The following is a 288,358-nucleotide window of genomic DNA, read 5'->3' as shown; positions in this document are numbered from 1 at the left end:
ACCGAAAGTGCAACCATACCGGAAGCATACTGGCGAGGCATTCGTCTTCATGGACGACTATTCGCGTCCCATCGTGCACATCTTGTGAATGACTTCCGTCAGGATAACGACATCGCTCGAATAGAGTGGCCAGCATGTGCTCCAGACATGCACCCTATCGAACATGCCTGGGTTAGATTGAAAAGGGCTGTTTAAAGACGACGTGAAGCATCAACCACTCTGAGGGATCTACTCAGAATCACCATTGAGGAGTGGGACAATATGGACCTACAGTGCCTTGATGAACTTGTGGATAGCATGGCACGACGATTACTTGCATGCGTCAATGCAAGAAGACGTGCTACTGGGTATTAGAGGTACCGGTGTCTACAGGAATCTGGACCACCATCTCTGGAGGTCTCGCTGTATGGTGGCACAACATGGAATGTGTGGTTTTCATGAGCAATAAATAGGGCGGAAATGATGTTTATCTTGATCTATATTCCAATTTTCTGTACAGGTTCTAGAACTCTAGGAACCGAGGTGATGCAAAACTTCTTTGATGTGTGTATAATACTTGTTTGCCAAATTCTGATCCTGTTTAACGACTATTTTCCTTTTGTGGAATAATAATGAGACCACCTAAGGGGAACATGAAAAATGAAATACACTCCTGGAAATTGAAATAAGAACACCGTGAATTCATTGTCCCAGGAAGGGGAAACTTTATTGACACATTCCTGGGGTCAGATACATCACATGATCACACTGACAGAACCACAGGCACATAGACACAGGCAACAGAGCATGCACAATGTCGGCACTAGTACAGTGTATATCCACCTTTTGTAGCAATGCAGGCTGCTATTCTCCCATGGAGACAATCGTAGAGATGCTGGATGTAGTCCTGTGGAACGGCTTGCCATGCCATTTCCACCTGGTGCCTCAGTTGGACCAGCGTTCGTGCTGGACGTGCAGACCGCGTGAGACGACGCTTCATCCAGTCCCAAACATGCTCAATGGGGGACAGATCCGGAGATCTTGCTGGCCAGGGTAGTCGACTTACACCTTCTAGAGCACGTTGGGTGGCACGGGATACATGCGGACGTGCATTGTCCTGTTGGAACAGCAAGTTCCCTTGCCGGTCTAGGAATGGTAGAACGATGGGTTCGATGACGGTTTGGATGTACCGTGCACTATTCAGTGTCCCCTCGACGATCACCAGTGGTGTACGGCCAGTGTAGGAGATCGCTCCCCACACCATGATGCCGGGTGTTGGCCCTGTGTGCCTCGGTCGTATGCAGTCCTGATTGTGGCGCTCACCTGCACGGCGCCAAACACGCGTACGACCATCATTGGCACTAAGGCAGAAGCGACTCTCATCGCTGAAGACGACACGTCTCCATTCGTCCCTCCATTCACGCCTGTCGCGACACCACTGGAGGCGGGCTGCATGATGTTGGGGCGTGAGCGGAAGACGGCCTAACGGTGTGCGGGACCGTAGCCCAGCCTCATGGAGACGGTTGCGAATGGTCCTCGCCGATACCCCAGGAGCAACAGTGTCCCTAATTTGCTGGGAAGTGGTGGTGCGGTCCCCTACGGCACTGCGTAGGATCCTACGGTCTTGGCGTGCATCCGTGCGTCGCTGCGGCCCGGTCCCAGGTCGACGGGCACGTGCACCTTCCGCCGACCACTGGCGACAACATCGATGTACTGTGGAGACCTCACGCCCCACGTGTTGAGCAATTCGGCGGTACGTCCACGCGGCCTCCCGCATGCCCACTATACGCCCTCGCTCAAAGTCCGTCAACTGCACATACGGTTCACGTCCACGCTGTCGCGGCATGCTACCAGTGTTAAAGACTGCGATGGAGCTCCGTATGCCACGGCAAACTGGCTGACACTGACGGAGGCGGTGCACAAATGCTGCGCAGCTAGCGCCATTCGACGGCCAACACCGCGGTTCCTGGTGTGTCCGCTGTGCCGTGCGTGTGATCATTGCTTGTACAGCCCTCTCGCAGTGTCCAGAGCAAGTATGGTGGGTCTGACACACCGGTGTCAATGTGTTCTTTTTTCCATTTCCAGGAGTGTATGTGAACAATCATCGGCGTTGAAACTAGTGAAATAAATGGCATGTAAAATTATCACTGACTAGATGTATTTTATTTGAATAAAGTGTAACGTTCCCTTAGAAAAATTAATGAATTGCTGTGCTGATAAACCTCTTACATTATTTGATTTTCAAACAGCTGAGCAGAACTGAATGTACTCAGACATTTCGCTCTTTACCCATTCCGATCAACAATAAACTGACGCACAATAATTTTAGCGCAACGAAATCTGACTTTGAAAAATCCCTACAAAAGAATGGCCCTGACTAACAATAACCTATACTTTCACAAATCACTTACCTCACAAAAATCTTCGTTACTCGAACTACTGCAATACAGCGAGCGCCACTACTGCCAGCTAAATAAAAGATTCAAACTACTGATAGGCGTAGTTAGCAAACGAAAGATTTTGATAAAGAACAAACAATGTATTTACCTTAATAATGTTCAAAAGTCATTATATATATATATATATATATATATATATATATATATATATATATATATCAGTTCATGACATCCAGTCTTACAAATTTACTGTCTCTGATGGACACACGTCCAGATCATCCGCTTTCAAAACTCTGCCATCTCTCTCCCCACATCCACCACTGCTGGCGGCTCACCTCCAACTGCGCAACGCTACGCGTTGTTAACAGCCAACTGCCCAACCTACAATGGCGACTATTCCAACAATGCAAACCAGCCACAGACTGCACACAGCACAGTCAGTGATTTTCATACAGAGCGCTACGTGGCGGAGGCGTTACCATATGAGAACCTAAACAGCTCACTTACAAAAGGTGCTTTCAGAATACATATTTTGCATTTTGTATTTAAATACTTTTATTTGAAAACATGTTCTATTTATATTTGAAATAGAAAGAATAACCATTTATTAGTATTTTGATTTCAAATATGTTTAATAAACTGTTTTCGCATCTGTGGATATAACTAAAATGTGTGATGTGAGATGTTCATACTTTTCAACGGTGTGCTAATCAACAAATGGCGTTAGGTGTTTGTTGTATGAATTAGCGGAGAAGAATAATCTTATCCACAAATTCAGTACGGTAGAGAAAACGGCTGGACTAGACTGGCTCAATAACTTTCTTAAGTGTCACTGTCTCACACTCGGGAAACCTGAGCCAACTTCGGCTACAGGTGCAGTAGGTCCAGCATCTGATGTAAGAGTTTTTGAAATATTATCCACATGCGTAGAGAAATATAAATTCCCACCCAACAAAGTATTCAGCGTTGATGAAACAGGGCTAACAACAGTGCCAAAGTCACGCTTAACAATCATAGCCGAAAAGGGAAGCATGCAGATGGATGTAATGACACCATCTGAGCAAGGGCGCTTCGTGAGATCAGCAGTTTATTTCTCTGCAGCAGGCCATTACATCATCCACCTAATATTCCCTAGAGTTAGGACGGAAGAGGAACTTTTAGACGGAGCATGACCAGGAACAGTGGCAATATGTCAGCCTTGTGGGTGGATAGAAGCAGTAATCTTTGTCCAATAATTGCCCCACTACATTTCTCATACCAAACCTTGTAAGAGAGAACCTGTTCTTCTGCTGCTCAACGCCCATTGAACTCAAGTGGAAAACTTGGAGGTTATCTACGTTTCTAGAAAACACGATGTTGAGATTGTTTGCTTCCCACCACTCTGCACCCATAAGTTGCAACCGCTCGATGCCAGTTTCATGGTACCGTCAAGCGCTTATTAGGGTCAGGATATTAAGACACGACTTATCAGCTTTCTGGGCAAAGTTGCAACCCAGTACCAAACAGCTCGATTGCCTAGGATTGCATTTGCTAGAGCAACAACAATGCAAAATGCCACATTTACTTTCCAAAATACGGGTATTTTTCCTGCCAAATCCAAATGCATTTTATGAAGACAATTTCGCGCCCGAAGATGCTCAGAAAGAATAACGCCAGATTCCCAGAACGCAACAAGCTCATTTACTGCTTCTTCTTCGCAACACGGTCCGTCGACTTATGGGCAAACACGGTCTTCATTCAGAGTATCATCGAGAAGTGTAAAACCAGTTCCTAAATACAAGAGACAGTGATCAACCAGGGGAAGAGGAAAATGCGCCATGATCCCAGAGTCCCCGTACAAACGCTAGTTCATTGCAACAAAAACATCCTCTCACCTGGTTAGAGGAAAGTTGTTGAAAGTCTCCGGATCTACACCATGAACAGTCGGAAGATTTAGATGTGTGAAGCAAACAGGTCTTCTAAAAATGAGAATGAAACTGCTTGTCTTCTTTGCAGAAAGAGACCTACTTGTCAACAAAAAAATTAAATGGTAGGGTAAAATGTTCAAGAATGTACGAGGGCGGCACATGAGGGTTGTACAGGATGGAATGAAGGTGACTTGCATGTGTTACGTGCCTCCGACGGATATGCAATATTCTCTTTGTGCCAAATGCATATGGCTCTGAGCACTGTGGGAATTAACTTCTGAGGTCATCAGTCCCCTAGAACTTAGAACTACTTAAACCTAACCTAAGGAGATCACACACATCCATGCCCTAGGCAGGATTAGAACCTGCGACCGTAGCGGTCGCGCGGCTCCAGACTGAAGCGCCTAGAACCACTCGGCCACTCCGGCCGGCTCTCTTTGTGCCAGCTTTCGCCCCAAGGTATAGGGTATAGCTGTATCTTCCACATTGCTGAGTGATATTAAATATAATTTAAACCACCAATAAAAATTTCTTATAGTTCATACATGTTGTTCATGCCTTATTTATCTTCCCCTGAAATTTATTGGAAGTGCTAACACTGAGAAGTATCATTGTTATGAAGCTTTCTTGTTAACTACCAGATTACACCCCAATTCCTCCAAGTCGATATTAAAATGTAGACACTGGAGAAGCACAAGGAGTTGAAAAAAATAATACGGTGTAGCAAATAATTAGGTCGAGCAGATTCTCAAGAATCATAAATGAGGTACATTTGGTATAAAACTAAACTTTGAAAGTTGTCTGTCAAGTTTGCAACTTTCACTACTAAATTATTTCACACATTGTTAACTTTCAGATCCACTGCTAAGAACATTCTGCACTAAGTTATCGATTTATGATAGCCTAACAGTCTTTGGCACAGTAAATAAAGTGGTTGGAAGGTGCTGTCTGTGATGTGTCAGTAATTCGGGTGCCCGAGGAAGACAGACATCTACAAATATATATTAATAGGTTTATTTACAATATGTGCACTTAATAATTAAGGTATACGAGTGAGTGCTGAAAAGTAATGCCTCCGTAATTTTATTTATGTGAAAACCCATTACGACTTCTGAATAAAACAAATTTTATTAACATTGTACATCTTTATTCTTCATGTTTGCATATTTATTTCTCAATATTGTCACTTCTCGTAAGGAAAGACTAGTTCGCTGATGCCGTCACCGTAGAATTTTTGACTTTGTTGATGGAGCCAAAACCTCACCTGTGCTTGTACCACTTCATCAATACCAAACTGAAGTGCTCAAAGGTGTTCTTTAAGTTTTGGAAAAAGGCGACCAATGGAAAATGGGACCAAGTCGGAACTGTATGGAGAGTGATCGAGGGCAGCGAAATCAAGGCATTGGGTTGTCGCAGCTTTCGCAGCGCTTGTGTGAGGTGTGGCACTCTCATGCTGCAGGAGAGAGTTCTCTATGTGTGGACTAACTTTTCGAATTTCAAACTCGATTACAGCACGCTGCTTCTCACGCACCGATATAGTTACATTACACATGGACGTATTACACGCTACAGTTCAGAGTCCTCTAGCTGCAGAGATTTGCAAATATGTAGACGCGAAGAATGTTAATAAAGCCTGTTTTGTGTCAAAACCTGTATGAGTTTTCACATAAAAAATTCGGAGGCAATACTTTCTAGCAAACTGTCGTGTATGCTGTGAGTTCCTTAGTGATATTTAGAGTTCTATGCAACTGAGGAAAATGTTCTGGACAGGCACAAATAGTCTTGAATGTTGATACAATTCGGTAAGACTCTGACTACACTACTGGCCATTAAAATTGCTACACCAAGAAGAAATGCAGATGATAAACGAGTATTCATTGGACAAATATATTATGCTAGAACTGACATGTGATTACATTTTCACGCAATTTGGGTGCATAGATCCTGAGAAATCAGTACCCAGAACAACCACCTCTGGCCGTAATAACGGCCTTGATACGCCTGGGCATTGAGTAAACAGAGCTTTGATGGCGTGCACAGGCACAGCCGCCCATGCAGCTTCAACACGATACCACAGTTCATCAAGAGTAGTGACTAGCGTATTGTGACGAGCCAGTGTCTCGGTCACCACTGACCAGACGTTTTCAGTTGGTAAGAGATCTGGAGAATGTGCTGGCCAAGGCAGCAGTCGAACATTTTCTGTATCCAGAAAGGCCCGTACAGGACCTGCAACATGCGGTCGGGCATTATCATGCTGAAATGCAGGGTTTCGCACGGATCGAATGAAGTGTAGCGCCACAGGTCGTAACACATTTGAAATGTAACGTCCACTGTTCAAAGTGCCGTCAATGCGAACAAGAGATGACCGAGACGTGTAACCAATGGCACCCTTATACCATCACGCCGGGTGATACGCCAGTATGGCGATGAGGAATACACGCTTCCAATGTGTATTCACCGCGATGTCGCCAAACACGGATGCGACCATCATGATGCTCTAAACGGAACCTGGATTCATCCGAAAAAATGACGTTTTACCATTCGTGCACCCAGGTTCTTCGTTGAGTACACCATCGCAGGCGCTCCTGTCTATGATGCAGCGTGAAGCGTAACCGCAGCCATGGTCTCCGAGCTGATAGTCCATGCTGCCGCAAACGTTGTCGAACTGTTCGTGCCGGCCAGTGTGGCCGAGTGGCTCTAGGCGCTACAGTCTGGAACCGCGCGACCACTACGCTCGCAGGTTCGAATCCTGCCTCGGGCATGGCTGTGTGTGATGTCCTTAGGTTAGTTAGGTTTAAGTAGTTCTAAGTTCTAGGGGACTTACGACCTCAGAAGTTAAGTCACGTAGTGCTGAGAGCCATTTTTTGAACTGTTTGTGCAGATGGTTGTTGTCTTGCAAACGTCCCCATACGTTGACTCAGGAATCGAGAAGTGGCTGCACGATCTGTTACAGCCATGCGGATAAGATGCCGGTCATCTCGACTGCTAGTGATACGAGGCTGTTGGGATCCAGCACGGCGTTCCGTATTACCCTCCTGAACCCACCGATTCCATATTCTGCTACCAGTCATTGGATCTCGACCAACGCGAGCAGAAATGTCGCGATACGATAAACCGCAATCGGGACAGGCTACAATCCGACCTTTATCAAAGTCGGAAACGTGATGGTACGCAATTCTCCTCCTTACACGAGACGTTTCACCAGGCAACGCCGGTCAACTGCTGTTTGTGTATGAGAAATCGGTTGGAAACTTTCCTCGTTTCAGGACGTTGTAGGTGTCGCCACCAGCGCCAACCTTGTGTGAATGCTCTGAAAAGTTTATCTTTTGCATATAACAGCATCTTCTTCCTGTCGGTTAAATTTCGGGTCTGTATCACGTCATGTTCGTGGTGTAGCAATTTTAATGGCCAATAGTGTAATAGTAATGCTTGGTACCGTCATGCTACGTCCACGTAATTTCTCAGTGCAGGATTCTCTGCTAAGGTTGATATAAGCCTGAAAATCCGCCGCATCTTGGCCCGAAGCTCTGAGAGCGGCTGCTTAAACAGACGCGGTTGACAATCAGAGTCGCAGGCAGTGAGGTCATGTGAATTCCGCACGCTCTCGTGCCGTGTATGCGTGGCGTCGCCCATCGGAGGCAGCGAACGATATAAGAGCAAGCCCGCCAGCGGAGCGCTGGTGGGAGGCTTAAAAGTGACGTCTCCATGTGTAGCTGGGCGCGGCGTGCGGCCTGCCGAGTGTGGTCGATGAAGATGTCGTCAGTACCAGATTTTTGGGGTTTGCAGTTGACGAGTCGGTGAGAGTCATACGTGCTTCGTGTTCACCAGTCGATAGTCTATTTGAAAGACACAATGGCATGTAGGAACTCGTCCAGCACGGTATTGTCTTCTGCTTAGGTCGGTAGCTATGATCTTGATAAGATGTTATATGGCTGAGCAGAGGTTGAACGTTTTCACAATGCGAGATCGTTAGCCATTCGCGCATATTGTGTAGTTAATACACACCGATTTTTGTGTTTGGTATTCTGTGGTTTAAGGTGCAGAATTTCACGAAAACTTAAATGACTTCAAAGAGTCTTGCACATGAAGATGCTACTTTTGTGCGTCTGTGAAGGTGCGCGTCGCGGAATCGGTTTGTTATCAATCCATCTGAATACAATAACATTTAAATTCGTCTCAGTCCCAGCCATTAGTCTTTAATCACTATTTTTTGAGATTCTATACTTTCCTTTGTTCAAGTTTTCCTGTGTTGAACTCTTTTGCACCACTTTTTCTGAGCACTGATGTGCGACCAAAGCGTAACTACGTTTTGAAAGTAATTGTACGCTGTTCTACTCACATGTTTCCTAACTTAACTGAAGTTATTTGCCGCAGGTTTTCTGCTCAGACGAATTTACGGGGAGTTATTCCTATGAAAAATTTCGTGCTGTCGACCAGTTAGGGTGAGCGTTACATATCGTAATTCTATGCACTGCTGTTCAGGATAGAAGGTAGGTGACACAGCAGGCGGAGGTGCCAGATTCGAAGTTCGTCATTTGCTGTGAAGTGTGATTATTTTACGTCTTGGATATCTGAATTATGGTAACAGTTTGGGTACACCATGCCTCACCCAACGGGGATATAAGCACCGTAGATTCCACGTTTTTCATGTAAATTCCCATATTTCCTGCGACGTATCGGGTTCACGGAAATCAGTAAACTAAAACTGTTGACGAAAGTAAGTCTTTCCTGTTCTGTGTCATATTTTCTCAATTTTGCAGTCAGATCGCATTACTTCATAAATCCATTCGCCTAAGCCTTGTATATGAGTGTAGTTCCATTTACGACACATTTAGAAACCAGTTTTTTAGGTAATCCGTTTTCAGAACTAGACTGGCAGCTTACAAAGTTTTAGTAAATTTAAAACCGGTAGCGGTGTCTTCTCAAGAAAGTAAAGAAACCAAAATTTGTTTGTTGCTGTACGCTATAAAACCGAGCGAGGTGACCCAGTGGTTAGCACAATGGATTCGCATTCGAAGGATGACGATTCAAATCCCGTCTCGTCATCTAGTGTTACCTTGAATTCCCTAAATAGCTTGAGGCAAATGGCGGGATATTTCCTTTGAATTATGATTCCTTAATATGAGTTTGCATTCTCTCTCTAACGACCTCATTGTCAATGGCAACTCGTCTACCAACCTACCTATTGCATGTTATAAACAATCTGTGGCTAAGCATGTGGTTGAAGCAGTATCTCCTAAGGCATACAGGATGCACGGAGTCATAGTTCCAAAGCAGAAATTACTGTGTTGTCGTACGGTCTACCCTTACTCGTCACCGAAGTGAAAATGTAGATTTCAGTTGAGTGAATCAAGCATATTGCAATGGAACAGTAGGATTGTTTGATAAGGACAATATTTGAACAAACTGTATCTTTTGCGATCGGATACCAGAAATCCCCTTCATCTTTCTAATTTTCCGTTGACGTTTCCTGTATCTCCACAGGATCGACATGTTAAGCTGGGTTGGCCAGTGGTAGTGGTAGACGGTGGTCACGTGACCCGCACGTCACCACCGTTTTGTCCGTGTAATCCATCTGTCTACGTCCGGGGTTAACCCATGTGTAACTGTGAGAGCGTTGTCGAAATGTTTTAGATTCGTGTAACTAAGACGGCACGTGGGTACCAGCCCAATCGGCCATGGGAAACCGCATAAAAACCACATCTATTCTTTCGGGAAATCCACAGCTGTGGAACATATTATGTAAATTGAAGGTGGAGGGAGAAGAAAGGGAAGGAAAAGGAAGTACCTGATGATATCAACTGCATCGGGACTTCATGCGGAAGCGGTGGTGACAAGTGTGGTGTATCGGGACTCGAACCCGCGTTCTCCTGCTTACTAGACACTTGCCTTAACCACTGCGCCATCCAGACACACTGTTTGTCGCAAATGCACCTCCTATGTCGGCACGCTCCCTGGCTGACTCACATTCCCACCTAGCATCCGCAATCCCTGTCCATCGCTAATTTTAAATTCCCACTGGAGGTAAATTTTTGGAAATTTGTGGCACGGTCTTGTGGGACCAAACTGCTGAGGTCATCGGTCCATAAGCTTACACACTATTTAATCTACCTTAAACTAACTTACGCTAAGGATGACACACACACACCCAGACCAGAGGGAGGACTCGAACCTCCGACAGGGGGAGCCGCACGAACCGTGACAAAGACGCCCTAGACCGCGCGGCCGGCTGGAGGTCGAACGATGTTATGCATCAGCACAAAAGGCAGCTGATACCATCAGTTCCATTCCTATCCTTTCCTTTCTGCACCCTCCCCCCCCCCCTCCCTCAAGTTTCAGTTTATATAAAGAAACTTCTATTTTGGGAAACATGACACTATACGTACTGCCTCACCTAACATGTACTGTTTCAAAGAAATATTTAGCTTTCTCCCTTCCTCTGCGACCCTTTGTGAATCTGCTGGTTATAACTGTTGATTACACGGTAACAGAGTGGTGTTCAACACTCCTTCATTTTTACTCTTTCATTTATGCTAATGCAACTTTCGCCTTAGTGGGCTGATTGTCTGGTACATAATTTTTTTTCTTTTGCTGGTGTCTCTCTCTCTATCTCTCTCTCTCTCTCTCTCTCTCTCTCTCTCTCTCTCTCTCTCTAAGCGAGGTACTAGGCTTTTGGAGTAGGAAAGGGTGCTGGTCTTCATTTATTTGATTACATTGAGGCTTGCACAATACCTGTGTGAATAAGAAAAGAGAGCATTCAAATCCCGTTCCAAATCAGTGTGTGCGGTAAAAGCTGGTGTGGTCTGTAGTAGCAGTGCCACCTTAAACATCTGGGACCAAGGAGAATAACGGGGTGGCACAGACCAGCTGCATCCTTACGTGCGCAATAGTGGGCAGTTGGTACCGCTCCTTCCCACTCCGGGGCTATCTCACCGACTAACCCAGAAGAGCAGGGACAGTAGGTTGGCCTCCAGTGGCTGGTCAGGTAATCTGACAAAGCATAGACTCTTAGATTGTCTGGACAAACGTTCGCTTTCATTGTATAGATGTTTGAGTTCAGGTTCCAGACAGTATAGTTCCCCAAGTGTTAGCGGATTTCGTGACTGTGTTCAAATGACTGTGTTCAAATGGCTCTGAGAACTATGGGACTTAACATCTTAGGTCATCAGTCACCTAGAACTTAAACCTAACTAACCTAAGGACATCACAAACATCCATGCCCGAGGCAGGATTCGAACCTGCGACCATAGCTCGTGACTGTGTGTTTTCGCGCAATAGCTCTGAGACGATTTTATCGCTGCTTAATAGACACTGCGATTACAATGAAATTAATATCTCTGTAATTGTATTATCTATGTAATTTTAAGCGAACACGGACTCGCAACCGTTTTGTCTTCTCGCTTCCTCGTCAGCCATTGTCCCGTACGGTCATAAAAATGTTATGTCGTTTATGTTACGTAGAGATTTCGTTGTTTGTGCACATTTTGCATAATAACAACTATTTAATTTGATTGTGCTTCTTATTACGACTAATCATACTTTTTTCTCAGTTTTTTCATGAATTTTATAATTAAATGTGGCTTACTATATGTGTGGACGTCTGTTAGTGAGTGATAGCGTAATAACGGCACCAGTCAGTGCAATACGTTTGGTTTTCTTTCAGAATAGAACCTGCATCTACATCTTCACTTCTCACAACATGAAGTCCGATAGCTTTTAGGCGTAAAACACGTACCAAACTTATATTCGCTAACAGACAATCGCGGAAGAGCAGCCTAGCAAAAAAGTCATGATGCTGGTATTTAAATTCCAATTTAAATACTTAAAAAATACTTTAGATGATTTTTCAGGTACGTAATTTTTCTTGATTTAATTGAAGATTCAATTAGCCAAAGCCAGAATAATATAAAATTAAATAATAATTTCAAAACAGAATAATAAAAAATAAAATAAGTAATAATTAGAAAACCATCATTAAAAAACTTTAGTTCAGATTGTGATAATACTCCCTCTTTTTGTAAATCAAGTAGTCTGCTCCGTTCGGCGAATAACATCGTAGGTGAAATTCATAATTCTGCGTGCTTTTCCGTTGTACGGCTTACAGTCACGTTTCATTTCGCGGCAACCAAGTTGTTATCAGATAACCAGTTAACAGCGTAGAACTAATTGAAATTATTTGCGTGTGTTAAATTTAAGTTGGAATTTATAGATTTTGCGTGCTGAAGTCATGGTTATTACGTAGTTGTCTCTGTACAGCTCACAGTCACTGTTCATTTCGCGTCAGCCACATGGCTATCAGATAATCTGGAGCATGCTAGAATTAAAGTAGATCAGTTGCGAGTGCTAAATTTAAGTTGAAATTTACGGGTTCTGCGTGCGGAAGTCATAATTCTTACATACTTTTCTTTATGTGACCTGTACTCATTATTCATTTCGCACCAACGACGTGACTTCCAGTTAACCAGCGTGCACGCTAAAATTAAGTTACATTATTTGCGTGTGCGAAATAAAGTTTGAAGGTACATATTTAGCGTATGTAATCTGCAAATGTTACGTGCTCCCCTTTTGTATAACTAGTGCCAACAGAATAATGAACAGAATAACTTGCCGTGCACGTGTGGCAATAAAAGGAGCTTATATCTCCGTATTATAATCTATGTTTCGTTTCGACTTTATAATTACTTACAGCTCAGGCCATAGGAATATTCTTATGGAGCTTGAATAACGAAATTTTCATTTCGTGTACTTTTTTTTTGGTCGTATAGAAAAGAATGTTTTCCAGTCAATTTTAGTGCCACAGAGTCTATGAGAGCGTCGTCTCGTGATTTAAGATTGTTCTGGAAACCAGACTTCTGTTCCAGATGAACTGCGTTTCCTTGTAAATTGATGAGGGTTTCAGTGAGTAATAGAATGACTGAGGACTGTTGTCTCTTCCATTCAGCATTTTCTTGTGCAAGTTTGCCGATGAAGTTAATTGCTTCTGAGGGCTCATTTTTGTCTTAAGTTTAAAATGTCATGACAGTCTTATTTCAGCTTGAAGTGAATTATCATTTTGTCAGCACAAACTTTTGTGATAAACAAGTTAAAAAGCCATGAAAGTGTTGCTAGGAAATAAACTGAAATGAATCACATAGAAAATCCGAGTTAAACCTAAATTCCGACCTCCACCACCGTATTCCTCTGTAAATGAATGAAATTGATGTCCACAGGCGTATTTAATATCAATGAAAATATATGTGCTAGTGTGGAATCCGTGCATTTCACTCCCCTTTTTACACACCCGTAATTTAAAAAGTAGTCAAAAATCTGCGTTATCCGTTGTCTCATTTGAAACGATCATCATTGCTTTTAATATCAATTTATAGAGTCAAACTCCGATTTGTGGGCTGTTTTAGTATAGGGCATGTACAGTAAACAAAATTAGCGGGTCCACACTAGATTTTCTGTTCGAGCGGGCTTAATCCAGCGTTTTCCTCTGAATAATATTCTTATAAGTGAGTATAAAGGGCCATTCATCTGAAATAATTTTGTAGTAGACTTTACTCCCTTTAGTAATGGAGCAGTATTTGGGGTATAAGTACGAATAATTCATGTCAGCTTCCCCTCCAGAACTTATAGGAGAAGCATTGATTAACATCATACCGGAGCAGAAACCATTCAACAGTATGGTTCAATGAGCAGCTTATGCTCCTGTAATCTTTGGATTAATTCATATTAAAACACTGATTATACCCAAAATGAAGAGTTGTAGAGATGAATGACGCTGTCGGGTGGCACAACAGACTCATTTCCGTATTCTAAAATCATTTTTATTCCGTTTTACCCCGTTGAGCTGAGATACTTCCGTTGTGAGATAGTTACCACAGAACGAGACGAAATATATACCAGTACCGGCAATGAAGTCTAACCCCTAACTAAACTTTGAACTAAGAAAAAATTGACACTCGTACTTTTAATGTGAGCGAAAAGGAAACCAGATCTAGTTAACACTCAAACAAATGAAATACACCCTTTCTTGTGATTAATTATATGAAGAAATTAAAGATCAATTATTTTGTGCTGGTTTATTGTAACTACCCTTCTCATACTTGGCATCGGCCACTTTATATCACAAGCCATACTCCAAATTAATCCAGTATCCATTTTCGTTTTCAATGATACAACAGTCGAAAGACTCCTTTCAGATATGCAAGTTGTGGCTAATGGAATTGGTGTCCTTATAGCTTTTACGATAATAATTAGGACCATCCCGCAGTAGGAAATTTTCTGGTTGGTACTTCAGTCTAGTAACTGACTTTAGAGTCACGTGAAGGAATGCGTACTAGAAACTGCCATAAGAAGTTTCCTCCATGTTCTACTGGTTTTCTTGTATTTATGTCTAACACAAGGTAGTGCTTTATGCAGCAATTATAAATATTTCCCGTTCTTTACATTTAAGTACTGTATGACACATTAAAGGTGGTTTAAATATACAGCGTATTCAAAAAATGTGTCGAATACTTTGAGAGGTGATACTGCTCACCTAAAAAAGAAAAATAAGTCTAGTAAACGTCGGTCCGGAAATGCGTACTTTCTGAGCTAAGTGCAATAAAAATGGGTACGGAAATGCACACTTTCTGCGATAAACATGTGTTTACAGTAGGTGTTCAAAGTAGCGCCCACTGATTACGTTGCACCTCTCTGCCCTCCGGCGTATGGAATGACGCACCCTTTGAAGTATACCTGGTTGTTGTTGTACCTGCTGGCACGCTCTATGGATGCGACCCTATAGTGCGAGCACATCGTTGATTGGCGTGGCGAAGACTAATTCCTTCAAGTGTTCCCATAACAGTAATTCTAGGGGATTGAAGTTTCGGGAATGAGCAGTGAGCAGGCTAAGGCTAAGGTGTGTCCCCTCACAACCCCCCCCCCCCCCCTGCCCAGTCCCCTCTGCCTAATCCAACTGTCCAGAAATGTGCTGGTGCGCCATCATGCAAGAACCACATTTGTATTCGTTGTCGCAATGGCAAAGCCTCCAGCAAGGTAGGCAATACATTAACGAGAAAGTCCAGATAATGCCCCCCAGTTAACCTTTGTGGTAGCACGTATGGCCCTATCAATCTATCACCAAGTACGCGTGTCCATACGTTGATAGAGAATCTGTGTTGCTCTCTTTCCTGAACTGCTTTGGTATTTATTTTACCCTTACATACTGGTTATGGAAATTCACAACACCATCTCTTGTGAACCCTGCCTCCTTAGTAAATAAAATCTTTGATGTCAACAGTGGATCTGGGGCACACTTCCGAAACAGCCATTGACAGTACCGCCATCTGATATGATTATCCTGTGTCTTTAGGGTCTGCATGCACTGTAGATGATATGTGTAAAGCAATTGTTAATGAAGTACGCCCCAAATAACCTAATAAGAGGGTGAGAAGGGCCATCTGCTGCTGCTAATCGTTGCACACTGGTCCCATGGGTGTCTTCCACCGAACGTAGTACACACTCCACAAGGTTAGGCATGCGGTCTGTGTGGGGCCTTCCACTGTCTTCCGAGGTGCAAGGGTTCCTGTGTTCTTCAGGCGCTGGAAAAGTCTGCCAAACAGCTTATCATTGGGCACTCTGCACTGTGGATATTTTTCAATGTAGTGGGTACATGCTAGCAGGTTACGTCCATTTGTTAAACCATAGCAGAATACCATATCCGACGTTTCACTTGTCAAGTAGATCTCTTCCATTGCTAATACGTGGTGGAAAAGAGAAAATGTAAATGTACTACACCATCTGTACATACAAACAGCGCATTAATAGTAAACACAAAAGTGAATCCGCGTTTAGAAGGAGGTAAAACACTGTGATATGTACCCAGGGTAGACAGTACTGAACAATAAGGCACACAAACACTTCAAAAAGTAACATAGCCTTACAACACTATCCGAACCACACAACTGACTCCACACCACCTAAAGATAGGTAGAGTACTGTGAGTGAGACATCGCGATAACCTGACGACACATTAGACGGAGTGCTAATGCAATGACTGTGCTAATATCCGCAACTAAGCACCATGTAGACATTCCTATAAACATGTGTTTATCTAATCGACACATTCTATTGAACACCTTGCATTATTACCTCTTTAAGTAATGAATTTAATGCTGAGTAAGATGCTATATATCTTAAGAATTATGTATATAACACATTGATAGTTAAGGCATTGTTCGTCGGTCGTGCACCATTTTGTACCCTGAAACAGAAGAAGGTCCTCTACCGTGACACAAGTGATACTTGCAGATGGACTGAGTTTCTTTACTATCTTAACAATTTTACCTGCCTTGAAAATGGATATTTGTGTTAGTTCCCAATAACTTCTGTTTCAAAATGTATCTCACTTACAACTGGTGTTTGATAATACTTCTGCTTAATTGAATTGCATTTATTAAATATTAGTTTGCAGTAGAGTAATAACAGATAGACAAATAAATACAGTATTGACAAGATTTTCTCGATTGCATCACTTTTAAATTTCAGTAAAAAGTTTGTTCCTAGGCCCAAGACGATTTTATACTGTTGTCGGGAAGAGGTAGAAGGCACTGTATTAAGACTCGTCCGAGCTTTCTAAGTTATTTATTGTTTCCAACTACAGTAACGTTTTACCCTCAGTCTGTTTCACTGGGTCCCGCAATGCTGACGACACCACCCTGCTGTCCGCGAAATGGCTTGATGCGGAATGGCTGCCTCAGCAACCCGTGCGCACACTGTGTGTGTTGGCCTTGTACACCAGCGGTGTTGTGGCGTCGTCAGGATGCCGGCAATTGGCTCAACGGTCTGTGTCCCTGCCAACTCAGCGCTGCTCGGTGTGAGCCGCAGGCGGTCAGCTGCCTGCTTCTCACTGTCACGCTTGAATGAATCTCGTTAGAAACCCATATCTATTTATACATGGCTGTGCACCTCTGTTTTGCCATATGCACCACTTCATGTCACATACTCATAACAAGCTAGGATGGCCTGTGGGCCCCTTCTGCCTGTGATTTGTGACATGCAAAACCGCTACGTATACTCTTTCAGCAACTTAATGGCTCTGTGGCCTCTATTCTACTTTGCAACTGTTGGTATGCGTAACTCACCGCAGTCCGGCCCGCATCTGGCTGTAACTTGTGTTCAGAATATTGCACCAAACCAGCTTTCCCTATCCTAAACGGTGGTGCCGCTACAATACCTTGGAACCTGTTTTCACATTTCGGAGACCTTCGATTTCTACTATAATTTATGTAATTTCGGGAAAAAACTGAGCAGACAAAAAGGGAATGACAGAATTTAAAAATAGAATACGAAATTTTATTCAACATATATTACTTGGATGGCTAGAGATGAAAGATTGAAAATTTATTTTATAATAAATGAAAAGTACCAGCTTGCTTTCATTCTACAATATTACTTTTATTGTTAACTGGTTTTCGGCTTACAAGGCCATCTTCAGACATCTACTGAGTATTATCACCAAAGAAGTTACAATGTTTGCAAACAACATTGGAAGAGAAGTGACACATATAGACTGAAGTAGAAACATACAGTAAGTAACATCTTTGACAGTGTGGTGATAATGCAATGAAAAAGTAAAAATTGAACAGTACATAAATAACAATGGAGTAGACAGGAAAACCTTTAACACAAAATAGGAATAGCATGCCTACATAACAGTTTCTATTAATAAACAAAACTAATAAAATAAAATAAAATTAGTACTAGACAAGGCTACATCAGGAGGTATGGAACATGGAGAGTGATACACAAACCAGTTAAAATAAGAGACAATTACCAATGTAACTACAGAATACATAGGGAACTTAAGCATTATCAGTAACATAAACAGAAATAAATAAATGCAGGAAAATGGAGGTGTTTGAGGGAACCTACAGAAAATGTAATCTTTGAGAGTGCGATGATACTGCATTTTAAGACTAACATTATAATCAAAACAGTGGCTGTATAACAGTTTACATGAAATAAACGAACGAAGTAAAATATGAACAACATTTGATGAGACAACTACAAGGGATGTTAAACATGGACAGTAATACAATTACCAGTTAAAAGAATATGGATATGTTTTAGTCTCGAAGAATTCTTCCTTAAGGACAAGAATGTAATGCTTGCCCAAATAGTAGATAGATCAGCCACGTTACTCTCAGAGAAGAACTTTCTACCTTCGACATACGAAAAATAAGAGTTTTGTGTCTTATTACTAAACTGTGGGAGCATCATCGTTACGTTCTACGAATTAGTCTCTCTTGTTAACGGTAAGAATACTCATACAGCACTAGGAACAGTTGACTGAAACCGTAATTGAACAGCAACGAATTGAGATTGCAATATACAGAGTGTTAAGACTAGTTAGGACTAAAGGCACAGGTATTGTAATCATTAGTACCTTATAGGTGCTTACATCAGTGTCTCAGATCTCTCTATCTTAACAGTCTTCTCGCAAACACATCACATAATTAACTATGTGATCGTCGATAAGGATGTGATGTTTCCTGCTCAGTCGTAACTGTACCGCAAAGTGCACTACACCTGTCAGTATAGATTTTCCGTTTAGCATACAAGCATCCACACTTCAATAACTGACTTGCTGCCCAGGGGAAAATGAACATAAATACCTTGATTATGCCATGCATACTTGGAGATACTAAAGAAACTAAAAATATACTGCCTCTAATAGCGATAATTAGTATTCAGGAAATGAAGTAAATGCTGACGTAATGTTGTTCAATACACTGTCTTCAGTCATCGATAGAAATATAAAGAACTCTATAGTACATATTAAACATATTACAGAATGTAAAACAATGTGGGTGATGATTCTCCCGGCGTATTTCTTGCTCGGACAGTCCACAGGTGTACTGCCGGTCCATAGCGTCCAACGGGCACAATATTTCTGCGATCAGACATGTCGCCATCGTCAAGTGCGCTGACGAACTGAGCTCCTGAGGGCGGGCGGCCGTCTTAAATCCCCTCCCCTCGCGAGGCGTTCCCTCCGCGGTCCGCACCCGCTCGTCAGCGGTCGGTGAGACGCTGGCGTCGGCGTCTGTGGTGGCGTCGGTGTAATTGCCTCGTCCGCCCTAGTCGCTCGTTCGTTTTCTTTGCTGAACGTCTTTTTAATTCGACTCAATACTGGTTCCCATGCCCTGCTGAGTTTGTAGCCGCAATGTCGGTTGATGAGACCGTCCCTGGTACGAATTTCGATAGCCTCTGCTGTCCCAGTGTTTAGATGTCTGTGCCTAGACTAGTTCATTTCGTGATTTTCGGACAAACATGCTTTGCGACCGCCGACTTGTTGGGGTACCCGTTTTTCTGGAATACAGTTTTGAGGTGTTCCAGCTCTTGGGGCAGACTCTCTGCGTCAGAGATGGTGCGCGCCTTGTGCACCACTGATTTCAGCACCCCATTCCTCTGCGCAGGGTGGTGGCAGATATCCGCTTTCAAATGCAGGTCGGTGTGCGTTTTCTTCCTGTACACCCCGTGGCCCAGGGTGATACGTCATGGTCAAAAGAAGAGCGGATGGCGAAACATTATGCCCGTTGGACCGACAGTACACCCGTGGACTGTTCGAGCAATGTGGGAGATGGTAAACATCAAACATGGACCGAACATGGTAATCGGATGATTTTGTTGAGCATCAAATGATTCAAAATGGGTCTGAGCACTATGGGACTTAACATCTGAGGTCATCAGTCCCCTGGAACTTACACTGCTGGCCATTAAAATTGCTACACCATGAAGATGACGTGCTATAGACGCGAAATTTAACCGACAGGAAGAAGATGCTGTGATGTGCAAATGATTAGCTTTACAGAGCATCCACACAAGGTTGGCGCTGGTGGCGACACATACAACGTGCTGACATGAGGAAAGTTTCCAACCGATTTCTCATACACAAATAGCAGTTGACCGGCGTTGCCTGGTGAAACGTTGTTGTGATGCCTCGTGTAAGGAGGAGAAATGCCTACCATCACGTTTCCGACGTCGATAAAGGTCGGATTGTAGCCTATCGCGATTGCGGTTTATCGTATCGCGACATTGCTGCTCGCGTTGGTCGAGATCCAATGACTGTTAGCAGAATATGGAATAGGTGGGTTTAGGAGTGTAATACGGAACACCGTGCTGGATCACAACGGCCTCGTATCACTAGCAGTCGAGATGACAGGCATCTTATTCGCATGGCTGTAATAGATCGTGCAGCCACGTCTCGATCCCTGAGACAACATATGGGGACGTTTGCAAAACAACAACCATCTGCACGAACAGTTCGACGACGTTTGCAGCAGCATGGACTATCAGCTCAGAGACCATGGCTGCGGTTACCCTTGACGATGCATCACTGACAGGAGCGCCTGCGATGGTGTACTCAACGAAGAACCTGGGTGCACGAATCGCAAAAAGTCATTTTTTCGGATTAATCCAGGTTCTGTTTACAGAATCATGATGGTCGCATCCGTGTTTGGCGACATCGCGGTGAACGCACCTTGGAAGCGGGCATTCGTCATCGCCATACTGGCGTATCACCCGGCGTGATGGTGTAAGGGTGCCATTGGTTACACGTCTCGGTCACCTCTGGTTCGCATTGACGGCACATTGAACAGTGGACGTTACATTTCAGATGTGTTACGACCCGTGGCTCTACCTTTCATTCGATCCCTGCGAAACCCTACATTTCAGAATGATAATGCCCGACCGCATGTTGCAGGTCCTGTACGGGCCTTTCTGGATACAGAAAATGTTCGATTGCTACCCTGGTCAGCACATTTTCCAGATGTCTCACCAATTGAAAACATCTGGTCAACCGTGGCCGAGCAACTGGCTCGTCACAATACGCCAGTCACTACTCCTGATGAACTGTGGTATCGCGTTGAAGCTGTATGGGCAGCTGTACCTGTACACGCCATCCAAGCTCTGTTTGACTGAATGCCTTGCGTATCAAGGCCGTTACTACGCCCAGAGGTGTTTGTACTGGGTACTGATTTCTCAGATGTATACACCCAAATTGCGTGAAAATATAATCACATGTCAGTTCTAATATAATATATTTGTCCAATGAATACCAGTTTATCATCTGCATTTCTTCTTGGTGTAGCAATTTTAATGGCCAGTAGTGCAGAACTACTTAAACCTAACTAATCTAAGGACATAACATGCATCCATGCCCGAGGCAGGATTCGAACCTGTGACCGTGGCGGCCGCGCGTTTCCAGACTGAAGCGCCTAGAACCGCTCGGCAACACCTGCCGGCTGACCATCAGAGCCAGGAATTCTAGTGGTAGAGCGCTTCAGAGACAACTTCGAAATCAGCACGTAACGTTACGCATTTGTAAGCGAGCTAATCGGCCGGTGAGAACTGGTACGAGAAAAGCTGAATTTGCTTGCCGGGCTGGTGTGAGTCAGCGTCACGTGGCCGTCTTGGGTGAGTCCAGGTTCAGAGACAAGGAGCACGTGGCTGGAAATGGGGTACATCCGCAATGCTGGGAATTTGGACTGCTGTTGTTTGCATTCCCTTAGTGCAAGAGACTATGCTCCCAATTGGCGGGGTATCAGACAAGCTCTTTGAGATGCGACAGTAACTCACATCAAATATTAATACGAATCTGAATACATTTGCTATATCAGAAAAATGAGGTGCATCCAACTAGTCAACAATATCTCAATGCTTTTCAAGCTACAGAAGATTTTATTTCGCAGTGAATATTTTCACAATGACACTCTGAATTAACAACTTTTAATCTCTGCATGCGATTTCAACAAACATTATCTCAAATTATAGTGTTTCACTGTAGTTATCATGCCTGAAAACGACGTTATGTATCTATTTTGTTTATTTCTTTACAACGTCTATTATATCTGTTTCACTATGTAAATTTTTGTCGGCACATAGTATTCGCCACAATTACTCAACAAATGAATACAGCACGAATGCCTCATGTTTTGTTGTAGCTGTGTATTTATTTAATGAACAGTTTACTATGTTGCCAGTAACTTTATTTAAATGTTGAATGGAAGTGCTATAAAAAATCTGTGCTAATTTAAAAGTGGTCAGTCACATGTGGTGGCGCATACGACAGTTGAACAGAGAACCAAAAGATGCTCCTGCCAAGCAGGCCTAAATATTTGTTTAAAAATATATAAGATGATCAGTAGCCATTTAACGTGAGAGCTCTTGCGCAAGAATGCTGGCGTATTTATTTGTGAACCAGCTATTATTTATATTCATTGTAAATGATCTGGATGTAACCAGATGTTTATAACTTTTCTTTTATTGTTATGATATATTATTTCAGTTCAGGAAAGTGGTCAAGATGAGTCAAATTATGGACAGGGTGTACATGAAGTCCGAGAACAATTTCAATTATTTATTGCACAAGTACTGAACGCTGTACAGATGTCATACATATTGCATTTTGAAGAGAAACTCTGAAAGTTTTTTTTATAAACATTCGATTTGCGAACCATGAGTGACCTGACAGACGTCAGTACGGTGATTGAATTCTTGCCATACCCGTCCAAGCATGGCATCGTCGACTGTGGCAGTCGCTTCATGTATTCTCTCCCGGAGCTCTGCTACATTGCGTGGTAGAGGCGGTACATACACTAGATCTTTAATGTGTCCCCACAGTCACACGGAGAGAAATCTGGTGATGGGGGAGCCCATTTCATGAAACAGCTGCCCCCTTCCGTAGCACTGCCGATCCATCGATGCGGCAGCTCCGTGTTCAGGTACCCACGGGATTCACGATGAAAATGGTGTGGTGCCCCATTCTGCTGAAAGATGAACGGAGAGTCCGACTGCATTTGAGGCATCAGCCATTGCTGCAACATCGCTCTCGTACGCGCCTCACATTCACTTCACTCACACTGGGACGTCCGGTTCTCTTTGCCACGAACAAGCAACCCATTGTAACGAATTTGTTGTGCCAGTGGTAAATGGCCTTCCTTGTTGGTGACTTCTTATCGTACTTGCTTCTAAACATCCGTTGAACAGCTGTAGCACACTTGTTTTTGTCGAGCTCCAACACATAGAACGCTCACTCCTCACCTGAACTCGCCATGTTTGTGACTAGCGCTGACTATCGGCAAATTACCAAACTGCTCTGTGGCGGTATACATGGAAAAAACACTTTCAGGGTTTCTCTTCAAAAATACATACGTATAATATCTGTACAATGTTTGGTTCTTGTGCAATAAATGATGCAAAGTGTTCCCAGACTTTATGTACACCCTGTAGGGCCGCGCGGGATTACTCGAGCGGCCTAAGGCGCTGCAGTCGTGGACTGTGCGGCTGGTCCCGGCGGAGGTTCGAGTCCTCACTCTGGCATGGGTATGTGTGTGTTTGTCCCTAGGTTCAAAAGTGGTTCAAATGGCTCTGAGCACTATGGGACTGCGACGATCTGAGGTCATCAGTCCCCTAGAACTTAGAACTACTTAAACCTAATTAACCTAAGGACATCAAACACAGCCATGCCCGAGGCAGGATTCGAACTTAAGACCGTAGCGGTCGCGCGGTTCCAGATTGTAGCGCCTAGAACCGCTCGGCCACCCCGGCCGGCTGTCCTTAGGATAATTTAGGTTAAGTAGTGTGTAAGCTTAGGGACTGATGACCTTAGCAGTTAAGTCCCATAAGATTTCACACACATTTGAACATTTGAACACCCTGTAGGCTATATAGCACTTAAGAACTATGTATATTTAGTGGGGATGCCTCCTTCCGCCAATGGAAAAGCCGAGAGTAGCGGAACACTACGATAGTCAAGTGGAGACAGGGACTTTTATAGCGAAAGGCTCAAGGGAGCAATTGTTGATACTTTTACGTTTGTGCTAAAAGAAGACAGACCTTCCTGTGGTAATGTGCGTGATTCGGGCGTATAGGTGATAGATTCTGGGCGGTGAACAGCCGGTAGGAGTCTGTAACTGGTGAGGACACTTTTCTGCTAGATCTTGAAGGGGACACTTTGCGTCGGGTGCTGGAGGAAGGCAGACATGCGTGAGGAAAGTGAGTGATTCACTCGAACTGGTGACTGATGCTGAGCAGTGAACGGCTGCTACCAGCAGTATAGGCTATGAGGGGACTAACTCAAGAGAGGTCTGAATGCGCTTCACAGTAGGATTCCAACTTTTTCCTCTTGAATTACGGAACTGAAGACAGAGAGACTATCAGTTACTATTCTCTGTATCACGTGTGTCAGTCAATTTGTAAATCATCAAGTTTGACCCTGAAGTGTTTTGAGCTGGTGGGGATTTCGTGTATTGTGATCACGAAATGGACATAGTTTTCGCGTACCTTTGATAACACTTTAGTCTGAGAACTTTGCTACGGTTCTCGTAACGCTCTCAACGTAACTTTACTGTATCTGATAAGGGCATTTCCGGTCTGTATTATAACTGCATATACACTCCTGGAAATTGAAATAAGAACACCGTGAATTCATTGTCCCAGGAAGGGGAAACTTTATTGACACATTCCTGGGGTCAGATACATCACATGATCACACTGACAGAACCACAGGCACATAGACACAGGCAACAGAGCATGCACAATGTCGGCACTAGTACAGTGTATATCCACCTTTCGCAGCAATGCAGGCTGCTATTCTCCCATGGAGACGATCGTAGAGATGCTGGATGTAGTCCTGTGGAACGGCTTGCCATGCCATTTCCACCTGGCGCCTCAGTTGGACCAGCGTTCGTGCTGGACGTGCAGACCGCGTGAGACGACGCTTCATCCAGTCCCAAACATGCTCAATGGGGGACAGATCCGGAGATCTTGCTGGCCAGGGTAGTCGACTTACACCTTCTAGAGCACGTTGGGTGGCACGGGATACATGCGGACGTGCATTGTCCTGTTGGAACAGCAAGTTCCCTTGCCGGTCTAGGAATGGTAGAACGATGGGTTCGATGACGGTTTGGATGTACCGTGCACTATTCAGTGTCCCCTCGACGATCACCAGTGGTGTACGGCCAGTGTAGGAGATCGCTCCCCACACCATGATGCCGGGTGTTGGCCCTGTGTGTCTCGGTCGTATGCAGTCCTGATTGTGGCGCTCACCTGCACGGCGCCAAACACGCATACGACCATCATTGGCACCAAGGCAGAAGCGACTCTCATCGCTGAAGACGACACGTCTCCATTCGTCCCTCCATTCACGCCTGTCGCGACACCACTGGAGGCGGGCTGCACGATGTTGGGGCGTGAGCGGAAGACGGCCTAACGGTGTGCGGGACCGTAGCCCAGCTTCATGGAGACGGTTGCGAATGGTCTTCGCCGATACCCCAGGAGCAACAGTGTCCCTAATTTGCTGGGAAGTGGCGGTGCGGTCCTCTACGGCACTGCGTAGGATCCTACGGTCTTGGCGTGCATCCGTGCGTCGCTGCGGTCCGGTCCCAGGTCGACGGGCACGTGCACCTTCCGCCGACCACTGGCGACAACATCGATGTACTGTGGAGACCTCACGCCCCACGTGTTGAGCAATTCGGCGGTACGTCCACCCGGCCTCCCGCATGCCCACTATACGCCCTCGCTCAAAGTCCGTCAACTGCACATACGGTTCACGTCCACGCTGTCGCGGCATGCTACCAGTGTTAAAGACTGCGATGGAGCTCCGTATGCCACGGCAAACTGGCTGACACTGACGGCGGCGGTGCACAAATGCTGCGCAGCTAGCGCCATTCGACGGCCAACACCGCGGTTCCTGGTGTGTCCACTGTGCCGTGCGTGTGATCATTGCTTGTACAGCCCTCTCGCAGTGTCCGGAGCAAGTATGGTGGGTCTGACAAACCGGTGTCAATGTGTTCTTTTTTCCATTTCCAGGAGTGTAGCAGGACCACTTCCCGTCTACCTGAGATGTCCTTTCTTGAATAAACACTATTCAGCTTTATTCTCTATTGTCAACATCAATTACAGATGTTAGAATAGAACCCTTGTTATTAAATTATTCATTTTACTTTTATCTTGTTTATCTGTGCATTTCATTAATTCGTAATTCTAGACAGTGCATAGAATATTTGACCGCAGGATCACAGCAACAGGTTATTATTTGCAGCGAATTAGCTGTGGGACATGAAAGCAGACGTGCGCGGCTCAATCCCATGACCACATTGAGCTATTCCTTTTAAACAGAGACGTGCACAGTCCAAGTACCTAAAGTAGGAGTAACTGCAGGTAAAGGAGCAACTGCCTTGCTCGTATGGGATGGTATTAGGAAGAGCAGCTACTCAGCGGTAACCGTTAGGTACCGTCGCAATCCCAAATAAGCTTTGTAATCATTCAACAAAATAGCGGGAGACTTCAACTGGAAAGCTATAGAATGGGAGCGCCATACAGTCACCACTGGTGCCAGAAAAAACGATTCTTGTGACACTGTCCAGATCTATTTCCTGAAAAATACTCTGAGAAGATTGTTAAAAAAACCTTAGGGTGAGGGCAATGTCTTAGATCTCCTAGTAAGTAACAGACCCGAACTTTTCGAGTCAGTTAACTCCGACGTGGTGGTCAGTGACTATAAGTCCGCCATAGCATCAATGACTATAGGTACTATAAGTAATGTCAAAAAAGGTAAGAAAATGTTTTTTGATTAGAGAGAGTGACAGTTTACAAATTTCAGAGTACCTAACTGGTCAGCTTCAAATATTCTGCTCTTAGGATGAAAATGAGGAGCACAACTGGTCAAAAACACAGAAATCATTGCGCAATTTGTTTTACACAGGTGTGTTCCAATCAGAATTGTGAAGCGTGGGAAAAGACTCAGTGTTCTTCAATACCCTTGTTAAACAACTGCGACGAAAGCAAAGACAGCTTCATCTCTTCTTGAAACGTGGCAAGAGCCTAGTAGTAACTGAGTGAAGCCAAAATGAGCGTGAGGATAGCCACTCCAGAAGCATTCAGTGAATTTCAAATTAAAATTTGGCCAAACGTTCTGTCTAAGAATCCAAAGAAGTTTTGCTATTATGTCAAGTCAGTAAGTATATCGCAGTCATGTATTCAGTTGCCCAGCGATCATACCGGCACCGGAACAGAAGAGGGCCGAAATACTGCACTCGGTTTAAGTTGTTTCATCGCGGAGATTGTGATACCATTCCTCTATTCAGTCACCGTATGGAAGCCTAACCGCAAATATCGAGACAAACGATCCTGATTGAAAATCAAATAAAACTGCTAGCAGTGGAAATGTTCTACAGAGACTATGCGAAAGGACTTGCTCCATCTCTAGCAGTAGTTTATCCTAGGTCACTGGAGCAAACAAGACTACCTAGTGACTTGAACAGACCGTTTAATAAAAAAGGGTTGTTTGACATACTCGAATAGCTGACGTCAGTTTGTTGTAGATTTTTAGAACGTTTTATTCTCACACATTATGAAGGTTTTGGAAAGTAAATATGTTCTACAAAAGTGAACAAGGGTTCTGCAAAAAGAGATCTTGCGAAACTCATCTCACTGTTCGTCCATGAGATTCAGAGGGCCGTAGACAAAGGCGTTCAATTTGATGCCGTGCTCCTTGACTTCAGGAAGGCATTCGGTATAGTTGCATACCGTCATTTAGTGAACAAAACACTAGATTTTCGAGTATCGGACCCAATTTTCGACTTGAAAGTGGACTTCTTACTGATGCAACTCAATCTGTCGTTCTTAACGTAACAGAATCGACAAATGGGAGCGTAATTTGGGAGCACACAAAGGAAGTGTCTCAGGGTTATTACTACTTACAGTTTATGTTAATTATCAAGTGGATAATTTTGTACGTTCCGTGACGCTACTTGTAAGCGAATGAAGGTTGCAACGTGTGAAGACTATAGCGAAATTCTGAAAGACCTGTAGAGGATCGACAACTGGCGCACGGGTTGGCAGTTGACATGAACGTAAACAAGTATTTTGCGTAAACAGGCAAAGAGATCCGCTGCTATTCAATTACTTAATTGGCAACAAAACGTTGGAAAGAGTAATTACAGTAACATATCTATGTTGAGACCTAAAGTGGAATAACAACAGAAAACAACTAGTAGGAAGAAACGTGTACGAGACTGAGATCCTCCGTGATAATTTTAAGGAAATATAGTTCATCCACGAAAGAATTCATGAGGTATCCGTACTATCCGATATATTAATGAAACGTGTACGTAAATTCTGTAATTTTCAGAAAAGTCTTGTATTCCGTAGAATCTTGTACCAGCAGAATGCGAATAAGTGTACTACTTCAAGTTATTATGCCAATGAAACACGTTGTGCTAATAACGATCGAAAATAGAAAAAGTATGTAATTGTGTTAATTTATTTAGAGCAGTTAACGAGACTGTTATTAATTACGAATTTTGGATTTAGCAAAACAGTAATTGCATAATGAGAAAACACGATCGCCATCCCACTTATTGACAAAACTTATGAAACGCCCTATGCTGAATGAAAATACCAATTTACGTAACGATTACTGAAAGTTCTGTTGGCGGTAAAAGTCAATACACGCCCATGAGCTCGATTACAAACGCATGATGTTATAAAATTTTTGGAAGTTAGTTAATATTACACTGCAGTAATTCAAAATCAGACGTCGTCTACCAATTGTGGCACATAATTGGCTAACGCTAGAGAAACATTACTTCACTGTATTGTTTACTGTCTCCAGGTTTTGCTTATCATTTCTTTTCAATAAACAAAACTCATTACCAGAAAGACATTAAATTGAATAAATCACAACCAGCAAGCGAAAAAAGTGGTCCAACTAAAACATTAATATTTCTTTACGTACTAAACGAATATGTAATAAAAAATTGGGGTTCCTTTTTAAAAAAAAACGCAGTTGATATCCGTTTGACCTATGGCAGCGCCATCTAGCGGGACAACCATAGCGCCATCTGGTTTCTCTCTTCACGCTAGACGAGTTTCGTTCTTTCGTTTGATGCTTATTTCGTGAGATATTTGGCCCCGTCACTATCAATGAACCACCGTTTATATATATTTCGACAGTTTTTTGAGAAGTGAAAGATGGAGTAGATCCAAAGAAGAGCGGCGCATTTCGTCAGAGGATCGTTTAGTCGGTTACGGAAATGGTCAGCAAATTCTTGTTGTGTACGACCTGGTTTACGACAGTAAGGAGAGATGAGCTACAGAGTGGTGTCGGAAATGTCGTCGTAGGAAAGTTAGACAGGAGCATGAATGATTAGTGGACAAGTTAACACAGTAGACAGAAGATTTATGTATGTATGTAAGTATGAAACCGGTGACGTAGAAAAGAGGGAAAGGGTTTGTCCCGCCGTAGCCCTCAATGTTTCACAACGCCACAACACGCCACAGCAGTCCAGCCACCCCCTCGCTGATCCACACCGAACCGAGGGTTATTGTGCAGTCTGTCTTTCCCATCTAGAATCTCTGGTGTTACCGAATAGTATGGTACCACGCAGACATCGTTTTTGTGACTGACTTTCATATCAGTGAAATTAATTAAATAAAAAACCGAAATTAACTTCACGGAACCAATAATATGCACTGATACTACTGTAAAAGAGGTACAGTGTGATTCATTTACCAGCTCTCTGCTTTAGAGGGAAATCAGCATATTCAGTAATGAGAAAATTCTTAATACTGAGACGAGTGCTAAAACGTTTTGAAGCCGGAACAGGCAACACTGCCTAATCCATGGAGTGCCGAAGAAGAAGAAATACACAACATTGTACTCACCATAAAATAATGTACCAGAAAATTAACAGTATATTCCAAATGGCTTTAATATATCAGATAGCACTAAAATGTGTAGAACACATAATATTTACAAAACACACTCACATGTTTAACAGTAACAAAAACCGTAAAGTGGCGGAAACTTCGTATGATGGTCTCAGATATTCCTTCACTTGATTACAAAATCAGTCACTAAACTAAAATATGGGCAGTAACATAGTGTGTTTCTACGTACACTCTCGACTAGGTACAACACTCTCCCATAATACACAAATTTATAATTGTGTCTGTTTTTAGAGCTGTCGCTGGATACCACTTATTTATAAATTTTCCACTATCAGCAAAGAATAGGCAACGCTTAACGCGATTCATTTCCCTTACCCCGGATCCCTTCTGCAGTTTCCAATGTTTTGGCCATGCAAGTATTTATAATATGTTTCAGTTACGTATGTCTTTGGTCGAAAACAAATTACTTCTAACTGAGCATTCTGAATTTGCTTCGTGAACGAAATCTAATTATCTTCCTTTATTGAACCCTCCCGATTTGACATATCAGACTGACACCATCAGTCCACGAGAGATCGTATTATCTGAAAAGAACATACCAACTGTCTCATTAAACGAGGAAATGTGAAATAGAACTGATAATTGATGAGACATTAACAAATCTAATACCAGCAATAATGTATGGAAGTTTGGGCACGACAGAATTTGATATAAAATAGGATCTTAGTAAAACACCACTTTAAAAAAGTTAAAAAAAAAACGTTTCTTGCATCGGAAGAATTCGACATCATTTATTGAACAACATCATAAGACACTAAAATACCGATTAAATCTACAACTACGTTTAGGTCTACATAGATACTCCGCAAGCTCACGTACGATGCGTGACGGATGGTATTCTGTACCACTATTCGTCCTTTCCTTTCCTGTTCCATTCGCAAGTAGAGCGAGGGAAAAACGACCGTCTATATGCCTCCTATGAGCCCTAATTTCTCGAATCTTAGCTTCGTGATTCTTACGCGCAATGTATGTTGGCGGCAGTAGAATCGGTCGACATCCAGCTTCAGATGCCGCTTCTCTAAAGTTTCTCAATGGTGTTTCTCAAAAAGAACGTCACCTTTCTTCCGTATATTCCCATTTTAGTTCCCGAAGCATCTCCGTAACACTTACGTGTTGTTCGAACCTACCGGTAACAAATCTAGCAGCCCGCCTCCTAATTAATTCGACGTCTTCCATCAATCCTACCTGGTGCGGATCCCGAAGACGTGAGCAGTACTCGAAAATAGGTCGCACCAGTATCCTACACGCGGTCTCCTTTATAGGTGAACCACTCTTTCCTAAAATTCTCTCAATAACCTGAAGTCGACCATTCGCCACTCCTACCACAGTTCTCACATCCTCGTTCAATTTCATATGGCTTTGCAACGTTACGCCCAGATATTTAAACGACTTGACTATGTCAAACAGGACTGTAGGAATACTGTATCCGAATTAACATACGTTTTTCCACATTTACAGCAGAGTGCCATTCATTACAAAAACTAGAAATTTTGTCTAAGTCGTCTTATATCTTCCTAGTCATTCAACTTCGACAGCTTACTGAACAACACAGCATCATCAACGAAAAACTCCAGATTGCTGCCCACCATGTTGGACAAATCACATATGTTTATAAAGAATAACAGCGGTCCTATCACACTTCCGTGGGCAGTCAAAACGATACCCTTTTCTGTGATGAACATTGGCCGTCGAGGACAACATACTGGGTTCTATTACTTAAGAAGTCTTCGAGCCACTCAAATATCTGTGAACTTATTCCATATGCTCGTGCCTTCGTTAACAGCCTGCAATGGGGCACAGTCTCAAATGCTTTTCGGAAATGTAGAAGTGTGGAATCTGCCTGTTGCTCTTCATCGCAGGATATCGTGTGAGAATGGCGCAAGCTGGGTTTCACACGAGATATGCTTCCTAAAACAAAGCTGATTCGTGGATGTAAGCTTCTCAGTCTCAAGAAAGTTTATTACATTCGAACTGAGAATATCTTCAAGGATTCTGCAGCAAACCGAAGTCGGGGATATTGATCTGCAATTTTGCGGGTCCGCTCTTTCACCCATCATATACACTGGGGTCATTTGCAGGTTTTTCTAGTCGCTTGGTAGTTTGTGCTGGGTAAGAGATTCACGATAAATGCAAGCTAGGTAAGGGGCCATTGCCGTAGAGTACTCTTTGTAAAACCGAATTGGGATTCCATCCAATATGGCGATTTATTTGCTTTCAAATCTTTCAGTTGTTTCTCTACCCCGGGGATGCTTATTATTATGTCACCCATATGGAAATCTGCACGATGGCCAAATGGCGGCATGTTTGCAGACCCTACTGTGTGAACGATTTCTTGAACGTGAAATTTAAAACTTCGAATTTCGTTTTGCTATCTTCAACTACCACACCAGACTGGCCAAAAAGCGACTGAATGGAAGCCTTAGGCCGGCTAAGCAATTTTACATAAGACCAGAATTTTCTCGGGTTTCTACCAGATCTTTTGCTAAGGTGTGACAGTGGTACTTGCTGTAAGCTTTGTGCATGGATCTTTTCACAGACCCACGAATCTATACTAATCTTTGCTTGTCATAATTTTTGTGTTCCCTTTTGAATGCTTCAACATTTTCACTAAGTCACTGCAAGCGATATACGAAGTAGGAACAATCTTCACTTCCTAATAAGTGCATTAAGTGAATCATTGGCAGACATTAATGACGAATACTTCTCTCGGACAAATCCTTTCTGGCAGCAATAAACAATGTAGGAAAGTAGTTTTATAGTTTTGTTCAGACCAGTAGTGTTTGGGAATTATCCTCACGTAAACGTACGGTAGATCGTATAAATGCTGTAAATGATCTCAAATAAATGTGTGGGTGGTATATTTCTTGTTTCGTATTCGAAGTGAGTCTGTATCCTAAATTCAGTTTTTCGCTGTCACCGTCGAACTTATTCATTTTACGAGTATTTTTAATGCAATTTGCCACATTGCCTCGTTTGGTGTATGCGGCTATAGACACGTTTCTACCAAATGTCAGCCAAGGGGAATTATGAAGCGAGGAATATTTCATTTCTTAAACGCACGCATATACTTCCGTAGCTAGGAGACCGACTTGCCCCGCTGGTCAGCTACTGCTCTGGAAAAATATACCGCTAGGGAGGAAAGGAGAGAACAAAGCAGCGAAAGAACTCAATACCTAAATCGTGTCAGAGGTACGGATATTAATTAACAAACACATTAACCCAGAAAATAATTTCACTCTCATTACATTTATTAATTAAAATTAGATTAATTATATAAATTTTAATGTTCAGCAGAAATTTAAAAAAAAGTTGGCTTTAATAGGATAAAGTCAAACAGCTGCTGCCACGACCATGAAGCTTAAATAACATTTCCTATTGCTAAGGTGTAGGCATCCTCCCAAGAATCCTAATGTGTCCTGTACATGTTGAAACAAGTTGTAGAGGTAAATACCGTCTTTTGCAACTGTAATGAAAATCTTATTAAGACCATTTGCGTTTCGCTTTATTTTAAAGCATCATCAGTGGTCGGGTTTTTTCTTTTTTTTTGGTTTCTTACATCATTCGTACTGCTCTTCTACACGTTTATGTTCAATTTTTGTACACAGTATGCTGTCCGTATAATCTGTCATTGCGCCATTTCGTGCTACTCGTGTCACTACTAAACTAGTGCCATCAGCAAACGAAAACATTTTGACATCACCAGTGATATACGAATGCGTATCATTTGTGTCACAGCTGCAAAATACTAACACGAATTCTTTACAGACGAATGGAAAAACTTGTAGAAGCCGACCTCGGGGAAGATTAGTTTGGATTCCGTAGAAATACTGGAACACTTGGGGCAATACTGACCCTACGACTTATGTTAGAAGATAGATCAAGGGAAGGCAAACCTACGTACCTAGCATTTGTAAACTTAGAGAAAGCTTTTCATAATTTTGAGTGGAATACTCTCTTTCAAATTCTAAAGCTGGCAGGGGTAAAATACAGGGAGCGAAAGACTATTTACAGTTTGTACAGAAACCAGATGGCAGTTATAAGAGTAGAGGGGCATGAAAGGGAAGCAGTGGTTGGGAAGGGAGTGAGACAGGGTTGTAGCCTCTCCCCGATGTTATTCAATCTGTATATTGAGCAAGCAGTAAAGGAAACAAAAGAAAAGTTCGGAGTAGGTATTAAAATCCATGGAGAAGAGATAAAAACTTCGAGGTTCGCCGATGACATTGTAATTCTGTCAGAGACAGCAAAGGACTTGGAAGAGCAGTTGAACGGAATGGACAGTGTCTTGAAAGGAGGATATAAGTTGAACATCAACAAAAGCAAAAAGAGGATAATGGAATGTAGTCGAATTAAGTCGAGTTATGCTGAAGGAATTAGGTTACTACTTAAAGTAGTAAAGGAGTTTTGCCATTTGGGGAGCAAAATAACTGATGATGGCCGAAGTAGAGAGGATATAAAACGCAATGGCAAGGAAAGCGTTTCTGAAGAAGAGACGTTTGTTAACATCGAGTATAGATTTAAGTATCAGGAAGTCGTTTCTAAAAGTATGGTAGTGAAACATGGACGACAAGAGGAGAACAGAAGCTTTCGAAATGTGGTGCTACAAAAGAATACCGAAGATTAGATGGGTAGATTACATAATTAATGAGGAGGTATTGAATAGAATTGGGGAGAAGTGGGGTTTGTGGCACAACTTGACAAGAAGAAGGGACCGGTTGGTAGGACATGTCCTGAGGCATCAAGGGAACACAAATTTAGCATTGGAGGGCAACGTGGAGGCTAAAAATCATAGAGGGAGACCAAGAGATGAATACACTAAGAATATTCAGAAGGATGTAGGTTGCAGTAAGTACTGGGAGATGAAGAAGCTCGCACAGGATAGAGTACCATGGAGAGCTGCATCAAACCAGTCTCAGGACTGAAGAACACAACAACAACACCATTTGTGTATACCGGGTGATTCAAAAGTCATGTCGTTTATGACAAATAGGGTGAAGCAGAAATCCACTGACAGACTTTCAGAGGAGCTAGTATGGTCCAAAACAAGAAATAATGTTTAGCAAGCGGGGATCTAAAATGCATATCTTAAGAGCTATGAGCACTCCTTCATCTTCGACACTGTACAACAACTCTCGTCTACTGCAATCTCTTTGGTTTCCACATTTTGAGAGGTGGCAGTATGGACAAAAGAAGAAAAAAAGTCATATAAAGAAGGACTCTAAAATACATACCTTGAGAACTATGAGCAGTAGTTGAGTAGATGAGATGTGTTTCAGAGTAGTGAAGATGAAAAGTACTGAAAGGTAGTAAAGAATGGGTTTTAGAGCCCATGTTTACAAAACATATTTTTCTTGTTTTGGTCCATTCAGCCTTCTCGGAAAGTTCGTAGTAGAGTTCTGGTTCATCCTATTTGTCATATGGGAAATCACTTTTGAATCAACCTGTATAAACTATAGTAGTGGTCCCAGTAATGACCCCTGAGTTACTCTTCATTGACTGTGCCCAGGTCAGACTCCACGTCTCATTACTGTGGAGATGCTCTCTATTGTTAAAGTATGACGTGAACTAGTTGTGAGCCACTCCTCTGGCCCCATAATAGTCCGACTTCTGCAGTAATATTTTATGGCCAACACAATAAGCGCCTTAGGTAGATTAATGAAGGTACATTTTGCTCCCAAATTTTTATTCTGTTCGTCTAACACTTGACAGAGAAAAGAGACTGTAGAAAATGCATTTGTTAAGTCACATGTAAAACGTATGTGTACGTTTCACAGAAAATTAGCGAACTGTAACAATCAATAATCTTACCAAACACCGGTCTCATAGAATTATATCTAAAATTGTCTACAATATGCATTTATCCTTTTTTATAAAGCGGTTTCGCTACTGAGTATCTTAATCGTTCGGGAAATTGCGCATTCCGAAAGGAATAATTACCAAATGTGTCTAATTACTAGACTAATATATGCAGCACAGTTCTTTAGTATACTGTTAGATACTGCATCATATCTATGAGAATCCTTGATCTTCAGTGATTTAATTACTGACTCAGTCTCCCCCTTGTCGCTATTATGGAGGTGTATTGCAGATAGCAGTCCTGGAAGGCATTGTCTGTGAGAGTCATATGAATCCCGGTAGGAGCTAAGTTTACATTTTCGGAAATGCATACTTACTGAGAAAAGTTCAATAAACATGGGCCCTGAAAGGCATACTTTCTGAATATACAATTGTTTACAGGAGGTTTTCAACGTGGCGTTCACTCATGACAATGCACTTTTCTGCCCTCCAGCGTAAGGAATGACGCATCCTTTGAAGTACACCCGCTTGTTGTTGTACCTGGTGGCACACATTGAAGGCGCGGCACTGTAGTGGCCGCACATCGTTGATTAGCATGGCGTGTGCCCAGAACAGAAAGTGTAGGGGACTGTGGTTTCGTACACGACCAGGCTAAGGTGTGCCCCCACCCCCTGACCAATCAGCGGTTTTGAAAATGGCTTCGTCATATATTTACGTACATTGTGATGAAAGTGTGTTGGCGCGCCATCATGCATGAACCGCACTTGTATAAATTGTTGCAATGGCACAGCTTCCAGCGAGGTAGGCAATATATTAATGAGAAAGCCCAGGTAATGCGCTGCATTTAACCTTTGTCGTAGCACGTATCACTATTAATCTATCGCCAATTACGCCTGCCCATACGTTAATTTAGAATCGGTGTTCATGCCCTCTTACCTGAATTGCTTGGGGGTTTACATCTGCCCATATATGCTGATTACGGAAATTCACGACACCATCCGTTGTGAACCCTGTCTCATCAGTAAATAAAATCTCGGATGTGAACAGTGGATCTGCCGGACGCTTCTAAAACAGTCATTGACAGAACCGCCTTGTGCCATGATGATTCTGTGCCTTCAGGGACTGAACGCGCTATAGGTGATATGGGTACAGCAATTGTTCGTGAAGTACATACCTCTTGCTGCTGCTAATCGTCGCACATTGGTCCCACTGGTTTCTCCCACCGAACATAGCACACGCACTGTGTGGGATCTTCCACTATTAGTCTTCCGAGAAGCAAGGGTACATGTGTTCCTCAGACGCTGGAAAAGTCTGCAAAACACGTCAGGAGGTGGTGTCACTTTGGCATCGCGTCGGGTCCTCCCTTCATGGGAATAAGCTCCAGGTTATTAAGCCTCTTCCAGCGGCTTGGACGACCTCTTCTCGGCCCTCCCGCCGCGAGGAGGTCATTTTAACTGGGTTGCGTAATGGGCACTGCCTTTTCAACCATGGTCATTTATTAAGTGGCGCTCCCCCACCACTTTGCACACATTGCGCCCCAGTTTTAACTGCCTGCAATTTCCTGACGGAATGCCCATTTTTTAACCGTTTACGTTCCCGCTTGGGTTTGCCATCTGAGTTATCCGCTGTTTTAGTAAACGACGCGCGGGCTGTCGACCTCGTTTTACTTTTCATCCGTCGTAGCAATATGGCGACAGCGATTTAAATTTTAGTTCTGGACCTCTGCTTCGTCTCTTACGTCGGTTGGGACTGACGTGCAGTCGTTTTTTAGCTCCTCTCCGTCTTCGCGTTCTATAGTTTTAACATGGGCGCGTATGATCCTAGTTGATTTTGCGCCCTAAAACAAAACAAACAAACAAGCTTTTCAGAGGGCACTCTGGACTGTGGATATTTTTCAGCATAGAGAGCACGGGCTAGCAGGCTACGTCCATTTGTAAGCCATAGCAGAATATTATATCGTCATTTCACTTTTCCAGTTGCTAACAAGTGGTGGAAGAGAGAAATTATAAATGTCCTACACCATTTGTACGTACAGACACCACAAAAACAGTAAAACGTAAGTGAACCCGCGTTTGGAAGAAGGTGAAACACCGTGATACGAACCCAGGGGTGGCATGTTTTTATTGGACATGTTTCGGTGAGCACTACCATCTCTCATTCGACACTTTTTTGAACACCTTGTATATGACTTATCAGTAACTTTACTTTGTACCCTCGACCTTTTGCTGTTGGTCAGACACTTTCTTCATGACTGACCATTTGATTTTAATTTCATCCTGAGATTTAGCTGTTCTGTTTCTATACAGCACGCCTTCGCCTTCCTAACAACAATTTAATCACTTTACAGTACTGTTTGTAATGGGATGAGTGGAACTCGATTGTAACTATGTCCAAGATTGTGATATAACTCTCACTTTGAATTACGCGATATTACTATTTCTTTAGTCAGTTTCCTATTAGTGCTGGAACTCTCTTTTAAACTTTCCAATGGAAAGTAACCGTCAAAGAACTTGAGAAATATGTTGAGGAAATTTCAATGTTTGTCGTCTACGTTATCATCACCATAAAACCTCTATGTTTCGAATAGTAGATCGTATTTAAGTTATTCTGCCTGTTCCATTAATGACATCGAAAACCGCCGTTATTCATCACGTGTTACTTCATATGAAGTAATTTTGGAATTAAAATCTTTGCTTGGTTTAGATATCACACTCTGATAAAATTTATCCACATAGAAGTTCGCTGGAGTTTCACTACGGCCTCTCACTGAAATGTGAGTCGACACGATATGTCCTTCTGACCGTTGAGGAATTACCTTTCTTGAACGCATTATTATGTTCTTAGGAAGGAAAGAATTCTTATGGTACTTGTAAATTTAAAGAGGTAGCGCTACTTTGCAACAGTTCTACAGATATCACCAACATAACGAAAACAGTATTGAAGTGCCGGCAACATATGTATTTAGTGAATTAGAGTAGATGTATGAAGGGTAAAATTCAAGTCAATACTCATATAAGCAAAAATTAAAACATGGATACAGTTAACGAATCTGCCGCTAAGTTCAACGTTCTGGAGATTCTTATAGTGATAAGTGAACAATGAAGACGTAGATAAAAGTGCAAGAGGAACACACAGCATTTGCGAGCATCATCGCCTTTAATGGCTGAAAGTACCAAAGTCTGAGAACTATAAACTACAAGGAAGAGACTGCTTAAATTAGAACTGTGAGGACTGGCAGGTAAATATGTCTTCTTCTTTCATGTCCACTACTAAGACGGAGCTGCTGTCTACGGGATTTAGCTATTACAGTGAGACTGAAATAAAAAATATGTGTAGGAAGAGAGGAAAACTCCACAGGAGGTATTACTTTGTTTTTATGTTTTTTTTTTGTTTTTTTTTTAATAGCAAAAACGAAGAACTTTTCCTTTTCCTTTGTCAATACTTACTAAAAATAATTTACAGCGAATTTTATCCGTCCAAAATACGACGGCGATGCTAAAATTCATAGCTCAAAACGTGGTGTTACGATGTGGAGAACACGCATTCTTTCTCACACAGATTGGCACAGTTGTACCGATGATAAGATGTATTATAGTTAAAAATAGTTAATTGCCTGTAAACCCACAGCAGACAAGTGAGGTTGGCTGATAACTTAAAAAAAATGCCTGCGCCAGCAACGCTGGGCAGTAAAGCCTTCAGTATAAAAGCAGAGGCTGTGTTTCAGGCAGTAAACAAAATTTTACGATATTTGCCGCACTCATCTCTTTAAATGCCAAACATACACTGAGTGGACAAAAATACAAAATTACCGCAAGGAATGAACGCAGGTTGCACTGTTCTGTTTGAACACGTACGGCAACTGTGCAGTGGCCTCAATATGTCCTCAAAACTTTGCAAGCTTCAATTGTGGTCAGAACAGTGTTCTGTGTAGTTGCGTGTGCATTATGTCGGATAGAGATGAATTCCAACATGGGCTAACTGTGGTGTTAATATGATGGGTACTTCTGTAACCAACGTGGTCGAAGAGTATTTGGTGTCTGAAGATGCATCGACCCGGAGGTTTACACCGGATCCAGGGATGAAATTGTGTCTTGAGCGATCGTGACAGACGGCCATTGAAGAGGATTTTGACGAAAAATAAGAGGACTACAGCTGCAAAAAATCATTGCAGAACGCAGTACCGCACTTGCGAACTCTGTCAGCACGAAAACAACACCAGGGAACTCCATAAACAGGAAAGTGCATGGCGAGATGGAATTCCAAAGCCACTTACCAGCGTTGCAAACGGCCATAACACGTGTACCTGGTGCCGAAGCCATAAAAACATGCACTATGGAGCAATGGAAGAAAATCTTTTGGTCGAATGAGTCTTATTGCACACTGTTTCCAACTCCTGGCAGAGTTAGCTTTCCAAACTGCATGGGTTCGGCAATGATTTGGACAGCTGTATCATGATATTTCGTGGGTCCGTGGTTACTCTGCAAGATCGCATTAGTGCTATAACTTATGTGACATTTACCTGATCATGTCTATCCTATGGTACGATGTTGGTTCACCAAAGATGATACTGTTTTCCGAGACGACATGACCTCTGTTCGGGGTCAGGGATTTTCTCTGCCTCGTGATGACTGGGTGTTGTGTGATGTCCTTAGTTTAGTTAGGTTTAAGTAGTTCTAAGTTCTATGGGACTGATGACCATAGATGTTAAGTCCCATAGTGCTCAGAGCCATTTGAACCATTTTTGACGTCTGTTCACACAGCTCGCATTGTCCACGAATCGTTTTGTGAGCACGAAGATGAAATTTCGTATCTCTCCTGGCCACCATAGCCGCCACACTTCGATATTATTGAGCCTTTGTGGTCTAGTATGGGCAAAGGGGTGTGTGATCACCTATCCACCTCCGTCATCGTTACCTGAATTATGATTTGTTTGCGATTCCCTTGAAAATCATACTGCATATGTAGATATGAAAATCATACGAAATATGTAGATATCAATTCCTAGACGACTTGAAGGTGTTCTGAGTACCGACGGATTTCCTGCGTCGTACGGTAAACGCCCAGCTAAAGCTACTGCTGCCCTCGCGTTAGAATATAAAATATTATTTTCTTCTATGTGTATTAATGTAAAATGAGTACATTCTCCCAAGGTGGTATAAAGCCTGGCGTGCAGGGACTGTGCCTAACAGCCTAACACAGAAGCTGTGTCTGTGACTGGTAGGCCCAATTTCTAATCCCACCATCCACATGTAGTTTTTCTTCACCTGCTGTCAGACGTCTTTCCCACTGGTGGCTGACCTTCTGTATCAAGTGTAATATTACAGGGTGTATGTTAATGGGACATTTCTCACAATGATTACCCCTACAGGCCTCCTTGTCTGCTATATAGGTTTTCTCGCTGCGCCCTGTTTCCGCCAGTAATCTGCTCTCCGTGCTGTTACAGAAGGAGAAGGGGAACTTGTTCCTAATTACACTGTGCAACAGAATTAAACCTCATAATTATCTCCTATTGCGACGCCTAAGTTTGGAATTTGGCGCAAAACTGCCAAAAACCTTCCTCTGCATTTGTGAACAGCGTGGCGCCCTGCAATGTAACCCGAGATCTCAGCGACGCATCAAATCCCAGGATGTTGACAAATGAGAAGAAAGGCTACAGCTCAGAAGTACATGTGAGTTTTACGGAGGGTGAATGATGTCACACTGGAACCGAATTTGACCAAAATTCTGTCCAACGCCATCATGGACGTGCCATATGATAGTTAAGTCTTCATATCCCCTCTTACCCACATTTCACCCCATGGTCTTTCCGCCCCTGCGACGGGGATCAAGATCGCGACACACACCATTGAAATCAAGCGATGTTCTTATCCGTGGCCGAAGTAAACATTTAAGATCCACCATCGCCCAGAATCGGCACGAAAACGCCTCAGGGGATGGCATTATGGGTGTCAATGGAACCCCCATTTCCCTTGGGGCGTTGATTGTCAAACATTGTCGTAAACAACACTGTGCAGTGCAGCGAGCAATAGGACGACATTCTTGGTAACGTTCGATACTGCTCCTATCCACTGGGCATTTCGACCAAACTCTAAGGACAATGTGGGGCTGCCACACTACTGACGTGATCTGACCCCTTTGGAGTGTAGTGTGTTCTCAAATTTGTTCCTTTTTCTCTGGTATATGTGGTGGAAACGTTAGGGGTCGTTCAAAACCATTCGAGAAAACTTGAATGTGATCCAAGGCGTCAAAGGGTTTTTTGCTTTTTATCGCTTCTGCTTCAGGCCCTCCTGTTGAGTAGTCAATTATGGGGAGGGTGGAGGAAGTACTACATTATCATGCAAGTGAATAAAATGGCAGAGGATCCTTGTAGGACTCCCCAGTTCGGTAGTACCTTCGAAACTACCCAAGCACATTTTTTGAACACTTTAAAAACGTACCTGTCGGAAAAGTGGACGACAATTTAGTCTCGTGGCTGCTCTAGCGCCTGAAGTTAGGCAATCTTCCCTTAAGGGTTATCGAAGTAGTTGGCTAACCCTCAGGCGTTAGAGCAACAACGAAGCTAAAACGGTAAAAGTTCCTGACAGTTACGTTTTCCGCAGCTACTTAGCATATTTCGCGTTCTGTTTATGAGAAAATTCGCATTTTCACGAGCGGGATACACGTTCCGGCCTGCAATTTAAAATATGTAGCGTTGTTGTTGTGGTCATCAGTCCAATGACTTGTTTGCTGCAGCTCTTCATGCTGCTCTATCCTGAGCAAGCCTCCTCATCTCCGAGTATCTACTCCAACCTACATCCTTCAGAATCTGCTTAGTGTATTAATCTCTTGGTCTCTCTCTACGACTTTTACCCCCGACGTTTCCATCCAGTAATAAACTGGTGATCCCTTGATGCCCCAGAATGTGTCGTACCAACCAGTCCCTTCTTCTAGTCAGGTTGTGCCGCTCACGAAAAACTATACCTTAACAGTGCTATGTTACGCGCCGAGGTCTATTCATTGACAATATGAATGAATCGCCTGAGGCGTTATTAAGTTATTAATTTTTAAAATCTGTTTCAAATCTAAAACGTTTCACATTAAATGAATTGACAGCGGTTATAGGTGCTTCAGTTCAGAACAAAGCGGCTGCTACGGTCGCAGGTTCGAATCCTGCGTCTGGCATGGATGTGTGTGATGTCCTTAGGTTAGTTAGATTTAAGTAGTTCTAAGTCTAGGGGACTGACGACCTCAGATGTTCAGTCCGTTAGTGTTTAGAGCCATTAAATGAATTGAAACTAAATCTCGTTTCAAGAGAGCGTCTCTACACACGCAGTCATTTAAATCTTTTCTTTAAAACCATGTTCTGTGTCATTATTTAATAGTTTCGTTATTCAGTCAATTTTTTCATAGCAGCTACTCTCACAAGTCCACTTAAATTGTTGGGTTTCGCCAACTGCATGTTCAGAGCCTCCGGCTAGCTGAACTGCACTCAGGATTTCTCATACTTATGAGATCTGCCAGCCACTGCGCTTCAAAATGCCGCCACCTATCTTTTTACGCTGCCGCAAAAGCTCGTCCGGCCGAATATAGGGCTCGCAGCGGTAAAACAACGCTCCCTTGGATGTCAAAAACACTCGCCGATTCGGCTGCTAGCGCTACAACAGGAAGCGCACACACGGCCGCCATTATTGTTACAGATTTTCGTAGCCGTTTGCGGGGGTAGCGTCTCAGCTTTTCACAGACTGGGTGACACAATGGACACAATTTTTAACAGCACTTCAGTCACAGTGGTCTGCTTGCAATGCACTGAATCCTACTGTCGCGCTGTTCATTCACAATGTTCGTTTGCTATAGCCGAGACGGGGTAAGAAAACCCCTAATAGCTTGTACTGCTGTTGCAAGCTGTGAACAACAAAGCGCTGTTGGTTGCATGCAAAAACAGTAGCGGTCTATAGAGCTGTGGCAACAATAAGGCCTTGATTTGATTTGATTTTATCGGGGAAGCAAAAGCTGCATTGGTGAAGCCCACTGCTGCCCCCACCGAAGCAGAGTTTATTGTGCGGTATCGTTCCCTGTGTCTCTAGTAATCCCAACCAATGCCCTTGAACAGTGCAAGGAGATCCTTTACCAGTGCTTTGCTAGACAAAATTCCTTCATGTCTGGTTGACCCAAATATTCCGTTTCTCTTAATCTCCAATACCTCGCATTCGAAGAACAAATGTGATGCGGTTTCCTCGCCCTCATCACACATCCTACATTTGGGGTCTTCTTCTGTTATCCCCATTGTATGTGGGTGTTTTTTGAAATCCAATGGCCTGTCAATAGTCCAACCATGAGTTTCCTTTCTCTCCTGTTCAAGCCCAGAATGAAGAGACTTCTCTTTGAACATGGTTTCGGCATCAATACCATGCCACGTTTTTGCTTTTGGACCTTAGCCCAATATTCTGCATGCTTTCTCCTTGTCCAGTGTCGTAGTTTTATTCTGATCATCACCTTGGTGATTGTCAAGACAAGATCCGGTCGAAAAATGGTGTCATCGCCCCTATCATGGCCACCTATCGGCTTGCTCATTACCGCTAATCCCTGAGTGAACAGGGACCCACAATAGGCGTACCCAATTGCTTTCCCCTAGCTCCACAAGGACTTTGTGGCATTCTGCCACGATCTTTGGTCTTGTTGCAGAGGCTGCCAATGCTTTCTGGGCTGCTTGGCTGTCTGAATAAATGAGAATGCTAGACCTTTGTAGCACCTCCGCAAATTTTCCTCCACGCATCTGATAGCAGATATTTCTTCTAGAAACACAGTGGCCATCCTCCCTGAGAGACTGGACTCTTCAGCCTTGGTTGCACTCCGTATAGCCTGGCCCCAACACCTTGGTCTGTTTTCGAACCGTCGTGAACCAGACTATGTCCTGAGTATGGTGTCCTAATTTGTCCTCCCAGAGCTCTCTACTTCCAATTACTACATGGAAAAGTTTGTTGAGGCAGCTGGGAGTTATTATATAGTCGGCCGGCATTATCCCATCCAGACCTGTGTCTACCTTACTGAGCATTTTAGTGTGAGATCCTGGATACACCAGTGAGTTCCAGTTTTTGCCAGTCTTTAACCTGTGTGCTCCAGCTGCTGCCTCCATCTTTACCCACAGGTATAATGTGGGCATGTCCAGCATGGTTCCCATCCCAGCAGTGGGTGTGCTGCTAATTCCGCCCGTAATGGCTAAGCAGGCCAATCTCTACACCTTCACTAGCTCCTTAGCAGCTACTTTCTTCCACAGCACTGTAGCCCCATAAATGATCATAGGTCTTACTACCATGGTGTACATCCAGTACATACTCTTGGGGCTTAAGCCCCAGTTTTTATCACAAGCTCTCCTGGTACTCATTAGAGTACTTTTCGCCTTGGAACAGGTGCTCCTTACGTGAGGGGTCTACGACACTTTCTCATCCAGGGTTATTCCTAGTTATTTCACTATCACCTTCACTGGTAGAGTTTCATTGAGAAGCTTGAGATTCCAATATGTGTGTTGGATCCGCTTCCTTGTAAATGGTACTATAACTGTCTTCTTTGGACTGACCCCTATATCCTGTTTCCTGCACCAATTCTGCACAATATTCAATGCTCCTTGTGCCATAGCTTTGACTGTACTTGAAAATTTGCCAAGTATTACTATGATAAGATCGTCTCCATATCCAGTTTAATTCTGCAATGAGTTCATTCACCACAAGGTTCCACAACAGAGGGGGCAGTACCCCTCCTTGTGGACTGCCTCTGGTGGTGTTGATTACAATTTTTTCTTGCATCATGGTGGCTTGTACCTTTCTATCACTAGGCATGGCTCTAATCCACCTGCAAATGGTGGTCTTCAAGCCACGCACCTCTGCTGCCTTAACCATAGATTCGAAAGTCATGCTGCTGAAAGCCTCTCAATGTCCAAGAAGATGAAGACGGCTATTTCCTGAGAGTGTAGCGTTTCCCCACCTTCGCAACACGTTGGTGGAGTGCAGTTTCACACGATTTTCCTGGTTGGTATGCATGTTTGTTTACTTGTAGAGGGAGGCTAGTTAGCCTCCTCTCCCTGACATGCACGTTGACCAATTTTTCTAATGTTTTAAGAAGAAAGGAGGACAGATTCATTGGTCTCATGTCCTTGGTCTTGGTATGATCAGTTCTCCCGGGCTTTGGTATGAAGACAACCTTCACTGACCTCCAGACTTTAGGAATGAGTCCTGCTCTTAGACTAACCCTAAATAACCTGCATAGGAATCTTGTTAAGTTCACTCTTGATTGTTGCAGGAGCACTGGAAAAATTCCATCTGAGCCAAGTGACTCGAACGGTTGGAATGTTCCCACTGCCCATTGGATTTTACTATGGTCAACACATTGTCTGGCAGATTCCCAGTTCTCCCTTCAAATAGCTGAAAACCGATATCTCACAGGGATCTCGTCCTGGTCTATGTTGTCAGTCAGAGTACATTGAGAAAAATGAGTCTCGAAGAGTAGTTCCCTCGTTTCATGTGCTGTCCTTGTATACTCCCCATCCTCTTTCCTTAAAGTTCCTCCTGGATTAGTTGGTATCCTAGTGAGGATTTTGTGAAGTCTGGCCTGAACAGCCGTACCTCCTACGACCTCCAGGACGCCTGCTTTGCCTGCTTAATTGCAATATTGTATTGATTGAATATTCTGCCCATTGTCCTTTCCTTCTCGCAAGGTTAAACAGTCTTCCTACCTGTTTCCTCTATGATTCCAGGTTGTTGATCCACCAAGATACATTCCTATTCGGGCACTTCTTGGTTTTTGAGCAGTTGTCATGGTATGAGGTCACGATGGCTCAGGTCACTGCCTCTGCTACCTCCTCAAACTCTACTGGATTCCTTATCGAGGTACTGACTTCCGACAGGCTTGAGTCGAGGTCCCTACTATACGCCTCCCAGTCCATTTTCCTGGGATTCCTATAGGACATGGTCTGTCTAACGCTCATTTCAACCTCAAACTTAATAAACATGTGGTGTAATGAGATGGCTTTAAAGCCACATGCCACTGTTTGACAAACTACCCATCAAAGTTGAACTGAAGTTTATGCCAATTACCTCTTCCCTTCTTATATTCCTAAATGTAGGTACGTTGCCCCCTATTGAGGATCTCTAAGCTATTAGTTAGAAGTGATTCTAGAAGGTACTCACCTCTACTGTTGGTGTCGGTGCTGCCCCTCACTAAGTTGTGGCCATTAGCATCACATCCAACCGATAGTTGCTCGCCCTGCTGAGCACAGGCTTCCGTCAGTCTCCTCACCTCCTGAGAAGGAGGAGCACTGTCCTCATAAGAAAGGTATTTCGAGGCCATTACAAACTCCTTCGTGATAGATTCCTCACTTTGCCACATCTCAATGGTCACTAAGTTCCTAGAACAAAAGTCCGCCATCAGCGTGAATGGGATTCCATTTTTTGCACAAATGCACGTTCTAGATTTCTTATATTTCTAGCGTAAATCAGCTTACCTCGAGTGCCGCCGAGACCCGATACACCCCCTTTATACAAATGAGGTTCCTGAATCAGCGCCACGTCCACTTCTTGTCTTCGCAGAAGACGACTCGTGGCAGCAGTGGCCCCTTTACTGTGTTGTAGGTTTATCTGCAGCATATTCAGTTTCCATTTTGCCGCCATTGTCGCTTCTGATGCCTTTGATTACCCTGACGGCAACCTGCGAGAACCCCAAGAATAGTCTCAGATCCTGTTCGCGCGTTGCCTTCAGAGACTTCTCTCCAACTTCCACGACAAGGATCTGGCGTTTGGTGCAACCTTCCGGTTGATTACTGTCCAGTCCCCTGTCGAGACTTTCAGGTTCTGAGACCCTATTTTCTCAATCAGTCTCTAGAGAGGTATCCTTAAGGGGTTTGGTACCCAGATTAATATCTTTGCGGTCTTGAGGAGCCCAGCCATTGTCTTTACCAACAGCTTCACATCCTCCCACAGTGATATTAGGGGCACCTTTTCCTTAAGCCAGTCCAATGCACCCAAACCCTCACAGACAAAGATAAGAGCACTATGATCCAGACAGCCTCTCCTGAATTAGCGTCCTGGACCAGCGGCTGCGAGGTGATCTTGACCAGTGGATAGCCTTAATGGATAACCGTCATCCTAAAAACTGAGACTATGGGTCTGTTCCCTATTTCTTGCCTCCGCTTTTTCTAGATACACTTACCCTGAGAATTGGGAGTCTTAGATTGCTCCCTTGTCCTCTTACTGCCTGCCCTCCATGTTGAAGGGGTTTGTACACCCCATCACCCTGGGACAGTCTTTTCTTGGAGGTCTTTGGCTCAAGCCATTATAGTTCCCTCCACTTTTGTTTAGGAAGCCACACTTTCCCTACTTTCATCTTTTGTTCTCTAAGAAGCTTCCTCCTCTGAGCCCCAGACAAGTCTTTGATCTTAATCTGGTCCTGCTTTTTAGCAAACATTCCCAATTCTTGAACAGGTCTGTCTCCCTGTTCAGCTGAGGTGATGTTTCCCATCGGTTCCAGCCCAGATGTTTGGGTGTCTGAGGTCGCAACTTGCCCCTCAGTATTGCTATTTTCTTATTTTGGTCCCATGAGAGTTGGGGATTTAATCAGTCCACACCACGGATACCCCAGACGTTGCAAGGATAATTACGCAGTGAGGTCGCCTGGTATCCCTGAGGCTCCGTTCACGACACATCTTCCCATGTGCCACACACCCCTCGGCACGGATCACATCACAGCTTCACGCGAACACAAAAGGCTCTCCACCCACACAGACAGTGCTACTTCAAGGTAGTGTCCCCCGGAGAGGACAATAAAGCCTTAGTATAGACGCGTTACAATATAGCGTTACTGTGTGCTGAAAACGCCCGCGAAGCTGCCTTTCCCACAGCCCACTGCATCTGTCAGGGATCAACTTATGCGGCTCAGCTGTGAAGCCTCACTCACTCATAAATCACTCTTTAGATACATACTTTTAACTCTGATAGTCGGTACAGTTTCTTGAACTTAATAATTCTTCTTCACAACATTGCTTGTGGCACGATACACAGACGCAAGACGTACAATAATCGTAACATTTTAAATACTTTGACCGTTGAGCACCAAAATAAAACATAAAAGTTGTATGGTGGAAGTTGCAACCACTTTTGCCAACAGAACGGTTTGCTCTTTGTAAGCCTAGTATCCGGAATACTCGCGGCGCATGGAATGGATACTTACGCAGGCTCATTAACAATCGAAGTGCTGTCGAGACAAGCAACTACCGATTTTCTGAGGCGGGCAGCGATACTACAGTACGCTTGTAAACTGTGGTAGCTGTGTAGCTGAGTGTCTATTTACACAAACTTTATCAGGTGTTTATTCCACGTCAACACAAGCTCAGTCATTACCTTATGTAATCCATCGCATAACTTGGTTAGGTAGCAGTTACATCTCAGAACAAATTAGAGTATTTTTACTGCTTTTTACCTTTTTTTCCTCTATAATCTAAAATAATTCTATATTCTTGCCATAATGTTTTATTAACAGCTATTGTCTACAGTATCCAGAATGAGATTTTCACTCTGCAGCGGAGTGTGCGCTGATATGAAACTTCCTGGCAGATTAAAACTGTGTGCCCGACCGAGACTCGAACTCGGGACCTTTGCCTTTCGCGGGCAAGTGCTCTACCATCTGAGCTACCGAAGCACGACTCACGCCCGGTACTCACAGCTTCACTTCTGCCAGTATCTCGTCTCCTACCTTCCAAACTTTACAGAAGCTCTCCTGCGAACCTTGCAAGGTTCGCAGGAGAGCTTCTGTAAAGTTTGGAAGGTAGGAGACGAGATACTGGCAGAAGTGAAGCTGTGAGTACCGGGCGTGAGTCGTGCTTCGGTAGCTCAGATGGTAGAGCACTTGCCCGCGAAAGGCAAAGGTCCCGAGTTCGAGTCTCGGTCGGGCACACAGTTTTAATCTGCCAGGAAGTTTCATTGTCTACAGTAGTTTCCTTACTCTTTTATGCTGACTGTAAGATATGAACTCATGAATAAATACAAATGAATTAACTAGTAAATTATTTCCCCCAATATCAACGTTCGCAATTTTGTGGGCCCTCGACAGACTACCCAACTGCCTACTGCCTTTCGACAATACAGCTTCAACAGTTGAACAAATCAGTTACTGTCCATCGTCCTTACTTGCCTACAGCACTAAAAGACAGCGAAGACCTCTAGGTTGATATTTAGGTAATTTACCACGAATTTATGACTTCAGAGCGTTGTAAAATGTCCCTTTGTTATTAATTAAAGAAACGAAGTATATTTGGCTCTTTTCCTCGTTTTGATGTGGGGAATCTCCACCAACTTTTTATCAAAGCTGTATTTCTGGTACACCGTTTGCATGTACGATGCAGAATTTTATATACCAGCATGCACTTTCTGATTTAACGTACAGTTTGCAGCCAGAGACAGTGGCCATGTGTGTGCGAACTGCGTTTGCGTAAATGGAGACAGTGGTCATGTTTGTACGAGTAGCGTTTGCATGAATGTGGCGTGTGTATGTTGTCTATTTCAGAAGAAGGTCTTCTGGCAGGAAGATTACGTGGTTAGTATTCTTTTTGTTGTACCTAACTGCCACTCAGCATCTCCGCTATATGGTGAGTAGCAATCAATTCCTTCACATTGCCCCTAAAATACAGAAATGTAATATTCGATTCCCGAGGCTATGTTAGCGTATGGTGGTATGTTTAATATATGTGTGCAGAGAATGGGATAAGCAAGTGTCGCTAGGAAGAGGAGTGGTGTAGAGGAAGCATGTTTTGTAACAAGTGTCAATCCTCAATGTCGACAGTTAGTTTTGTATCCTGAGAAGGAGTTACAGGGAAAACTCGTTATGCATTGAAAATGGCTTCATAATTCTTCAAAAAATGTTCTAAGAAATAACCACCAACAGTTGTCTCACTGGAACGTTAATTCTTGGTGTAAAAAGCACCTATAAAATTTAAGCATTATTTATCCCCTGTCATTTTAAAAATGAAAGAGTTCGAAGGAAATCCTTTTTCATTCTAAAGGTAAGTTAGGCGATAACGTTGACAATGGTGGGAGGAGGGAGTTTGACTGCTATTATCCGGTTGCACTCAGGGATAATGATCTCATAATGTTTGGGAAGCTATGATTTACTCAAAGTTGACATTTTTCCATCTACAACATTGGGACATGAATATTGAAGAAGTCAACGCAACCGAAATACGCTTATATATTAAAATTAGGAATGAAACACTATACCGTTTCTGAATATTCAACTTGATTTCCTACTTTAACCTAATATCGTTAACCATACGAATTCTGAAATATGGCTATGTACAGCATTCCACCTACGAAAGAGATGCGTTTACATTTGGACTGTAGCTGCTCCGTGGAGAGCTAAATCCAAAGCAAAAGCAGACAAACTTGTAGGTAGGGCAACGACAGCTATGATTAGTCATATTGAGTAGTAATAAACGCTTCAGCTGTAATTAGTCCTTTTTTATTGGATCACTGCCGATTTCGTGGCACTAATGGCCACATCTTCAGGTGAACATCTGTATAATAATAAATCCAGGAGTAACAACCATACATTGCTATGGTAAATTATTTTAAGCTGTTAAATTTTTTTTAAAATATAAAACGTTTTTGTATGAGAATATCAAAAGCTAGTACTCACACGACTAAAACATCTGAGAGGGAGAGCTCGGAACCTTCTTACCCAACATTCGTTGTCCGTCAGAACAAAACACCGCTAAAAGACGGTATGTCATAAATTAAAACAGCCGGATTCCAATACAGTGGATGGGTCCTAAACAAATCGTACCATAGTGATACATTGGTAATGCGAAAAAAATGAAAACTATTAAGACCTAATTTTGGGCCAGGAAATTAGTACGTACTTGTAAAGCTTTTCGTTAGCTTCAAGGCTTCTGTAATACGATATCCCAAAGACTTGATTCTTAAAATAACTTGTTTGCCGTATAATTTTTCCGCCAATGGCAATCTCAGTTCTTACGGGATGTTTTCCTCTGAATGCCATTCTTTCGTTTTCCTTGTGAGATCTTTAAGTTACATTTATTGGCAATCTGAGCAAGTGTGTGCAACAGGATCTGTATTGCTCATCTACTGTTTTCCGAAAGATTACTTGGTCGTCCGCAAACAAAAGAGTGCTTAGACTTTCCTTACGTCTGATTTTAAAACCATAGTGCTCATCCGTCCATTCTCGTACAACATTGTCAATACAAAAATTAAACAGTAATGGTGAGAGACGGCACCTCTGACACAGGACCTTGTTGTCAATTATTGGTTTACCCAGTTGGTCTTTGGTTTCCGTTACTATATTCTTCGTTTTCTTTCATAATTGTCTAGCCCAGAGACCTGTCCCGCCTTTTAAGTAACCACCGATCTTTTTCTTGGCCTTCCTACTGCTCTTGTCCCTACAGGTTTAAAATTTAATTGGTAGTGTTGAATCTGGCACTTTTGTAGCTGTTCTAGACAGTTTTGTTTATTAGATTTGATCTTCTTATTTATAGCACATTTCCCAACCTCTTAGAAATTTCTTTTCTTCCTCTTAGATTCTACTTTCTCGGTTTTTAGCTGTTGTCCAGGTTATGCTCCCAAGTAGCAATGTGAGGGTGACCGTTACCTCACAAACCTTGATTATCGTGTCTTTTCTCGCTTTATTTCTCAAGGCTCTATTGATTGTTCTTCATATCATTCGATATTTCTGCAGTTTGTGGTTATCGTCGAGTACGCTCTGGTAGCTTGTAATATTTCCCAGGTAACTGAAGTGGCTAACTTGTTCAATGGGTTTGTTTGCTATTATGATCTTAGTTCTGAGCAGTTTTGTCGCTTTGAAAGCCATTATATTTGGTTTTGGAATGGATATTTTTGTATTAAATTCCTTAGAAATCTTGTTAAGTTTGTAAATGAATCTTTGTAACGACGTCTCTCTATCCTGTACAACTGCAAGGTCGTCTGCGAAAAGTATCTTATTAAAATGTATGTTAGGTGATAATTTGAATTCGTTGTTTCCATGTTTCAATCATATAGTGAATGTCTTTATTAAAAAGTGTGGGTGATAAACTAAACCCCCTGCGAACCCCTAGGATTATCGGTATGTCTTCTGATGTATAACATGGTGAATTTTTATTGTTTTTTTAATACCTTTATATAGGCTTTCTATCGCCTTTATTTTTTGCTGAGGATAACCATTCCTGTGTAATGTGTTCCATAAGATTTTCCCACCTACATGATCAAAGGCCTTTCTCTAAGTCCATGGAGGCGATGTGCGATGCCCTATTTTCCTGTCATTGTTTTCCTGTAATTTAAGAGTGAAAACATTAACAGTACAAGATCTAGCTTTTCTGAAACCATTTTGTTCTTCAGATAACAGTTTTTTGGCATAACTGATTTATTATCTTCGCCTAAGTTTTACATGCTGTGTTCGCTAATGTTATACCACGATAATTATTCCACACATTTCGATTACCTTTTTTGAAGATTGAAGTGACATCTGCAGCTATCCATGGTTTTGATATTTAGCGTCTTTGAAAACATGTATTATATAAATGAAGAAGTCTAAAGTTTAAAAATAACACTCCGTATTTAAGTAACTCGGTGTTTATGCTACCGGTACTGTTGCTCTCCGGTTTTTGTTTCATTCATGGCCTTGTTTAGTTCTTCGATCGTTATGAGGTCATCTGCATACGGTTCATCGATTTGAGGGGGGTCTCCCTGAAAAGCTTATAATGTGCAATGTATTTATATTCTTATAATATATTTAGGTCTGTTGTCTATTTTTCAATGTTATTTAAATGCTTTATGATCTTATAAGCTATGGACTGGGTTACATAGATGCCACGTTCAGTCCTACTAACATGATTCTTCATTTGTTTTCCTGATCCTAGAAAATGTCATTACCTCTGAAAACAGGAGCATCCTGAAATTGCTTGCGTATTTTACTGTTGGTGATCACGTAATCTATTATTGATTTCTCGCCCTCGCGATCGAAGTGTATTTATGTACGTCTCTCTTCCTAAAAAAAAAAAAATAGTAATTTTTAGTCCATTACTTGAGGCCAAATGTAGATGTTCTGAGATTCTTTTAATTCTTCTCTTCCTCTCTCAGTAAAAGCGTTAAATAATCAAACGAAGGTGTAGGCACCTTCAGCTTTTCTATTCCTGTCTTCCTCATCTGCGTGTAATATTACGGTATATTGATAATTTTTACTTTTTGGATAGTCTCACTACAACTGAGTAAAACACTATTTTCGTGTAGGCAATTTATTTTATGTTTGCATGGACAAGGTTTCGAGTTTTACTCGTCGTTCAGCAGACAAATTTAATCTCATTTCAATAAATTCAGCCACCAGCTACTATTTTATGAATTTTTATTCACGGCATACGCGTTTCGAGCTTTCATCCATCTTCACTTGGTATAAGACATGTTTCAGTCTTCATTTAGTACTTTGTTGCAAACTTCGATATCGAGTTTGGCCCGCTGCTGGTTTTCTGCTCTGCTTGTTGTTGTTCCGATCTGCACATTTATAATCGTGATAGAAACACTTTTTCATTTGTATGTTTCACCATCCACGATGTTGCTTTAATCTCCAAGGAAGTATCAGAAAATCACATGCTCCACTGTAACATGAGAGATTCGTTCCGAAACCATGTGTTATTTGACGGCGTCCCGCTTGGAAGCTGACCAGTCGAGCTTCACGCTGTCAGAGAGGTTTCAGGTGTGCCGCAGGGGAGTATCGTAGGACCGTTGCTATTCACAATATACCTAAATGACCTTGTGGGTAACATCGGAAGTTCACTAAGGCTTTTTGCGGATGATGATGTAGTATATCGAGAGGTTGTAACAATGGAAAGTTGTACTGAAATGCAGGAGGATCTGCAACGAATTGGCGCATGGTGCAGGGAATGGCAATTGAATCTCAATGTAGGAAACTGTAATGTGCCGCGCATGCATAGAATGAAAGATCCTTTATCATTTAGCTACAATATAGCAGGTCAGCAACTGGAAAGAGTTAATTCCATAAATTATCTGGGAGGAGGCATTAGGAGTGATTTAAAATGGAATGATGGCATGATCATATATAGTTGATCGTCGGTAAATCAGATGCCAGACTGAGATTCATTGGAAGAATCCTTAGGAAATGCAATCCGAAAACAAAGGAAGTAGGTTACAGTACGCTTGTTCGCCCACTGCTTGAATACCGCTCAGCAATGTGGGATCCGTACCAGATAGGGTTAATAGAAGAGGTAGAGAAGATCCAACGGAGAGCAGCGCGCTTCGTTACAGCATCATTTAGTAATCGCGAAAGCGTTAGGGAGATGATAGATAAACTCCAGTGGAAGACTCTACAGGAGAGACGCTCAGTAGCTCGGAACGGGCTTTTGTTGAAGTTTGGAGAACATACCTTCACGGAGGAGTCAAGCAGTATATTGCTCCCTCTTACGTGTATCTCGTGAAGAGCCCATGAGGATAAAATCAGAGAGATTAGGGCCCACACAGAGACATACCGACGACAGCACAAAAAAATATATATATATACTACGCCAAAATACACATAAACACACACACACACACACACACACACACACACACACACACACATACATACACAAATGCACACACAAATGCATACACGAACAGACCACAGATACTTCAATAATTATATCGAAAGTTTGGCAATAGCATTCGATCTTTGGCAAAAAAATTTGACAGCCGGCAACAGAAACCAAAACATTGCATTGAAACAAGCGTTCAGCTCACAGTGCTGTGGAATGTGAAAAAAAGCACAAATTGGCATTCATAAGAAGAAGAAACACCAAAAATGCAACAGGAGCATAATATGTAAGAAATTGTCCACGCAACCTGTAAGTACAGTTCGAAACATTACTGCTTAATAGAGCTCTTTATAACTTATAGGCACAGTGACAAAAATGTAAATTAAATAGCTAACATATGTACATACTCCAGGCTACTGATGATGCCTTGCAGTGAATAAAGGTGAAACGCGTATGGCACTAAAATTGTGTTTTATTCAGTTGCTGTCAGACGGTCCATAAGTAAAAATTATCAATATACCGTAAATTTCTTTCAAATTCTAAAGGTGCCAGGGGTAAAATACAGTAAGCGAAAGGCTATTTACAATTTGTACAGAAACAAGATGGCAGTTATAAGAGTCGAGAGGCACGAAAGGGAAGCAGTGGTTGGGAAGGGAGTGAGACAGGGTTATAGCCTGTCCCCGATGTTATTCAATCTGTATATTGCGCAAGCAATAAAGGAAACAAAAGAAAAGTTCGGAGTAGGCATTAAAATCAATGGAGAAGAAATAAAAACTTTGAGGTTCGCCGATGACATTGTAATTCTTTCAGAGACAGCAAAGGACTTGGAAGAGCAACTAAACGGAATGAACAGTGTCTTGAAAGGAGGATATAAGATGAACATCAACAAAAGCAAAACGAGGGTAATGGAATGTAGTCGAATTAAGTCGGGTGATGCTGGGGGAATTAGATTAGGAAATGAGACACTTAAAGTAGTAAAGGAGTTTTGCTATTTGGGGAGCAAAATAACTGATGGTGGGCGAAGTAGAGAGGATATAAAATGTAGACTGGCAATGGCAAGGAAAGCGTTTCTGAAGAAGAGAAATTTGTTAACATCGAGTATAGATTTAAGTGTCAGGATGTCGTTTGTGAAAGTATTTGTATGGAGTGTAGCCATGTATGGAAGTGAAACATGGACGATAAATAGTTTGGACAAGAAGAGAATAGAAGCTTTCGAAATGTGGTGCTACTGAAGAATGCTGAAGATTAGATGGGTAGATCACGTAACTAATGAGGAGGTATTGAATAGGATTGGGGAGAAGAGAAGTTTGTGGGACAACTTGACTAGAAGAAGGGATCGGTTGGTAGGGCATGTCCTGAGGCATCAAGGGATAACCAGTTTAGCATTGGAGGGCAGCGTGGAGGGTAAAAATCGTAGAGGGAGACCAAGAGATGAATACACTAACAAGATTCAGAAGGATGTAGGTTGCAGTAAGTGCTGGGAGATGAAGAAGCTTGCACAGGATAGAGTAGTTTGGAGACCTGCATCAAACCAGTCTCAGGACTGAAGACAACAACAACAACAACCGTAACATACCGACAATCTTCCTTTCCATGAACAATACGAGACTGGAATAGAAGGGAGAACAGATAGAGGTACTCAAAGTACCCTCCGCCATACGTCGTCAGGCGGCTTGCGGAGTACGGCCAAGTCGGTATGGTTACGAACCCGAGACCTCTCCGCACGTGTGACAAAATCCATTTTCGTGAAATGGTTGCTCCTTTCGTGAAAATATTGAACACCAAAATGAAAATGTAAGCACTTTTCTTTTCCCGGAACGGACACGAGCGTTTTTCAGCCGAAACGTTTAGCCGCGATTCCGGCACTTTAAGATACCCTCAAGACGAGCCACTTGGCCGGCCCGCGGCGCGCCGCCACGGAGTGACAGCGGCGTCTTCCCCGCGTTATCGCCCGTCACTTTTTAATTCCCGCTGAAGAGGCGTGTAAATTCGAAAGGCGCCCACCCCCCCTCCTCTCCTCTCTGCCACTCTACCGTCCCCCCCCCCTCCACCCTCGCCACCTTGCCCGGCGCTCTCGCAATCTGCCTGCAGCCGGCCGGGGCCCACTCTGCTCCATCACTTTATCCCGTCCGCCAGCCCCCTGTAATCCTTCCGCTCTTCAAACTCGGCGCAAACTCTCTCTCCCTCTCTCTGCCTCCCGCCTTCCTCACCCCTCTCCCCCCCCCCCCTGCCGCTACTACCGCGCCTGCCCAGGAGCTACCGTACCACGCCACCCACTCCTACAGCCCCCCCACCCCCCCTATCCTTCCCGACCACCTCACCCCACCCACGCAGACCGACAGACGCAAGGAGCGGCGGCGGCAAGCGCGGCGGCGGGGCGGTGGAGGGGGAAAAGCTGTCCCGCCGCTCCCTTTAATTAACAGAAAGTGGTTCATTAGAGCTTATTCATTAAAGCAAGGAGTAATTAGCGAACTCTAATGAATGCTGTAATAATCTAACAGTGACTATACTCTATTTTCTCTTGTGCCGGCGCTGGCGGCGGCTTCCTCTTCTGCTCTTCTCTGCAGAAGCTGCCGCCTCGGCGCTGCCCGGCCACCGCGGCGAGCTGCACCCGTCACGTCACGTCGGGCCGCACCGCACCGTGTGTGATCCGAGCCCGTGTGTCGACCTCCTCTCGACACCGGTTGGCGCTGGAAAAAACTTTTAAAAATGCATCACAATAAAAACATCGCTCCGGCACTCTGTGCAAGCGTAATCAGCGCTACCACAGGTAGCTTCGTCTCTTTGTACCCCTACTCAAACGACCAACCCATACTACTTCGTTTCCCTGAACTACACTACTGGCCATTAAAATTGCTGCACCAAAAAGAAATGCAGATGATAAACGAGTATTCATTGCACAAATATATTATACTAGAACTGACATGTGATTACATTTTCACGCAATTTGGGAACATAGATCCTGAGATACCAGTACCCAGAACAACCACCTCTGGCCGTAATAACGGCCGCCTGGGCATTGAGTCAAACAGAACTTGGATGGCGTGTACAGGTACAGCTGCACCTTCAACACACCACAGTTCATCAAGAGTAGTCTGGTGTATTGTGGCGAGCCAGTTGCTCAGCCACCATTGACCAGACGTTTTCAATTGGTGAGAGATCTGGAGAATATGCTGGCTAGGGCAGCAGTCGAACATTTTCTGTATCCAGAAAGGCCCGTACAGCACCTGCAACATGTGGTCGTGCATTATTATGCTGAAATGTAGGGTTTCGCAGGGATCGAATGAAGGGTAGAGCCACGGGTCGTAACTCATCTGAAATGTAACGTCCATTATTCAAAGTGCCGTCAATGCGAACAAGAGGTGACCGAGACGTGTAACCAATGGCACCCCATACAATCACGCTGGGTGACACGCCAGTAAGGCGATGACGAATACACGCTTCCAATGTGCGTTCACCACCATGCTGCCAAACACGGATGCGACCATCATGATGCTGTAAACAGAACTGGATTCATCCGAATAAATGACGTTTTGCCATTCGTGCACCCAGGTTCGTCGTTGAGTACACCATCGCAAGCGCTCCTGACTGTGATGCAGCGTCAAGGGTAACCGCAGCCATGGTCTCGGAGCTGATAGTCCATGCTGCTGCACGCGTCGTCGAACTGTTCGTGCAGATGGTTGTTGTCTTGCAAACGTCCCCATCTGTTGATTCAGGGATCGAGAAGTGGCTGCACCATCCGTTACAGCCATGCGGATAAGATGCCTGTCATCTCGACTGTTAGTGATACGAGGCCGTTGGGATCCAACACGGCGTTCCGTATTACCCTCCTGAACCCACCGATTCCATATTCTGCTAACAGTCATTGGATCTCGACCAACGCGAGCAGCAATGTCGCGATACGAGAAACCGCAATCGCGATAGGCTACAATCCGACCTTTATCAAAGTCGGAAACGTGATGGTAAGCATTTCTCCTTCTTACACGAGGCATCACAACAACGTTTCACCAGGCAACGCCGGTCAACTGCTGTTTGTGTATGAGAAATCGGTTGGAAACTTTCCTCATGTGAGCACGTTGTAGGTGTCGCCACCGGCGCCAACCTTGTGTGGATGCTCTGAAAAGCTAATCATTTGCATATTACAGCATCTTCTTCGTGTCAGTTAAATATCGCATCTGTAGCACATCTTTGTGGTGTAGCAATTTTAATGACCAGTAGTGTAGAAACATGTCGGGCCTTCTCTTTTTAAAATGCAAATTGTACATTTCTCTGAACTGGACATAATGGCAATAGATATTTTCATTTTTAATAAGAAAGATTCCACTGTAATACAGGGCATGCTCGTACGAGGCCAAGTCAGATATACTGATGAGCCAAAAAGTTATAACCACCTGTTTAGTAACTCGTTTGCCTGTCTTTGGAACGAAATACTTCATTAATTCGGCGTATCAAGGATGCGACCGTTCGTTGGTAGGTTTGTGGAGGTAGGTGGCATTAGATTCCTACGTAAAGGTGACGTAATTCGTGCGTAAATAACGGGCCGCTCATTTGCATACACAGTGATGGTGTCCGATAGCGACCCAGATGGGTTCTATATGATTTACACTTGGTCGACGAGACATCAGCGCGAGTTCTCTATAATGGTCTTCAAACCGCTACAGCGCGGTTCTGGCTCCTCGATACGGACAGTTGTAGTACTGAAATGCAGGTGGGCATGTGGTTCGCAGCTGTCAGCGTGTCCTCGTCTTCCATAATACTGCTTCACCAGCCTAAATCCGCGGCGCGCTGCAGGAAAATTCGGAAATTCGTGGTATGGTCCTATGGGACCAAACTGCTAAGGTCATCGGTCCCTAAGCCTACAAACTACTTAATCTAACTTCAACTAACTTACGCTAAGCCCTCCTGGTTAGCCGAGCGGTCTAACTCATGGCTTTCCGAAGCTGGAAGGAGCGTCTGGTCCCTGGCACGAATCCGCCCGGCAGACTTGAGCCGAGGTCTGGTGAGCCGGCAATCTGTGGATGATATTTAGGTGGTTTTCCATCTGCCTCGGTGAATGCGGGCTGGTTGCCCTTATTCCGCCTCAGCTACACTATGTCGGCGAATGCTGCGCAAACAAGTTCTCCTCGTAGGCGTACATCACCTTTACTCTACCACGCAAACATAAGGGTTACACTCGTCTGGTGTGAGATATTCCCGGGGGCGTCCACTGGGAGCCGAAGCGCACATCAACCCTGGGTTCAGTATGGGACGGCGGAGGGGTGAAGTGGACTGCGGTAGTCGTCGTGGGGTTGTGGACCACTGCGGGTGCGGCGGGGACGGAGCCTCTCCGTCGTTTCTATGTCTCCGGTTAACATACAACTTACGCTAAGAACGATACACACACCCGTCCCGGAAGGAGTACTCGACCTCCGACGGGGGGAGCCGTGCGGATCCTAACAAGACGGCTACCCCGCGCGGCGCGCTGCAGGTTTCGAGCCGCCGTTCACGTCGTTGACAGCGTCTGTCGAGACGACCATCGACCTAGAGTAGCAAAAATGTGTTTCACTGGAAGAGCCGACACGTTTCCACTGATTGACGGTCGAATCTAAACGGTCCCCTGCCCACTGCAATCGTAATTGATGTGTTTGTTCAACATGTGAACATGTAGAGTTAGTCTGCTGCGCAGCTCCATGTCCAACAATGTACGACGAAAGGTGTTTTGGTTGGCAGGAGAGCCAACACCGTGTTACTGGAAGGAGGCCGAAAGGCACGCGTTTTAGCTCACGAAGGCTGGCGTGAGGTCTGGAACAGGACAAGGAAATTAGAATTTAGAAAAACGGACGTAGCTGGTGGAATACTTAACTTTAATCCATTAATGGTGAACGTCGGTCTGACGGTACATGATTCACAAGATCAATAGTAACTGATAATGGCGCCTTGATAGGTCGCAGCAAATGACGTGGCTGAAGGCTATGCTAACTATCGTCTCGGCAAATGAGAGCGTATTTTGTCAGTGTACCATCGCTAGCAAAGTCGGTTATACAACTGGGGCGAGTGCTAGGAAGTCTCTCTAGACCTGCCGTGTGGCGGCGCTCGGTCTGCAATCACTGATAGTGGCGACACGCGGGTCCGACGTATACTAACGGACCGCGGCCAATTTAAAGGCTACCACCTAGCAAGTGTGGTGTCTGGCGGTGACACCACAAAAGGTGTGTTCCGAAACACTTGTGCATACAGCAGCATTGTGCTCTTTCGGCGGATATGGCACAGATCACCATGTATCGTACTTGACAGACCAGAAAAGCGTTCGAACCACACGTTCTGCGAAGAGTCGTGGACGTCCAACCACTTAGCGGCTTGTGGTAGTTTCTGTGTCCGTCTACCTCTCCCGCAGATGCTCAAGACAGTGACCGGTTAACATTCCAACAGCTTCGCCGTTTTCGAGATACTCGTTTCCAGGTTCTGCATAACAATAATTGGCCATTCGCCAAAGTCGTTTATTTCAATGTATTTCTCCATTTGCAGCCCGTATCTTCGCTAGAGTGATCCCCCGTCCGTGTCTGCCCCGCTTATTTACTTTTGGTAGCGCATGACGTGCCCGCAACGCCGCCAGGTGGCATTCATCGTCGCGGTGGGCAGTGGTCATAATATTTTGGTTTATCAGTGTACACTATAACAAAGATAAAAAGTCTGTCGTAAGCTGCACAAGAAAACTTTTATTTGGTTCACTTTACCGGTTTCTACAGTTTAAACTGTCAATTTCAGAAGTGAAATGGGCTCAAATCATTGGTATGCTAACGTCAAAATAAGAATCGGACGGTACGGTCCTTTGCTACAGAATCCATAAAACAGAGTGACATCCTAAAAATCAACTATCATATCTCACATCGTGTAAGATAAGTCTGGCGAAAGACCATATTGGGTGCAAAAATGGTTCAAACGGCTCTCAGCACTATGGGACTTAACTTCTGAGGTCATCAGGCCCCTAGAACTTAGAACTACTTGAACCTAACTAACCTAAGGATATCACACACATCCATGCCCAAGGCAGGATTCGAATCTGCGACCATAGCGGTCGCGCGGATCCAGACTGAAGCGCCTAGAACCGCTCGGCCACTCCGGCCGGTACCATATTGGGACTTGGTAAGAATGTCTTCCACGAGTAATTTGTGTGTTGGGGCGGGACTCTACGATTGCAGTGTGTGGAGATACAAGGTGAGAATGTGGGTCTCGCTGGAGACATGCGCGATATAGTTCCTGCAGTCGCAGTGCCCTCGGTGGCTCAGCTGGATAGAGTGGCTGCCATGTAAGCAGGAGATCCCGGGCTTGAGTCCCGGTCGGGGCACACATTTTCACCTGTTCTCGTTGATAGTATATCAACTCCCGGCAGCAGCTGAAGGTATTAATATAATTCTAATTTCGTTCTAGGCGGCTGCAGGTCATCAATGGTGTCTGTCCGAAAGAACAGACACCATATACATATAAGTATACTGATATCAGTATGGCGATTGACTTTCATCGCGCGTACCACGTACGATACGAGATTTGACAGTTAATTGTTTGCCACTCATCGCACATATATATTTTTAGCGATATTACTCTTTTATTGATTCTGTAGCAGAAGACAATACCATCGGATTCTCATTTTGACGTTGTCTTATAAGTGATTTGAGTCTATTTCACTTCTGGAGATGACAGTTTAAACCGTCTGAACTGGTAAAGCGAACCAAATGAAGGTTTTCTTGTACGGCTGACGACAGGCTTTTTATCTTTGTTGAATTATTCTGTAGCTGCTGAATTATGGATATCGAGAAAATCATCACATACAATGTCTGACGAAAAGTACCTGGATACATATTGTTGTTGTTGTTGTTGTTGTTGTGGTCTTCAGTCCTGAGACTGGTTTGATGCAGCTCTCCATGCTACTCTATCCTGTGCAAGCTTCTTCATCTCCCAGTAACTATTGCAACCTACATCCTTCTGAATCTGCTCAGTGTATTCATCTCTTGGTCTCCCTCTGCGATTTTTACTCTCCACGCTGACCTCCAATACTAAATTGGTGATCCCTCGATGTCGCAGAACATGTCCTACCAACCGATCCTTTCTTCTACTCAAGTTGTGCCACAAGCTCCTCTTCTCCCCAATTCTATTCAATACCTCCTCATGAATTATGTGATCTACCCATCTAATCTTCAGCATTCTTCTGTAGCACCACATTACGAAAGCTTCTATTCTCTTCTTGTCTAAACTATTTATTGTCCATGCTTCAGTTAAATACATGGCTACACTCCATACAAATACTTTCAGAAACGTCTTCCTGACACTTAAATCTATACTCGATGTTAACAAATTTCTCTTCTTCAGAAACGCTTTCCTTGCCATTACCAGTCTACATTTTATATCCTCTCTACAGCCGGCCGGAGTGGCCGAGTGGTTCTAGGCGCTACAGTCTGGAACCGCGTGATCGCTACGGTCGCAGGTTCGAATCCTGCCTTGGGCATGGATTTGTGTGATGTCCGTAGGTTAGTTATGTTTAAGTAGTTCTAAGTTCTAGGGGACTGATGACCTCAGCAGTTAAGTCTCATAGTGCTCAGAGCCATTTTTCCTCTCTACTTCGACCATCATCAGTTATTTTGCTCGGCTACATATTAGTGGGCAGTAATCTGGAGTGTGTCCACCCGTCATAACGGCTTGAACTCGGCTGGGGACACTTACAATGAGGTGTCTGGATGTCTGTGGGGAAATGCCAGCCCTTTGTTAATCAAGAGCAGGAACCAGCGACGGTAGCTCTAAGCGTACTGTTGTATCGCTGACCTATGGATAGTTGAGTGGAGCGCCTGATAGAGCAGCTTAGTTATCGTGGAGCGTGGACATCGTGCAGTGTTGATGCCTAGCTGCAGCAAGCATTTTTCAAGTTATTGTGCTGTGATTAACAATGTTTACTACGTAATTTGTACATTTCACATCGGTGTTCACGGCTCAGTGTTAATGTTTCTCTAAAAGGTGACGATTTCGATCTGATGTGTCGTGTCGGGACGTCAGTAAACATCCACGACCGAGCGAGGTGGCGCAGTGGTTAGACACTGGACTCTCATTCGGGAGGACGATGGTTCAATCCCGCGTCCGGCCATCCTGATTTAGGTATCCGTGATTTCCCTAAATCGCTCCATGCAAATGCCGGGATGGTTCCCCTGAAAGGCACGGCCGACTTCCTTCCCCATCCCTCCCTAATCCGATGAGACCGATGACCTCGCTGTCTGGTCTCCTTCCCCCAACAACCCAAGCAACATCCACGTCGTGGCGGGTAAGGGAAGATAACGTTGACTGGACTGACCCTCATTGCAAGGTCCAAGTGGAAGAACCAAGACTGTTAGAATATCACGGGCGTAGGTAATTTGTCGTTTCAGATATCACACTCCGCTTCTTGGAAAAATTCTGTGTCGTGATTCAGTCATGCGCGTGCACGTGTAATGAACAATGGGCTTGTTTAGTACTGAATGGGAGAACTGCGTTTCTCGTCGACTTATAAATTACCTTTTGAGCAGTGAATTTCATGTGTGTTCTGTGTTTCACGTGTTTGAATTGGATAATATTACTACAGCAATAACTTCCAGTACGTCACAACGGATTACGCAGTTGGAATGAAAATACTGATTACTTCAATTATGGAATAGTGTTAATTGTGAACGGTGCCGCCCAACTTGTAGGGTACCTCTTATTTGCTGATAAGAAAGAATTTTACTCTATTTCCAGTTTTGATATTTCTCATACGTGAAGTGAGTATATCAATGCTGCAGTACGCACCGAGTACGGATTGAGGAGTAGGTTCCCACGCTGGTTATCAGAGGCGGTTGGCCATCTGGCGTTTTCATAGCCAGTGGTATGAGGTGCCGATTCAGAAATCGCTCGTGACGTCAGCAAAGAGAGATATGAAAGGAAAGCACATTTATTCTGACGCAAGTCAAGAAACTGTTATTAATAAATATTTTCTAACAAAAGTTGCCTTTTGCCATTCGGACATTAGGGTAAGTATGCTGGTCATAAACACAATCTTTTAGGAATTTTACAATGCCAGGTAACGTTGATATTAATAAGAGTAACTTTGGTATAACCTACCAATCATAAAGATTGCACGCTCAAGTTACAGACTGTGCGCCATAATCGGCAGTCGTCGACAGAATCCTTTTCGATATAGTCATGCGGTAGACTATCCTCTCGTACCGTTAATAGTTAGCTTATAATCAGTGTGAACAAGTTCATTTTACGCTGTTTTTAAAATAAACGAACCATAATTGCATCCTGTGGAAAAATTATTTGCAAGAAAAACTTCTTCCCGCTTCGTTACGTAAAACATAGACAGCAGTATTGCACTTACAGAATCCGACGATGCTGCTATGGATCTGCAAGGGGGACATAAGACTACAAAAGCATCTTCACATGACGGGTAGGAAGAATTCATACGTCGCGGCTCACTAAGTCAGTTCAAGGACGGACTGGCTTAACCATCGCAAAACTCGGGTGGGAAAGCGAGGTCAGTTATACTGTAAGGCAATCTAGGGACTTACCGGCTAAACTGAGACATTTCTAGAAATTTAGGCTAAATTTAAACTGCCCGCGATGCGATGCGATGCGATGCCGAGCCGAGCGGAGCGATGAAGCGCTGAAGTCGCGTGACAATGGGCAGGCTTGGTTTAACAGTGGGAACAGAGCGATGACCGTTTAGACTGCAGGCTGGGCCGAGCGATGTGATGCGGTGCGATGCGATGCGATGACTCCGTTGTAGTCGCAACCGAGTTTGCGTTTCGCGCGAGTGTTTGGAGCGATTGCTTGTTTGCGCTTGCGTCTGGAGTAATTGCTTGCTTGCGATGGACGTCGAAAGACTAATTAGCAATGTGTGCGAACGCCCCGTGTTGTGGGACCAGAAAAATAAATATTGCCACAATAGGGATTTTGTTCGTCAAGGATGGAACGAAATAGCTGAAGATTGTGGAACAGACAGTAAGTACAAAAAAGTAAAATAAATAGCTACAAGACTCCAATAAATAAGTAACACAAACAACTTCGTTTATTTTATAATTTTAATTGTGTATAGATACTATTACAGCATTTTGATAATGAAATGACGTTCACAATAGTTACAGTATTTGATAATTTTGACATGAAATATTTTTGCATTAATGACTGTTGAAATAGTTTTTGATGGCCTCTCTGACACTCCTCGCTCTTCTTGAAGCACTACTGTTTGCTCTGTCTTTTTGGAAGCATGCTGCTAAAGCACTGTGTTCTGTTATGTCCTGGGCAATAGACAATTGAAGGGAAATGTCAGGCCCATCTTTATCGATTATTGTATTGTGCAAGACGCAGATGCACTGAATAATAATGTCTGCATGTTCTACAAAAGTTTCAATTTCCTTTCGGAGAAGACGCCACTTGCTGGCCATAATTCCGAAAGTGCGTTCCACCACCGTTCTAGCCCTCGATAGCCTCCTGTTAAATAACCTCTCTTCCTCAGTCAGTGATAGTCCAGGGAAAGGGCGCATTAAATTTTCCAGTAGTGGAAAGGCTTCATCTCCAACCAACACTAATGGGGCTTTTACTGAAGTACGTGGTAGTTCTTTCGGTGGAGGCCAGTTTTCAGTTTCGTTCAAAATATTATTGTACAAGTTACTTGTTCTAAATGTGCCACCATCTGATTGCTTGCCATAGCTCCCAATGTCAACTGCGATTAATCTGCAATTAGCATCGGCTACAGCTAGTAAAGCAAACGAAAAATATTTTTTTGTAATTGTAATACATTGTCCCAGAATGAGGTGAACATTTAACCCGAACATGCTTACCATCAATGGCCCCCACACAATTCGGAAAATTCCAGTTGGCATACATGTGTTTTGCAGCGGTTTGAAGCAGGTATGCAGGGCTCAGAATTTCACATATTGTGGCGCACGTTTCATGCACACATTGTGCGACTGTAGTTAGATCCATCCGAAACGACTGTGACAGTCCATGGAAAGACATCTCAACCGACAAATATCTGAAAAAGAATGAAATGAGCGTAATTGAAGGATGTGTAGGATCTCCGTAGGATTTGCAGTTAATGTGCTAAGGACAGAAAATGTGTTAATCATACAGTGTACTTAATTATTTACGCATATTTTCACGTCTATATTTTCAGGCGAGGTACTGAAGAATAAATGGAAGAACCTACGTGACACTTTCCGTTCTGAACCCAAAAAAACTCGTGCTGAACGTTCACGAGACGAAGGTGTCATGCCGCCTTTCCAATCCAATTGGCCGTGGTACGAGCTAATGACCTTCCTGACTGACATAATGACGCCACGGAAGACGAAGACTAATGTTCATCACAGTAAAAGAACAGCATCGCAACACGACGACGCACACGACGACGTACCATTTTCACCAGCTCTTACAGAGAGAGAGAGTGTTTCACCTGATGAAACCAACCAAGCCAGCTCTTCAACACTGTCTGTAAGTTCAGAGGGTAGCGTTTCGATGCCTCCTCCCTCACCCACCCTACACACAAACCAAAACAAAAGATCCAAGAAATCGACAAACTCTGAGTAGCTAAATATAGAGAAACAAAAGTTGAAGCTAATTGAGCAACAAATGTCGAAATCAGAAACGCAAGATGACAGCTATCATTTTGTAGTGAGTTTGCTGCCTGCAATGCGAAAACTATCACCAGCAGCTCAGTTGAGAGCCAGGATAAAAATTCAGCAGGTTCTTTTGGAAGAATTGGAACAATCAACCACATCCACTGCACATTCGTTGATGTCACCTTATGCACCTGAAAATCTAGTTGAAATCGTAATTGCTGGAAATCCGCAAAATGAAATAGTCATTTCTGAAATTCAACCTGATGACATTGTTATTTCAAGCCACCAAGATTCTGAAAACTTTGATACTTAAGTGAGTGAGCTGTGATGTATTTAATTTCTCATTGTCAACTACGTCAAAATTTATTAAAAGAAAGTTTGAATCTATAACAATTTGTAAATTTTTCATAATAAAATGATTACTGTAGACTTAATATTGTGTACTTACCTGATGGTGATCATTACTTTCTCTTCAGGGGTATTAGCCATTCTGAAGTTTGTGTTTTGCTTGTGTAATCTATTTGAAACAGACGACACTATATAATCAAATGTCTCTGTACTCATTCTGAAATAATTCCAAAATTTATCCTCATCTTTCTCAAGTCACTGTACAAATAATGAAATTCTCCTAAAGACCTCCTCTCCTTGTTGATTTCATGCACCCTTTCACGACTGCGTTGAATTCTCAGAGCACTGTTTTCTAATAAAAAAGAATTTACTGGGTCGAGGAAAAACGACATCGTGCCGAGGCTGCTCAATTGCTGGCCAGATCGCGCGCGCGCTGTATCGTGTACAATGTGAACGTTCCATTGCATTGCATCGCTTTGGCCCTTATGCCTCGCATCGCATCGCGTCGCGTCGCATCGCGTCACAGGCAGTGTAAACGTACACTTAGCACGAATGTTTTAAACTCTGTGTGTGTGTGTGTGTGTGTTTAACAGAACATATTTAATTCTACCAGTTGATGTTATTTCTGTGAATGGCTGTTAGATAGTAATTATTACAGGACACATCGAAGTAGGCAGTGCAGGGACAGAAGAGTCACCGCCGTGGGAGAACTAGCTACGTGGGGTTTAGGCACGTGGTCGTTACATATCTAGCCCCAATTCCTGTGTTTAGGGAGTATTTGCGCATGTACACTATGCGATTCAAAGTATCCGGAAACCTGGCTGAAAATGACTGACAAGTTCGTGGCGCCCTCCATCGGTAACGCTGAAATTCAATATGGTGTTGCCCCCCCCCCCCCCCCTTACCCTTGATGACAGCTTCCACTCTAGCAGGCAAACGTTGCTGGAAGGTTTCCTGGGGAATGGTAGCCCATTCTTCACGGAGTGCTGCACTGAGAAGAGGTATCGATGTCGGTCGGTGAGGCCTGGCACGAAGTCGGCGTTTCAGAACATTCCAAAGGTGTTCTATAGGATTCAGGTCAGGACTCTGTGCAGGTCAGTTTATTACAGGAATGTAGCGACTCCGCCACAGGCCGTGCATTATGAACAGGTGCACGATCGTGTTGAAAGATCGCCATCCCCGAATCGCTCTTCAACAGTGGAAAGCAAGAAGGTGCTTAAAACATCAGTGTAGCCCTTTTCTATGATAGTGCCACACAAAACAACAATGGGTGCAAGCCCTCTCCATGAAAAACACGACCACACCATAAGACCACCGCCTCCGAATTTTACTGTTGGCACTACACACGCTGGCAGATGACGTTCACTGAGCATTCGCCATACCCAGACCCTGCCATCGGATCGCAGCATTGTGTACCGTGATTCGTTCCTCCACGCAACGTTTTTGGTTCAAATGGCTCTGAGCACTATGGGACTCAAATTCTGAGGTCATTAGTCCCCTAGAACTTAGAACTAGTTAAACCTAACTAACCTAAGGACATCACACACATTCATGCCCGAGGCAGGATTCGAACTTGCGACCGTAGCGGTCTCGCGGTTCCAGACTGCAGCGCCTAGAACCGCACGGTCACGTTTTTCCACTGTTCAATCGTCCAATGTTTGCGCTCCTTACATCAAGCGAGGCGTCGTTTGTCATTTACCGGCGTTATGAGCAGCCGCTCTACCATGAAATCCAAGTTTTCTCACCTGCCGCCTAACTTTCGTAGTACTTGCTGTGGATCCTGATGCAGTTTGGAATTCCTGTGTGATGGTCTGGAGAGATTTCTGTGGTGTCACCGCCAGACACCACACTTGCTAGGTGGTAGCTTAAATCGGCCGCGGTCCATTTAGTACATGTCGGACCCGCGTGTCGCCACTGTGTAATCGCAGACCTAGCGCCACCACCAAGGCAGGTCTCGTGATACGAGAGAGCACTCGCCCCAGTTGTACGAGAACCTAGCTACCGCCCAGTTGTACGAGAACCTAGCTACAGCCCAGTTGTACGAGAACCTAGCTACCGCCCAGTTGTACGAGAACCTAGCTACCGCCCAGTTGTACGAGAACCTAGCTACCGCCCAGTTGTACGAAGCCTTTCTCTCTCATTAGCCGAGAGACAGAATAGCCATCAGCTAAGTTAATGGCTACGAACTAGCAAGGCGCCATTTGTATCAGTGCCTATAGCTTACGAGTATTCAAGAGAGATGTATTCCAAGGACTAATAAAAAGATAAGTAATAAGCATCTACATACTTTTCTTCTTATTCATTTATAAGTTCTCATGTTCCAGACTTCACGCCCGTCTGCTTTATGCCGTGCGTGCACTATCGGCTACAGCGTTAGTCTAGAGTTCATTTTCAGCAATCTCAACTTCACGGTGTCGGCCCAGCTACCGACACAACAATTTCTGCCTATTATACATTACGACACTCTTCAACTGTTGGCAGTCTCTGTCAGTCAACAGACGAGGTCGGTCCGTATGCTATTGTACTGTACGTGTCCCTTCACGTTTCCACTTAACTATCACATCGGAAACAGTGGACCTAAGGATGTTTAGGAGTGTGAAAATCTCGCGTGCAGACATATGACACAAGTGACGCCCAATCACCTGACCACTTGGAAGTCCGCGAGTTCCGCGGAGCACCCCATTCTGCTCTCTCAAGATGTGTAACGACTGCTGAGGTGGCTGATATGGAGTACCTGGCAGTAGGTGGCAGCACAGTGCACCTAATATGAAAAACGTATGTTTTGGGGGTGTCCCGATACTTTTGCCCACACAGTGTATAACTGTTGCTCGGGCACTTTACGTAGTGGTGTAGGCTGCCGGGGTCTGATGCGTAGTCAACTTTCCAATACATCCCACAGGTGTTCCAGTGGGCTTAGGTCGGAACTCTGCGCAGGCTGGTCCATTTCAGAAATGTATTTCACAAACCATTACCTGACAGATGATCCTTTCTAATAGGACGCATTGGCATGCTGATACAATCAGCTATCGTCTCAGACCTCTTCTTCTGTTGTACACAGTGCACAATCCAATGAAATGAGTTCATACCATTCCGCATTTGGCGTTGTCTCAAGCGCAATAAGGTGACCACCCCCGACCACGAGAAGCACCCCTATACTGTAACTCCACCTCATCGGTGATGGCACGAGGAGTTTCTCGACCATTGTACTCCACTATTTTTGACTCCCTACGCGCAGTCATTGTGCTAGCTGAACTCCTGACAGCAAGTTGGAACTCACCAATGATTCCTTCCGCTGTTTTGAAGAGAACATTTTACAAAAAGCCTCCGCAATGCTCAAAGGTCTGTAGCTGTCTATACATGAGGTCTATGGATGTGGTTAATCCGTGGTTGTTCCTTCCTTTTTCTCCTTCATAATCACCAACTATCGACATGGGCAGTTATCAAAGGGCTGAAATGTCCCTGATGGATTTGTTACTCAGCTGACATTGAATGTCTAGCCCATATTCTGAACCACTGAACTCATCTGACCGGCCAATTCTGTATTCCACGCCTTCTTTTGCACTGGCGGTTCTACCTCTAATGACATTATTCGTCAATTCCACGTTACGTAGTGATGTCTGGGTACTTTTTATCAGAGAGCGTAATTTCAATTATCACCTCGAAAAAATAAACTTACGTAATTAATGTTTCGTTTGGTTGCAAGTCACATAGAAGTGCTGCAGTGCGGCAGCATGCAAGTAGAGGGGCGAAAACAAAATGGTGCTGCACATCTCACATTTATCAATACGCTGCAAGCTACAGTTTTGTGGCATGGGACTTTCGATGCGCACCGTAACTTCAGACACGTGCCAGCAAGAAACAAAACATTTTGAAACGTCCCCTTAGAAAAACTATAAATGACTGTGCTTAAACTGACACACAATATTTTTTTTTAGCGCAACGCAATCTGACTTTCAATAATCCCTACAAAAGAGTGGCCCTGACTAATATTAACCTATACCTTTCACAAATCACTTACCTCACAAAAATCTCCGTTACTCGAACTACTGCAATACAGCGAGCTCCACTACTGCCAGCTAAATAAAAGATTCAAACTACTGAAGGCATTAACTACTGATAGGCATAGTTAGCAAATGAAAGATTTTGATAGAAAACAAACAATGTATTTACCTTAATAGTGTTCAAAAGTCATAATATACACTCCTGGAAATGGAAAAAGGAACACATTGACACCGGTGTGTCAGACCCACCATACTTGCTCCGGACACTGCGAGAGGGCTGTACAAGCAATGATCACACGCACGGCACAGCGGACACACCAGGAACCGCGGTGTTGGCCGTCGAATGGCGCTAGCTGCGCAGCATTTGTGCACCGCCGCCGTCAGTGTCAGCCAGTTTGCCGTGGCATACGGAGCTCCATCACAGTCTTTAACACTGGTAGCATGCCGCGACAGCGTGGACGTGAACCGTATGTGCAGTTGACGGACTTTGAGCGAGGGCGTATAGTGGGCATGCGGGAGGCCGGGTGGACGTACCGCCGAATTGCTCAACACGTGGGGCGTGAGGTCTCCACAGTACATCTATGTTGTCGCCAGTGGTCGGCGGAAGGTGCACGTGCCCGTCGACCTGGGACCGGACCGCAGCGACGCACGGATGCACGCCAAGACCGTAGGAACCTACGTAGTGCCGTAGGGGACCGCACCGCCACTTCCCAGCAAATTAGGGACACTGTTGCTCCTGGGGTATCGGCGAGGACCATTCGCAACCGTCTCCATGAAGCTGGGCTACGGTCCCGCACACCGTTAGGCCGTCTTCCGCTCACGCTCCAACTTCGTGCACTCCGCCTCCAGTGGTGTCGCGACAGGCGTGAATGGAGGGACGAATGGAGACGTGTCGTCTTCAGCGATGAGAGTCGCTTCTGCCTTGGTGCCAATGATGGTCGTATGCGTGTTTGGCGCCGTGCAGGTGAGCGCCACAATCAGGACTGCATACGACCGAGGCACACAGGGCCAACACCCGGCATCATGGTGTGGGGAGCGATCTCCTACACTGGCCGTACACCACTGGTGATCGTCGAGGGGACACTGAATAGTGCACGGTACATCCAAACCGTCATCGAACCCATCGTTCTACCATTCCTAGACCGGCAAGGGAACTTGGTGTTCCAACAGGACAATGCACGTCCGCATGTATCCCGTGCCACCCAACGTGCTCTAGAAGGTGTAAGTCAACTACCCTGGCCAGCAAGATCTCCGGATCTGTCCCCCATTGAGCATGTTTGGGACTGGATGAAGCGTCGTCTCACGCGGTCTGCACGTCCAGCACGAACGCTGGTCCAACTGAGGCGCCAGGTGGAAATGGCATGGCAAGCCGTTCCACAGGACTACATCCAGCATCTCTACGATAGTCTCCATGGGAGAATATCAGCCTGCATTGCTGCGAAAGGTGGATATACACTGTACTAGTGCCGACATTGTGCATGCTCTGTTGCCTGTGTCTATGTGCCTGTGGTTCTGTCAGTGTGATCATGTGATGTATCTGACCCCAGGAATGTGTCAATAAAGTTTCCCCTTCCTGGGACAATGAATTCACGGTGTTCTTATTTCAATTTCCAGGAGTGTATATAGCAGTTCATGGCATCCAGTCTTACAAATTTACTGTCTCCGATGGACACATGTCCAGATCATCCGCTCTCAAAACTCCGCCATCTCTCTCCCCACATCCACCACCGCTGGCGGCTCACTTCCAACTGCGCAACGCTATGCGCTGTTCACATCCAACTGCCCAACACTACAATGGCAAACAACAATGCAAACCAGCCACAGACTGCACACAGCACAGCCAGTGATTTTCATACAGAGCGCTACGTGGCGTTACCAATATAAGAACCTAAACAGCCTACTTACAGTTTGTGAGACCTGACATCGTCACGTGAGGAACAAACAGCAATCTGTATTAATTGTTGTACATAATAATGGTCTATATACACTCCTGGAAATTGAAATAAGAACACCGTGAATTCATTGTCCCAGGAAGGGGAAACTTTATTGACACATTCCTGGGGTCAGATACATCACATGATCACACTGACAGAACCACAGGCACATAGACACAGGCAACAGAGCATGCACAATGTCGGCACTAGTACAGTGTATATCCACCTTTCGCAGCAATGCAGGCTGTTATTCTCCCATGGAGACGATCGTAGAGATGCTGGATGTAGTCCTGTGGAACGGCTTGCCATGCCATTTCCACCTGGCGCCTCAGTTGGACCAGCGTTCGTGCTGGACGTGCAGACCGCGTGAGACGACGCTTCATCCAGTCCCAAACATGCTCAATGGGGGACAGATCCGGAGATCTTGCTGGCCAGGGTAGTTGACTTACACCTTCTAGAGCACGTTGGGTGGCGCGGGATACATGCGGACGTGCATTGTCCTGTTGGAACAGCAAGTTCCCTTGCCGGTCTAGGAATGGTAGAACGATGGGTTCGATGACGGTTTGGATGTACCGTGCACTATTCAGTGTCCCCTCGACGATCACCAGTGGTGTACGGCCAGTGTAGGAGATCGCTCCCCACACCATGATGCCGGGTGTTGGCCCTGTGTGCCTCGGTCGTATGCAGTCCTGATTGTGGCGCTCACCTGCACGGCGCCAAACACGCATACGACCATCATTGGCACCAAGGCAGAAGCGACTCTCTTCGCTGAAGACGACACGTCTCCATTCGTCCCTCCATTCACGCCTGTCGCGACACCACTGGAGGCGGGCTGCACGATGTTGGGGCGTGAGCGGAAGACGGCCTAACGGTGTGCGGGACCGTAGCCCAGCTTCATGGAGACGGTTGCGAATGGTCCTCGCCGATACCCCAGGAGCAACAGTGTCCCTAATTTGCTGGGAAGTGGCGGTGCGGTCCCCTACGGCACTGCGTAGGATCCTACGGTCTTGGCGTGCATCCGTGCGTCGCTGCGGTCCGGTCCCAGGTCGACGGGCACGTGCACCTTCCGCCGACCACTGGCGACAACATAGATGTACTGTGGAGACCTCACGCCCCACGTGTTGAGCAATTCGGCGGTACGTCCACCCGGCCTCCCGCATGCCCACTATACGCCCTCGCTCAAAGTCCGTCAACTGCACATACGGTTCACGTCCACGCTGTCGCGGCATGCTACCAGTGTTAAAGATTGCGATGGAGCTCCGTATGCTACGGCAAACTGGCTGACACTGACGGCGGCGGTGCACAAATGCTGCGCAGCTAGCGCCATTCGACGGCCAACACCGCGGTTCCTGGTGTGTCCGCTGTGCCGTGCGTGTGATCATTGCTTGTACAGCCCTCTCGCAGTGTCCGGAGCAAGTATGGTGGGTCTGACACACCGGTGTCAATGTGTTCTTTTTTCCATTTCCAGGAGTGTAGTAATGTAATGTAATAACAGTTAAATGGTAACTGGTTCCGGTAGATAGGGCAACAACCCTAAGGTTATGTTTACCCCGCCCTTGGTATCTACAAAAAGTCATGGGATAGCGATATGCACATATAGAGATGGGAATAGTATATCATACACAAGGAATAAAGGCGTAGTCCATTGGCGAAGCTGTCATTTGTAGTCAGGTGAGTCATGCCAAAAGTTTCCAACGTGATTACGGCCTCACGACGGGAATTAACAAATTTGAGAGCGAAATGACAGTTGGGGCCAGACACATGGGACATTCCATTTCATACATCGTAAGAGATCTCAATATTCTGAGATCTACGGTGTCGAGAGTGTGCTGATAACACCTCTCACCACGGACAACACAGTGGCCGACGGCCTTCGCTTAATGACCGAGAGCAGTTTCGTTTACGTAGAGTTGTCAGTGACAACAGGCAAGTAAAATAACGTGAAATAACAGCAGAAATCAATGTGGGCACGAGCGTATCAGTTAGAACAGTGCGGCGAAATTTAGCGTTAACAGGCTATTGCAAGAAACGACCTCAGCGAGTGTCTTTGCTAGCAGCACGACATCATCTAGACTACCGGAAAACCGTGGCCTGATCAGATGAGTTGCAGTTGGTAAGAGATAATTGTTGGGTCCGAGTGTGGCCTAGACCCCACAAAGCCAGGGACTGAAGTTGACAACTTGGCACTGTGCAAGCTGGTGCTGGCTCCATAATGGTGCTGTGTTTACATGGGACTGACTGGGTCCTGTGGTCAAACTGAACCAGTCATTGGGTGTAAGTGGTAATGTTCGGATACTTGGAGATCATTTGCAACCATTCACGGACTTCTTTCTCTCAAACAACTATGGAAGTTTTGTGGACGACAATGTGCCATGTCACTGGACCACAATTCTTCGCCATTGTTTTGAAGAACATTCTAGACAAATCAAACGAATGATTTGGGCATCCAGATCTCCTGACATGAATCCCATCTAAAATTTGGGATATAACTGAGAGGTCTGTTCGTGCACAAAATCTCTCACCGGCAATGATTTCGCAGTTATGGACGGTTATAGAGGCAGCATGGCTGAGTATTTCTGCAGGGCGCTTCCGAGGCCTTCTGTCGTCTTAGTATATGCATGTACTGTATTTCAGATGGGAATACCTCACGACTAGTATTCAGTCTGAAAGTTAACCCTTATGTGGGCTGTCTAAAATGATTGATTGAGAACCTGGCAGGATCGTCCACAATGAAAGTTACCTTGGTAGGGTCGTACACAATGAAAGTTATCCTGGCAGGATAGTATACAATGAAAGTTATCCTGGGATGTGACGCCACAATGAAAGTTAACACTTGGGGTGACTATATAAAGTGATGCTTTATGCTTCGATTGAGAATGTAAGCAAAATTAAGTTTACTGTCAACATTTATTTTCCCAAAAATAAAAACAAAGACAGACATAATTAAAGTTAAACAAACTCTGGTAGTATATTGTAAACAACTAACAGGTGGTTTAAGAGCACAGTAGACAAGGATCCGGGGTGGCAAAAGTGAGTCAAGTACTCTGGCCCTAAAAATGTGTATAACGCAATCTGAATTGTTCTGATGATAAGCAGACTTTGACCGATGATCTACAGAAGTCTCGGTAGGTGCGGCTGAGAGCAAGTGGCGATTAGGATTTGTACGCCCAAACAAGGCCGGAGCAGCAGTACTTTACTCTGTTTGCTTTGTGCAGCAATGTAACTTGCAGCTGGCGAGTCGTGTGCAGCAGAGGCGAGAAGTAAGGAGGCACCTGTGAATCGATCGCGGCCACGAAAGAAATGCAAAAGCTCACGATCTAGCGATCTTCATGCTAATCACTAATCACAGTTGAAAATCTGCTATACAAATCTGATAACTTCGTCTTCTGAGCGCTACGTACCAACAGACGGACTTTTTTTTCCTATTGCTTTCTGCATTTCAACCTTACGAATCTGGAAGAAATGATTCGGGAACTGGCGTTCGACTCAATAGCACGCAGTATTCAAGAGCATTGCTTGTTACTATTGTCGTAGTTTCCTCCTCACAATAAACCACCTCCAGTGATTGAGCAAATGAGTATCTCTTCATCATTGTTTAATCTCTACCAGCTTTTCTTATCCCTGCACTATGTGATTAAACGTAATCGGACACCTGTTAGTGGAAATTGAGGGACAAGTCACGCTTCTCATTTACAACTGCTGGAACTCTGTTGGGGAGACTTTCAATGAGGTGTCGGTATAACCGTGGAGAAATGACAGCCCGTTATCCCTTAAGACCCGAAGCAACAGAAAGTAGTGATGTCGGACGATGGGATTCTGTAGCGAGGTTGAAATTCTAACTCGTCTCAGAAGTGTTCTATTTGGTTCTGGTCGGGACTCTGGGCAACCCAGTCCATTTCAGGAATATTATTGTTCACAAACCATTGCCACACACTTGCTGCTGTATGGCAAAGTGCATTGTCATGGTGATACAAACAATCATCGCCTCCGAACAGTTCTTCATCTGTAACTTGTACGTAGCGCACAATGCTGTAAAATATGTTCATATCCTCCTGTATTTAGCTTTTTCTTTACCGCAATAAGGGAACCACACCTTAACCACGAAAAATACCCCAATACCTCAACACCGGCTCCTCCGTACTTTGCTGTTAGCACTACACTTGGATGCAGCTAATTTTCTGCAGGCATTCGCCAAACTCATCCCCTTCCATCCGACTGCCACAGGACACAGCGTGATTCATCACTGCAAATCACTCATTATCAGTCATACACCGTCCAGTCTCACCGCTCTTTGCATCACTTCAAGCGCCGCTTACTAATGACTACTGGAAGATGTGGCTTACGAGAAGCTGCTTTACCACTGTACCCCATTCGATTTAACTCCTTACGAACAGTCATTGTGCTACCTGGATTGCTGGTAACACTTTGGAACTCGCGAGTGGTTCCTTCCGCTGATTTCATGGGATTTCTTAGAGCCACCTTCTGATATTCTTCACCGTATCTTTGTACATGAGATCTGCCTGGTCTTTGTTTAGCGATGGCTGTTCCTTCGTGTTTATAGTTCACAATCACAACGTCAGCAGTCGCATTGGGCAGCTTTACAAGGGTTAAAACATCCCTGATTGTTCTGTTGTTCAGATGACATCCAATGGCCAATCCAAGTGCGAAGTCACAGAGCTGTCCCCCACCCCTACCCATTCTGCTCCTCCACGGACAACAGAATTCACCCCGCTTCCTTTTCACTGGCGTGTATGCCCCTCATGACATCTAAAGGAGAATTCCTCATTACATGGGGATGCCCAGATGCTTTGGATCATGTAGTGTAAGTGTTATGGTCTTTCTTGGGTCTTATACATTTGCGTGATTTACGACCTCTACCAAGTGGGAAACATTCAGAAATCGCGACATTTGTGGTTCCCATCTAGTGCTTCAGGTTTATGACTAGACATTTAATTTGTATGTATGGAAATTACTTGTTTACGAGTTTTGCAAATACACTGGTGTCCAAAATTAAAGCAACAAACGGAAATTTTCCAAGGTTGCGTTTATTTTTCCACAAAACAGTATAAACGCGTGATAGTGAAGTAGAAACAATGTAAAGGTCAAAGAACACAATCAGTTGCAACATTCATTACGGTAGACAAAGATGTTCTCCGTTTTTGTATACACATTTCGACAACTGGTTAATGGGGTGTGACCACCTCTGGCAGCAATACAGGCCTGACGACGACGGGCTATGCTGTGACTCATGTCATCAATCTCATGTTGAGGCAATAACACCCATTCTTCCTGCAAAGCTGTTCGCAAGTCTAGGAGAGTAATTGGCGGATGTTGACGTGATGCAGACCGTCTCCCTGGTGCCACCCAGACGTACACTACGGAAATCAAATCGGAAGAGCGAGCAGACCACGCCATGGGAGCAATATATTCCTTTTCCAAGAAAATATTAACCACTTGTGCTCTATGACGTTGAGCATTATCGTCCATGAGTATGAAGTCTGGGTCCACAGCAACTCGCAACAACCAGACATGAGGTCCCAAGATCTCGTCACGATTCCTGCCAGCAGTTAAACATGCCGATTCCCCTGTACAATTTCATGAAGAGGTGTTCGAGTGAACAACATAATGTCTGCCCACACCATTAGGGATCCTCCTCGACATCGGTCTCTTTCCACAATGTCTAGGTGCCGAAATTCTGTTCCACGTACCATCCAGATCCGAATCCTCCAGACCAAATCAGGACTCAGCTGTGCAAAAAACATTGGGCCACTGATCGATCGTCCAGGTGGCATGTTGACAGCTCCACTCTAGACGTTCGCTTCTGTGATGACGCATCAGAGGTACGCGTACAGACACTCTAACGATGCCTTCTGTTTACCGTTTGCCTCGATACATCACGTCTGGTATATGCTGCGAGGTCAGATGCCCGTTCTGTGCAGTACTAAGGTGGTACCGTCGTGAAATTACAGCCAAATAAAGATCCTCTCCCTCTGATCTCTCTCTCTCTCTCTCTCTGATGTCACACGTAGTCGGCCCTGCACTGGTGCCCGGGATGCAGTTTCGGTCTCTATAAACGGTCGCCACATCCGAGAAACAACAGAACGATTCACATTAAGCCATCGGGCCACATCACTTTGCGACTGTCCTGCTTCCATTCCTCCTATGATCCTCCACGACCTAAGCAGTTTGGTCCCTTAGAAATTCACACACATTTGAATTTTTGTTTTTAACATTCCTCCACCAAGGTGGTTGACAACTGCTGGATGGTCGTTGGTGCATGCGGACCTGCTGCAATACACCTACACAATGCATCCGACACTTGATAGATTTGGCTTAAGTCGAGGCAACGGGCAGGGCAGCCCATTCGCCCAATATTCTCTCGTTCCAAGAGTTCTTTCACCGGCGTCTTTCGAAGCGGTCGCTCATTGGCATTCATAAAAATGTAGTCAGGTCCGAGTGCATCCAGTAAAATATGCTCATGGGGAACGAGTTCAGTGACAAAATAACGTCGGGCGGTGAGTGTACCGCGATCAAAGATTTGGATGTCAGTACACCCATGAAACTTTGTCTCCCAGCACCATGCCACCTAGACCACCGGACTGATCCTATTCGAAAATTCTGAAATGGTTCAAATGGCTCTGAGCACTATGGGACTTTAACATCTGAGGTCGTCAGTCCCCTAGACTTAAAACTACTTAAACCTATTTAACCCTAGGACAACACACACATCCATGCCCGAGGCAGGATTCGAACCTGGGACCGTAGCAGCAGCGCGGTTCCGGACTGAAGCGCCTAGAACCACTCGGCCACAGCGGCAGGGGAAAATTCTCGATGTACCTCTTATAGCGAGAGGTAGGAACACGTTGTGCACTCGGCAACATTATCGAATGTGATTGTTTCGGTGTTTCAGGTATTATATTGATGGGAGGCATAATACTGCATGGGCGTGCTGATCTAATCTTTGAAGACGGCATACTCGCCACTCAGCGTTACTGTGACACTCTACTCCTTCTTCATGTGCGTCTTTTCAGCGGTGCACTCCGCCCTGGCTTCATTTGTTTATAAGGCAATGCCCGACCGCATCAAACTGCGAAGGTGGAGCAGCTCTTGGAAAATGGCTCTGAGCACTATGGGACTTAACATCTGTGGTCATCAGTCCCCTAGAACTTAGAACTACTTAAACCTAACTAACCTAAGGACATGACACACATCCATGCAAGAGGCAGGATTCGAACCTGCGACCGTAGCAGTCGCGCGCTTCCGGACTGAGCGCCTTAACCACGAGACCACCGCGGCCGGCCAGCTCTTGGAACGAGAGGATATACGGCGAGTAGCCTGCTCGTTCCCCCTACTTAAGACCCTTCGAACACGTGTGGGATGCGTTGTTGAGACGTATTCCAGCACGTCCACATGAACCAGCGACCACCCTGCAGTTTCATCCTCGCTGATGTAATAAGGTCTACCACAAGAACTCCTTAGCAAATGTAGCCTGCGTGGTAGCTCGTTGCACAGTATGCATTCTGGTCCGTGGATATCGCTCACTCTATTAAGAACCATGCCCCGCTTTCGTAATGTCTAGGGAATCATCGTAATTCTCGGCGACTTCAGTGTAATTACTGTCCTTTCGTGTTACTGCGTGTTTCTTATAATTACCTTCTGTATTATTGTGTAGCAGTTGTTTCTGTGTATGGTCTAAGATTCATCGAGCTATGTTGCTTAGCAGTGACACATCATGAGAAAGCTACTTTCGTCCTTACGTTTTGTACATCGGTCTTTTTGTATGACCATCTTCTTCCGAATTAACGTCCTCAGGTAGTCTTCAAAACTTGCAATATTTTCTGTAGGATGCTGCAAACTTCTCGGACATGCAGAGGGACTGCGTTCACAGCCGTGAGAAATTGTTTTGTTACGGTAGGTCGTTTTATGCGGAGACGTAAGTCAAGTATTGACTTGTTCTCTGGAACGCTATCATTTACAGATGTGTTGTGATGCCACATTCTCTGGTGGGGAAAAAGTAAACATCCTCTAAAAACGTAAAGCAATCAGAAGGGAGGAGGAAACAATATGAAGCCTCACGGGTTGGGGGGGTATGTGGCGTTACTTCAATCATTAAAAAATCGAGTCACATTAACAAAGAACTTGGTACCGTGAACCTACTTATCAGTGTGAGAATTTAACTTCCCTGACCTGTATCCATACGCTGATTCGGCTGAAAGGCTGGCCTAAAGTCGTGCTGGCCCACAGCTGTTAAAACGTGTGTTTTATATCCCAGATACTGGCACTTGGGCTGAGTTGACTTCAGAGCTGGCCACACACAGGCACTATTAGGGACAGATTTCGGCATCTTTCCCTCACCGCTGCGGTCGCAGGTTCGAATCCTGCCTCGGGCATGGATGTGTGTGATGCTCTTAGGTTAGTTAGGTTTAAGTAGTTCTAAGTTCTAGAGGACTGATGACCACAGATGTTAAGTCCCATAGTGCTCAGAGCCATTTTCCAAGAGCTGCTCCACCTTCGCAGGTTCGAATCCTGCCTCGGGCATGGATGTGTGTGATGTTCTTAGGTTAGTTAGGTTTAAGTATTTCTAAGTTTTAGGGGACTGATGGCTTCAGATGTTAAGTCCCATAGTGCTCAGAGCCATTTGAACCATTTTTGATCTTGCCCTCCACAGTTCATAGAGACATGTGCCAGATGTGGATTAGCATTGTCCCGTTGACCACGCAGGCTGTCCATGAGGTATCATTGTTCCGTCAGTTTCCCTCAGTCACCACCAGCCTTAACCTGCAATCATATCCGATGGGTCCCCGCACCACGATGCCAGGAGTAACACGGCTGTGGGTCTCTAAAATACTGGAAGGATGTGGCCTCTTCACAGGTCGTCGCCATACAGGTCAACGATGTTCACTGGGCAATACTGAAACACGCAGTTTGCCGTCCGTCATCAGCAGCCAGAAGCCCATGCTCCACTGTCACGCAGCCTATGAGTGGCAATGCAACTCCGTAGTCCGGCTGCTACCAGTCAAGGACCAATGGTGTGGAATGACAAGATATGTTGTAGAGCGTTCACCACTTCATCTCAGAGGCAGACGCAGATATGAAAGGGTTATGATACCATCTGGTGTCACCCACAGTGAGACCTCTTGTGTAATCTGACGGGTGCTGGTAACGCTGTCTCATACTATCATACTGGCTTGCGGTATAAGCGTGTCCTTCACAATGATCCGTTTAACTCTGATGCACTTCACACCCTTATGAACCTCCCCCCCCCACCCCCTCAGGCCTGGTAACAACACTAAACTCTGTAACGCTGATGCAGACTTTCTATCTTGCGACGCAATTAGGGGTAACTTTAGAGGGAAAAAAAATTATTTGTGTGATTCCGGACGAGACCAACCGTATGCGACGTAATCAATGGTAATATTTGGGGGAGGGGGAGAAATTTTGTTTTACAGATGTTCTGTGCTGCTTGCTTGATGAAAAAGTGAGTGACTGATGATGAAGTTGCTAACCGCAGTATCCACCAAAGCTCGACTCATGAGCCCTCACCTGCTTCAGCACGAGTAAAAAATTAGGTAAAGCTAGAAAAAAACTGGTCATAGGGATTCCCAGTGCGTGGTCGGCCCTGCCCCACTGGATAAACCGGTTCCCATCAGATCAGCGAAGTTAAGCACTGTCGGGCGTGGCCGGCACTTGGATGGGTGACCACTCGAGCCTCCATGCGCTGTTGCCAATTTTCGGGGTGCACTCAGCCTCGTGATGCCAATTGAGGAGCTACTCGACCGAATAGTTGCGGCTCCGGTCAACGAAAACCATCCCAACATAACGACCCAGAGAGTGGTGCACTGACCACACTTCCCTTCTATTTGCATCCTCATCTGAGGATGACACGGCGGTCGGATGGTTCCGATGGGCCACTTGTGGCCGTAAGACGGAGTGCTATTTTTTTTTATCATTTCCCAGTGGCCGACCAACGCATCCGTTGCATTTAACTATAAATGAAGGCAGTCAAAAGTTTATTAAATTTGCAAGCAGGAATTTTCCCTTTTCACGGAATGAATATATTCCAGAAGAAACAAACATTACTCACAACAGTTTATTATTAAAATAACGTTTGTCAGTGCGAGAACCAAAGTAGGTCGAACACCATCGCATACTCACTTAACCTTAAGAAAAGCCACAAATATTATTTAAAGTGATTCAGCACACATCTAAGTTGAAATTTCGTGATTGAGAACTAACGATATTTTTAACTGTAGGCCGTCATTGAAGTTAACTGCGGGAAAGTTCATACATATTTAGACGTTGTCGTGAAACCCAGTATTATTCAGATACCAAACGCTGAACAATGTTTTTAAACTCTTTTCGATGGAAACTCGCGAAATGATTAACAAGTCTGAACCAACTGTTCACGCCCCGTGGATTTCTCCTAAGTACGAACAAACAAACACTATTTCAGAGTTCCTAGCGATCGTCACAGGTAAAACTTTTACAAAAAAATGGCTCTGAACACTATGGGACTTAACATCTGAGGTCATCAGTCCCCTAGAACTTAGAACTACTTAAATATAACTAACCTAAGGTCATCACACACATCCATGCCCGAGGCAGGATTCGAACCTGGGACAGTAGAGTCGTGCGGTTCCGGACTGAAGTGCCTAGAACCGCTCGGCCACCGCAAACCTTTACAACTCCCGAAACAATACATAGACAACATTTCGGCTACACACACGGGTCGAGTTCCAGCAGGACGTACGACCTGTCCAAACGCGAGCTCCACTTGAACTACTCACCGAAATCTATGTGTCCTGAGCGAAAATGGGCGCCAACAATTGTAGGCTTACTCTGGCATGAGCCATCTCAAGCATTTCTGATATTCGGAAACACCTATTAACTATGAATGTAGGGTTATACTGACATACTACACATGAATTTGGACGTAAATTGTTTCAGTTTTTCACCGCTGCACTTAGTTTTTATGTAGGTTTAACGGTTTTCAAAGAATACATTGGCGCTATTTTGCATCGTTATGTCACTAATAAATATGTAACGCCGCAAAGGTCGTCCGGACTGGCGCGAGTCCGCAGCTCGTGGTCGTGCGGTAGCTTTCTCGCTTCCCACGCCCGGGTTCGATTCCCGGCGGGGTCAAGGATTTTCTCTGCCTCGTGATGACTGGGTGTTGTGTGGTGTCCTTAGGTTAGTTAGGTTTAAGTAGTTCTAAGTTCTAGGGGACTGATGACCATAGTTGTTAAGTCCCATAGTGCTCAGAGCCATTTGAACCATTTGACTGGCGCGACTACAAATGTCAAACGATGCTCTCCTGGCTGTCACAACACCCGCCGACTCGGGTGCCAGTGTTGTGACAGGACGCGCTCACATGGGCATGTCTGTTGTTAAAACTTTTCATAAGCATTTTCGGAATGTACCTTCTTAACCCATCGTGGACAATAGCAACTCTCAATCATTTACATACGCACTAGTGGTATGTACGTGCACAAAGTCACATTTCCAACCGTCCATGTATTCTGGGTGCTTCATCTCTTTGTCAGGCAGTGCAGCAGTGTTGTAACGCAACGTCTGGATTATGGTGGTACAGCGTAACAAGCCTTTGAGGCTATAAAAGGTATTTCTAACTTAAGTAATTAACGTTAAGCACCATTTTTTGTGTGCTGCGATGGCAGACGATAGGCACCAAATAGACTGTGTCGATGCCGCGGTATAAATTTTGCGAGGTGCAATTGTTATGAATTTGTGAGTTGATAATCTTATTCAAAAACGCGTTTTCTGTAGGTGCCCTTTGTGCCTCAGTTTGAACGGCGCTTCGCACATGAATAGACTAGAGAGGCGAAAGCCAAACGATCCTGACCTTCAATGGAAGGCAGTGGGGTGCCAACTTCATTTAACTTTGTAGCTTGCCCAAAACTGTGCAGATGGGCACAGTTCAGTGGCTATGAAAATTAATTGGGCGTTTTGTGGTATCAACGTTAGACACCACGCTAGAGGTTACGATAATCGATATCGGTCCAGCACTTGCAACCTCTCTGGACTCGCTGGCGATTGCAGCGCCGTCGTATGACACGGACAGAGACTTGCAGATCGCACCGGCCGGATCAGCTACAGGACGTGAGCGAAGTCATATTAGAATAGCCTTCAGCTCGCTAGCTTCGAGCCTCCAGTTCGTGCATGTATTGCGCACGTAATACCAGAATTGTGTTATCTTACTTTTTATATAATTCAGTTAATGTTTGTTAATGAGTCATTTGTATTCTAGAAAGATAGTTGTTGTTAGTTATGTTCCTGGAGTGCAGTAGCAGGACAGAGTTAAGTTATTTACTACAGTATTCCAGTACTAATTATTATAGAATATTCCAGATTCCTACAACCACTCCACTCGTGCTAGCCTTTATCATTCCTCTGCAAATCCCAGGGGTACTGATCGAAAAGCATCCTGCATTTGTGTGAAGTCATAGCATGCTGCCATCGACCATCACATCATGTTTTTTTTCTGAACCCGAGGTATTAAATAACCCCATTTCTCCTACAGCCTAGACTGGTTTCGTGGTTGGAGCAGAATGTCTCGAGACAGCTTTTTCCTGCCTTTTAGGTACCATGTAGGGCTAATTTAACTGAGTGCTACAGGTACCAGGAGGTCGATCTAATACTACAGGTTAGTCGGACAACTCATACATAGGCTCGTTTCCAACTAGTCAGATAATCAGTCTAGCCTGGCCGCTCGTAATTACAATCACATTCGGACCACCGACGTCTCCGTGACACCGCTCAGTTAATCCAAATCATTCTACAGCCGTGTGCCATAGTCAGACCGTATCACTTTCGGTCGTCCTCAGTTTTATTTCCTCTATTTGTGTTTCTAGTTATTTATTTGTGCAGTTTCTCTTGATGATCAAGTGTAATCGCACAGTCCTTTAATCACTATCTGGTGTCCAGGCACTATTGCCACCTATTTCACTGCGTTCTTACCCTGTGTGAGTTTCGTCACTGACGCAGTTCCGGTCCTTTCATTTCACATTGTTGTCACTAGACGGAACTACAGTCTTCCGACCACTACTATTGATTCTTTGATTCCTCTGGGAGGAGGCCCATCAAACTAGAACACATTAAATGTTAGTTCACTTCATTACATAAATTAATAATAATTTACTTAAGCTCGACACAGTTCCTTGGCACAGGATTGCGTTATAATTTACAACTGTAGTTGTTTATGAAGCAGCCGGCCGGAGTAGCCGAGCGGTTCTAGGCGCTACAGTCTGGAACCGCGCGTCCGCTACGGTCGCAGGTTCGAATCCTGCCTCGGGCATGGATGTGTGTGATGTCCTTAGGTTAGTTAGGTTTAAGTAGTTCTAAGTTCTAGGGGACTGATGACCATAGCAGTTAAGTCCCACAGTGCTCAGAGCCATTGGAACCATTTTATGAAGCGATCACCTGATGCACTTACACTGAGGTAATAAAAATCATGAGATAGCGATACGCACATACACACATAGCAATAGTATCGCGTACACAAGGTATAATATGGCAGTTCGTTGGCTGAGCTGTCATTTGTACTCAGGCGATCATGTGGAAAGGTATCCGACGTATTTATGGGCGCACGATGGGAATTAAGAAACTTTGAACACGGTATGGCAGTTGGTGCTTCACGCATGGGACATTCCGTCTCGGAAACAGTTAACGAATTCAATATTTCGAGATCCACTGTGTTAAGAGTGTGCGGAGCACACCAGATTTCGGGCATTACTTCTCATGACGGAGACCGAGAGCAGAGTTGTCAGCACCAACAGACAAGCAACACTGCGTGAAATAACCACAGAAATCAACGTGGGACGTACGACACGAACGTATCCGTTGGGACAGAGCGGCGAAATTTGGCTTTAATGGGCTATGGCAGCAGACGATCGACTCGAGTGTCTTTGCTAACAGCACGACATCGCCTGCAGCGCCTCTCCTGGGCTCTTGACCGTATCGATTGGACTCTAGACGACTGAAAAACCGTAGCCTGGTCGGATGAGTCCAGATTTCAGTTGCTAAATGTGATGGTAGGGTTCGAACATGGTGGAGACCCCAAGAGGCCATGGACCCAAGTTGTGAACAAGGCACTGTGCAAACTGATGGCGGTTCCATAATGTTGTGAACAGTGTTTCCATGCTCCAGCTGCACCGATAATTGAGGGAAATGGTTACGTTCGACTACTTGGAGACCACTTCCAGTGATACATGGACTTTATGTTTCCAAAGAACGATGGAATTTTTATGGAGGACAATGTGCCATATCACAGGCCCACAATTGTTCGGTATTGGTTTCAAGAACATTCTGGTCAATTCGAGCGAATTATATGGCCTCCCAGATCACCCGACGTGAATCCCATTTTGGGAAATAGTTGAGAGAACAGTTCATTCACAAAATCGTGCATAGGCAACACTTTCGCAGCTATGGACTGCTATTTAGGCAACATTGCTCAATAATTCTGTAGGGAAGTTCAAACGACCTTTTAAATCCATGCTGTGTCGAATTGCTGCGCTAGATCAGCCGAAAGGAGGTTCGATACGATATTACGAAGTGTTCCCTGACTTTTCTCACCTCAGTGTATTAACAGACTATTCTCTTGCAGTACAACGTTCAACATTTACTACAGTACAAGTACATCAGAAACTTTGACAACACGTTGGTGCTGCACAATGAAGTTGACTTCTTCGGATGAGGTCATGAACTGGGACAGAGTTCTTACATGCTCGACGCTACATTGACATCACTGCGAGAGCCCATTAATTGTTGCGGACTGCTGCGAGCCCTCGCTAATGTTTGTGGTATCGATTTGCGTTGCAGTCTTTGTGTGGTACCGCGATCTCTGGACGATCAAATAGAAAGTGTTGAATTGCTACTGTGGTAAGAAATGGTTTCGATACGTTAGGCTCGATCAAGAGAGAGAGGAGGGCTGTTAAGCTGAGGAGCTGGGAACTCGGTTCCACATTATGTCTGCTTCAACAAAATAGTAGGTTAGTTAGGTTAGTGTTTGTTTTTAACGTCCCGTCGACAACGAGGTCATTAGAGACGGAGCGCAAGCTCGGGTTAGGGACGGATGGGGAAGGAAATCGGCCGTGCCCCTTCAAAGGAACCATCCCGGCATTTGCCTGAAACGATTTAGGGAAATCACGGAAAGCCTAAATCAGGATGGCTGGAGACGGGATTGAACCGTCGTCCTCCCGAATGCGAGTCCAGTGTGCTAACCACTGCGCCACCTCGCTCGGTAACAAAATAGTAATCTAACATTCTGTGGTGCTATAAAATGCGTAGTTTAGGGTGACCTAACGCTCATGGTATTTTACCAAAAGTTGGTGAAGACGTATAAGGAAAAATATGCGCTTGTCACTGACGTTGGCTTTTAAAAGTGAGCTACACAACGAACTTCGTACCTATGACAACATCGAAAATGTTCGAATGCAGGATGTTCGGAAATAGCCGGTACAGACTTCTGGGACTTGTAGAGGGGAGAGAGTCCATAACATTTTGAATAGGACGCCATGTCTGGAAACGTATTGTTCCGTGGTACAACCATCTCAGAATGTGTTTGCTAAGCAGGTACGTGAGAGGGTAGTCATTGTGGGGGTGGTAATGTCGGTTCGGCTGATGTTATTTGACGTCTGTCCTACCTCGCTAACTTGGTTCGAGCCTCATTCACGTGTCTGTGTTAGAGAAACATAGGTGGGTACACGTTTGCAGAACACACCGACTTCCTTCTGGATGGCGAAGCTAACGGCAATGGAAGAGCTGCTGGTCGCCTTTATCAAGATCGTTCACCACGACGTCGAACTGCGTCGCATACTCTTTACGCCACAATTACGTAACGGCATCGAGAAAGGGTTTCTTCACCGTCAGCAGGCGTGACTTTGATGCCCCAGGGAGACGCCTTACATCCTAACTGGCAGAGGCCGTACTGCATCACGCTGAAGATAATTCGTCAACGATCACACGAGCACTTTCTTTCCGTGTTAATGAGATGAACTGTAAAATTACTTGTGTACTGGGTTACGCATAACCAATTACTTGTAAAAGTGATCCCGTTAGTAACATGTTTTCACATGGTTGCAGCACTGAAACGGTACGTTTCCGGACATGGATTCCAGTTCAAAATATTGTCTAGTCACTGTCCTCTACAAGTCCTAGAAGTCTCTGACGGGAATTTCCGAACACGCTATATATTGCAGGACGATCAGGGGGCTTATAGCATATGAAACAGCTGATGCCAGCACAAAAATAACAGCCTATTTTACATGAATATTTAATGACGGGGAATCTTTGTGCAAGATGAGTGCTGCCTATGTTTAATAATGAGCAAACGCATATGCCAAAGCAAACATATTAAAATAATGCAGGTAATTTTCTCCTTCGACATGCTGTTATGGGTGGCCGAGCGGTTCTAAGCGCTTCAGTCTGGAACCGCGCGACCGCTCCAGTCGCAGGTTCGAATCCTGCCTCGGGCATGGATGTGTGTGATGTCCTTAGGTTAGTTAGGTTTAAATAGTTCTAAGTTCTAGGAGACTGATGACCTCAGATGTCAAGTCCCATAGTGCTCAGAGCCATTTGAACCATTTTTTGCTGTTATGGAACAATAATCGGTCCGCCCACTCCCCATGATACTGCAGTCAGAGGAGAGTGTGGATGCAAAGAGGTAAAGTCGAATTTGTCTTCCAGAAATATTAAGGACAAAGTTTGCAGGGGCGCAACTGGGTTTCTCTCATTGATTATCTTGCGTAGGCTAGTTAGTAAATGACCTGCACCATTTATGAGAAGTTAAAAATGTATCTGATAATAACTCGAACCTGCACACAGTCATACATATTGACCAGCGCAAACTCAACAATACATTTAAATGAATAAAACATGTGGTAATACCTTTCCATTATCGATAGTATAAGCTAGATTTCTGTTCGGATGCTTTCCTATCTACAGAAGGACGGGGCTTTTGGTCGAAGATTAGTTTAGGTTACGGAGAAATATGGGAACACTTGAGGCACTACTCACTCCACGACACAGAATATAAGGCAACTCGTATTTAGAAGTGGAAAAAAATAATTTAGAAAATGATGACCGGAATACAAGTTTTGAATTTATGAAGTTGTTAGTGATAAAACCCAGCAAGCTAAAGACAATCTACAACCTGAACCGAAAACAGACTGCATATGTATGAGTTGGAAATGAAAGACAGACAGTGATGGAGTGTGAGAGTCGTAGCCAATTCCCCGTGTCACACATTGACATAATAGTAAAAGTAACAAAAAAACAAATTCGGAACGAGAATTAAACTTCAGATGAAATAAAAATTTTATCGTTTGCCGATGATATTTTAATCCACGCAGCCGTGACAGAGGACTTCGTAGATCACTTGGGCGAAATGGGAAGGTGGATCATGCTGAGGTAATTAGATTAATGTGTCAGACACTAAAAGTAGTGGACGACGTTCCTATTTGGGCAGGAAAATGACAGACGATGGCCCAAACAGAGACGATGTAAAATGGAGACTGGCAGTAGGAACAAGAGTATTCTGGAGAAGAGAAATTAGTTAACATCTGTGTAAAAAAAGGCAACCTCATGACAGACTGACTCATCATCGCCCGGCCCAAACTTTTCTATTTTTGTGGATAGAAACTTGAAAGTTGGAGAGGGTTTTGATCTTATATTGTAGGGTCGTCTAATAAGGGAATTTCGTGGTTTCACCCCTGAGGGTGTGAAATAGGGGAGCAAAGGTGTTTTGGAGTCGCTATTAAGGTAATTTGGTAGCTGAAACTGCGAAATTTGTCATCTGGTTTCACAGTCATAAATAAAAAAGTTTTTTGGAAACTCATCCACTAAGAGGCTAAAATAGTGGGTAAAACATTTTGAAAAACAAATCAGTATCAAATAAACACTAAAGCATTTTTAAAGCTATATTTATGAAAATTGGTATTTGACTTCTCGGTTGGAAATAAAAGAAAAAATACGTGTTTAGGTGTTTTTAGAAATTCAGTTCCCCTAATGGAGTGAAACAGAGAATGAAAAGTTTTATGAATTTATTTTGTTATGAAACAGTTTACAAAGCTAAATGTACGAAACATTTTCATTTGGCCTCTTGGTTAGAAATAAAAAAAACGCGTTCACTGTTTTTTGAAACTCATTCCATAAGATGGCGAAATGGAGGGTGAAAACTATTATCAAAATATTTCGTTATATTAAAAAAAAATTAAGCTAAATGTATGAAAAATGATAATTCATTTTCGGTTAGATATAAAGAAATAAACTGTTAAGTGTTCAGGTTAACTCTGAGCATGACTTTTAGATGACTCCACTGGTATAAGAAGACCTACAAAGTTCGCTTTACCTAGGATTTCACCACATCTGGGTTATAATTTTTAGCGGATCGCGGGAGTCAAATAGCACCTTAGATGCCAAAATTTTAAGTTTTTAGATGAAATGAAAACACCATTAACAGCGAAGAGGACACGACAAGTGCCATAGCCCGATTTCCAGAAAGTTCGCTTATTGGCAGAGAGGTCAAAATAAGCGGACACGTGTAACGGCTTTCCGTGTATAGTCTACCGTTTCTGAGATAACAACGGTCAAAGTTTTCGGGGTAGTATATGTGTCTTTCAATTAGTGAACAGTTCATAAGAATCACTGGCGCAGTGGCTAGCGCCGCGGCTTCAAGCTCTTGAGCCCCGTGTTCTGGGAATATATATTACATCTTCCTGAAGAATAAAGACAAGAATAAGATGTATAAGTTAATATAAGAATTGATATAAGAATGGAATATAATAATATGGCAATTTAAAAAGACTGTGACCCCTAAGAATACCATACACAATGTTACGGCGTAAAGTCAAGGCCCAGGGCGACAGTCAGGAACAATAAAGAAGGGAAGACTGTGAAAAAAAGTCAGCCAATCACACATCCCTCCAGGATGACAACGCAACAGCAGCGGCTCCTATGTGAAGAGGACATAAGCGCTGCGCCCCACTGGTAGAGGCCCAACTGAATAGCAGCTTCAAGATTAGGCACTTGTCCAACAGCGTGAACTCTAGTTATTTCGCTTATACACTCTATGCAGCACAGACTTGGAATTGCTTATACCGAAGAAGATTCATTATTTCGCATGTTTAATAGGCCACGGCTGGAAAATACTAACACGAATTCTTTACAGACGAATGGAAATACTGGTAGAAGCTGAAATCGGGGAAGACCGGTTTGGATTCCGTAGAAATGTTGGAACACGTAAGGCAATGCTGACCCTACGACTTATTTTAGAGAATAGATTAAGGAAAGGCAAAACTACGTTTCTAGCATTTGTACGTTTAGAGAAAGCTTTTGACAATGTTGACTGGAATACTCTCTTGACAATGCCGGAGGCACAGTACAAGCAAATATAACACACGTATGTCACTTACTGTGAAACCAAGTTGTAATTTTGCAGTTACTAGAACGCCCTCGTATCCCCTACTTGCAGAAGGAACATTAATGTGGAACCCTTCTACGTACATGGGTAGATAAATGAAAAAATAAAATAAAATACAGTGAATAGAAACAATCTACACTTACATCTACATTTCTACTCCGCAAGCCATTCAACGGAGTGTGGCGGAGGGCACTTTACGTGCCACTGTCATTACCTCCCTTTCCTGTTCCAGTCGTGTATGGTTCGCGGGAAGAACGACTGCCGGAAAGCCTCCGTGCGCGCTCGAATCTCTCTAATTTTACATTCGTGATCTCCTCGGGAGGTATAATTAGGGGGAAGTAATATATTCGATACCTCATCCAGAAACGCACCCTCTCGGAACCTGGACAGCAAGCTACACCGCGATGCATAGCGCCTGTCTTGCAGAGTCTGCCACTTGAGTTTGCTAACGCTATCACGCTTACCAAATAACACTGTGACGAAACGCGCCGCTCTTCTTTGGGTCTTCTCTATCTCCTTTGTCAACCCGACCTGGTACGAATCCCACACTGATGAGCAATACTCAAGTAAAGGTCGAACGAGTGTTTTGCAAGCCACCTCCTTTGTTGACGGACTACATTTTCTAATGACTCTCTCAATGAATCAACATGGCACCCGCCTTACCAACAATTAATTTTATATGCTCATTCCACTTCAAATCGTTCCGTACGCATACTCCCAGATATTTTGCAGAAGTACTGCTACCAGTGTTTGTTCCGCTATCATATAATCATACAATAAAGGATCCTTCTTTCTATGTATTCGCAATACATTACATTTGTCTGTTGCCACTCCCTGCACCAAGTGCCTATCCGCTGCAGATCTTCCTGCATTTCTCTGCAGTTTTCTAATGCTGCAACTTCTCTGTATAGGCCTACTACAGCATCACCCGCGAAAAGCCGCATGGAACTTCTGACACTATCTACTAGGTCATTTATATATATTGTGAAAAGAAATGATCCCATAACACACCCCTGTGGCACGCCAGAGATATAATCGGGCGTCAACACGGAGTACGAATGTGGGAAGTCTGGAGGCTTGCCACCGTGCCTCCATTTCGACGTAGAGTTACGCGCTCTAAGCATCGTCTAAATTCTCAGAAACGGTCGAGTATCTATGGATAAGCTGAGACACATGTTCGCTGATTTTGACTCCTCTTGCATTAAATAAAATTTCAGGGAAATGGGGTTATGGCACTTGCCGTGTTCTTCTCAAAGTGCAGGGTTGTTACACTCTAGATTCCTCAAATACAGCCATTGCGAAATCGTTCCTCATTCTTTTACCAATGAGCTAGTGTATGAAGTCTAGTAAACAGGTTCATTCGGTATTGGGATTAGTATATTCATCACTCAGTCAGTGGAATATTATATTTATTCCTAATGAACAACGATTTGAAAAAAATATGTAAACTACAACGAATGTGTACAGTCGTGGACAAAACGAGCGAGACCCCTTGCCTTTTCGTTATGCTGATTCGCACAGCTTTAAAGTCTGCTACACAGCATAACAGGTAATGCGACGAAGCGCTACCAACATATTACGCACAGGTGTGAAATTGAAGAACTATCCGAACTTTGTCAGACTGTTTTCAGTCATGTGTAATGCTGATTAGTGTGTTAAACACAACACATAAACATAAGATATAAATGAAAGAAGCTCACTTTTTTACACCAAGGTTATTATGTCTACCCGTACTCGAGGTAAACAGGGTGTAAGGTTTGGGTAGACAGATAGACGGTCAAGAAAGTGAGACTAGTAGGGTTCCATTTTTACCGATTTAGGTGACGAAATCCTAACAACAAAAATAGCTACGACCGTTCCTGAAGATGAGGACCATATAAATAATTCCCCCTACTCGTTATTCTTAATGTTCTAGTTGATACATCAGCATATTAATCGTACCTAAGCTTTCGATCCAAATCACGTTTACATGAATGCAAATAAAATCCATTTGCCTATACACGTGGTAATTCAGATCCCAGTATTAATGCCACCGGGTTTTAGAAGTGCGAGCATTCCCATTGCCAGCTAACTTAAGAAACACTTCGGGTAATGAACGTTTTCTGGCTGTAGCGAGTCTAATGAAGAATTCGAAACATTGTAGAATACGTTTGGCAGCTATGTAGCCGTTTATTTCCTGGGGTGGTGCAGAATTATCCTACTACATTTACTCGCTAATAACAGTATTTCGTTATTTCGATAAACATCCCGAATGACTGTCACATGAGCGGTGACAATAAGGTAGAAAATACATATTTTTGAGTCCACAAAGCTCTACGCAACAGAAACTGCAGATCATTTTGCCATTTTATTTGCGAAATTGCTGGCTTATTCATGTCTGGGGTAATAATAGACGGCTGTTTGCCTGAGTTGTCTGCTAGCGTAGTGAAAGGTGTTTGCTACTGCAAGGGAGGTCTGGTTTGTTTTTGGTTCTAATCTCGATGGAGGTAGGTAGACTATCAGTAAAGAAATTTAAAGAAATTCTCGCGCCCCAATACGTTTTATTGCTACTTTTATTCTGTACCGGCGGCCTGTGGATGTCCATATGAAACCCTTGTAGAATTTTATACTTGTTACTACCTACTTTTTCCGCTTCTGTTACTTAAGTGTAATTTTTAACTGAATTTCGTTATGAATCTTCACGCATTGCTAAATTTGCACACTTTTGCCGTAGGCCAGCAATGGTAATCCAGTATGACTGTTCTGAACGTTGACACAGACCGTTTCGCGGCCGAATGCACATAATATTTTGCTAATTCGTAACGATATGGGGTACTTTGTCTTACTAAAGCAGCTATGTTATCTCGATAAACTGAATTTCATTTTTATTAGCGTTTCTTCTTTCATTTATGTCTTATATTTACGTGTTGTGTTTAACACACTAATGAGCATTAATATAGTCTTACAGATGACTGAAAACAGTCTGACAAAGTTCGGATAGTTTTCCAATTTCACGCCTGTGCGTAGTATGTTGGTAGCACTTCGTAGCCTTACCTGTTATACTGTGTACAATTTGTTCTGAAATTAGCCCAAATCATTACAGTGAAAAAGTAAAAGTTTTGTGTGTTATAAAATGAGGAATACAACTGATGTGTGTGCGGTCAAGAAACACCGAATAGTTTGTTACTGGAAATAGTTGTATCCAGCGTATTAATGGCCGTTTCGCGGTAAGGATTAGCAGCGAGCGCGTTGCATGTATTATCCAAATACCATAATGAACAGAGCTGACGTGTGTGCCATCAACGTGTAACGAGTGATTTGATTCTGAAAATCTGTGGACCCAGCGTTTTCGTTGCCATTTAATGGAAAGGACTGGCAGTGGACACGTGTACATTAGGGAATCGCTTTAATGTCTGCTTCACTTACAACATGTGGCTTGTACTGTAACTAAAAACACAGACAAGCGGATATAAAATTAGTCTGCAATGAAAACATTTGAATGTTAACACGAATACACTTTCAGAATTTGAACTAATCCAAATCAGGAAGTAGAAGTGTGGGATAATAAAAGTTACAAACATAAAATTTTATTACAAAACAATTTTTCACAGCAAATAGCGCAATGACTGTAAAACTGAAAGTGTTAATAACGTTTTATGATTTATACACTCAAGTGCCAAAGAAACTTGTATAGGCATACGTATTCAATTGCAGAGATTTGTAAAATGGTTCAAATGGCTCTGAGCGCTATGAGACTTAACATCTGAGGTCATCAGTCACCTAGAACTACTTAAACCTGACTAACCCAAGGACATAACACGCATCCATGCCCGAGGCAGGATTCGAACCTGCGACCGTAGCGGTGGCGCGGTTGCAGACCGAAGCGCCTAGAACCGCTCGGCCACACCGGCCGGCAGATATTTGTAAACGGTGCTGCGGTCGGCAATGCCTATATAAGACAGCAACTGTCGGGCGCACTTGTTAGATCGGTTACTGCTGCTACAATGGTAGCTTATCAGGATTTAAGTGAGTTAGAAAGTGGTGCTATAGTCGGCGCACGAGCGATAAGAAACAGCATCTCCGGGGTAGCGATGAAATGGGAATTTTCCGGTACGACCATTTCACGAGTGTTCCGTGAATATCAGGAATCCGGTGAGACATCAAATCTCCGCCATCGCTGAGACCGGAAAGAGGTCCTGCAAGAACGGAACCAACGACGAATGAAGAAAACCGTTCAACGTGACAGAAGTGCAACCCTTCCGAAAATTGGTGCAGATTTCAGTGCTGCGCCCTCAAGTATCACCGTGCGAACCATTCAACGAAATCCACTCGTGTACACATGACCGCTGCACGACACAAAGCTTTATGCCTCGCCTGGGCCCGTCAACACCGAAAAATAGCTCTGAGCACTATGCGACTTAACTTCTGAGGTTATCAGTCGCCTATAACTCAGAACTAATTAAACCTAACTAACCTAAGGACATCATACACATCCATGCCCGAGGCAGGATTCGAACCTGCGACCGTGGCGGTCACTCGGTTCCAGACTGTAGCGCCTAGAACCGCACGGCCACTCCGGCCGACGTCAACACAGACATTGGTCTATTGATGACAGGAAACATGTTATCTTGTAGGAAGAGTCTCGTTTCAAATGGTATACAGCGGATGGACGTGTACAGGTATGGAGACTACCTCGTGAATCCATGGACCATGCATATCAGCAGGGGAGTGTTGAAGCCGGTGAAGGCTGGTGGGGCGTGTGTAGCTGGAGTGATATGGGACCCACGATACGTCTAGATACGACTCTGACAGGCGATAGGTACATAAGTATCCTGTCTGATCACCTGCATAGAAATTGGAAATTTGTGGTAAGTTCCTATGGGACCAAACTGCTGAGGTCATCGGTCCCTAGCCTTACACACTATTTAATCTAACTAACTTACGCTAAGGACAATAAACACACTCATGCCCGAGGGAAGGCTCGAACCTCCGACGGGGAGAGCCGCGCGAACCGTGGCGAGTCACCCTAGATCGAGCGGCTATCACGCGCGGCGTGCATTCATATCCATTGTGCATTCCGAAGGATTTCGAAAAATTCCAGTAGGACAACGCGACACCCCACACGTCCAGAGCCGGCCGCTGTGGCCGTTCGGTTCTATGCGCTTCAGTCTGGAACCGTGTCGCAGGTTCGAATCCTACCACGGGCATGGATGTGTGTTATGTCCTTAGGTTAGTTAGGTTTAAGTAGTTCTGAGTTCTAGGGGACTGATGACCTAAGATGTTAAGTCCCATAGTGCTCAAAGCCATTTGACCCATTCTGAACACGTCCAGAATTGCTGCAGCGTGGCTCCAGGAACACTCTTCTGAGTTTAATCACTTCCGCTGGCCACCAAACTCCCAAGACATGAACATTTTTGAGCATATCTGGGATGCCTTGTAGCGTGTTGTACATAAGAGATTATCATGACTTCGTACTCTGACGGATTTACGGACAGTCCTGCAGGATTACTGGTGTCAGTTCCTTCCAGCACTACTTCAAACATCAGTCGAGTCCTTGTCACGACGTGTTGCTGTACTTCTGCGTGCTCGCGTGGGCCTTACACCGTATTAGGCAGGTGTACCAATTTCTTTGGCTCTTCAGTGTAAAAACACGTACCAAAATAGTTACAAGGGGCGTTCAATAAGTAAAGCAACACATTTTTTTTAAAAGTAGGTTGGTTTTATTCAGGATTCCAATTCATTATATTATTCCCCGCACTTTTCTCTACAAGACCCTATTTTCTACATGATTTGCGTTCAGTGCGATGGTCTAATGCCACCTCACTGGGAGGGCCTGTATGCCCATATGACACCATTGAACTGGTCGAGCCGGCCGGTGTGGCCGTGCGGTTAAAGGCGCTTCAGTCTGGAACCGCGTGACCGCTCCGGTCGCAGGTTCGAGTCCTGCCTCGGGCATGGATGTGTGTGATGTCCTTATGTTAGTTAGGTTTAAGTAGTTCTAAGTTCTAGGGGACTGATGACCACAGATGTTAAGTCCCATAGTGCTCAGAGCCATTTGAACTGGTCGATGTCGGAGCCAACGTCTTGCTGGAGCATTACCTTCCTCGTCATTCCTGCGGCTGACGGTGCGCCTTTGAACTTTTTCTTCGGGGGAGAGGTGATGTGGCGCCACTCCATGGATTGCCGTTTTGTTTCCTACTGGAAACGACGAACCCATGTTTCATCTCCTGTGCCGACGTTCGACCAAAAGTTGTCACGATCAGCATCATAACGAGCAAGCAACTCCTCATAGATAGTCCATCATTACTGTTTATGGTTTCCTATTAGACGGCAAGGATCCTAGTGGGCACACATGTTTGAGTACTCCACACTGGTGGACGGTTGAGTCGGCACTACGAACAGAGACGTAGAGTTGTGTAGCGAGGTATTTAAATGTATTCTTTGATCACTCTGGATGAGGGAGTCCGTAAGTCTCAACGCTGCAAGAGTCACATCTACGTGCGGTCGGCCGGCACGCGGGATATCGGACAGGTATGCGCGACCTTTTTGCGATGTTGACAGACGCCTCGCCTAACGAGTCACCGTGCTTTTGTTCACTACCAGGCCTCTGTAGACATTCTGCGACGATATCTCTTTCCTTGGAACGCGCCTCCGTTACAAACGCCATTTTCAAGCCTACGTAGTACGACGTCAAAGATTGGAACTTGGCCGGCCGCTGTGGCAGAGCGGTTCTAGGCGCTTCAGTCCGGAACCACGCTGCTGCTATGGTCGCAGGTTCAAATCCTGCCTCGGGAATGGATATTTGTGATGTCCTTAGGTTAGTTACGTTTAAGTAGTTCTAAGTCTAGGGGACTGATGACCTCAGATGTTAAGTCCCATAGTGCCTAGAGCCATTTGAACCATTTTTGGAAGTTGATGAATCTAGAGGAGCTGAAGCAGTAATACTCCGCGATATCCCACAACGAATACCACTTTTTTCAACCGAAATTTGCCGACAAAAGAAGTGTTGCATTACTCAATTCCCCTCGTAGAAGTAATTATAAAAAGTATCGATACTGCTCATCAGTCAACGTAGTTATGATCATTTAGTAGCAGAATGCAATGTTCTGTGGTTGTAAAATGAATGCTATGTACGTGGTAAGTTTTTGTTGAGTGCCAACGGCCTTGCAGCAGTGCTAACAACGGTTCTCGTCAGATCTCCGAAGTTAAGCACTGTCGGGATGCACTTGGATGGGTGACCATTCGGTCTGCCGAGCGCTGTTGGCAAGCGGGGTACACTCAGCCCTTGCGAGGGAAACTGAGGAGCTACTTGAGTGAGAAATAGCGGCTCCGGTCTCGGAAACTGACATACGACCAGGAGAGCGGTGTTCTGACCACATGCCCCCCCCCCCCCCCCCCCCAAGAATTGAGAAGCGAATTGTAACAGTAATGACGGTAAAAAATTCGTATTGTTATAGTTTTTTTTATTGAGAAATGACCCACTTAGCTCCTGATGTTGATGAGGCTTTATTGTGAAAAAAATACACGATAGTATTAATATCCTAATTAGGGAAGTGATAGATTGTGTAGATGTTCAACTGAAAGGTGCATATTGCTCAGCACTTTTAATTTTCTCACATTATGTTTTGTCCTTTTGGTTATCGCGAGGCCTATGTTTGCTGTATTCTATGTGATCTTACTCTAATCAGGTTCGGTATACGGATACGAGGACTTCAGTAACCTCTTTCCTCAACCACTGTGAGATACTTGAGTCTTTGGCTCGTCGGTTTGGTCTCGATCAGGTGTTCGTACGTGGCTGTGGAACATAAAGCCTGCTCTCGTTTGGAAAAGAGTTCCTCGTTTGTCTTACTCGTGGTCCCTGCTGGCCTGGAATTGGTGTAGTATAGACGAAGAGACACTTTGTGCTGTTTTTTCTGTTACTGAAACGAACGCTGCTTTTGTTTTTATATTGATTTTACTACGAAGGTTAACATTAAATGGCGAGATTGGTTTGGGAATGTTTGCTTGTACGACCCCACCCATAGGTGTTCGATCTCTTGTTTCCATACAGTGTAATACGTGCTGAAAGTTTCCATCATTAAATACATAAGATGGTTATTGCATCAATGACTGCTTTAGTCAGTGAAGTGTAAGATTACTTTTTCAAGGAATCAGTATTGCTTACCCGAAATAATGTTACCCTTGTTTGAAAAGTGGAATGTAGCTTGCAATATTTATAATGGGTTTTAAAGTTTTTCTGTTTCCTTTAAAATCAATATATTCGTCATCAAACTCACGTGTCAAGAATTTATTTACACAGACATATCAATCTTCCTGCATGATATGTTTGAATATCCCACACTAGTGGGCCGCCATCTTGTGGAGTTACACGGGATAAATAAAAGGAACAGTCACTCTGACAAAACGCCAGTCAACTGCAGAGCGAACACTGAGATTTATAAACAATAATATGTAGAATTTCTGTTCATGCAAACTAGGTTCCGTGTGCTGATAAAAGATAGGTGATTGTGCGCTGAGTTGCTGACTACTGCCAAAAAACGTCGTGTTGTACCGAGTCAATTATCTAATGCACTGTAATGTACGATGAAAGTTAGAAATGCGGTTGATCATTCTGTTAACCAACTATTTTCTTAATTCTGAATTTATTCATGCACTAAAGGGTAAGTCCCATTGCTCAGCTGGACGCTGTAAGTGAAAAGCTAATGCATGCAAAAAGTAATCTGTTGTGTTCAGGACAAAATTTCATTTGCGTGCTGCTTACAGATATTAAGCCAACGGCCTTGCTGCATTGATAAACCCGGTTCCCGTCAGACTATCGCAGTTAAAGCGCTGTCGGTCTGGGCTAGCACTTTGATGGGTGACCGTCCGGTCTGCCGGGCGCTGTTGGCAAGCAGGGTGCACTCAGCCCTTGTGAGGCAAACTGAGGAGCTACTTGAGTGAGGAAGCAGCGGCTCCGGTCTCGTAGACTGACATACGGCCAGGAGAGCGCTATGCTGACCACATGCCCCTCCATATCCACATCCAGTGACGCCTGTGGGCTGAGGATGACACGGCAGCCAGTCGGTACCATTGGGTCTCGCAAGGCCTATTCGGACGGAGTTATCAGTATTAGATATGCAGGCCCTCACCTCTTTTCCTTGCGTTGAATTTCTGAAAGCGTGTGCTGTGAGAATATTTCCTTAGTTACGAACAGTGGTTTCGATCCTAGCCACTGCCTGGATTTTGAATCAAATTATCATAAATGATGGCCCACTACAAGGTGTCAATCTCATTCTATCAACGGTCTTGTCAAAGAGCGCTGAGGAGCGGACAGAGGGTTGGGGTACAATCTTACTCTTGTGGTGGGAATCTGCCCCTAAAGCTGGAAGAATCAGCAATGACGTATGGCACGATCATGCTTAAGACAATGGAAACCACTGAATTATAGACACATAATGTGTATCCATAGAAAATGTGACTTATATGAAAAATTCTCATAATGAGTTTGTCAAAACAATTCGTATCGGTCAGCCATGGATGTCCGGGAGGGCATTACCAATGAAGAGATGACCAAAAAGAAAACACTGAGTGAGGAAGCAGCGGCTCCGGTCTCGTAGACTGACATACGGCCAGGAGAGCTGTATGCTGACCACATGATATTCTACGAGTGGAGTGTGGCTTAACGGAAGTCTGACTGCGGTAGAAAATGTGAAGAAGCAAAGCAGAATCTCAACATAGATGTAACAGGAGACAGCGAAGCGAAATGCAAAGAAAATGATTTATGGTCAGGGTAATATAAGGTAAAATTAACAGCAGCGGAAATAGTATAATGGTATAATGAGAGTAATATTTGTTTTGACTAAAAAGGTAGGGAAGGGAGTTACTTACTGTGAACAGTTCAAGGATAGATTTATTCTCTTCAGAATCAACAGAAAACAAACATCATAACTGTTGTTAAGATAACAAGTCGACGCCATAAGCAGAAGATGAAGAGATAGAAAGGGTATATGTGGACATTGAACTGGGGGGAATAAAACGCTGTATTGTGGAGAGACATCTAAGAAGGAACACGGACTCGATTATGGGAATGAGACAGGAACGAGAATCAATAAGTTCTACAACAAATTTCATGTAGTAACAGCAAATATACTGTAAAAGGAAGAGGAGACTTATTTTTAACTGGTCTGGAGACAGGAGTACTCTCCAGCAGCTGGATTGTATCATGGAAAGATAGAGATTCTGAAATGAGACATGAGACTGTACTAAGTACTCGAGAGTAGACAGGCTCATCCAAGAGTAGGCAAACTCAGGTTAGAATTTGGTACTGATGAAGAGTTGGCTTGAGTTTAAGAGGACTGTCAGGAAGAATCAATGTGTAAAGAAGTGGGGCATTGAAGCACTGGAGAATGATGATGTGCGTTTGAGATTTTTGATGCTGTGTATACTGTGATAGTGAATACCACAGTAGGAAGGTCAGTTGAAGAGGAATGGATATCCCAGAAAAATGTATTTACAGAAGTTTAAGAGGAACATCACTGCGAAAAATCCACAGGTAACAGGAAAATACTTCAGTGATCTACTATTGAAGGAAGAATAAGAATGTTAAGAACAGACAGAAATACAGAAATATAACCAACTTAAGAAATAAAGAAATAAGAAATGGAGGCAAGCAAAGGCAAAACTGTTGCAGGAAAGATTTGTACAAATAAAAGAAGTTGTAGTCCTAAGGTTTGCTCTAGCAGATAGAAAAGTGAAGAGAACCTTGTAAGCCTCTTACTTCTTTTGTAATTGAACTGAGCACAAGAGAACATGTAATGCCAGTAAGGTTCCCTGAATAGGACTTCCTTTTTTACAAAATTATGGACTAAGAATCATTTATAACGCTATCTGGTCACTTTTTATAATGGTATTCAAGATTAGCAGATAAGTACTTACATTACACGACGGGAAGAATTGGGGGCACGTATGACCGTTTGAACAGAGTTAAGACCACATTTAATTCTCGAAGTTTCATAGCCAGATTCGGTGAGCTTGTTATTGATCCTCCTTGTAAGCAGACGAAGTGCTATGAGGATAAGAGACCCAGTCTGATATCCTCACACCTGCTCACACAAAACATGTAATATACGAGGGGCGTTCAATAAGTATTGCAGAACATTTTTTCACGATAGATTTCGCTTGACAAAATGCAGAATTCGTTGTGGTGCATCGCGGAATATTCCTGCTTCGGCTCCTATGGTTTCATGAAGTTCCGATGGATGACGGCGATCTGCGTACCCTTAAAAATGGCGTCTGTAATGGAGGTGCGTTCCAAATAGAAATATGTCATCGAGTATTTTTTTGCGGACAACCAGAGCGTCGCAGATGTTCATAGACGTTTGCAGAAAGCTTACGGAGACCTGGCGTTTTCAGAATGTCTACGGAGACCTGGCAGCGAACAAAAGCACGGTGAGTCGTTAGGTGAGGCACCTGTCACGTCGCAACAAAGTAGTGCAAAGGTGTCCGATATCGCGCGTGGTGGCCTGCGGCACACAGCTGTGACTCCTGCAACGTTGGAACGTGCGGACACTCTCATTCAAGGTGATCAACGGATCACAATCAAACAAATCAAACACCTCGCTGCACAACAGGACGTCTCTGTTGATAGTGCTGACACACGCGTCCACCAGTTAGGGTACTCAAAGGTGCGTTCCGCTGTGTTCCTCGCCGCCTAACAGAAGATCTTAAAGAGCAACAAAGGCCCATCCGTGAGGAATTGCTTGCGAGTTACGAGGCTAATCGTGATAACTTTTTGTCGAGAATCGTCACAGGCGATGAAATATGAGTTCATCACTTCGACCCGGAAACAAAATGGCAGTCGATGGAGTGGAGCCACACTACCTCACCTCCGAAGAAAAAGTTCAATGCCGCATCCTCCACGGGTGAAGGGGGAAGGGGTTATGCTCCTTGATGTCCGCCCTCATGGTGCAACTATCAAATTGGAAGTGTAGTGTGCTACCCTCAGGAAATTGAAGTTCCAATTTCAGCTTGTTCATCGCCAAAAAAATACAAACGAACTTTCCCTTCGCCATGACAATTCAAGGCCTCACACAACTCTGAACACCCGAGAGGAGTTCACAAAACTGCACTGAACTGTTCTTGTTCATCCACCCCACAGCCCAGATCTCGCACCTTCCAACTTCCACCTGCCTGACTCAATGAAGAATGCACTCTGCGCGAAACTGTAAGTGGATCATGGAGAGTCTGTTGATGCAGAAAGAACTTGGCTTTGTTGTCGACCTGTAGAACGGTACCATGCGAGCCTATAGTCCCTATCAGTAAGTTGGCGTAAGGTCGTCGAATTGAACGGAGATTATGTTGAAGAATATGGTTTTGTAACCAAAGGAATAGGGAATAATATCGTGTATTCGAATACTGATTTCATAAAAAAGGGTGTTGCATTACTTATTGAACGCCTCTTATACTAACCGGGTGAACATCAAGTAATCTCGGAATCAAGGCAGCAGTAACTGCCTTTTGAGACGTAATGGCATGTAAAGAAATTGGAAAAGGGCTCCACTAATTTCAGTCTGCTTCGCATTGATTAATATTTTTGCTGAAGGCAGTAATGTTCGAACTCAAAGTAAAAGCAGATTCAAGAGTGAAAAACACAAACATTGATGCAATCGAATTTTAACAAGTATATCATTAAGTGACTGGGGAGGAAAATAAATCATAGGAATTTTAGTTCAATTTCTGATTAGTGATATTCATTTAAAAACCAGGAACACATGAAACATTACACTTGACTCATGAGGATGGACCTTATGGGATAAAATGTCACGGTGTATGACAAACTGAACAGAGAGAAACTCTACACTCATCACCATATCCTGAACACATTTAAATCAACGAGTGTGTGACGAAACCAATGCACCTATCGTTTGATTGAACGAATGAAAAACCTAAACTGTGCCATGTGCATCGACAGCTATCCACCATTCTGAACAACGGGAGCTAAGTTTGAAGAGATGTGAAGGTTACTTTAAAAGATCAGAAAATGCTGCAGACAAATTCTGTGCCAAGCTACAAACCGCATGCCACAATCTCGACATACTTCTTGTAGCTTGCTGCACGAAAATGGCCATCCATGAGAAACCAACCTGAAAGGAAGCTACCTCAGCAGCCATCTCTTGCAAAAAAGTGGAAGAGGCAAGACGAGCCAATGTGAAAATGTACCGTCCCAAGCATAATCACCAGGCGTAACTCCCAGTGGAAAACAGAATAGGAATTACATTGTCTCACGTTCTTCGGAGCTCACAATCGAGCTAGTCGTCTCACGATGTGCTGAAAAACGACTTCCTAACGCATACCATACCTGATCTATGAAATTTAAGTAGTGAGGACGGGAGGCCAGTCCATTCGCCGAATATCCTTTAGTTTCAAGACGTGCATTCTTCTACGCGTTCGCGCATTTTGATACATAAAAATGAAGTGACGTCGGAATGCACCCCCGAAAAGCCGCATATGGGAAGCAGTACCGTGTCACAAAAACGCTGACAAGCGAAAATAATGTGTTAGTTGATTAGGAGAGCAGTGGACCCATGCAACAATATGCCTCTCAACACCATAACACCTAAACAACAAAAACTATCATATTCGACAATATTCCTGGGAGCATCACATCTTCCTACCTCTCGACATATGAGGCTACGGACAGAATTTATGAATGATAATTCGTGCATTGGAGAGCGCAGGTGCAGAAGCTCTTGCCACAAGAGGATATTCGGCGAAGGGACTGGTCTGTCTGTTCTTTCCACACTCCCCTTTTTACATCCCATTGAGCACATATGAAATGAACTGGGGAGATGTGTTGCGACACGTTCACATGAACCAATGGCCATCCAGTTGTTATCAACAGCGCTGGTGAAGGACTCAAACACTCTGCCACAAAATCTCCTTAACAACTTTGTACTAGCATGCACAGGCATTGCAAAGCATACACTGGCCTCTCTGGTCATCACAGACCCTATTAAATCCATGTCCCGCTTTTTGTAATGTCCAGGGGACCGCTTCAAATCGGGTTGATTTTAGTTTAATTGTGGTCTTTGAATTATATATATTCAACTTTTTATTGAATGAAATTTGAAGCTGTATTTTCAAAAAATAATGTATGTTCCTTTTTCTCAGAAAGTATTCAAGAGATTTCTACAAAACATTTTCTGTGTCATCTCTTTATATGTTGTAAGCTTCTCTCTTGAGGTTTTTAGAATTGGTCAAATAGGAGAATTTGCATAATTTTTTAATTACAATTGAACAAGAACAGTTTTAAATTCATGCAAAATTTCAAGCACTTTGCCCCATATCTCAGCTTGCAATTTCAAAATTTGCTCTTGAGACAACGTTTATTAGGTTTACAGAAATATGTGTACAAAATTTCATAATTCTAGCATTCACAGAATCTGAGGAAGAGGTACATAAACTTTAAAAAACAAACTTTTAAGGAAACGCATTTTAAAGTTCAACCTAACTTTTTTCCTTATGTCACTTCTTCAGAAGGCACTACATTTATACTCTGGGTCGTCTTTCCCTTCATGGCTTCTCTTCTGGTTTCTTGTTGTCTTTATTCTTTCCTTTGCTAGGTCTTCAACTGACTTTTCAGCTGCAGAGACGCGCTGTAAATCTATTTTTCTCCAGATGTTTTGAGTAAAATTTCCAATCTTGAAGCCCATCATTAAATACAATAACTGCATTATAAGTGGCAATTCTGACAACTGCAGCAGATGCAAATGTGTTTTTAGGGCATCCATATGATTGAATTTAGAGACTCATTTGGATTTTGGGTTTTACCATGAACAACCTTTTGAGAAGTGCAGGATCGGCCAAAGATGACATATAAAACCACAGCGTATGTATCAAGCCCTGCTACACACATCCCGTACAGGTAAGTAATACACAGAATCGTTGTTTACTGAGCTGGCATTGAAGTGCTGCTCAGAAAGTGGATGTGGCAGGGACGCTGCGTCACGCTTTTAATTAGTTTTCAAACACTTCGGATGCGATTTCATCATTGAAACTTTGGGAACTTGTTATCCATGAGTTGTACTAACAAGTAAAAAATAAATCGAAAATTGACATTTTTGGACAATTTCATCAACGTTCTCCTTTAAAAGTGTCATTACCTTCCCTACTATGCCGTAGTTGTTTCTATGTGAGGTACAAGTTCCATCAAGTTATGTCTTTCGTCCTCAAGTCGTGCATACTAGTGTACATTCTAGAAACTTGCCTTCGGCTAGTCAAAGACTGTAATACATCAAGCAATCGATCATCTGGTACGGAAGTTCTTTGCGTCTCAGAACTCGCAGAAGAGGGAATAATTCGAAAACTGACGTTTTAACGAACTACATTTGACCTTAAGTGAAACTGAAAGCAACGGTGGCTTCATAGAGCAATGAGAATTCCACTGTTAAAGACCGGTGGGAGAGCGCCGATAGGGGGACAAGTAAACTGATTTTCTCTGTGAGGAGAGAAATTGTCTGCTGATGTTATAGAAGAAGAAATGGGAAGTGATTTGTAATGCCTAGTGGGTACAGTGTTAAAGCCAGAGTGTGAAAGGGCTTTGGAAGAATTGATATCACATGAGGCGTATAGGATGGACAACATTCCTTCGGAATTTCAAAAATCATGGAGGAAAATGAAGACTAAACAACAAGTTGGTGTGTAGTATCTTACACTGGAAACATGCGATCTCACTTGTGGAAGAATATTATCGACACAATCTCGAACATAGCAGATCCATATAAACATGACAACTATCTCACAATCCGCTAAAAAGCTAATGTTTCCAAGTTTCTGATCAGAATAATGCACAAAAGAACAGAAAAAACTGAAGATCAGTTAGATGACGATTGGTGTAACCATGTGATATATAAAGGCACCAGGAAAGCAGCGCTTACACGCTTGATACTGGTTAAGAAGAAAATGGTTGTTCTATAACTGCGGAAGTGTGCAGAGGTAATTCGTAACTAAACTACCCACGATTATTCAACTTTTAAGAGATAATAAAATGAAAACAACAGAAATTAGTTCGACTTATGGAGGAAATACAATAGTTACACAGAAATATGGAAACATCACAAACACAACACATTATCATGTCTAATCCACGTAGCTAAATATTTGGGGTTCAAAATAGTTTCCAGTCATCTCGAAATGGATAAATACAGGTCCTGTACGGATTTCAAGGGAATATTGCATACCTCCTGCTGCAAAATAGTGGCAATTTCAGGTAACGGTTATGGAAATAGGTAGTTCCTTCCAAAGCAGACGACGAAGGCCTAGTATTATTGAGATATGGTGACTGTGGTAACCAGGTGAGATGGGACAGTGCGTCCTCGTTCTCGCTAAACTAGTCCTGAGCAATGCAACCTCTGTAAATAGAGGTCTTGTCGTCTTCGAACACGTGCTTAACATTTGGAGAACAAACATTCTTCCATGGGATGGAACTGATCACCCAAAATGGTCAAGTAATCTGAGCCTTGCTGCGGCTCTTGTTGGTGCTGTTTCTAGGTTTCCTCTCTCTGTTAGGGGCCAGACCGTATCCTTTAGTTGGCATGGTTGCTGCTGTTTGTCTACTTCTCGTCTTGACTAGCGCCACTCGTTTCACAAGCGTTGTCTGTCCGCTAGTGGCAGCAGCGGTGGTTATCGATATGTAGTAACTGTTGCCCTATCTTTGGGGCTACGTCATTGTTTTTCCGTGTCGTGTGAGTAGGGAGTTCGGTTGGGGACTCAGGAGAAGACAGGTCCGCTCAGTGCAGGAACGTGCGTGGCGTGGTCACGAGGGTGCAAACCAGATCCTGCATGCTTTAAGTTGAGTGCGTTTCAATTCAAGTAGAGAAACCTCCACCACTGTGACACCTCGCGATTCTCCAGTGTTGCTGCTCGTAGTGTCACTGAGGCAAACAGCAGCGAGTGGAGTGCTTGGGGAAAGCGGATCTGATTAGCTTTCCTCGACTTCTTATTACTATTTACTGCGTTCAACTTGTTACAATTTGTTAAGTTGAAATAGCGGTATTTTTCCTGCCTGGTGGCCGCTAACGCCCCAGTTACCTGCCCTGGGGGTTAATGTATGTAACGGCAGGGTACGTTTCCTCGCCTTGCCGCTGCTGTCCAGTAAGGCGTGTAGTTTTGACAGCTTTCTTGATTGTGGGCCGTTTGTGTTACTTCTACTCTGGTGGTAGTGATTCCTTTCTCGTTCCGGGCGTTCTAAGCTCAGTATTCTTGGCGCTACAGCAGGTTTAAATGATTGTGCTGCCAAGTTCCCATCATTTTGTCTCACCCGTTTGGTGATCAGTTGCCTGCCTTTTTAAATTAAACTATGCTATTGCATTGCTGTTCTACAGTATGTTTGTTAAATTTCTTTTTATAATTGCCGTTGTTGGTGTTAAAGGCCTGCAGCCGTGACTGTGGTTACTTGCCTTAAAATTGTAATTGGGATCACATTGGCTTGTTTTTAAACATTATTTGCTGTGTTTGTATTTTATGCTCATTTGGTAGTTTGTAACAAACTGAAAGCACTATTAATTACACAGTTGTTTATTCCTTCATTAATAACGTGTGATATCTTGATTTATTGCTGAGTCTGGAGTTACCGTGTTAGAATAAATGAAATAAATGTGATGCATTTGCATCGCTGATGTATAGTTTCGGAGTTGCTGTTCGCTTTATGATTTCTGCCTTGTGGAGCTCTCCTCATGTTGTTTTGGTGCTGACGGCGTTTGCGAGGGCGCCATTCAGTTCTACAGGGAGCTCTGCACTGGTCGTCCTCTTATTTCCCGTCAGAAGGCTCTTCAATGACCAACCGGCATGATCACTCTACATGCACTTTCGTCTTCGTTGTGACTTGCCGGGTTGACGTTTTCCCCTTTCCTGTAAGCGCCATAAATCTTCGAAACGGTGCCTCTTGAAACTACAAGTGCTTCGACTATCTTGGTTAGGCCATCACTTAGCTCCAGCATAACGCACTCATAACTACGTAGAACACTGTTTTGACCGTGATTGGCACTTCTAACCTGTCGAGGACACTCTTGATCACATACAACAGCGCAACCTGCAGGCTTGAATAGCATCTGCATTTATGTTGAGACATGCTCGTCTGACAGTGTTCCCGCATTTTATGTCCAATTGTGTTTTACGGGGTGAAATATTAGTAGCAGGTGCTTAATAGTGGGTTGGTAGACCTCTGAAATGATAACACCAACGATTCTGCGTGCATGGGTTCGACAAGTCATTGGTAAGTTTCTAATGTTTATAGATATATGTGGCACCAGATGTACGAGACACACAGGTAAAGCAGTTGTAAATATTCGGCCTTTGGTCTATGGGCGTGGATATGGTGTCCTACAGCGTGACAGATGTGTTCCATTGGGTTCAGGCCTGGTGCATTTGGTGACGAAGAAATCAACGTGCGTTCACGATTATGCTCTTCAAACAACTGTAGCATGATTGTGGTCTTCTGACACTGCTCTGACACTGCTAGTTACTCCTCTAGAAGTAGCCATCACCGTAGGTGAAGACTTCAAACCTGAGTGAATGGAGATGGTTCGCAGTATTGTACACATAGTCCATAGCTGTCAAAGTGCCTTCGATTCCTACTCCAGGTCCCATGAAATCCCAGTTTAACGTCTTCTACAGTATAATGCTGCCCCCACCAACATATGTCCATCGTGTAGTGCGTTTTGAGCAGCACAGGATTAGTGAAGACCAAAAAATGGTTCAAATGGCTCCGAGCACTGTGGGACTTAACATCTGTGGTCATCAGTCCCCTAGAACTTAGAACTACTTAAACCTAACTAACCTAAGGACATCACACACATCCATACCCGAGGCAGGATTCGAACCTGCGACCGTAGCGATCACGCGGTTCCAGACTGAAGCGCCTAGAACCGCACGGCCACACAGTCCGGCTGATTTTATAAGAACATAATACAATCATCCTGTTCTAACACCTTCGTCGAACAAACTATAATCACGGAACCCACAAGTCTTTCGATCCAAGATAGAACCCCGTAGATGAAAACGCTTTACAGAAATGCAGAAATCTACAACGAATAATGTATACAAAATGATGCTTCCCTTCTTTTGCAGCACACCAAAACCGCTGCCGCTATCCTGTCCAGTAATTCAATAGCGTAGAACGTGTACGCAGCGTGTTTTCCTTTTGCATAAGTAACGTTACGTGGATTGTGCCGTCATATACACAGGAGTTTGACACGGGCTTCATTAACCTACAACAGGTACATGTTACACATTGGAAACAAGAAACAAAACGCAAGCACATGTAATGAGGTCAACACCGTCAGACTGCTACCAAAACTATTGGAAAAACACTAGTCTATTACTTGGGTGCCTTATAAGGATGTCAAAGTTTTAAACATGGCTACACGTTCAAAGACCGTTTCTAGGTTACAACTGCAAGAAATGAGCCCTCGGTCACTATTTTTAGACTTAATTAACCTGGTGTCAACACTACAAGGAGTGCCTTCGGCTCCGAGAGCCCGTATCGATGATGTTTCGTTGAATGGTTCGCACGCTGACACTTAAGGGCCCAGCACTGAAATCTGCTGCAATTTGCGGAAGGGTTGCACTTCTGTCACGTTGAACTGTTTTCTTCAGTCATCGTTGGTCCTGTTCTTGCCGGACCTTTTTCCGGCCTCAGCGATGTCGGAGATTTGATGTTTTATCGGATTTCTAATATTCACGGTACATTCGTGAAATGGTCGTACGGAAAAATTCCCATTTCATCGCTAACCCGGAGATGCTGTTTCTTATCGCTCATGAGCCGACTATAACATCACATTGTAACTCACTTAAATCCTGATAAGCTACCCCTGTAGCAACTGTAACCGATCTAACATTTGCGCCCGACAGTTGCTGTCTTATATAGGCAGCACTGTTCACGAATATCTGCCGGCCGGTGTGGCCGAGGGGTACTAGGCGCTTCAGTCTGGAACCGCGCGACCGCTACGGTCGTAGGTTCGAATCCTGCCTCGGGCATGGATGTGTGTGATGACCTTAGGTTAGTTATATTTAAGTAGTTCTAAGTTCTAGGGGACTGATGACCTCCGATGTTAAGTCCCATAGTGCTCAGAGCCATTTGAACCATTTTGAACTTCTTCAGTAAACTCTCAGCAGAGGCACAGTACAATCACACCTTAACTCAAACGTCGGCTTAGTACGAATTTATATCGCCAAAAATGCGGTTATCAAGTTTTCTCATCAAGCACTGATACTTCTACAATAACACTGTTTTTGAGGAGGGCTCCAAGAACACTGTTTGTTCCCGGCCAATTCCCTTGGCCCGTCAGCCACGCCGTACCCGCCACTCTTGGGCTCGCGCCACTCCAGTCAACAACCTCCTCTCTCGCTGCTGACCACCGCGCCAGACAGCCTCCCAAAGCTTCGCAGGCCGAATATGAGTCATTATGCCTTGGTGCGATTACCTACCAGTGCCGATATGGCACATATTCACACAAATTTAGTTTGTTAATGTCAATAGGCATCATTCCACTTAACAAGTGCATTTTTGCAAAAAAATACACTTTTCAAGTATTATTTCAATCTGTTTTTTGGCTAACAGTACGAGCCTCTGATTGCCAATTCATTCTACGTAAATCGCACATCAATAGCACTACTCATTTCAACTAATTGTGGTGCAAGTCTTAGGTGATTCACCATGTATATGCAGATAAACATATAGAATATGAAAAGGAGGCAATTTTTCGAAAGTTTCTGCTCGAATTTTCACCACTGCAACCATTTTGGCCTCCAATGTCATTTTTTTCCGTTTGGCTAGCCTTTTTTCTGTGGCTTCGATCATGTATACATACAACACGAAGACCGCACACACCTCCTACCCCAGCCTTTTCTCCACCTCTTCCTTCCTTCCAATGTCTCCCTCTCCACCTCACCCTCCCACCTCTATCTGGCCATGTCTTACTCCCACTCTCTGTATCTTCCACCTCCTCTCTTTGACCACACCTACCTCCCCTCCCTCTGTTCATACGCTTCTTCCTCTCTTCCTGGCCATAGCCTTCTACCCTCTGTCCTATTTCACCTGTCTCTATGCCTACTAGTACCTCCTGCCCCTCCCTCACCTCCACCATCTCCCTGCCTGTTCCCTCCTCACACCCACTGTGTCCATCTCCTCCATCCCCATCTCTCTGTCTATTTCGTTCGTCCCATTTCTCCCACTGTCCATCTCTTCCCCCATCCTCTCTCTGTTCATGTAGCCTCTGATTGGTATGGCAGTACTATCAGCACAACATCCCTCCTCCCCTCAATCTATATACATCTACTCCTCACTCTCTCTGTCCACCTCATCCTCTCCCTCTCTGTCTATCCATCCCCTCCTACCCCTCTCTATCTCCATCACCTCCCCCCACCTTGCTATGTCTATCTCATCAACCTCCCTTGCCATCTGTCTCCTCTCCCTTCCCCTCTGCTCAGCTGTAATCATCCATATGTGTAACCCCAGAATGCATGCTAATACTACCCATACAACATCCTTGCCATACATGGTAATCTACATATCAGGGACTTAGAAAACCATTTTTCCCCTATGTGTCTGCTCTTACGTGAGCTATGAGGTATTACCTCAAATTCATGATTCTCATGTGGCAAGCAGTATGTGTACCCATTTTGGATGAAAACGATCCAGTCGATTTGGAGGAGATGCTGCACATATACACATTTGTACACATATATGTATATAGACCCCATTATCTTCATTTCACCTGTGTCAGGAACATATACAGCACACAACTCCTCCTTACCCTCTCTCACCATCTCTCTTTCTCTTTCCATCTCTTTCTTCCCCAATCTCTCCTTGTTTATCTTTATGTTGCTTCTTCCTCCCTCTCTCTGGCCATCTCCACTTCCTCTGTGTACATATTTTCCTCCCCATTCATCTCCTCCTGCCCCTCTCCATCTCCCCCCTACAATCTCTCTGCCGCTCTCCACCTCCTACACCCTTTCGTCCATCCCATCTTTCTACAACTCTCTGCCCATCTCTCCATGCCCCTCTCCATCTCCTCCCTCCTCTCTCCAACTATCTTTTCATATTCATCTCTCTTTCCATCTCTTTCCCCTTTCCTTCTCTTCCCCTCTTCCTTTCTCAAAAGTTATCAACCTCTCTCCACATTCCAGTCGATCTTCCACTACCACCTACAACTCTCACTCCTCCTCCCCACTACTGACTGCCCATCTCCTCCTTCCCCTCTCTTTATTCATCGCTTCCTCTACTTCACTCTGACCACCTCCTACCCCCTATTTCTCTGTCTTGTACACATCTTCAGAGCAGCAAGTAAAGTATTAAATTATTTTGTGTTTTCTTTGTAGTATATTCCTCAAATTATCTGTTTAAGAGGGGCAATCTCACTTTTTGTAACTCTAAAGCGTAGAGTAACTTCTTCTGAAAAACTAGCTAACAATTCATAAGGCGTCAGCCTCCATTGGCGGCATGTCAGCAGGGCAGCAGTTCTCATATCTAGGTTTCTGTCTGTGCTTTTCTGATTAATTCTTAACTTAGTAATAGGACAATGGGTAGTATGTGTGCGTGCCATGCACGGACGCCGTTCTCGAACAGATGATTGTGCTTTTAGTTATGGTCAGTCATCTTCAGGCTGCTGCCTTGGGGTACACCAGTAGTGAAGAATCTGGTGTATTTTGTGGGACAGCTCAGATGTTTCGTCGGCGGATTCTGTTGCTGATCTGTCCTCACAGCAGGATGAGTGGCAAATGGTAACGCATTCACATTACTTGAGGTGAGCACCAATATGGATATCGCCGTCTGGTCTAATTTATCTGCCATATGAGTGAACAAGTGGCCGTTGCTTCAGTAGGATCCGAGAAGGTACATAGGGCGAGGGGTTTGGTAGTTACTGAGAGCTCAAGCTTTAGCCACATTATGGAGCCGTTTAGGGAAATAGCGTTCCGGACTGGAAAAGAAATCAATGTGCACTCGGTATATGAGGCAGTAGACCTCATTCTAGATATAGAGGAGACCTTTTCTGTGGCTGTCGAGCTCGTAGGATGCAGATGTCTGCAAGTTGTGGGTCACGTAACCCAACGACTGAGAGTTTTGGTTTCGTCGACTGTGAGACGGTCTCCGCTGTAGGTTGCTAGACCTGTGTTATCGGATGAGGAACTAAAGAACTCGCCTTGAAAGGTCAGGGATGCACTACCCAGAGGAAGCACATACATGGACGGCAGAGTACTTGTTGAGTGTACAAAAGGGTTTTTAGGCTACTTAGTAACTTAAGGTACTCTGATGATCACTCGCCAGTCGACACACAGCTAGCGAACTTAGACCGGATTCAGAGTAATGATACTTCATCTGTCAAAATCTTTATACTAGAAGTTCCCGAATTCGCTACCCACCAGGAAATTTCTCGCGCTCAAATTCTTAGGACCGAGGGCCTGGTGAATCCCGAAGTAAAAAGCTCTGGGAAATGTAGCGATTCGTGGAACATATATCGAAAAGACAAATTATACGCCGTTCATTGTAGCTGGCCATGATATTGCCTCTATTGAGGTGAGTTATCGGGTCATGTGTAACAGGTCTAGGTGAAATCAACAGTACAGGGTTATTACAAATGATTGAAGCGATTTCACAGCTCTACAATAACTTTATTATTTGACAAATTTTCATAATGCTTTGCACACACATACAAAAACTCTAAAAGTTCTTTTAGGTATTCACAAATGTTCGATATGTGCCCCTTTAGTGATTCGGCAGACATCAAGCCGATAATCAAGTTCCTCCCACACTCGGCGTAGCATGTCCCCATCAATGAGTTCGAAAGCATCGTTGATGCGAGCTCGCAGTTCTGGCACATTTCTTGGTAGAGGAGGTTTAAACACTGAATCTTTCACATACCCCCACAGAAAGAAATCGCATGGGGTTAAGTCGGGAGAGCGTGGAGGCCATGACATGAATTGCTGATCATGATCTCCACCACGACCGATCCATCGGTTTTCCAATCTCCTGTTTAAGAAATGCCGAACATCACGATGGAAGTGCAGTGGAGCACCATCCTGTTGAAAGATGAAGTCGGCGCTGTCGGTCTCCAGTTGTGGCATGAACCAATTTTCCAGCATGTCCAGATACACGTGTCCTGTAACTTTTTTTCGCAGAAGAAAAAGGGGCCTAAACTTTAAACCGTGAGATTGCACAAAACACGTTAACTTTTGCTGAATTGCGAATTTGCTGCACGAATGCGTGAGGATTCTCTACCGCCCAGATTCGCACATTGTGCTTGTTCACTTCACCATTAAGAAAAAATGTTGCTTCATCACTGAAAACAAGTTTCGCACTGAACGCATCCTCTTCCATGAGCTGTTGCAACCGCGCCGAAAATTCAAAGCGTTTGACTTTGTCATCGGGTGTCAGGGCTTGTAGCAATTGTAAACGGTAAGGCTTCTGCTTTAACCTTTTTCGTAAGATTTTCCAAACCGTCGGCTGTGGTACGTTTAGCCCCTGCTTGCTTTATTCGTCGACTTCCGCGGGCTACGCGTGAAACTTGCCCGCATGCGTTCAACCGTTTCTTCGCTCACTGCAGGCCGACCCGTTAATTTCCCCTTACAGAGGCATCCAGAAGCTTTAAACTGCGCATACCATCGCCGAATGGAGTTAGCAGTTGGTGGATCTTTGTTGAACTTCGTCCTGAAGTGTCGTTGCACTGTTATGACTGACTGATGTGAATGCATTTCAAGCACGACATACGCTTTCTCGGCTCCTGTCGCCATTTTGTCTCACTGCGCTCTCGAGCGCTCTGGCGGCAGAAACCTGAAGTGCGGCTTCAGCCGAACAAAACTTTATGAGTTTTTCTACGTATCTGTAGTGTGTCGTGACCATATGTCAATGAATGGAGCTACAGTGAATTTATGAAATCGCTTCAATCATTTGTAATAGCCCTGTATTATTCTACAGGTCAGCAGGTTCCACTGTGACAGTTTTATAGCCATACAAAGAAAGTTTACGGCCTGTGCGTGGCGATATCCCGATCATGCAATGTTAGTTGGATGCGCTTTAAAACTACCGCGTATCCACTGGGGATCTATGGATTCATTGAAGGGGGTACAGACAGACAGTCTTGCTTAGTCCTTTTGATAATATTTTCCGAAAACTGCCTTGAGTGCCTAGTTCTACAGTCCACATGCAGTGGAAATGTTTTAGTCTTTGTAGCTACAAACATTCCTGACCTTGTCGATGGCGTCAGCATAGACAAAGGGATTAGTGACCATACAGGCTGTGGTTACTAAAGTTAATATACAATCACGAAGACAAGAACAGTATTTCTGCTAGAAAGAGCAGATAAGCAGTTGTTAACACCCCACTTGGATAATGAACTGACATCATTTAGTTCCAGTGTCATAGACGAATAGGAATTATGGACATTGTTTGACCGGACTATAAATCGTGCTACAGAGAAAAATGTGCGGAGTAAGTCGATTAACTACGGAAAAGAACCACACACTGGCTTAACAACTAAATTCGGTTCAAAAGAGAACACGCAATTGGCGACAGGCAAAAGTTATTAGAAATCTATGCATGGGCAAAGTGTATAACAGCTATGACCATTATACCTCAGCAAAAGATCTTGCCACTAAACGGATCAAAGGCTCCTATCCAGTCACCCATTGACAAGTCAGATGTGGTAAATGCAAAGCCACAGTTTTAAATTTCCCATTTAAGAAATCGTTCACGCAGGAGAGTAGTACAAACATACCGTCGTTTGACTATTGTATAGACTCCTGTATGGAACGCTTGGTGATAAGTAACCCTGGTGTAGATAACTAAGTGAAAGGCAAATACGTTACCGAATCCGGATGGAATCCAAATTCGGTTTTACAAAGAGTACTCTACGGCACTGGCCCCTTACTTAGCTTGCATTTATCACCAATCTCTCGCCCAGCTCCAAGCCCCAAGCGACTGGAAGAAAGTACAGGTGACTCCTGTATATAAGAAGAGTGAGAGAACGGACCCGCAAAATTACAGACCAATATCCTCAACATAGGTTTGCTGCAGAATTCTTGAACATATAATATAATAAATTTCCTTGAGACCCGAAAGCTTCCGTCTAAGAATTAGGACGTTTGTAGAAAGTATAATCATTGCAAAACTCAGCTTTCTCTCTTCTCGCATAACATTCTGCGCACTATGATTGAAGGAGAAGAGGCAGATTTCATATTCCTAAACTTCTGAAAATCAGTTGAGACGGTACCCCACGGAATACGGAACAGGTCCCCTTATACCACAGGGGCGAACGTCCATCAGGGACGGGGTATCGTCAGGAGTACCTCAGGGAAGTGTCTGCTGTTTATTTCTTTATACATAAATGATCTGGTGGACGCGGTGAGCAGCAATCTGGGACTGTTAGCTGATGGTGCTGTGGTGTACAGGAAGGTGTCGCCTATGATTGACTATAGGACGATACAAGAGGACTAATACAGAATTTCTAGTTGTTGTGACGAATGGTAGCTAGCTCTAAATGCAGAAAAATGTGAGATAATTCACATGTGTAGAGAGAAACAAAGGCATAATTTTCGAATACAACATTAGTAGTGCGCTGCTTGTCATAATTATTTCGTTTAAATATCTAGGTGCAAAGTTGCAAACCGATTTGTAATGGAACGAACTTGTGAAGACTGTGGTGAAGGTGAAAAGTCGACTTTTGGTTTATTTGGAGAATTTTAGGAAAGTGTGGTTCATGTGTAAAGGAAACCACATATGGGATACTAGTGTAATCCATTGTTGAGTATTGTTCAATTGTTTGGGGTCTGCACAATGTCTTATTGAAAGACAGGCTGCTGATTTGATACCAGTAAGTTCGAACAACAAGCATTTATTGTGGAGATGCTTTGGGAACTAAAATTGGAATCTATGGAGGGATGGTGACGTTCTTTTCAAGGAACATTACTGAGAAAATCTACAGACATGGGATTTGAAGCTGACTGCAGAACGATTCTGCTACCAACAATGTGCATTTTGCATAAGGACAGTAAAGATATGTGAAATTAGGGCACGTAAGGAGGTATATAGATACTCGTTTTTCGCTAATTCTGTTTGTGAGTGGAGCAGGAATGAAATGACTAGTAGTGATGCAGAGTATCCTCCATCACACACTGTACAGTGTAGATGTAGATATCCATCTCCTCCTTCCTTTGTCTTTGATCATATCATCCCCACCATTTGTACATACTATCCTCCCCTCCTCTCTGTTTATCCAGTTTCTCCCACCATCTCTCCCTCTCTACACCTCTCCTCCTCTACACTCTAACTTCAGCCACTCCTTACCATCTCCCCCCATGTGTTCTTCCCCTCCCACTACCCTCTCTCTCTGTCCATTCCCTACTCTATCCATCTCAGCCTTAGCCCAGTAAAGGGCATCTGTACATGTAGCCACTGCAATACAGGTCGACAAAGCAGTGGAATACAGCTGCAACACAGCACACATGTTTTGCGGTAAAACCTACATGTCAGGGGTTTGGAAGCTAGTCGTGTAGTAGCGTTCTCGCTTCCCACGCCCGGGTTCCCGGGTTCGATTCCCGGTGGGGTCAGGGATTTTCTCTGCCTCGTGATAGCTGGGTGTTGTGTGCTGTCCTTAGGTTAGTTAGGTTTAAGTAGCTCTAAGTTCTAGGGGACTGATGACCATAGATGTTAAGTCCCATAGTGCTCAGAGCCATTTTTTTTGGAAGCTATTTTTTGCCATGACGTATAAGGTGCCATGCAAAGCATATCGATAAGGCAGGCAAATTCTATACCCACACAATCACCTATCATGTGCAGCAGCCATGATTGCAGGGGCAGAGCAGAACACGTTTTTTCCCATATTTCCGCTCCTGTTGCAATTTATAGCCACACACTATGCTGATGTTGTGTCACCGCCAGGCACCACACTTGCTAGGTGGTAGTCTTTAAATCGGCCACGGTCCGTTAGTATACGTCGGACCCACGTGTCGCCACTATCAGTGATTGCAGACCGAGCGCCGCCACACGGCAGGTCTCGTCTAGAGAGACTCCCTAGCACTCGCCCCAGTTGTACAGCCGACTTTGCTAGCGATGGTTCACTGACTACATACGCTCTCATTTGCAGAGACGACAGTTTAGCATAACCTTCAGCTACGTCATTTGCTACGACCTATCAAGGCGCCATATTCAGTTACTATGTCTTCTGAACAGATAATATTGTGACTCATGTACCGTCAAGAGCGACGTTTATCATTAATGGATTAAAGTTAAGTATCAAACTAATTACGTCCGCTTTCTGAATTCTAATTCCTTGTCATGTTCCAGACCTCACGTCAGTATAGTCCTTCCCTCGTCACGCCAGCCTGTGTGAGCCAAAACGCGTGCATTTCGGCCTCTACTAGTAACACGGTGTTGGTTCTTCTGCCAACAATGTATATATATATATATATATATATATATATATATATATATATATATATATATATATATTACTAGCCATTTTCCACAGCATCTCTCCCCCCCCCCCCCAATATATGTTGAACACATGTATTGCACATACCTTCTCCTCTCTTAGTCCATTTCCTCCATCCCTCAGCCCATCTCCCCCTTTTCCCTTTACCTATCTTCTCCTCACACCAACTCTCTGCCCACTTCCTCCTCACCATCCTCTTCACCATCCTCTTCATCTCCTCTCTTCCCATCACCTGCTCACCTCCATCTCTGACCATTTTCTCTCTTCCCTTATTTCTGGCTGCTTTTCCCTTTCATCATCTCTGCCCATCTCCTCCTCTCATTCTCTCCACCTGTCCCCTCCTACCCCATTCTATCTGTTCACCTCCTCCTGCCTCATCTGTAACTGTCAACTTCCAGCTGCTCTCTTCCCATCCAGGTCCTTCTATTCTCACTCTTTCACTGCACATATCCTCATTTCGCAATCACTCTGTCTATCTCCTCCTGCCCTATAAATCTATACACCTCCTCCTGACACCCTCACCCTAAACCTCCTCTTCCTTACTTCATCTTATTCATCTCCTGTGGCCCGATGCCCCTATCTCTTCCATCCTGCCCCTCTCACTCTGTCCAACTCTTCACCTCTTCTCTCTGTCCCTCCATCCAACCACCTTCCTTATCAATCTCCTCATTCTACCTCTCCATATCAATTTCCTCTGCCCTATCTGCCTGTTAACCCTTCTGCCTCCATTCTGGCCATCCCTTTCCAGTCCCCTATCTCTGTTCATCCCCTCCCACCCCCTTCTCTTCGTCCTTCCCTCCTGTGCCCCCTATTGCCTATTCATCCCCTCCTGCTACCTCACTTCCTATCCATCCTACTCCTCCCAACACCTTCTCTTTGTCCTTTCCTCCTGTACCCTCCATTGCCTATTCATCCCCTCCTGCTACCTCACTTCCTATCTATCCTACTTCAACACAACATGACTGCTGTGCAGGACTGCCTACATGTCTGAGACTGGGAAACCATTTCTTGCCCTAGATGTGCAGGTTTCCCTGGAAAGCATGTCAGTATTACCGACGGATACTGTTTCCACACTACACACCTGTCACACTGAACAGCCTATGTGGCAGAGGGCTGAGAAAACACGTTTTTTCTAGTAAATCCGCTCTTATACAAGCTATGACATTATAATCACAGCATGGTGAAGCATGATGTATTTGTATCTAATCTGCTTGACATCGATCCAAGTGTTCATGAGGCGATCCCAGTCACACATAGTTACATACATAAATGGTGCTTTATGTATAAAGGATTAATTTGATGTGGAATATTCATCCAGGCTTTCTTTTTTTTATTAAGTTTGTGTGTCATCTTCCAACTAAATATAAAGTACTTACAAACACGACAAAAAGATATTGTTAAGGACTGGATGACAATCAGATAGAAGATCATTGAACATGTCTACTCAAACAATGGAAATCACTTTACACAGGAATCTGGTCGCTAGCAGCAGACTTCGGTTGTACAATATCACTGGGACAGGCAAATTCTGGTGTAGTTAGCAATACCACACACTTTGTTGATTTTATTAGAAGAAACAACAGGTGCCTTCGTATTATATTACAGGAATCAATTTCTTAATGGTCATATTACACTAAGGTGAGAAAAGTCATGAGACAGCAATATGCACATTTACAGTTGGCTGTGGTATCAGGTATACAAGATATAAAACGGCAGTGCATTTACATATCTGTCATTTGTACACAGGTGATGCATCTGAAAATACTTGCAACGTGTTGATCGTCCCACGGCGGCAGTTAACAAACTTTGAATGTGGAATGGTAGTTGGAGCTAGATGCATTGCACATTACAGTTCGTTAGGGGATTTAATATTACGAGACCTACAGTGTCAAGAGCGTGCCGAGAATGAGATTTCAAGTATTACTTCTCACCACGGACAACGTTGTAGCTGATGGCCCTCACGTAACGACCCAGCGCAGTGGCTTTTCCATAGAATTGTCAGTGCTCACACATAAGAAACACTACGTGAAATAACGGCAGAAATCAATGTCGGACGTACGATGAACGTATCTGTTAGGACAGGCGGCGAAATTTAGTGTTAATGGACTATGGCAGCGGACGACCGACGCAAGTGCCTTTGTTAATAACAGGACACCACCTGCAGTGCCTCTCCTAGGCTCGAAACCATAGCGGTTGGATCGTAGGTGACAGGAAATTCGTGGCCTGGTCAGATGAGTCCAGATTTAATTCGGTAAGAGCTGATGGTAGGGTTCAAGTGTGGCGCAGACCTCACCAAGCCATAGACCCAAACCTTCAACAAGGCATTGTGCGAGCGGGTGGTGGCTCCATAATAGTATGGGCTGTCCTCTGGTCCAACTGAACTGCCATTTGTGGACTTCATGTTCCCAAAGAACAGTGGAATTTCTATGGATTACAATGCTACATGTCAATGAGCCACAATTATTCGTAACTGGTCTGGGCAAATCGAGCAAATGATTTGGCCAACCAGATCACCTGACATGTACCCTGTCAAACATTTATATGACATAATCGAGAGGTCAGTTCGTGCACAATATCTTGCACTGGCAACACTTTTCCAATTATTAACGTCTCTAGAGGCAGCATGGCTCAATATTTCTGCAGGGGATGTCCAGCGACTTGTTGTGTCCATGTCATGTCGAGTTGCTGTACTATTCTGGGCATATTAAGAGGTATTCCACGACTTTTTCTCCTCAGTGTATAATTTACACGTTCTCAGTACTTAATATGAAGAAAGTACAGTACACTATCTCACTCTGTTTCAAGATAGTTCTTATGACACTATCTCTAATTCCACTTGATCTGTTTACTTTTATTATTTATTAAATCCAAGGAGTATAGATAAACTTTACAGAAAACAAAATGTCATATATTTACAATAGATTACATTGTTGCGAACAAGAACATCCATGCTCAGTCAGTGCTAGATGTTAGCCCTTTAAACTTTTGTCAACCAAGTGAGCTTTCACAGCCTACTCATGGCAAAAATCAGACAGCATGTGGGAAGGAACAAGATTGCTAAAGAACCAAAAAATTTAATGTAGAGTCGTTATGGAATGAATCTATTTACAGAATTTTTATATCAGAATCGATTAGCAGAGAAAATAAAAGAGAAACTCATTGATGCAGAGGGTAAGGTAGAACAGGGGTGGATGAAAATCAAAGAATTGAAGCACCAGCTGAAGAGGCACCAGGTACACAGGCTATAGAGAAAGAGAGATAAACAGACCGAATGAGTTGGCGCAGCGGTTATCACACTGGGCTCGCATTCGCGAGGATGATGGTTCTAACCTGCGTCCAGCCATCCTGGTTTAGGATTTCTGTGATTTCCCTAAATCGCTTTAGGCAAATGCCGGGATGGTTCATGGTTCCTCTGAAAGGGAACGGCTGACATCCTACCCCATCCTTCCTTAATCCAATGGGATCGATGACCTCGCTATTGGATCCCCTCATCGAAATCAACCATCCAAGAAAGGAAAACAAACAGAACACCATGGCTTCCCAAAGACGTTAAGGAAATGTGTAAAGAAAAAGGTATGCCTGTTTCTAATATGGAACACTCAAAACACGAGTCTTATGTAGATTACAAGAGAACTCGTAATGGAATGAAGTAGCTAGTTAATCATTTTAAATTGGAACATTGGGAAATCTTTTCAAAAATTTAGAACATGACGTCTTTGTGTTGCAGGAACGAATTTGAAGAATGATACGATAGCGGAGGAAAGAATTAAATGAAATTTGGAAAGTGAAGAACATTAATAAGGAGTGATGGGTTAAATATTTAAGGAGTTGTGTAAAGGGAAAAAATAAGAGAGGTCAGAGATCAGTATAGAAGTAAACGATGATACAACTGTTTCACATGAAGAGGTAGAAGAAACTGTAAGTCTGTTAGGAATAGGAACTCTCCAGGGTAAGACAGGATTTCCAATGAATCACTGAAGCATGGAGTAATCCCCTAACTGAAAAATTAACACAGTTGGTTAACAGTGTTATAACTGGTTCTAAAATTTTAACTGAATGGAGAGCTAATCCTGTAGTTCTCATGCAAGAAAAATGAGATACAAAAGCCCATCCAATTACAGAGCTGTAAATTTACTGAGTGCAGTTGATAAACTCATAACAAAAGTAATAGGGAGTAAAATAAAAAGCGTTAAAACCCTTGCAGAAGAGCAGTATGGTTTTAGATCTGGTAGGTCATGCAAAGATGCAGTTTTCATTATTAGAGATGTTGTAGAGAAGTCCGTTGAATACAACAAACAAGCTTGTCTTGGTTTTATCGATTTACGGAAGGCTTTCGATAGGATTCAGTTAAAAGATATCTTAGAGCTGCTCTACAATCGGTGGCTTTCTTCCAACTTAATAAAGATAATTGAATACTTTCTTCGCAACAGTTACATCGAGAAGAAATTTGGCTGCAAGTTAACTAATTGCACAGCAGTCAATAATAGTAATAGGTTCAAATGGTTCAAATGGCTCTGAGCACTATGGGACTTAACATATGAGGTCATCATTCCCCTAGAACTTAGAAGTACTTAAACCTAGCTAACCTAAGGACATCAAACACATCCATGCCCGAGGCAGGATTCGAACCTGCGACCGTAAGGGTCGCGTGGTTCCAGACTGAAGCGCCTAGAACAGCTCGGCCACAACGGCCGGCAATAGTAATAGACAGGGCGACTCTTTGATCAGGCTACTTTTTAATATAGGCATCAGCGAGGTGATAAAGGTGGTTGGGCTGTCACTGGTTATAGAATGGGGGACAAAGAATTAAAAATATACTAAATATAGTCATACCAATTTAAAAAAAATTATGACAATATCTGTGAAAATAATTAGATGCAAACTGGAAGTGGATAGAATAATTCTACGACCAGTAATGATATTCAAATAAATGGGTATTGAATTTTCCAGCATAGGGAAGGTCGAAAAGAAAGTTAGGGAACAATTATAAAAGCAACAAATTGGCAGGGCGTTTAAATGATACTATTATATGTAAACTGAAGGTGGAGGAGGCAGAAAGGAGAGGCTAGAGAAGGGGTTACTGATGTCAGCTGCATCAGGACGTTACGCGGAATCAGCGGCGATGAGTGAAAATGTGTACCAGCCCAGGATTCGGACCTGTATCTTCTAATTACTAGGAAGGTACGTTAACCACTGCGACATATGGTACATAGTGTTACAGCAACAGTGAGGACTATCTCTGCACGCCTCATGGCCGATCCACATTTCCACTGAGCGCTGTGTATCCGCTGTCCCTGCCTATTTTCCCCATGATCGCTACTCTCAGATTCCTGTTGGAGGTCGGATATTAGATATGCATCCACACTGAAGGAGGTGGATCCATTTCCCATCCAGGCGAATCAGTTATATAAATGCGTGTTGTCTGTTCTTATGGACGTATCTGAAAGAACAGACACCATGCATTCATATAAATAATACTGTTTGGAAAAACAAGCACATAGGAATAGAAAAAAAGACAAGAATGTACAAAACAGTAGTGTGACGAATTACGACATACACAGCTGAGAAAAGACCGGAAAAACCAAAAACAGAAAGGCTTTAGGAAACCACAGAAACTAAAGTTGTGGGAAGAATTTGAGGGAAAGCACAGAAAGGTAAGAAGAGAAATTATTACAAAAGAATGTAAAGTGCAGCCCATTAATGAGTGGCTACATAGAAAGGATGGTGAACAGAAGATTATGAAAATCGTAAGAAATAAGTCACCAGCTGGAAAAAGAATTATTGGCTGTTTCAGGAAAAAGTGGAGTGACAACGTTAGGAGAAACTGAGGGGGACTGAAGGAAACAATCTTTTCTATAAGAAGTAAGGAAATGAGAAAAAGCAATAAGAAAAAAAATCCGAGAGTGGCGAGCTGCATCTAAGGATGAAACTGACTCAGAATTTCACGATTTTCTACTTTAAACTGCGAGTAATTTCAGTCGTGGCACAAATCGAAGTTCCTGTACAGTTTATATGTGTCTGTTATCTGAGCACCAATTTTAGAAAGAGTTGTTACTGAAAGTGCCACCGGCCTTGCCGCAGTAGTAACACCGATTCCCGTCAGATCACCGAAGTTAAGCACAGTCAGTCTGTGCTAGTACTTGGATGGGTGGCCATCCGATCTGCCGAGCGCTGTTGGCAAGCGGGATGCACTCAGCCCATGCGAGGCAAACTGAGGAGCTACTTGATTGGAAGTAGCGGCTCCGGTCTCGTAAACTGACATACGGCCTGGTGAGCGGTGTGCTGACCACATGCCCCTCCATATCCACATGTAGTAACGCATGTGGACTGAGGATGACACGGCGGCAGGTCGGTGCTGTTTGGCCTTCCAAGGCCTGTTCGGACGGAAAGTTTGTTACTGAATGAAAAGATGTAAACGTACGTACTACACTTGCTGCATGGATTCAAGTGAGAAATTTTATATTTTAAACTTCACTTCGTTCGTAGCTGATGCCCATCTTCAGTATCAGGTGTGACCCTAACGGGCATGAACACACTTTTGTAATCCTTGTAACATGGAAGAGTCAGTATGTCAACTTAAAAAAGAATTCCTTGTCATAACTGTATCACTGTCAGTGTCATTTGATGAAGATTGCTGGCTGAAGGCTCGTATGAAAGTCTGTGTCTTTCCATACCAGACATTCCCGGTGAGTTACAAATCAGGGGACTGGGCAGTCCAGTCAAGAACCCATTCGTTCCTCAAGACATCTGTTGAGTGAACTGCGCTGTGGGTTATCATATTATTCCAAAGGAATATCCTTGCCACCAAAGGTATAACAACAGAGTTTGCCATTCTGCCGATGTACTGGTGAACATTCACCCTCAGATCAGTCCTGTTGTCATAACCAATTAACTCCCCACACCATGATACTAGGAGCATGAGTGGTATGGGTTTCGAGAATCGCTGCTTCCTGTGATATTTGGCCAGGTAGCGCACGAACACGTTGGCGTCGACCTGACAGCCAGAAACAAAAGCAAGACTCATCGCTGAACACCAGATATTACCATTCAATGTACAAGTTAACTCTGGCTCTACACAATGCAGGTCTATTATGTCTGTGGTTTGTGTCAGCAGAGAGAGACATACAACAACTCGAGACTTCAACCCCGAGTAATCTGTTTCCGACGTTGGCTATGAAAATCTGCTTGTAAACTACGCCCTGATTTCAGTCGTTGTCATCAGTCTACTCAATGCAGTCATTCGCAAAACCCTATCCTGTTCTCCTGATGTAGTCCTTCTCCTTTTTACCACACTGATGTTTTGAGTCCATCTCGTTACCATTCCTTCTGCCACCACTGCACTACTGTCAGCTATCTGGCACGAGGGACATGGTAGCATCATACCAACACTGTATACACTGAAGTGACAAAAGTCATGCGATACCTCGTATCGGAATCCATTGGCCTGGTGTAGTACAGCAGGTCGATTTAGCATTGGTTCAACAAATCGTTGGAAGTCTCTAGCCGATATATTGAGCCATGCTCTCTCTATAGCCGTCCATAAATGTGAAAATGTGGCAGGTGCAGGACGTTTTGTATGTACTAACCTCTGGATTATGTCCTATAAATGTTCAGTGGGAGTCATGTCGGGCGATGTGGGTGGGCAAATTTTCTAGGTAACTATTCAGAACGTTATTCAAATTAGTCGCTAACAGCTGTGCCCCGGTGACATTACACAGTTGTTTGGGAACATGGAGTCTATGAATCGCTGCAAATGGTCTCCAAGTAGCCGAACATAGCGGTTTACAGTCAATTATTGGCTCAGTTGGGCCAGAGGACCCAGTCTATTTCATATTAACATCACCCACACCATTATGGAGCCACCACCAGCTTGCACAGTGCCTTGATGACAGGTTGGCTCCATGGCTTAGCGCCACATTTCAACCCTACCATGAGCTCTTACCAACTTAAATCCAGACTCCTCTGACCAGGCCACGGTTTTCCAGTCGTCTAGACCCCAACCGATATGGTAACGATCCCAGCAGTCGTCTGCTCCCATAGCGCATTAACGCCAGATTTCGACGCACTGTCCCAACGGATACATTCATCGTGGGTCCCACATTGATTTCTGCAGTTATTTCACGGAGTGTTGCTTATCTGTCAGCATCGACAACTCAATGCGAAAGCTGCTCTCGGTCGTTACGTGAAGGCCATCGGTGACAGCGATGTCTGTGGTTAATGCCTGAAATTTCTTATTCTCGGTACACTCTTGACACTGTCGATCTCGGAACATTGAGTCTCTTATTGATTTCCGAAGTGGAATGTCCCATGCGTCTAGCTTCGACTACCATTCCACGTTCAAAGTCTGTTAATTCCACAACCCATCGGAAACCTATTGACATGCATCACCTGAGTTCAAATGAGAGCCGCGCCAAGGCACTGTCCTTTTATACCTCGCGTACGCCGTATTACCATCGTCTTTATATATGCCTATCGCGATTCCATGACTTCTGTCACCTCTCGGGACAATGTTATCAATTTTTTCAAAATCCGGAACATGGCGATTATCTGCATGTGGACGTCTTCTGGGAGTGCTATTTTGTGAATTTCAACTGAAAGTTCTTGTAACATTAGAGGCACTAACCATCATTTATTCACATCTTTGTTCTTCTGTACGAAAGTTCAAGATGCCCACTGTATAACACTTACCGTTTCAGTCAGCGCCACATTTCAAAAACTTCTATTCTCTTCGTGTCTGAACTATTCATCGCCCATGCTCCATATTCAGGCAGGGATACACTCCAGACAAATACTTCCAGAAAAGACTTCCTACATTTAACCTTATATTCGATATCTGAAATGCCTATTTCTGGGAAATATCTATCTTGCTATTGTTAGTTTGCTTTTTACATCCACACTGCTTCGGCCAACATCAGTCATTTTGCTGCCCAAATATCAAAACTCATCCACTAGTTTTAATGTCTCATTTCCTGATCTAATTCCCTCTGCATGATTGATCTAATACGACTAAATTCCATTTCCTTTGCTGATATTCACCTTAAATCTCTTTTCAAGTCATCTGCAGTTTCTAGGGGAATTAAAATGTCATAGGCAAATTTTGACGTTTTCATTTCATCTTGCTGAACTGTAATTCCCTTTACAAATTTCTTCTTGGTTTCCTTTAAAACTTGCTCAATGTAGTCGTTGAGTAAGGTCGGAGATAGGCTATAACAATGTCTCACTCCCTTGGCAACTATGGTTTTCTTTCATGTCTGACTTTTATAAATGCTGTCTGATTTCTGTAGAAGATGTGAATAACGACCGCTCCCTTTGTTTTATCGGTGCTTCCCTCCAGATTTCAAAGAGTATATTACAGTCAGTATTGTCAAACACCGAAATAATATAGAAATAATGTGTGTGTGATGATGATTAAGTTTCGTCTGGATGTCGTACCACGTCATTGTATAAATACATTAATTATAAAATTAAAACCAACGTTTCGAGCGTATTAACTGCCTTCCTTAGGGCAAGACTGGTTTTGGTAGGTAGCTTCTTTCCTAGCATCCCCCTCCAGTTGTTGACAACCGTATTATACTCTACAGCCTGTAAAATTTCGAAAGTACGATCGTCGTTAATGCCCCACTCGTTTTTAAAAAGCCATCTGATGTTTGTTCTGTACGCCGGCGAAGTTTAGAACAGTTCTGGCAGATGGCACAGTCGTAGTACACCGTAAAAATGGGGTCTAGATACGACTCGCGTTACAGGCAGCGTGTTGTTATCGAATTCTTGGGTACCGAAAAAGAAACCGTGGTGAACATCTATAAACATTTGTGTGTAGTGTATGGCGATGCTGCAGTTGATAGGAGTACAGTTGGGCGATGGGTAAACAAAGCTACAGCTCAGGAAATGCAGAAACAGAGCTCCATGAACAGCCACGCTCGGGACCTACTGTCACAGCCACTGGACACCATTGCGTTATCCACCCTGCAGTCTAGACCTGGCACCCTCGGACTTCCATCTCTTTGGGCCGCTTAAGGATCCTCTACGGGGAACACACTTAGAAGGTGACGAGAGCGTCAGTCACACAGTAACAGCCCACAGGACAAAATCTTTTACCAGCAGGGAATACATGCTCTTAAACAACTTTGGCGAACGCGCAAGATGTATGAGACACGCGAAATAGCCTCAGACTTCGAGAAGAATATAATAATTCCAATCCCAAAGAAGCAAGTGTTGACAGATGTGAAATTTACCGAACTATCAGTTTAATAAGTCACAGCTGCAAAATACTAACGCGAATTCTTTACAGACGAATGTAAAAACTGGTAGAAGCCGACCTCGGGGAAGATCAGTTGGGATTCCGTAGAAATATTGGAACACGTGAAGCAATACTGGCCCTACGACTTATCTTAGAAGAAAGATTAAGGAAAGGCAAACCTACGTTTCTAGCATTTGTAGACTTAGAGAAAGCTTTTGACAAAGACTGGAATACTCTCTTTCAATCACAGGCAGCGAAAGGCTATTTACAATTTGTACAGAAACCAGATGGCAGTTATAAGAATCGAGGGACATAAAAGGGAAGCAGTGGTTGGGAAGAGAGTGAGACAGGGTTGTAGCCTATCGCCGATGCTATTCAATCTGTATATTGAGCAAGCAGTAAAGGAAACAAAAGAAAAATTCGGAGTAAGAATTAAAACACATGGACAAGAAATAAAAACTTTGAGGTTCGCCGATGACATCGTAATTCTCTGAGAGACAGCAAAGGACTTAGCAGAGCAGTTGAATGGAATGGACAACATCTTGAAAGCAGGATATAAGATGAACATCAACAAAAGCAAAATGAGGATACTGGAATGTAGTCGAATTAAGTCGGGTGATACTGAGGAAATTAGATTAGGAAATGAGACATTTAAAGTACTAAAGGAGTTTTGCTATTTGGGGAGAAAAATAACTGATGATGGTCAATGTTGAGAGGATTTAAAGTGTAGACTGGCAATGGCAAGGAAAGCGTTTCTGAAGAAGAGAAATTTGTTAACATCGAGTATAGATTTAAGTGTCAGGAAGTCGGTTCTGAAAGTATTTGTATGGAGTGTAGCCATGTATGGACGTAAAACATGGACGATAAATAGTTTGGACAAGAAGAGAATAGAAGCTTTCGAAATGTGGTGCTACAGAAGAATGCTGAAGATTAGATGGGTAGATCACATATCCAATGTGGAGGTATTAAATAGAATTGGGGAGAAGAGGACTTTGTGGCACAACTTGACTAGAAGAAGGGATCGGTTGGTAGGACATGTTCTGTGGCATCAAGGGATCACTAGTTTAGTATTGGAGGGCAGCGTGGAGGGTAGCGTGGGGTGCTTTTTCCTTTCATGGATGGATCCCTTTGGTTGCCATCCGCTGCACCCTTACAGCGTAGCAGTACGTCGACGTTTTTCTGCCGTTCAGCAAGATAACGCCCGCCCGCACACGGTGAGAGTTTCTTATTCTTGTCTTCACGCTTGCTGTACTTTGGCCAGCAAGGTCGCAAATACGTTCAGTAGCTGAGCATTATTGGAGGGCCCACCAACCAGATCGGAATTTCGACGATCTAGCACACCAGTTGGACGGAGTTTGCCACGACTTCCAGCAACTCTATCAAACAATGCCAGTCCGAGTAACTGAATGCATAAGGGCCAGTGGTGGAGCAACGCGTTATTGACTTGCTTAATTTGTGAAGCTCTTTCTTCTGAATCGTGCAATTTTTCTGAAACTGTAATGATTTGCTTTTCTACTCATGTACATCACCTCTACCGATTTCCGTACCATTCCGATAATTCATTAGTGGTGCGTCATATTTTGTTCAAATGGCTCTGAGCACCATGCGACTTAACTTCTGAGGTCATCAGTCGCCTAGAACTTAGAACTAATTAAACCTAACTAACCTAAGGACATCACACACATCCAGGCCCGAGGCAGGATTCGAACCTGCGACCGTAGCGGCCGGCTCATATTTTGTCTTAGAGGGTACTTATGTGATACGGCTTCCTAAAGATGTTCACCAGGAATCTTGTAATGAGATGTTATCTATTTCCTTCTCTTTTCAGCTGACATTATATTGTATTCAATAAGTGCTGCCAATCATCACACCACTTTTTGTGTCTTAAGAGCGCTTGTAGTAAACGAGGGAGGCACGATATCTGCGAAAAGACTCTCAGACGGTATCCTCCTCATTCAAACCTCAACACAGCAGGAGGGAGGACGTCTTCTTAAACGCAAATCTTGGAGTCAGTACGCTGTTATCGTTTTCGTAGGAAGGCAGAACAAAATATTCGATCCTTTGTTTACTTTTTTAACTTCGCCTGCAATAGCGATAAAAGTTTTCGGAATTACAGTCCCCTAACTGCCGTTGAAAAATGGTGACATCTCTTGCAAGTCACCAGGAATCGTTCCTCTTAGTTGACAGCTGGTCCGATCATGTGTCTCCCCCTGGCACCAGCCGCGAACAGAAAGACGTCTCGCGTTGCCAAACCGGTCGCCCCGACGAGCCACACGCAGCCCGTACCGCTAAATTTAGCGTCTCCCTTTTTAACCACCTTGTCTCCCAACGCCCGCGCGCTCCACCTCCAGCAGCCGATTAATCCCTTTTCTTTGTAAGCAGCCAGCAAGTGCAAAAAGAAACTTTCTTCCTCTCGCCAACTCCGTACTAGTGTAGCGCATAACTTGATGCCGGGTAAAGGCTAAATTAGAAGGCTAATTAAGCTATGTTTTGGAATTCCCCCAGAGTGTATTCATTTAATTATACTTAGCGTCTGCGCACGGCGAAAGACAGAGAGAGTGGGAGAGAGAGAGAGAGAGAGAGAGAGAGGAAGAAGGAGAGGCAAGGGAAGGCGAGACAGGGGAGAGAGAGAAGGTCTAAACAGATGCTGAGTGGTGAGTGGAGAGGCAGAGAGAGGGAGGCGGGGGGGTGGGGGTGGGAGGGAGCGGCGGAAGAGGAGGAAGTGAATGAAGGCACGGGCCGGGCCTGGCTGCCTCGCTGGCACAGTTAAGCACGCCCTGTTCCCGAGATGCTGCGCCATTGAAAGGTGCAGGTCATCAGGTAAAGTGCTCCATCCTGGCGTGCAGTCGCCACCAGCCGCACCGCCACCGCCTCCCTCAAACGCTGCTTCTCCTTCCGCTCCTCCGTCCCTCAGAGTCTTCCCCTCACTCTCTCTCCCTTACTTTCGCTGTACTTTCCCCTTATTATTCCTCAACAGAAGCCTATCCCCTCTTTCAAAGACCAGGTTGGATTAGTTGCAAGCCACTCTCCTCTGACCATCTCTTACTGTAGTTGGAAATGGACACATTTTAAGATATCGAACAGGCTACTGTGAAACTGTGGATTACCTCACGGTCCCTGATACGTAAATCAAACCGCAAAAAAATGAAGCACCCGTAAAGGGAGGTATAAACAGGATGAGACTTAACTGGTTGAGAGGGTATACAGGGTGGTCCATTGATTGTGACCGGGCCAAATATCTCACGAAATAAGCGTCAAACCAAAAGCGTCAAAACAAAGAACGAAACTTGTCTAGCTTGAAGGGGGAAACCAGATGGCGCTATGGTTGGCCCGCTAGATGGCGCTGCCATAGGTCAAACGGAAATCAACTGCGTTTTTTTTAATAGGAACCCCCATTTTTGTTACATATTCGTTTAGTACGTAAAGAGATACACTCCTGGAAATTGAAATAAGAACACCGTGAATTCATTGTCCCAGGAAGGGGAAACTTTATTGACACATTCCTGGGGTCAGATACATCACATGATCACACTGACAGAACCACAGGCACATAGACACAGGCAACAGAGCATGCACAATGTCGGCACTAGTACAGTGTATATCCACCTTTCGCAGCAATGCAGGCTGCTATTCTCCCATGGAGACGATCGTAGAGATGCTGGATGTAGTCCTGTGGAACGGCTTGCCATGCCATTTCCACCTGGCGCCTCAGTTGGACCAGCGTTCGTGCTGGACGTGCAGACCGCGTGAGACGACGCTTCATCCAGTCCCAAACATGCTCAATGGGGGACAGATCCGGAGATCTTGCTGGCCAGGGTAGTTGACTTACACCTTCTAGAGTACGTTGGGTGGCACGGGATACATGCGGACGTGCATTGTCCTGTTGGAACAGCAAGTTCCCTTACCGGTCTAGGAATGGTAGAACGATGGGTTCGATGACGGTTTGGATGTACCGTGCACTATTCAGTGTCCCCTCGACGATCACCAGTGGTGTACGGCCAGTGTAGGAGATCGCTCCCCACACCATGATGCCGGGTGTTGGCCCTGTGTGCCTCGGTCGTATGCAGTCCTGATTGTGGCGCTCACCTGCACGGCGCCAAACACGCATACGACCATCATTGGCACCAAGGCAGAAGCGACTCTCATCGCTGAAGACGACACGTCTCCATTCGTCCCTCCATTCACGCCTGTCGCGACACCACTGGAGGCGGGCTGCACGATGTTGGGGCGTGAGCGGAAGACGGCCTAACGGTGTGCGGGACCGTAGCCCAGCTTCATGGAGACGGTTGCGAATGGTCCTCGCCGATACCCCAGGAGCAACAGTGTCCCTAATTTGCTGGTAAGTGGCGGTGCGGTCCCCTACGGCACTGCGTAGGATCCTACGGTCTTGGCGTGCATCCGTGCGTCGCTGCGGTCCGGTCCCAGGTCGACGGGCACGTGCACCTTCCGCCGACCACTGGCGACAACACCGATGTACTGTGGAGACCTCACGCCCCACGTGTTGAGCAATTCGGCGGTACGTCCACCCGGCCTCCCACATGCCCACTATACGCCCTCGCTCAAAGTCCGTCAACTGCACATACGGTTCACGTCCACGCTGTCGCGGCATGCTACCAGTGTTAAAGACTGCGATGGAGCTCCGTATGCCACGGCAAACTGGTTGACACTGACGGCGGCGGTGCACAAATGCTGCGCAGCTAGCGCCATTCGACGGCCAACACCGCGGTTCCTGGTGTGTCCGCTGTGCCGTGCGTGTGATCATTGCTTGTACAGCCCTCTCGCAGTGTCCGGAGCAAGTATGGTGGGTCTGACACACCGGTGTCAATGTGTTCTTTTTTCCATTTACAGGAGTGTATGAATGTTTTAGTGGGACCACTTTTTTCGCTTTGAGGTAGATGGCGCTGTAATAGTCACAAACATATGGCTCACAATTTTAGACGAACAGTTGGTAACAGGTAGGTTATTAAAATTAAAATACAGAACGTAGGTACGTTTGAACATTTTATTTAGGTTGTTCCAATGTGATACATGTACCTTCGTGAACTTATCATTTCTCAGAACGCGTGCTGTTACAGCGTGATTACCTCTACTTACCACATTAATGCAATAAATGATCAAAATGATGTCCGTCAGCCTGGATGTATTTGGCAATACGTGTGACGACATTCCTCTCAACAGTGAGTAGTTCGCCTTCCGTAATGTTCGCATTGACAATGCGCTGACGCATGTTGTCAGGCGTTGTCGGTGGATGACGATAGCAAATATCCTTCAACTTTCCCCACAGAAAGAAATCCGGGGACGTCAGATCCGGTGAACGTGCGGGCCATTGTCTGGTGCTTCTACGACCAATCCACCTGTCATGAAATATGCTATCCAATACCGCTTCAACCGCACGCGAGCTATGTGCCGGACATCCATCATGTTGGAAGTACATCGCCATTCTGTCATGCAGTGAAACACCATGTAGTAATATCAGTAGAACATTACGTAGGAAATCAGCATACATTGCACCATTTAGATTGCCATCGATAAAATGGGGGGCAATTATCCTTCCTCTCATAATGCCGCACCATACATTCACCTGCCAAGGTCGCTGATGTTCCACTTGTCGCAGCCATCGTGGATTTTCCGTTGCCCAGTAGTGTATATTATTCCAGTTTACGTTACCGCTGTTGGTGAACGACGCTTAGTCACTAAATAGAACGCGTGCTAAAAATCTGTCATCGTCCCGTAATTTCTCTTGTGCCCAGTGGCAGAACTGTACACGACGTTCAGAGTCGTCGACAGGCAATTCCTGGTGCATACAAGTATGTTACGGTTGCAATCGATGTTGATGTAGCATTCTCAATACCAACGTTTTTGAGATTCCCGATTCTCGCCCAGTTTGTCTGCTACTGATGTGCGGATTAGCCGCGACAGCAGCTAAAACAACTACTTGAGCAACATCACTTGTTGCAGATCGTGGGTGACGTTTCACATGTGGCTAAACACTTCCTGTTTCCTTAAATAACGTAACTATCCGGCGAATGGTCCGGACACTTGGATGATGTCGTCCAGGATACCGAGCAGCAGCCATAGCACACGCCCGTTGGGCATTTTGATCACAATAGCCATACATCAGCACGATATTGATCTTTTCCGCAATTGGTAAACGGTCCATTTTAACACGGGTAATGTATCACGAAGCAAATACCGTTCGCACTGGCGGAATGTTACGTGATACCACTTACTTATACGTTTGTGACTACTACAGCGCCATCTATCACAAAGCGAAAAAAGTGGTCCAACTAAAACATTCATATTTCCTTACGTACTACACGAATATGTAATAAAAAGGGGGTTCCTATCTTAAAAACGCAGTTGATATCCGTTTGACCTATGGCAGCACCATCTAGCGGGCCAGCCATAGCACCATCTGGTTTTCCCCTTCAAGCTAGACGAGTTTCGATCTTTCTAGTTTTCGCGTTTGAAGCTTCTTTCGTGAGATATTTCGCCCGGTCATTGTCAATGGACCACCCTGTATAATGTTACTGGGTACTTAATGTTACTGGAGTGGTTTGAAAATGGAGTCCGATTTACAAACAACTTAGCAGTTTGAGCGCTATTATCAGTGCAACGTCGCACTCACTCTGGTCTGAATGCATGTTGGTCTCGGTTGGAAAGTTTGTCCTAACGACCTCACACCCCCTCCCTAGGCAAGCTAATTCACATCTGTTGTAACAGATGCCCGGCAATAGGACGAAGTTGATGTCTGGGCTGGTCCCACATGTGTTCTGTTGGTGATATCATGGATAACAAATTAACAATGAGAGTACTGTTGTAACTGATCCTTGATATCCTGCATACTCGCAATAAGACAAAGTTGATATCTCATCGGGCCCCACATGTGATCTATCGGGACATCATGGGAAACAGACTGACGTGAGAGTACCTCAAGATTAAAGTTGTGTATCATGTGCAGACTGACCGATCTTGCCCACTCGTCGCTTATAATGTGCCTAAGGCATACTGCGTTCTCAGAATGCTATACAACAATTCAAGCAAATAACATTAGTAGTTTTATTTCTACATATAAAGCAAATTAACAATACTTAACTTTGGATTTACATCGGTGTTGCAAGTGACATGCAGACAGTAATAGTCTGATAAGGATCACAACTAGCTGTTCATGTAGCAAGCTCCGCAAATACGTTCCAGTAATATCAGTCCACTGAACGATCTGAACTCCCGAAGCCGGCAGGAGCGGCGCTTATATTCAGTTCTTGCAGATGTCTCCCTTGGCGCGGCGCGGTCCTTTCAGCCGGCTATTGACTGACGTATCCTCACCACCTTCTTTGGTTTCCCGATCTTCGTCTTCGTCCTGGCGCTTGTGGTTACGCCAGAACACAGACGACCATTGTACTGTTGAAAAATGGTGTAAGTGTGCTGTCGATTGTCACAGTTCCTCAGTCACTACCTGCTCTGAAGTGAAGCTGTACCTTAGGGTTTCCCACATCTAGACGCCAGGAGTAACATCGCTGTACCTTCCCAAAATACTGGAAGAATCGTACCTCTCCCCAGGTCGCCGATTTACAAGCCGACATTGGTCATGTGTAGTGGTGCAGAACCTCAATTCGTGAATGAACAAAGTGCGACACCATTCATTGAGTGGGCACGGCACAAATTCTGACGTGCCATATGCGCTGAGTTGTTAACGGCAGCAAAGATGTTGAACGGTAATTCACGTGTCTGGATGCTGCTAGTCTCCGACCAATGGTGCGGGATGACACAGAATGTTGCACAAAATCCATTACTTGTTCTCTGATGGCAAGCTAATATATGAAGGGGCTACGATGTGCTTGAAGCACGCATGTGCAGACGTGGTTAACGAGAACCTCGACATCGCGAGTGAATGCCCTCACGTCTCCATGCAGACACAAAATCGAGCCCACGGGCATATACGAATGACCAACAAATTTACATGTTGCATATTCTACCAAACAGCCAAAAGGGGATCCCCAATGAGGCCGCTCTGAAACTCTGCTAGGCACTGATAATACTGCCTCACACTAGCACGTGACATTTCTAAGCCCTTCACAGTGACCACTCAACATCTGATGCTATTCACGCCCATTATACGACCTACCAGCCCCGGTAACAACAGTAAACGTGAATAACGCTAATGCACTGTGGGGGCCGTTCTACTTTGCACAACGAATTGCAGCTCTAATCACTAATATACCAACCGGCTTTGTGTACTTGAACGGAGTTACGCTGACATACGACCATCTCTTCTGGGTGCTCCACTTCTTTTATCAGCCAATGAAAACATGTGTAGAGCACATAAATATTAAAAATTGGATGCAACCTGAAACCGTATTTTTTTCGCTTTGTAAAATATTTGTTAACGAATACTATGCTCTGTACCGCGATGTGACATCTAGTAGCGTTGTCGTCAACTTCCATGTGTGACGTGGTAAAACTTGGTACCACATGGAAGACGTAGACGCCTTCAACTGCAGCAGCACTGAAGGGTTACCATAGAAACATACACACATAAAAAAATTGCATCACCTCGGTTCCGTGAGTTCCGGAACCTATACAGAACATTTGAATAGAGATCAACAAAAACATCATTTCCGCCCTTTTCATTGATCATGAAGACGACATATTGCATTTTGCACCACCATACAGTGATGCCTTCAGAAGTGGTGGTCCAGATTGCTGAACACACCGGTACCTCTAATACCCAGCAACACGTCCTCTTGCATTGATGCATGCCTGTATTCGTGTGGCGTACTATCCACAAGTTCATCAAAGCACTGTAGGTCCAGACTGTCACACTCCTCAACGGCGATTCGGCGTAGATCCCTCAGAGTGGTTGGTGGGTCACGTCGTCCATAAACAACTCTTTTCAATTTATCCCAGGCATCTTCGATAGGGTTCATGTCTGGAGAATACGCTGGCCACTCTAGTCGAATGATGTCGTTATCCTGAAGGAAGTCATTCACAAGAAGTGCACGGCGGAGTCGCGAATTGTCGCCCATGAAACCGAATACCCCGCCAATATGCCGCCGATATGGTTGCACTATCAGTCGGACGACGGCATTCATGTACCGTACAGCCGTTACAGCGCCTTCCATGAGCACCAGCGGCTTACGTCGGCCCCACATAATGCCAACCCAAAACAGTACCGAAGCTCCACCTTGCTGCCCTCGCTGGACAGTGTATCTAAGGCGTTCAGACTGACCGGGTTGCCTCCAAACACGTCTCCGACGATTGTCTGGTTGAAGGCATATGCCACACTCATTGGTGAAGATAACGTGATGCCAATCCTGGGCGATCCATTCGGCATGTTGTTGGGCCCATCTGTAACTCGCTGTAAGGTGTCGTGTTTGCAAAGGTGGAACTAGCCATTGACATTGTGAGTGAATTTGCACATCATGCAGCTTATTTCGCACAGTCTGAGTCATAACACGACGTTCTGTTGCTGCACGAAAAGCATTATTCAACATGGTGGCGTTGCTGTGAGGGTTGCTCCGAGCCATAATCCCTAGGTAATGATCATCCACTGCAGTAGTAGCCATTGGGCGGCCTCAGCGAGACATGTTATCGACAGTTCCTGTCTCTCTGTATCTCCTCCATGTCGGAACAACATCGCTTTGATTCACTCCGAAAGGACTGGACACTTCCCTTATTGACAGCTCCTCCTGGCACAAAGTAACAATGCGAACGCGATCGAACCGACGTATTGACCGTTTGGGCATGGTTGAACTACAGACACCACGAGCCGTGTGCATCCTTCTTGATGGAATGACTTGAACTGGTCGGCTGTAGGACGCCCTCCGTCTAATAGGCGCTGCTCATCCATGGTTGTTTTTCATCTTTGGGCGGGTTTAGTGACATATCTGAACAGTCAAAGGGACTGTGTCTGTGATACAATATCCACAGTGAATGTCTGTCTCAGTTCTTGGAACCGGGCAGATGCAAACCTTTTTTTGTTAAAAAATCGCAACACCAAAAACTAATTAATGGAGAGCAATGTAATTTAGAAAATAAATTTGTCTACGTAACATATTAAAGTGATTACCATTGCAAGATCTCAATTTAATGTAAGCGCAAGGTTTGCCATTGCAGATGTGAAGTGCTGGTACATTAATAACGGATGCAACCACTATAATGTTGAATATAAGCATGTAAACGTGCATGCATTATGTAGTACAGTTGCCGAATGTCAGTTCGTGTGATGGAGTTTGTGATATTCGCTATTTTTGACTTCTTTAAAACAGAAAATACCAGTAGTTAATACTTTCAGCCAGAAGGCAAATACTTGTTTGTGAATAATTATTAATGTATATTTTCTAAATAATGTAATTCGTCGTCTTTGGGCGGCAATATAAACAGAAAAATACGGATATGGTTCAAATGGCTCTGAGCACTATGGGACTCAACTGCTGAGGTCATTAGCCCCCTAGAACTTAGAACTAGTTAAACCTAACTAACCTAGGGACACCACAAACATCCATGCCCGAGGCAGGATTCGAACCTGCGACCGTAGCGGTCTTGCGGTTCCAGACTGCAGCGCCTTTAACCGCACGGCCACTTCGGCCGGCAAAAATATACGGACAGATATGCTATCCTTCACTATTTTGTTCGCTGGAGAACAAATGAAGCCTTGAGCGCTAAAAAGATTCCTTGAGCGCTAAAAAGATTTGTACTGTTTTTCTCAAGTAAGACGGACGCAGATTTGTGGCAGTCTGGTCTAATTTTTTACTAAATGTCTAAAAACATGTTATGTTTAAGTTAGAGTGAAGTGTAAAGAACTGTTATAACTTACCGTGACGACGCACGAGCGACTCAAAGAAGACAATGGCCATATAAAAGAGCGCTCAATGGACATGATACGGACATAAAAATCTACCGTCATTGTAGTACTAAGCTTAAGGTACGATATATGTTTTAGTTTATAATAAATATTTGTTCTGGGAATACTGAATCATTTAGCAGTGCTCATTCCTATCATCTCCTCAGTATTATTTTCATTTTAATTATGCATTTTGCTAAGATTACAGACACGGAGATCAGCAGTCCAATGTGCGTGTTACATTGATAAAAAGAAAACTGTTTTATCGTCTTCTTGCATCAGCTTTAATATTGAATTTCCCTTTTGTGTGATGTTACAGTTGTTTTTGCGCCCTTAAGAACTTTCTGGTCCCTTAGGAAATTGTTTTGTCATAACAATAACTTCACAACCGGGTATGATCGTATCTACGATCATGAAGTAATTAGAAAGACGATAATGCGATTTCTTAATCAATAGCACGCTAGTTGTGACTGCCTCAAGCCACGCGATACTGCAAGTAAAAACTAATCACATCTCATAATGCAATATTTTATGACAATGGTCAATCCATGATTCTTACGCCAATTGTGATTGATAAAACAGTAAGCTAAATCTCAATTTCCAACTTTCCATTGAATAACAACATCACTTTTATTTTGTAACATCACAAGTTCCATGCTTGTTCCGCTTGGTTGGTCAATATAGGAACGGTTAATGCTGTTTGTGGATGACGCTGGAGTTGTGCCATATATGATGTCCCATGTATGCTCGATTGGAGACAGATCTGGTGATCAAGAAGGCAAAGGCAACATGTCGACGCTCTGTAGAGTATATTGGGTTACAGTGATACATGGATAGCGTTATTCTGTTGGAAAACACAGACCTAAAAAGGTTTGCTTGAGATTTTCAAAGGATATCGTCACTGACTGTCATTTCGCGGTTATATCCCCATAAAAGTGCAATCAGACTTACCGTAATTTCGAAAATTTTTCTCTATTAGACTCTGTTATGACATTATCTGGCTGTTTTTCTATCCGCCATTTAAATTCCAACATCATGAGAGCAGGATGAAACAAACATAAAAACTGGAAGCGGCATGAGCGTAGAATAATGAGGTTGCAGTTCACCACTCCACGTTGCTTCGGTTGTCCTTGACCAGGTTCCCATGATACTTACGTGAATACGGAATCGATGGGCTCAGGATCTTAACGGCCCATACAACCATCTCCTGTCTGTTCACTAAAGAGCACGTAAAGGGAGGTGGCAAAAGTTAGCAGTAGTCCGTGTGCTGTAAAAAGATGGATGCGCGAAGCACACAACTTCCACCAGCTTTCCTTAGTTTGTTGGGAACCTGACAAAATTCTGGTCCTACTTAAAATCAATAAGCGGGTTGAAGGTTTCTATAAAGTCACTCGTTGACCAGTCTGATGTGGTAACAAAAGATAGCAAAGGGAAAGCCGAAGTTATAGAAATTTTTAATTTCTCTTTCGAGAAATCATTCATGCAGAAAGATCGTACAGTCATACCGTTGTTTGACCGTCGCACAGAATCCCACATCGAAGACATAGTAATAGGCATAGCGTTACTGGCGTACAGAAGCAACTGAACAAGGTGAATAAGCCGCAGTTCGCTTTTACAGAGAGTACCTATGACATTGACCCCTTACTTAACACGCATTTATCGCGAAACTCTCATCCAGGGCAAAGTTCCAAGAAACTGGAAAAAGCAGGGGTGATCACTGTACGCTGAGGAGCCAAAACATTATCACCACCTGCGAGTACTTAAAAGCGTGTTGGTCTGCTTCTGGAACACAGTTCAATAGTAATTCTACGATGGATTCGACAAGCACCTCATAGGTTTTCCAGAGGTCTGTGGAACCAGATGGGTACGCACAGGCCACACACTTCCCAGCTGGGTTTCATCGTATGCAGGTAAGCCGAATCTGATGACCAAGACATCAACGTGAGTTTACTAAGACGCTTCTGAAACCATTGCAGCACGATTCTGGCCTTGTTACACGGGCAGTTATCCTCGTGGAAGATGTGGTCGCTTTTGAGGAAGACGTAAAGCGTAAGGCGTTACCTGTGGTCCCTAGCGACGTTCACCTAGTCCTTAGCTGCCATGATGCCTTCGGTTATTACCGTAGGTCCCATGGAAGCCCAGGTGAATGTCCCCCATAACATAATACTGTTCCCACCGGCCTGCGTCCGTGGTGCACTATATGTTTTGAGCAGCTGTTCGTTTGACGACGGCGTACCTGGACATGACCATCGACCTGGTTTAACAGTAAATGGGATTCATCTGACCAGACGATAAGATTTCACTGATCCCTGGTAGAGTGTTGATGATCCCGTGCCCACTGTAATCATAACTGATTTGGTTCTTGGTTGCACATGGAAAGGGGGGGGGGGGGGGCTCCTCTGCCGCGGAACACTCTGTTCAACAAAGTGTGCTGAGCGGTGTGCTCCAACACACTTGTGCCTGCGTCAGCACTGTACTGTGTCGCCAGATCTGCCACAGATCACCACCTATGCTGCTTTAGAGTGTGGGCAAACCTCCGATTGCTATGTACTGTGATGAGGTATGAACATCCAACTTCTGGACTCATATTCGTGGTTTCAGCATTCTTCAACCACCTTCCATAGATGCTCACGACAGTAGCACGCGAACAGCGGATCAGCTTTGCCGTTTCCGAGACGCTCGCTCCCAGACACTGGGCCAAGGCAGTCTGACTTTTTGTCGAAGTTGCTTAAGTTAGCGGGCTTCAGCATTTGCGCCACTTATTGTCGCTAGAATGATTCTCCATTCGTCACTGCTCCTCTCATATACTTCCCTTACATATTCACGAACCCCCAGTGCCACCAGGCAGCACAAAACTTCGCAGTGATCAGTGGTAATAATGTTTAGAGTCACCAGTGTATAGAAGAAGGGCAAAAGAACGGACCAGCAAAATTACAGATGAATTTGTTTGACATCTGTTTGCTGCAGAATTCTTGAACGTTTTCTAAACTCGAACATAATACATTTCCTTGAGACGGAAAACATTCTGTCCGCAAATCAACACGGATGTAGAAAAATTCCTTGTGCGAAACTCAGCATGTCCTTTTATCACATGATACCATACGAACCGTAGATGAAGACCGACAGGAAGATTGCATATTCCTACATTTCCGGAAAGCATTTGGCATGACGCCACGCTACAGGCTTTTAACGAAGATTCGAGCATACCGATTAGGTTCCCGGACATGTGAATGGCTCGAAGACTTCGTAAGTAGTTGGCTCCAGTATCGGGTGCTCTGCTATAAGTGTTCATCTGAGGCCAGGATAAGGTCAGTAGTGCTCCAGTGAAATGTAAAAGGATCGCTCTTGTTGTCTATATATAAAAGCTGATCAAAAACTTTCGTTAGCGGGCGTTGATGCAACGCATATACAACCCAGCGCGACTCCGTTGCGGATATGTTACAAGAACCGACAGGTGTGCAAGGGCCTAGTGTGGCCTTCGAATGGAAACTTTGTGATCTTCCCTCATATATTACGCTACTGGCCAATAAAATTGCTACACCAAGAAGAAATTCAGATGATAAACGAATATTCATTGGACAAATATATTATACTAGAACTGACATGTGATTACATTTTCACGCAATTTGGGTGTATATATCCTGAGAAATCAGTACCCAGAACAACCACCTCTGGCCGTAATAACGGCCTTGATACGAATGGGCATTGAGTCAAACAGAGCTTGGATGGCGTGTACAGGTACAGCTGCCCATGCAGCTTCAACACGATACCACAGTTTATCAAGAGCCAGTTGCTCGGCCACCATTGACCAGACGTTTTCAATTGGTGAGAGATCTGGTGAATGTGCTGGCCAGGGCAGCAGTCGAATATTTTCTGTATACAGAAAGGCCCGTATAGGACCTGCAACATGCGGTCGTGCATTATCCTGCTGAAATGTAGGGTTTCGGAGGGATCGAATGAAGGGTAGAGCCACGGGTCGTAACACATCTGAAACGTAACGTCCACTGTTCAAAGTGCCGTCAATGCGAACAAGAGGTGACCGAGACGTGTAACCAATGGCACCCCATACCATCACGCCGGGTGATACGCCAGTAAGGCGATGACAAACACACGCTTCCAATATGCGTTCACCGCGATGTAATCCATCGAACTACGGACCTATATCATTGACGTCGGTTTGCAGTAGGGTTTTGGAGCATATACTGTATTCAAACATTATGAATCGCCTCGAAGGGAACGATCTATTGATACGTAATCAGCATGGTTTCAGAAAACATCGTTCTTGTGCAACGCAGCTAGCTTTTTATTCGCACGAAGTAATGGCCGCTATCGACAGGGGATCTCAAGTTGATTCCGTATTTCCAGATTTCCGGAAAACTTTTGACACCGTTCCTCACAAGCGACTTCTGATTAAGCTTCGGGCCTATGAGGTGTCGTCTCAGTTGTGCGACTGGATTCGTGATTTCCTGTCAGGAAGGTCGCAGTTCGTAGTAATAGACGGCAAATCATCGCGTAAAATTCAAGTGATATCAGGTGTTCCCCAGGGAGGCGTCCTGGGACCTCTGCTGTTCCTGATCTATATAAATGACCTGGGTGACAAATCTGAGCAGTTCTCTTAGGTTGTTCGCAGATGATGCTGTAATTTGCCGTCTAATAACGTCATCCGAAGACCAGTATCAGTTGCAAAGCGATTTAGAAAAGATTGCTGTATGGTGTGGCAGGTGGCAGTTGACGCTAAATAACGAAAAGTGTGAGGTGATCCACATGAGTTCCAAAAGAAATCCGTTGGAATTCGATTACTCGATAAATAGTACAATTCTCAAGGCTGTCAATTCAACTAAGTACCTGGGTGTTAAAATTACGAACGACTTCAGTTGGAAAGACCACATAGATAATATTATGGGGAAGGCGAGCCAAAGGTTGCGTTTCATTGGCAGGAACTTAGAAGATGCAACAACTCCACTAAAGAGACAGCTTACACTACACTCGTTTGTCCTCTGTTAGAATATTGCTGCGCGGTGTGGGATCCTTACCAGGTGGGATTGACGGAGGACACCGAAAGGGTGCAAAAGAGGGCAGCTCGTTTTGTACTATCACGTAATAGGGGAGAGAGTGTGGCAGATATAATACGTGAGTTCGGATGGAAGTCATTAAACCAAAGACGTTTTTCGTCGCGGTGAGATCTATTTACGAAATTTCAGTCACCAACTTTCTCTTCCGAATGCGAAAATATTTTGTTGAGGCCAACCTACATAGGTAGGAATGATCATGAAAACAAAATAAGAGAAATCAGAGCTCGAACAGAAAGGTTTAGGTGTACGTTTTTCCCGCGCGCTGTTCGGGAGTGGAATAGTAGAGAGATAGTATGATTGTGGTTCGATGAACCCTCTGCCAAGCACTTAAATGTGAATTGCAGAGTGATCATGTAGATGTAGATGTCGCCAAACACGGATGCGACCATCAGAACCTGGATTCAACGGGAAAAATGACGTTTTGCCATTCGTGCACCCAGGTTTGTCTTTGAGTACACCATCGCAGGCGCTCCTGTCTGTGATGCAGCGCCAAGGGTAACCGCAGCCATGGTCTCCGAGCTGATAGTCCATGCTGCTGCAAACGTCGTCGAACTGTTCGTGCAGATGGCTGTTGTCCTGCAAACGCCCCGATCTGTTGACTCAGGGATCGAGACGTGGCTGCACGATCCGTTACAGCCATGCGGATAAGACAACTGTCATCTCGACTGCTAGTGATACGAGGCCGTTGGGATCCAGCACGGCGTTCCGTATTACCCTCCTGAACCCACCGATTCCATATTTTGCTAACAGTCATTGGATCTCGACCAACGCGAGCAGCAATGTCGCGATACGATAAACCGCAATCGCGATAGGCTTCAATCCGACCTTTATCAAAGTCGGAAACGTGATCTTACGCATTTCTCCTCCTTACACGAGGCATCACAACAACGTTTCACCAGGCAACGCCGGTCAACTGCCGTTTGTGTATGAGAAATCGATTGGAATGTTTCCTCATGTCAGCACGTTGTAGGTGTGGCCACCGGCGCCAACCTTTTTAATGCTCTGAAAAGCTAATCATTTGCATATCACAGCAACTTCTTCCTGTCGGTTAAATTTCGCGTCTTTAGCACGTCATCTTCGTGGTGTAGCAATTTTAATGGCCAGTAGTGTATGATCAGACGCACAGGCGGAGCGGCAGTCTATGGCTGTTTCCCGATGAAGCTGTGTGGTGTACGGGAACTTGTCGTTGAGCGACTGTAGGAGCATGCCAGATGACTTACAAAAGAGTTTTTAGTCGCTGTTACGAATGGCAGCTGACTCTAAAAGTATAGAAAATTAGGTTAATGCAGATGAGTAGGAAAAACAATCACATAATGTTACAACAATCAGATAATGTTACAATGCTGTTATGATAGCGTGCTGCTTAACAAAATTAGGTCTATTAATATCTAGACGTAACGCTGAAAAGCAATATGAAATGGGAAGAGCTCATAAGAATGGTAGCAGGGACCGTGAATGAGCGACTTCGGTTTACTGGTAGACATTTAGGGAAGTGTAACTCACCTGCAAAGGAGCCGCGTATTAACGACTAGTGCGTCTCATTAATGAGTACTTTTCGAGTGCTTCCGAACCCCACCTTGTCGGGTTAAAAGAAGACATCGAAGAGATTCAGAGGCAACCTGTTACATTTGTTATCGGCATGTCCGATCAACACAAGAATATTAATTAGGTGCTTCGTAAAAATCTGTTAGGAATCTTTAGACGCAAGACGAAATCCTTTTCGCGAAACGTTGATGAGAAAATTTAGAGAACGAGCGTTTGAAGTTGGCTAAAGGACGATGCTAACGCCACCATTATACATTTGACATAAGTACCACAAAGGTAAGATGAGAGTAATTAGGATTCGTGAGGAGGCATGCAGATAGCATTTCTTCCCCCGCTCTGTTTGCGAGCGGGACAGGAAAGGAAATGACTTAAAGTGGTACCAGGTACCCTCCGCCATGCACCACTCGTTGGCTTGCAGATTATGTACGTGGATGCATATGTAAATGAAAGTAGTTTTCCCTCGGCCTATACACGCAGGTGACAAAAGTCATGGATATCCCCTAATATCCTGTAGGACCTTCTTTTAACCGGCGTAGTGCAGCAACTCGATGTGTCATGGACTCAACAACGTTGGAAGTCCCCTCCAGAAATATTGAACCATGCTGCCTCTATAGCCGTCCATAGCAGGGAAAGCGTTGCCGGCGCAGGATTTTGTACACGACCTGACCGTTCAATTACGCACCATAAATGTTCGATGGGATTCATACGGGCGATGTGGGTCGCCAAATCATTTGTTCAAATTGTCCAGAACATTCTGAAAACCAATCGCGATCGATTGTGGCCTACTGATATGGCGTAGTCATCCATAAAAGTACCATCAATGTTTGGCAATGTAAAGGAATTGCTTCAAATGGTCTCAAAGTAGTCGAACGTAACCATTTCCAGTCAATGACCTAGTCCATTCGATGTAAACACAGCTCACATTATCATGAAGTCACCACCAGCTTGCACAGTTACTTGTTGACAATCTGGGTCCATGGCTTCGTGGGGTCTGCGCCACGCTAGAACCGTTCCATCAGCTCTTACTAACTGAAATCGGGATTCATCTAAACAGAACACGGTTTTCCACCCATCTAAGCTCCAACAAACCTCGTCACGTGCACAGAAGAGGTCTTACAAGCGATTTCGTGCTTTTAGCAAGGGCACTCGCGTCGGTTGTCTGCTGACATAACCCATCAATACCATATGGCACGGCATTGTCCTAACGAATACATCCATGTTACGTCATATATTGATTTCTGTGGTTATTTCACGCACTGTTGCATATCTGTTAGCACTGACAACTCTGCTCTCGGTCGTTAAGTGAAGGCCATCGGTCACTGATTCGTCTGTGGCTAGAGGAAATACCTGAAATTTGCTATTCTCGGCACACTCTTGTGTACTATGAATCTCGGCATACTGAAATGGCTAACGTTTTCGGAAATGGAATGTTACATGCTTCTAGATTTAACTACCAGACCAGTTTCAAAGCCTGCTGATTCCCATCATGTGATCATAATCGCCAGAGACTAGTTCACATGAGTCACCTGTGTTGCAAATGACAGCTCCGCCATTGCATTGTCGTTTTGCACCTTGTGTATACGATACGAACGCAACTATCTGTATATGTGTATACCGCTATCCCATGACATATCACCTCTCTGTATGTTATGCACTTTCAGTTGGGAAGAGGGCTAGTTTGCAGCAAGGTAAAGTCCTCAGAAAACTGCGACGATTGCTGCAGCGCCATTGTGACACAGAGATCATTGTAAAGGCTTCCCTTGACGACAATCAGAGAAACTCAGGCCGACAGTGGTGAACCCAGCGTCCAACATTGGCGTCAGGGGTGACGCCAAGTCAACTTCTCAGAGGAGTGGCAGTTCTACACACAGCACCTCAATGGACTAATTCGTGTGTAGAGCATCAGAGGAGGGATACAAACATTGCCAAGCAGCATATGTCACTCCATATGGGTCAATATTCTAGCACGATGGTATGGGATGCCGTCGGATACACAACGCGATCACCTTTTGTTTTCATAGACAGTAATTTTGGCAGCAGCCGTTATACGGTGTGTCTCAATCTTTTTGGATCAAATTGAAATGGGTGATAGTGGGTCCACAATATACTACATTGAGATAGGGAACCAATGGTCAGAGATGCATGATTGTTTTGTTTTCATAGACAATAATTTTGACAACAGCCATTATACAGTGTGTCTCAATCTTTTTGGATCAAATTGAAATGGGTAATGGTGGGTCCACAATATACCATATTGAGATAGGGAACCAATGGTCAGAGATGCATAATTGTTGAGTTATGGACATACACAGAGTGCACCACATAACTATAATGTAGCTCATAGTAACTGTTCAAAGTGACAACCACCAGTCTCAATGCTTGTATTGCAATGTCGCATTCAGTTCTGTCATCCTCTGTTGTACACTAGGGCAAGCAATGGGTGATACATGGCATACATCCCTGACCACCAAACAGACATACTGTACACAACTTAGCTTAAAGCACGTGTGTCATGTGACAACCACATGAATGGAACTGGTACATTAACCTGTGCTGCACGCACACCACTATATTTGGTGTCATACAACTTGTGTTCATGGTGAGGTGTGTCACTGCAGTGCATGATGTGTACTTGAAGTTACTTGTCAAGAGAGTTAACAAACATGCTTTTACTGTACAGTGTCACAGAATGTAGTGCCCATAAAGTATCATGAATGTGCGGAGAATGCTTTCCCATCAGGTGTCATCTGGGCTGAAAGAAGTTTTTCTCCGTGGAAACCAACTTACGTGAGACAAGATCGTTCATGCCACAGAGTGCCACTTGAGGTTCCCACGAAAGACGTGTCCAAACACCATACTTTGAGGAGATGGTGTTGTATCGTGAGGACGACCACCCATCACTAAATATCCGTTAGGTCGCGTGTGAAACACATTTGGAAAGACACAGTGTGGAGAGTACTGGTGGAACCACTGTCATAATGAACTAGTGGAAGCACTGGGACCAACAGAATTAGAGCTGCACGTTCACTTCTGTCAATAAATCGTCCACGTTTGTGCTGGACTTCGTAAAGTGGGCTCAAATGGCTCTGAGCACTATGGGACTTAACATCTGTGGTCATCAGTCCCCTAGAACTTAGAACTACTTAAACCTAATGACATCACACACATCCATGCCCGAGGCAGGATTCGAACCTGCGACTGTAGCGGTCACGCGGTCCAGGCTGAAGCGCCTAGAACCGCACGGCCACACCGGCCGGTACTTCGTAAAGTTTATATTGTTCAAGGATGAGACCTCATTCAACCAAGATAGTGGTTTCAGTAGCCACAACAGCACCTAGGGAGCTCCAATGCTCTACCTGTTTATGACACCCTTGAAGAGCTACAGTAATGACATTATCGGCATTCAGGGGTGGTTCCTGACGCAGGTGCGGTATCTCTCTCCTGATATCACCGCCAGTTTTGGTCCTAGCCGCTCCTATAGCCTGTTTTTCATTCTCTTGGCCTTGATATCCATGATTCAGCATCGATGGTTCAAACTATGTCCTATGACGCACTTTTACATGAGCTTTTCGATTCCTTCCCTGAGGTCTTCTCTGATTCCTCTCTTAGGGTGCTCGGTTTTGAAGCACACATTGAACTATTTCCCTCAGCTGTTCCAAGGTTTCACAAGGCTCGTCTTATGCCTTTCGTCCTGTGGGATGCCCTACACAAGGAACTGTGATGCCTCGAGGAGGCGAGAGTTCTGACACTGGTTTTTTCACCACAGTTACTGGGCTTCGCCCATTGTAATCCTCTAAAAGCCAGATGGGGTCCCTCCAGGTTTGTGACGATTTTAAGGCCACTGTCAATGCCCAGTCTGTCATTGACTCTTACTCTATCCTGAAGGTCGATGATATTCTGTCCAAGTTGTTAGGGTGGAAAGATCTTCGCCAAGAGTGATCTTAGGGAAGCATACCTCTAGCTGTAAGTTGATGCTCCCTCTAAAGAGGTCCTTGTCATCAGTACTCCCTTTGGGCTCTTCCAGTACAGCCACCTGCCCTTTGGGATCGCCATCACTCCAGTCATCTTTCAGTGTTTCTGGAGTCGGTGACTAAAGAGGTCCCCATCACTGCCAGTTACTTAGATGATGTCTTAGTCACAGGGATCTCGGCCCTGGACTTAGTACGGAATCTTCAGCGACTTTTTGAGGTTCTGCAGGCTAAAGGGTTGTGGTGCGACAGGGACAAACGTGAATTATTTTGTGCCACAGGTGACCTACCTCGATCATGTCTTCTTCGCTGCAGGCATTCACCCAATGCTACGACACCTTGAGGCCATTCAGTGGCTCCCGATGCCAACAATGTGTCCCAGCTCAAATCTGTCTTGGGTCAACTCAACTATTATAAGCGTTTGAACCCACATGCTGTGGCTCTGGTGGAGGCTGTGCATTGCCAGCTTCACAAGAATGTACCCTGGACTAGGTCGCCGGAACGTGATCAGGCTTACCAGCATCTCAAATCTGCTCTTCTTGCTCCACCATGCCTTGTCCCATATTAGCCCACCAAGCCTCTTATTTTGGCCACTGATGCGTCGGATTATGGGCTGGTAGTTGTGTTGTCTCATATCATTGACGGTGTTGAGGGTCCAGTAGCTTTCGCCTCAAAAGCCCTATCACATGCATGGCCCAACTATAGCCACATGGAGAAGGAGGCCTTAGCCATCATACTTGGATTCAAGATGTTCCACGACTTCATCTACAGCCGCTGGTTCACACACTGCACGGACACAAGGCCTTGGTGTCTGTGTTCAGCGCCACATTCGCCTCCCTACCCATATCGCTCGCGAACTGCAGCGCTGGGCGTTGTTTCTTGGAGGATACACTTTGTTACTGGGCCATGGCCCTCCATGCCAACGCTGATCTTCTTTCTCGACTTCCTGTGGAGGCAGATTCTGACTTTGATGCATATCTGGTTGCTTGTTTTCATTTGGATGACATGGCCTCCTCTGTCAATACCGCACTGCCACTGAACACTTGGCATGTCTATGGCACATGGCCTCAGACGTGGTTCTCTGGACGATTCTGCATCACGTTCAACTTGGGAGGCTCTCTGCTCCTTGTCAGGTGTTGGACCCAGAGGTTCAGGCTTACTGGCCTCACTGCAACGACTTTTCCATCCATGACAAGGTTCTTCTTCTCTTAGGGGCACTGATCGTTGGCATGTCGTGATACAGTCCTCCCTCCATCAGCAGGTCCCCATGATTGTACATGCCGGGCATTGAGGGACCATCCTGAAGAAGCGCCTCACCTGCCAACATGTCTATTGGTGGGGAATTGACAGGGACATTACCCCCATGGTAGGTTCCTGCTCCTCTTCTCTACACCAGCAGTCATGACACCTTCTTCTGTGGCTTCTGACCACTGCCCCATGGTCTTAGCTCCATCTGGATTTTGCAGGCCCATTCCTAGCATCCGACTTGCTCATTTTAGTGGACACCAGCAGTGGTTTACCATATGACGCATGCATGTCCTCGACAACTGCCGCTCATACTACTCAACCCTATCTCATATTGTGACATTTAGGGTCTGCTAGAGGCGATTGTGATGGACAATGGCCCACAGTTCATGTTGGCAGAGTTGATTTCCTTCTGTGCTATGTCAGGTATCCAGCTGCTCCATACAGTGCTGTTCCATCCCTCATCCAATGGGTTGACTGAAAGGTTTGTCCACACATTTAAAATGCAGATGGTCACACTTTGTCAGCATCACTCCCAGGTAACTGCCCTCGACCTCTTCCTGTCTAATATTCTTCTGGTCATAATGGGTCCTCTCTGGTGGAGAAGCTGCATGGCCAACCTCATTGGCTGCCCTTGTCATTCCTGTTTCCTGCTTCCCCTCGTCTGGCTGCTCCCGTCTCGGCGCGACTGCGATTCTCTCTGCAGTCTGCAGTCTGGGCGTCTGTGTTTCCCAAGGGCTGCCCCACTGGGTTCTCGCCAAGGTCTCCAAGCTTATCGGTCGCACCATGACGACTGTCGTCCTCGACGACAGGTCCCTTTGTCGGGAGCACTTCGAGCTGCTACGGCACCATTGTTCAAAAATGGTTCAAATGGCTCTGAGCACTATGGGACTCAACTGACGTGGTCATAAGTCCCCTAGAACTTAGAAGTACTTAAACCTAACTAACCTAAGGACATCACACACATCCATGCCCAAGGCAGGATTCGAACCTGCGACCGTAGCGGTCGTGCGGTTCCAGACTGTAGCGCCTTTAACCGCTCGGCCACTCCGGCCGGCACGGCACCATTGTGGGCTGGGCCCAGCGCTGCCATTGTCTCTGGCGCTGCGCCTTTGGGCTGTAGTCTTCCAGGAGGCCGGGGTCCCATCGGACGTCACTTCCCCGCCGCTGGCGTGACCACCGCCGCAATCGCCGCCAGCTTTCGCAGAGTTCCCGTGGGCGGATCTCATGCCTATGGATGTCGATGAGGCTCCCCCACGACCAGCACCTCCGCCGCCAACCGTGGTCTCGTTCCACCAGCAGAACATGGAACCGACGTCGAGATGTGCCTTCGCCTCGCCCATGGGAGAGGTGGGGGGAAGGACTGATACAGTCACCACAGATGCCTACTGCAGTGACAACACCGCAGACATACCAGCTCCGCTGCGAAGTCTGGCCGACGCAAGGGTGTTTACCAACAAGTACCATAGTTGACAACAAACACGTAGGTGCGGCCAGCGTCCATCAGAGGGCAGCAATCGACAGCAGAAGGGGGCGCGACGATCGACGAACTGTATCCTGGTGATCACGTGTGAGTGGAAATATTCCTGGAAATATCCTCCAGCCCTAGGCTAGATAAGCCGGCGCCCGGCCGTTCAGCGGGCAGTTCTCGAATCGCCGAGCGCGGAGAAGATCGACCGGTTCAGCGGTGTGCCACCTCGACCATACGCTCTTCCGCAACGGTTGTGATACGTCGCTTCCGTCGTGTTATGCTGGATATCAGATGCTAATAGCCGACTTCGATGTGGAACAGTTGTACGGGTATAGAGTCAAAGGAAATTCTTATTGCAGGAATTAGTTGCTATTTGCTTGATCTGCAAAAGAGATCCTTATTGTTTTGTTGGTTTTCGTGGGTTATTGTAGTTTCCTTAATAAATAAGTTGGCAAAACGAGTTGGTTCTTGCTCTGTAAATTTAGCACTTGATACTGCGTCAAATCCGTATTTTCATGCTTCTGTCCATCTATTATTATTATTATTATTATCTAGATAAATCACTTGTATGTTATGGCTCAATCGTTTCTCTGTGACGTACCAGAAAAAACATAAACAATATTGACAAGAGTTAACACTGTATTACCTTGCAAAATCTCTTTCATATTTTACGTTACTTCTCTAACATTTCATCCTTACAACCGTTTCACTTTGGGTTGACTGGTTTACCTCATCTTCACGGCCTGGAACTTACCATTTCTTCATCCACGTATTTTTAATGTTGTTATACGTTATAATCATGTTCTCCTTTTGTCATCTGTAAAAGTTTAGGATTTCACATATCATTCTCCTTTCATTTACTGCTGAATAGGATTCCTCCATCACGTAGTATTCTTCCTATCATGGTCATGATTAGACATACTCATATTTTCATCGCTGGGCTCATAGGCTTCTAATGTCATATTAGTACGACAACACAAATCATTCGTTGAACCACTGGCTTAGTGCATTCCTCGAATTGGCTCCATTAATCCCTTCCTGACACTACACAATTATGTGACCTCAGAAACTTCATATCACGTATCATTTCACATATACATAAACAATTCAGTATTCATCGTACACATCATCATTATTTTGGGTATTCTCCACCAGTTTAGTCTAACACTTTTTTTCCGGCATCAGCCTCACAATATCAACTAATTAATTTAGCTATGATCTTAGTTATACATACATAAATCATTATTCAGGCTAGCTATTGGAAGCATAGGAAAACAGACACGTTGTACAGATACATTCAGGTTGCTGTGTCTCTGGACGATAATACTGCTCCCATTCCTTGAGGATCTTATTGTTCCTAATGTGGTACTCCCCTTCTGGCCTACGAATTTGTAGTGTCTCCAGTTCAACAGTGTTATTGTGTACTACTTTCTCGCCCTGTAAGGACCAAAATACATATAAAAGAATTTGTTGTGCAGATATTTGAACTTCTTCGAGTGTCTCCTTGACGTCAAAAATGCCTTGTCGCAGACAGCAAATTTGAAAATCTGAAGCGATTCTCAGCAACAGATTTACTCTGATGTCATATAATCTCATCCCTTATATTCTCTGAAATTATTGGACCAATATCTACATTTGTTTCCTATGTACACTTTCATAAATACTTACTCGTATCGTGGAAACTTCTTAACTTAAACAGAATATCTATGTACATGAAAGACACTATTCTGACAGTTTTATGGAGCCGCTGGGGGCTAGCTGGAAAACATTACAAAAAATATATAGTTGTCCAGTGTTGGCGGTAAATATAGCAAGTGGTCGAAACAACGTGTAATAGAATCAACAGGCACCTGGGTGAGAGGAGTTGCATTTTGACACTCATTTGGTGGAGACAGAAGGAGACAGCCTCAAACTGGGGAGATAGAGAGGACACTTCGACTCCGTAGGTGAGCAGAGGAGATTTGAGATCTAGACTCTAAGGAAATACCATGGCCCCCTCAAATGAAGCTATTACTGTTCAACGCCGGTCATCTCTGAGTCGAATAACAACACATTGCAGCAACCTCATAATATAACTCGTGAACTTTATGGAAGAAGTGAACCGTCGATCAGATGATCTGCCGCAGGAATGTGCTTGACTTCATTTGCTGTCATCCTCTCGCCTTACAGTCACTGTATACTAGTCTGTTTGTTTAACTTCGCGAGAGGATAAAGGTGACAGGAAACCAGCGTAGTGAAAGTACTGCTACCATCGACCTCGTAACCTTGCCAACAGTTAGTTATTAGTTATTCATTTGACCACCTACCCACTGCTTGATTCAGCACTGTTTATAATGAATGTTCAATTCCTGTAATGTTTAACGTGGCAAAAATTATATAAATGTAAAATTATTTTACTCCTTGATTTTCCTTTCGTAGTTAATGAAACCCATATTCATAGGCAGAATTAACAGAAAGTTAACTGAGATCCACTCAGGATACAGTGGCCAGTGCACAATAACTTATCACCTTCTTTCAATTTTGTTGTAAAACATAATCATCACTACCTCCTGTGGAGTAATCTGACTCCTTAGCTGTACCAATGAGATCACCTAGAGACGCTTTCAGGTTCTCACAACGTGAAGACCTTGGCAAATAGTGGATAATTCACGTGGGTGGTACAAAAGTGTAGTCTAAACGTGATTTATAGATCTCACAGTGATTTTCAGTGTCTGCCAGAAGAATTAAAGAACTATACATGTAAATAACATTTTAGATTGATTCGTAATGAGCGTACAGGCGTTCATGAAAATAATGGATTGCGTAATGTGGCTGGTGTTAACAGCATGGCGATAAGTGCACTCGCATTCTTGCATCCTGCTCGCCAATGCTGTGATCCCTCACCAGCTCTGTGATGCATGTAGCAAAGGAGGCAATGCGATCTGCCGCAGACTGCGACTAAATATCTGAAGTAATCTCCTCCGTTTCACGAATCTAATTCTGCTTCCCACTGTGCCTCCAGCAGAAGTGTTTCCTTTATCCATAACTGAGTTTTTTCTCCACTCTGTCAGCTTCCGTAACAATCGTGTACTAACGAGAGTGACCCTGCAAGGTGCTGGCCAATGGTATACGAGATGTTCATTTTAACCGAAGACACTGAAATATGTTGGAAAATACACATAACAAGAAAGTTATAATTCAAATTTGTTTATCTCGGATGGGGCAAGCTACGATACCACAATCCAGTTGCCACCCATCCCATGCACGGGTGGCGGAGGGCAACTTTGAAGACTTTAATGGGAAATTCCATTTTTTATTGCAGTTTACGATTTTACGGCAAAATCTACATACTTTCTGTCTGAAGCGTTTCCTTCGATTCACCACAGATGGCACTGTAATCGGATGAATAGACAATCGTAATTTACGACGTGCTACTAAGTGGCTTTGAATATTAAATTGGAATGTGGGATCATTCCTCCACGCAACAAAGACAGGACAGGCCAATATTTCGTGTCTTATAATTGGAAACCAAATTCGCAAGATTGTATTCCTCCGACATATCGAACTGGGGACTACTCGTTGGGCCAGCGTAGCTGTGTAGCGAATTACGATGTATCATGGAAGGCAGTACACTGCGACTGGAGCTCACGTATCGTGCAGACGCAGAACAGATAGCGGCTCTAAACATTAAAACACTTGCGCAGTGTCTATTGCCTGCACACCTACCTATCATTTGGAGAAGAGACGTGCAAGTGTATAACACTCCTCTCTGCTACAGCTATACCATAACCTCGAAGCTGGAGGCAGGTTGTGAAATAAAACTATCTTATTAAAGCAATTATGGTAAAACGCAACAGAACAGTGTCACCCTCTGAGAGGAATTTTGCTAGGTTGACCGTGTTGTACCTAACGGAAATGGCTTATCGGAAATGAGTCAGAATTACGTAAATATTCGAACAGTAACAAACAATATTTTTGCCTAGCTATACTGTTTAAAGAATAAGGAAAACGGTCGCCAGCCTAATTAGGCAAGAGAAAGATTAACTTTCTCGTTTAAGAAAGTAGGTATGAGTAACTTTAACGGACAAACACAACCTATACTTGGCCACAGGCGAGTGCAATGAACTCTGACACATACATATGTTGACGGTAAGATTGAAGCTAACAGCTAGAGCAGCACAAAGTATTTGCAAAAAATGTAACATACCGAAACACACTATTACTTTCTGGGCTTGTTCAAACTGAATGGTCCTTATAACATTACTAATAATATTCACTGTAACATCATAGATTGGACATAAGTTCAGTATTATTGTTCAAATATTTTCCTAGCTGACATGAAGTTCTAAATGCAGTTCACTGCATTTTTATAAACTGGACACAGGTTAAATATCTCTCAACTAAATACTATTCTATTTAGAATTGAAGTTAAATGGAATTCTCTAAGAGGTTACTTCTCACTGTCTTTTGAATAAAGAAATTATGGTTTTCATAAATAGTTCTCTTCCCGTTACTTGTTACCTAGCATTAGCACAATAGACAAAATGTGGAGCCTGTTATACTATTAATATGCACTTCCAATACATAAGAGAGACAAACACTTAGCAATCATGAACATATAATTTTCTACTATTGCAGTTTTCCACTTTTACTACAGTGAAACACAATGTTGACAAATTTGCAAGAAACTGACTCACCTTTTAGAATTTACTACAGGTAGCACTATGATCATTAACTAAGCAAAACTTTATAAGCCCCAATTTTAAGAACATTAATTTATAAAAGAAACAGCAAATTGTTTTTAAGAGAGACAAACACTTAGCAATCATGAACATATAATTTTCTACTATTGCAGTTTTCCACTTTTACTACAGTGAAACTTAATGTTGACAAATTTGCAAGAAACTGACTCACCTTTTAGAATTTACTACAGGTAGCACTATGATCATTAACTAAGCAAAACTTTATAAGCCCCAATTTTAAGAACTTTAATTTATAAAAGAAACAGCAAATTGTTTTTATTACCACAGTCTTCTACTTTCAAGTAAATGATTAAATAAGTGACCTTGAAACTTCACAAAACTACATTTACTGCCTCCCATAACTTCACTAAATCCACAGTAAATCTTAATATCCCCTTCTCATCAAAGATCAAACAACATTATGTAATTAACTGTCTAACTTTGAGGCTTTCATTTTTTACACAAAATAGGACACTCGCTTATCATAGTTCAGATGTAGAGGAACCTTAGAGATGTTGTGATAGGGAAAAATTCGAGGTAGGTACATAAATTCAGTTATAAGTTACCTTATATTTGTGCACACTAAATCATCCAATAAGCTGATCCTTCACTGTACATTATTATAGTATTCCGTTACAGTGATTGCGCAATGTGGTGGCAACTGCATGTTGGTAGGCGGATTTGCAGGCAGAATTGCTGGACTCTGACCTTTCTTGGTGGCGATGATTAATACCAATTCCAGAATCGTTCCAGCTATTTATCCATCCATCCGAGGCATTGGCAAGTAGCAGAAAAAGCCTCTGTCGAAACCACCACAATATACAGCTTTTACATGGCAGTGCTCCGTTTGGTAGCTCGTCCCCGATTGACTCTTGGTTCCACCTTTTCTACCTAGCCAACCTCAATTTGCGCGCGCTGCACAGTTCCGTTCCCGAGGGGAACCACAACAACTTTTACATACAGAATAATTAAGAACCCTAAGTGAGGATCAGCAGTTTACATAACAGCAACCAAACACTTTAAATAAACCAGAACATTTTCACATATTGACATTTCTACAAAAAGTTATTCACACAGAATTTACAATTATATACAGTACGCTTTGTTCCCTCCAAATGGGACAAAGAATTTAAATGACAGATATACTACAATGCACAGAATCAAACCATGACATCAAAGTTTTAACAAAGAAAGGAGTAAACAATTTTGTGTTATCGATTCAAACACATTTACAGACACTCAATGTTATAACATTAAACCAAAGCAAAAAAGCAAAATAAATCAGTACAGCATTAGAGCTATGGTGTTACAAGTGGACGACGAATGTTGCAACCACAGAAGAAAAAATTTAAATCATTCTGATTTACGGATAATGTAGGGCAAATGGTGAGGCTACTGTTGCCTCGTATGCCGACCAATTTCCAGACAAAGCTCGCTGTCGTTGGTTCTTTTACTAGATTGTGAACTCCTTTATGTATGATAGCAGCGTAAAGACCATTAGAAGGAAATGAAGCAAACGTGTTACAAGGGAAGCTAACGAAATAGCTGTACTAGCGGCAGTGCACCACAACCCACGGATAAGCGCCCGGCAATCACACAACGATTCCGGTTGTTCGTAGGTAGTAGCACTGTCACAATACTGCATCGTCTTAAGTGTCATCCATGCCACATGTCACTGCATCAAGAACTTCATGGCACCGACTTCCATTAATGGGTAGTCTTTTGTGAAAGGGCACGTCAACAAATGCAAACGACCCTCCTCCCCACCCCTTCGTTCTTTGCCGAGGTATTATTTTCCGATGACTCTACATTCACGAACCAGGGTAGCTTAACCGGCATACCGTGCATTACTGGAGGGTAGGCAGTCCCCACTCGTTACTGTAACGTGACGTTCAATGTCTTTGGTGGTTTAACTTATGGTATGGCATCGTGGGAAAGAAACTCATTGGTACGCATTTTATAGACGACACATTGAATGGATGCAAATATCGAGCGTTCTTGGGACAGGAACTACCGGTAGTACTACAGGATGTTGCCCTGGACTCTCGACAACGTATCTGGTCTCAGAATGACAGTTTCCCTGCGCATTATGTAGTTGAAGCACGCGAGGCATTACACCATATTTACACTGATCGATGGATCAATGAAAAATTTCGTGTTTATGTAACTAAATGTAAAATACGGAAGGAACTCTGTTGCATAAGATATTCTTGGTGGACTCATCGCATTAGTTCTCTATGAAAATGTGATTTTTCGACGGTAACCACTGTTGTATTAATCAGGAAAGCAACTATCATAGAAATAAGGCAATCAGGGACGGATGCAGTAGTGCCTACTGAATTACGTTGGCACGAACGATGAAACGTACCTCGCCACGTCTTAGTTTCCATCACGAAGTATAATACTGAAAACACTCCCTGTAAATCTTTTGAGATCAAGAGCTCGCTTCCGTACCAGATTTTACAGCCCCTTTTCTATCCTACTTTCTTCCTTCAATGTAAGTCACCAGTCCTTGACGCTTGAAAGAGATGTGAAAGCGGCCACCTGACACCGAGAGGCTATTTTCTAAGTAGAGCAGGGTGATTAATGACCTGTGTTGAGCCAGGGGGTTTTCAGCTAAATACCAGGTGAGCTGAGAGTGATTGTCAGAAGTAATGCCTATTGGAAATATTTGCGAGGGGACATCCAGTTACAGATTTTGTCTTACAAACATTTGAAGTCTCCCTGAAACCTCGGACAGAACCTGCGGTTTGGAATGGTTTTTAATTTAATTCTGGGACCATATATCCTAGACAAACTGTGTGATATCTGGTGTATGTGAATGTATATGTGTCCATGTGTATGGTGAGTAAAGTGAATAGCTTGTTCAACATGTACTGTGTAGCTGCGTGTAGGGGTGTTAATGGAATACCAGGTCTAGAAGTATGAAACCGGAATTTGGTTACAATAATTACATGTCTGTTGTTTGAAACTGAAAAACAATATTTTATTCAAAACACTCACCAGTGCTATTTATACATGTCTCCCACCTCTCCGGCAGGCTGAATGCCACGCCAAAAAGCAGTTCTTCGTTTGAAGCGAACCAGTCAGGGAACCATTTTTATAAATTTTCATACAAATTGAAGCGTTGATCAGAGATAGCGTGTCCCAGTGATGCGAACAGATGATAATCGGACGATGAATTAGCCACATAAGGCACATGACCCAGTATTTCCAAACTGAACGCCTCGATCGTTTGGAAATTTTTTCGTAAGTTCCTATGGGACCAAACTACTGATTTAATCGGCCCCTAGGCTTACACACTACTTAATATAACTTAAAATAACGTATGCTAAGGACAACACGCACACCCATACCCGAGGGAGAACTTGAGCCTCCGACGTGGGTAGTCGCGCGAACCGTGGCAATGCGCCTAAGAGCACGCGGCTACCCCGCGCGGCCGCCTCGATTGTTTCCCTGATCCGTTTTGCTGTGTGTGATGGGGCGCAGTCATGGAGCAAACATGATTTTGTGTTGCCTTTTTCCATATTCCGATCGTTTTTTCACGCAATGCTCAATTTAAATCGATTTTTTGCTGTTGGTAGCGATCAGCGTTAATGCTTTCACCGGTTTTAGCATCTCATAATAGATAACACACTCTTCATTCCGCCCTGCACAGAGCATTGTCTTCTTTCCAAAGCAATTTGGTCTTGCAGTAGATGTCGATGGTTTGCATGGTTTCACCAATGATTTACGACGCTTAGGATTCTAGATTCTCAAAATATATCCATTTTTCATCGCCTGTCACCATTAGATGGAAAATCGACTTTCTTTTGTATGTGGCGAGCAGCATTTCACAATCGGTCTTACTATTTGCCTGCTGTCAATCATCCAGTTAATGTGGAACCCATATTCCTGCTTTCTGCACCTTTCCCACTGCTTTCAACCGAAGAGAAACGGCTTTCTGCGTCACATTCAACTGTTCCGTAAGTTTCTGTTGAGTTTGAGTGTCATATTCATCCACTAAGGACTCCAATTCGTTGTTTCCGAACTTTTTCGGTGGTTTCCCACGCTCTTCGTTTCTGAAGTGAAAATCATGACTTTTGAATTTTTTGAACCACGCGAAACACTGTTTTTTCCCAAGATCGTGCTCCCCGAAAGCTTCGATAAGCATTCGATGCGATTCTGCAGCAGTTTTCTGCAAATGTTTACACAAAGCCAATGCTGTCCGCAAATTGTAGTTCATAGGCACAAAACTCGACATGTTGACGGGTTTGAAACACATACCTGTGTATAGAACGTGGGTTACTGTGCGTTGACATTCGTCGTCAGTCGTTATAGGAAGTAGATGGCACTGCAGGCGCGCACGGCCCCTGTACTGACGGCTAGCACCATCTATTGCGAAATTTCGGTTTCATGCTTCTACACATGGTATGTCTAGCATTATATACTATCTAATCAAAAGTATCCGGCCACCTGTAAGTGGACATTAATATGGTGTGTGTCTACTCTTCCCGTTACGACGACTTGACTTTTGCCGGGGACACTTTTAATTCTTCCTCAAAAACTGAAAATATATAGTGAAGTCGACGATCTAACTCATCTCAAAGGTCTTCCACTGGACTCACGTTGGGACTCCGGGCAGGCAAGTACATTTATGGAATGCTGTTGTCCACAAAACATTGCCCCGCAGGTGATGATTTATGACAGGGTGTATTTTCATGCTGACACAAACAGTCACCTTCTCTGAACTGTTTCTCTTCTTTATGCAGCATACAATTGTGTAGAATGTGTCTGTATCCTTCCAAATTTATCGTTTTCTTAAGGCCAATGAGGAGACCATGCTCTAACTACGAAAAATACCCCCATGCCATAACACCACTTCCTCCCTACTTGAAGTTCTCCAGACATTTTACAAACTAAAACTATCAGATTCAAAAAGGGTATAAACGCGGTTCGTCATTCCAAATCACTAGTTTCCACTTCTGTACTGGCCAGTGGCGTCGCTTTGTACACTACCTAAAGCGTCGTTTAACGTTTCTGCAGAAATTAGTGGCTTATGTGAAGCTGCTCGACCGTTGTATCCCATCGTTTTTAAATCTCTGGGCACAGTCATTGTGCTAGCCAGACTGCCGGAAGGGCTTTGGAATTCGCGAGTGATATCTTCCACTGATTTCATGCGATTTTTACAACCAGTCTCCGCACTACTTGACGGTCTCTTTCCTTCAGCACACACGGTCTGCCTGGACGTTTTTAGCTGTGGTTGTTCTTTCGCATTTCCACGTCATAATCGTATGACCAAAACTCGACTCTGGAACTTTAGAAGGGTTGATATATCCCTGATGGATTTGTTACTCAAATGTTATCGAATGACCACGCCACGTTCGAAATGACCTATGAACTCCTGACCGACCCATTCTGTTGTTATTACTTTTGTAGTGCCGACACAATTCTCTCTGCGCCCTCTTACAGTGGATGGTCCATCTCTCGTGACACCTAGTGGCCGATTCCGCATTGCATATCGGTCTCCCGATACTTTTGATTAGATACACTACTGGCCATTAAAATTGCTACACCACGAAGATGACGTGCTACAGACTCGAAATTTAGCCGACAGGAAGAAGATGCTGTGATATGCAAATGATTAGCTTTTCAGAGCATTCAAAAAGGTTTGCGCCGGTGGCGACACCTACAACGTGCTGACACGAGGAAAGTTTCCAACCGATTTCTCATATACAAACAGCGTTGCCTGGTGAAACGTTGTTGTGATGCCTCGTGTAAGGAGGAGAAATGCGTACCATCACGTTTCCGGCTTTGATAAAGGTGGGATTGTAGCCTATCGCGATTGTGGTTTATCGTATCGCGATATTGCTTCCCACGTTGGTCGAGATCCAATGACTGTTAACGGAATATGGAATCGGTGGGTTCAGGAGGGTAATACGGAACGCCGTGCTGGATCCCAACAACCTCGTATCCCTAGCAGTCGAAATGACAGGCATCTTATCCGCATAGCTGTAACGGATCGTGCAGCCACGTCTCGATCCTTGAGTCAACAGATGGGGATGTTTGCAAGACAACAACCATCTGCACGAACAGTTCGATGACGTTTGCAGCAGCGTAGACTATCAGCTCGGAGACCGTGGCTGCGGTTACCCTTGACGCTGCATCACAGACAGGAGCGCCTGCGATGGTGTACTCAACGACGAACCTGGATGCACGAATGGCAAAACGTCATTTTTTCGGATGAATCCAGGTTCTGTTTACAGCATCATGATGGTTACATCCGTTTTTGGCGACATCGCGGTGAACGTACATTGGAAGCGTGTATTCGTTATCGCCATACTGGCGTATCACCCGGCGTGATGGTAGGGGGTGCCATTGGTTACACATCTCGGTCACCTCTTGTTCACACTGACGGCACTTTGAACAGTGGACGTTAAATTTCAGATGTGTTACGACCCGTGGCTCTACCCTTCATTCGATCCCTGCGAAACCCTACATTTCAGCAGGATAACGCACGACCGCATGTTGCAGGTCCAGTACGGGCCTTTCTGCATACAGCAACTGTTCGACTGCTGCCCAGGGCAGCACATTCTCCAGATCTCTCACCAATTGAAAACGTCTGGTCAATGGTGGCCGAGCAACTGGCTCGTCACAATACGCTAGTCACTACTCTTGATGAACTATGGTATCGTGTTGAAGCTACATGGGCAGCTATACCTGCACACGTCATCCAATATCTGTTTGACTCAATGCCCAGGCGTATCAAGGGCGTTATTACGGCCAGAGGTGGTTGTTCTGGGTAATGATTTCTCAGGATCTGTGCACCCAAACTGCCTGAAAATGTAACCACATGTCAGTTCTAGAATAATATATTTGTCCAATGAATACCCGTTTATCATCTGCATTTCTTCTTGGTGTAGCACTTTCAATGGCCAGTAGTGTAGTATACGTATGTCGTATATAACGACGCTGCGAGTAATATTTCATCTTTGACGCCAATGTAATTTGTGGTCGTGCAAGGCACTACTAAATATTTGTGTAGTTTTGTTACTTCTACACTAGTGACTTGGTTCTTGAAGAACAGAATTAACGCACTAATTATAGCGAGTGCATCTTAAGCAACAAAGACCGTGGCGAAACAGTTATTGCTGCTCTGTCGATAATATTGTGCACGATATGTATTAGAACAGATACTAGAAAATAACTAGAATGTTATCTAATAAATGATAATATTTTGTTTGCTTCCTCACCTTAGCTAGTACAAAAGAGAACACGCAAATGACGACAGATTAGCAGAGATTCGTGCGTCTGTAAAAATATGTGCGTGAAGCATACAACTACCACTGTCACACTTTAGCAAATGATCTGGCGGAGAACCCGAGAAAATTCTGGTGGTATGTAAAATCGCTAAGCAGTCCTAAGGCATCCATCCAGTCTCTCGTCGACCAGTCTGATGTGGCAGTTGAAGATAGCAAAACGAAATCGCAAGTTTTAAATTTCGTCTTTAAGAAATTATTCGTGCAGGGGAATCGTACAAACGTATCACCGTTTGACCACCGAGCAGACTCCCTTATGGACTACACAGCAGTAAAGTTGTAAAGTTCCCTGGCGTAGAGAGACAACTGAAAGACTTGAAAATAAATAAGTCACCAGGTCTGGATGGAATCTCAATACGGTTTTACAAACGGCATTGCCTTTTCTTTATGTCATTGTGTTGGCTTTCGCGTCATACGCATACAGCAATCTCAGTAGGTGAAAGATGATCCGACAGTGTCTCGGAGGCGACTTTCGTGTTAGTTATGGCGATACGAATGTAACTACATTACAACACACAGTCCGACTCGGTAAAAAATCGAACCCGTGCCCCTTCGGTTAGACATACCCTATGTGACTCCGCAGCTACGGAGGCGGCCTGACATCTTACTTAGCTTACATTCTTCGCGATTATTTCGCTCATCGCAAAGTGCGAAGCGACTGGAAAAAAGAGCAGGTGACTCCAGTATATAAGATGCGTACAACAACGGACGCGAAAAAAATAACTCCCCAAAATCCTTAACATAGGTCTGCTGCAGAATCCTTGAAAATATCCGCAGTCTGACTATAATAAATTTTCCTTACTGCAACAAGCATATGTCCAAGAATCAGCACGGTTTTAGAAAGCATCGTTCGTGCCGAAACTCAGCTTTCCCTTATCTCACATGATATCCTGCAAACAGTGGATGAAGGGCAACAGGTGGGTTCCATATTTCTAGATTTCCAGGAAACGTTTGTCACAGCGCCGCACTGCAGACTGTTAACGAAGGTACGAGCATATGGAATAAATTCCCAGATATGAGACTGGCTCCAAGATATCTTAAATAATTGTACCTCGTATGTTGTCCTCGACGGCAAGTGTTCATCAGAGTGAAAGCTACTGTTAGGAGTGGCACAGGGAAGTGAGATAGGACAGGTTGTTATTCTCTACATACGAAAATGATCTGGCGGACAGGGTAGGCAGCAATCCACTATTGTTTGTTGATGATGCTTTGGTGTGCGGGAAGGTTTCGACGATGAGTGACTTTAGGCGGATACAAGATACCTTAGACAACATTTCTAGTTGTTGTAATGAATGGCAGATAGCTCTAAATGCAGAAAAATTTAAGTTAATGGGGATGAGTAGGAAAAAGAAACCGCTAAGCTAAATGAAGTGGAACGATCATGTGAGTACCGTGGTAGGGAAAGCGAATGTTCGAATCTGATTTATTGGGAGAATATTAGGAAAGGTGTGGTTCATCGTTAAAGGACACCTCATGTAAACCTATACTTGAGTACTGCTCGAGTATTTGGGATCCGCATCAGGTCAGATTGAAGGAAGACTTCGAGGCAGTTCAGAGGCGGACTGCTTGATTTGTTACTGGTAGGTTCGATCTACACGCAAGTGTTCTGCAGATGCTTTGGGAACTCAAATGGGAATACTTGCAGGGAGGGGTCATTATTTTCGAGGAACACTATGGAGGAAATTTAGAGAACTGACATTAGAAGCTGACTGTAGAAGGAATATACTGCCGCCAACATACATTTCACGTAAGGGCCACGAAGATAAGATGCAACAAATTAGAGCTCATACGGAGTGTCGTTCCCCGGCACAGGTGGTGCCTGTCACCTGTACAGTCTTAGTGTTACCTGTGTGGCGCAGTCAGGACGTTGGCGGCATCGTGGTGCTTTTCTGAAATGGAATTCATCCTTCACAACCTTTACAACAGAGATGAAGGGGGAAAAATCTCATTGGTTGACTGAGAGTTTGGTAATGTCAGTCTTGTCGACTATAAAGCAGTATTGTTGCAGACAGATTCCGTAGAAGTTGTAAGTTATTTCTCTGGTGTAACAGTTTTACTGAGTTGTTATACACAAGTGATATTATAGAGAACAACAGTAGGTGAGGTGTCAGATCTACTACCTTTACAATACAGTCAATCAACTATCAAAATGAATCGGAGACGGGTGCTCTTAGTCACTTTACAACTAAACTGAACTCAGCCGGAACAGGGGATGAAATCCCAACCGTACCGACCGGCCGCTGGGTCATCCTCACCCCACAGGCTACACTAGATGCGGATATTCAGGGCCATGTGGTCAGCACACCGTGTCCCGGCCGTATGTCAGTTTACAAGACCGAAACCGCTACTTCTCTATCAAGTAATTCCTCAGTTTTGCGTTCTACTAATCACTGTCTCCCTGGGCCTGTTTCAGAATTATTCTATGGCCACTTGGCTTTGTAGGTCATGATACAACTCGTTAGTTATACCTTGGTCCTGTAATTTTCTGAAAACCTTAAATGTTACTAGTTGAGAGAGAGGCAGGCATTCACAGTTCATTGCTGTTCCAAGAAATGCACAATAACTACTTATCTCGCAGTTATTACGCGTCCCTAGAGTCTTTCAAAAATGGTTCAAATGGCTATGAGCACTATGGGACTTAACTTCTGAGGTCATCAGTCCCCTAGAGCTGAGAACTACTTAAACCTAACTAACCTAAGGACATCACAAACATCCATGCCCGAGGCATTTAGAAAAGCGCAGGTGATATCTTTTTGACCTATGGCAGCACCATCTAGCGGGCCAACCATAGCGCCATCTGGTTTCCCCCTCCAAGCTAGACAAGTCTCGTTCTTTAGATTTTTCGTTTGATGCTTATTTCGTGAGATAAAATGTTCAAATGGTCAAATGTGTGGTGTCACCGCCAGACACCACACTTGCTAGGTGGTAGCCTTTAAATCGGCCGCGGTCCATTAGTATACGTCGGACCAGCGTGTCGCCACTGTCAGTGATTGCAGACCGAGCACCACCACACGGCAGGTCTGGAGAGACGTCCTAGCACTCGCCCCAGTTGTACAGCAGAGTTTGCCAGAGATGGATCACTGACAATTACGCTCTCATTTGCCGAGACGATAGTTAGCATAGCCTTCAGCTACGTCATTTGCTACGACCTAGCAAGGCGCCATTACCAGTTTATATTGAGATTGTTATTATGTATCAACAAGAGCGATGTTCTCCAATTATGGATTAAAGTTAAGTATTGCATTAACTACGTACTTTATTTGCTACTATAAACTCCTTTAATTGTTCCAGACCTCACGCCAGTCTGCGTGATCTTAAACGCGTGCCTTTCGGCTACCCGCCATAGTGGATTGGCTGTCTGGCCAGTCCACTACAAAATGTGTGTGAAATCTCATGGGACTTAACTGCTAAGGTCATCAGTCCCTAAGCTTACATACTACTTAAACTAATTATCCTAAGGACAAACACACACACCCTTGCCCGAGGGAGGACTCGAACCTCCGCCGTATTTCGTGAGATACTTGGCCCGGTCACTATCACTGGACCACCCTGTATACATTCTTTTCACCTCGCTCTAATTGCGAGTGGTACAGGAAAGGAAATTACTAGTTGTGGTGCAGAGTACCCTCCGGCACGCATCTTGCAGTGGCTTGCGGAATATATACGTAGATGTAGAAGTCCTACAAACAAAACTCAAGCTCAAATGCAGATAAAATCACTCTTTTCAGGCGTTAAGGTGGGATGACTTCCGCGGGAGCTTGAGGGTGGGCAGCAGAGCAGAAGGAGGATGAATGTAGGGTCGGGTGATCGTGAACGTCAAAGGCGCGTGCGGCGACCGACCGCCGACGCCCGCGGTGCAAGCAGCTGGCCGGGTCGGCTGAAAGGCGCGCCGGAGTTACCCGCGCCAAGACGCCGGCCGCGGCGAGACGCGGACGTGTGGAATCCGCAGGCAGCGGCAAGTTCAGCGGGCGCGTGCGGCGTCATTTGTAAATGCGGCCGGCGGAGTTTAGTCTGGTTAGCTTTGAAGCATCGGGCCCTGCTAATGGGACTCGCGCCCAGGCGGGGTGCGGCCAGGCCCAACTTATTACTCTGATGGCCCGCGGGGCGCCAGACAGCCCTGCCAGCCGCCTGCTGCATACAGCGCCGCCGCCGCCGCCTGAAAGAAACTGCAAGACGTTTCCGCCGGCGAGGCTTTTAATAGACTCTAATGGCTTCATGTCGGTAATGGGGCTTCCATTATGTTAAGTGGCGCGCTCCAGCGTATCAATTATTTAAACATTCTGCACCTCTCAAAGACTCTCTTCTCGCCCTCTCCGATGCGGACTCGAGCGCGAGCGCCACCCCCACCCCCTTCACCTCCCCTCCCCCATGCTCCCTGTCCGTCTTCCTCTGTGTCTATATCGCCGGCCCCCGCCCTCTCTTTCGCATTTCGCTCCGCCGACACTACTTTGGCCAGGTTGTCGATGCGACCGGCTGCAATTTAAATAATGCGACTGCACGCGGATTCCTTTGTTTTGAGCGAAGCGGCCGACAGTCGCGAAGTAATTGTTTAAGATTGGAGGTTTACTTTATAATTGGGCACTCAGACAGGGCTGTCGACTGATGGCGTTCCTGCGAGTCTACAGAAGAGCGGTTGCTACTCAACAGTCGATTCTTTCGCCGCTTCACTTCAATTCATGCCACGCGAAGCGTGAAATTCCGATACAGAAGTAAGTGGGCCTGCTTATTTGATTTAACTGGCACACACACTCTGATTCATACAATTTTATTACCACAGAAAATAACTTTAGGCATTTCGGGAACACTCTGGCGTCCTCAGGTACGAGCTACTGATTATTATATTACATTACAAGTTTATGAGGCAATGCGTTTAGTTTCAAATGTATTCTCTCTACTTTACCTGCTCGATTAGGCAATAAAAGAAGTATTGGTTCAAATGGCCCTGAGCACTATGGGACTTAAGATCTGAGATCATCAGTCTTCTAGAACTTATAACAATTTAAACATAATTAACCTAAGGTCATCACACACATCCATGCCCGAGGTAGGATTCGAACCTGCGACCGTAGCGTTCGCGTGGTTCCAGGCTGAAGCGCCTAGAACCACTAGGCCAAAACGGCCGGCTAAAGAAGTATTGCCGAAGTTATAAACTTCCATCATGGAATTAGTATTTGATTGGCTCCACGACAGCTGTCAAAAAATTCGTAACTATTCTTGCAAGTCCTATAAGTTTTAAGCTTCACGTTCATTCAGATTTGGGGGTCTTAAAATTCTCGAATATGAAGTGCCTTCTATATTAACTGGAAAAAAGTCATAATAATACAAAACCTAATTACCCTGCTGATTTGCGTTTGATTAATACTTCTCATCTGCATATCCTGTTCAGTACTGTATTTGACACTGATGTATGTAGGCGTAGGCGAATTTTCGCGTTGAAGTGGGGTCATTCAAATTTTCGGAATGCAGCAAAAATGAAGTACACTGCCTACAAAAAAGAACAAATAAAAAAATAAATAAAAACGAGTCACACAGAACATACCGTCGGAAGTCAGTGTAAAGTCGTTGGGTACGTAAATGGTTAGAGCTGTAACTTTCTGTGAGAGGTTGGACGATTACTAACTATTATTCGTATTGTCACCAGTCCTGAAAGGGTATAAAAGAACGCTCGAGCGCCAGATATTTCGAGATCATTGTGAAGGATCACCTTAGGGCTACACCTCTTTTAGACTGGAGTCATCTGATAGGTGTACCTGCTTAAAGGAAGTCCCTCTAACTAAGGGTTGGGTTGATTTGGGGTCATCGGTCATCGGTCTCATCGGATTAGTGAAGGATGGGGAAGGAAGTCGGCCGTGCCCTTTCAAAGAAACCATCCCGGCACTTGCCTGAAGCGATTTAGGGAAATCACGGGAAACCTAAATCAGGATGGCCAGACGCGGGATTGAACCGTCGTCCTCCCGAATGAGAGTCCAGTGTGCTAACCACTGCGCCACCTCACTCGGTCCTCTAACTAAGGGATCACCTTCGGGAGACGTCATGTTTCCAAGTTGATGAGGAATTGGCATATTTCATTAAAGTACAAGAAGTGAACTGCTTATAGATGTTGACTCCGAAATTGCTGGAGTATCGTGGCACCACTTAAATAATTTGAAAATTCAGAAGCTTCCTTTATCAGGATACAGATTAGATGACTGTTTTTCAAGGAGTTTCTTCCTGTGTGGGGGAGTGGCCATGTACGTAAAAAACAGTATTCCATTTGAGTCCATAGACGTATCACGGCACTACGCTGAACAGATATTTGAATGTTCTGCAGGGGCAGTTGAATTTAGTGAAACTAAACTTCTAATTGTTGTTGTTTATAGGTCCCCTAACTATGACTTCAGAGCATTTCTGCTCAAGCTAGAGAGGGTTCTTGATTCGCTTTATAGGAAGTACCAGAAATTAGTTATATGTGGTGACTTCAATATAAATTTTGTATATGATGCTGCAAGAGAAAGGATGTTAATAGATCTCCTAAATTCATATGATCTGATGCAGATTGTGTTTTTTTCAGCTAGGGTGCAGGGGCACAGTTGCACAGCCACAAACAATATTTTTATTCATTCTTCATTACTAGATAGGCATTCTGTTAGTAAAGCGGTGAATGGCCTTTCAGACCATGATGCACAAATTTTAACACTAAACGGCTTTTGTACTCAATCAAATGTCACATACAGTTACAAACTATGTAGGAAAGTTAATTCGACAGCAATAGAGAGTTTTTTAAACCTCGTCAAGGAACAAGAGTGGCAGGATGTTTACAGTGCCTATAACATGGATGACAAATATAATTTTCCCCTTAATGCATTTCTCATGCGCTAGGAGAGCTGCCTTCCATTAGAACGTTCTAAACGGGGTACTAGCACTAAAACGCAGGCTGGATGGCTGACTAGTGGGATAAGGATATCAGGTAGAACAAAGTGGGAATTACATCAAAATGTTAGAAGCAGTCACAATCAAGCTACTGTAGCCCATTAAAAACAGTACTGTAAGGTGCTTAAAAATGTTATTAGGAAGGCAAAGAATATGTGACACGCAAATAGAATAGCTAATTCACAGGATAAAACTGACAACTGTATTGACATATGGTCAGTTGTGAAGGAAGTGTCTGGTCAGCAGCACAAGGTCGACAATATAAAATCAGTTCGTAGTAAATGCATTTAATCGGAGGAGGAAGTTACTCATCAGTAAGAACTTCAGTCTGAAAATAAGAAAACGTATCATGAATGCTTTCGTTTGGAGTGTGGTTCTTTACGGATGTGAAACTTGGACAATGGGAAGAGAAGAGAGAAGGAGAGGCCCTGGTGATGTGGTGCTATAGAAGGATGATGAAGATCAGCTGGAGAGACAAAGTAATAAATGAAGAGGTGATTAGAAGCGCACAGGAAATCAGATTTCTGTGAGGGCACATCCAAACTAGAAGAGACAAACTTGTAGGGCACAACCTGCGACACAGCTACATTATTGAAACAATAATAGAAGGAGCTATTGAGGGAAGGAATCGGTGGGGGGGGGGGGGGGGGGGCAAGGATATCATACATGCAACAGATCATGAATGACGTTAGATGTAACGCATAAGTGGAAACGAAGAAGAGAGGAATGGTGCTCTGCTGCGAACCAACCTCAGGGTTGAACACTAAAAGAAAAGAAGAAGAGTCAGCTGTAAGGAATTACGGAAAGAAGGAACCACATCATTATTTAAAAATACTTGTTCAAAATTAGCAACAGATATTGTAAGTTTCTGAGAACCCGATAATCTTTACAAATTGTAATCTTTTTATCACAAACGCAGATGGTTTTTACACAGGAAGTATGAAATATAACGCCGTCAGTTAATATTTTTTCTTTTTTTATTAAATCACACGATGCATTTTGACAAATCGCCTTAATACGTTATTTACTTTCACTGTTGAGTGAGGCTATGCGGAATGCATGTTCTTGTTATGAGAAAGTTAGATATTAGATTTCGTTTTACGCGAATCGGGTGACGGATAATGTGATGAGAAACAGTGAAAAATTGTGAAAAACTTATCGAAAAATCAAGAAAGAACATCATAGTGGCAGCAGACATAGGTATATCCATTCTGTAATCACACATCAAGACACTCAAGGCACACATTTGTTTATACATTTAAATACACTTCACAGATGCAGTTTCACATGAAGAAACCAAAGATGAAGTTTATCATGTAATTTCAGAGACCTAAGTTTTAAATAAATTGACATTTGTATGTATCAAGTTTTAAATAAGCATTTAAAATTACTGAAATTGCTGTTGATAGCGAAATCTGTATATTCATTTAACATGGATTCAGTTTTTTTGATTTTATGAGAGTAGATTTCCAGTTTTTCCAACAGATTTAGGGTCTTACCGTGGGCTTCGCTGTGTAGTTCTACCAAATTGTATTTGCTTTGTTGATAATGCGTTTGGTTTTGTGATATTATTGGATTTCAGACATTTTGCATATGAGAAAAGGACAGCCGTCGAGCTGTAGTTTGTAATGATACTAAGCATGACAACGAAAGAGTAAAGAAACGAAATCTGTTTATAACGTGCGCTTATACCAAGACGCGCGGCCAGCGTTTAAAAGGTACTTTTAAACACTATGACTCGCTGGGCGCAGATATTTAAAATCATTGCCGCAGCACTTGATAGCAAGAAGCTGCGAAACAGAGGAAAAACAATTTATCATTTGTTAGGAAAATTCTAGAGTCTTTAGAGTTAGTTGTACTTCTGGTCGCCGATATGTTAACATGTACTTCATTAACCTTTGATGTTCGGTCGCCGACTTGTTAAGACGTGTTGTGTAGAACCGCTACAAGTTATATTTCATTTAGTGTGAAAAACCACCTTATCACCAAGAAAAAAAAACGCTTTTGTAAACCTTGTGACCATGAAATAATACTTACGCGCACGCCAGGACATTTAATTTTTACAAAATATCGCACATACAAAAGCAGCGATTGTAGGACTGCTCCATGTATGAGAAAAACATAAAAATGTAAGTTTTGTATTCATTATAAATTTGTTAATGTTTATAGTTTAACGCCTTTGTTCTTTGAGAATATATTGATGCTTCACTGTACAGAAAATCTATGCTTATTCTTTTCTTTAAATTAACCACAAATAATGTTTATGTTTAAATGAACTTTGTTACAGGTTTGCTCTTTATCGCGGTGTCTCGATTGTATTTAGGAGACCATTAATGTGTTCAATTTCCGATCTGACAACTTTTTTACAAAATTTCACTGTTTTGCATTCATTTCCAATTTTTTTTTATTATTACAATAGGTCCCTTAGGTAATTTCATTGAAGAGTCTGATTGCGTGAAAGCAATCCGGGTTAAGAGGTCATTTGAGAAATTATTTTCGCGCAATCAATCTGTACGTCTCCTGAACACAATCGAGAACCGACGAATCGGCGATCATTCATTAATTTTTCTCTCTTTCCAAGTCGTACCAAAAAACGGCCAAGGAGAACTGCCGTGAGTACGCAGTCTAGTGTTAAAGGTTGCATTCTTTATCTTGTCGGCAAACATTGCCATAAATTATCATCATCAATGTTATATTTGGTTAAATGTGAAAAGCAAAACCTTTTAACGCTAGATGTGGCGCCCGAACAGGGACTTGACTAAAAAACTAATTTGTTCTTTTTATTTTCATACTATCATCTGGAGAAAATTGAAAGCCAAAACCAGTGATAAAAAAAGGGACGCATATGCAGAAAATCGCAGTAAGAATCCACAACAGCAATAAATAGCAGCGCGCAAGACAACTAATGTGAGTACGATTTTTCATTACATTTGAAGCTTTGCGTACCGAGCATTCAGTCGGCTCGTGACATTCACTCTTTACGCTTTTTTTGTTTTCCTCAAGCAATTTAATTTCCAAATTTCTGTTTCCTTTTGCTATTAGATCCGCCTCTATCACATCATTTCGCTTACAATAGTTAGAAATAGTTAGCAAGAATTTCCATTGTTGTCCATTTTAGTGAATCACAATGACCGCCATCTGTGCCAGTTTCAGCGCTCTATAAGTGTTTTTCATTTATTTTATCACTCCCGTAGCCATATTTGCATTTTCGTGTGTCAGAGTTTCAATTGTTTATAACGCGCAAGCAATATCTGAGAAATCAGGACGCGAAATCCTTGGCGCACCTGACAAGTGAAAATCATAATTTAAAAAAATTATCTTTTCTGGTTCGTGCAGTGTAACTACTTTAAATTTACGATGGCTGATGAGCAACCAAGGCAACTTAGACCGCGCGCGGGTGTAAACAAACCGGAATCTCGTAGTGAGGCAACAACAGACGACGAAACGACACGTGAGCTGTAGGCGCCACAGACCGCGTCGCAGTCACGTGAATGCTCGCTGTCAGATATACTAAAATTGTTTGCTGATATGAAAACCAGTTTTGAAGCAAACATGGCACAGCTTACAAACAAGAGTGATAACATTGAAGCTCACATGGGTAATCTTGGAACGCAAATCAGTCAGTTAGCAAATCAAAGTGACAGCAGGTTCAACAGTTTAGAATCAAGGATAGAGGACACTCAAGTGCGAATGAACAATATAAATTCTGTTATTACCGACATCCAAGCACAAATCAAAAATTCGAATGACACCATGGAGGAAAAAATTAAAGCCATTACCACTGCTTACGTAAGCGAGCTAAACGCAAGCGTACACGCAAAAATTGATAGTGTTCTTTCGATGGTGGAGTCCACCGAGACCAATATTGGTAGCAAGTTCACAGATATGCAGGCCCAAATAGATGTGTGTAAATCAACTGCGAGTGACTCTTTGAAACATTACAGTGATGTTTCAAAGAGAGTAAGCCAATTGACAGAAGGTGTCAACCACGTTGGCGAGAGAGTTTAAGACATTGCTCAGCAAATATCCGATGTCAATATTGACAAAAAGATCGCAGATGTCAACACCGGTATAAGCAATACACTTAATAGGGAATTTGAAGAGTGGATGCAATCCAAAGAACAGTACATTGTCAGCAAGGTACACGCTGAACTAAAGGGTACGGTTAAATCTGCTACAGCAGAAATCTTAACCGCTCCCGGTACTTCCGGTGACACTCTAACCAGTGAATTAGGTGAAATCAGACGAGCATTTAGCCACGATCTTCCGGAATGGAAACGTCAGCTAAGCAATGATATAGATCAACTGAAACGACAAGTTACGGAATTGCAAGGTGACAATGAAAGTGAGTATTCGTTACCGCCAGAACACGATAATCGTCAACATCCCGAGTGTCAGGTGCAATTCTCACCAACAGTAAATAATAAGCGTGACGAACCTTCTACGTCACGTAGTCATGCCGATCAACTAACACTCGTTGAACTAATGCGAGACGAGAGTGTGCTAAAACACAGTTTTTCAGCCTTTTATACCTGAAAAACGAAATATACATCCCATGGTATTTCCAAAATCATTCACAGGTGTTTTTTCCAGAATCATGGAACGACAGGCAGCGGATACAGTTCATCTTAGGCTATGTACACGGTGAAGGATCAATTTGGGGTACAGAAATAATAGACAAATGTCACACCTATGCAGATTTTGAAAAGCATTTTTTGAATAAATTCTGGAGTTCAGGTATACAACAAAGACTCCGAAAGGAGGTTTACAACGCCGAACCTTTCAACACCAAAGGAGGAGGTTTGAGACGTTATTTTGAAAAATATCTACGTAAAATTCAGTATTGGGACACGCCAATTTCAACCAAAGATGTAATCATGATCTTAAAGTCAAAACTTCCTGTGTCAATAAGACAAAAACTAGTTAATGTGAGTGAAGAAGACCTAGAAGCCTTTCTTTCTGTTCTTGACAATTTGGATATGATCTATGAGGATGTGCGTGCGAGCGCGCGGAATGATTATAATAATGGACCGCCCGCTCCGCAGCAGCACATAACAAATTGCGTCAATGGAATGTCGTACCAACATAACACGGGACAACCAAACGCTCAGCCTTACGGCAATCATAACAGTTTCAACCGCCGTAATGGAAAACCATATAACAAATATCCACACCAGAATAGATACAATCCGATTTATCAAAACACACAGCAACAATACGGTAATTCACCGATAAATCACAACGGTAATTACCAGTACCAGAATAACAAGACGAATAATGGAAATCGTCACAAGGGAAAGAAATTTGAACAATTATAACAGACCACAACAGTACAGTCAGCCGAGTCACTTCACTCCCTCTCATCAAACGAATTTTGCACAGCCGAAAAATGCGACATTTTCTCACCAACCCAGCCAACAGTTCAGGAACAATAGTCAGGACAATTCGTCGCATGCTTTTCCTGACACCGCCGGTCATAATAGCCAAGGAAATCCGACCATTTTCTACACACAGGCGAACCAAGCACCAAACGCGATGTCAAATAACACGCAATCAGGAGATGCACAAGTCGTATGGGATACGAACGCAAATTTTCGACCTGGTATGTCGCAAAATACTAGTCAACTAAAAATAACTGACATTTCAGCTCCACCCCATCCCAAAATTACAACACCCTGAAGTAACATTAGACGACAAGTTAAGACAAGCTCTCACATCTTTAACCAGTCATGCCAACCTAAGAAAAAAGGCGCATGACAAACACATTAGCAAAGTCTTATCGTATCGTATAAATGAACGAGTGCTATTAAAGACCCACTTCAAACTATCTTCGATTCATCATAAGAATCGCAAGTGGCAGCACTTGTATGAAGGACCATATATTATATTAAGAAAGCCGCACGTTGGTTGCTATCTATTAGCTGACCCTGTATCTAGACGAATAAAAGGATTGTTTCATCACGCAGACTTGAAGAAATACCGAGTAAACCACTGAAAATATCTGTTAAGTTAAGCTGCTAAAATAAAATATACACACACTATAAGTTGTCATACTATGTGTGAAGTACCAACGTATGTAAGAGTAATGCACAGGACTAACACCCTGTCGACCTGCCACAACAAGATAAGTAATTTATGTGAGCACCTGAAGTAAAACACATGTATTGTAGGAGAGCAAGATTTGCCTTAGATGTAAGTTAGTTTTAAGTTAATTGAGCCATGAACGGCCACAGCCGAAAGAGGTGACAAATAAATATTATAGTAGGGACGTGCTAAGTGCCACCTGCTACCATTAGTTTTAAGTATAGCAAAGCTCTCTCCTCTTGAATGAAATAAATTAAAATGATCATTCAACCAGAATGATTGCTCGTAGAAAAAACAGAATTGATTAAGGTCGCTTACTCTAATGAGGTAAATGTTATGTTATGCATAAGGAGTGTGTGACAACAAATTTTATGAGACCACCTATGAAACACAGCAGGCAAAAAGCAGCAGCTTAGCACATCAGAATCAAGTAAGTCAATAACGATCCAGGTAGCAGGAAAGAAGTGCGCAACTCAATTATTTTATTATAATACGGAGAAAACCGTATACGCTCATAACAATTTTACGGCACAGTGCAGCTGAAATACTTACAAAGATCATTTATAAATAAATTAATTTAGTACTAGAAATATCTATTTCAGGTCCTCGAGATACGACGATTTTTTTTTTCTTAGGAAACCAATTTTACGATACATGGAACAGAAGATAGTTAACAGACACAGTTCATTGCTAATGCATGGTTTAAGTAATTTTAGATATGCATAGAAAACTGTTTAGAGAGCTGGATCAGACGACACTGAAACTACTGTATCGATTTAATTATACTGTTTGTCATGAAAAACTAAGGTGATAATAATTTATGTTAAGCTCATCATATCATACGTCATTAACACTGTGTCTTCAAATCTCTATACTCCATAAAAGTCCTTACCTTCCTACTTTATCTAGTAGAGAAGTGAATTTTACGAGCTGGTTGCATGATTGATACATACAGGCTATACGAGTGGATAGTCGTGAGACATTGGTTGTCGACGGGCTATGCTTATTCTCCGCAGTTAGCGAGTTCAATTAAGATTTGTTATGTGCAATTGCACGACAGGGAACACCAAGCTTCCCAATTTCCCTAATGGTAGTTTGAACACGAACTGTTCATCACATAAACGAAGCCACATTGACTATGTCTTCAAACTAACGACGTAATAGAGGGAAAATAAAAGAGCTGAACTTGAGAAAAGAGTAACTGTTGTAAAAAGAAAAGAATAACAAGATTTCGAACAAAGTGTAAACCTAAAGTGCCTTGGAAGCACAAACTACAAACAAGAGACACGCTTTTCGTCAGGCCTTGTAGTCACAGAGACTAAATATTTCTTTGTAAATAATTTTAGACATGATATGTATACTAAATGTTAACTGTACTTTTTAGTAATAATGCAGTCAGTAGTAAATGGACACGTATATGCTGCTGCGTGTGAACCGACTATAGACAAGTAATTAATGGACACGTATAAAAGTGGTGCGTGTGAACCTTAACATGACGACCAAATAAATGTGAACACGAATTAACAATAACGTGCTAACTGAAAAGGTGATAACTCCAAGGACACGTGTGAAATACCGCGTGTGAAGTAATGTTATAAGTACTTGTACCACGAAACCACGATGTAGAAAGCCGAATGGTGAAAGTTAATAAGTGTTGTACTTACCACAAACGGTACTGTACTCCTTTCCATGGACACATTCTTCGAAACAGCTGCGGGAGTCGCCGCATCTGGCTGCTTCCGTAATCCAGAGTCGATGAAAAACTGTGTAAAAACTCACACCACGGCTAGTAGACACCAAACGCTCTGCTTCTCGCAGAATACTGCTGCTAGCGTTGTGGAACTGTCAAGTTATTATCACGTGATTGTGACCAAGGGACGTAACACTGTGTACGCTGAGCGCTCAACAATCAATTTTTCTTTGCACAACGAGCACGGATGCCAAATGTGTTTGAAATGCATTCAAAATAAAATATGATAAAGCAATGAATTAAGCACTCATGTACCTTGTGAAATTATAAAGACAGTAATCGGGAGATTCTTAAGCTCGATTTTGACAATCGCCACCGGATTTACTGACCAGGACGAGTAATGACGAAAACGTGTCGAACCAAATAAAACCAGAAAAATAGATAAATATGAGAACTAAGTATTCCTAAGAGTATGAGACCTTATGTACATAAACTATTGTTATCCTTACCTAATCCAATTTTCTTTTAGACTAAGTTATTAGTAAGTAAGCACATTCTAATACAGATTTTTTTTCTGTATTTTTCATGTACGAAAACATAAATGGAAGCACGGACATATGTCAAGTGAAATAGAGACCGCCACCATACGGCTCAACATGTTGCAGAACCAATCTTCCAGTTCCTGACCCACGACGTATTTCCAGCGCAACATCACACCCCGACAACTACTCCAACTTCCACAGTGAAAGTGATGCCCTACTTTTCCTCCATTGTGAAAGTGTAATCAATTTCCCCACTCAAGTGCAATGCTATCATTTATACCCGAAGTTCTACCACTCCCAGTACAACTCATACCTACCCAAGTGTAGTGAAACATTTTTTTGTAGGTCATGAAAGCTACAAATAAGTAAAGTGCTACGTATTTACTGCAAGAAATCTTCGACGAAACAACGACAAAAATATTCCTGTAATATGTCATTGTAAAACAAGAATGTCAATTTTTTGTAACATATTTTTTCCACGAGTGCACACAGCACGCAGACTTCCTGCGAAGTCAAGTAATTTATTTCTTAGTTATTTTTTAATATTTATTATGCCATGTATAATGTATCTATGTATGTGTATCTTTATCCTAATTTCTATATCTTTTACCGAGAAATGAACATTTGTTATCCTTGTACAATACATTGGAAAGAGCACAGTTCAATTGTCACGTAGTTACCCTATGGACAAATTACTATCAATTTCAGTCGTACGAATATACTTACCTGATACTCTGTATGTTAACCACTTTGCCTGATGTAGTGTGTAAAATCTATTGTAAAGAATTTTTGCAAGTAATACTAACTTGTTTCACGAAAGCAATAATATCACAACTACGCGTGAGTCGCGATGATACTGACGGAGTCATCGCTCATCACGCGGGAAGCAATGTGATATTATTGGATTTCAGACATTTTGCATATGAGAAAAGGACAGCTGTCGAGCTGTAGTTAGTAATGATACTTTTTGTGGCGGTGTTCGTAGCGACAAACAATTCGCTGTAGAAATGGCTTACGAAGTCACCGCCACACTTTTAATAGCGGGCCGACCGGTCCGCTGGAACAGTGAACAGAAAGATGAAAACCCAAACACTCTGATTAAATAAAAGTCGGTACTTATCTTTATTGATGAAGATACAGAAACACAATAGTGAACTCCGTGTCTACAAAGATCTGTCTAGTTCGAGTCGGAGCGGCTAGGTCAGCGTCGGCTGACGACAAACAACAACTCTGCTGCGATGAACACACAACTGACTAGCAAGTACACAATTCGGTGGCGAGTATACAACTGAGCGGCGAATACAGAACTGTCCTGGCGCTCGCGACTGCAGCGCTTAAGAAGCCAGAAGCCAGCGGTGGCGCGCGCAGACTTGCGGCGATTTCCTGTCTCGCTGGCGCTGCTTATGCGGACGGAGTCCGGACTTTGATGCTGCCAACCTTTTGGCAGCGGGCTCGGGTGGCATTACTGGCTAGGATATAACAATACTAAGCATGACAACGCGAGAGTAAAGAAACGAAATCTGTTTATAACGTGCGCTTATACCAAGACGCGCGGCCAGCGTTTAAAAGGTACTTTTAAACACTATGACTCGCTGGGCGCAGATATTTAAAATTATTGCCGCAGCGCTTGATAGCAAGAATCTGCGAAACAGAAGAAAGAACAATTTATCATTTGTTAGGAAAATTCTAAAGTCTTTATAGTTAGTTGTACTTCTGGTCGCCGATATGTTAACATGAACTTCATTAACCTTTGATGTTTGGTCGCCGACTTGTTAAGACGTGTTGTGTAGAACCGTTACAAGTTATATATCATTTAGTGTGAAAAATCACCTTATCACCAAGAAAAAAAACACTTTTGTAAACCTTGTGACCATAAAAAAATACTGACGCGCACGCCAGGACATTTAATTTTTACAAAATATCGCACATACAAAAGCAGCGATTGTTGGACTGCTCCATGTATGAGAAAAACATAAAAATGTAAGTTTTGTATTCATTATAAATTTGTTAATGTTTATAGTTTAACGCCTTTGTTCTCTGAGAATATATTGATGCTTCACTGTACAGAAAATCTATGCTTATTCTTTTCTTTAAATTAACTACAAATAATGTTTATGTTTAAATGAACTTTGTTACAGGTTTGATCTTTATCGTGGTGTCTCGATTGTATTTGGTAGACCATTAATGTGTTCAATTTCCGATCTGACAACTTTTTTTACAAAATTTCACTGTTTTGCATTCATTTCCAATTTTTTTAATTATTCAAATAGGTCCCTTAGGTAATTTCATTGAAGAGTCTGATTGCGTGAAAGCAATCCGGGTTAAGAGGTCATTTGAGAAACTATTTTCGCGCAATCAATCTGTACGTCTCCTGAACACAGTCGAGAACCGACGCATCGGCGATCATGCATTAATTTTTTTCTCTTTCCAAGTCGTACCAAAAAACGACCAAGGAGAACTGCCGTGAGTACGCAGTCTAGTGTTAAAGGTTGCATTCTTTATCTTGTCGGCAAACATTGCCATAAATTATCATCATCAATGTTATATTTGGTTAAATGTGAAAAGCAAAACCTTTTAACGCTAGAGTTTCCAGGACACTCCGTGCAATGACTGATTTCTCATCGTCGTTGAGTCTGAAAGCATTCATGTGTTCTTGGAGATAGGCTTTGAAATTTGTGCATGTATTCCCTACATAGTAGCTAAGTATTATACAGTGTACTATACTTTATACGCCCCACTGTTGTTCAATGTTTGGTTATTTTTTTTTATATTGTAGACTGCCATGTGTCCTAACTTACTAGTGATGAAGGATGCAATTGTTCTACTGGTTTTTTTTTCTTTTGTAACAGAACAGAAGGAATTGTAAGGAAGAAACATTTTCGGTTGCTTTGAAATTTAGCTTTTCTGTCTGCCATGCATTTTATAAAATTGAGCAAGTGATTAAATATTTTGGTGACAGCATTCTGTACCTAATTTGTGGTAAACACAACATTAATATGGAATAAGGAAAGCAATTTTACCTTTGATATTTTAGTTATGTACGTCACTGTCCTTCTGCAACTAAACTGGGTGTTATTTACAAGAAATTTCGTGAGTAGTATAAAAATATTATGAAGAAGTCGAATTGCCTAACTCTTTAAATAGATGCGTACAAGATGAGTGTGGATGAGCACATCACTTTATTCTTACATGTTCGTGCAATGCTATGTGGAACATGACATAGTCAAGACAAATGGGCCATAACATTATACTTGCTTCTGTAATGTTGCTGGAAAATGGCCAAGAGGATTAAGTAAGCTAGCTCTACACCAATTAAAATGTTTATATGTGACAAAACTACAGATTGAAGCAGGAAAAATGACTAAATACAAGATAAACTTTTCTCTTTCTTTAAGTAAACGAGTACAGACACATTTTTAATTCTTAAATTTTGCCACCAGTATCGATTTCTATGAAATACACAGTCTTGTTGCACATTTTTTCGTCACTTGCTCAATGAAAGCTAATTTCGAAAACATCATAAATATTTTCTCTCTCCCAACTCATTCTATCCCGTAGAATAATTTCTGTTTTTATGAAGAAATATATACTACAACAGTCACTTGTTACTGATATATTATGAATAAGACACGTTTCGGCAGTATGCTGCCATCATCAGTTACTTTTACATTTTAATTGATAGGAGTGAGGTTAATTTTCGTTGCTGTGTGTGCCAGTGAGATTATTTGTCGAAAAGACGCCTGTTCATGGAGATAAATGTGTTATTGTGATAAGCATAACCAGATCATTTTGTTAGTGGGTCTATTCATGATTGTCCCATAATGTACACAATATTACATATTTACCTTCCTGAACAAGTGTCTTTTTCAATGCGTAACCTCAAGGGCACGCACAGCAAAGGAACCTAAACTCACTTCATGTTTATTATAACGTAAAAATAACTGTAATTGCACTTAATGTGGTAGCGTGATGCTGAAACGCCTCGCGCTGATAAAATAATAGTAACAATTGAATGCAGCAGTATATATTACAGATACTTCCTAAAAATCTAACAGTACACAGATAGAGGTGGCACAGTGGTTAGCACACTGGACTCGCATTCGGGAGGACGACGGTTCAGTCCCGCGTCCAGCCATCCTGATTTAGGTTTTCCATGATTTCCCTACATCGCTTTAAGCAAATGCCGGGATGCTTCCTTCCCCATCGTTCTCTAATCCGATGGGACCGATGACCTCGCTGTTTGGTCCCCTTCCCGAAATCAAGCAACGAGCCAACCAACTTACAGTACAGCCGCAGCTCTAAAGTAACATCCGAATAAGATGGATAAATTTAAGTTACGAATTTTCAATCTACAACGGAGTGTGCGCTGATATGAAACTTCCTGGCAGATTAAAACGGTGTGCCGGACCGAGACTCGAAGTCGGGACCTTTGCCTTTCGCGGGAAAGTGCTCTACCAACAGAGGTACCCATGCACCACTCACGCCCCCTCCTCACAGCTTTAATTCCGCCAGAACCTCGTCTCCTACCTTCCAAACTTCACAGAAGCTCTCCTGCGAACTTTGCAGAGCTAGCACTCCTGGAAGAAATGATATTGCGGAGACATGGCTTAGCCACAGCCTGGGGGATGTTTCTGGAATGAAATTTTCACTCTACAGCGGAGTGTTCGCTGATATGAAACTTCCTGGAAGATTAAAACGGTGTGCCGGACCGAGACTCCAACTCGGGACCTTTGCCTTTCGCGGGCAAGTGCTCTACGAAAGCTGTGAGGACGGGGTGTGAGTCGTGTTTGGGTAGCTCAGTTGGTCGCCGGCACGGTAGCTCAGCGTGTTCGGTCATAGGGTTACGTGCCCTCTGTAATAAAATAACTGAGTCAATCGATCAACAACGAACATAAATGAACGTCTTATGATGTCCGCCCCGAGCAGATGCAACGAACAAAAGCGAACAAAATGAGATTAAAAAAAAAAAGTTGGTAGAGCACTTGCCCGCGAAGGGCAAAGGTCCCAGGTTCGAGTCTCGGTCAGGCACACCGTTTTAATCTGCCAGGAAGTTTCAAATTTAAGTATTTCTATGTTATGTGAGAGATGGTGGGCCGGAATTGCTACTGCACAACTGTATTAAAAATTTGCATCGGCGAAGTTTTTTCAGTCATCAAGTTGCATTTACACGAAAATTTTACAGAATTTTACTGATGTGCCTGCCAGTTTATGAAGGGACTCTCAGAGACACGCACGATATGCATTTCTACATCTACGTGATTACTCCGCAATTCACATTTAAGTGCTTGGCAGAGGGTTCATCGAACCACAATCATACTATCTCTCTATCATTCCACTCCCGTACAGCGCGCTGGAAAAACGAACACCTAAACCTTTCTGTTCGAGCTCTGATTTCTCTTATTTTATTTTGATGATCATTCCTACCTATGTACAGGGTGTTTCAAAAATGACCGGTATATTTGAAACGGCAATAAAAACTAAACGAGCAGCGATAGAAATACACCGTTTGTTGCAATATGCTTGGGACAACAGTACATTTTCAGGCGGACAAACTTTCGAAATTACAGTAGTTACAATTTTCAACAACAGATGGCGCTGCAAGTGATGTGAAAGATATAGAAGACAACGCAGTCTGTGGGTGCGCCATTCCGTACGTCGTCTTTCTGCTGTAAGCGTGTGCTGTTCACAACGTGGAAGTGTGCTGTAGACAACATGGTTTATTCCTTAGAACAGAGGATTTTTCTGGTGTTGGAATTCCACCGCCTAGAACACAGTATTGTTGCAACAAGACGAAGTATTCAACGGAGGTTTAATGTAACCAAAGGACCGAAAAGCGATACAATAAAGGATCTGTTTGGGAAATTTCAACGGACTGGGAACATGACGGATGAACGTGCTGGAAAGGTAGGACGACCGCTTACGACAACCACAGAGGGCAACGCGCAGCTAGTGCAGCAGGTGATCCAACAGCGGCCTCGAGTTTCCGTTCGCCGTGTTGCAGCTGCGGTCCAAATGACGCCAACGTCCATGTATCGTCTCATGTGCCAGAGTTTACACCTCTATCCATACAAAATTCAAACGCGGCAGCCCCTCAGTGTTGCTACCATTGCTGCACGAGAGACATTCGCTAACGATATAGTGCACAGGATTGATTACGGCGATATGCATGTGGGCAGCATTTGGTTTACTGACGAAGCTTATTTTTACCTGGACGGCTTCGTCAATAAACAGAACTGGCGCATATGGGGAACCGAAAAGCCCCATGTTGCAGTCCCATCGTCCCTGCATCCTCAAAAAGTACTGGTCTGGGCCGCCATTTCTTCCAAAGGAATCATTGGCCCAATTTTCAGATCCGAAACGATTACTGCAGCACGCTATCTGGACATTCCTCGTGAATTTGTGGCGGTACAAACTGCCTTAGACGACACTGCGAACACCTCGTGGTTTATGCAAGATGGTGCCCGGCCACATCGCACGGCCGACGTCTTTAATTTCCTGAATGAATATTTCGATGATCGTGTGATTGCTTTGGGCTATCCGAAACATACAGGAGGCGGCGTGGATTGGCCTCCCTATTCGCCAGACATGAACCCCTGTGACTTCTTTCTGTGGGGACACTTGAAAGACCAGGTGTACCGCCAGAATCCAGAAACAATTGAACAGCTGAAGCAGTACGTCTCATCTGCATGTGAAGCCATTCCGCCAGACACGTTGTCAAAGGTTTCGGGTAATTTCATTCAGAGACTACGCCATATTATTGCTACGCATGGTGGATATGTGGAAAATATCGTACTATAGAGTTTCCCAGACCGCAGCGCCATCTGTTGTTGAATATTGTAACTACTGCAATTTCGAAAGTTTGTCTGCCTGAAAATGTACTGTTGTCCCAAGCATATTGCAACAAACGGTGTATTTCTATCGCTGCTCGTTTAGTTTTTATTGCCGTTTCAAATATACCGGTCATTTTTGAAACACCCTGTAGGTTGGGCTCAACAAAATATTTTCGCATTCGGAAGAGAAAACTGGTGACTGAAATTTCGTAAATAGATCTCGCCGCGACGAAAAAGTCTTTGCTTTAATGACTTCCATCCGAACTCGCGTATCATATCTGCCACACTCTCTCCCCTATTACGTGATAATACAAAAGGAGCTGCCCTTTTTTGCACCCTTTGGATGTCCTCCGTCAATCCCACCTGGTAAGGATCCCACACCGTGTAGCAAATTCTAACGGAGGACGAACGAGTGTAGTGTAAGCTGTCTCTTTAGTGGACTTGTTGCATGTTCTAAGTGTCCTGCCAATGAAACGCAACCTTTGGCTCGCCTTCCCCACATTATTATCTGTGTGGTCTTTCCAACTGAAGTTGTTCGTAATTTTAACACCCAGGTACTTAGTTGAATTGAAAGCCTTGAGAATTGTACTATTTATCGAGTAATCGAATTCCAACGGATTTCTTTTGGAACTCATGTGGATCACCTCACACTTTTCGTTATTTAGCGTCAACTGCCACCTACCACACCATACAGCAATCTTTTCTAAATCGCTTTGCAACTGATACTTGTCTTCGGATGACCTTACTAGACGGTAAATTACAGCATCTGTTTAATGACAGAAAAACGTTTTACAAAATTCAGATGCACAAAGCTGCAAACCGTCCCGGGGCTGCGTATCGAGTTGATGGCTTCAGCAGCAATAGCAGAAGCAGCGGCAGCGTTTAGCCCGTATCTTAGCAGAGCGCTGACAGGTAGCGGAAAGTCAATTAGGTATCAGCTGAGTCAATCGCGACATTAATCAGTGAACAGGAGGAGCGTCAGCGCGCCCCGCGGACAGCCAATCAATAAATCAGCCAATTATCGAGCGGCCGGTCGGGCATCAGTCAGCCGGCTGCAGACAGCCCCCGTCAGCAGTCAGTCAGCAGCGAGCGCAGCCGGGCGCTGTCGGCCGCTGCGAAATATGAGTCGGCCGCTGCCGCCGCGGGGCTGCCGCTACAAAGCGCAACACGTACCGTGCAGGCTCGCCAGCAACAACGCGCCTCTGCCGGCCAGCAGTGTGCTGCAGCCCAGCCGTGGCCCGGGCAGCGCCAACACACCCTGCTGCTGCCGATGGCGTGTGTTGTCTTTAATGTCGGGAGCGTTTGTTTTGCGTTCCCGGGGCGTCCCAACACACTGCTGCATAACCTGAGACGTTCACTGTTTGTAACACTACTGAAAACCCGAAATTTTATCGGTGTGTAAAAGCAGAATCAAATTTAAACAGAAATAAGATATTTTTTTTCTTTTTTTATCGTGATGAACTTTATAGGCGGGTAAAGCAACAGTAAGCTGACGTTTCAGACCATTAGCGCTACAAAGGGGGCGTGGAGTAGGCATGGGAAAAACCTACCGTGTAAAAGAACAGATACCGGTATTTTAAGTACAGGGTGATCAAAAAGTCAGTATAAATTTGAAAACTTAATAAACCACGGAATAATGTAGATAGAGAGGTAAAAATTGATACACGTGCTTGGAATGAGTGGTGTGCGTATTGTTAAGACCCTCAGTACACACACCATCAGATTATTTGACTTGTCGCTGTTGGCGAGTGTCAGCAATATGTCTTGTGGTCTTATCGTGGCGTGTTTATCTTCTGCCGTTAGGTCAGACGATAGAAATGCCACTTGCACACTTAGAGTAGCAGATTGACGGTGACCGACTTTAAACAGAACTTGATTAATTTTCACACACATTTATTAAAATAATAAAAAGGATAGACATTACGTAACTTGATTCTGGATGCTGTTTACAATTGACAATCTGAAGTTCTTTTGGTCTTGGTACGTTAATCATATTCTCACATATCTCTGATACTTGACAAAGTGTCTATACATTGCTCTTCATAGCTATGTACAGGAATATGATAGTCTTATTAGGCGCAGACTGAAACTTGACTACAGACTAATGCAGACTAACTAATCGGTGGTCTGTACACTCGTTATAATACCTTGCACGTTCAGGTGTCACTGCGCGAGTGTGATCCGCGAGGCGAAAAGGTTCTACGTTAGCAGCAATCTCATTGGCTGCGTTACATATTAATACGCGAATCGGCGGAAGCAGAATTTGGTCTGTCTCTAAGACAGCGCCATCTCGTAGTGCGGAGACGGACGAGCGCTGCGCCTGCGCTGTTGTGCTTAGCGGGGCGCGCTCTATTGGGAAAGTTGTGTACGCGCTGACTACGCGGAACTATATACACAACAGCATCTAACCAAAATTGTATCCTTTTATTCTGTGAAAGTATCAGTGATAAGATTGTTCTAAATTAATTATTCAGCAAACCGGCAGCTGACTGCGTCTGTGAATTTGTTTCCTCCATTTTGCCACAAACGCAACATGTATTTGACTCAGCAATCAAGTTTAACAGAATAATGCCGTTTGTGCGATGGCATTAAGATGGTACTGGAAAATTAACTTTTGGTCCTGATGTTTACTTGGTTCTTTCATTGGTGGGTAACTTTAGTTTATTACTCATTTTCATATTCAATACGAGCAAAGGATGTGGATTATGATTCAGGCTGTTATATTTAAACACAATGTTGATCTCAATATATATATTGTTAAAATTTTAAGTCATACACAAAACCTACCATTTCAAACATTTTCGTAGCACGAATCACTCTTACAAAAAATTTTACAAAACGCTTACTGCGTCAAACCTTGGACATACAAATCCTAACTCTGAGCATTATCTGACAAAAAACCAATTTGAAATGATTGTATATCTACTCTCACTTACGTGCTAAAGTTTGGTCAGGGGCAGCAATCTACCTTAACGCTGTCACCACACGTCTGCATCCTCCGGACACCTAGCTGCGACTCCCAATTTTTTTTTTTTTTTTCTGCACGCGCCCAGCTCTCTTAACCATCAAAGATCCTCCTACTCAAAGATATTATACTCGTTCCACCTTGCAGTTAGCAACTAACGACTATTTTCTGGAGCTACCCTGATGAGACCTTAGAACATACCTTTCAATTTTTGATGTCGGTTATAACAGGCTCTTTTTCATATTTTTACTAATAACCGGATAAAAAACTGGCATATAAATTTGTCATAGTAGCAGTGCTAAATTATTTTCGTGTCTAAATAAAACTTCTTTTTGTAAAACGAGTGATGTTTATTCGCAATATTCCCATTATTTTGAAATATCATATTATTACATAAATTGTGAAAAACGATCAGTACCGTTTCAATAACAGCGCCCACAGCTAGAAACTGGCAACAAACACGTAATATACTCGTAAGAAACGGTCCAGCATTCCAGAGACAATGATGTATCAGTTACTGTGTGGTGTGGCCTATTAGATGGTACACGTGTACGTATAGTGTGCAAGACATGTCAGCATCTAATGTATCTTGTAGTTTCTCTCTGTCCATTTGCGGTAACAGTGAAGTACAATGCTCCATTTGATTTATAAGATTAAAAATGGCGAAACCTTCCCGTCTCCTCTGTATCTCTTTTTGTTACGCAACCTTCCCTTTTACAATAACCTATGAAACCTTCCTTTAGGATTTCTGTCTTTTGCTTAATAATAACAAATGATATACTCCCTTTGAAATTAATTCTCTTTTTCAATCTTCGCATACAAATTTAAACGCTGCTTATTTAAAGTGATTTTCTGATTATTTCTACGAAACATAGAATGTGTCGTCGGCGTGGCCCACAGTCGTTACCTGCAATAACCGAAAACTGTTCCTTACCTTTTTTACTGTTACTGGATCCTCATCTGACTGCTACATCCAACTGCGACGTGAATAGACTTAATCTGTTTTACTATACTCTATTAGCTGCTGGTGGGCTGTCATAATAAGTGGCTGTATTTATCACCAAAGCTGATGTTATTCTTTAATAGCAAAGCTGACGTTATTCTTTAATTAATTTGACTGAAGTTACGTAATTCGTAACTAAACTTTTCCTTGACAACAATAAAATTTTGCAAAGTTTCACGTTGATGGTTTTTGGGATGGATTATGATCAGTACTGCAATATTGCTGGCAAAAATTAATTATATTCTGAATGAAACGATTTTACGAACGTTCAAATGGGACTTACTTTTTACAATAATCTTTCAGCTATCATTGCGCAAACATACCTTCAGTAGTCTTGAGTTTCTCAAAAAAAATAATTCAATAATATTAGTTCCTCTTATGATAATAGTTAGCTGATGTCTCTCTACACCCGTGTATAATCTCTTGCAAATCATAGCTGGTGGCTGGCAGGCACACCGCTCCTCTCAACCTCTCGCATCAGACCTGCTACCCACTCGCTTCACATCTCGCTTACTACTGACTTCCTACGAACGCTAAAGTGAGGTCTCTCCCACCAACAATGCTTTCTGGTGCAGACAATCCATGCTACCATTACAAAATGTATAAATGCGCGGTCTTTTCCGCTCTTTTCTTAAAAATTTGTCCATACGAGGTCTCTCCCGCCCTTTTCAAAATTATATAAATGTGCGCTCTCTCCTGCCAACAATATTTTGATGCCGACATTCCCTGCTACCACAGTTATTTCCAACATGACAAATATGATTTATTCCAACTTAAGCTTATTAATAAAATATAAACATCTTTCATAAATTGTGGTTTGACAATAGACAATAGAAATATACACGTCTTACAATGGGAAGAGGCATAACTAATGTTTTTCAGAATAGATGGTAAACATGACAGTTATATTTACATTTCTGTTCACGTGCTAAAGTCGTTATAATAACTGAATGTCTAATTTTGTGATTGTTTCGGGGGAAAATGTGACCATCAGACAAGTCGTTAAATTTCACCCTACACTAGCGCTATCGCCACGTCCGTCCCTCTCATCTTCGCAATCTCTGCTATAGTTCTGCTCAACCTCAACCTCATGTTGGCCATCGTTTCCTGCTCCATCACCACATTCATTAGAATGTTTAAATCTCTGTCCGAATTCGGTATTTACTACTGGAAGTAACTGCAATTAAAAACTAAAAATCGGCTGTTTCAAAAAGCGGTTATTTTGAGCGGTTTTAATCTTCAGGATAAACTGGAGACGGAAAGAACCAGAGTAACCCAAAATCGGTTGTTTCAGATATAACTGGCATCCCATCGGGGAGGTGGTGGAGGTGGGAGGGGTGGGCTAAAGTGTGCACTTACCCTCTCCCGTTATCTGGGATATACTTTTTATTACTTCCAGGGTTCTCCATCATTTTTACCTGTGATGGTTTGTGTTTCTACTCAACCGCAGATTTATCATTGCTGAATACAAATGGAATCACCACGGTTTTACCAGTCACTTTGGCTCTGAGCACTATGGGACTTAACATCTGAGGTAATCAATCCCATAGAACTTAGAACTACTTAAACCTAACTAACTTAAGGTCATAACACACATCCATGCACGAGGCAGGATTCGAACCTGCGACCGTAGCGGTCGCGCGGTTCCAGACTGTAGCGCCTACATCCGCTCGCCCACCCCGGCCGGCTTACCAGTCATTCTGTTCTTTCATTGTCAGACTCCTCTCGGGAAATTATACCGTTTTCTTGTCATGGCGGAGGTTTCGGCCCTGTTCTCCAATCTTGAGCTAGGTGAGATTTTACAGAACATTACTAATCTTTTCTGTATCTCTACCTTGTACGACTCTTAACGAGCTACAGAAAGAGGCAGTTCCAACACCCAACCCAATACATATATTTCTGGAGTATACATGCTAAACAGCCGTCTCCATTTCCCACAACAACAGCACCTTCCCTTTTAAAACATCATAATTTCAACAGTAGGTTTGCATTTGACCCTCGAAGGCTTCCTCAGACTTTATCCAGCTTTTGCACCATAGAGAGATTTTACCAGTGTCTTGTAGAGGTATTGATCTGTGCTTCATCTGTGAACCTAAATAAAATAGAAACACAAATCTTGAAGAAAAAAAAACTGAAATATCAAGGTCGAAGAAGTGTGTGAAACATCTTAAAGTATATGGTTCTTAAATTGTAACGGTCGCAACCCACTGAGACATCCAGACAGAGTTATGAGTTCTTATGTACAGTGGTCATGGCTACACAACAATGTACCAGAACAGGAAGACTAGAACCATATTCTTTCAGTCATAGGCAATTAACAGATGCTTCTACAGACCCATTTGACGGCTGGTTTCGATGGTTGCTTCCATCTATATTCATATTAATAATATAAAAATATTCAATTTGGTCATATAAGCGACAGTCAAATGAAAACAGAACACCCACCACAGCGGGACCGTGGAATGGTGCCAATCAAAAGCAATCACCATGTGTTTTAAGACATTTATTCCACTGGGAGACGAGACGATCGATTCTTGTTTCTTAGAACGCGGTCGGCCAGTGGCAGATCCACAACCGCACCCATTCTTGCATTTCATTGCCAGACTGAAGCAGAAGTCCGTGCATGACTTTCTTCAGGTCGGTAAAGATGTGAAAATCAAACGGTAAAAAATCCGAGCTGTACGAAGGAAGCTGCAGTGTTTCCCAACCAAGTCGCTGAAGCAAAGCCTTCATCCGACAGGCAGTGTGGGGGCGGGCGTTACCGTGCAACAAGATGCTTCCGTTCGACGCCATCCTGGGTGTTTTGACCTCACGTCACGTCGCAGTTTCTGCAAGGTATCTTCACAGCACTGCACATTGTAGTTCCAGGCTCGAGGACGTCGACGAGCAGAGTGCCCTTTCAGTCGAAGACGGAGGTCATCATGACCTTATCGGAAAGTGTGTAGACAGCTTTGGATCTCTTTGAAGGGGGGATGTGAGATGTTCCCACTGCTGGATTTGCCGGTTGCCCTTGGCCTGTCGGAATGCTGTCGGACGTCCTGTTGCGCGATAACGCCTGCCCCCACACTGCCAATCGGACAAAGGCTACACATCAACACTTTGATTAGAAAACACTGCAAGTTCCTCCGTACAGCCCGGATCTTCCGCAGTGTGATTTCCTCATATTTGGTTCAAATGGCTCTGAGCACTATGGGACTTAACTTCTAAGGTCATCAGTCCCCTAGAACTTAGAATTACTTAAACCTAACTAACCTAAGGACAGCACACACATCCATGCCCGAGGCAGGATTCGAACTTGCCACCGTAGCGGTCGCGCGGTTCCGGACTGTAGCCCTTCATATTTGGTGACCTGAAGAAAGACATGAGTGGGAGTCAGTTTGAGCCGGACGATGAAGTGCAAGAGTGGATGCAATTGTGGATTCGTCAGTGACCAACTGCGTTCTATGAAACAGGAATTGATCGTATCCTCTCCCAGTGGGGTAAATGTCTTAAGGCGTATGGTGACTACTTTTCAATGGAACCGTTCTATGGTCCCCCTACTTTCACTGCTACTCATACTAATACCATTACATATCTTTAAGGTATAACAGTAACCTACCTTCCACAAAGCATTGACTGGATAATTGTCAATTGCTCAAGATACAATAAGCTTTATGTACCTACTTCATGTCAAATTTATTTCTTGAGGTACTACTCGTTCTGAAACTCCAGTAATTAGTTATACAAAATATAGCACTTTCGGAACCTCACCCGCTCTTAGACACACATTTGTGCGGACGCTCATGCTTCAGATACTTTTCTTTTTTTGTTGTTTCTGTATCTGTTGTAAACGACGTCCCGGTTATAAATGCTAGTTACACATGCGGACACAGATGATACACAGTATGTACAAAAAGTTTCATTCCATTTCACAAGACTAGTACTTCAACATGAATTAGGATAGACACTTGAAGTAAATTTTAGCATACACATTTAAACTGAAAGCCTACTTTGGCGATAAATGTAAGCTGCTGGTTCGTGTGGTTGCTAGTAAAGCCGACCTCACGCGCGACGAGAATGCGGTCTTGGACAAGGAGCTGGCCCTATTTTATGACGTCACAGCGTGGAATTTCGCGCTCCACACCGTTCCGTAGCCTGAAAGACTGAATAAGACACGTCAGATTTTGGGTTCGTTGAAAGGAACGTGAATAATGATATGCGAGATCACGTTCTACGTCGCAGGCAGAACTTGTTGGACGCCATACTGGATTTAGTTGAATTCAGCTGAAGCCCATATCTCGTGAGGTTTATACGTTACGCCGTATGAATATACGCTGCGTCATCGTTTGAGCACATTGAGGGTCTCTTGTTTCGTCATTGGTACGTTTTGCTGTAATAAATGGACATAAAACGTCATATTAGTGGTTAATGAGTTTTAGTATTTGGTTGCTTTTCTATAATCACTTGCGTGAAACGAAAGTATATACCTTGAAGGCACTGGAGATTTAAAAATAAAATAAAATAGAAACCGTTTTTCTTGGTACGATTTATTATAATTAAATGTCAGTTCATAGCATACTCATATTGGTAAATTAACCTTAAGGCAGATCGTAACATTTAAATTTGAGATCCAAGATAGACTGAAGGGCAGTGACGGTCATAAATTTTTAACCTGTTTATTGCGGGTCTATTTCAGCTATTTTCAGTGCGGTGATATCAAAATTATGATGATTCATCTTAAATAAAATCACACATGGTACCGCAATGCTTTTACAGATAACAAACATTTAAACAGATGTGATAATCTTAACTCTTTGTTATCTGTAACGATAATGTGGACCCATAAGCGATTTTATTTACGACGGATTATCACGACTAGGCACAATTGCACTGAATATAGGCATACAATAGCTGAAATCGATGTGCAATAAATAGATTAAAAATTTACGAGCGATGCTGCCCTATTTCCTGTCTTGGATCTCATTAATACGGCCGTGGAGCGCGTTGTTCCTGACGGAAACAAACCCGAATAAAAGGCGTGATTGCACATCACACAAATTAAGCGTAGGATAGTAGGTGAAGGCACTGAGTGACGAAGTGAAGTGCAGTTGGTTTGCGTCTTACTAGTTACTAATGTATTTGATCCAACTTAGCGGCCGGCCGGAGTGGCCGAGCGGTTCTAGGCGCAACAGTCTGGAACCGCGCAACCGCTACGGCCTCAGGTTCGAATCCTGCCTCGGGCATGGATGTGTGTGATGTCCTTAGGTTAGTTAGGTTTAAGTAGTTCTAAGTTCTAGGGGACTGATGACCTCAGAAGTTAAGTCCCACAGTGCTCAGAGCCTTTTGAACCATTTTTGAACCAACTTAGCGTTTCCTAAATGGTTTTGGGATCTTTTTACGCACTTAATAGAAGTATATTCTGTAATGTTCGTTGTTACGTAAATATAACAGCGCACACTCTGCGGTGTGATTTAGTTGGGTTTCATAAACATGATAGGGGTCATGGGACAGTGAACTGCAAAACTGCTTCTACGGCACTGCCCGAGTCTCTTGCAATTCACTACTTACTTATTCGCCTAAAAAAATTGTAGATTCTGGGATAAAGAATTCCTTTACAAATATTGTTTATGATTGCGTATGCAGTCACACATGTTGACACACACATACATATACACAAACAAGTACACAGGAACAAAAAAATGGTTCAAATGGCTCCGAGCACTCTGCCACTTAACTTCCGAGGTCATCAGTCGTCTAGAACTTAGAACTAATTAAACCTAACTAACCTAAGGACATCACACACATCCATGCACGAGGCAGGATTCGAACCTGCGACCGTAGCGGTCGCTCGGCTCCAGACTGTAGCGCCTAGAACCGCACGGCCACTCCGGCCGGCACACAGGAACACACACAAGCACATGCACATGCACACACTTCCATGAAGCACAGAAAATGCAACAGTAATATGGCAGTAAATAGATTAATTCGTTTTATCTACGAGAGAGCTTGCACTACTTCTAGTAGAATATTTTTCCCTTTCTTGTTTCTAGTTTTGTATTTCTCATAATCTGAAAAATCTGCTACTGAATAGAAACCCTTCAAGGCTTTAGTAAAATTTGAGAGTGATGAATCCCATTATTTTTAATGCAAATCTAGTAAGCCGATATCCTAGGTGACTGACCGTGGAACTTTCCTTTTTGCCATAACACGCTTCCAGATTTGGTGTTATTTATGCCCACTACAGACAGCAAAACATGATTAGCGTAAAGAGATGGAAGGAATTACGCGTTTTATTAGAGGCAACGTTCGAATTGTACACCCGTACATCAAGTAAACAAACTGCGTGCCGAGTGCAAGATACAGCCGATTATCAGATGCAGCTAGCTGAGTCGTTACAGCTTTGCGGCCCGATTTTTGTCAAAAGGTATTGCACCTCCTACAGCTGACAATATTCGCCATTGTCACCAAGGGTTTCAAGACAATGGAAATTCACAACTCGTCCTCGTGTGTCAGAGACGTACGACAATTAAACAAACAATTTTGTGCTCCGGACATCCCCAGGTGTGTATATCAAGAATTAGGCACCGAAAAACACACCTGTCTTAGAACTCAAAGTTAGGTCAAAATGGCAAAAAATCGGTCTATAACTTTCGTAGATTAACGCTTTTGAACAAACCAACATCTATATTTTTATAACGTTTCCACTTTTAGTACATATGTGTATTACATACATACCAGGCGTTCGAGTGGGTATACTGTATAACACCATGTGAGTATTCGAACGCAATTTTGTCTCAAAATTTCAAAGCAGGCCATGAAGGTCTTCCGGAGATTTGAGATTCTGACGGAACGAACATCTACGTTTGTACTTATTGAATGTTCCTAATCGCCAGTCACCGTAAGTTTTTGACCGAATGCTTTAAAATTTTGATAGAACATTGTATTGGGATAGACATACATGTATAGATACCTAATAGCACGACTGTATTGGAACTCATTGTCGAGTCAATATTTTCAAAGCAGTCGGTTACGAACTTTTGGAGATACACGGTTTTGAACAAAGGAGCAATTGCATTTTCATTTATATAGATTCGAGTACTTAATCATTTAGATACTATTGGATATCTTTTAGTCGCAAAACATGTTTATTTCGTCGTACATACATTTAAATTATTTACAGTTTTACTGCAGCGTTCGTTTAAGCATTGCTATCGACGTTGCTAGACAGTAAAGAGCTCTTTAGTTACTAGCTCTGCTGCTTAAAGACAGTCTCAGGCCGTCCTAACAACAATGCTATGCTGCCTGAAGCGACGTGCTCCGTTGCCTAGCAATTACTTCTGTATTCTCTCGAGTAATTGAAGTATCGATACGAATATGTTTTCGGTGTTACTGAGTAAAAAAGTGTCAGTTTCGATTCAAGTAATGTAATGTTGATTCTTGTGTTTCGATAAAACTAACGAAACATTTTGAAGTTCCTGGGGAGCTTTGAAAGCTGTGAACGAAGCGAAGGTCCAGTTTTAGATACGAGATGGAGGTGCGTTTTACCAGCAAAAGGTATGAGACATGGACTCTACTGTTATATATTCATTTACATATACAATCATTTGTAGTTACAACAACGTATAAACTTTTAAATTAAAAACTGGGTTTCACAATGACAAGGTTTTCGCCAACTGTGTAGCTTTATGTTGAGACGAGCTGACATCGCATAGTTTTCTTCGCCTGCGCCTAAGGAAACTGAATTAATGTTTTGGAGTATCGGGTACGAAGGTTCAAATCATCATAATTTAGGTTTTCCGTGATTCCCCTAAATCACTTGAGGCAAATATCGCGTTGGTTCCTGTGAAAGGGCGTGGCCGACTTCATTCCCCAATCCGCTGGGACCGATGAGCTCGCTGTTCGGTCCCCTCCCCCCGAACCAACCAACCATCAACTGCAGCAAAAGGTTTCCCACCACACATACAAACGTTCGTAATGAATTTGACAATAGGTTGGGTGTTTGTTGTGCGTTCAGTGAAGGCCAAATCGAACTTTTGTGAAAGGTAAATGAAAACTTATTAAATGAACCTCAACGTTGTGCACATATGTGAAAGATGTACCGTTTTAGAATTCGATAGTTCTTCTCAAAATAAAAACTTTGTAGTCCTTTCAGTTAGTTAAAATTCATTCCAAATTTATCTTCGTTCATGTCCAAGATATAGTCTTGTGAACGCGAATGAATTTGAAAGACTCTGTCCAATCATTTTATCTTGAAACTCTTCCATTGGTCCGTGTTTGCATAAAAACAATAATATGGGATTTTGGACACGCCTTTATCAAAACACTTTTATTTTCGTTTATTTTATTCTCTTTCCCAAACTACAGTAGCTTTAGCGACAATCTCGCCATCATCAGTAGTTTTTTTTATTCTAAAACATGCAGCAAAAAGCATCATTATAAGCATTATTACGTGTGAACTGTTTGGTTCCAAGTAAAGTATTCTGTGAATGGTTTCATTATACCTTATTTATTTTAAATCATAGTATGGTTTTTACCTTTTGTTCCGCTATGTCCGGCATATTTTTTGTGTATTTGTTGCCGGTTTTTGGCATACAGGATGTCATTAGCAACTGTATGAGTAGCAGTTATTAACATATATGAAAAAATGAACAACGCTATGATCTGCCCACAGAAGCCGACTAAATTTTAAAGTCAGTTAACAAATTTATTTCTGTGTTTAGAAGGAATCATTAAACTCGTCTTATGTATGTTACTGACTGTCGGAGCAGCAGCCCTCTTTTTGTAATGTGAAACAGCTGCGATGTTCCCAGCAGTGCCTGTATTAACGTAAAGGCATGGCGGGCATCAATAGTAAAAGATTGCGGTTTGTGCCGCGGACGACGAATGCTTCAGCCATAGACTTTTACTCTTAAGTCCAACAATCTTTGTGAGACTGTACTTAAAACCTGTGTTGATTACCGAGAGAGAGAGGATATGTGGAGGAGGCAGAAATGCACCCAGTGACTTCGACTTGAGGACTGCCTCGGGGTATATTTGATTCTTCCTCGCTTCGGGACTGCTGATTTTCCGTCACACAATTTGTTTATCAGTATGATTATCGGAGTACAGCTTTGTGTATTGTAAAAGCACATTTTGTAACAAGCTGAGGCTACGAATGATAATTTGTGGTGTATTTTGTATCGAGAACAGCCCAGGGCGACAGTAGATATTCTGCTCAGCGTAATATTGTTACATAAACACGCACTCTCAAATTGCAATGAAGCGAACAGTCGTTTACGTCAGTGTCTTTTTCCGAAGATTCAGCTTAAGGCTGCTATAGGAGTATCTGACAACGATATTCTGTAACAATCATTTAGTGTGAAAAGGGTGTCATGCAATCGATGATGGTTATTCTAATATTTTATTATAAACGAAACCAAATGTCGCGGTAGATATATACGTCATTGAAGTCGCAAAGAATATATCCTACAGAAGAGGAGTGTACTACGAACATATGTGGATTGAATTATTTCGGTAAACCTTCCCAGTTCTTTAACACTTGTTCTGTCTGACGAATTTGAATATTTTTCTATAATGATGTACTCTGAAAAAAGTGTCGATTGTTTCTTACTATAGGAAGCATTGAAGAGCATACCAATATAAATTGAAAATGTTAATCACGATTGGCTGAAAACGCAAGTTAGATAAATATTTGCCTTTTTCTACGCTATTAATACAAGACAGGCACTCAGGTGCAGTTTAGGTAGTTTTAATTTTACAAGATATATTATTTCAGATTCGTCTGCGTTTCTTTCACTGCTGTTTTATTCATAAGGCCTTATACGCTATTTGCCCCCCCTCCCCCTACAAAAATGCACAAAAGATGGAATCGGATAAAGCTGAACTCGGAGATCTGCTTTTTATAAACATCAATTTCATATGGTTATGCTAAGAACTGGTACCCACATTGACTAGCAAATTTTGTGACTCAAGCCAAGTTCAATAGCAGTTATCAGTTCACAACCTAGTGACACTGCAAACGACTGGATGTTGTTTTGCGGAAATTCATACTCAAAACATGTAAATAATAAATAATCTGCTAACACTCCCACAATCCACAAGTTCGATATTTGTTTTCGATCTGTGAGCTTAGCTGAAACAGAATATCAGAAATGGAAAAAGAGAGCGGTCTCATGAGAATTCTTGGGGGGGGGGGGGGGGGGGTGGCGAATCGCAGTTAACGAGAAAAAAAGACATTTCGTACACACTTAGCGGCAGAGTAAGGAAGGAAAAATCGAACTACTTGCAGTGGACAGTTAAACACGTGCAGCTAAACAGCAGCCAATAATGAATGAACGTACATTTCTTGCAGAAACGCTCTCCAGGCTTTGATAACAGTACTTACACAAACCTAATTAATTTTTTAACTCTCGAACATATGTTTCAACCGCCATGACCGTAGCACGTGCGTTGATGAATAGAATTGATAAACATATGTATGTCAATAAGGACAGGTACGTGTATCGACTAATTTCTAAATGACGATGTGTCTCGGTGGCTCAATGATTATGTGAAGGACTATGGTTCTAAAATCCCTTGGTGCGATTCCAGGTCAGTTTTTGAATTTTTTGTTCACTTATCACTTCTTTCGCCTCTGGCAATGTTAGTTAAATCGTGGATCGAAGTTCACTTTAAAATGTAGAGCAGTATAGGATGTTTATAAATTATTTATACAAAAGTAACATTTAATTGTGAAAATGTGAGAAACTTTTGATACGGCAGTGAAAGCAGTATGTCTTCAAGTTTTATTTGAAAATGTTTCAGTGTGGCTACCTTTTATAACACGAGAAATCGCCCATCTGTAATCAGTTTCATGCCAAATCCTATGAAGCAAATCTTGTTGTATGGTGGCAACTGATTGTGTTATCCGTCGTCACAGCTCGTCAACGTCTCCAGGAAGCGATGGAAGAAACACTCTGTCCTTAATGCAACCCCACACACAGAAGTCCATTGCGGGTAAGGTGGTTATCATGATGGCCAGGATATTGTTCCACCAAGCCCAATACGAACTGGCAGTTTCCTACAGAGATAGACGACAAGTTCACGTTGTTGAAGTTGTGACGCGTTACACTCTTACGCTAGGCATATTCAATTCTAAGCTGGCACGTCTCGTTGATTTACCCGTACGACGAATGTAAGACTGTCAAGCTTGTTCACCTGGAGCGTCAGAGACTGCTGGCCGATCCTGACCCGGGGTCCTATGTGACACTCAGCCAGTTTCGGTGAAATGACTGTAAAAATTAATAGCAGTTTGTCTTTGAGGTAGTTGTTTACGGTATTTAGTACTGAATTGTCTCTGAACCGTAGTCTCGGATTTGGATTCATGAAACCACAAACAACAGTGCGCACGCTCTGCACCGTTATATGATTCCTAGATGACTTTTGGAATAACACATTTGCGCGTGCCACCTGGCAGGAACGTCAGGAATTAACAGTGTTAGGCAGAAAGAGATAAAGGAAGGGCAAAGCTACATTTCTAGCATTTGTAGACATAGAGAAAGCTTTTTACAGTGTTTACTGGAATACTCTCTTTCAAATTCTGAAGGTGGCTGTGGTAAAATACAGTGAGCGAAAGGCTATTTACAATTTGTACAGAAACCAGATGGCAGTTATAAGAGTCGAGGGACATGAAAGGGAAGCAGTGGTTGGGAAGGGAGTGAGACAGGGTTGTAGCCTCTCCTCGATGTTATTCAATCTGTATATTGAGCAAGCAGTAAAGGAAACAAAAGAAAAATTCGGAGTAGGTATTAAAATCCATGGAGAAGAAATAAAAACTTTGAGGTTCGCCGATGATATTGTAGTTTTGTCAGAGACAGCAAAGGTCTTGGAAGAGCAGTTGAACGGAATGGACGGTGTCTTGAAAGGAGGATAGAGGATGAATATCAACAAAGGCAAAACGAGGATAATGGAATGTAGTCGAATTAAGTGGGGTGATGGTGAGGGAATTAGATTAGGAAATGAGACACGTAAAGTAGTAAAAGAGTTTTGCTATTTGGGGAGCAAAATAACTGATGGTGGTCGAAATAGAGAGGATATAAAATGTAGACTGGCAATGGCAAGGAAAGCGTTTCTGAGGAAGATAAATTTGTTAACATCGAGTATAGATTTAAGTGCCAGGAAGTCGTTTCTGAAAGTATTTGTATGGAGTGTAGCCATGTATGGAAGTGAAACTTGGACGATAAATAGTTTGGACAAGAAGAGAATAGAAGCTTTCGAAATGTGATGCCACAGAGGAATGCTGAAAAATCGATGGGTAGATCACATTACTAATGGGGAGGTATTGAATAGAATTGGGGTGAAGAGGAGTTTGTGGCACATCTTTACTAGAAAAAGAGATCGGTTGGTAGGACATGTTCTGATGCATCAAGGGATCACCAATTTAGTATTGAAGGGCAGCGTGGAGGATAAAAACCGCAGAGGGAGACCAAGAGATGAATACACTAAACAGATTCAGAAGGATGTAGGTTGCAGTAGGTACTGGGAGATGAAGAAGCTTGCACAGGATAGAGTAGCATAGAGAGCTGTATCAAACCAGTCTCAGGACTGAAGACCACCACCACCACCACAACAGCAACAACAACAACAACAACAACAGGCAGAAATAAAACTTGAAGATCTGCTGTCCTCAGTGATGTAAGAGACGTTTTTGTAAGTTATTTACCATTTTCACCTCCAAAACGACCACGTTCACTAAATCTTTATGGCGGTCAAAACAACCCTCGCGTTTCTGACATCTCTGCTTAAGCAGACAATGGACTGTGTGCCTCACCCGCACTCTGCGTCGATAGTTTCCTTAAAGTTGAGCAACAATGGCTTTTAAACCTGGGACCAATTGAGACTTTTGACAGTACAGAAATCCATCTAAATCCATTGCGGACAGTCAGTGATGTGTATGTTCTCATCATGCTCAGCAAATTTGCGAAACCCTGTTACGACGCCACTGTTGTCACTTCGGTGTGTGTTTGCGACACCTTATTGTAAAAGACAGCTGATTGTGACTTTTGAGCTGCCGAAGTATTTAGTCTTTGCGATATTGGTTATAAAAATGACTAAGGCTACACTGCATTTTGAAAGCAGACCTCCTGCATATAACGCACGCTGCTTTCCTAGCGTTCTGGGTCGCTTTATTTGAGTAGTCTTCGGTGTTCAAGGGCTCTGAGCGTTGAGAACTATATTGTCTCTGTCCTTTAGTTATTGATATCTATTTCTGTGCTTTTGGCTGTCAAGAAGGATCTTGCAGAAATCTGAGAAGTTTCTTCAGCTTATTTTCCTCCTTCTGTACACTACGAAACATTTAAGAATAAATACTGTATGTCAGCTATGTATGATGAAACCTGAGGTAAAAACTGTACAATCGTGTTCTCAGCTGATGGAACGGTTTTCCAAGCATGGCACATGCTAATTCAGATCAGCTGCGAATCTCATTTAATTGATCCAAATTCAGTTGCATAAAATGCACCGAATAATAGAACTGGAGTTTTTTTTCTGAATTAAGATCAAAATGTACTTCCAGTCAACGACAGTTGTACAATCGGCCCTAAATGAGTCAGAGGAAGATGCGTGTAGTTTAAATCTTACACTAAGTAAAGTGTATTGCATGAATGGATGTGGAAGTATTACTGGGCATCATCCTCTGCATACATAATACAACGTTATTTATGTCAACCTACATCCTGACTTGTGTCGAACTGCGAAGGTACTATGTCCCGTCACATTTTAAATGGTTTTCACTCAATGACAGAGCGATTTAGGAGTTTCTGTCACTGTGTAACTGCTACGGATACAGCAATGTTACTATGTTTCTTCTGCTATTCTATCCTTTTGAAACTGTTTGTCACAAATCTCTATTTTGCTGCATGTAATTATGTTGCTTCAATAGTACTGTGAAAATTTTTAGTTGGTGTCAACCTATGATGCGGATAATAAAAGTCTTACGTTAGAATAGTCAATTATGGATACAAACTTTGTGCTTATTATGTCGTTTGTTACACGAACACCAGTAACTGAAAACATAGAGGGTGTTAACTAATGTGTGGGGTAGCCTCTCGGGAAAGCATAGACGACTTAAAAGAAGCAAAGGAGTTCACACATACATATGATAATTTTTTTTACTTTCTTAGTTAAAGACACTTTTTTTGTTATCAAATGTTTACTTCGTTTTTGCCTTTTGGTTTTATATTTCCAACTCAGTTGTACTGCTATTTTGAAACACGTATGTATTCAGTGTATTCATTAGCAGCGATGGCGAGGCATGACAGAATCTCTGACCAGAGAGTTATTTATCGTTGCTAGTCTGCGCTTGACTGCGCGAGAGGTCAGTTCCGAGTTGGACGCTGTTGCGAGATGGACTCAGTTGCGAGAAGGTAGTTGTACGTAGCGAGTCGCGAGAGCATGTAGTTGCAGTTGCGAGTCGGAGATGTGTGTGAGGAGTCGGCGGGGGTCGACATGGGTCTTTGGTCAAGGTTCGGGACGAGGAATATTGTTAAATAAGGTAATGAAGCAGCATTGCGCACATCTGATAATGTAATGTATGTCAATTGTAATTAATTTGTTCAAGAAATGCCCCAATAATAATTTTGTTTTCAAAGCAATCGTTTTTAAGAAAAGAATCATTCCAATTGAAACAATATTTCCTATGCTTTTCCTCTCAGAATCAATTTATCAGATTAATTTATTGCACAGGGCCTAAGGTCAGCGCAGCTGCCCTTATAAAATTTATCAGGTTCACCTTAACGTTAATTTTGTGGGGACTTAACATTTTTGCACATTTTTATTATCATTGAGTTTTATTACTGTGGGAAGCTAACATTTGGGACTATTTGCAACTCTATTCAATACTTTTCATTTTCATATTTTTGTAGGAAGGTTACACTTAGCACGATGTCCATTGACATTTAATTAATTATTTTCTTTTATTTTTGCGGGGAAGTTACAATTTTCTTTCCTTTTCAGATGTCTTCTGATGGCCAAATTTAATGCTCAAAAGTCTATCATTAGCTCCAACGCAAGCTTATAAACGCCTTATCATGGATAATCTTATTCGTTCCCAAATTCCAAGTGTTTGCTGTGTCTTCTAAAAGTCTCCTTGAACACGCTGGCGAAGAATGTAAGCATTCATACTAATGTTGACTACACCGTCTCCTTTAAATACTCAAAAAATTTAAAATCCAATGCATTGATATTAGAAGACAGAACAGGCAAAGATTCTGCTGTCCCAAGACATATCCATTTACTTGGGAATCGCGTATTTAGAATGTTTTTGCTTGGAGAGCAAATTGAGGTGTTGACCCTTCGTGCATCAGCCACGTCTTCTGACATACACGTTGAGGAACGTTTTCCAGCAAAACGTTTAAATGTTCCATTAAAAACTCACTGTATCATGCTCCAGTTAGTGTTCCACGGAAAATGAAAGGACCACTTAATCTGTGTTGAATTATGTCAACCCATACACTAATAATAATCTGTTGTTGATAACATTGTTTCCAAAACTGCTAAATATTTTCATCCTCCCATACATGAGTGCTGTGCGAATTCTCCATTCCGTTACTACTAAACTTTGCTTCATCAGTAAATAGAGTGGTGGACAGAAAGTGTTGGTCCTGACCACACATTTCCAGTAACAAAGTAGAAAAATCTTTTATGTATCGAAAATCTGTTTCAGTAAGACCTTGCACTCTCTGAAGATGGTTTGGGCAAAGGTGTTTCTCTCGTACTCCTTTCTACACTGTCACGTTACTCACATTCTCCGTTTCTGCCATTTATTTGGTACTGCTGCCGCTATTGTCATTCATTTGATGAAGTAATCGAACTTCTAAATCAGGTGTTCTAACATTATTTGGTCTTACACAACCTCTTCTCAAAAGGACCTGCCTCCACAATACGTTCGTATATTCCTTGAAAGGTGTTACCGTTCGATAAACGTTTATTAGAAAATCATTCAGCATACAAACGCATTGCAAGTTGCAAGTCCATAAATCGGGTGCATGTCCATCATGTGCTGAGCAAAGTACATTTTAGCCAGATATGTACAGTACACACCAGTCGAATAAGAATGCGGCCGAGCAGGCATCCCCAAGTGACTGGAAGTCAGACACAACAAGTCGCGCTTCAGATGAGGTCACTAACACATGATTGTACGGTGGTGCGCCTCTAGGAAATAGCCAATTCGATTCCTGGTGGTGAAGGAATGTTGAGTACACTAAACGCTAGTCCAATAACAACGATAGCGCAAGCTCTCACTACTTGTTGGTCTCTTTATTAATATCATGGCAATGAAGATAAGCATAAGAAGGCTTTGACTTAACACTTCTCAAACCAATCAACAATTGAAAAGAAAAAGAGCTATAGAACCAAGCTGGAAATTAGAACTCAAAAGGCAAAAACGAAGCAGTCATGTAATAACAAAGAAGATATGATAACAAAGAAGTTATAACACTACTTCCGATTAATAATTACCAAATATGGTTTAAAACCTGCACAGTATAGTGTTACCCTCTGGGAGGATTTTTGAATTTAACCATGTGTTACCTAACTGAAAGAGTGGGTCGAACATGAAATTCGTAAGGGTGGCAGTTGGTATACAACAGAAAGACAAAAATGTGGTAAGAAGTTACAGTAACAGATTTAATATAAATCAAATAATAAAACGGTCGCCAGCCTAATTAGGCATAATAATGTGAAAACATTATTTTCAACGGATTTGCATATACTCTTGCAAAAGCGACTTTCATACATTCTTTCTCAGAAAAGTGCAATGAACACCTACAATAACAGACGAAACTACACAGTGGGTAGCAGTAGCACTCAATTGCAAAGACTAGCATCCACAGTTAAAGTAGTAAATGAATTTTGCTATTTGAGGAGCAAAATAACTGATGATGGTCGAAGTAGAGATGATATGAAATGTAGACTGGCAATGGCAAGGAAAGCGTTTCTGAACAAGAGAAATTTGTTAACATCGAGTACAGATTTAAGTGTCAGGACGTCGTTTCTGAAACTATTTGTATGGAGTGTACCCATGTATGAAAGTGAAACATGGACGATAAATAGTTTGAACAAGAAGAGAATAGATGGGTAGATTACATAACTAATGAGGATGTACTGAACAGTATTGGGGAGAAGAGAAATTTATGGCACAACTTGATTAGAAGAAGGGACCGGTTGGTAGGACATGTTCTGAGGCATCAAGGGATCACCAATTTAGTATTGGAGGGCAGCGCGGAGGGTAAAAATCGTAGAGGGAGACCAAGAGATGGATACACTAAGCAGATTCAGAAGGATGTAGGTTGCAGTAGGTACTGGGAGATGAAGAAGCTTGCACAGGATAGAGTAGCATGGAGAGCTGCATCAAACCTGTCTCTGGACTGAAGACCACAACAACAACAGCATTCACAGAAACAAAATAGAGACCTTATCCCTGCTGACTACAGTCACTACTTCAGTCTTTAAATAATTGAGCACAAAAAATGTTCTCAAATACTAAAACTAGACTAACTAGCATCTGGCGAGAGTTCAGTTTAGGTTGACACACTTATACGTATCACAAATGCAATAAAATTCACAATACTCACATTTCATATGCATTTCACTTTGTCACTGTTTCAGGTTCATTCATTGAAACTTACTCTCAATTTGACTTATTCTGTTATTAAATATTATAGTGGAATCCTACAAACTGACCACTCCTTTATCCACAAATAAGAACACTTTACAGAAAATCCTCGCATGATAATAAACGCTGAACTACAATCCCACTTAAGATCATTTAGCCACAAATCTGGAAAACAGGTCATGGCGGCTGCAGTGTAACACGTGTTAAGTTCGGCTCGCGAAATTTAGTTGAATTCGAAGGTGTTCTCGCAGGTGGTGTTGTCTAGTACCAATGGAAATCGTGTAAACAACAGTGTTCTGTGCAGTAGTGCTATTTTTTTTCTGTGCTCCTCCAATATCTTCGAGAAAATGGTAAACAGAAGAATCAACAGCAGCGCGTCCAGCAGCGGGGAAGCAGCAGGTGCGGCGGGTCTGCTCTTGGCGGAAGGTGTGGCCGCGGCTCCCGGCATAGCGGAGCTGGTCCGCTCTGAGGTAAACGCTGCGCTTCGTGATAAAAACAATCTCGATCTGATAGCAGGCACTATATCAGATACTGTAACAGCAGCAGTATTGGCCAAAATGCGTGAAACTGTTGACGCCAATACTGCCGAAATTACAGCACTAAAAAAGTCTGTGTCTGAATACGAGAAAAAGGCACGAGAGTTGGAAGTGAAACTATCTGCCGCAACAGACGAGCTAGAACAGTGCCAAAGGCGAAATAGTCTACGACTGTTTGGAGTAGCAGAAAATATGGAAGAAGACACAGACAACCTGCTTATACAGGTTGCGCGTGAAAAATTAGGCGTTGAAGTGACTAAGGCAGACATTGACAGTAGCCATCGGGTGGGACGAAAACTACCAGGTGCTACCAAACCTCGTCCAATAATAAATAAATTGGTCTCATACCGAAAAACGGCAGAGATCTTTACCCAGAAGAAGAAGTTAGCAAGGACAGGGCTTACAATAAGGGAAGATCTGACACACGAACGGCTAAAGATTTTAAACAGTGCCATATACCATTTCGGTCTTTAGAATGTGTGGACTCAGGATGGCAGAGTAATCATTAAGACAGCAGCTGGAAAGAAGACAGTCACAAACATGACAGAACTGAATAGTATAAGTGAAGCTACTCGAGCCAAAAGTGCAAACTTAATACCATTTGCAAATTGTAACAGCCCTATACTCAGATACAGTCTTGTAATTGTATTAACTTTTTAATTATACCCATATTTGTAACTTCAACTAATTGTTTTTGTAACTGTATTAACTTTTTACTATTTTTTTGTATCTGTAACTCTAACCATTACTTAATTTTAGTTACTGCTAATACTTTTTTCATTTTCTCAGTTTATTCTCTTCCATTCTGCAATAGTTATATCGCAATTATTAGTCTTTCCTTTAGTTCATTAATCACCCATCTCTTCAGTTTAAATTCTTCATAACAAAAATCACTGTCAGTATCACTTTAGCAAATTTCAATCTAATTGTAGCTTCCTACGATAATCACTACCAGTATCACTTTAGTAAATTTCAATTTAATTCTAGCTTCCTACAGTGATCTATTAATTATTAAGCTTACTTCTCTCTGCTGCCAGCATCGGCCTCTAAAATCACTCCCCTTTCCCTTATCTCCACCCTAAGCTGTTTCAAATACGCTAATTACATTTCTCCTCTTACGACATAGGATACACAGTAACACACAGCCGTCCCTATTTTGGTCATATTCTCCTTGCACCGAATAACACTAATCCATTTTCTATACTCCCGCAACCTCAGGAAATCTCTTGCAGTCGCCTTTCTTTCGGCACTCGCGGAGTCACAAACAGAGAGCGCAAAATCTTGGACACCACTGTGTTATGTCACTTGGCGGAAGCACCGGCCAGTGCCCCTCGCGGCAGGTAGTGCCTAACAAAGGGACAAACCAGTCTGCCACCCTACTCCAGGCTGCTCAGCGGAACGCGTCAGAGCTTTTAGCAGCTCACTGCAACATCCAGTCTTTACCTGCACATTACGAAGAACTTAGCCTCCTCTTCAACCAACTAAACTACCAGGTAATCCTCTTATCCGAAACGTGGTTGAAACAAGACATATCCTCTGCATCTATTCATCTCCCAGGGTACACATTTCTTAGGGCAGACAGATCAAAAAAGCGAGGTGGCGGGGTCGGCGCGTATATACGAACAGATCTCAAAGCGAAAGTCTTATGTACGTCAAATGCTGCTGAAGAAAAAGAAGCTGAATTCATGTTCATTGAAATAAATATACAAAGTCGGAAATTCTTAACTAGCGTCGTGTACAAGCCGCCAAAAATAAGCTCAATGAGTTCCCTCCAGTCGGAATTACATTCACTTCAGTGTCAATACGAACATGTCATCGTAATGGGTGACTTGAACATAGTCCTGCTAAGAGACACTCCCTCCGCAATAAACCTAAGAAGACTGTTTAGTTGCAATAGCATGAACATTCTTCCATTACAACCTACACACCATACGGCGCACAGTCATACTCTTATAGACGTAATCGCAACGAAACAGACTGACAAAGTAAGAGATGTTGGTCAAACATCGGCCCCTGGCATCTCAGCACATGATGTAATATTCCTGGCCTACTCTGTGCAGCCCCCAAGGATCAAATCACGTTACATAACTTGTAGGAACATGAAACGTATTGACCTTGACGCTCTAACAGCCGATTGGTCAGAAATCTCATGGCATCAAATAATCAGAAAACCTACAATCGACGGCAAAATTAATGAACTTGGTGATAAACCCACTGCCCTCTATGACAAACATGCACCTGTGCGCACAATCCGTGTAAGAAAATCTCCTGCTACATGGCTGACAGCTGAATTACGTCAAATGATGACTAATAGGGATGCTGCCCACAGGCCTTTCAAGGCAGATCCGAAACCCGAGCGTTTCGAAGAATATAGAAAGCTACGGAACAGAGTGAAACAATACATTCGCAATGCTAAAATCAGGCACGCTCGCTCCCTTGTATGCAGCGATCTGACACCCACGACTCTATGGAAGAATCAACGTAGCTTGGGGGTCGGAAAGGCAAAATCGGAAACTACTTTTCATGTGGAAGCTAACGAATTAAATGAATTCTTCTCTGCACCTCTGAATACCCGCACGGCTGATGATTACTGTCCACAAGAATCCCCAAACAGGATAACTAACAACGATACCTTCCATCTAAAACATGTAACAACAAATACGGCAAGAAAAGCAATAATGAGAATCTCTTCTGATGCAATAGGCAACGACAGTATCGGTATAACCATGATTAAGAATGTTGCCGATATCTTAGTACCTGTCTTAACTGGCATATTTAATTTTTCCCTCGTGAACGGAATATACCCCACTGCATGGAAAAGAAGCATAATTCGACCCATCCCTAAGATCGAAAACCCGCAACTGCCTAGTGAATACCGACCAATTAGCATACTGCCTGCTGTTTCCAAAGCACTTGAATATATTGTTCATGACCAAATCACTGAACGCTTGCATGAATTCAGCCTATATGACAAATTTCAATCCGGTTTCCGTAAACATCACAGCACAAACACTGTTCTAATTAAAGTAACTGATGACCTGAAATATGCCATCGACAATCGAAAGGCAACAATATTGACGCTACTGGAGTTCAGCAAAGCTTTTGACACTGTTAACTTTGACATATTGCTCAGAAAAATGCAACAGCTTAATTTCTCTGATAGTGCAATGAGATGGTTTGAAAGGTACTTAAAAGACAGACAGCAATGTGTTGTCTGCATAAATGAAAAATCTTCCTGGAAAAATGTTTCCTCGGGAGTGCCACAAGAATCAGTCTTAGGACCACTTTTGTTTTCTTTATATCTCAACGATATTTCGTCGGTTCTGTCCTCCTGTAAATATCATTTCTATGCCGACGACCTCCAGCTCTACCTAAGCGTCAGACCTGAAGATGTAAACACTGCAATCGCTCAGATGAATGATGATCTGCCTTCAGTAGTGACATGGGCGAAAAACCTGGAGCTTAAACTAAATGCAAAAAAGACGCAAGTAATCTTAAGAGCCCATCAGAAATTAGTAAGTTCAGATTTCTGCGAACGGCTACCTCCAATTCTGCTCGACGGTACTCCAATACCATATCAGAAAACAGTTAAGAACTTGGGTGTAACTTTGGATGAGCATCTCAACTGGGCGGAGAATACAGTCGCAGTGTGCCGAAAGACGTCTGCTTGTCTCTATGCTCTCAAAAAGTTTCGGAACATATTTCCACAGGACTTGAAACGCCAGCTCGTGCAAGCACTCGTTCTACCGAACCTCCACTATTGTGATGTGATTCAACAAGGCATGAGTAGTGAAAACAAAAGACGGCTAGAACTAACCATGAATGCCTGTGTGCGTTGCGCCTGCAACATTCGCCGATATGATCATGTTAGTGCTTCATACTCCGAGCTAGGGTGGCTGCGGTCGGACAAATTGCGTGGCTACCACACTCTATGTCTACTTCACCGACTCCTCGTCGCGCAAGCACCCCAGTACCTTGCTTCAGAGATTAAAAACCTGTCATGCCATCATAATCGAAACACGAGGTCACTCTTATTTGGTATCCTAACTGTGCCCACTCACAAAACAAAAACTTTTGCAAACTCCTTCTCAGCTGCCGCTGTCCGCCTCTGGAACAAACTGCCCCTTACCTTACGCAAAATTCAATCTCCTGCTGCTTTTAAGAAGAAGTTGAAGCATTTCCTACTATTATCCTCATGAAGTTCTCCACAAAATTAATGTACAAGGCCAATCCTCTCATCTGTCAAATAGCAAAGCTAGCGTCCCCTATCTTGTTCCTGAGATGCCTTCCTCTTCATCTATCTCTATTAGCCACACAATCTTCTTTTCCTTTATATTTCCTTAATTATGTTTCATCAAGTCTCTCTATTCTTCTCCTCCCTTCAATATGAGTCTCCCTCATACTCCCTGCTTCTAGCACTCCTATCTAAAATCTGTCTCTTCAATAATGTATAATTATAACAGTACTTATGATCTACGATTATAAACTCTATATGTATGTATTTTTCCAGGTGTACCATTCTAATTGTTTATTTCACTTTTTTTTACTAGATGTAGTTTAACGTTCCTACTAAAGCATATGAATGTAAAATAAGTAGAATGCCTGGTTAGATGTAAGAGAGGGCCTGATGGCTCTAATCTTGCCAGGTTAAATAAATCAATAAATAAAAAAATAAATAAATAAAAAACAATACACACTAGCAATATTTTTATCTGGATTGGTAAATAATTTCAGATTAAAGCAAATATTTAAAATGTTTCAAATTTTTCTGACTCTTTCATCACTTGTGAAGCAAGTGATTTTAACCAGTCACATTTAGATTCATTAATACTTTTAACCAGTCACATTTAGATTCATTAGTACTAACAAGTTGGCAGTTTGATATTGAAATATTTCATAGAAAATTAAAAACTTTTCATCTGATGAATATTATACGCCCCTATTTAGTTGATATATCATTGCCAGGAGATCCTAATGATAGTCTGGCTGCCTGTAATCACTGTTGCTCAATTAGCACCACCCAGGAGGCACGTGTAGGGTTGGCGAACGTAAAACTGGAAGTAAGTTTCAGAGGCAGAATTCTTCGTCATTATTGGAACCCAAAATATCTTGGTGTCATCCTGAATCGTACACTATGCTTCAAACAACACCTTCTTAACTTAGGTCAAAAGCTGAGGACTCGAAACAACATCCTTCATAAGCTATGCGGAACTACGTGGGAATCTTCAGCAACCACCCTGCGATCTTCAGCTCTGGGCTTGGTGTACTCAAGTGCTGAGTATTGTGCACCTGTTTGGATGAACAGTCATCATACAAGGCTTGTTGATACCCAGCTGAATACGACAATGCGCAATCAGATCTACTCCAGTTTATTGGCTTCCATTGTTAACCGGTATAATGCCTCCTGATCTACGCAGATGTACTGCCCTTATGAGAGAATTCTACAAGATCTCCTGGAATTGTAACCTACCCGTGCATGGCGACCTGCCACTTTTAAATCGCAAGAGACTGAAATCACGCCATCCAACTCTGTGCGATGCTGCTGACATGGTTGCTAAGAATTTCAAACCTCTTGAGGAGTGGAAAGGTCGGTGGGAAGCAGTGACAGATGTGCACCTGCATAACATCTTCTCAGGTGTTAAACTTCCAAGTGGATTCGACTTACCACGCAAGACCTGAACTACTCTCAACAGAATCCTTACTTGCCATGGAAGATGCAGGGATGCTCTCTTTAAGTGGAAGAAGCTGCCTGATCCAGCTTGTGACTGCGGGGCTCCATACCAGACTGTTCACCACATTGTCAGCGAATGCGGGATTCGAGCCTATCAAGGCGCCAAAGAGGACTTCCTGCTAACAACTCCAGATGCAGTGTGCTGGATTGAAGGACTGGATATTTAGTTGTAAAGACAAACTTAAGTTTCTTGTGTGTCAATATGTACATATGTATAGGTAATTTAATTTCATGATATGTCTGTATTAGCCATAAGTTAAATAAATAATAATATACGCCCCTTGTATTACTCGTGAAGCGAGTAGTTTTCACTGATAATCTTAATGTTCCTATACATTGAACAATGACACTTGTACATTAGAAGCTATTCAAAATGATTTGGAGCTTTTCATAAATTCAACGTATAATAAAATAAATTAATATTGGTCTTTCACAAACAGGACACTCGGACTTAAATACTTTGAGGAAAGGACCCTGCCTGGTTGATTGAAAGGGAAAATTTCATGGTTTAAATACCAGTTTTTGCAACACGTGGGCTATTATTGCAAAATAAAACACACAGAGACACACTGGTTCATACTGATATACAGTTCTAACCTCCTGAAGTTGTTGGAGCAGTGGGGCAATAGTGGTGGCGAGCACGTGGCGGCTACCTGGTCTCTCATCTGGCGGATTATTGCTCTATTTCATTTCTTCTTGGCGACGTAAATATTAATTTTAGAGCCATTCCCAATGCGAGAGCACGCTTTTATAGCAGTAACCACAGCCGAGGCCGTTCCATCATAGATGAGGTACCGAACGCCTCACTCGGCACTTGGGGTGTTGACTCCACAACTGCTGGCCACTGACTGCCCATCGCGCTCTCTCGCTTCCCACTCAGCCTGACCGCCGCTTACATCTTTTCTTTGGGCGCCATACCACTTCCGTAGCAGAATATAATCGCTATGTCTTTTATATTATACAATACAAAATCCCTAAGTATGAACCAGTTTTTACACTGCAGTTTCTCATACATGAGCAAATATATTTAATATAATTCCATTATTACGTTACACAATTTATACATCATAAAGTAGCACCTCCCTCCAATGATCCAAAGAACTTAACTAGCAACGAGTAAAGACTTCTTAAATAAAGTTGCTCTGTGCTGATAGCTCACAATCGATTGCGATGTTACGAAGTGTCTGTTACTAAGGAAATAAAAAAATTAATCTTACGTACATTATAACATTTTTACTTCTTTTTACGTCCTCTGCCTTTTCCCCTGAGCTCCCCCATGTATTAATAAATATTTCTGTCAGCCACGACTTCAGAGAAATTCTTTCACACTCAGCAAAAAGTCATAACACGACTATTTAATTTAATATTGATAGTCTGGGACAATAAATTAATGTGTTGACATACCTCTCCTGGCATGATACCCCTCGGACCGTGTGGGAAGGGCGACAGGCAGGTTCCAGGTACCCTGATAACCTTACCGGTAGAATGACAGGTAGCTAGGATGGCTCACTATTTTTCATCATATGGCTTGGTTTGTTCTCTTCGTAACAGCTAGGGCGGTGTGAAGGCTCACACCATTTGAGGTGGCCTTTGTCTCTAGCAACTAAATAATCACTTGTACGGAAGTTGGCAGCCTGCTTACGTCAACTGTAGAAGTTCAAAATGGCTCTGAGCACTATGGGACTTAACATCTATGGTCATCAGTCCCCTAGAACTTAGAACTACTTAAACCTAACTAATCTAAGGACAGCACACAACACCCAGCCATCACGAGGCAGAGAAAATCCCTGACCCCGCCGGGAATCGAACCCAGGAACCCGGGCGTGGGAAGCGAGAACGCTACCGCACGACCACGAGATGCGGGCAACTGTAGAAGTAAGTGTTTGCTGTACACTGGTTGTTGAAGACTGTGTGAATGCAGGACATCGGACAATCTACAACGTACCCTCAAGCCTGGCAACTTGCAGCTGTGAGGCGTCGTACGTTAATGTCATTCCCCGATCACCCCCTCACTTCCCCCTACCTTGTTCCACTCGCAGTTGGTTCGCATGAGCCACGACTGTTGGTTTCCTTCTCCGTGTGGGTTTGAATATATTGTAGTTGTCTATAATGTACTGTGAATGCTGTCAGAAAAATACTACATAAGTAATGTCAAATCTCCACAAGAGATCGAGGTGGTGGCAAGACTGGCAACTTTCTTGAAATGTCTATCGAATCAGTCAACTCATCATGTACCTGAATGTAGCAATTAGTGGAAATATGAAATGGAATGATCCTACAGTCATTCGTAGTACAGGTTCATTGGTACGATGGGAAATACAGATTTCAAAATAGACAGCTCACAAACCATCAAATATATTATTTCTCAAGTCAACATCCTTTTTTCAATCTTATTGTATTCGTTAAGAAGTGAATGAGGTATCGTTAAAAACATTTTTTAATCGGCTTATGACACTACACACCGATTTCATGCTAAAACTTACTATTTGCTGAAAATTTTAACGTAAAAGAGGCTTTTAAGAATCATAAGCAAAACGGATACCCAGCTTCATACCTATATTTTGCGAAGCTAACTTATTAATCAAGGATACGAGACTCCTTTTTCCTACTATCTTAACCATTTTATTTGTTTTAATGTGCTTTGTGTACAACATTGTCACAGATAATAATCGTGACTGCTGCGACAGTCCATTATCTCTGTCCGTCGAAGAAGATGATTTTTCTAAACGAATATACTTTCCCAAACCACAAATATTTTTGTCATTGTCGCCAATTGCCCTTATTCCAACGACTATACTTATTCCAATTAGTGTTATTATTTACAACAATTTACAATTAATGCTCAGGTGACTAACACGGGGAAAATTGTTGTAATACCATGGGTACACTTAACACCATCTGATCCAGGCATGGGTTTTCAGTTGGCAAGAAAACAGTTGCCTATTAGCATTGCACTTGCGATCACTGTAAACAAGTCGCAGAGTAAACACTTCGAGGAACTGGATTTTATTGAACAAATCTCGCCTTTACACATAGACGACTGTTTGTAACCTTTTCAAGGATAAATAAATTAATTAACATTTTTAAATCCCCCGAAGAAAACGGAAAACAAAAACTACACGAAGGTTACGTTCTTACGCGAAATACCGTTTACACTGTGGTATTGTAATGCTCTGTAAGAATTTTGTTCGGAATCACGAGTATAGAAATGCAGATTAAGATTTTTTTTATTTTTCATTCCCGCAACAACTCTTATCCCAACGGCTATACTTATTCCACATACTCTCATTATTTGGAACTACACGAAGAGTGCCGAACGGGTCCCCTTGTCCTACATACAATAAAGCTGAAGCGTGTGGAACCCAGATAGGACTATAAGGCGATACTGACGCGTGCAGCGAGCGAAAGCACTCGTGAGGAACATCACGGAATTGCAAAACTAGTAGGTACTAGAAGACAGAGGTCAATTATTAGGTTAAAGTCTAGTTAAATAATTTCAGAAACCGGTATTGACGAACTCAGGAATATACTTCAGCGACCTAAAAATCGCTTCCGAATGGGGAAGTGCTCTGCCTGAGTTCTCTCCACTACTTTCAATACGCTTGACACCAAACAGTGCTACCACACTCCAGAAACACGTACATATCAATATCCTTCGGCAAGCTTCTTCAGTGTATATAATAATCCTAGGCCCGCCGAGATTGCTGACGCATCTTGAAAGCGGTACGTATAAAGGTGATGCCTTCACTCCAGAAACACGTACATAGAAATATTCTTAGACAAGCCTCTTTATTGCACACTATCACTCTACGCCTGACGACGTTCGTTAAGCGTGTGGCGACGTCGTTTATCCACTGCGCCAAAAACAGCGGGTGAAAGCTGCAGCTGATAGATATTTATCTTTGCCGTAGTCGGCTTGGTTACGAGTTGTTTATTCTTGTTAGTTTTTGATCTGTGCTTGGAAAATAAAATGTTTTCTCATCTCATGAAAAAGCTGTTACTTCATAAAATATAAAGGCTCCCATAGTGGTGACCCCGAAAAATCGTAGCAGAAGTATAAAGAAAATATATATACCGACGAGAATAATGAAATCAGAGACAAAAGCATGGGGCAGTGGAATCAAGATTGAAGACTACACTCTGTTCGACCAAGGATCGCGGTCCACGCCTTTTGATTCGCCACAAAACGGAACGACAGATGTTAACGCAAAAGATGGGAGTACCTACGCGCGACACGGAAATGTTAAGCTTTCCGCGTTCTGGCCGACGCGCCCCCAGCTTTGGTTTACGCAGGCTGAATGCATATTTCGGCAGCGTGGGGAGTCTAACAACATTGACAAATTTAATATAGTGGTTTCACATCTAAATTTAGAAGTGAAAGAGCAAGTAGAAGAAACCTTGTCGCAACAAAATTACTTTGTGCTAAAGGAAGCTCTCATACAGCATTATACGTTGTCACTAGATTTGCGACTACAAAAAATTTTCGCATACGAAGATTTGGGCGACAAGGCTCCGTCACAAGTACTCAAAGCCTTACGTACATTAGCCGGCCCGGAACTCCTACCTGAAGAGTCTTTACGTCTTCGTAAACTTCCTGCCAACATCCATGCCGTCATTGCAGCAGAAACATACTTACCATTGTAAGTCTTAGCAAAACAGGCAGACACCATCGCAAACACCTTAACCGAAGTTTCTGCGTGCTCCGAATTCAACTACAGTCAGGATAGAGGCCCAAGAACGTGTAGTGTGATGGAATCTGACGTCAGTGAGCCAGGAACATGCAATAATACTTCCCAAAAGCAGTGCTCATCGACCGAACCCACCATACAGCAACTGGCAGCACAAGTGGCAAAACTCAACGTGCAAGCAACTTCACACCACCAGCAGCTACGAAGTCGCAGTTGGAAAAGACGAAGAAATGCTATCCAACAGGATTTGACAGATCAATGGTGCTGGTACCACAGAAGCTTCGGTAACAGTGCCCGTCAATGTATTCAACCTTGCAGCTACCCAAACTTAAAAGGCGGGCGTTAAAGGGCGCTAACGTTCGTCAACAACAACATAGGCACCCGAGTCATAGCGTGATTCAAAGAGGTGAAAACGCCACGGTATCTGCAGTCAACCAATCACACCGATTGTTCGTGTTGGACCTTTCTTCAGGTGAGAAGTTTCTGATTGACACAGGTTCAGAAGTCAGTGTTTATCCAAGAAAGAGAGGTGATATACTCACAACAACAACGCAACATGTGCTGACTGCGGCAAACAATTCCGGAATATCTACCTATGGTGAGAAACAGTTGGCATTACATCTGAATTCCAACTTCCATCCAAAATGGACTTTTGTGGTTGCTGATGTGCCGAGTCCTATAATTGGAGCGGACTTTTTACGGAACTACCGACTTATGCCCGACCCGGTTAACCGTCGTTTGGTGACAGTTCCCACAGGAGGCATATTGCCTACTGCGTCTTCCGCGTCGGTTCAAGTGCAGTGCGATGTGCCCGTGTCTTTCCGCACGAACATTTCCGGCTCCTCTACCGCGTCATCCGCATCGGGATATTGTGACACGATTTCGTACCCGCAACTAAGCGGGGCGCACACGTGTGCGTCACGCAAGAAGACACCCGACAGTCGTAACGATTCGTATACTGTAGACAATATCAGAGCACTGTCGGAGGAATCACATTTTCGTAAACTGCTTCAAGACTTTCCAGCACTTACCGAACCCGTCAACGCAACCAGGAAATGCAGACACAATACTCAACACCACATCAGCACGACACAAGGTCAACCCGTTGCCTTCCGCCCGCGGCGTCTGCCTCCAGAGAAGCTGCTCGCGGTGCGAGCTGAGTTCGACAGACTTCTAAAAACAGGTATTGTAAGTAGGTATGATAGTTCATGGGCATCTCCAATTCACATGGTCCGTAAAAAAGACAATTCATGGAGAGTACGTGGAGACTACAGGGCGCTCAATGCCCGCACAATTCCCGACCGCTACCCGGTAGATGAGAGTCGCTTCTGCCTTGGTGCCAATGATGGTCGTATGCGTGTTTGGCGTCGTGCAGGTGAGCGCCACAATCAGGACTGCATACGACCGAGGCACACAGGGCCAACACCCGGCATCATGGTGTGGGGAGCGATCTCCTACACTGGCCGTACACCACTGGTGATCGTCGAGGGGACACTGAATAGTACACGGTACATCCAAACCGTCATCGAACCCATCGTTCTACCATTCCTAGACCGGCAAGGGAACTTGCTGTTCCAACAGGACAATGCACGTCCGCATGTATCCCGTGCCACCCAATGTGCTCTAGAAGGTGTAAGTCAACAGCATCTCTACGATCGTCTCCATGGGAGAATAGCAGCCTGCATTGCTGCGAAAGGTGGATATACACTGTACTAGTGCCGACATTGTGCATGCTCTGTTGCCTGTGTCTATGTGCCTGTGGTTCTGTCAGTGTGATCATGTGATGTATCTGACCCCAGGAATGTGTCAATAAAGTTTCCCCTTCCTGGGACAATGAATTCACGGTGTTCTTATTTCAATTTCCAGGAGTGTATTACAGACGTCACTTACCAAAATTAGCTGCCGCCCAAGAGCCACTCACAACGTTACTTGCAGGTAAAAATACAATAGGAAATCGTAAAATTCCATGGAGTCCAGATGCTGAAGCAGCTTTCCATGACTTAAAGAAATGTCTTTCTCGGGCAACACTACTGGGACATCCAAGATTGAGCGCTCCTTTAGCGCCCATGGTTGATGCGAGCCAAACAGCAGTGGGTGCAGCGCTACAGCAAGAAGTTGATGGCATATGGCAGCCGCTCGCATTTTTCTCTAAAAACCTGACTCGACAGCAGCAAAAATGGAGTGCTATTGACCGTGAGTTGCTTGCTATTTACTTAGCCATAAAGCATTTTTGCACTGGTAGTTGGGAGCTCCAACGTCAGGCGCGTGATGGGGCCCCTTAGGGATATGGCAGCAAGAGAGGGGAAGAAAACCAATGTGCACTCCGTGTGCATACCGGGGGGAGTCATTCCAGATGTGAAAAGGGTCCTTCCGGATGCCATGAAGGGTACAGGGTGCACCCATCTGCAGGTGGTTGCTCATGTCGGCACTAATGATGTGTGTCGCTATGGATCGGAGGAAATCCTCTCTGGCTTCCGGCGGCTATCTGATTTGGTGAAGCCTGCCAGTCTCGCTAGCGTGGTGAAAGCAGAGCTCACCATCTGCAGCATCGTCGACAGGATTGACTGCGTACCTTTGGTACAGAGCCGAGTGGAGGGTCTGAATCAGAGGCTGAGACGGTTCTGCGACCGTGTTGGCTGAAGATTCCTCGACTTGCGCCATATGATGGTGGGATTTCGGGTTCCGCTGGATAGGTCAGGAGTCCACTACACGCAACAAGCGGCTGCACGTGTAGCAGGGGTTGTGTGGCGTGGACTGGGCGGTTTTTTAGGTTAGATGACCTCGGGCAAGTACAGAAAGGGCAACAGCCTCAAAGGGTGCGGGGCAAAGTCAGGACATGCGGGGGCCAAGCAGCAACCGGTATTGTAATTGTAAACTTTCGAAGCTGCATTGGTAAAGTACCGGAACTTCAAGCGCTGATAGGAAACACCGAAGCTGAAATCGTTGTAGGTACAGAAAGCTGGTTGAAGCCAGATATAAATTCTGCCGAAATTTTTACAAAGGCACAGACGGTGTTTAGAAAGGATAGATTGCATGCAACCAGTGGTGGCGTGTTTGTCGCTGTTAGTAGTAGTTTATCCTGTAGTGAAGTAGAAGTGGATAGTTCCTGTGAGTTATTATGGGTGGAGGTTACACTCAACAACCGAGCTAGGTTAATAGTTGGCTTCTTTTACCGACCTCCCGACTCAGCAGCATTAGTGGCAGAACAACTGAGAGAAAATATGGAATACATTTCACATAAATTTTCTCAGCATGTTATAGTCTTAGGTGGAGATTTCAATTTACCAGATATAGACTGGGACACTCAGATGTTTAGGACGGGTGGTAGGGACAGTGCATCGAGTGACATTATACTGAGTGCACTATCCGAAAATTACCTCGAGCAATTAAACAGAGAACCGACTCGTGGAGATAACATCTTAGACCTACTGATAACAAACAGACCCGAACTTTTCGACTCTGTAAGTGCAGAACAGGGAATCAGTGATCACAAGGCCATTGCAGCATCCCTGAATATGGAAGTTAATAGGAATATAAAAAAAGGGAGGAAGGTTTATCTGTTTAGCAAGAGTAATAGAAGGCAGATTTCAGACTACGTAACAGATCAAAACGAAAATTTCTGTTCCGACACTGACAATGTTGGTTGTTTATGGAAAAATTTCAAGGCAATCGTAAAATGCGTTTTAGACAGATACGTGCCGAATAAAACCGTGAGGGACGGGAAAAACCCACCGTGGTTCAACAACAAAGTTAGGAAACTACTGCGAAAGCAAAGAGAGCTTCACTCCAAGTGTAAACGCAGCCAAAACCTCTCAGACAAACAGAAGCTAAACGATGTCAAAGTTGGCGTAAGGAGGGCTATGCGTGAAGCGTTCAGTGAATTCGAAAGTAAAATTCTATGTACCGACTTGACAGAAAATCCTAGGAAGTTCTGGTCTTACGTTAAATCAGTAAGTGGCTCGAAACAGCATATCCAGACACTACAGGATGATGATGGCATTGAAACAGAGGATGACACGCGTAAAGCTCAAATACTAAACACCTTTTTCCAAAGCTGTTTCACAGAGGAAGACCGCACTGCAGTTCCTTAACTAAATCCTCGCACAAACGAAAAAATGGCTGACATCGAAATAAGAAATAAGTGTCCAAGGAATAGAAAAGCAACTGGAATCACTCAACAGTGGAAAGTCCACTGGACCTGACGGGATACCAATTCGATTCTACACGGAGTACGCGAAAGAACTTGCCCCTCTTCTAACAGCCGTGTACCGCAAGTCTCTAGTGGAACGGAAGGTTCCAAATGATTGGAAAAGAGCACAGGTAGTCCCAGTCTTCAAGAAGGGCGTCGAGCAGATGCGCAAAACTATAGACCTATATCTCTGACGTCGATCTGTTGTAGAATTTTAGAACATGTTTTTTGCTCGCGTATCATGTCGTTTTTGGAAACCCTGAATCTACTCTGTAGGAACCAACATGGATTCCGGAAGCAGCGATCTTGTGAAACCCAACTCGCTTTATTTGTTCATGAGACCCAGAAAACATTAGATAAAGGCTCCCAGGTAGATGCTATTTTCCTTGACTTCCGGAAGGCGTTCGATACAGTTCCGCACTGTCGCTTGATAAACAAAGTAAGAGCCTACGGAATATCAGACCAGCTGTGTGACTGGATTGAAGAGTTTTTAGCAAACAAAACACAGCATGTTGTTACCAATGGAGAGACGTCTACAGACGTTAAAGTAACCTCTGGCGTGCCACAGGGGAGTGTTATGGGACCATTGATTTTCACAATATATATAAATGACCTAGTAGATAGTGTCGGAAGTTCCATGCGGCTTTTCACGGATGATGCTGTAGTATACAGAGAAGTTGCAGCATTAGAAAATTGTAGCGAAATGCAGGAAGATCTGCAGCGGATAGGCACTTGGTGCAGGGAGTGGCAACTGACCCTTAACATAGACAAATGTAATGTATTGCGAATACATAGAAAGAAGGATCCTTTATTGTATGATTATATGATAGCGGAAAAAACACTGGTAGGAGTTACTTCTGTAAAATATCTGGGAGTATGCGTGCGGAACGATTTGAAGTGGAATGATCATATAAAATTAATTGTTGGTAAGGCGGGTACCAGGTTGAGATTCATTGGGAGAGTCCTTAGAAAATGTAGTCCAGCAACAAAGGAGGTGGCTTACAAAACACTCGTTCGACCTATACTTGAGTATTGCTCATCAGTGTGGGATCCGTATCAGATCGGGTTGACGGAGGAGATAGAGAAGATCCAAAGAAGACCGGCGCGTTTCGTCACAGGGTTATTTGGTAACCGTGATAGCGTTACGGAGATGTTTAGCAAACTCAAGTGGCAGACTCTGCAAGAGAGGCGCTCTGCATCGTGGTGTAGCTTGCTCGCCAGGTTTCGAGAGGGTGCGTTTCTGGATGAGGTATCGAATATATTGCTTCCCCCTACTTATACCTCCCGAGGAGATCACGAATGTAAAATAAGAGAGATTCGAGCGCGCACGGAGGCTTTCAGACAGTCGTTCTTCCCACGAACCATACGCGACTGGAACAGAAAAGGGAGGTAATGACAGTGGCACGTAAAGTGCCCTCCGCCACACACCGTTGGGTGGCTTGCGGAGTATAAATGTAGAAGTAGATGTCGAAGGGAGGCGCTTTGCAATTTTTGCCAATCACAAGCCGTTAGTAGCTATATTTCAACGAGACACAGAGCTCAATTCACCACGTCAGTGCAGGCAAGTCGAGTACATTGCACAGTTCACAACTGACGTGCGTCACATTTCAGGAAAAGACAACCTGGTCGCACATTGCCTGTCTAGGCATTGTGCCAGTTTAAATTCATTTCGTTGGACCGAGTTAGCGTCTAAACAACGAGATGATTTCTTGCGCCGTCTAATAGAGGAACAGAGAACTGCGCTGCAGCTAAGACGTGTGTCTGTCCCAAATGTTCCAGACGGAATTTGGTGTGATGTAGCAAAAGGAAAGGAGCGACCCTACATACCAGAACAGTATCGTCGCGAGATTTGTAGTGCACTATATAACCTATCACATCCAGGAGTACGAGCTACAGCCAAGTTAGTTTCCTCCAAAGTAGTGTGGCCTGGAATATTAAAAGATGGTCGTGCATGGGCGCGTGCATGCCTAAGATGCCAGCGTAATAAAATCAGCAGACATGTCTTTGCACCTATTGCTGACTTCCCGACGCCATCTGCAAGATTTTTGCTTATACATGTGGACATTGTGGGCCCGCTATCATGCTCTTCAGAACAACGCTATTTGCTCACAATCATTGATCGTTTTACCAGGTGGCCAGAATTAGTTGTAATACAAGACATTTCTGCGGAGTCGGTTGCAAAAGCACTGTTGCATTCATGGTTCTCCAGGTTTGGCGTTCCGCAAAACATAACAACAGATCGCGGAAGGCAGTTTGAAATCCAACTTATCAATGAACTTTTACTACTGTGCGGGTGCATCCACCTACGCACCACAAGCTATCATCCATCTAGTAATGGAATGGTGGAACGACTACACCACACGCTCAAAGCTGCATTAATGTGTAGTTTCACTTCATGGCCTGAAGCACTACTCGGACTGAGAACGGCCGTGAAGGAGGACTTACAATGCTCTTCCGCAGAATTGGTTTATGGCGAGCAATTGAGGGTTCCTGGAGAATTTATCGTTCCAGCATCTACACAGCCGTTCGCCCCTGAGCTATGCACGCAATTGGCGAGACAACTCAGCGTTAGAATGAGAAACATCAAACCCACTAACCCTGTCAGACATGGAGACCGGAGAGTGTTTGTACATAAAGACCTGCAAGCAACGCCCCACATTGGCTTAGGGATGATACTGTGCGCCCGCCGCTTGTTTCGCCTTACTCTGGACCATACAGGGTAATCACAAGAGGAAGCCACAGCTTCAAAATCGATAAGGACGGTAAAGAAGAGACAGTCTCAATTAAGCGGCTTAAACCTGCTTACACCGAAGAGGGTACACTCCTTCCTCGGTCTGCAAAATCAACCTCAAACGTGGAGGCCAGAGAAACAGCAGAGAGTCTCGCCGAGCCCTCGGTTTCAGAAGAGGACAACGAAGCAGCAAGTGCAGAACAGGAGCAGCCATTGCCTGCACCAGTTGTTTTCACGAGAGCTGGTAGAAAAATCAAGTGCACCCGGTTTCAAAGGGAGGGGGCCTGATATGGCGACGTCATTTGTCCACTGCGCCAAAAACAGCGGGTGAAAGCTGCAGCTGATAGATATTTATCTTTGCCGTAGTCGGCTTGATTACGAATTGTTTATTCTTGTTAGTTTTTGATCTGTGCTTAGAAAATAAAACGTTTTCTCCTCTCATGAAAAAGCTGTTATTTCATAAAATATAAAGGCTCCCATAAGCTCCTTATAATTGGTACTAAAATTCTGTTTACGAACACGATTGATTGATCAATTCATCAACGTATGACTTGTTTTCACGATAAAATATCAAATACGTGTAAGCACCGCATTCCACCTGCGAGAGAGATGCGTTTACTCTTTGGACTGTTGTTGCTCTTTGGAGAGCTACTGTAAATCTGAGGATAACGCTGGTTTCACAATAATTCCCGCAAACAGGACGTCATTTAGACCTCACATACAATATCGACGAGCGCATGATCGGCTATCGACTTTCGTTAGCATTCGATACTTGCCTCCCACAAGATTTCATGCGCGTGTACCGCAGATTTACAAAAACAGTCATTTTTAGAATGTTTTATTACAATTATTACCACAGTAAAATGTTATGCAATGATTTATTGACGGTTAAAGCATTCATATAAAAGTGCTCTTCTATGAGTAAGTTATTATCATCGATAGTTTAATATTTAAAAATGAAACAAACTTAACTAGCATTTTGCCATTTCAATGTAACTGAGCATTGGTAAGTTGTCAATAACACATCACCATTGTCATTAAATGGTACTTAATAACTCATAAACTATATAAGAACAGGGTATCTAAGACCGGAGTTAAACTTCGCATGGTTAAGTGAATAAGGTCGTGGTTTCTGGAGTCGAAAGCTGTTGGTTCCCATCCCGTAACGTGTAATTTTTTTTTTCATGACAGCGTGGCTAACACGTTCTGTTACTTATGAAATATGTTCTGCAACAATGGATGTCAATTAGATTCAGTCTGATCTGAGAACAAAGGATTAAATAAATATTTAGCGCTTTCCGAATATGCGGTTAGGCAGAAACTAAGAGACAGCCTAAATTGCCGCGACTGAAACGAGTAACAATAGAATTCGTATTCTTCTTCTCACAAATTTAGGCTCTTCATTTTCGAATATGTGCCGCCTTGCGAGTTTTAGGCAAGAACTAATAAAACAGCTTTAATTGCTGCGACTGAAACTAGCAGTAATAAAATTCGTATTCTGCCTTTTCACTAATATTTGGCTCTTTATGTCCGAATAAATGGCGATTTTCGAGTGTGTGGTTAGGCTGGAACCTAAGAGTACTGCTTTAATTGCTGAAAGTGAATCGAGGACCAATAATATTCATATTCTTCCTTGTCACAAAGTCGATAATCGATCATGCGGTCGCCGATACTGCACGTGACGTCAAAATGACGTCAGGATTGCTGGAATTGTTCTGAAACGAGCACTACCCTAAATCTTAAGCAAAAAGCGGAGATAGATAACACACTGTTACGGTATGCGATCGATAACAGACGTGTACAAATCCTCAACAGAATTATAATTCATTACTGTCTGCAGTTAAAGGCAATTTTATTTTATAATAACCAAGCCCTTCGCGACGGCGCTTGAATTTCGAAATCAGTCATCTGAAGTATGTGTTCAGCAAAAACGACTATGGGTCGCGTGATATCACGTCAGCATCCACCAAGAAAGGAAACGTGAAAATGTACAATATTCATGTGATAAGCCATCGATGGCACTCCTTCCCCTCTCAGGCGCTACATCCAGCAAAATTGGCGGAGTCCTCGGAAGGTGAGGTATCAGATCTATTTTCTGACCTCCTAAGAAGGTAAAGCAGATGCTACGCCCTGATGAGGACAGTCTCGGCCTCAGGACCCCTGGAATTTACAGCATCCCGTGTGAATGCTGAAGCAGTTACATCGGTCAGCCCATCCGCGCCGTTTGCGACCATTGTGCAGAGTATCAACGACGTAATGAAAATGGCTAGCTGGAGATATCCGCAGTTGTTGAGCATAACCTCACATCATCATCATCATCTTGGACAGTGATTATGTATTTTTACTTGAAACCACCAGCCTCTTCCCTGTGTCCATTACTAGTTTCCTTTCCGCTTTTGTCCGTTAAAATGAAAGCGTGGGAGAGTATTTCTTTGATCTTTCAAAGAGGCCAGAAAAGTTACCTTTCCCTCTGAATCAGTGTTACCAACATCTAGATTCATGCTCCCATAATCTTCGATTGTGAAGAAAAATTCTTTGTAGAATAACCTGTAACAAATCGTGAGCTTTCGTAGTTCTTTATGCTTGTCCAGAAAGAAAGCATCCAGCGAATGGAACGCCTTCGCGGCTTTTCACTTCCTCTTAGCTGGCTAGTCGGACCGGTTCTGTTCCCTCTACCGATAAAAAAAGTCAAGTGATGCTCGTAAAAGTAAGGCGAAAGCAGATTTCTAGAGGGAGTTTAGATGCAGAGTGTGGTGGGTGTGTATGCCAGTTCCTTGGCAACATCATGTTAAGATGCGTTCTGTAAGCTACCCTTTTGCTATACATGATGGTATTTGCACTCTCATGTTTTGTTGTTTATTAAATTACGTCCCTTTTGATAATATTTGGCGTGAAGAAGCGTTAGATTGGATATGTTCAGACTTTGCACATTGGCAGTAATAGTCCATGTGTGGCTTCACTTTTACTTGTGATAATTTTCCCGTATCGTGCCCTACATTCACCATTTAATGGTGGTTCATTTAAAGCATTGTAATCTAAACGAAGCTCTTGACTGGAGAATAAACTTAATAGTAGAATAATCGTGGAAGCTTTCATTGTTGCCTGCACCACTTGTGTCCGTTGTATCTTGATTTCAATTTATCATCCTTGACTCTCTCGCTTTCAATGAGTTCTTATCATAGTAATTCTATCAAGGATGCGACGTTGCCTTTTTCCAGTAACGTAATATCTATTACGATCTAGTTGCTCTCTTTGTGCAAAGCTGAACGCCACATGGAGGCCAACTTGTGCTAACCGAGTTAAGAACTCTTCCACTAGACAGAACTCGATCTTCCAAGTACAACGAATGCTGACTTCGTAATCTGAACATTTTATGAAGAGTTTTGCTACATTTATCGTACTTTGCCCCCAAGAGACGATCTCCTCTCTGGTAGCCTTTAGCACTTTCCCACTGATCTATGTGAGCTCATCTATTGAGAATAAAACTAACGTGTGGATGGGTGGTCGTCTCTTTCTTGTTATAACCATTAGGTAAACAACTAAATTTTTAAGGTCATGATCAACTTCTAATACTCTTCCTCGCAGTATAATTGATTATTTAATCCCCCACTTTTATGAAAGGCACCTTTGCTGATTTGCCATTTGATTACGATCTTCTTATTGTTTACGGAACGAAAGTTAGTTTGAATATTGTCCCTAAAGCCAGTTAATTGTCTTAAGTGCTGAGTGAAGCTTGAAGAAATAAATGATTGTCACTATAGAATTTAGTTAGCCATTTTGAATTCTGTCCCCAAAAGACAAAGCCACATGTTAGAATTGCTCGAAGTCTGATATGGAAACAGATCAGTAGCAAACAAGTCGCTATTGTGCACCTCAAGTCGTGCCAGATCAGTCAAGTCTCCGTTTTTTTATTCAGTAAAGGTAAGATTTTTAGGGCTTGAACGTTCTCATTAATTTCAGATTCGGCAATTCGGCATGTTCCTTGCACGAGTGCATCACCATAAAGCAAGGAAGGTGACAGATAGACATTCTATTACTAAAGTAAATTCAAACTATTGCTTTCGTCAACCTGCCTGAAATCAAAATCCACCCAATGTTCCCCCTGAGGGTCCGGGGGTTAGAATAGGCTCGAGGTATTCCTGCCTGTCGTAAGAGGCGACTGAAAGGAGTCTCACACATTTCGGCCTTTATCTTATGGTTCCCTGTAGGGTATGACATCCGTTTTTCAAAATTTTTCCAGAAGAGCGAGCCAATTGGGGAAGGGCGCCTTACATGGTGCATAGTGTCAATCATTCCCTAAGATCTCTCGCATCCTTCGTCGACGTGGAGCTGCCCTTCCGCTCCTTCTCCAGCTGTTGGGCGAGATCACCCTCCTGGGTGCGTTTTCCTCCATCCTCCGTGCAGTATCGCTCTCTGCGCTGTCGAGGATAATGGACTTCTTAGCTCGTTTGCGCATGATATCCAGCCCAGAAGCCAGTCCGTTATGGTGGGGCCGCCATGCACCCTGTTGGTTGTAGCCCACTCACCACATAGAGATTACTCTGCTGATGCCTACGCCGCTAACTGCCCACTTATGCGTAGATGCCTGTCACCCTGGGGTATCAGGACTCTCAGCAATGGCCATCCTGCCAGGTGGCCTTTGCTGTGGCTCGGTGGCGCCTGTGGGGAGGTCCCCTGGTTGGAGTGGGTGCCCCCCGTCGCCCCACACTGGCTGCACCATTGGAGGAATGCCAGACTTAGGATGGGAGCGAAGCTTATTCACTCCAGTGTCTCGTATGTATGAGAGTTGATGGGGAATCTTTCTTCTGAATGACACCTCAGTTTTTTTGTGGAGCATTTAGAGGACAAGTTTGGGGAGGTGGAGGGCTTCTCAGGAATGTGGTCAGGGTCGATCTTGATCAAAACAGCATCCTCTGCCCAGTCACGGGCACTACTCACCTGTGACAAACTGAGGGATGTTTCTATTTCCATCACGTCCCATAAGAGCTTACATATGGTACAGGGTATCCTATTTCACAGGGACCTTCTTTTGTGCCTGGCGATGAGGTGCGAGCCAATTTAGAGCGACGAGGTGTCCACTTCGTCCGGCGCTTCCACCTGGATCCGAGGGATAATCACATTGCCATCAGTATCTTCATCTTGGCCTTTGAGGGTGACACATTACCCGAGAAGGCCAAGGTGATAGTCTACCACTATGACGTAAAGCCATATATCCCTCCCCCAACGCTGTGCTTTAAGTGCTGGCAATTCGGCCATATATTTCCCGCTGTACCTTCGCGTCAACTATCGAGATTGTGGACGTCCTTCACATCCCAATACTCCGTGTGCCCCGCCTCCCATCTGTGTCAAGACCATTCGCCTTGCTCGCCAGACTGCAGAATTCTACAGAAAGAAAGAAAAATAATGGAATACAAGACCCTGACCTACACTGAGACTAAGAGAAAAAAATGAGAAGCTACATCCTGTGCATATGACGTCAACCTACACCGCCGCTACGACAACGGCTCTACCATCTTCCATTCTGCCGTGTACAGCTGGCTTTCAAAGCCATAAGACTCCACCTGCCCCCTTGATGGGAGGAGGTGGGCATTTCCCTCCCTGTTGCTCTTCCTCAACCTACTTCAGGAGCAACCCCCCTCCTCCCCAACCATCAGGGACGCCAGTCCCCACTTTTCAGCTGGAGAAGCATATGTCTTCTTCGGCTCTTCTCGCCAGGAAGGGATCCCGTGGGTCACTCCCTTCCCAGGTTCGTACCAGTGGCATAGTTGACACCTGCCAGTGGCTGAAGCAGCCACAGGTAGCTGGTTGTACAGCTTCATGGTCCTCCTCAGTGTCCCTGAGACTGAATCAGTGAAGCCCTCCCAGATGGACAAACCTAAGGAGCAGGGAGAGAAACCTAAAAAAGACCCCCAAGAACCAAGGCACTGCGTTGGTACCCACACCACCACTACCTACAAGCTCTGTGTCTGAGGATGAGGTGGAGATTCTGGCGTCCTCTAAGGACCTAGATCTCACTGGGTCCTCAGACACAATGGATGTCGATCGCACAGGTACTCATCTGGTGGCAGCAGGTGACCCTGAGGCGTAGACTGCCTCATTGAGTATTTCATGACTTTCCAGTCTCATGATCATGTAATCCTCCAGTGGAATTGCGGCGGTTTTTTCCACCACCTGGCTGAGCTACGCAACTGTTAAGCTTTACACCTGTTTTCTGCATTGCCCTCCAGGAAACCAAGTTCCCGGCAATGCCGACCCCTGCATTCTGCAGCTATAAAGGGTATTAACAGGAACCGTAGCGACTATAATAGAGTGTCAGGTGGAGTTTACGTCTATGTCCTGAACTCAGTATGTAGTGGACCTGTGCCCCCTCAAACCCCTTTTGAAGCTGTGGCTGTCAGGATAAGGACGATACAGGATATCATTGTCTGCAATGTATACGTTCCTCCAGATGGTGCAGTATCCCTGAACGTATTGGCTGCACTGATTGATCAACTCCCTAAGTATTTCCTACTTTTGGGAGATTTTAACGAGCATAACCCCTTTTGGGGTGGCACCATGCTTACTGGCCGAGGTAGGGAGATCGAAAATTTACTGTCAGAACTCGACCTCTGCCTCTTAAATACAGGTGCCCCCATACATTTCAGTGTGGCACATAGCACTTATTCGGCCATTGATCTCTCGGTCTTGAGTCCTGACCTTCTCCCATCTGTCCACTGGAGCGCACATGACGACCTGTGTGGTAGTGACCACTTCCCCATCCGGCGTCATGCCTACGGGCGCCTCCTCAGATGGGCTTTAAACAAGGCAGACTGGGAAGCCTTGACCTCTGCTGTCACCGCTGAATCTCACCCACCTGGTGCCATCGATATTGTCGTTGAGCAGGTGGCTACAACGATCGTTTCTGTGGCGGAAAACGCGATCCCTCGTTCTTTAGGTCGCCCTGGGCGAAAGACAGCCCCTTGGTTGTCGCCGAGGAAGTCGTTCAGGCAATTAAAGAGCGTCGGCGAGCTCTATAGTGCGGCACCCTTCCCTAATGCACCTAACAGCCTTTAAGCGGCTCTGTGCCCTCGTTCGCCAGCTTATAAAACGAAGGAAACAGGAGTGTTCGGAGAGGTACTTGTCGACCATTGGGTGCCATACGTCACCTTCCCAAGTCTGGACGAAGATCAGACGTTTTTTTTGGGTACCAGACCCCAACTGGTGTCCCTGTCATTAACATCAATGGCGCATTATCTACCGACGGAAACGCGATTGCCGAGCACTCTGCTAAAGACTCTGCATCGGAGAACTACTCCAACCCCGCCCCCCCCCCCCCCCCAGCCTTTCGCACCCTCAAATGGCGGATGGAAAGGAAAGTCTTCTCGTTCACTACACGCCACAGTGAATCCTATAACGCCCAATTTACAGAGTCGGAGATCCTCAGCGCCCTTGCACATTGCCCCAACGCAGCTCCTGGGCCGGATCGGATCCACAATCAAATGATTAAACATCTCTCGCCTGACTACAAGCGATGTCTCCTCGTCATCTTCAACCAGATCTGGTGCGATGACGTCTTTCCATCGCAATGGCGGGAGAGCACCATCATTTACGGAGAGCCCTGCAGGATTTATGGTGTCAGTTCCCTCCAGCACTGCTTCAGACATTAGTAGAGTCCATGCCACGTCGTGTTGCGGCGCTTCTGCGTGCTCCCTGGGGCCCTACACGATATTAAGCAGGTGTACCAGTTTCTTTGGCTCTTCAGTGTTGAGCACCTGAGCAAGGGAAACGCTTAATCTCTGAGATGGCAGATAAGCAAACAATGGTCATAGCTGACCAAATATACAGAAGGGGGCAGTCAAGCCCAGCGGACAGGAACGTCAAATAAATCACAAGACAGTTATTACACAGACGGCTAGTTCGGAAAATATTTAATGAAAAGTAATGTGGATTTACTAGAATCAGCTGAACAGCCTTCTTAACGATAGAGATACCTTTTCCTCAGATGTATAAGGACTTAACATTACAAAATGATTTGGTGGATGCCACAAGACCAACCGAACCAGACAACAAGGCTCCTCTCCATGTTTGTCCGTAGATTCGATAAACTACGTCTAATCCGTCCTGCAACACACACGTATAAGCAGAATTAAATATTGTTCTGAGAAAATACAAACACCAAGGAAAAAAAAAACTAGTTTGACAAGCACTGAAAATCTTCAACAGTATTCGAATAAAGTACCACAACACCACTGGATTAATGAAGGCTAGTGAACATTAAATAGTTAATATGTCATACAGGTGGTGTACAATTAGCTTTAGCAGTGAGTGAAACACTATCCTAATAAAATACAACACAGAAAGATTAGACAAAAGCCCGACCTTGCTCACGGAAAACACCCAGCCGCACTACCCATTAATGTGGCAAATAGTCAACAAAATCAAACTATAATCCACGTTCGTCACAAATCGTGAAACGTGTCCCGAATATTAGCTACATACAACCTGGTAGAAAAACAGAAACGAGTGTCTTTGCTCACAATAGCAAATCACAGTAACGACCACAAATAGCAGTTAGACGCAGAAAGAAACCATGATGAAGTGGGCCACACCTCAGTCACAAACACAGTTACAATCAATTGCAGTAGAAACATCATCGTACAGTCGGGGTGGATATATACGCACAACAGGTGTTATCGATTACTGAGCGAAAAGGATGTCACATGTGCGTAGCACATAACTTTAACGTAATAAAGATACTCCTTATCCAACAGAAACTATCACAGAAATCACATTTATCTTTCGTTTCACATTTTCAACAAATTCGGAACGGGGTACGTAATAATCCAGGATTCAGAATACTCATCAGTCACAAAATGTATACACTGAATGTCACAGATATTATTTGAATAACCTGCCAAACAGTTTTAATTTGACCTGATTTCGACACCGACTAGAGATTTCTTTACCAGAAAATCCAAAACAATTACCTAAAAAGATTACAAAAGCTATTAACACATAGAAAAACCAAGAATAGTTAGTTATTACACCAAATCAATTTATGAGGCGACTATATTCACATGTGGTGACAGATGAATAGATTTACGAGCAAAATGCTCTTGTCATACAAAAAACTTTCTTAAAATCATGTTTAAAACAATACAAAAGTTACAAGTATTGAACTGACATAACAACGATACTTGTCAGTAGAATGAATTGCTGACTGAAACCGGTAGTATAAGGATCAAAGGTTTTGTGATCACTGGCCGAATTAAAAGAAATTCATTCTAGACTTCGTGGATCACTGTTTTACTCTGCGACTATGTCGTAACTTGTGGTGCTTGTCATTACAGCTAAGGGATGTGAGAAGAAACAGGCACAGAGGTGGCTTCAGACTAAGGGGCTCACATGCTGAAGTTGCCACAACAAGTCGCGCCATCTCTTAACAATCGAAGAAATCAGCAGCATACATTAACAATAATATTTTAAACAGCATACAAGTGTTCATATCGAAGTCAACAGCCAGTATTATACAAAATAAAATTTGTACAGGGTAACGTAATAGCGATATTCTGTTCATCTTGTGTGAATACGAATTACAAGGTAGTAAAAAAAAAAAGGAGATGCCCACACTCTGACCAAACGGATCCAGTCTCCTTTTAGTGCCCGCATCTCGTGGTCGTGCGGTAGCGTTCTCGCTTCCCACGCCCGGGTTCCCGCGTTCGATTCCCGGCGGGGTCAGGGATTTTCTCTGCCTCGTGATGACTGGGTGTTGTGTGCTGTCCTTAGGTTAGTTAGGTTTAAGTAGTTCTAAGTTCTAGGGGACTGATGACCATAGATGTTAAGTCCCATAGTGCTCAGAGCCATTTTTGAATCTCCTTTTAGTGGACATTAACACAGTGTGTTTTCACTCTTGGCCTTTATGACTACTTAAACTCTGTGGAGGCACCTTCAGTGAGGCCTCTGAATGTCTGAGGAGAAATGACAGTAAGTTGGCATGACTAGTAAGTTGCCGGAGATAATTTTAATCAGGGAATTGGCACAAAGTTTTTACTAACTTATTCTTCTACTAAATGACAAACAAAAAATTTATTTTTCCAAACATGAAAGACCATTTCCTCAATTTAAAAGTAAAGGAAAACATCCATGAGTTATTTGAACGTAAAAGGAAGTATCCGTGAATTTAATAACGAGTCCAACCTTCTGCTATCTGAATTGATTAACATCTTTTACTACAAACATCAGTTAGATCGTTAAACAAAGAAACAGTAAAAACTTTACCTAGCTGTGTTAATTAATCATTCTTGCTTCAAAACAATAAGTGAGGTATACTGCTAATTCTTTGGTGATGGCATAGCCAGCCGACTGGTGACTTGGAACGGTAATAAGAAATGGAAAGCGTAAAAAATAACGGATTACTGTAACACACAGAAAGCAACAGAATTAGGAACAGAGTTTAGGCCGTTGAAACACGGTTCACATCTTTCCACCAAAAACATGGGCGATGAACAAACATAATTGGCTGAAAAATTGAAACATATAACATTAGAGTAGTATAGAAACCAAGATAATTATGGCTGAGGTAATAATAAAATGGAAACACAGTATTCAACTGTTATCATGCGACTCAGAGGAATACCAGTATGTGTTATTACCCAGAATGAATAACAGTGGTAAACACAAATACTTCAGTTGATCGATGAAACGAGGAAGTACAAAAATGTTCCGGGAAACTAAGGAATACAGAGGTGCAGGTCGTTGAGGAATGAAATAATTACGAAGTGCATAAAAGCTAAGACGAAAGGCTACATGAAAAATGAGAAGAAATCGAAAAAGAAATGATTGTCGGAAGAACAGACTCAGTATACAGGAAAGTCAAAACAAAAAAAGTAATGGTGGTAACATTAAGAGTGTCTCGGGAATTCGACTGTTAAATGCAGAGGAAGGAGCGGACAGGTGGAAAGAATACATTGAAAGCCTCTGTGAGGGGGAATATTTGTCTGATGTGATGGAAGAGGAAATATGAGTCGATTTAGAAGAGGTAGGGAATCCAGTATTAGAATCAGAATTTAAAAGAGCTTTGAAGGACTTAAGATCAAATAAGGCAGAAGGAGTAGAAAATTTTCCATCAGAATTTCTAAAATCATCGGGGAAGTGGCAAGAAAACGACTATTCACGTTGGTGTGTAGATTGTACGAGTCTGGCGAAATACCTTCTTACTTTCGGAGAAAATATCATCCACACTATGGCGAAGACTGCAAGAGCTGACAAGTTTGAGAATTATTGCACAATCAGATTAAGAGCTCATGCATCCCAGTTGCTGACAAGAATAATATACAGAAGAATGGAAAGGAAAAATGAGGATGTCTTAGATGACAACGAGGGTGGCTTTAGGAAACGTAAAGACACGACAGAGACTATTGCGACGTTGAGGTTGATAATGGAAGCAAGATTAAAGACAAACCAGGACACGTTTCTAGGATTTGTAGGCCCGAAAAAAGCGCTGGACGGTAAAAAATGGTGCTAGATGTTCGAAATTCTGGGAAAAAATAGGAGTAAGCTAAAGGAAGAGACGGGTAATATACAATATGTACAGGATCCAAGAGGGAATAATAAGAGTGGACGACCAAGAACGAAGTGCTCTGATTAAAAAGAGTAAGAGGCACGTGTGCAGTCTTTCGCCCATAGTGTTCTGCCCGTACATCGAAGAAGTAATGATGGAAAGAAAAGAAAGGTTCAGGAATAGAGTTAATATTCAAGATGAAAGGTTATCAATGATAATGTTGAATACTGCCTCGACGTCTAATATGTGGGGTCTAGGAGGCCTGCTTTCTCGGTTCGCTAGACAACATTCAAAGATATCGTATTAGTGAGTTTTATTACTAAATGAACAATAACAATACTTAACTTTGACAGTAACACTGAAGTGTCGTAAGCAAAGGGCGAAATGCAAATAAGAAATCTCTTCAGTATATGCACTACTGGTCATTAAAATTGCTACACCAAGAAGAAATGCAGATGATAAACGAGTATTCATTAGACAAATATATTATACTAGAACTGACATGTGATTACAGTTTGATGCAATTTGGGTGCATAGATCCTGAGAAATCAGTAGCCAGAACAACCACCTCTGGCCGTAATAACGGCCTTGATGCGCCTGGGCATTGAGTCAAACAGAGCTTGGAGGGCGTGTACAGGTACAGCTGCCCATGCAACTTCAACTCGATCAAGAGTAGTGACTGGCGTATTGTGACTAGCCAGTTGCTCGGCCACCATTGACCAGACGTTTTCAATTGGTGAGAGTTCTGGAGAATGTGCTGGCCAGGGCAGCAGTCGAACATTTTCTGTATCCGTGCATTATCCTGCTGAAATGTAGGGTTTCGCAGGGATCGAATGAAGGGTAGAGCCACGGGTCGTAACACATCTGAAATGTAGCGTCCACTGTTCAAAGTGCCGTCAATGCGAACAAGAGGTGGCCTAGACGTGTAACCAATGGCACCCCATACCATCGCGCCGGGTGGTACACCAGTACGGCGATGACGAATACACGCTTCCATATTGAGTTCACCGTGATGTCGCCAAACACGGATGCCACCATCATCATGCTGTAAACGGAACCTGGATTCATCCGAAAAAAATGACGTTTTGCCATTCGTGCACCCAGGTTCGTCGTTGAGTACACCATCGCAGGCGCTCCTGTCTGTGATGCAGCGTCAAGGGTAACCGCAGCCATGGTCTCCGAGCTGATAGTCCATGCTGCTGAAAACGATGTCGAACTGTTCGAACAGATGGTTGGGGTCTTGCAAACGTCCCCATCTGTTGACTCAGGGATCGAGACGTGGCTGCACGATCCGTTAACAGCCATGCGGATAATGTGCCTGTCACCTCGACTGCTAGTGATACGAGGCCGTTGGGATCCAGCACGGCGTTCCGTATTGCCCTCCTGAACCCACCGATTACATATTCTGCTAACAGTCACTGGATCTCGACCAACGCGAGCAGCAATGTCGGCATGTGATAAACCGCAATCGCGATAGGCTACAATCCGACCTTTATCAAAGTCGGAAACGTGATGGCACACGTTTCTCTTCCTTACACGATCCATCACAACAACGTTTCACCGGGCAACGCCGGTCAACTGCTGTTTGTGTATGAGAAATTGGTTGGAAACTTCCCTCAAGTCAGCACGTTGTAGGTGTCGCCACCACCGCCAACCTTGTGTGAATGCTTGAAAAGCTAATCATTTGCATATCACAGCATCTTCTTCCTGTCGGTTAAATTTCGCGTCTGTAGCACGTCATGTTCGTGGTGTAGCAATTTTAATTGCCAGTAGCGTATTTATTTTGTGTGAATACCAATTACAACGTAGTAGAATAAAAGGAGATCTCTACACATTGACCAAACGGATCCAGTCTCCTATTAGTGGACATTAAGACAGTATGTTTTCACTTGGCCTTTATGACGGCTTGAACTCTGTGGGGGCACTTTCAGTGACGCCTCTGATTGTCTGAGGAGGAATGGCAGCCCATTTATTCTCAAGAGCCAAAAACACAGAAGGTAACTGATGGGGGAGAGGGGGACTAGTAATGTGCCAGGGATTTTTTAGTCAGGGTATTGGCACAAAGTTTTTACTAACTCGTTCTTCTACTAAGTAACAAGTAAAAAATTAATTTTTCCAGACAAGAACGACCACTTCCTCAATTTAAAAGTAAAGGAAAAATCCATGAATTATTTGAAAGTAAAAGGAAATATCCGTGAATTTAATAACAAGTCCTACCTTCTGCTATTTAAACTGATTAACAACTTTTACTACAAACAACCGTTCGATCGTTAAACAAAAAAGCACTAAATACTTCACCTGGCTGTATTACTTGATCATTCTTGCTTCAAAACAATAAATGAAGTGTATTTGTGATTCTTTGGTGGTGGCATAGCGAGTCGACTGGCGACTTGGAACGGTAATAACAAATGGACAGCTTAAAAAAAGTAACGGGTTACTACAACAGACAGAAAGCAAGAGAATTAGAAACACTGTTTAGGCCGCTGAGTCATCAGTTTAAACACGGATCACATATAGCCACAAAAAACATGGGTGATGCACAAATATAGTTTTCTGAAACATTCTAACATATAAAATTAGAGCAGCATAAACCAAGATGGTTATGGCTGAGGTAACAATAAAAATGAAAACACCGTATTCAACTGTTATCATGCGACCCTGAGGAATGCCAGTATGTGTTATCACTAAGGCCTGGATTTTAATGAGAATTCATATTTTTTTCTTAACTATAGGGTGAATTAATAACAACTGATACACAAATCTAGGCATTTTAGTGTCAAAAAATGTATTTTGATTGTGTATATAAAGTCATATTTCAACAAATTTTAGTAATAGGTCATATTGCGGGTAACTTTTCGTATAATAGGTCATATTTCCGCAAACTTTTGCGAAAAATGCATATCCCGTTTTTCTCGTATCTTACGGGACACACGAATAAGCAAATGAATATGTTGCTCGCGAGACAATATTTAACGTGCTATTATGACAGATAAAAAGATAAATTAGTACACTGCTTTATTTCTCAGGACTGTAGCAGAACATCGGTGTACCACAACAGTCGTTTCGCGAACATAAAACATTGTTGTGCAGAGTCGTCAATACGCTCTCAGAGCCAACAAAGGCGGCTTCTGCCGTAATAATCATCGCAGTCGCGCCGGGGTTCCCAGTAACCAGTTTGAATACAGCCTTTGCCTTGTTCAACATCCCTAAAGAAAAGCCGGCCGGAGTGGCCAACCGGTTGTAGTTGCTTCAGTCCGGAACCGCGCGACCTCTACGGTCGCAGGTTCGAATCCTGCCTCGGGCATGGATGTGTGTGATGTCCTTAGGTTAGTTAGGTTTAAGTAGTTCTAAGTTCTAGGGGACTGATGACCTCAGATGTTAAGTCCCATAGTGCTCAGAGCCATTTGAACCATTTGTATGAGTCTGTCGACATACCTTGTGACTTCCGAAAAATATGATCCACACAAATCCGAAAACTGCAAGAGCTGACAAGTTTGGGAATTATCGCACAATCAGCTTAACAGCTCATGCATCCAAGCTGCTGACACGGTTAATATGCAGAATAATGGAAATGATAATTGAGGATGCCCTAGATGACGATCAGTTTGGCTTTAGGAAACGCAAAGGCATGACAGAGGCCATTCTGTCGTTGAGGTTGATAATCCAAGCAAGACTAAAGAGAATCAAGATACATTCCTAGGATTTGTAGACCTAGAAAAAGCGTTCGACAATATAAAATGATGTGCGATGTTCAAAATTCTAAGAAAAATAGGATTAAGCTATAGGAAGAGACGGATACTGCACAATATGTACAGGAGCCAAGAGGGAATAATGAGTGGACGACGAAGAACGAAGTGCTCGGATTAAAAAGAGTGAAAGACACAAATGCAGCCTTTCACCCCTACTGTTCAGTCTATACATCGAAGAGGCAATGATGGAAAGAAAAGAAAGATTCAGGCGTAGAGTTAAAATTAAAGGTGAAAGGTTATCAGTGACAATATTGAATACTGCCTTGACGTCAAATATGTGGGGTCTAGGAAGCTTGCCTTCTCCGATCGCTAGACAACATTCAAAGAAATCGTATTAATGAGTTTTATTACGAAATGAACAATAACAATACTTAACTTTGACAATAGCACTGAAGTGTCGCAAGCAAAGGGCGAAAGGCAAATAAGAAATCTCTTCAGTATATATACTACTGGCCATTAAAATTGCTACACCAAGAAGAAATGCAAATGACAAACGGGTATTCATTGGACAAATATATTATACTAGAACTGACATGTGATTACATTTTCACGCAATTTGGGTGCATAGAACGTGAGAAATCAGTAGCCAGAACAACCACCTCTGGCCGTAATAACGGCCTTGATGCGCCTGGGCATTGAGTCAGACAGAGCCTGGATGGCGTGTACAGGTACAGCTGCCCATGCAGCTTCAACACGATCAACAGTTGCTCGGCCACATTGACCAGACGTCTTCAGTTGGTGAAAGATCTGGAGAATATGCTGACCAGGGCAGCAGCCGAACATTTTCTCTATACAGAAAGGCCCGTATAGGACCTGCAACATGCGGTCGTGCATTATCCTGCTCAAATGTAGGGTTTCGCAGGGTTCGAATGAAGGTTAGAGCCACGGGACGTAACACATGTGAAATGTAACGTCCGCTGTTCAAAGTGCCGTCAATACGCAAAAAGAGGTGGCCGAGACGTGTAACCAATGGCACCCCATACCATCGCGCCGGGTGATATGCCAGTAAGGCGATGACGAGTACTCGCTTCCAATGTGCGTGCACCGCGATGTCGCCAAACACGGACGCGACCACCATGATGCTGTAAACAGAACCTGGATTCATCCTAAAAACGTCGTTTTGCCATTCGTGCACCCAGGTTCGTCGTTGAGTACACCATCGCAGGCGCTCCTGTCTGTGATGCAGCGTCAAGGGTACCCGCAGCCATGGTCTCCGAGCTAATAGTCCATGCTGCTGAAAACGTCGTCGAACTGTTCGTAGAGATGGTTGTTGTCTTGCAAACCTCCCCATCTGTTGACTCAGCGATCGAGACGTGGCTGCACGATCCTATAACAGCCATGCGGATAAGATGCCTGTCATCTCGATTGCTAGTGATACGTGGCCGTTGGGATCCGGCACGGCGTTCCGAATTACCCTCCTGAACCCACCGATTCCATATTCTGCTAACAGTCATTGGATCTCGACCGACGCGAGTAACAACGTCGCGATACGATAAACCGCAATCGCGATAGGCTACAATCCGACCTTTATCAAAGTCGGAAACGTGATGGTACGCATTACTCCTCCTTACACGAGGCATCCCAACAACGTTTCACCAGGCAACGCCGGTCAGCTGCTGTTTGTGTATGAGAAACCGGTTGAAAACTTTCCTCATGTCAGCACGTTGTAGGTGTCGCCACCGGCGCCAATCTTGTGTGAATGCTCTGAAAAGCTAATCATTTGCATATCACAGCATCTTCTTCCTGTCGGTTAAATTTCGCGTTTGTAGCACGTCATCTTCGTGGTGTAACAATTTTAATGGCCAATAGTGTACAATTCCTAAGCCGCTGGACTTGAAGTGCCTGATCTTGATGCTGCTGTAGAAGTCAGCCGCGGCCTGTCGGGAGCGGCTCTTATGTTCTCTTCACATAGACGCTGTTGCTGTCGCGTTGTCGTCCTGGAGAGCGGTCGGTCAGCGTGCAATTGGCTGACGTAGTGTCACAGCCCTCTCTGCTCTCTCGTTACCGAGTGGCGTGCCGCCGCTTGACTTGACGCCGGAACAGGTAAGTTTCGCTGATGACATTGCTATCCGGAGTGAAGTGTGGAACAATTACATGATATGCTGGATGGAATGAACAGCCTGATGAGTAGTGAATACGGACTGAGAGTAAACCGAAGAAAGATGAAAGTAATGAGAAGTAGCAGAAACGAGAACAGCGAGAAAGTTAACATCATGATTGATGACCACGATGTAGATGAAGTTAAGGAATTCTGCTACCTATGGAGTAAGATAACCAGTGACGGACGGAACAAGGAGGAGATCAAAAGCAGACTAGCAATGGAAAAAAGAGCATTCCTGGCCAAGAGAAGTCTGCTAGTATCAAACATAGGCCTTAATTTGAGAAGAAATTTCTGAGAATGTACGTCTAGAGTGCAGCATTGTACCCTGAAGAAACATGGACTGTGCGAAAATCGGAACGGAAGAGAATGTAAACATTTGAGATGTGGTGCTACAGACGAATGTTGAAAATTAGGTGGACTGATAAAGTAAGGAATGAGGAGGTTCTGCTTAGAATCGGTTGAGGAAAGGAATATGTGGAAAACACTGATAAGGAGAAGGAACGGGATGATAGAACGTCTGTTAAGACATGAGGGAATGACTTCCATGGTACAAGAGGGAGCTGTAGAGGGCAACAACTGTAAAGGAAGACAGAGATTGGAATACATCCAGGAAATAATTGAAGACGTAGGTTGCAGGTGCTACTCTGAGATGAAGAGGTTGGCACAGGAGAGGAATTCGTGCCAGGCCGCATCAAACAACTCAGAAGACCTCGGGTGAGATCATAAGGGACAAGTTTAACATAAGGTTCTGTGTGTCCGTCTCACTATCGTGTGCCAGTGTCAAAGCACCAGAGCTCACTTCGTTCTTAAGCTGCTTCTCGAAGTTAACAGCCAGACCAGATCAGTGCGCAATATGTCCTAACCCCTGAGCGGACACACTATCTGCATTTCCTTCACTACACGACTATCCCGCCGAGCCCGACCGCTCCCATTCAATCGGCATACATCGGCTGCCCCATCTGGTTCAAAGGTTCAAATGGCTCTAAGCACTATGGGACTTAACATCTGAGGTCATCAGCCCCCTAGACTTAGAACTACTTAAACCTAACTAACCTAAGGACATCACACACATCCATGCCCGAGGCAGGATTCGAACCTGCGACCGTAGCAGCAGCGTGGTTCCGGACTGAAGCGCCTAGAACCGCTCGACCACAACGGCAGGTGCCCCATCTGGGCAAGCAAGATAAACACGTATTGAAGAGTCTGGCAAAGATACTGTCACACACACCTTATCGATCCCATACACTTCGGCGGGCCAGTAATGATGTTGAACGCTGCGGTGTGGAGCAAAGTGGACCTTCTAACTCATCCCAGATTGTTCTGCTAGGTTCAGGTTGGGAGTCTGGGCATGTCGGTATATTTTGCATGGGGGCTTAATTAAATATAATGCAAATAATTTCAATTTTTTGATTTAGTAGCTGTCTGTTCGGTTACGCTGTCTCGTAACCGGTTGGCCCTGACTAGTATTAGTACGCAATCTGACTGCATAGAATAACAACTGTTATATCCTAGCCAGTAATGCCACCCGCGCCCGCTGCCAAAAGGTTGGCAGCATCAAAGACCGGACGCCGTCCGCATAAGCAGCGCCAGCGAGACAGGAAATCGCCGCAAGTCTGCGCGCGCCACCGCTGGCTTCTGCCTTCTTAAGCGCTGGAGTCGCGAGCGCTAGGACAGTTGTGTATTCGCCGCTCAGTTGTATACTCGCCACCGAATTGTGTACTTGCTAGTCAGTTGTGTGTTCATCGCAGCAGAGTTGTTGTTTGTCGTCAGCCGACGCTGACCTAGCCGCTCCGACTCGAACTAGACAGATCTTTGTAGACACGGAGTTCACCACTGTGTTTCTGTATCTTCGTTAATAAAGATAAGTACCGACTTTTATTTAATCAAAGTGTTTGGGTTTTCATCTTTCTGTTCACTGTTCCAGCGGACCGGTCGGCCCGCTATTAAAAGTGTGGCGGTGACTTCGTAAGCCGTTTCTACCGCGAATTGTTTGTCGCTACGAACACCGCCACAAAAACAACAAAGAATTAAAGGAAACTTCCATTAACACAATTAATGAATTAAGTCCCCAGCAACTATAAAAGCTACGAAATAACAAAGCACAAGTGTAACTGTTCTGTGTGTGGAAGTGTGAATCAACGTACACATCTGGCACGGTTCTTCCTCAATAAGACAAGATATTTTAAATACCATTTACACTGAAATTAATTAAATAAAACCGAAATACTATAATTGCACATAGAAACCCGAATTACAGTCTAATACATGATCACAAGCCAGATGCTTTGTTGACTGAACCTGTGACCAAGAGACATTATTAGTTAGGAAATTTAAAAAAAAATAAAAAAATGTTTTTCACCTTCATATATATTGACTAAAAATACACTCTGATCATTACAACATCTCCTTTCGAACAACATCTGCTGACTAGCCCATCAAAACAACTGCACACGACATGGCCTCAAATAATACAGCTATCAACATCCTCTCAGCAAAGCACTAACCACCACAACATCTGAACAAGCACTGCCAGTGGGGGCGGCGGAATAAAACTCTTTGGCGCAATCTCTGGCGCTGTGACTCAGTGTAGCGACCTTTCAATTTCAGGAATGTTTTAACCCACAAACTATTGCCTCACACATGCTGCTTTATGGCAGGATGCATTGTCATGCTGATACAAGCGGTCGCTGTCTCCGAGCTGTTCCTCTACTCTTCACAGTACACAATGCTGTAAAATGTCTTCATACATAGTTTAGCGTTTAGAATTTTATTACGTGCAATCAGGCGACCACAACCTAACAACGAAAAGCACCTCTCCCGTACATTAACACCAGACTCTCCGTATTTCACTGTAGACACTACACATAATGACACATAACGTTCTTCAGGCGTTCATCAAACCCAAACCGCTCCATTGGATTGCCACGGAGTATAGCGCGATTCAATACTGTAGACCACTCCAGCGAAGCGTCGCTTAGTTCTGATCAGAGAACTTTGTGCCCTATGAGGAGCTGCTCCACCACAGTACTCTATTCTTTTTAACTTCTTATGCACAATCGCTGTACTAGGTACACTGCTGGTGGCATATTGGAACACACGAATGTTTAATTCCGCCGATATCGTCCAGTTTTTTACAGCCATTTTCCACGATGTTGTACAGTCCCTGTTCGTCAGTGCACGGGGTCTGAATGGTCTCAGTTTAGCATTGGCTGTTACTTTGCGTTTCCATTTCACAGTGACGTCATCACAAGTCCATTTGGGTAGACTTAAATTTGTTGGTCCACGTTCGAAGTCAGTGAGCTCTCCTGGTCGTCTCATTCTGCTGTAACTACTTCTCTACGGATAACATAATGCTTCCCGCCTCCTTTTACAATGAGGTGGCAGGATTCATGGGATACCTCCTAATACCTTGTCGGGCATCCTTTTGCCCGGCGTAGTGCAGCAACTCGACTTGCCATGGACTCGGCAAGTCGTTGGAAGTCCCGTGCAGAAAAACTGAGCCGTGCTGCCTCTACAGCCGCCCATTATTGCGAAGGTGTTGCTGGTGCAGAATTTTGTGCAAGAACTGACTTCTCGAATATGTTCCATAAATGTTCGAGGTATTCATGTCTTTGAGTCGCCAAAATGGTTCAAGGGGCTCCACGTACTTTGGGACTTAACATCTGAGGTCATCAGTCCCCTATGCTTAGAACTACTAACCTAAGGGCATCACACACATCCATGCCAAGGCAAGATTCGAACCTGCGACCATAGCAGCAGCGCGGTTCCGGACCGAAGCGCCTAGAACCGCTCGATCACAGCGGCCGTCGGGTGGCCAAATCATTCGCCCGAATTGCCTAGAATGTTCCTCAGATCAATCGAGAACAGTTGCGGCCCTGTGACATGGTGCCTCGACGTTCATAAAAATTCCCTCGTTGTTTGTGAACATAAAGTCCATAAATGGCTGCAAATGGTCTCCAATTAGCGGAGCATAACCTTTTCTAGCCACTGATCGGTCCAAGGACCAGGACCATTCTATCTAAACACACCGCACACCATTATGGAGCTACCACCAGCTTGCTCAGTGCCTTGTTGACAACTTGGGTCCATGGCTTCGTGGTATCTGTGCCACACTCGTACCCAACCATCAGGTCTTACCAACTAAATAGAGTTTCATCTGACCAGGCCATGGTGTTTCAGTCGTCTTGGGTCCAACAACCGATATGGTCATGAGTGCAAGAGAGGCGCAGCAGGCAATGTTGTGCTGTTAGCAGTCTCGCCAGTCGGCCTCTGGCATAGCCCTATTAACACCAAATTTCGCCACACATTCAAATCAAATGTCTCTGAGCACTATGGGACTTAACATCTGAGGTCATCAGTCCCCTAGACTTAAAACTACTTGAACCTAACTAACCGAAGGACATCACACACATCCATGCCCGAGGCAGGATTCGAACCTGCGACACAGCAGCAGCGCGGATCCGGACTGAAGCGCCTAGAACCGCTCGACCACAGCGGCCAGCTTTCGTCGTACTGTCCTAACAGATAAGTTCTTCATACGCGCCAAATTTCTGCGGTTATTTCACTGAGTGTTGCGTGTCTGTTACCACTGACACCTCTATGAAAACGCCGCTGTTCCTGGTCGTTTTGTGGATGCCGTCGGGCACTGTGTTATCCGAGGCGAGAGATAATGTCTGACATTTGGTATACTCGGCAGATACTTGACACTGTGGTTCTCGGAATATTGAATTCCTTAAGGATTGCGAAGTGGAATGTCCCATCCTATGGACTGTGCGGCTGGTCCCGGCGGAGGTTCGAGTTCTCCCTCGAGCATGGGTGTGTGTGTTTGTCCTTACGATAATTTATGTTAAGTAGTGTGTAAGCTTAGGGACTGACGACCTTAGCAGTTAAGTCCCATAAGGTTTCACACACATTTTTGTCCCATCGTATAGCTCGCAAGTACTATTTCGCATTCGGAGTGTGTTAAAAATCACGTCGGACACCTTTTCACATGAAAGAACTGAGTACAAAGGACAGCTCCGCCAAAGCACTGTCCTTTTATACGTCGTTCACGCGATAGTACTGCCACACGTATATGTGCATATCGCCGTTCCATGACTTCTGTCACCTCAGTGTTCGTTGGCAGGTCCGCCACTCGCGTCATTTCCACGTTACACAAGTGTGTCCGGATACTTTTGCTTAGACTAGATGTTAATACAGAGAACTAGTTCAGCAGTTCTGCGACGTGCTCCAAGAATTCCACTGACACTGACTGTATCTGCTTCATATACATTATCAAGTTACCATGGCGATATGCAGAGGTAGGGGCGACAGGCGCTTACGTTCGCGCCGCAGGTGCTAGCAAGGACGGAGGGTGTCTGCTGCGTGCGACGGCGGTAAAATTAGCGACCGCTTACGGCCGGGGCAGCGATGTAGCCGGCGCTCTAATCGGATCCAGGAGGCTGGAGGACGACTCGCCGGCGCTCAGCCACCTCGGCAGCGCGGCGAGGCGCGGCTGCCCGGGGCGTCCATCCATTAGCCGTAAGACCATTTGCGCGGTATGAAATGTCGCCCGCGCCTAGCGCTGTCCGTCAGGGCGGCCGCACCGCTGGCTGCGCCGCGCCGTGCACTTTGGAAAATTATTCCCAGAAACTGTCGCCGCAGCGCCGTCCATCTCCTTATGAGGTTCCCCTGCCCCGCCGCGCCACTGTGCCTTCCGCCGGCCAATCACGCTAATGACGCGAGAGGCGCCGCGCCGGACCCCAGTCGCTGCCGCCGCCGCCGCCACCTCCGCCGCCGCCGCCACAACCGCTGCCGCTGCCGCTGCCGCGCGGCCCCGCCAACCACTGCCACCGCCACCGCCTCCGCCTCCGCCGGCGTCTCTCAACTATTCGGCTATTTGTTAACCGTCTCACGTCACGCGGTAGAACATCGGAAGTCGCCACACTCACTGCAACTATTGCATCACATACAGTCCACCTTTTACTTTAATACTGCTGTCTAAAACGCATACTATGCTTACTTTCATTCCATGAAATGAAATGTCGTGTGACGAGGGCCTCCCGTCGGGTAGACCGTTCGCCTGGTGCAAGTCTTTCGATTTGACGCCACTTCGGCGACTTGCGCGTCGATTGGGATGAAATGATGATGATAAGGACAACACAACACCCAGTCCTTGAGCGGAGAAAATCTCCGACCCAGCCGGGAATCGAACCCGGGTCTTTTGGATTGACAGTCTGTCGCGCTGACCACTCAGCTACCGGGGGCGGACACTTTCATTCCACAATGTCATATGGGATTATTTTTTGGGGCAATTCATCAAGCCAAGCTAAAGTTTTCGGGCACAGAAACGTGCAGTAAGAGTTATATGTGGTGTGAACTCAAGAACATCCTGCAGAAGCCTGTTCAGAGAACTAGGGATACTAACTACTGCTTCCCAATATATTTATTCCTTAATGAAATTGGTCATTAAAACCAACAGCTCAATTCATGGAATCAATACTAGAAATAAGAATAATCTTCACAAGAATTTAAAGTCACTTAGTCTTGTACAAAAAGGTGTGCGTTATTCAGGAACACACATTTTCATTAACTTGCCAGCAGCCCTAAAAAGCTTAACAACCAATGAAATTCAGTTTAAGAGAAGCCTAGAGGATTCATTGGCGGCCAACTCCCACTCCATTCATGAATTTCTCAGCAGAAGCAACTGATATATATATAACTTCTGTACGATTTCAGTGCAGTAATGTGTTCATTGTAAATAAGTGTGTGTGTGTGTGTGTGTGTGTGTGTGTGTGTGTGTGTGTGTAAGTACAATCTAACTTCTGCACCAGTTCAGTGCAGTAATCTGTTCATTGTAAATAAGTATTTAGTAATTGTATTACACGTTTATTACCTTATAAATAAATAAAAACTTCTTTTTATTTTAAATTCAGTGCATTAGTATTTATAAAATGATTCTTTCATATAGTCTTAACTAAAAAATGACGACCATGCCACTTGGGACATGTGGAATGGTACATTAGCTTATTTGTTTGAGTTCCACATCCTTGACGACCTCCTTACTACGGATAAATTGGAATGACAGTAAATATAATCTAATCTAATCTTTTACAGTAGACGTGCGACTCTCATAATAAAGTCTTTGTCTACTGCAATGCTCCATGCGGTAGAACGTCCACCCACAAAAAAGCGTTTATGCGGCACGTATCTGTCACGTCGTCTACTTAACATTTTTGCTGTGTTTCTTGACAACTTCCAGAACCTGAATCGACGGCTTTGGTTCACTTTCGAGACTTTCAAGTATTTTATGTCTATTTCTAATCGCAGTACCCTACATTTATTTGTACTTTAGGCGGTGACAATGATGCTGCATTTAATTGTTTCCGGCGCAGTTTATATAAAACTACGCATATCAAAAAAGTTTTCTATCACGCCCGTTCCCGTAACTCCTGAGACAGGTCTTGACTGTGGATATTGTATCACAGACACAGTCCCTTTGATTGTTCGGACATCACTAAACCCGCCCATACGGTCGCAGGTTCGAATCCTGCCTCGAGCCTGGAGGTGTGTGATGTCCTTACGTTAGTTAGGTTTAAGAGGTGCTAAGTTCTGGGGGACTGATGACCACAGATGTTAAGTCCCGTAGTTCTCAGAACCATTTGAACCAAACCCGCCCTAAGATGTAAACAACAATGCATTAGCAGCGAGTATTAGACGGAGGGGGTCTGACAGCCGACTAGTTCCAGTCATTCCACCAGGAAGTAGGTACACAGCTCGTGTTGTCTGTAGTTCAACCATGCTTATACGGTCAATACCGCGGTTCGACCGCGTCCGCATTGTTACTTTGTGCCAATCAGGACTCTCAACAATTGAAGTGTCCAGGCGTCGCGGAGTGAACCAAAGCGATGTTGTTCGGACATGGAGAAGATACGGAGAGAAACGAATTGTCGATGACATGCCTCGCTCAGGCCACCCAAGGGCTACTACTGTAGTGGGTGACGGCTACATACTGATTATGGCTCGGAGGAACCCTGACAGCAACGCCACCATGCCGAATAATGCTTTTCGTGCAGCCACAGGACGTCGTGTTACGACTCAAACTGTGCACAATAGGCTGCGTGACGCGTAAGTTCACTCCCGACGTCTATGGCGACGTCCGTCTTTGCAACCACGACACCATACAGTGCAATATAGATTGGCCCAACAACATGCCGAATGGACCGCTCAGGATTGGCATCACGTTCTCTTCACCGATGAGTATCGCATATGCCTTCAATCAGACAATTGTCGGTGATGTGTTTCGGTCAGACTGAAAGCCTTACACATACCGTCCAGCGATTGTAGCAGGGTGGAGGTTCGTGCCCCCATTGTGCACATCTTGTGAATTGCTACTTTCAGGATAACGGCTTCGCTCGACTAGAGTGGCCAGCATGTTCTCTAGATATATATCCTATCGAACATTGCTGAGGAAGATTGAAAAGGGCTGTTTATGGACGACGTGACCCAACAACCACTCTGAGGGATCTACGCTGAATCGCCGTTGAGGTGTGGGACAATCTGGACCAACAGTGCCTTCATGAACTTGAGGATAGTTTGCCACGACGAATATAGGCATGCATCAACGCAAGAGGTCGTGCTACTACGTATTAGAGTTATCGATGTGTACAGAAATCTGGACCACCATCTCTGAAGGTCTCGCCGCTGTTGGTAAAACAGCGGCTCCAGTTATTGTGATCGCTTCTTAGTTTTGGTTATTGATAACTTGATACCAGTGTCTGAGTTCAATTTGCACAGCACTGAAGATAATCAGCATGTGATCGAAAAATCGACTCTGCTATCAATAAAACATCAATATTACAGCCAACGCTGACCTTCCTTTTAATTTAACATATATGGTAGTTGTGCCCACAGCACTCCATGGAGTCGCCAATCAATGACGTTTATGTTGATCTCTATTAAAATTTTCTGTACAGGTTCCAGGAGACTCAGAACCAAGGTGATGCAGAACCTTTTTTGATGTGTGTATAAGTCGCTCACATGTGTAAACACCCTCGCCATAAAAGACGTTTAAATACTTCTAGAATACGAGGCTCAGGAAGACGGAAAGAAAAAAATCGGAAGAAAGATGCGGCAAAAATAGAAGCTGCTGTGTTCAACCGTGGTTTCAAACCAGGGACCAGGAAAAAGGCTGTTATTCCTTGATGATGAAGAAGTTGAGGCTGGAGGATCCACTACAGTTTAAAATTTTGGGGATGCTGCTTGTTCCGACAAGCTGTCTTCCGTCATCGAGCCCAATATTCGCCTGAGAGAGGCAATTTCGCCAAGTAAAAAGCATGACTTTAATTTTGTGTGTATATTTTTTCATACGATTGTTTGTTCAACTATATTAGCTGAAAATCGTCATATTTTATTCCTTTTCAGGTTAACAGATACATTGGGATTTCTGGCGAATGGCGAATCTTACAAGAGATTGTCCTTTGCACATCGTATTTCAGTTTCGAGTCTGTCAAAACGGGTAATAGATGTAAGGTTTGAAATCCGTAACTCTTTGAGGGATAAGCATTTGAAGGTATTTGTTTCCTGTAATACTGAATTAAAAAAGAAGTGAGAACTTTCACTTCACTTCTACTTTCTTAACAGCTCCAACAACTGAAGATGAATGGCTTACAATAGCAGCAGCTTGTGATAAACTGTACAACCGAGCTATAGCTTCCACTAATACTTACCGGAAATTGCTAATATTTCACGCGCAAACTTTTTGTGAGACGAACAAACTGTTATATTACGTTTCGCTGAGCAGGAGCGAGGTACACAATCCACGTAGAACTTCGTGCCGTTTGTCAGCTGCGCTCCCCACTTGGTATAGGTGAATGACCAGCGCATTGGATTGCCACGCACGGTGGCCTGGATTCGATTCCCGGCTGGGGTAGGAGATTTTCTCCCCTCAAGGTCTGGGTGTTGGGCTGTCATCATAATCACTTTATCCCCATTGTCTAAGCACAGGTCGCCCAATGTGGCGTCGCACTCAATGAGACCTGCACTTCGCGGCCGAACTTCTCGACTGAAAACTCCCGGCCACTGACGCCATATTTTCATTTCCATTTCCGCACTTGGTTGTCTGCACATGCCCGAAGCACCTACATACGCGTGAGAATAGGATCCATCGTGTGCCGCCGTCTAGCCTATCGTACGCTTGAATCTCGTGCAGGTGACCTCGTACACATGGTAGGCGCCGGGGGAAATGGTGCATTATGGGTAATCTTGCAAGCTCATACGTCCATTGTAGAACGGGCTTAAGGAATAGACGTTAATTTCCATTACATGAACTGTGGTCTTGACATCGATTTCAATAACGTTCGTGTGGTTGCTACGGAAACCAACATTTATAGAAGAAAAGTACGAGAAACGATTGAAGTTTTTAAGAATGCATGTAACTTCAATAGAGGGGACGGCTATAGGTTTCTAGCAGCGTGGCTGCTCCCCATAAAGGAAGTGAACATGCCATCTCAGTAAGCGATTAACGCTGTGAGCTCCACCAAATGGTTCAAATGGCTCTGAGCAGTATTGGACTTAACATCTGAGGTCATCAGTCCCCTAGAACTTAGAACTACTTAAACCTAACTAACCCTAAGGACATCACACACTTCCATGCCCGAGGCAGAATTCGAACCTGCGACCGTAGCAGTCGCGTGGTTCCGGACTGAAGCGCCTACAACCGCTCGGTCACCCCGGCCGGCTGAGCGCCACCTTTGCGAACAATAATGCTATGGATTAACATTGCTTGTCTCTTGCTTTGCCTGTTTCGTTTCTAGACAGAGATGTTGGCCCACCTATAGCAGCAGAAGAAATTGTAACCAATAACTCTTCTCCAGCGTAAGTGCGGGCAAACTCCCTGTCTAACCAAATACCTTGGTCCACCAATGGTAGCCATAAGAGTTTTAGTCGATAACCCCCCTTATTCGGCTTTAAAGCGGCAATACTACTCTTACGATCCAATGATGATGGCCTACCAATGGTCGCCACAAGAATTTTACTCAGTATTTCCACTTCTCCAGCACAAGAACGGGAAAACTTCACTTTATAAGAGAAGGCGACAACGGTCTCAGACAGTGTGCAATCTAGAACGGATACCATAAGATCCTGAAGAAGATCATGGCAGAGAGGTCGAAACGTCGATTGTTTCAAGAAATGTGACAAACCAGAAGATTTTAACTTCAGCGACAACGGCCACGAAAGCCGCTTCTGCGGTTTCGTGTTGCTTGTTTTCTTTTTTGTATTCAGTAATGCATCGTCACAAACGAATCACTTTTGCTCATTCCTAAGACCACTTTTCTCTTATTATTTTTCTTTCTCTCCCTTGTGATCCTTCACGCATTTCCACGTTCATTCGGAAAAAATTCCTGTCTAACGCTCTTTTGTTTGTTTCGACTTTCAATGCTACTGATGAAGGAGAGAGTTCTCGAAGTTAGACCTTTGTCTAAGTAGAACCAAATTCGTATTGCAGGATGTCTCGATGACGGAAACCTTCAAGTTGTCTCGACTGTGAGATATATTTTCAAGGTCTCGTGGCCCAGCTGACAGTTGGTAGTAGCCACTGAAGTTAGAGTAGTTGTCATTATTGTATTCTTACGTTTTGGATATAGGCCTAAGTGTTGTGCCACAAATCATAAACTTTAGTATACAGTACGAGCAAATAAATACACTCTAAGGAAAAAACAGATTTCACGGAGGAATGATCTGAACGGGACATAAATCGGCAGATTTGATGTACGGGTACACACAAACAAGCGATTGTAATTACAGGGAAATTGTGTGATACATTCAAGACAAAGAGCTTCTAAAATTGAACAAGGCAATAACTTATTGCTCCATCTTTGGCCCTTATGCAAGCAGTTATTCAGTTTGGTGCTGATTAATAGAGTGCCTGGATACCCTCCCTTGGAATATCATGCCAGTTGCTGCCCAATTGGTGAGTTAGATCGTTAAAATCCTCAGATGGTTGGAGGGTGCGCTCCAGAAGTTATCAATAGGGTAAAGATCCAATGGCGCTTCTGGCCAAAGTAGAGTTTGGCAATCACTACATTTGAGACAACAATACAGTTACACGTAGTCTACATAAGCCAGTTATGTTGGCCACTGATGCATAGTGTATACGGATGGTGTTAACCCCCTTAGCGTCAGGTAAGACCTGAAGATGGAGCACTGAAGCACCGAAAGTGGTAGCCACACAATAAATGACATCATAAGGACGACTCGATGTGTTTCATTTTCTTACATCACTCCTGGCTGTCAGGCCTTATGGTGGGCGGCAGTAGTATCACTCTAATTGTCATGAAACTCCAGACATGTTTTCGGCTAGGAATTTTAATTACTGGAGTATAATTGTCTTCAGAGGTGAGTCAACTTCGAACTGAGCATCGATGAACAGCGACGACGTGACTGAAGATGCCCCAAACAGCCGTCGGGTACCAACCTGATTGTCGCCCACCAAACTGCACTACAACCAGGATTAATGGTCTGAGGCGCCATTTCTCTTCATAGCAGGACCCCTCTGGTTGTCATCCACAGCACCCTTACGCCGCAGAGGTTCATCGATGATGTTCTAACCCCCCCCCCCCCCCCCCCCCCGCGCTTTGTTGCCCTTCAAAACAAGCCGTCCTGGGCTTACATTTCAGCAAGATAATGCCCGCCAGCACACGATGAGAGTTTCTACTGCTCGTCTTGGTGCTCGTCGACCCTTTACAGCTTGGTCAGCAAGGTCGATGGATCTTCCTGCATCTGTAAGCGCTTGGAGAATTATGGTCAGGGCCCTCCAGCCAACTCGGGATTATGACGATCTAATGAAGCAATTTGACAGAAATTCGCCAGATATCCCTAAGTACGACATCGAATAACTCTATCAATCAGTGACAAGTTGAATAACTGCTTGCATAAGGGCCAGAGGAGAACCAACGCGCTGTCGATTTGCTCTATTTGTGAGGCTCCTTCTCTTGAATAAATCATACAATTTTTCTGAAATTGTAGTTATTTGTTTCTCTGCACTTTATATGAAGTCGACTCCTTTTTGCACCATTCTGATAATTCCTTCGTGACGTGACGTTTCTTCTTCTTTCTTTTGTCTTAGAATATAAATAATCTGTAGTATAGTACATAAGAGCTTTCGTTAGTTTATAACCAGACATAAAAAACTGTAGTTTAATTTTTGAGTGTTCCTGCGGCATTATCTTTCCCTATATGACTTCCAGTAGCCGAAGTTCAATCACTACGTGTTTTCTTATTTGGATCGGTGAATTTCAATAGACATTTATAATTCAGTGCACCTTTACACTGTCAAGTCATGTTAATATGGCCAACTGTCAAAAGTCTGAATAACCTTATTTCGCAGCGCGGACTTGCACGAGGAGAATCAATGAGATTTTGTACGTTACCGAGGATTGGAGTCTTGCTGAGTCCAATGCCTGAACATCTGCTTCTCAGTTGACAATCCATGACGCAAACAGCCCGCTCGAGGTGGTCCAACAGACTGTCGATTTGGCTTACATCTGGGGAGTTAATTGGTCATGGATGTACGATAAACTCATCCTGTTGTTCTTCGTGCCACGCACCAACATTGCGAGTTGTGTGACACTTTGCATTGTCCTGCTGGTAGATGCCATCGTGCCGAAGAAACACAGACGGCAAGTACGGGTGGACGTGGCCCCCAAGGATAAATGCGTTCTTGTGTTGTTCCGTAGTGCCTTCCAGAACGACGAGATCACACAGGAAATGCCACAAAAACACTTCCCAGATCAAAACGCTCCCTCCTCCGGACTGGACGCTTATGATGATTGTTGCAGAGCCATATACGCCGCCGGCATCTCTCCGACTGAGCATAAAGCGTTATCCATGTGAAAAGCCCACCTGTCACCACTTAGGGGACATAGAGTTGCGATACTGGTGTGAAAATTCCAGGCTTCGTCGACCACGTACAGCAGTCAGCATGGCTGTATGAACAAGGTACCTGCTGCAGAAGGCCATACACAGCAACGTTCGCTGAACCGCCGTTGAGGAGACGCTATCGGTAGCCCTTTGCTTTATGTATGCGGTCAGATGCTCAACAGTTGCGCGTCTCTTCGAACGTACACACCTCCACCTCCTTCGTTCACCCCTCTCTTCTATTGCCCTCTTTGTGCATGATATACAACAGGCTCTAGAGACCGGCTCCCAGGTTGATGCCATATTTTTCGACTTTCGAAAGGTGTTCGAATCAGTTCCCCACTGTCGCTTGCTCCAAAAAGTACGCGCTTGCGGTCTATCCGATGACATATGCGGTTGGATAGAAAGTTTTCTAACAGAGAGAGAGCAGTATGTCGTCCTGAAAGGGGTGACTTCAACAGAAACAGGCGTAACTTCATGTGTGCCCCAGGGCAGCGTAATAGGTCGGCTGCTTTTCACGATTTACATAAACGATCTGGCTGATGGTATTGTCAGTGGCATTAGACTGTTTATCAATGATGCTGTAGTCTGCAGGAAAGTAGTATCACACGAAAGCTGTGAACAAATCAATGAGGATTTGCAGAAAATAAATGCGTGGTGTAATGACTGGCAGATATCTCTCAATATTAATAAGTGTAGCCTACTGCGTATAAGAAGGTGAGAATCCCCATTAATGTACGAGTACAAAATGAATGCCCGGTCTTTGGAAGCGGTAACATCCGTCAAGTATCTGGGTGTGACTATCCGAAATGATCTCAAATGGAAGGATCAGCTTACACAAGTAACGGGTAAGGCGAACTCTAGATTGCGGTTTGTTGGTAGAATCCTGAAGCGATGAAGTCCTTCAACATAGGAAATTGCTGACAATACTTTAGTTCGTCCAGTATTAGAGTATTGTTCGCCTGTATGGGACTCTTACCTGTTGGGTCTCATTCAAGAGATTGAGAAGGTACAAAGAAGAGCGGTAAGATTCGTGACTGGTACATTTAGCAATCGCGAGAGCGTTACAAATCTCGTAGACAGTTTGAAGTGGGACACACTTGCAGACAGACGACGCGCTTAACGGAAGTGGCTGCTCACTAAATTCCGAAATTCGATCTTCGCCGAGGATGTAAAGCATATATTATTATCACCAACTTTCATATCGCGCAATGATCATCACTCAATGATAAGGGAAATGAGAGCTCGTACTGAGGCGTTCAGACAGTCGTTCTTACATCGCGCGATCCGCGAGTGGAACAGAGAGGGGGGTGGGGAGGGGGGGATATGACTTTGGCACGAACTGTGCCCTCCGTCACACACCGCTTGGTGGCTAGCGGAGTATATATGTAGATGTATATGTAGTTGTACACATAGGTGATTCGGTGTAGGTTTTGGATAGCTCCATTCTGTCACGCATTGTATAGTTTAACTATAGCGGCACGCGAACAGTTCACAGACCTATAATGCTTCCACCCTTGACCCAAAGGCCAATGATCATGCTCTTTTGGACGTCAGATAAATCGCTCCGTTTCCGCTTTACCACAACGACTGCACTGTTTTCCGCCCCCGCACCCCTCCCACACCCGATGATACACGTGATATACAATCCACTGCTATCATTGCCACCTGCCGTCTTAATGGGTACTGCACGTTGACGTCAACATAGAGGGCGGTCACATTAATGTGAGTGGACCGTGTACAATAAGTAATAGGCAGCGGCAACGTTCGTAGGTTTTCAAAATGGCAAATAGGGAAAAGTACGGAATATGGACAAAAGGGAGCCGAAGGTCGTCGTGGCACCATACGGAAACGGTGTTCAGGGATTTTATGAGTATGCTCGAGTATATGGAGAATACAAAAGTGCGTTAAAGAGACATGCCGACAGTAAAAAAACTTTATTAAATGATGCTAGGTCATTCGGAAGACAATGAACTCTGACGACTGGGATGGAAAAAGTTCTCGCACATCACTTCTTCTTATTTGAAGAGAGTTTTTCGGATTTACCGTCAAAGATGTTCGTTAACTTGCATTCAGTCTAGCACAGATATACGGGTTACTTCATTTTCCCAAAATAAAGAAGTAAATGCCGGTGAAAAAGTGCTTTTACTTATTTATAAGACGAAATCCTCAGATTTCCCTCCATCATCCAAAAGGAAGATCAATACACATAGCTAAAGCGTTATAACAGACGGAACATGAATCAGTTCTTCGACATCCTTGAGAAAACTCGATGAGAACAGACTTACATCTAACATGTGTTGAATATCTACAAATCTGGACCTACAACGGTTGAAATGAGGCAATAAAAAATCATCGCACTAAAAGGCACGCACCAAATGGGGTCTGTCACAAGCGGAGAAGGAAGGGTCAACCTACAACTTTTTGCGCAATCAGTACGGGTGGATTCTTTACCCCACCCATGATTGCATTCAAGCATAAGAGCGTGCAGCAAGACCTAGAAACTGGTGCTTCACCAGGAAACTAGTTCGCATGTCGCTTTACAGCTGTCGCTACAGAGCTGGCGTTGCAGGATCGTCCAGGCTCCGAATGCTTCATACAAGATACAAGACTGGGCGAGACCACATCGCAGCGAAAGGTGTTTCAGTTTCTTGCTGAATGCTTCAGGAATAGTGGCAATGAATTGGATTATTGCAGCCGGCCGTAGTGGCCGAGCGGTTCTAGGTGCTACAGTCTGGAACCGCGCGACCGATACGGTCACAGGTTCGAATCCTGCCTCGGGCATGCATGTGTGTAATGTCCTTAGGTTAGTTACGTTTAAGTAGTTCTAAGTTCTAGGGGACTGATGACCTCAGCAGTTAAGTCCCATAGTGCTCAGAGCCATTTGAACCATTTGATTATTGCAAATTTACTGGAGCAGGGACGGATTGTCCTCCATATTCCCCCTATCTGGCTCCTTGTGGGTACCTTTTGTAGGGAACATTGAAAAGCTGGACGAGATGGAATCGGCGAGTTGTATGGCATCTCAGTCTATTTCCATTGAGACACTACGGATGTGATGGCAAATTTCATTGTACGATTACACCACCTCTTTACAGCGAGTGGTGGACATTTCGAAAAGATTACAAAGACTGCTTGCAGAGGACGAGTTTAATTATGCACAGCGCACAGCGCCATCTATTAACAGCTTTCAGAACTATTTCGAAGCTTCTGTATAAAATTATTACAGCCTTTATAATATACACACCTTTTGTTGCAGTCGTCTGTCGAATTTATAATTTCGAGATATTTATTTTGAAATCAGGGACTCTTTCGCTGGACACGCTGTATTATCATGTTGTAGTTACGTCGGTACCCCACCTAATGACTGCAACCGCTTGATTTTTCATTTATCCACCTGTTCAAACCTGTCTGATTCAGGCCCGAAACAAATGGTTGCGCCATTTGATTCTCCCGTTTTGTCAATATTTATGTTTAGATGAGGAGAACGGATGTTTTTTGTTTACTGGTTTGCTTCTGGTTTGAGTAGCAAATAATCCTGGGATTCGCATTACAAGTAAGGGAAACATTTCTGAAACATCGTACGAATTTATTTTGTAGACAGTAGATTTGATTTGTTATTTTCATAGTGTATATTTCTTGACTTCGTTATAATACGGTTAATTTTGCTGGCCACTCTGGTTTCTGGTTCCATTTCGTTGTAATCATTATGCGTCGGGCAACTATATGTGACGAATTATTGCACTGAAATTTTGGAAACTTAATCATTAAGATACTATCCTTCACAGACCCCATGGAATACGCCCGATGTTATAAGCGGTGAGTCAAAACGAACTTTGCTGCATGGAATGATACAGAAATTTATTGAGATAACTTATAGAATTGGTAGATGTGTCATTTTGTAGCGAACAACCTGTAGTTTCACATAAAAGTGTCACTTTGGTTCTATGTGACTACCATTTGTGATGTGGTAGACATCCCAGATTCGTGGGAACAAATCGGGCCTAACTTATGCAACGGAAACGTAGATTCGATTTTTCAGCTCGGATAACTTGTTTGGTTGGGGAAGGAACGAACACATAATATTTAATGAAACCTCAGAGAAAGAAACCCAGTGGTATTACGTCTGGGGAGAGAGATGGCCATGCGTTTGGCCCTTAGCGACCAATCTACCCATCGGGAAATCGATTATCAAGGAAACTTCTAACCTCCGAGAGCAAATGCGTCTTGCTGGTAGTACACCATCCCATCTCGATCATCTTACTCGATCTTTGGAGTTAAAAAGTTTTCATGCATACCCAGATACGCAATACCAATGACAGTTTTCTCTGTGGAGGAGGGGCTTACACTTTCAATTTGCTAAGAGTACAAAACACATTAACCTTGTAGCTGCCACGAACGTGTTCCACGGTTGCATGTGGATTTTCGCTGCCCCATATTCTGCAGTTATGGGTGTTCACCATGTCCCTGATATGAAATGTCGACTCATCGCTGAAGGTTGTTGTGTTTAGAAATGTCTCGTCTTCCTCTCTCCGAGGCAGCATTTTCGCACAGAATTCCACACGAGCACCTTATCTGCATCACTAAAGTGCTGTGCCGTTGTCAGTCTGTATGTTTTCAACTTTTTCTTTGTTTCTTTATTTTTTTTTCAAGCTCTATTATGACTAATAAAGCCTGCCATTTTGTTACTGTATGCTGGTCGTAGTGCTCCACACAGACCTCTTAGCCACTACCTCGGCCACTACCTCGCTGCAAAATTGTGCTACACAGTTGAAGCAATGGGCATTTTTGCCCATGCAGCACCATGTGGAATGAGGCTATGTGGAGTTTTGTTGTCTGCGCTTTGGTGTTATCTTTTATTTACACTTATTTTTTAAAGAAAAATACAGGAATTTAGAAGTAGTAAATTATAAATTTATAGTTTCATTTAATAAGAGATTAAAAGAAGACAGGAAAGAGTAGATATAGACATACTTCCACCAACACCATGTGGGGAAGGAGACCTGATGTTGAACTACAAATCCAGCGTCCCTAAGTGGTTCTACCCATTTTAGTAACCATTCACATGAACATCCCTCTTTGGAGGAACTCGATTTGTTCAGTCTATGTGGATCTACTCTATGTCCGTGTTGTTAGAGAGCTGTGTGTGTTGATGTTTGCTAAGTTACATAACAACAACTACTACTAGGTTAGGTAGTAAACTAATTTTGCAGGGCTTTGGAACAAAATCCTGCCTCAGTGTAATCTAATTAATTTATATACCGTTCATACATCGCTGTAGGAGAAATAACAAGCCATCACTAATCGATTATTAACCTTGTAAAAACATTTTTATATAATAAATCTAGAACTTTTTGTTGTGTATTAACAGTCTTTTGTTTTGCTTGCTCACTTTATATCAGATTTATATTAAATTCATATTATTACATTTACAGTGACGTGTTCATTTACGTAACTACCTAATAATGCTGGATGCTGGGTACAGGTTTAATCTGGATTCTAGAACCATATCTATCCACGGACTATTCTAATTACTCCTATTTTTAATTAGAGTCATTCATGAGAAGATAAAAATTGCAAACTTTCATTAATGTCCACGTGAACAGTTGTGCATGTCTTGCATGTTTTAAGTTATGTGTGTCTATGTTATGTCAGTTTTGTCACTGTCACTCGTGTTATCGTCAGTACTGGAGCTACTCGAGCTATCTGTGTCGGCCTGTCTTCGTCTTCTGCACCTTCTGTATTGATGAATCTGTTTATATATATCACGTTGTACATTTGAGATGTTGTTGGCGACTGCGTTCAACTGTGTCCATGTATGTGGGCTCCTCAGTGCATCGTATAGTGTTGTTTCCGTTAAGTGTTTCATGTTGTGTACTGGAGAACCAATTTCCCCGCATGCGCAACGCTTGCTTTCTGAATGCGGCATGTGGATCAAGTGCTTGGGATAAGGGCCATGTCCAGTCATAAATGAACCATCCCTCGGCTGGGCTTGCATGGCGCAACCGTTGGTTGGTTGGTTGGTTTGGGGAAGGAGACCAGACGGGGTGGTCATCGGTCTCATCGGATTAGGGAAGGAAGTCGGCCGTGCCCTTTCAGAGGAACCATCCCGGTGTTTGCCTGGAGTGATTTAGGGAAATCACGGAAAACCTAAATCAGGATGGCCGGACGCGGGATTGAACCGTCGTCCTCCCGAATGCGAGTCCAGTGGCTAACCACTGCGCCACCTCGCTCGGTGGCGCAACCGTAGCCGCTCCTTCATATTGGGGAAAAATGAATGCAGTCGACGGCCCTTTAGCACTCTCGTTCCATTATTTTTGCCAAGTGTTCACATGCCAATTTGTTTTAGTTAGCGCCTGTCTTCTATGTGCTGCCCAGTGATTTGCAACACTCTCTGAAGTCTACCCTTCTTCAGCCATCATGTTGCAGCGCTGTATCTGATAGTTATATCGATAGGGTATATTCCGACTGATGTGGTGCCGAACGCCACTAACAATATAAGTAACACACTCCTCTGTCCCCACCTAACAGCGATACTATTCACGACGAGAGCGAGTCTGTGTGCCCTAGCCGCAAAGCTCTATATCGACTCCAAAAGTGCTCAGTAGTACGTTCTTATGAGCGTCATTAGTAGTCTGTATCGTGTTGAATTTAACTTTGCTAGTTTTTGAAGTAAACTTTCGCCTTTGTTTGTTGTTAGTCGTGTGTGTCCGTTGAAGCTATGTCATTCATCAACGTGTGCCAGAAGATACCTAGTTACTATTCCGCGTTTTGTGTTTGTGTTGTTTATTTTAATTGCCGGGCGTCTTTGTAGTGAACTTTCAAGCACTATGTACGCTGTTTTTTGTTCTGCTATGGATAAAATGGAAATTAGCGTACGGCATCGTTGGCCGGGAGGCCCCCTCCGGGGAAGTTCGGCCGCCAAGTGCAAGTCTTATTGCAGTCGACACGGAATTGATTGAGGATGGAATGATAATGAGGACATCACAATAGCCAGTCCCAGAGTGGAGACTATCTTCAACCTTGCTGGGAATCGAGCCCGGGCCCGCTTGCATGGGAGGCGAGTGCGTTACCACCCAGTTAAGCAGGCGGATTGCTATGTATAATTTGTGTTGGTTGCATCATTGTTGTATTGCGGGTACCATACTACCGGCCTTGTTTGCAACATTGCTCTTGTGTTGGCTGATATCACAACTAACAGGTCGTCAGCATACGCAACGACCCCGTCTGAACGTACATCTCCGTCGATTAAATTCAAGAGCGGTTCAGTTGTAATATCCCAGAAGATGGGTCCGCAGATAGAGCCTTTAGGACATCCTTTGGTAATCCATTTTAGAACCTTGCGGTTGCCCTCTTTCCACTCCGCCACTCTGTTCCTACAATAGTCAGGGATTCGAGTAACGTAATTCTCGATATCGTGCTAACATTGGTGACGGCCAAAGATTGTGCGACGCGTCGGCAATGCGAATAAGAATCGCAAATGCATACTTCTGTAATGTTTGTTCTACAATTTGAATACCCGATGAATCGCATTGTCAATAGATTTTCCCGATCTAAAGCCAAATTGATGCTGGTTAAGGCCATGGAGTTCCCTGTGAGCTTGGAGGCGATTATATAGAAGCCTTTCATGGACCTTAGCCAGTGTATTTAACAAGCAAATAGGTCAGTACGATTTTGGTTCTGATGGATCCCTGTCTGCGGCGTTTTTTTAATAATTACTGTATTGGCTGTTTTCGAGATTAGAGGCACTCTTCACTCTGCCCAGTCTCAGGGCATAATTTATTAGCTTTATTAAATACGATGTTATCTACGGTGGGGCCTAGCGCAATGTTTCCGAGTGGATAAGGTCTGGTCCTGGTACTTCCTTGTTTTTGAAGCCAGCAATTGCTAGCGCGACCTCCTCTCTCGCAAACGAGCAGGTGACAGTTTCTGTAGTTTTTCTACATTGTCTCGCGCTAAGGTGTGTGTGTGTGTGTGTGTGCGCGCGCGCGCTTGTGTATCTGCTCGGGGATCGTCATCGGGGAAGAGTTGTCGAGCAGATATTGTGCTGTTTGTCTCTATACCCTTGTCATATTTCCGTCATCCTGCCTTAACATAGCAGATGCGTTGTGATGCAGTGTTCCCAATGTTCTTGTCTAGTTGTGATTAGTACGGTTTTGAATGTCGATTTTTCGTCCCTGCATTCTTGTAGTCGAATCTGTCTGTCCCGAGTGGTAATTGCCTTCTGGAAGAGTCTTCTCTAGCGTGTAATATCCTGTCATAGTCTAGATAGCTCGGAGCTCCAGGGATTATTTGTCTTACACTGGTTAGTGAAAGTCGGTATGTATCTTCGTTGGGCAGTTTGTAATATTTGCTGAAGTCTGTATACCCTCACGTCTATACTATCATCTATGTTTGCCACCAGTTTACTGCTTACATACTCCTGAATCCCCTGCTAAAAAAAATTGCTCTGGGCACTATGGGACTTAACTTCTGAGGACATCAGTCCCCTAGAATTTAGAAATACTTAAACCTAACTAACCTAAGGATATCACACACATCCATGCCCGAGGCAGGATTCGAACCTACGACCGTAGCGGTCACGCGGTTCCAGACTGTAGCGCCTAGAACCGCTCGACCACCACGGCCGGCGAATCCCCTGTCAATTTACCATGTTTAACATATGTTTGTTTGATAATGGTGTATGACATACTGTAGTCTTCGTGTCAGTGATGACTGTATTATGACCACTTGTCGTTACATTCAGATACACAGGCCACTATATTTCTATATTTTCAGCTGTTTGGTTAACAATAGTTATGTCTATTTTACTACTGTCTCCATCATCTCCTATGTATGTAGGAGGTTGTCCTTGTTTGTTGATAATGTGCATGTTGTTCGCACGTAGTATGTTATTGACGATCTGACCTCGGTCATCAGTCCGATCACAATGCCACAATGATGGCTACTGCAATGTAGACAAGTGTAATGTGCTGCGAATACATAGAAAGAAAGATCCTTTATCATTTACCTACAATATAGCAGACCAGCAACTGGAAGCAGTTAATTCCATAAATTATCTGGGAGTAGGCATTAGGAGTTATTTAAAATGGAATGACCATATAAAGTTGTTCGTCGGTGAAGCAGATTCCAGACTGAGATTCACTGGAAGAATCGTAAGGAAATGCAATTCGAAAACAAAGGAAGCAGGCTACAGTACACTTGTTCGCCCACTGCTTGAATACTGCTCAACGGTGTGGGATCCGTATCAGATAGGGTTGATAAAAGAGACAGAGAAGGTCCAACGGTGAACAGCGCGCTTCGTTACAGGCTCATTTAGTAATCGCGAAAGCGTTACGGAGATGATAGATAGACTCCAGTGGAAGACTCTGCAAGAGAGACGCTCAGTAGCTAGGTACGGGCTTTTGTTGAAGTTTCGAGAACATACCTTCACCGAGGAGTCAGGCAGTATATTGCTCCCTCCTACGTATATCTCACGAAGAGACCATGAGGATAAAATCAGAGAAATTACAGCCCACACAGAGACATACCGACAATCTTTCTTTCCACGAACAATACGAGACTGGAATAGAAGGGAGAACCGATAGAGATACTCAAAGTACCCTCTGCCACACACCATCAGGTGGCTTGCGGAGTATGGACGTAGATGTAGATGTAGAATGATAGTCTTCTTCCCTCTTGAGTAAAGTGCTACCTGTTGAATCATGTCTGTGAATGGTTGAATTGTATGGGAGTACTGGGCATATAATTATGGCAGTAACCATGTGTCTATACCCTTGGTGACATCCACTGTTAAACCTTGTCTATGCGATTTTTATAGTGTGGCACTTGTGTCCATTATCACTACAGCAACCATAGCCTCTCTATCTCCTGTTATCTGAGTTGTTTGGGGGTTGGGGATGGTAAACACATTAATTTCCCATTTCTACTGTATGGTTCTTGAATGCACATGGCATCAACGTTAAACTCTTGGGCCAACCTGTGGAGTTCTGCACTTCCAATTCTACTCCTCAAAGCACTGAGTTTGCAAGATCTTCACGGCTGCCTGGTGTACACGTAGCACTTCACACTCGTTTGCTCTGGATCAAAGTACAGTCTCCCGTGAGCTCTGACACGGTCCTTGCACATTTTCTTAATGTTGAGATCTTCTGAACGCCGTCCTCAGACTTGTCTCCTGAGATTAGCAAGCTCCTACCCACCAATGGCTAAAATGGTTCAAATGGCTCTGAGCACTATGGGACTTAACATCTATGGTCATCAGTCCCATAGAACTTAGAACTACTTAAACCTAACTAACCTAAGGACATCACACAACACCCGGTCATCACGAGTCAGAGAAAATCCCTGACCCCCTACCCACCAATGGGCAAGTTTCTGTCTGAAGGATTAATCTATCCATTTGTTTGGTTGCTGGGAACTTGTTCATCCTGTGTCTTCTTCAGTTCACACTTGATGTACTTAGTTACCTCCTGTTTGTGGCTACACACTTGCTCGTCCTTTATGTTGCTCACCACAGGTGTGTCTGTTTTACATTCATTATTATGAGTGTTAACTTTCCTACCCCGCTTTGTTGTTATTGCTTTATATTTTATCATAAACCTCGGTGCCTTGCTGGTTTTATCACTGCCTACAGGGGCGTTGCCCTTTTTCTCCTGATATACGCTGTAGCAATGGGGATTATTGGGATTGTTCTTAGTTCATCATAAGGTACATCTCTGAGAATTGGTGGTGGGGCCCCTACTTCGTCACACGTGATATCTTCGGGTATTGGTGGCGGTACTCCTACTTCATTACGTGCCACATTATTGGGGATTGTTGGAAGTTTCCCTCCTTCTTCACACGCCACACTATTTGGGATTAGAGGTTGTATCCCTACACAATAACTCGCTACGTCATTTTTACTTTTTTTACATGATACACTGTAGATATAGTTCTATTTCGTGGACATTACTATGGGTGGATGCACTGGTCTTTCATTGATGGCAGAAGGGGTTTCCCCTGGATTGTAGTATCCTCCTGAGATTGTTATGTATTGTTTATATTTTGTTGTGTCACATATATCTGCATGTTCGGGATTTATCTGAGATATAATTGATTGTTTTGTGATTTGTTCGTTTCGTAGATGTTGTTGCGAGCTGCTTTTTGACACTCTGTATTTTTTGAGTGAACTGCATGTGTATGTGTGATTGTTTGAGTATCTCTCTCAATTAGTTGCTGCTACGATTCTTCCACCATTAAAATTAATGCAGTCTGAAAAGTAGTCAATTCCAAGAGTTCACGTTTGAGCATATGTACAACTACTGGATCTACCTTACCTGCATTACGCATTTACTCCAGATAATCTGTATGTATCTTGAAGGGTCTGCGCGTGTATTATTGATGTCATTTCATGTTTACTGTGTAATGTGTCCTGCTGCAATAAACCGTGCTGTTATCGCCATTCCACGGCGCGGCACCAGCTTCAACTTCTTGTGGATGCAGATCGTTTTTTCGTAGTAGGTGTAAAAATGTCCAATTCTGGATTTAAAATGCACTGCGTGTCGTGGCTGGAAATCGTATCACAGTTAGAGGCCATAGTCAGTCTCCCAGTTTGTCTGCTGTACAAGTGTTTCTAAGTTAGACACTCAGTCGTTCCGCGTTTGGTGCAGATCTTGCCTCGTTTCTTACAGGGATGCATCCTATTTTATACTCCGACCGTGGGCATTCCGCTTTTTTATGTCCTTCTTTACCACATGTTTCACAAACAATTTGAGGGGCGCTGCAAACCTTCACATTATGTCCCAGATCGCAACTCTTAAAATAAGTTGTTACTACATTGTAATCTTTGACTCCTAGGGATTGGAAACCTACAAATACTCTGATTTGGCTCAATAATTGATTTCTCACATCTATACTGGCTTTTGCCAAACCTTTATCTCCTGGCTCGGTTTTAAATTTCAGTTTCAGTTCATTTGTCAATTCCTCTGTGGATCTACATCTACGTGATTACTCTGCTATTCACAATAAATTGCCTGGCAGAGGGTTCAATGAACCACCTTCAAGCTGTCTCTCTACCGTTCCACTCTTGAACGGCAATCAGGAAAAACGAGCACTTAAATTTTTCTGTGCGAGCCCTGATTTCTCTTATTTTATCGTGATGAGCATTTCTCCCTATGTAGGTGGGTGCCAACAGTACGTTTTCGCAATCGGAGGAGAAACCTGGTGATTGAAATTTCATGAGAAGATCCCGTCGCAACGAAAAACGCCTTTGTTTCAATGAATGCCACTCCAATTCACGTATCATGTCTGTGACATTATCTCCCTATTTCACGATAATACAAAACGAGTTGCCCTTCTTTGTACTTGATCGATGTCATCCGTCAGTCCCACTTGATGCGGATCCCACACCGCACAGCAATACTCCAGAATAGAGCGGACAGGATATATATAGATCAGGAACAATAGAGGGCCTATAACACTTCCTTGGGGAACGCCGGATGTTACTTCTGTTTTACTCGATGACTTTCCATCTATTACTACGAACTGTGACCTTTCTGACAGGAAATCACGAATCCAGTCGCACAACTGAGGCGATACTCCGTAGGCACGCAGTTTGGTTAGAAGACCCTTGAGAGGAACGGTGTCGAAAGCATTCTGGAAATCAAAAAATATGGAAACAATTTGACATCCCCTGTCGATAGCACTTATTACTTCATGAGTATAAAGGGCTAGTTGTGTTTCACAAGAGCGATATTTTCTGAATCCGTCCTGACTATATGTCAATAAATCGTTTTCTTCGAGGTACTTCATAATGTTGGAATATAGAATATGTTTTAAAACCGTACTGCAAATCGACGTTAGTGATATAAGCCTGTAATTCCGCGGATTACTCCTACTTCCCTTTTTGGGTATTGGTGTGACTTGAGCAATTTTCCAGTCTTCAGGTACGGATCTTTGTGTGAGCGAGTCGTTCAATATAATTGCTAAATATGGAGCTATTTTATCAGCATACTCTGAGAGGAACCTGACTGGTATACAATCTGGACCGGAGGCCTTGCCTTTGTTAAGTGATTCAAGCTGCTTTGTTACACCGAGGATATCTACTTCAATGTTTCTCATCTTGGCAGTTGTTCTTGATTGGAATTCAGGAATATTTACTTCGTCTTCTTTGGTGAAGGAGTTTCGGAAAACAGTGTTTAATAACTCTGCTTTAGTGGCACTGTCATCAGTGACTTCACCGTTGTTATCGCGCAGTGAAGGTATTGATTGCGTCTTGTTGCTGATGTGCTTTATGTATCACCAGAATCTCTTTCGGTTTTCGGCCAGATTTCGAGACAGAGTTTTGTTGAGGAAATTATTAAAAGCATCTCGCATTGAAGTACGTGCTATATTTGGAACTTCTGTAAAACTTTGCCAATCTTGTGGATTTTGCATTCTTTTAAATTTGGGATGCTTTTTTCGTTGCTTCTGCAACAATGATCTGATCCGTTTTGTATACCATGGGGGATCAGTACCATCACTTATTAATTTATGTAGTATATATCTCTCAATTGCTGTTGATACTATCTCTTTGAAAACATTCCACAACTTTTCTACACTTACGCGATCAGATCGGAAGGGATGAAGACTGTCACTTGCGTTTCTTTTTGATGGTTGTTGGTGTTACGGATATTTGTTCTGATAAATTTAACTCATATAGGTCATCCAGAAACTCATCATCTTTATAAGTTGTTGACACCTGGTAGACTGGCACTAGTGGTCTTCTCTTTTTTATGGTCTCACGCTTAATTTCTGAAATGTTTCGACTTTTCTCCAAAAATCTTTTACAACCTTCTTGTGTCTGTGTTTAGACTATAACAACAGATTGTCGTTTCCTGATTGATCCTATCCTCAGCTTTTCTTTCTTTGGACATGTGCATGTCGTCACTTTGTTTAACACTTCATATGTATCTTTGTTCTCTGACGATTTAATGAAGAGAGTTGTATTATGTTTTGCTTTGGCCTTTTCTACTTCAGAGTTACAACTTACTTTCGTGTTGGCACGGCCTCAACTGCAGCATAAGTTAATGGTAATTGTTTGTTCTCTATCTTTTTTGAGATGTTCGTTTTCTGATCTCAAACTAATGTTCTCTTTTTGCAGTTTCTCTATATTATCTCTCACGTTGAGGATGTTATTAAGCTCTAGAACTGTGGTCTGGTCCTTGAGTTTGTTGTTCTCTCCTCTTAGGATGTCAGTCTGTCCCTCTATACATGTTCGTCTTAGTGCATCCAAGGTCTCACCCTCTTGTTGTGCCCTGGTCTCAGTCTGTACCCGTAAACCTTCACACAGTCTGGGATTCTCAATATGTAGTACCTGGACTTTCCATTCCATTTGTGAGTCAGCCATAGTGAATAATATTAATCTGCGTTTCAGTTTTGAAACACAAGCCAGTGGCAATTTCTTAGCTCCCAACTCCTGGACAATTTCATCGACTATATCATATAAGGCAGAATGTTTCACCCCTGGGGTAGCAAACTCAGTGGTCAGAAGCTGTTCGTCCTCCATTTTCTGAGCACCTTTCTGCGATGCAGAGCGGGTGCATTCTTGCTTCTTGTTTGATGGTATTTCACCCACCGACGATGTTCTGCTTGACCTGCCCCTGATGGAGCAGAAGACGCAGCCGCCGCTGCCTAGGGGCTGCGCTTATTGTTCCAGGTCTCACACGTAGACGCGTGTGTGGAATAGTACACAGCCAAAGTTGATGCACTGGCGTCCCATTTATTTCGTTAATGGGAGCAACAGGTGCCCATGCAGAATAAAAGGCTTAACGGCGTCTACGCTTGTCCACAAAAAGCTGTTTGTAGGCTGAAGCTGCACTGTTATGGCACGATCTTAGTCCGTTCAAACTTCGACATTTATATCACGAAAACGTTCGGTCTGCGCACCACACGTCGCGATCCTTGTTCGTTCTCTGTATCACTGTCAAAGTACGTCGCCTGTACCATGATCAAAGTGCGTTCTCCGTATCACAATAGAAGTTCGTTCTACGATGTTTGGTTTGTGGGGCGCTCAACTGCTCGGTTATCAGCGCCCGAACAAATGCCCAGCCTTTTGTCAGTCAAGTCTCGCCACTTTTATGAATAATGATGAAATGATGCGGACAACTCAAACACCCAGCCATCTCGAGGTAGGTGAAAATCCTTGACCTCGCCAGGAATCGAACGCGAGACCCCGTGCTCGGGAAGCGAGAACGTGACCGCTAGAACACGAGCTGCGGACCAAACCAACTTCTTGCGCGAATACAATCACAGCCAATTGTAGCCTTCCAATACTGTACAAAAAATCTCAAACAACTCGCCACAACTATGAATTCCATCTGCTGGTTCCTACTCACCTCTGGAAACACTTTCATGCAGAAACGTCATCCAGCACAGCAGAAGAGGACATTGCAAGTTATGATGACCAATGAAAGGCGACGCCAGTCCTCCCGTTGTAGCTAATTTTTAAGGCACTGTCCATTCAACAAGTACCCTACTCCATGCGCCAAAAGCTTCAGTCGATAACCTCCAAGACTAGGCGCCAGTGTGGTATGGCACTGAAATTCAAGTGAGGGCCTAGTGTGCGAGATTGTGCTCCACATCCACTGCAAGATCTTATCTGCAGTCCAAACTTCTGCCCACATTTTCCAGAAGCGTCCTCTTTGTTTGTCAGACTGCCATCTTCCGCGATACGGTGAAATACCACAGTCGGCCTAATGTATAGAGTGCGCTATTAAAGCCTCTGCAGCCTGCACTACTCTTCACAATGTTTTTGTATGTCCATCCTTTTGATTAGAGATTTGAGAGACTTCCGCCGTGTGTAATGAAATGGAGCACCTACTGCCGTCTTTACGATTTATTTATATATGGTTACCAGTTTCAGTGCTTCAGTACACCATCTTCAGACCTTAACTGACGCTGAGGGGGTTAGCTACAATCGTATACACGACTGCATCAGTGACCAACATCGATGAACTGGTTTTCGCAGAGTACCTGTAACAACGGTGTTGTGTCTCCAACCATCAACTACCACCTCAGATTGTTACAGGTAGTCTGTGTTGGTAGTTCATGGTTGGAGACAGAACATCGTTGTTACAGGTACTCTGCGAAAACGAGTTCATAGGTATTCGATTGGAGTTAACCCCCTCAGCATCAGTTAAGGCCTGAATATGGTGTACTGAAGCACCGAAACTGGTAGCAATATAATAAATAACATCTTAAGGACGGCTGTAGATGTTCCATTTTATTACATACTGACCGTAATGTCCTGACATATCGCTTGCGCTCATCAACATGGTGCCACATGCAGTAGTGAGGACAAGTGGTCTGCGACCGCCAGGAGTGCCCGACATGGGGGGATGTCGGGTGCCAGACCACCCTTGAGGTGGTGACATGCTTATGTGTAGGCCCCCAGGAAAGTGCTACTCAGGCCTTCCCAGTATCAGCTCGAAGTCATCAGCCTCGCCATTACTCATCAGATGCACCAGGCAGATTCCACGTCCAAAGCAGTATGCAAATTAATGTAAATTATTTGTTAGGGCGAAGTTGTAATCTCCTCAATAATCACGTATGCTTCATTTGAGTATCGAAAGGTGCAATATATTAACATAGGGCCGTCCAATATACGGCCCACGGAGCACAACATGGCCCTCCGCCACGAAGAATCTGGTCTGCAATATCCTGATGAAGTTGTTCTTTCAGACACAGTGCGAAGTGAGGAAAATGTATTAAAATTATCCTCATTTGTGGATTGTGCGCAATCACAAACAAACATGCATGTGGGACGAGCATATTAAGGCGCTTATTAAAAATATTCATTGAGAAACACATAGTGGAAAGAGAGCTGGATCGCTGGGAGACCTTGTGAATTGAAATCAAGAGACACTACATTTCGACAAGTATACATCGTTGCTGCAAAAAAAAAAAAAAAAAACAAAAATGGGTTTGAGGAAAGAGTCACAGATGTTAAACATGTATGCATGTGTTCCATAATCATTTTGAGGCTGCCATTGAAGATGTCTTGTAATAACTAAAGACGAGGTTGTCTGAACTCAATGAAAGTCTTGAAAGAGCCTGTCGTGACCAGGCGAAACTACTTTCGTCCGGTCACAACTGTGGGTAATTTAATTTCTCGGTGGGGTGCTACATTAAACTAAAACACATAAAATATTAGTCCACTTCATTACATAAATGAATACAGAATTTATTTAACTTTGATACAGATCTTTGCCACAGGAGTAGTGGATAATTTACAGCTCTCATGGACTAGCAAAGTATCACTTGATGCCTAGAGTAACAAACTGTTTTCTTGCAGTACAAAATGCATCATGCATGAAGTACATTTCATCAGAAACCTTAATTATCATTAGTCCTTGCTAATGACTGTGGTGTCGATTTGCGTTGCAGACTTTGGTGTGGCAACGCTATCTCTGTGTGATAATATATAGCTTACCATATTCCCTTGCAGAATAGACTGATAGAATTTTATAAAATATTTGCCACTCAGCATTTCGACATCGACTGTATCCCCAAATATCGAGGAATTGGCAAGCAAAAGAAATATTATTTGTCTCATTAAGCTTTCATTCAGTTTATTTTTCAACAATTTTAAGTTTCATTTTACATTTGAAATATTTTAATGTAAATGTGCATTGTCTGTATAGGTGGAAAAATTGTGTTTTATTTCTATTTCTTTACCTCCTTTACAAAGTATTTTTCGATCAGCTCCACCGTAGTGATAAAGGTTAATAAGGAGCCCACTTCGAAATTTATTTGGATACTCCTGTATTAATGCAATAAAGGAAAAAGAATCTCTCTGCCTGTTGACTGGGTAAATCACACTTTTAACACAAATGAAACCAATAGGATGGCTCCACCCTGATGTGTTTCCAGCTGTACTGAAGGGTTTTTATTTATTATAAACATGCTGACAATTATAATAAGCTGCCACACTCCACAACATAAATCTTTTGCCGTTGATCTACACAAAACATTTCTCAATGTTAGTACTCTTTCAGCTGCAGAGCGAAGGTGACCATTATTACATCAGTTATTCATTCGCAAACATTCACAGTTCCACATCTAAACCAATGACCATCAATAACATTCAATACTTGATTACTCCTTAATTTTCGTTATACATAGCAACAGTCGTTGTGGTAAAATTCTATGAGTCTCAGGTAAACAGAATACACGTTCTCTGTGGTAAACATGGAAAATCTACAGCTATAGAGTCATAAAAATTGTAAAAACGAATGTTTATATGTTTTTTTGTGTGTATGTTTCACATCTCCTCCTAAACCGTTGGACCGATCTGAAGAAAACTTGGTACACATATCATTTATTATCTAGAGAGAATTACTGTGGATGTAAGAACCACCCACCTATCAAACAGTTGGGGGAGGGGGTGGGGAGAAAAAGAAGTCTAGGCCACGACGATGTATTTGAGAATGAGAGGACTTACACACTTGAAACAAATTTAACACATAATTTAAAACCTTTACGAAATTTTTTCTCACACAAAATAACGAAAGGAAGAAAGTTTGTCGCTTACCTCATTTTCGCTGTTCAACCAGTAGAACTGCCACATGAAGCATGACTTTTCAATTTATTATATCTTTGCTACTAACTATATTCACAACACATTCTGCAGACAGTAGGAAAATGTACCACTGAATGTATCAACAAAATTATATAAGGTTTTAAAATACACCACATAGTTCAGGTGACACTACTCATAAACGTTAAGCTGTGTGAAAATAAAACGGCAGGGCGACATTCGCTAGACATACTTGTGAAATGCGTATACAAATAAGCGTGAAGTGTGTTAAATATGTATGAAATATATTAGACTTGAAGGTATGCAGGCAAAGCAACTGGTAACAAGCTTATCCCAAACCCGTGGAACGATTTAAGTCAAATTTGGTGCATATATTTTTTACCGCCTGGAAAGAGGTACCCTAAGGGTAAAAGCCACCAACCTCCTACTGGGAGAGAGAAGGGAGGATGAGGAGAAGGACAGGCAGCGAGAGGAGGAAGGAGATAAACACAGATAGGAGAAGGAGAAGATGGACAGAGGTAGGGGAAATGGACAGAGGGAGAGAGGACAGGAGGAGATGGGCACAGAAAGGAAAGAGGAGCAAATAAAAGTAGACAGGAGAAGAAGAAACAGGCAGAGTGGGGAGGAGCAGATGAATAGACATAGGTGGTGGAGAAAATCGACAGAGAAAGAGAAACCATAAACCATAAGTAATTACTTTTTTTACAAAAAAATTCGCGAAGTGAACTGTTTAATAATCTAAAACTAACAAACCTGTATCGTTATAAATCAAACTGATGATGCCTTAGAACAGGAGAAGGCGAAACGCATATGCGATAAATAAGGCAACTAGCAGCAGGAAAAGGCAGTTTTATTTACAAAGCAAGTATCTACACTTCTTCATTTGACATTGACTCCTCATTTTATTTCCCTCCACAGAGTTTACAGACTCAACTTCTGTTTCCTCAAGTTACTTTTCGAGTCAACGTACCACACACGGAGCTCCTCTACTAGCTTCAGGATATAGTTTCGACGAGTGATATTCATCCCTGTTACTTTCTTGAAAATGATCTATGAATTGATAGCTGCCAAGTCAAGAATCTTATAAAACACATGAACTGGCCATCTACAAGTACCAGCACGAAGAGAGTATTTTCTTGGCATTTGATCTACCACTTTCTTTCTTTCTTTCACTTGCACCTTCGACCCCAATGGTCGCAGGATCGGTGTGGTTACAACGGATTTGGCAAGGTTAATGGAAAGGGGAGGCCAGATGGCCTACCTGCCGCTACCCCATACCCCAGCTGTCTGCGTCTAGTGTAAACCATGAAATAGTGCGGAAGTGTTACAAATGTCTATGTGTCATGTAACTGACGCGAGATGTGGGAGCAAGCCCGGTATTCGCCTAGCGGGATGTGGAGAAACCGCCTAAAAACCACATCCAGGCAGGCCGACACACCGGCCCACGCCGTTAATCCGGCGCACGGTTTCGATCCGGGGCCGGCGCGCCTACCCGAGTCCAGGAAGCAGCGCATTAGCGCTCTCGGCTAACCTGGCGGGTCCGTTTGATCCACCACATCAACACCATATTTTGTATTGCAGTATAAATCTATTGTTTGTGGAATTTTTTCGGACCAATTTGAGGCTCAACTTCTGAATGCAAAGTGCTGTACAGAAGCTCATTCTTGTTAGGTTTGCCTTGATATACAGTAATGGTGCCACTGGAATGTCTGAAGAGATCTGAGTCGTAAAGATTAGCCTACATTGCCTTCACGCCAATAGGGACTTCTCTTTTAGATCGTCTAATTGTTCAAACTATTAGTTCTCAACTTCTCGCCCAGTTTCACTGTTGTAAAAAAAAAAAGTCCGTATTCCCGTTTCGCCCCTTCTTTTGAAACGGCTGCATCAACTTCATTATTACACTTTCAGGGGGAGTCTGGTCACATGATCTGTGCTCGTCTTTTCCTAAATAAGGGAACCCACTGCACAGAAACTCTGAGTCAACGTCGACAAGAAGCCAACATTTTATATAAAATTTATCTGATTTGTTTGACAACTATTGTAAGAATGGACACCTTCTTTTGCTTGGAAAAAGCAGTTCATCAGCAGTTAGGTTTTTACCTGGACTATCGGTCAAATGGCAATTTTCAATGAATTTGTTCCAAACTTTTTATACTAAACCGAATTTATCTGTCTTTAAATGTTCTGATTTTGTGTGTCTAACGTTGAAGCGGAAAAATCTTAGAATTTCTCGAAAGCAGTTTCTCCCTATAATATCACCGAAGATAGGTGGGCCTCACTTTTTAAACCATAGTTCATAAAGTTCAATACTATTAACTCCAAGAACACTACGAGATTGCAATAAAGCAATAAAAGCCTCCAGCTTCTCAAAACTTACACTCCACAACTAATTTCCTAGAACACGTTTTGCCTCCGTTTCCGCACAGTGTTTTATGTCTTTCAGTATTGCCTCATGACATGCACTCACTACACTGGCGTCAGAAACGTATGAATATGTTGTAGGTCTTGGATTTTCTCTCGCGATGTTATGACTCGCCAATCTGCCAGATGGGGTCTTTCCAAACTCTGCTATAGTCCACTCTGCGATGCCATCAATACCCAGCAACATATTACGTGGTCCTGGGAGGCATATGTTGCTCTGTCCCTTCTCATATCTTCTTTTACGTGATACATTTTCTGCTGCTGTAATAGAACAATAGAAAAACTCTAAATTAGAGGTGTTCGCTTAGAGTAATTGTCATCTACATCCTGAATTTTATATGAAAGTTGATTTTTGACATGTAAATAACGCATTTCATAGTTATTACTAACCTGGCTGAACAATTACGTTTTCAGCATAATCTGAATCAAAGCTTCAAGAGTGATCGTTCGGTTGACAGTAATCTTCGTCCACATCTTCTCTTAGGTCTTCTGCATCTAGTTCTGATTCTGCTTCAGACTTATCGTCTGGAACATCATGTAAGAGAGCGAACAATTCTGCATCGGTAAGCGACGGAGATCTGTGAGTCATGATTACTATGTTGCTACGAGCTAACGAATGTCTTTGGAGACGCAGAGACAAACAATGGACACCAGTAAATTAAAAGAGTTTCATTATTGTGCCTATTATTGCTGTTTAGAAGCTGATTGTTAAGAGATTTAATCTCAACCAGGGGAAGAAGGATATGTTGTAAGACATTTTATTACAATAATCAATGTAGCGGTCAAAATGACAGCTCTCGCAGTTTTAGGTATACTTGTTAACAAGGTCCTAATTATTTTTCAAAAAATAAATGTATTTAGTACGGATGATTCTGGCTATGCTGTCCTCATCGCAGCAGTGTCGTACTAATCTGTCCGATCTCCAGCTTGCCGGCCAGCCGCACACAGCTGTCACTCCTGCAATGTTGGAACGTGCGGACACACTCATTCGGGGTGATCCACAGGTCACAATCAAACACTGTGCTGCTCAGCTGGACGTCTCTGTTGGTACTGCTAACGCACTCGTCCACCAGCTGGGGTACACGAATAAGTTGACCTCTTGGTTAATCGACGCCTAATAGAAGACGACACAGAGCAACGAAGGAGCATCTGTGCGATATTGCTTGCGTGTTAGGAGGGTGATCTTGACAAATCACTTCGAACAGGAAGCAAAATGGTAATCCATGGAGTGGCGCCATACCACCTCACCTAGAAAAGTTTAAAGCAGTACCCACAGCCGGTAAAATCACGACAAGTAGTCTTGTGCGACTCTGACGGGATCATTCTGTTTAATGTCCTTCCTCATGGTACAATGATCAGCTCTGAAGTGTACTGTGCGCTCTCAGGAATTCGAAGATACGGCACCACAATAATGCAAACAAACTTTTCCTTCTCCAGGGTAACGCAAGGCCTCGCACAAGTCTGCGCACCCGATAGGAGCTCATAAAACTTCACTGGACTCTTCTTCCTTATCCACTCCACAGCCCGGATCTCCCAAATTACGACCTCCAGTTGTTTGGCCCAATGAAGTATGAACACCTCAGGAAGCAGTGCATGGATGGTGAGAAGTTATTGATGCAGCAAGAAGTTGTCTCCGACGTCAGCGTTAGAGTGGTACGATGCGAGTGTACAAGTCCTCCTACTAAGGTGGCAAAAGGCATAGCGTTGAACGGAGATTATGTTGAAAAACAGGGTTTAGTAGCCAAAAAAGTGGGGAATAATATGACATATTGCACCCTGAAAAAACCAAACTGCTTTCACAAAAAAATGTATTGGATTTCTTGCTGAGCCCCCATGGTAATTTGAGTAGGGGATAGCATATTGAGAAACACACGATATTTTTTGTTGGTACTTCACTCTAGTGACTGATTTAGAATCATTTGAAGAATGTGCTCTAGAGACCGTCATAAATAGGTTGTGTCACTTTTTATGGAGGCTGCATTTTGCGTAGCATCTGTGAATATTTCACGTTCTACACATTTAAGTGCTATTGAAACACATTGTTAATTATTCAGATACAAAATTTTATGGTGAGTAAAGATCCATATATGTTAAGAGCTAATTATAGTGTAGTATCCCTTGCTGAGGGGTGTGGCTGGACGTTGTAAAACGCAATAGTTGAAGTAACAGCTGTTTAATACAAGAGCCAATTGTAATAGAACTCCTGAGGGTAATATCTACATCTAGATCTACATGAATACCCTGCCTGGCAGAGGATTCATCGAATCACCCTTACAATAATTCTCTATTGTTCCAATGCCGAACAGCGCGCAGAAAAAACGAACACCTACATGTTTCCATGCGAGCTCTGATTTCCCTTATTTTATTATGACGATAGTTCCTCCCTATATACGTAGGTCGCCATCAACAAAATATTTTCACATTCCGAGGAGAAAATTGGTGATCAAAATTTCGTGAGAAGATTCCGCCACAAAAGAAACCACCTTTGTTTTGATGATGTCCACCCCAAACATCTACCATGCCAGTGGCACTCTCACCTCTATTTCTGAATAATACAAAACGTGCTGCTCTTCTTTGAACTTTTCTCGATGTACTCCGTTCATCTATCTGGTAAGGATCTCAGATCGCGTAGAAGTACTCCAAAAGAGGACCGATAATCGTAGTGTAGGCAGTCTCTTTAGGAGATCTGTTGTACCTTCTAAGTGTTCCGCCAGTAAAACGCAGTCTTTGATTAGCCTTCTCCACAACATTTGCTATGTGCGCTTTCCAGTTGAAGTTATTTGTAAATGTAATTCCTATGTACTTAGTTGAATTTACGGCCTTTAGATTCGACGATTTATCATGTAAGTGAAGTTCATCGGATTCCTTTTAGCACTCATGTGCGTGACTTCACACTTTTAATTTTTTGAAATCAATTGCAAATTTTCGAACCATAGAAATATCTTTTCTAAATCGTTTTGATCTTATGATGAATTTACTAGACGATAAACGCCAGCATTATCTGCAAACAACCTTCGGCTGCTCAGATATTCTCCTAATTCGTTTAAACAACTAAACAACAGCAGAGGGCCTGTAGTACTACCTTGGGGAACGCCGGGAATCACTTCTGTTTTACTCTATGAATTTCCACCAGTTACTACGAACTGTGACCTCACTGACAGGGAATCACGAATACAGTCACATAAATGAGACGGTATTCCATTGGCATGCAATTTGATTACAAGGCGCTTGTGAGGTACAGTGTCAAAATCCTTCTGGAAATCAAGAAATACGAAAGTAATTTGGAATCCCTTGTCAATAGCACTCAACATTTCGTGTGAATAAAGAGCTAGTGGTGTTTCACAAGAACATATTTTCTGATTCCATGTTGACTGTGTGTCAATATACCGTTCTCTTCGAGATAATTAATAATGTTCGAACGCAATATATGTTCCAAAACCGTCCTGCAGATCGACGTTAATGATATAAGCCTGTAATTTATCTGATTACTCCTGCTGTCTTTCTTGAATATTGGTGTGACCCGTGCAAGTTTCCAGTGTCTGGAGACGGACTTTTCGTTGAGCGGGCGGTTTTATATAACTGTTAAGTATGGGGCTATTGTCTCAGTATACTCTGCGAGAGGTCTAATTTATGTCTGGACCGGACGATTTTCTTTCATTAACTAATTTAAGTTTGCTTACCCACTCTGAGGATTGGCAGCTGTTCTTGATTCAGATTCTGGATTATTTACTTTGTCTGTTTGGTGAAGGAATTTCGGGAGGCTGTGTTCAGTAACTCTGCCTTAGCAGCCCTGTTCTCTATAGTATTTCCATTGCTGTCGCGCAGACAAAGCATTTATTGTATCTTGCCGCTGGTATACTTTACATACGCCCAGAATCTCTTTGAATTTTTGGCCTGGTTTCGAGACAAAGTTCCGTTGTGGAAACTATTATAAGCATCTCGCACTGAATTCCAGAAGCTCGAAATTTAGCTTGGAATTCACCAATCATGAAGATTCTGGGTTCGTTTAAATTTGCCATGCTTTTTTTCGTTGTTTCTGCAGCAGTGTTCCGACCCGTTTTGCACATAAAGGGGGATCAGCTGCTTCGTTTGTTAATTTATTTGTTGTAAATCTCTCAGTTCCCGTCGACACTGCGTCTGTGAATTCAAGCCACATCTGGTTTACAATTACATCGTTAACATGGAAGGAGTGGAGGTAGTCTCTCAGGAAGATGTCGAGTTAATTTTAATCTGCATTGTTGAACAGGGATATTTTTCCTTTATTTTTGGAGGATCTGGGAGTTACAATTTCAGTCTCGCTACGACAACCCTGTGTTCACTAATCCCTGTATTCCGTTTGATGCTCTTTATTAGCTAAGAATTATAATGTTGCTAAGAGGTCAAGTTTTTACTAGTCAAGTGGCCTCATGAACTAACTGCTAGAAATAATTTTCAGGCAGTGCGTTTAGTACAATTTCTGACGATGTTTTATGCTTATCTCTGGACTTAAAGTTGTATTTTCGCCAACATATCGAGGGTAAATTGAAGTCATCACCAACTATAATTCTATGACTCAGGTACGTATTTAAAATTATATCAAGAGTCCATTGAACCTTTCAGCAATTGCACCATCTGAGTCGGGAGGTCCACGCAAAATGAGAACAGCATTGTCTTGTGGAGCAGGAGATATTAATGAGAATACAGCCCTACGAGACTGGGAGCCCGTAAGCAGTCTCCTGATGAGCAGCAGATGCTGTGACGAAACGGTCCTACAAGACTTTGGGCTGGTAGAGAGTCTACTACACTCATGCTCATAAATTAGGGACAATTGCAGAATGTGATTACACACAACGTGGCACTACACAAAACTGGCGCTATTAGCATAGGCACATAGGGAACACACACGACATAGGTCTGTAAGTCAACGGTAGTGAGGATAAGTTGAGAAAACCGTCCCGAAACACATGTGCTACAAAACGCCTCTGTTTCCTACGTATGTACCCCGACATCAATATGGGAGATGATTACTATGCACACGTACACAGGCCGAACAACGGGTTGGCATACTCTGGAACAGGTGATCGAATAGCTGCTGGGGTGTAGCCTCTCATTCTTGCACCAGTGCCTTTCGGAGCTCCTGAAGTGTCCTAGGAGATTGAAGACGTGCAGCGATACGTCGACCGAGAACAGCCCAGACATGCTCGATGGGGCTTAGATATGGAGAACAGGTAGGCCACTCCATTCACCTGATATCTTCTGTTTCAAGGTACACATCCACGATGGCAGCTCGGTGGGGCCGTGTGTTATCATCTATCAGAAGGAAGGTGGAACCCACTGCACCCCTGAAAAGGCGGACATACTGCTGCAAACTGACGTCCCGATACACCTGACCTGTTACAGTTCCTCTGTCAAGGACATGCATGGGTGTACGTGTACCAATCATAATGCCACCCCACACCATCAAGCCACGACCTCCATACAGGTCCCTTTCAAGGACATTAAGGGGTTGGTATCTGGTTCCTGGTTCACGCCAGATGAAAACCCGGCGACAATCGCTGTTTGGACTATACTTGGACTCGTCCTTGAAGATAATCTTGGACCACTGTTCCAATGGCTATGCACTTTGTTCTTGACACCAGGCTTTACGGGCTCTCCTGTCACCAGGGAGCAGTGGAATGCACCTTGCAGGTCTCCAGGCGAATAAACCATGTCTGTTCAGTTGTCTGTAGACTGTGTGTCTGGAGACAACTGTTCCAGTGGCTGCGGTAAGGTCCCGAGCAAGGCTACCTGCAGTACTCCGTGGCTGTCTGCGGGCACTGATGGTGAGATATCGGTCTTCTTTTGGTGTTGTACACTGTGGATGTCCCGTACTGTAGCGCCTGGACACGCTTCCTGTCTGCTGGAATCGTTGCCATAATCTTGAGATCACACTTTGTGGCACACGGAGGGCCCCTGCAACGACCTGCTGTGTTTGACCAGCCTCCAGCCGCCCTAGTGTTCTACCCCTCATAACGTCATCAATATACACTCCTGGAAATTGAAA

This window comes from Schistocerca piceifrons, chromosome 5 (genome assembly GCF_021461385.2).
Source record: "Schistocerca piceifrons isolate TAMUIC-IGC-003096 chromosome 5, iqSchPice1.1, whole genome shotgun sequence".
NCBI classification, from domain to species: Eukaryota; Metazoa; Arthropoda; class Insecta; order Orthoptera; family Acrididae; genus Schistocerca; species Schistocerca piceifrons.
The sequence above is the reverse complement of the archived record's forward strand: the minus strand, read 5'-3'. Positions refer to the sequence as shown.